The 288358-nt window shown below is 46.9% G+C and overlaps 1 protein-coding gene across 1 annotated transcript; it reads right to left on the minus strand.

Moving 5' to 3' along the window:
* Positions 1-28314: 28314 nt before the first annotated feature.
* Positions 28315-231889, minus strand: LOC146798161 (uncharacterized). The gene is made up of 12 exons (XM_085625412.1): positions 231194-231889; positions 181937-182114; positions 164873-165028; positions 130443-130579; positions 119534-119682; positions 119099-119287; positions 60493-60582; positions 59644-59733; positions 42537-42659; positions 32560-32691; positions 32066-32182; positions 28315-29587 (listed from the first exon to the last, which is right to left on the minus strand). The coding sequence occupies exons 1-12, from the start codon at positions 231201-231203 to the stop codon at positions 29459-29461; spliced, it is 1500 nt and encodes a 499-aa protein (XP_085481538.1). The 5' UTR covers positions 231204-231889; the 3' UTR covers positions 28315-29458.
* Between the last annotated feature and the right edge of the window lie 56469 nt (positions 231890-288358).

Below are 288358 nucleotides of genomic sequence, written 5' to 3' on the forward strand. Positions count from 1 at the left end.
GGTGCTCTTGATATATCTAGCAGGGACCATCCTGTGAAGTCCAGTGCCTTGAGACCCTCACGGGTATGTAGTGCGCTCTACAAATGTCTGATTGATTGAAGTCCTGTGGAGGCAAGAAAAGGCTTGCCCCTTTTTAGATGTAGCTTAGAAATAGCTCTAACTGTTTCCTAAGCCTTATATTTTAAAATAAATCATAATAAAAATATCCATGTACTTAGAGGAGTTTGGTAATTCCTTTTCATCCATTGGTCTGTTTAAAAGTGTTTACATTTTCTTTTGGCCACCACAGTTTACAGCATGGGGCAGTGGATTTTCCCTTTCAGCTATTGACTCGCTTCATCGTATGTGAACATCCGCCTATTTCTGCTTTCAGGCCAGCTTTTCTTTCATATTTTATTTTATTTTTGCGTTGCGTCATTTTGTACTTACTTCTTTGGCACACATGCCTACCACTTTAAACATTTTTAGCATTGTACTTTTTATTGCCTTTTCAATTTCACTTTTAATGTTTATTTAATATGTTTGCAATAAGTGCATATAAAAACCAAGTGGGCTTGCCAAGGCCAGCCCTGATGACTGTGCCAATGCTTGTAGATGTCTGTATTTGTTAATGTATACATTACTAGGGCAAGAGGATTATCAATTTGACACTGGTCACTGGTTGGGTACAGAGCTTCACTTAATGACACTGACAAATATTTGATGAAACTACACCTGGCCAGGTGGCATTGTATCCCGCCAATTGCAAAATAAATTAAATAGTGTACTTATTATGATTGCAAAGAAGAAAAGGCCATCACGCTGATGGTGAACAATGTAAACACCACCATGGAATGTCACAAAAGCGCAATACCATGCCAACCAAGTACTTCTTCTTGAAGGAAGCAATTAGTGAAAACATTCAACCATAATCCTGATCACTTCAAATCTATGTTGGTGATTGCAAACTGGAATGGAGCGGACTTGGGGCCAGATTTACTTACCTCTCAGACAACGCAGTGCAGCAGCCAAAGTTGCTGCGTTGCATCGCGTGACAAGGACACAGCAGGAAAGCTCCATATCTACAGAGATATGACATTCTCCTCCCCTCTCCCTAGCGCCAGTGCACAATCAGGCAGCCTGGCGCCACGCACACACCTTTGCACCTTGGTGCAAGTGTATTTGTGTGAGCCTAGCATAGGTTTTGTACTCGAAGGGTACCCTTCAGTACAAAATACTATGCCTAGACACGTTGTAAAACTTCTACTTCACTGTAAAGTGCAGCACACATGCAAAGTCGGAAAAGAAAGGAGAAATAAAAGTATTTCTCTTTGTAACATCTGCTTTCATGTGACATTATTTTTTGACTCAAAATCCTGTCTACTATTGTTGCTAGCTAGGGTTTTGTGTCAAAACCCATGGGTATTTGCATAGGAATGCCCATGTACCACCCATGGAACACCCCCTTGAAACAGAGTAATGCAAAGCAGTGCTTCGAGCTGGTTTGCGTTACAAACCAAGCCAAATATCAATTTGCATTTGCTTGTAAATCCCCAAAAGGATTTTGTGTCGGGTCTGCATTAAAAAACAAACGCAAACCTGATGCATATCCTTTGTGAATCTGGGCCTTGGTGTTGAGCAGAGAACGCAGTATAGAGCTGAAAAAGAAGGCCCTAGGTTCTGAAGACTAGTTTCAGGCTCTGCTTAGAAACTGACTTCATGACAGAGAAGAAATAAGCCTGAATTGTGATGGGTTTTGGGGAGTCAAATTTATTTGAAGCGAGAAACAAAAGTTTAATTCAGGACACGAATGTTTTTCTTTATCCCAAAAGTTTTGACAAGTTTCATCAAGGCTAAAACAGGACATGCCATTCAAAACAAACACTGGCAAAGCCAATGGTTCTTTTCTTTGGGAATCTGATAGATATGCAAATACCTTTTGGCGATGCTGTACAGAATTGATGCTGTGCAGCATCGGCCAAAACGAAAAAAAAATGCAATGACGCAGCCACTGTCATTTCATTGATGTGTCCGCATGCATGCATCATCATGCATGTATGTGCTTAAAAAAGGACGCATGCACTTTTATTTTTTATTTATCCATCCAAGAAATATCGGTAAATAAAACAAAAATACTTGGAGTAGCAGAAAAGCACTTTTTTGTAAGCCGTAGGAACCAATAGCCTTTTGCGACCACAATACTGTAGGGTTAAAGAGGTTTGGGCGGGTGGATAAAAAATATAAACTAAGGTGGGAGAGGAGGAAAAAGAAGCACACAAGGGACTAAGGGAGAGAGCTAAACAGGGACAGAGAAAAGCCCATGAGGGAGAGAGCAACACAGGGCACAAGGGAGTTTGGCAGGGGAAGATGTGCACAAGAGCACACAAGGGAGTGAGCTACACAGACACACAGGGTGTGGGTCTTTGGTGCGGAGAGAACAATTGAGGGAGAGAGCTGGAAAACAAATACACTCTCGTGGCGTGCTTAACCAAAAAAGAAAACAAGTGGTTCCCTAAAAGTGAGAAGTGGAAGGATGTAAATCTTGTGATAAAAAGTATGGTACAGAGGATATTCTCCAGGGAAGGAACAAACATAAGGAGATGAAGGAAGGCGATCGAATAAGAAGCAAGCAAATGAGAGTGACAATAAAAAGCCAACCAATGGTAAGCAGTGGGAGGTCTGTAAGCTCACTGTAACATTCTTGGGAAGCTCACAGGTCCAGACAACTTGCGGCAATTCTTAGATGAGACAAAAGAATTGGAATATTCGACAAAAAAGGACTAGGGTGTTGCCAACAGGTATCCTTAATAGTTTCGCCAAAGTAATTTAGATTAATTTACAGACGATTTTAAATGAATAAATGTGACTGTTTATATACCCATAGCACTGTGGTTTTGTGTACTATATTCATGCTCAGTACAGCTAATTCACTTAGTCGTAAACCATGACTAGTTACTTTCTTTGCACTTCATCCTTTTACATCATTTACATTCGCAATATGGGACATAAAGGCAGAATTATCATTGGGGCATCAGCATCACCTAAGAAGTAGTAGCTTATGAAATGAAAACTACAGTAGCAATCCTCTTGGTGAGGTATTCTAAAGCATCAGACTGCTGGTGTATTTTTCATCTGTAGGAGGTACTGAGACGGGGCAGCTAAATGTGTCTTTGCCTGCTGTCGAAATACAGTACATCTATTCCCTGAAGCGTGTACACAGCCGGTCTCAGACACGAGGAAGGCAGAAGAGCAAGGAAGAGAGCACAGAAAGATTTACAAACTCAAACTAAGAGATTCCGGACAGAGGACTAAAAAGTTGAAAATGGATATTTGACTCCATCTGCTGGTAGCAACGTGCAAGTATTTTACTGTAATGTGGGTTTTTATACCAGTGGAGCGCGACGCTAAGTTTTATTTCTTTAGATCTCGCCTACAGACAGCTTTAGCTTTTATTGTAAGACAGACCTGTTGTGGATCATACCTAAAACTTACACTGGGCTGAGAGCCTGCCTATTCATTACAATTAGTTAGCTCCTTATCACTTTTATTTGCTTACGTCTTAGTTTATATTCCTCTTCTTTTGTCTATCCCTCTCCTGGAGCAATGCTACTCTACCATCCTTTTGATTGGATGAATTGTATCTTTCCACTGCTCCCACTTAGGGAACTATTTTTTCATCTTTTAAGCACTGGATGACAGTAGATGTGTTTGGTGCTCTCCTGCTCCAAAGCCCATCCCTTCCACATGCACTCCTTGTACACTCCAAGTGCATCCATCCTTTCCCTCCCACAGGCAAACTTTGCCAATGGTTGTATGACATTACCACACAACCTTTACCACACATGCCTTTACCACACATGCCTTTACCATGCATGGAATGTATATTTAAGGTAAGTAAAACCCATATATAGAGATATGTATAGACAAAAAATAGAACGACAGCACCTCTGTTGTAGTTTGCATAAAGTTTATCTACAAATGTCTCGATGTGCTCTATGTCAACAATGTGCCGTCCCCAGTGTCACTCAGTGCAGTAAGGAAAACTTCCTCATTACATATCAAAATATAGCAATACGAAGACAGAGCACAACACCAATAGTAAAGCCTAAACAAAGCAAGTCAGTAGTGTTTTTTTTGTATTATCAAAGTGCAATATACACAAACACAAACTCATTAGCAAGAGCAACAGAATGCTTGGTAATATCTTGTATTGTTGTCATGTAGTTGTCGTAGGATAACATATATATATATATATATATATTCACTTAAAAAACACATAGGTTTCAGGCACGTTAGTTAGAAATTAGCATTTTAAAAAACTTTGAAATTCAATGAAAAAACCATAGGTTTCAGGCACGTTATAGTTAGAAATTAGCATTTAAAAAACCTTACAAATTCACTGAAAAAACCATAGGTTTCAGGGGCGTGATAGTTAGTTGGACATTTCACTCATACAAAACCAGTGAAATTCCCCTATTATAGTTAATTCAGCTAACTATAACTCGCGCCCCCGCAATGCACTGCTGATGATGTCACATATTACATCACTCATGACATGGTCAGTGACATCACTCATGATATCTCAAATTACATCACTGATGACATCATTCATGTGATAAATTGATGCATCTTCTCACACCCTAATATAACCTTTGATACACTCACTCTAAATTACAGACTGCCATTCTCAAAACCAGACACTCCAACACCAATAACTGCATAACCACCCACTGATTCTTAGGTTTACACACACATCCACTCACTCACTCGTACAGTCACTCATACTTATGGTCAGTCAGTACAGGACTATCATAGGCACTCATACACCTATATAGAAACTCACACACCACCACTCATCCATAGAGGTACTCACACACCTAGTTAGTCATGCAAATAATTATTCACACTGCCATTTACTCACCTATACAATTATACACACACCAGCTTACTTACTCACACAAATACTAGCACATACTTACGCTCTTATACAATCACTGATACAAGCATAGACTCATCTATACAGCCACTCTCACAATCACACACTCTCACTTATAGCCATTTATATACTCCAACACACATATATACTGCCTTTCACATATGTAGTTACTAACACATATACAACTGAGATATACATTCACTCACTAACACACCTATACACACACTCACCCACCCATACAGTCCATCACAGATGCACTCTTGAAACCATGCACACAGTGAATCACCCACTCACACATCTATGTACAGTCACATATACCCCACCCACACAAACACTTAGGAACCCATACAGATACTCAGACAACCAATCAATAACCCATATAGACACTCATGTAGCTATTCACAAACCCATGCAGCCGTTTACACACCAACAAACAGACGGATACAGACATTCACACAGTTTACTCACTAACCCATGCATTCAGTAAGATAAGTTTAATCACTCACTTATAGTCAGTCACACACCTACTAAATCATCCATTCAGACACTTATACACCCACTCATTCTTCAATACACCTTTCCCTATATATATTAAACATATTTAAACTTTACAGAAACACACAGTCAATGGATGATGTCATCAGTGATGTCATTTGAGATGTCATCAGTGATGTCATCAGTGAAGTCACTGACCATGTCATGAGTGATGTAATATGTGACGTCATCAGCAGTGCATTGCGGGTGCGCAAGTTGTAGTTAGCTGAAGTAACTAAAATGGGAGAATTTCACTGGTTTTGTACGAGTCAAATGTCCAACTAACTATAACGCCCCTAAAACCTATGGTTTTTTCAGTTAATTTGTAAGGTTTTTTTAAATGCTAATTTCTAACTATAACGTGCCCGAAACCTATGTTTTTTTCAGTGAATTTGTAAGGTTTTTTAAATGCTAATTTCTAACTATAACGTGCCCGAAACCTATGGTTTGTTCAGTTAATTTCAAAGGTTTTTTAAATGCTAATTTCTAACTATAACGTGCCTGAAACCTATGGTTTTTTCAGTGAATTTCAAAGGTTTTTTAAATGCTAATTTCTAACGATCACGTGCCTGAAACCTATGGTTTTTTAAGTGAATTTCAAAGGTTTTTTAAATGCTAGTTTCTAACTATGTCTATGGCATGTTTTAAGTTGGGGAATTAATTCCCCTTCCATCCTGAGGGCCCCTGGGGGCCAACTAGCCCACCAGGTACCTATATAAAGCGCCACCGAGCTGCAATGCAGAGAGGTGTAAAAAGGGGCATGGCCTGGACCACCTCTCTGCAACGCAGCGCAGGGGCGCTTACTGGAAGCACCTGGTGGGCTAGTTAACCCCCAGGGGCCCTCAGGATGGAAGGGAAATTGATTCTCCAACTTAAAACACGCCAACAGGCGTATTTGCACACATCACCTCAGGCCCCGCCCCCTCCATTCACCACTGTGTAAACACGCCCCATGGCACATTTTAAGTAGGGAGATTACGTCCCCTCGCATCCTGAGGATCCCTGGGGTCCAGCTAGCCCACCAGGTACCTCCAGTAAGCGCCACAGAGCTGCGTTGCAAAGAGGTGCAAAAAGGGGCTTTGCCTGGACCACGTCTCTGCAACGCAGGTCTGTGGTGCTTACTGGAGGTACCTGGTGGGCACGTTGGCCCCCAGGGGCCCTCAGGATTGAAGGGGAATTAATTCCCCAACTAAAAATGTGCCACAGGGAGTGTTTACACCAATGTCACCTCAGGCCCCGCCCCCTCCTTTCACCACTGTGCAAACGCGCCCCCGGCGTGTTTTAAGTTTGGAGATAAAGTCCCCTTGAATCCTGAGGGTCCCTGGGGTCCAACTAGCCCACCAGGTACCTCCAGTAAGCACCACAGAGATGCGTTGCAGAGAGGTGTACAAAGGAGCGTGGCCTATGAGCACCTCTCTGCAACGCAGGTCCCTGGCGCATACTGGACATTCCTAGTGGGCTAGTTGGCACCCAGGGACCCCCAGTATTCAAGGGGAATTAGTTCCCCATCTTTCAACGCGCCAGGAGGCGCGTTTGCAGAGTGCTGCAGGGAGGGGGCCTCTTCTATTTTTTTTTTTAGAAGGGGGCTGTGTGGCCCCCCTTCCTTTACTATTTTTGGGCCCTGGTGACCCCATCCCCCAGGGCCTGACCCCTATTTTGGTAATTTTCTTTTAGAAACGGAAGGGGGGGGCCGCGTGGCCCCCTCCTGAGGCCATTTTCGGCCCCGGGGACCCCATCGCCCGGGACATGGCCATTGTTTTTTTTATTTTTAAATAATTGGAGGGGGGCTGCGTGGCCTCCCTCCTGAGGCCATTTATGGCCCCGGGGACCCCATCCCCCAGGACCTCGCCTCTCGTTGGGGACCGTGGGGGGTCCCCAATCCCCCCACGGTCCCGCCAGCTCCCCGCGTCCTGCAGGAGCCGGCATTGCATTTCCACAAGGGGAGCTGCTGACATGCAGCTCCCCTTATGGAAAAGCAATTCTGCTTTGCTTCATTGAAGCGAGAGCAGATTTCCCTGCTCTCACTTCAATGAAGCAAAGCAGAGTTTGCAATGACAGGGCAGGACCCGCGAAGCTCCCGCCCTGTCATTACAAACAGCAGTGTCCCGAGGGTGGGCACCCCGGGACACTGCAGGAGCCGGCCCTGGGGGGTGGCAGTCCCCAGGGCCATGAAGCGCTCCAGGAGGCGGGCAGCGCGGACCCCCTCCCAACAACTGCACAGCCCCGGGAAGGTGGTGATCCCCAGGGCCGGGGGTCCATTACGGACCCCCTAATTTAAATACTAGTGCCCCTGGGAGGTGGCGATCCCCGGGGCGTGTGGGGGGGGCTCGAGCCTCCCCCACACAGGTCTTTTATTTATTTTTAAAAAGCCCCGGGGGTGGCGGTCCCCGGGGCAGCGGGAGAGACGTGTGACCCTGCTAAATAATTAATGAAAGCCCGGGGGTGGCAGTCTCCGGGGCTCGGGGGGCCTTTGAGGCCCCCATACATTACAATAAGAAGCTCCGGGGGTGGCAGTCCCTGGGGCTGCGGGGGGATGCTGTGTGCCCCCTGCAAATATTTATTGAAAGCCCCGGGGGGTGGCGGTCCCCGGGGTTGTGGGGGTCCCCCTGGGCCCCCACAATTATTTTTTGGCATGCCCCTGGGACTTGGCCCACCAGGGGGCTAATTAATAACGAAGCGCGGGAGCCCGTGCTTCGGTTTTTTTATTTTCACGGCCGGATCCGCGGATCCCCCACGCATCTCGGCGATTTTTTTGTTTTAAAGAAAAAATGCTTTTTTGGGCCCTGGGGGTCCTTGTGGGACCCCTGAGCAGGCCTAGGGGGTCAGGGTGTTTCTACCCTGCCCCCTTTTCCTGCTTTGCGCATTTGTTTTACTGTTTTCTTGTGCCTCGGTTTTACCGAGGCACAAGATGGCTGCCAACACTTCCTGGTTTGGAGTGTTGACAGCCAATTAGCATGAAGCTCGTGATCGGGAGGGTGCGCGGATCCACTGCGGCCATAGATATCACTATCTTTATTTCTCTTAAACTACTCAACGGATTTACACCATTTTTTCAAAGGTCGCTCTCTGAGCCAATAATTGGAGGGGGGCTGCGTGGCCCCCCTCCTCAGGCCATTTATGGCCCTGGGGACCCCATCCCCCGGGGCCCGCCTTTGCGTGTTTTTTTTATTTTAAATGTTATTTTTCTTATGGGGGGGGCGCGTGGCCCCCCCTCCCGGGCCACTCATGGCCCCGGGGACCCCATCCCACGGGGCCTGGACTCTCGTTGGGGACCATGGGGGGGTCCCCAATTCCCCCACAGTCCCGCCGGCTCACCGCATTCTGCTGGAGCCCGCATTGCTTTTCCACAAGAGGAGCTCCTGATATGCAGCTCCCCTTATGGAAAAGCAATTCTGCTTTGCTTCATTGAAGCGAGAGCAGGTTTCCCTGCTCTCGCTTCAATGAAGCAAAGCAGAGTTTGCAATGACAGGGCAGGAGCCGCGAGGCTCCCGCCCTGTCATTGCAAACAGCAGTGTTTCAGGGGTGGGCACCCCAGGACACTGCAGGAGCCGGCCCTGGAGGGTGGTGGTCCCCAGGGCCATGAAGGGCTCCAGGAAGGGGGCAGCGCGGCCCCCCTCCCAACAATTGGACAGCCCCGGGAAGGTGGTGATCCCCGGGGCCGGGGGTCCATTACGGACCCCCTAATTTAAATACTAGTGCCCCGGGGAGGTGGCGATCCCCGGGGCGTGTGGGGGGGCTCGAGCCTCCCCCACACAGGTCTCCTATTGTTTTTTTAAAACCCCCGGGGTGGCGGTCCCAGGGGCAGCGGGGGGGACGTGTGCCCCCCACTAAATAATTAATGAAAGTCCTGTGGCGGTCCCCGGGGCTTCGGGGGGGTGCTGTGTGCCCCACCTGCAAATACTTATTGAAAGCCCCGGGGGTGGTGGTCCCTGGGGCTGAGGGGGTCCCCCTGGGCCCCCACAATTATTTTTTGGCATGCCCCCTGGACTTGGCACACCCGGGGGCTAATTAATAACGTAGCGCGGCCGTATCTTCAGATCCTCCACGCATCTCGGCGTTTTTTTGTTTTTTTTTAATGCTATTTTGGGCCCTGGGGTCCTTGTGGGACCCCCCTAAGCAGGCCTAGGGGGGTCCCAGGCCTGCCTCCTTTTCCTGTTTTGTGCATTTGTTTTTCTGTTTTCTTGTGCCTCGGTTCTACCGAGGCACAAGATGGCTGCCAACACTTCCTGGTTTGGAGTGTTGACAGCCAATAGCAAGAAGCTCGTGATCGGGAGAGTGCGTGGATCCACCGCGGCCAAAGATATCACTATCTTTATTTCTTAATTTCTCATAAACTACTCAACGGATTTACACCATTTTTTTTTAAAGTCGCTTTGTGAGCAAAGCAGTACCTTTTTGCCAAATTTGTTGTAATTCCGTTCAGCAGTTCGGGCTGTAGCCGTGTCTAAAATTTCCTATGGGAAAAAACATGTGGAAAACGCGTTTTTGGACCCCCCTTTTTTCTCGGCCCCCATTTGACGAATCACCCCCACACTTTCAGGATAGGAGCTGACTGGAGCGCCCCACCAGTTTTGAAATTTTTGCGAAGATTCGTCATCCGGAGCCAAAGTTATTGGGAAAACACAAAACGCTTTTCCTATGGAAACTAGGTCCTAACTGTAACTACCTACTGGCGACCGCCAGTAGGTAATACATATATATATATATATATATATATATATATATATTTGTATTACCTACTGGCGGTATACCTGCTCTCTCTTCCAAATAGCAAAGCAGATTGCTTTTCCGCATGGGGAGCAGCATGTTAGCTGCTCCCCATGTGGAAAAGCAATGTCAGCTCCCGCAGGATGCGGGGAGCCGGTTGGGACCGTGGGGGGATCGGGGACTCCCCCACGGTCCCCGACAGAGAGGGCAACCCCGGGGGATGGGGTCCCCGGGGCTATTACTGGCCCAGGAGGGGGGCCACGCGGCCCCCCTCCCCAAAATGAAATATTTTTTGTTTTTTTTTTAAATTAAAAAGGGCCGGCCGCGGGGGATGGGGTCCCCGGGGCCATAAGTGGCCCCAGGAGGGGGGCAAGGCAGCCCCCCTCCAAATATATATATATTTTTCTTAAAAAGGCCCATGCCCCGGGGGATGGGGTCCCCAGGGCAGATTATGGCCTCAGGAGGGGGGCCACGCGGCCCACTTCCCAATGTATGTATTAAAAAAAAGAAATTGGGGGCAGGCCCTGGGGGATGGGGTCCCCAGGGCCAAACAATTAGAAAAAGAAGTGTAGCCCCCATTCTTTAAAAAAAAAAAAAAAACGGGAACGCGGACGGAGGCCACGCCCCCTCATTGCACCACTCTGCAAACGCGCCCCCTGGCAAATTTGCAGAGGGGGAACAAATTCCCCTTGAATACTGGGGGTCCCTGGGGGCCAACTAGCCCACCAGGTACCTCCAGTATGCGCCAAGGAACTGCATTGCAGAGAGGTGTTCTGAGGCCACACCCCTTTTTACACCTCTCTGCAACGCAGCTCTGTGGCGCTTACTGGAGGTAGCTGGTGGGATAGTTGCTCCCCAGAGACCCTCAGTATTCAAGGGGAGTTAATCCCCAACTTAAAACGCGCCACGGGCGCGTTTGCACAGTGGTGAAGGGAGGGGCCGGGCCCTGAGGTGATGTGTGCAAACACGCCCTGTGGCGCGTTTTAAGTTGGGGAATTAATTCTTCTTCAATCCAGAGGTCTCCTGGGGTCCAACTAGCCCACCAGGTACCTCCACTAAGCGCCACGGAGCTGCATTGCAAAGTGTTGTAAAAAGGGGCGTGGCCTCTGAACACCTCTCTGCAACGCAGCTCCCTGGCGCATTCTGGATGTACCTGGTGGACTAGTTGGCCCCCAGGGGACCTCAGGATTGAAGAGGAATTATTTCCCCAACTTAAAACACGCCACAGGGCGTGTTTGCACACATGTCACCTCAGGCCCCGCCCCCTTCCTTCACTATTTTGCAAATATTCCTCTAAAATCATCCGAACTACGAATTCCGATTTACTCACCTGTTATCAGGAGTGACCTCAGTGCTGCTTCTTTGAGCCCAGTACTGATCCTGAAAAGTAATTCTAACCGTACTTACCAGTAACTTGAATTTCCTTCCATAGGCTAACATTGACTGGTTTCACATGGAAATTCTTCTAAGTGTGGAGTTTTGCAACTTACAAATATTCCTCTAAAATCAGCCGAACTACGAATTCCGATTTACTCACCTGTTATCAGGAGAGACCTCAGTGCTGCTTCTTTGAGCCCAGTACTGATCCTGAAAAGTAATTCTAACCGTACTTACCAGTAACTTGTATTTCCTTCCATAGGAATCCATTGTGTGGGTTTCACCAGAAAATGTTCTAAGTGTCGATTTTCACAAACTACAAATATTCCTTAAAAATCGCCTGTATGACTTAAACGCATTCTTTCAACTGTTTACAGGAGATGCACCAGTGCTGGATCCAGGATCCACCACTGAGTAAGAAAAAGTAACGATAACACTACTTATCTGGTAAGTGAATTTCCTTCCATAGGATAACATTGGTGATTCTATGTGAAAAAGTTTCTGTCAACTTTTAAAATACAATAATATTCCTTAAAAATCACTACTGTAACCAAAACGCTTTTACTCTTCTGTTTACAGGAGATGTCCCAGGACTGAATCTAGGATCCAGTCCTGTGGTTAGAAGAGTAATTCATAAAGTAACTATTTGCATTTAACTAGAAATTCCCTTTGAGCTCAATGTTGCATTGTGTTTGAAATTGTGTTGCCCATTGCAACAACTGTAACTACTGTACTTAAAAGTCTATTGCCTATTTGCAAAGTATTTATACTAAAGTAATTCGTTCTGAGAACGTATATTTTGTAATTTAATGTATAATGTAATTATAATGTCATTTAAAAAACAAAATATCTAAAAATAAATAGTTTAAACAAATGTAGGAAATCAGTATAAAAAAAAATCAATATAACAATTAATACATTTAAAAATTGTCATTTACAAAACCTTTGAAATTCACTGAAAAACCATAGGTTTCAGGTGCGTTATAGTTAGTTGGACATTTCTCTCGTACAAAACCATTGAAATTCCCCCGTTATAGTTAGTTCAGCTAACTATAACTCACGCGCCCGCAATGCACTGCTGATGACGTCACATATCACATCACTCATGACATGGTCAGTGACATCACTGATGACATCTCAAATTACATCACTGGTGACATCACTGATGACATCATCCTTGTGATAGAGTGGCAGACCTCCTCTCACCATAATAGAACTGTTAGACCTGGTACCTTGGCGTGAGTCTCCCTTCCACTTTTTGTCGCTGTGCCTCATGTGTTTTGCTGGTGTTAGCTGCTCAGAGCACTGTGCCACTGCCAACCAGTGCCACAGTGCAAGTGCTCCCTATTTAAAATGTATATGTTGGTTGGATTCCATGATTGGCTTATTTGGTTTACTGTCAGACCCCAGTAAAGTGCACCAGGAGTGCCCAGGGCTTGTAAATACAAATGCTGCTGGTGGGCTTGCAGCACTGGTTGTGCCACCCACAGAAGCGGCCTAGTAAAATGTGTCCAAGGTCTGCCATTGCAGAACCTGCGTGCAGTCTGGTACTGTCATGCTGACTGGGCAAGTGCACCCACTTCCCAGTCCCTAAACCTTCCCTTAACTTCATATTAGTCATCCCTACGGTAGGCCCACGGGCAGGGTGCATTGTAAGCATAAGGTAGGACAAGCCCTGATGTGTGTGGCATGTCCTAATAGTGAATTACAGCCATTTTCGTTTTTCACTATTGTAAGGCTACCTGTTCCCATAGGCCAGAATGGGCTGTTAGAATTGTTACATCCTATGATCCTAACAGACCCAGGGAACATGGTAGAAAATCGAGTTTAGTATGCCTGACCTCAGAATAATAAAATACATCTTTTAGTAAAGTTTATTTTAATATTCTGTGTTTGTAAATACCACTTTTAGAAAGTTGGTATTTGCTTGCCTAACCATTTCAGCCCGCCTCTGCTATGATGTGTATCTGCCTGTCTGGTTTGTGTGAGTGACAGGGCTGGGGAAACCCAGAGGGGCAGGCTAGGTAGCCTGGTGGTGAATGGAGAGATTGACATCCAGATGGGTAGGAGGAGTGCACCTGGACTCTGAATAGGGCTGTGCTCTGCCACCACAATGCTGGCTCCACCTCCTGTGGAGCGGCTGATGTCTCTGCCCTGCACCCTGAATAGAAAGGCAGAGTCATGTCAACAAAGTGCTCAAGAACTGGTTTGGACTGGGCAAAGGCCCCTCTACCCCAGAGGAACAAAGGAATTAGGGGTATAAGTATTGGGACCCTGCTCCCAAGAAATTAGATCCTGCTTGACAAGAAGAACCTCTGCCTGAGGAGAAGAAACTGGGAAAGCTGTAAGGAGGAGTACTGTCCCTGACCTGGGGGATTGGCCTGCAGTGGTTGCCTTGCTGCTGAAAGGAGAGGAGAAAGACTACAAAGACTTTATTTCAACTTGTGCTTAAAAGATCTCCAAGGGCTTGTGCTGAGCTTGCCCCCTGAACGAAGTCCCAGGACCAGTGGACTTCACTCCCAGCTCCCCAAAGTCTTTTGGAAGTGCCTGCTGCTGTTGTTGGGCCTTCTGAGGGACTGCGTGTTGCAAGGAGCTGGAAGCGCGACTCGAGAAGAAGCGTGCCACCGTCGGAGCTGTTGCCGTCGCATCTTGCAAAGGGTGTCGCCGCTGCAGCATCGCATCGAGCGGAAGCGTCTCGCATCATTCCGGAAGTGTCTCGCAACGCCGAAGAAGCGTGTCGCCATCGCAGCCATCGTAGATGACGCATTGCACCGCATCAAGAGAAGAGTCTTGCATCGAGGAAGAAGCGTGTCGCCATCGCAGCCATCGTAGTTGTCGCATTGCACCGCATCAAGAAAAGCGCCTCGCATCCACGGAAAAGCGTGCCGCCGTCGGCGCATCGCGTAAAGGGGTGACGCCGCTGCAGAATCGCATTGAGCGGAAGCGTCTCGCAAACGTCGGAGAAGAGTGCCGCTGCCAAGGCCGCTGTCGTCGCATCGCATAAAGGGGTGACGCCGCTGTAGCTGACGCATCGAGTCGAATCTTCTCGCAACATCGGAGAAGCGTAACGCATCTGGAAGATCTTCACGTCTTTATTTCTTTGCACCAAGAACTTCATCACATCAGCATCGTTGCAACACTTTTCGTTGCCCTGCCTGTCGCATCTAAGGTACATTGACTTAAAGTGTCGCATTTAAGAACTTAAGAGAACTAAGCAAACTTCTACCATCTAAGTAACCGTATTGTGTATTTTTGTCATTTAAATGGTCTTGTGATAACTCTATATAAAGAATCCTTATTTTTAATATAAAAACCTGTGTGGTGTCCATTTGTAGTGTTGTCACTTGGTTACTGTATGTGTTCACAAATGCTTAACCTATAACGCTCTGAGATAAGCCTTGTCTGCTCGCGCCAAGCTACCTAGAGGGTGAGCAGGGGTTATTTTAGGAGTGTAACCCCTTACCCTGACTTGAGGAAAGGTTCCCTGCTTGTCACAAGTAACTACCTGTGCCAACCAGAAAATCCGGATTCTATCAAGAACCTTTGATACACACACTCAAAAACAGAAAACAACATTTTCAAATGATGTAATATGTGACGTCATCAGCAGTGCATTGCGGGGGCGCGAGTTATAGTTAGCTGAACTAACTATAACGGGGGAATTTCAATGGTTTTGTATGAGAGAAATGTCCAACTAACTATAACGCACCTGAAACTTATGGTTTTTTCAGTGAATTTCTAAGGTTTTTTAAATGCTAAATCCTAACAATAACGTGCCTGAAACCTATGTTTTTTTCAGTGAATATATATATATAAATATATATATATATATATATAAATAAATATATATATATATATATATATTTATATATATCTTCCCACTGAAAAAAACAAAGGTTGCATGGATGTTATAGTTAGGCTCAGATTTCACACCCACAATAATAATAATAATAGTGACATTTGTAGAGCGTGACAGCTACCTCAAGCAGAGTTGTCCTGGCGCTGGGCGTAAATCAGGATCAAGCCCAACAGGGGGCTATCCCTGGCAAAAGAGCCAGGTCTTCAAGATCTTCCTGGACTCAGGTTCTGATTCAACCAAGCGAATATGAGAGGGTAAGGAATTCCACAGCCTGGTGGTCCTCACTGTGAAGGACCTTTCTCCCATTCGAGACTTAGAATAACGAGGTACACTGAACAAGTGCTTGGAGTTGGATCTCGGTGTACGTGTATGTTGCTATGAGCAAAGCCTATGCCTGAGATACCTAGGTCCTTTATCATGCAAGGCACGAAAGGCCAGGGTCAGGGACTTTAACTCTATCCTTTTCGCTACCGGGAGCCAATGGAGTTGCCTGATATGCGGGGAGGTGTGGGGACGGAACGGCACCCATCAGATAAGTCTCGCAGCTGCGTTTTGTACCGTCTGAAGTCTGTGGATCAGATAACAAGGTAACCCTAGGTACAGACTATTCGCATAGTCCAGCTGAGAGGTCACAGTAAGATGGACTACGACCCTAAGGCTTTCTTCCGGTAAGAAGGACAGGAATTTCCTTAAGCTTCTAAAGTTCCCAAAGCAGGATGAAGAGATGTGTCAAACTTGGGTTACAAAGTATAGGTCGGAATCCCATTTGATGCCCAAATTCCTCGCTGTATTTGCTGGAATTGGTGAGCCCAGTTCAGCTGGCCACTATAACCCTGGGAACGGAGGGGAGGCCTGGTCAAAGAACAGGAACTCCATCTTGTCTGCATTTAGATTTAGTCTGTTATTGTTCATCCAGCAGGCGATGTCCTTTAGACACCCCTTAAATCTGGAAAACGAGTCCTCAGAGTGGTCTTCGAATGAGAACTCCAGCTGGGTGTCATCTGCATAGGAGATTGCCTTCACTTCCCAGGTATCAATGAGGGTGAAAAGTGGCACCAGGTAGGTTTTAAAAAGCAGAGGGCTTAGAGCAGAACCTTGTGGCACGCCACACAGCAGTAGCTTAGGGTCAGATTCATGAGGTTGGAGAAAAACTCTTTGAGAGCGGTCTGTGAAGTAGGACTGTATCCAAGAAAGAACTGCCCACCCCCCCCCGCAAGCCCATCTGTTTGAGTCTGTCCAGAAGAATAGGGTGTTCAACCATGCCTAACGCAGCCGACAAGTCTAAAAGGGCCAGCATCACTGATGCTCCAGCATCTACCGTCATTCTCACTCCTTCTGCCACCACCGCCAATGTGGTCTTGGTACTGTAACCTGACCGGAAACCGGACTGAGTATCATGCAAGATGTACTGTGCGTCAATCAAATTGGCACGTTGAGCCAATTTTTCTAACATTTTTGCAGGTGCTGGCAATAGTGAAATCGGGAGGTAATTGCCAAGCTCCGTAGGATCAGCAATCGGCTTTTCAGAAGGGGTATGTTTCCAAATATCCGGGAAGATGCAAGAGGATAGCAACGTGTTCCAAATGTGATTTAAAACTGGGTTAATCCAGTGAGCAAAAGATCTAAAACACTTGGGTGGGCAAGGGTCCAAGGGGGAGCCCGACTTGCATCTTAGGATTTCGGCCATAGATTCCTGCAGAGTTATTGGGTGAAACTCTGAGAAGGTGCCAATGGCATTAGTAAATTCCGATGCTTGTGTTACCACCGACGCCTCTCCAACTGTGAATGAGGCATAGACTTTCTTAATTTTCTCCTCAAAGAAGTTGGATAAGTTCATGCACAAAGAAGGAGAGGGCAGAATCTTTCCCTCGATAGCAGATGGGCTGGTGAAGGATCTGACAATCCTGAAAATCTCCTAACCAGAATTCTCCCCACTCTCAATGTGCTTAAAAAAGTATTGCGTGTAACAAGAGGGAGAGAGAGGACTAGAAAGCTAGTCCATGTCCCCGAGGGATTTATATGTGATTAAACAAAGAAGACTAGCTTAAGTTGACCAAAGTGATGCAGTACTCAAAGTAGTTCTGTCACAGACACCTTTTAGGTGTATTCATGAAGCCCTCACCCACCAAACTAGTTGGTGGCATGCTTCATCATCGGGCCCACCCAGTGACACCTAGTATGTCCCGGGTGTGCTACGACGCCTGATTACAGCGGAGCTGGTATATTGCTGAGAGTGCAGTGAGGTTGGGTGAGTTGTGATTTCAAACGGCTTGGTGGTGGTCCCAGTACCCAAGGGTAAATTACATTTTAATAACTGGGCCGACACCAGCGGTTAAAAGTAAGGCTACAGGACGTGTAAGGGTGGAGAGTTACTGCCCCCTGCGTCCTTCAGATGGTCGACATGTTTCAGCCAGTGCCTTAGAGTATTCTGGCTTTCCTCAGGACCGTTTTTAAAAGGGTGTGGTGAAAATAAAACAGACTTAGTGTTGTGGTACAGACTATGTGATACACTCACTAAGGCGTTTTTCTATGTGTGAGAGGGGGATTCCCTTCTCATGCATACCTGTACAAACAAACATTAAAAACAAGGACAAAACATTTGTAGAGAGAGTCAGTAGTCAATTTAGACATCCGGTCAACAATGCTTAGGTGGCCGGCACTATAGTGCATGGTGAGAGGACTATAGTCGGCTAGGTGTGATGGTACTGGTGGTGCCATCAGAGTGAAAGTACGCAACTAATTAAGAGCGTGGTGTGGCTAAAACATGGAAATCACACTGAAGGCGGGTGACTTAGTGTAGCAGGGCGCAAGGAAAATGTTCTTACGCTTTGGGTTATTAGCCAAGGCTTCCTGGAGGGAAGCGGTAAGGGGATGACCCTATGAGAGAAAAAGAGATAGGCTGTGGGAGTTAGGGACCTGTGAGGGAAAAAGCGCTTACCCAGTTTGTTGTTTGGAGGCTTGTCAGGATTGTCATACTCACAGTCTTTCTGGTCAGTGCCTGCCTTGTACCTGTTGTCCCGCCGTCGTCCTCCGGTAGAAAGAGCCTCTCGGCATGTGGGCTTTTTATACTGAGGTTAACGAGGTAGCACCGCCCCTAGATGTAGTTGCTGCTCATGCTCGTAGTTTGCACACTAGTCTCTCGTGCATGCTCAGTGTATCAGCGGGTTATTGCTCATGCTCATGAGCATGCACGAGAGACTAGTGTGCAAACTACGAGCATGAGCAGCAACTACATCTAGGGGCGGTGCTACCTCATTAACCTCAGTATAAAAAGCCCACACGCCGAGAGGCTCTTTCTACCGGAGGACGACGGCGGGACAACAGGTACAAGGCAGGCACTGACCAGAAAGACTGAGTATGACAATCCTGACAAGCCTCCAAACAACAAACTGGGTAAGCGCTTTTTCCCTCACAGGTCCCTAACTCCCACAGCCTATCTCTTTTTCTCTCATAGGGTCATCCACTTACCGCTTCCCTCCAGGAAGCCTTGGCTAATAACCCAAAGCGTAAGAACATTTTCCTTGCGCCCTGCTACACTAAGTCACCTGCCTTCAGTGTGATTTCCGTGTTTTAGCCACACCACGCTCTTAATTAGTTGCGTACTTTCACTCTGATGGCACCACCAGTACCATCACACCTAGCCGACTATAGTCCTCTCACCATGCACTATAGTGCCGGCCACCTAAGCATTGTTGACCGGATGTCTAAATTGACTACTGACTCTCTCTACAAATGTTTTGTCCTTGTTTTTAATGTTTGTTTGTACAGGTATGCATGAGAAGGGAATCCCCCTCTCACACATAGAAAAACGCCTTAGTGAGTGTATCACATAGTCTGTACCACAACACTAAGTCTGTTTTATTTTCACCACACCCTTTTAAAAACGGTCCTGAGGAAAGCCAGAATACTCTAAGGCACTGGCTGAAACATGTCGACCATCTGAAGGACGCAGGGGGCAGTAACTCTCCACCCTTACACGTCCTGTAGCCTTACTTTTAACCGCTGGTGTCGGCCCAGTTATTAAAATTTAATTTACCCTTGGGTACTGGGACCACCACCAAGCCGTTTTAAATCACAATTCACCCAACCTCACTGTACTCTCAGCAATATACCAGCTCCGCTGTAATCAGGCGTCGTAGCACACCCGGGACATACTAGGTGTCACTGGGTGGGCCCGATGATGAAGCATGCCACCAACTAGGTTGGTGGGTGAGGGCTTCATGAATACACCTACAAGGTGTCTGTGACTTAAAAAAGTATTCCCTTCTAGCTGCCCCCATCAATTTACGAAGCTTCTTCAAGGCTTGCTTATAGGCTTGTTTGTCCGCTGGCCTGTAATCTTTCCGCCATCGCCACTCTAGTCTTTTACACCCACTTTTTTCTGCACTGTGGTCTGCCCAGAACCACGGGCTGAGAGAGACTCTCTCGGGGACCTAACAGATCTCAGCAATGTTCCTGTATCGAGGGCAGTGGCGATCCTTAAGTTGAGCGCAACTGCGTCCTCATTAGGATTGCCAGTAATCAGTGACCCTCTGACTAGAAGCGCAGGGTCTAAGCTGTCAGCCGTAGCCTTTTTCCAATTCCTTCTTAACACCGAGCGTTTGCCTCCACCCAACTGTGTATTCCTCAGAGTGAAGGAAAAAGAAAGCAAGAAGTGGCCCGTCCATACCAAACATCGAGGGACCTCATTTCTTATGGTCAGGATGTTGGAGAAAATTAGGTCAAGAGTGTGGCCTGCTCTATGCGTGGAGGCATTTACGTGTTGTGTGAGGTTAGCTCCATTGAGAGACATTAATAGCTGAGAGGCCCAGGGGCAACTGGGATTGTCTACATGGAGATTGAAATCACCTAGAGCAGTAAAAGTGGCATATTGCAATGATTTCTTTGCAATAAGATTACATAGTTCGAGAGTAAACATATTTGAACAATCAGGTGATCTATAAATTAACCGCCCGCAAAGCAAAGAGTTGGGGAGATCTTTATACAGAAGTTTAAGCCGCCATGTTACAAAAATTATTCAATACCGTTGTGGAAATATCCCAAGTTTCCTTCAAGATGATAGCCACCCCACCTCCACGCCTGTCATCGCTCCTAATGGCACAAATAATTCGGAACCTTGCCGGGATAGCGAGGGTCTGACCGGCAGAGTCTCCCTTTGCCATGTTTCAGTTAGGAACATCACATCCCAGGTGTTATACATCAGAGATAGCCAAACATCAACCGCGTGTTTGGGAAGAGATCTACAGTTGATCATGCAGGCTCTTACCCCACAATCAGTACCCTCAGATCTCCGGGGCTCTTACCCCTGCTCCCAGTCGCCCTGCATGGTACCCCAGAGTGAAATTACCTTCCCTACAATGGTAAGGGAGGCCAGGGTAATTGAAGCTAGCACATTGGGTTCCTGAGCACCGGTTAATCCTGAAGGCCGTGAGGAAATCTGAAGACCAAGAGGTACACTAACCCCTACCGATTTTCGCAGCGTGGCTGGTGCTGGCCGCGATCCGGAGGTGGACGGGTGCAGACAGGCTTGCTTTTTGGCACGCAGCGGAGCGCACGCCTGGTGCATACGCTGTGCATCGGCATAGCAGTGTGCATTAAATAGGCACCCGGGAGCAGTCCAAAAAGCTGGACTGCTCAGCTTCCAAGATGGCACCTGTTAATGTCCTAACCGAGCGGAGCAAAGATGGCTCTCCGCTCTGTATACTAAAGTGCAACAGTGCAAATGTGAGCTGCAGCAGCAGTGAGATAAGCTTTAAATAGGTAAAAGCAAATTAAAACAAGTGTCGGATATAAAATTCACTTCCCTCTTAAAAAACGGCGAGTCAGCTCACCCTGCAACACGCAGCAGTAAGCCTCCCCGTAACACAGCCCCTGGAAACAATAGGTTAAATCAGCCAACAAATGCCCACTAACCGTCCAGATCAAAGCCTGACCCACAAAACCATAAATATTCAGCAGTTATAGTTGACTGAGCTCACTATAACTTATGACCCCACAATGCACTGCTTATGATCTCACATATTACATCACTCACTATATGGTCAGTGACATCACTGAAGACATCTCAAATGACAACACTAATGGCATCATGCATCAAGTTTTCTAAAAGTGAATGAGTGTTAACCATATATGCTAAGCTACTACAGAAGTTAAATTAGGATGTTTTTTATACTACTGAGTGATACTACTTCTAACATATATTGTGTGAGTGACTGTGTGAATATATGTTAGTGGGTGTCTGAGTAGCTGTATGGGTGTGTGAGTGGCTGTATGGGTGACTGAGTGGCTGTGTGAGCGGTTTTATGAGTAAGACACTGGGTGAGTAAGTGGCCGTAGGGATGAATAAGTGGCTGTTTGAGTAGGTGTTTGGTTAACTGAGTAGGTGTGCAAGTGGCTGCATTGGACAGTATCTGTGTGAGTGGCTGTATAGGTGAGTGAGCGGGAGTGGTTCTATGGATGTGTGAACAGGTATGTAAGTAGTTGTGCGAATGTGAATGGTTGCATGGGTGAGTGAGTGGCTGTGTTGAGAGACTGTGTGAGTGGGTGTGTGAGTGGCTGTATGGGTAAATACGTGGGTGCATGTGTAGCTGTATGGGTGAGTGTGTGGCTGTGTGAGTAACTGTATGAGTGAGTGAGTGGTTGTGTGAGTGGCTGTATGAGTGAGTGGCCATGTGAGCGGCTTTATGGATGAGTGTGTGTGTGAGTAGTTGTATGGGTCCATGAATGGGATTGTGAGTGGTTGTGTGCATGTGTGAGTTGGTGTATGACAGGCTGTGTAGGATGTAAATAGATGTGTGAGAGGTTCTGTGGATGATGTCATACATGATGTCATTTGAGATGTCATCAGTGATGTTATAGATAGCTCAGGTATCTATAACTGCTAAATGTCTATGGTTCTGTGCATGTGAAACCTGAATCTAGCTAACGTCCCTGTAACATTTGTTTTTTCAGTGAATATCTACTTTTTCTAATGTTATTTCCTAACTATAATGCCCCTGGAACCTTAGTTTTTTTTTGTGAATTTCGAAGGTTTTTTAAATTTTATTTCCTAACTGTATCCTGCAACCTTTGTAAGTCATCTTCCGGGCCAGGCCAGTTAATGGTGGTTGCCCTGCAGCCCACCCAAGGGACAGAGAGTGTACTGTTAGTGACTGCAGGGGGAGCCCCAATGCCCCCGCAGTACCTGCCGACTCCCCACCACCATCGGAAGCCAGCATTGCTCCTACATGCCTGGAGCAGCAAAATATGTTGCTCCCTGCATGTGGGAATACTTTTTCATCTGTTTACCTGCCTGCTTGACAGCGAGCAGGAAAACAGATGAAAAGTACACTTCCAGTGAGGGGGAGCAGTGTTCCTGCTCGCTGGGAGCAGATTTTCAGTTCGTTCTCTCTTGGCGGGTGTTGCCAAAGCTCCTGACAAGCAAGAGAAAACAGCTATGTCCCACTGCCCTGGGGACAGCCACCTCCCCAGTGCACAAACAGAATAATTAAGGGGGTCTGTTATGGACCCCCGCCCTCAGGGACCACCACCTTACCTGGACTAAATACTTTGAAGAGAGAGGCCACACAGCCCACCTAGTAGAGCCATACATAGCCCTGGGGACCGCCACCTGCCAGGGCCGGCTCCAGCAATGTCCCGGGGTGCCCACCCAGGGGACATTGCAGTTTGCTATGGCTTGGTGGGCGCACCGCTCCCACCAAGCCGTAGCAAAACTCTGCTCCGCTTCTAGTAAGCGAGAGCAGAAAAAATGCTCTGGCTTACCAGAAGCAGAGCAGAATTGCTTTCGGACAGAGAGAGGTGCATGCTCAGCATCTCCCTCTATCCAAAAGCAATGCGGGCTGCCTCAGGACGTGGGGAGCAGGCAGGGACTGTGGGGGACTTCAGTTTTCCCTGTGGTCCCCAACGAAAATAACTGGGTGCCCTGGGTGGGACCAGGGCACCGAGCATCAAGGCCAGGCCCCAAAACCGGTCCAAGATGAAGTCCCTTTGGCTCTTGAGAGTCCTTGGGGGACAACTACCCCTCCTGTTATCCCCAGGAAGTGCCATATGAGGTCTTTGGAAGCCACGCCCCCTTTCTCCACCACTCTACAGACGTGGCTCCTGGCGCACTACTGGTTGGGGGATGAAGTCTACTTTACTCCTGAGGGACCTTGGGAGCCAAGAAGCCCTCCTGGTAACTCCTGTAAGTCATACACAGCGGTATTCCTGAGAGCTGGTCGAGGCTCCGCCCCTTTCTCCACCATACAGTCAATCACACAGCCACTTACTCAGCCAGACACTCACTCTACTACTCACTCTATTACTCTCTACTACTCACTCTCTACTACTATCTACTACTCACTCTCTACTACTCTACTAATCCCTACTACTCTCTCTCTACTACTCACTCTCTACTACTCTCTCTCTACTACTCACTCTGCTACTCACTCTACTACTCACTCTCTGCTACTCACTCTCTGCTACTCTCCACTACTCACTCTACTACTCACTCTGCTACTCACTCTCTACTACTCACTCTACTACTCACTCTCTACTACTCACTCTCTATTACCCACTCTCTACTACTCACTCTCTACTACTCACTCGACTACTCTGTACTACTCACTCTACTACTCACCCTCTACTCTCTATTACTCATCCTCTACTCTCTACCTCTCTCTAGCTCTCTCTCTACCTCTCTCTATACGCGCACATATGCACATATATATGCATATGCATTTATATATATGTATATGTATGTATATATATACATACATATATAAACATATACAATCTGCATATCTATATAAATAAAAATATAAATGCATGCATACATATACGCATGCATTTGCATGTTATGTACATGAAAGTTTGAAAAACACCCATAAAAGCAAAGATTAAAAACCACCTAATTACAAACAGAATTGCTTTAACTTAAACGAGGGCGAGACCTATTGCCTTTTCAATGCTTGTTTACTTTGGTTCCATCAAGAAGGCATTCAGATGTGCCATAAATTCTGAATGGTAGCACTCTAGTTGCTCATTAGATCACTGTAGTAAAGCTACTGTTCACCAGGGAAGTCTGCTGCTGGTATTCAAAGTGCATGTTTCAGTCTGCATGTCAGAATTTTTTTATGAAATATTAGAGGATTTGAGAAGTCACTCAAAATATGCCCTAATTTTTCTTTCAGCAGCACTAATCACACTTTATATGGCAAAATGAACCCCCTCATTGTGTTCCTTTTTAAATTAAATGTTTTGAGTTACCACTTTATTCCAATCAAGATGGCTTCAGGTGTGCCATACGTTTGTCATAAGTAGGACTGTTAGTTCTCTAGTTGTTCTTCGGAACACTCTGGGAAGCTGCAGTAGGACACAAAGGAATCAACTGACAGTCTCTGCCCTTGTTGGATGTACATGTTTTACTGAGAATATCAGACTTCATTCTCACATGACTGAGAAAGATAATGTGAATTTGCTGAAAATATGCTCTCAGTTTAGCTTATAGATCACCTTCCAAACCTCTGTGGGAAAAGTATGAGAAAATAGTTTTCTCTCAAACATGATTCATAATATCCCATCAGAAGGCTTTTTCACATGGTAAAATCACCTTAGAACACACCACAATTCCTAAAATGAGTATGGTACCATCAACAAATGATTTATAATGTAACTAAAGTCTTAAAACCTTCTATTAACTTCAATGTTTTTTAATGAGGTGCTATCACGTATATTGGTCCCAAGATGGCTGCCAACACTTCTTGGATGAAATGCTGACAGCCAATCAGATCTCACGATGAGATGTGTGGTTAGGCTCTGCCCAGATATATATGTGATTTTACTTTTGATTTTCTAAGGAACTACTGAACGGATTTACACCATTTAAGCAAAAGACACAACTCTGAACCACGGTCTACCTTTCTGCCAAATTTGGTGTAATTCGGTTCAGCAGTTTGGGCTGTAGCTGCGACTGGGTCAGGCGAGACCTAAAAAACTGCCCCGGAAGATAGAATCCCTGAGGCCTAATAAGGCTCAGAGAGAGTGGCTGCACACCCCCTTCTCCTTGGATTTTGTCCCCGGGGATGGGATCCCCAGGACCGTAGAACGCTTGGGAAGGGGGTGCCACTTCCATAGTATGTGGCCTGGGGGATGAGGTCCCTGGGGTCAATTAAGGGTCTGGGAGGGGACTGCATGCCTCCTATCCCCTTAATATATATGTTGTGGCCCCAGGAGATGGCGTCCCCAGGACCCGAAGGCCAACCCTACACTGCGCATGCCAAAAGCTGTGTGTGGTGTGGGGTTGGCACCCCACTGGGTGTTTGGTCATCAGGCTTGGAGGCAGGCCAAACCATCTCTACAACCTTCCTGCTGCACACGGACAAAGGCTGGACGCAACGTGTGGTTGGCTGACTGCTGGGAGTTGGACGCAGGGCCTGGCTGCAAACCAAGCCCTGCTGCTAACGCATGCATGCATGACTAAAGGCTGTGTGTGATGTGGGGTTGGCTTTCTCCGGGTGGCTGCCTGCGTGAAGTTGCCACATGGCCTGGCTGCAAGCCAGGCCCCCCGGCCACCCTCACACTGCACATGACAAAAGACGTGCAAAGCATGGGGATGGCTACCTCCGGGTGGGTTGGCCACAGAGCCTGGCAACCCACTGTTTGCCGTGCACTGTATGGGGTTGGCTGCATGTGAGAAGGTGAGGTAATAAGCAGTGCATGGATGGAGTGCAAGTTCTGGTTAGCTTTGCTAACTAGAACTGGTAAATTTCTGTGTTTTTTTTAGTTCAAAATGTTAATGTTGTCACTGGCATATTCACCTAACTATAACATTACTTTAACCGTTATTTTCTCCGCAAAAAAGGGAAACAAATTAATTGTGCAGGGGAAAGCCCTACAAACTGCCCCTTTTTCAGTGAACTCCTAACCTTCCCTTACCACTACCCACTGCTAAAATTACCCCTTTCACACCTAAACCCTAAAATTACCCTTACCATACGTTACCGCTACTAATCTCTAAACTCTGTGGAGTTGTTGGAAATGTTGCGTGATGTGGCTGCGGTGGGGAATGTTGAGAACCAGTCTGGAAGCGGTGTTTTGGACGTTCTGTAGTTTCTTGAGCTGTTTCTGCGTGACACCGGAGTAGAGTTCATTGCTGTAGTCGAGCCTGCTAGTGATGAGTGCGTGGGTGACCGTCTTTTTGGACTCTCTGGGGATCCATCTGAATGTCTTTCTAAGCAGGCCGAGGAAACTGCGTTGATTTGGCAGTTCATAGTGAGTCCAGTATGATGCTGAGGTTGCATGCGTGGTCTGTCGGTGGGAGGGGATCCCAGGGCGGCTGGCCACCAAGAGTCGTCCAAGGCTGAAGGCGTGGGTCCCAGGAGGAGTACTTCAATCTTAACCAAGTTGAGCTTGAGGCAGATGCCATTCAACCAGGTAGCGACGGCATTCATTCCACTGTGGAAGTTAGTTCTGGTGGTTGCAGGTTCGTTGGTGAGGGAGAGGTTCGGCTTGGTGTCCTTGGCGTAGGAGACAATGTTCAGTCTGTGGCTTCTGATGATGGCTGCGAGGGGGTCCATGTAGATGTTGAAATGGGTGGGGCTCAGGGAGGAGCCACGGAGCACTCCGCAGCTGATCTCTGTGGGTTCTGAGAGGGACAGGGTAGTCTGACTCGCTGGTTTCGGCTAGTTAGGGAGGAGTGGATCCAGTCCACTGCCTTGTCGCATGATTAGGGTGCGTGAGACGGTGTTAAAGGCGGCTGAGAGGTCCAGTAGGATGAGGGCTGCGGACTTGACCCGGTCAAGGAGGGAGCGGATTTGGTCGGAGGCAGTGAAGAGTGCGGTCTCCATGCTGTGGTTGCTTCAAAAGCCAGATTGGGAGGTGTCCAGGACATTGTTTACTTCAAAGAACGTGGAGAGTTGGGTGTTGATGGCCTTCTCGATGCCCTTAGCTGGGAAGGATAGGTGGCAGATGGGTCTGAAGTTCTTGAGGTCAGTTGGGTCTGAGGACGGCTTCTTTAGCAGGGGGTTGATCTCGGCGTTTTTCCAGTCATCGGGGAAGGTGGCGGTTTCGATGGAGCAGTTGATGGTTCGGAGGAGCTAGAGGGTGAATGGCGGCAGCTGCTCTGTGGAAGATGTGGTACGGACAGGGATCCGTCAGGGCTCCTGAGTAGTTGCTCTTCATGGTCTTGAGTGTGTCCTCTGTTGTGAGCAGTGTCCAGCAGAGCACGGTCTGTTGGGGGCGGCGTGTTTGCGTGCTGTCATGGTGGGCATACCACACACCCATTCACACAAATTCCAAATTTTATTTTGCATTGTGACGCTCACATCAGGCACTACACCGCGAAGACTGCTTCCTTAGCAACACATAGTCGCCTTTAACTTCCCTGTCAGTGCCACTTAAAACTCCAGGAGATCTTGTGCAATGTTATGTGAAATGCTCAAAATTATACCATTACACCACATCATATAAATGAGCTTAGGTTCAGGTAAATAGATATCCTATCACAGGAACACAGCAGCAACTAGAACAAACAGATTGTGAGCGGCTGTTGTAGGCATCATATACCATACTGTCCATTTTTCAGGGCAAAAAGTGCCCTTACATCCCAAAATAAATGTGAGGATGCAAAAGCGCAAAATGTAGTAGTATCTGGGTCGCATAAATTTGTGCAATACCTGGCATTTTTTGAGGGGGTGAATTTCATGTAATTTCAGCAAAGGAAATTATGCACATTTTGCACAGGCCTAATAAAACTTCAAATATATGACATACAATTCTCCTCTGGCCAAAGCAAAACATCTTGCCAGAAGTGTTCACCTGCTTCTCTACCTCGAGCTATACTCCTGCCTCTGACCATATATAAGTAAATAATCATGGTCTGGAATGGAGATGCCATAAGCTCAGAAAATCTAAACACTTTTCAAGAAATCGGACCAGCCAGACAAAAAGTTATTTGGATTTATTCGGAGATGGTAGAGGCAGAGATGTGATTACATATGGAGAAGTCCTGTTTCCTCACACCACCCCCAGCTCAGTGTCCTCACCTGGAAGCTCCCATGATAGAGCTTTCACAGGATGGAACAGTTCAATAAGTGAACCAGCCTAGTGCCTTGCTTGGGTAGGAGGTCTGTCAGGAACATTTTGCGCTGATCCTTACAAGCCACTAGAAGCTAATAGGATAACCGTTCTCTAGGGTAGTGGCAAGAAAGACAATTAAGGCTGTCTGTGGATTGCCTCTGGCTATGACAAGATTTTAGAGGAAAGTTCAAGGGTTCAGAGGAAAGGCAAGACTAGGCACAATTATGCACCACCATGAAGGTGCTTCCCGAAGCGGAAATCTTCCTCCAAAACTACAAGTGCCCTCAGTTCCAAGCCGGACGGTGCAGTGATCCTTTAAATCTAGTTGGGTTGTAAGTGAGGAGAGATGTTATTGGGTCCTGGCAATGCTCTTGGTCACAGGGTGAGGGGAGCTGCTCTGCCAGCCCGGGAGGCCTCAGCGGTGAGTCAATATGTGACAGGAAATTATCATTTAATTCGGAGTTAATTTCTTGGTGAACAGTATGCGATTCATTCAGTGAGTTAGCGTGGTTTACTTAGCACTAAAGTTCTCAGTGAGGACCTTAGTCTTAATACAAAAGGAGCGGCTATGTGAGCTCAGTGGCAGAGTCCCCGATGAAACCTCGAGGTGCTAGTTGGTGGGGGAGGAGCTCTGATACTTTATCAATAGAGCCCCACAATTTGAGGCTGAGGGCTAAAGCAATGAAGACTACTGCACCTCTACCTGACAGGCGGCGCTCTCCACGATCACCCTGAGGACCACTGATACAGTGCACCAGGGGAGGGTTCACTGAGGGAAATCTATGCTTGAGTACCACAGCTCGCAGTGGGTTTTGTGGCCCCCTAAGAAACCCACTTAGGCAGAATAGACTTCACAGTATGCAGCAAGCAACAAAAAACATAAAAAGGCCTGAAACGTTGTCAATGTAAGCCAACATGGAGTCCAGAGAACAAAAGCAGTCCGTCATAACACGCTTTGGGTAATCGATTGTTGAACTCTCTGGAACCAGGGTATCATGATCTCGCCGGTCCTAGACTGCCATGATGTCCAAAGGCTTCTCCGCATAGAAGAGACCCCATCGCTGGTCTCCCAGGCTGCATCGGTACAACTTCTCTTTCCATCCCTCGATGATGTACAGATAATCATCTTCCGAGAACTCCTGTCAACAGAAAAGGAAGACACAAGCAGCAGGTTACAATAACCGGTATCACCTGCAGCAGGTGAAGAGCCTCTGCTCAACCCATCCCACCAGGCACACAAAGGCTGGGGGGCCTGAGTCTCTTTTGGGTGTGTCCAAGTTCTTGAGTAGTAGAAGCCTGCAGGTCAGGAGTGAGGTGCATTGGCAGATCCAAATGAGTTTCTGAGAGCTTCAATGAGAGGTTGGTCTGTAGGTTGGGTATGAAGGGCACGGAGAGATCTATGTATATGGGTAACCCATCAACCTCTGTTCTGACACTCAATTTGTTACAGTTTATGCCTAGTTTGTGACTATGTTCTACCACTACGTTACAATTACGTTTAGAGACACAAGTACAGCCATTGGGCATCTGTGGGAAAGAAATAATGAGGACAGTGATTGGTCACCGTGTGTTCAGCACCGGCGCCACTGTTATTATCCTTGTTGAAGGTTGTCATTTTAGCTTAAGTTCGACTTTCTTTTAAAATTGCTAATGGTTGGTGGTTTTTGTGGGCGAGTGTGTTGAAGGAATTACGAGGTTACATTAATCAGGGTTCCTGCAAGATTCAGACTCCTCTTCGTTCACTCATAAATACGCACCTATCCAAAGAGGCGTCAGACCCATATTTGGACCACTGCATTGAAGGAGAGACCTTCCCCACCAATAATAACAGGCAATGACTGAAAATAATGACCAACAATCCACCTCCTTGCTTTGGACCCAGAGCGAAAGATGCTTTAGACATCTGTCTGAACTATCTAATGCGACACTGCAAATCTTTGTTTCAATCGGTATCACTAAAGATTTTAGTGCTGCGAAGTTGCCGGATGGTGACATGGCGGAGCTATGCAAGCCCTTGAATCTATAGACAAACGATGAACTGTACTCCTGTCAGATTCAAGGTCACCTATAAGGCAGCCCCATGGACAGTTCTGAGGGTCTGAGTCTCTGGAGTCAGGCAACAGAGAGAAAAATCTCCCCCTCCTCTTTCAACCACAGGAACAAGCAGGTTGTCTCAAAAAATAAATCTTGAGGAAAAATCTCCCAAGGTGCTCCAGGAACAAGGAAGTCAGTTGCAACCAAAAATAAAAACAGAATTTGGAAGGACAATTATGTACTGACTTTTTTGCAAAGAAACTCTGATTTTGCAAACCATCCTATGTACGACCAGGTCAATTCTCAAAATCACAGATTGCAGAGGGTCGCATAACGACCTGCCTAAGAATATATTAATTAGGCGGGTCACAACTAAAGGCCTTCTTCAATTGGCTATCAAGGCAAGCAACATACAGCAGACCACCATCCGTGTGTTTACATTTCCAGAAGAAAGGCTTGTGTTTTTTTAAAGAAGCACAAGTTTGTGAAAGAAACTCGGGCATTAAAAAAATATTTTCCGTTTGGAAAAACATCAAGAAGAGGAGGCAGTGGTCTCCTGCCTTCCTTTGAGAAGTCAGCAACTGCTCAGGGCTGAGCAACCAGAACTGCAGTTGCAAACCACTGTAATGGCCCTTTCACACCCATTCCAAACTGAGATTTGGTGTAGGCCTGAAAAACGATTTTATAAATTAGAAAAACTTTACCTACTCGTACAATGGGTTTTGTGCATTACAAATTGGATTTTTGTGTTAGCAACCCATAGATTTTTTTTTTTATTGGAGGGTTTTTATTTGCAAAATCCCTTAGTACAACTGGCCCAAAGAGTGTTACAGGCAACACCCCTTGTGCAGCCATCTCACCAATAAGACTACTTCCAAATCGTGCCCCAGCCAGCTCCTTGTTTTCAAACTATAGCGGTTGACTAGTCAGTCCAAATAGTGTGTATGTTTTTTGTTCTTTTCTTAACTTTAAATTAGGAAAATAAACGGATTTTTAGACAACATTTTTTTGTAGGAATGTATTATAAAATGGTTTTTTTAATTGTACCTGAATTGTACTTCTTTTAATTATCTCTTCTAAATACAATCACTAGGCCCTTGACACTGGCCTGCTACCAAACAGCGAACAAATGTATCTTCTCTGAGATACCGTTCCCCCTTTGTGCCAGTCTCAGGGCGCATGCTTTTCTGGACTAACCCCAACTTTATTGGGGGATGGCCTACAACTTCATAATGTGTGCCTAAGTACCAAAACACCTGTGGTGGACGGTAGGTCGCAAAAGTGGTGCTTCGGCAGCGCAGTCTTCTTGGTACTAGAATATCAGAGGGGGACTCTTTAAGCCAGAACTGAGGTGAATGATAAGACACATGTGGTACTGATTAGAGGGAGTGCAGCAGATCAGGACTAAGGTGTGTCGGTGGGTCCTGGTGCTTGAATAGCAAATGGCTACATTGACAGAGGTACATTTTAAAGGGTATGGGGCGGCTTCACCAGTATTATGCCTTTGGAGGTGGAGGGCGAACGGGGATGCCGCACAGATCAGACTGGATCTTCATCGGCTGCTCCAGTCTCGCTGTAATTACCTGGGTAAAAGCCTCTTTCATCTCCTGTGTCCTGCAGAGCTCCATGTTCAGGACCTCCACGAACTGTGCTGTGCGGTCCACGGCGCGGACATTCACAAATCCCACCTTCTCCAGGAACTAGACCAATGCCATAAAAGAGAAAGCAGGGAGGGCAGAGTTAGAGTGGGAAGGGGCTCAATTTAAAGGAGGCGAGGTAATGAATGATATCATAGGAGGCCATGTAATGAATAATGTCATATGTTTTACTATCCAATCAGACGCCATCAAACAAGGGGTTATTCCAATAGCCTTGCAGCTTATGATTGTTTATGATGTAAGATTGAGTAATAAGACAAGCTTTATACTTTCACTGAATGGCTCCTCTAGAAAGAGACAATCAATGGATCCAAAGGCCAAGTTGTGTGCATCTGAATGTAACCCTGTTATGTTAAACATTTTATATTTTAAAAAATATAAAAAAGGCATTGGGGGTAATAGAGGACAAAGGGACTGACCTTGCCATATTCCTGGGGCGTGTACAGGATGTAACCTCTCCCCTTCACATACTCCTCAAAAACCTTAGACCAGGGCTTCTCGCCGCAGCAGTAATCAGTGATCAGAAGTCGGCCTCCAGGCTTCAACCAGGACTACAATGGAGAAAGGAAAAGCAAAGAGTGAAAACAAGGAGAAATCGATCAAAAAAAAGTGTAAAGGAAAGAGAAAGAAATAACAGATGTTAAGTGGGGACAAAAAAAAAGTAGTTAGCAAAACGAGAGGAGGGTAACATATAGATAATGGAAGGAAAGACAAAGAAGATGCAGGAGGTACAGGAGAAAGAAATGAGAGGGGATAAAAAGGCGAAAAAGGAGGAGAGTAGAGAATAAGACAAAAGAGCAAGAGAGACAAGGAAGAGGGTGATAAGAGGAAGCCAGGAGCGAGAACGAATAAACAGAGCAAGGGGAGGCAGGAGAGAAAGGTAAGCCAAAGAACAAGAAAAGAAAAAGTAGTGAGTGATCAGGAGAGGGTGGGAGAGAGAAAGAATGAGAGCATAGAAGACACAGGAGAAAAGAGAATGGACTGAGTGGGAGGAGAGTGGAAGAAGATGAACGAGGCAAGAGGAAGTGAGCAGAGGAAGGAATGTAAGGAGCAGTGTGTCAAAGGAGGAGAAGGACAACATGGAAGGGAGGAGAATGAGAACACAAATAAAAGGGAGGTTGAACAGAGAAGTGAAAAAAAATGGAACGGGCAGGGAAAGAGAAAGTAGTAGGCATATAGTGAAAGCGGGGAAAAAAGCACAAGTGAATAGCAGAGAGAGAAAAAAAATCGAATGAAAAAAGGAGAAGCCAAAAAAGTAGTAAGGAAGAGAAACACGAAGAGAGAAACAATTAGGAGGTGGAAGAGAAAACAATTAAGAGGTGGGAGCAAACAATGAAACAGAATGAAAGAGTGATACAAAGAAAGTGACAATGAAGGAAAGAACAAAAACAAGTATATAAATCTATAATTTTTGTTACTGAAAAAAGCCCCAAATTAGACAGTAATGGTGTGCTACAAAGTGCACATCACACCGTATGCCCTCACCATGTTATGCTCTTCGTAGAGAGCCTTTTTGACTTGCCATCTAAGGGGTTTACTGAACATGGTAGAGGGCATGGGTCCACAGTGTCCACTGTGCTTTGCATACTATAACTGGCATATTGTCAAATTTGAGATTTTTCATTTCTGTAATCACTTAATCTGAACTATCTTTTAACAGTGTTTTCTTCAGTGAATTACATTTTTGTTTTATGTGCAACATTCACCTTCCACATACCCATTCTGCATTAACCCCCACCTTTAGGCTAGGCGATGCACCCAACCCTATTCAGTTGTGCACACCGAGGTTTGGTTGCAGGGCCTGCCTGGCCTTGATTTGCTGAATGCTAAAATGTATGTAGAATCATCAACCAGCGGGAATGAATATGCTACTTACCAGTATGCATCTGTTCTTGGCATGTAGGGCTGCTGACATTCATATCTGTGCATAGATCGCCGCCTAGTGTTGGGTCCGGATGTTTGCACGTTGTTGTCCTGGAAGAGTCTTCGAAGTATCCTGGGATAGGTGACTCCTCCCCTGGACTACAGTGCGCATGGGCATCCTCTCCATCCTCAGATTGTTTTTCGCCATTGTGGCAGTGATGGAGTAGATACAGAAAGTGATGACCATGCTTACAGTAATTCTGAGAGCTGCAGCTGCTAGAGGCGCCGGGGAGGAGGGAGGGCGATATGAATGTCAGCAGCCCTACATGCCAAGAACAGATGCATACTGGTAAGTAGCATATTCAGTTCGAGGCATGAGGGCTGCTGAATTCATATCTGTGCATAGAATATACAGCAGTGCCCTCTTATTAGCGGCGGCTACCAGTGCCAGCTGCAGCGGTCTGAAAAAGAGTTTTGAGAACAGCCTGTCCTACAGCTGCCTGCTGTTTTGATTGCACATCTACACAATAGTGTTTGGTAAATGTATGTGTAGTGGACCAGGTGGCTGCTCTACATATATCATGCAAAGGAATGTTTCCTAGGAAAGCCATGGAGGCCCCTAACTTACGTGTTGAGTGGGCTCGTGGGGGAATCGTTAATGTGCGTTTAGCCTTTTGATAGCAAATTTGAATACATTTAACGATCCATCTGGCTATACCTGCTTTGGAGATAGCGTTACCTTTGTGGTGTGGGGCAAAGGCAACGAAAAGTTGTTTTGTTTTCCTAAAGGGTTTGGTCCTGTCGATATAATACATGAGGGCCCTTTTCACATCTAGTGTATGGAGTGCCCTTTCTGCGACAGTTTGTGGGTTTTGAAAGAAAACAGGCAGTTCAATAGTTTGATTCATGTGGAACTGCGATATTACCTTAGGCATGAATTTGGGGTTGGTACGTAGTACGACCCTGTTGGCGTGAACCTGTATAAATGGCTCTTGAACAGTTAGTGCCTGGAGTTCACTAACTCTTCGTAAAGAAGTTATCGCCACCAGGAAAGCTACTTTCCAGGTAAGGAATTGAATCTCGCATGAGTGTAGAGGTTCAAAGGGTGGACCCATCAGGCGTGTGAGGACCAAGTTGAGGTTCCACATTGGAGCTGGTGGGTGGCTAGGTGGAATGACTCTTTTGAGTCCTTCCAAGAATGCTTTGATGGCAGGCACTCTGAATAGAGAGAGGTGCTGCCTGGTTTGTAGATAGGCTGATATTGCGGTCAAATGGACACGTATAGAGGTGTACGCCAGATTGCATCGGTATAGGTGTAATAGGTAACAAATAATGTTTTGGATGGATGCGTCTAGCGGGTTAATGTCATTATTATTGCAGTAAATGACGAACCTTTTCCATTTGGCTGCATAGCAAGCTCTGGTAGTGGGTCTCCTGGCCTCCTTAATGATGTCCATACAGTCAGGTGGCAGGTTTAGGTAGCCAAACTCTAGGACTTCAGGAGCCAGATTGCCAGATTCAGCTGTTGCGGATCTGGGTGCTGAATCTCTCCATGGTTCTGCGTCAAATGCTCGGGTTTGACCCGCAGCCTTTGATGCGGCACCACGGAAAGTTCGAGAAAGGTGGTGTACCACGGCTGACGTGCCCACGTTGGAGCAACCAGGACGAGTGTCAGTGAGTGTTGTCTGAGTTTGCGTGCCACCAGCGGTATCAGTGGTGCTGGGGGAAAAGCGTACGCAAATCTGCCGGACCAGTTCATCCATATCGCATTGCCCTGCGACTGCGGATGTGGGAACCTGGCGGCAAAGCTTTGGCATTTTGCGTTTTCGCTTGTGGCGAATAGGTCTATCTCTGGATGACCCCACTGCTGGAAGTACGGTTGGAGTACTGATGGGTGTAACTCCCACTCGTGCATCTGGTGGCTGTGTCTGCTGAGCAGATCCGCCATCTGGTTGTCCTTGCCGGGGAGGTGTTCTGCCATGAGGAACATGTTCCTCTGACTGGCCCACTTCCACATGCTCTGAGCCAGATGAGACAACTGTGGAGAGTGTGTTCCTCCCTGCTTCTGTATGTAGTACATGGCAGTCATGTTGTCCGTCCGGATCAACACGACTTTGTTGCACAAGTGTACTTTGAATGCTTTCATAGCCAGGAAGATTGCCATCAGTTCTAGAAGGTTGATGTGCATCTTCTTTTGTTGTGTTGTCCATAGTCCCTGCACTGTGTAATGGAGTACATGAGCTCCCCATCCCTGGAGAGACGCGTCCGCCGTCAGTATTATCTGTGGGACAGGCTCTTGGAACGGTCGGCCCTTTCAAAGGTTTTGTGGATTCCACCAATGCAGAGAGTTGTATGCCCGACCGCTCACCAACACTAGGTCTTTCAACTGTCCTTGAGCCTGATTCCACTGACGTGCTAAGCACTCCTGAAGCGGGCGCATATGTAGTCTCGCGTGTGGGACTATGAAAATGCAGGAGGCCATCATGCCTATCAGCTGCATGAACACTCGCGCGGGAAGGGAGTGTTGTGGTTTGAACTTGGAAATCAGCATTTGCATGCTGTTGATTCTCACTAAATTTGGCTGAGCTGTGGCCGCCAGAGTGTCTATAGTCGCACCTAGGTACTGTTGTACGTGTGCGGGCTGTAGATGGGATTTTGGGTAATTTAGTGAGAAACCCAGACTGTGAAGGAGGTGAATGGTGCGGGACACGTGGCTGGCACATTGCTGGGCTGACTTCGCTTGAACGAGCCAGTCGTCCAGGTAAGGGTAGACGTGTATGTGCTGCCTCCGTAGATGTGCCGCTACAGTAGCTAGGCACTTTGTGAACACCCTGGGTGCTGTTGTTACGCCGAAGGGGAGGACTTTGAATTGATAGTGCTGCCCCTGAACAGTGAACCTGAGGTATTTCTTGTGTGAGGGGTGAATGGGTATGTGGAAATACGCATCTTTGAGGTCCAGTGTGGCCAGGAAGTCTCCCTGCTTGAGCAGCGGGAGGACTTGCTGTAAAGTGAGCATGTGAAAATGCTCGGAAAGAATGTACTGGTTTAGGGGTCTCAGGTCTAATATAGGTCTGAGTGACCCGTCCTTTTTCGGTATTAAAAAGTACAGGGAGTACACCCCCGTACCTTGCTCGTGGACGGGTACGACCTCTATTGCGCCTTTTAGTAGCATACTTTGCACCTCCTGCTGTAAGAGCGTTAAGTGCTCTGAGGACATAAGACGGTTTTTTGGAGGTATTGTGGGTGGAGTTGAGGTTAGTTCTAGGCAGTAACCGTTTTGACAATATCCTTGACCCACCTGTCCGTGGTGATGGAGTTCCACGTGGACAGGAACCTTTGTAGTCTTCCCCCGACAGGTGTTATGTGGTCGGGAGGAAGGGAGAGGGCGTCACTGCTTGTTCTTGGGGGAGGACCTGGTGTTGCCGTAGCCGCGTCCTCTGCCCTTTGTGCTGGAGCCACGATATCCACCCCGGGTGTTTTTATCGTAGGTGTTTTGTGTGTTGCCCTTGTTGTATGTTTGCTGTGACCCCTGTCCTCTACCTGCTCCTCTATTTCCGGGGCGACGAAAGGAGCCGCTCCGAAAGGACTGCGTCTGTAGGGCCCCCATGGACTTTGCAGTGTCTGTGTCCTTTTTTATTTTCTCTAGGGTGGTGTCAACCTCCGGCCCGAATAAGTAGTCGGGGTTGACAGGTTGGTTGAGGATGTTATTTTGTACCTCTGGTTTGAATCCGGAGATTCGCAACCAGGCGTGTCGTCGCAACATGACGCTAGTGTTTATGGCTCTGGCAGCTGTATCCGCGGCATCCAGTGCACACTTAATGGATGCATTTGTGAGGAATTGTCCCTCCCTGATGAGGATCTCTGCACCTTCTTTGAATTGGTCAGGGAGATGTTGGAGTAGTTGCTCTAATGTGTCGTAGTGCGCTCGATCGTAGCGAGCGAGGAGCGCTTGAGTATTGGCAATGCGCCATATGTTAGCTGCCTGGGCGGCAACCCGTTTGCCAGAGGTCTCTAGCACCTTGGACTCTTTGTCCGGGGGAGGAGCATCACCTGTTGTTTGCGAGTGTGCCCTCTTGCGAGCATTTGCAACGACAATGGAATCCAGAGGTAACTGGCCTCTAATGTAAGTAGGGTCCCCAGGCGCTGATCTGTATTTCTTGTCGATCCTGGGGTTTATCACTCTTGCCCTGGTGGGTTCCTTGAAGATGTCCTTTGCTGGTTTGAGGACCCCCTTTAACATGGGCAGAGTCTTTATGTTCCTTTCTGAGGATGCAAAAGTATCCATGAGAAAGTCGTCCTCGACGGTGTCAGAGTGAAGTTGCACCCCATGATTGGCCGCAGCCCGTTCAATTAGAGCGTTGAACGCGGCAGTGTCCTCTGTGGGAGATGTTTTTGCTCCATAGAGTTGCGGGTCCTGTGCATCCATAGGTGCACCTGGGTCTACAGGGTCATCCCAAGCTTGATCAGGGTCCTGTTGGCCTTCAGGGTCCATCTCTCCGGGGTAGGGTACTTGGTCACCCATGTAGTCCTCCAACGCATCCGTGTCGGAGTGTGTGGGAGAGAAGGACTGTGGATCCTGGTAGGGTGAATGGAAAGGTTCGTAAAGAACTGGTTCCGAAGCCGCTGGCAGCTTTCTCTTAAGCGGGATCCGGAAGGAGTCCAAAGCTGGCTCAGAAGTTATTCTCCGTTTGTGGATAATCATCCTGCCAGTGTCGGCGTCGATGAGATGTGATGGAGACGTCTCCGCAGAGCGTTCGGCAGGCGTGATCGTGGTGTGGGTGACCCGTGTCCTGATTTGGAACAGTTTCGGGGCCGTGGATGGTGGCAGGCCAAAAGTAATGTTGGCCGGTGCCGAAGAGGCTGTTGGAGCTTTTATCGGCTCGGAGCCCGACGTGTCCTGGAGGACCGTTTTGTTTTTGGTGCGTTGCGCAGCAACGGGTCGCACCTGGAGCGCCATCGATTCCCTTGCGCCGACCGGTTCCGTAGAGGCGGGCGTGGACTTCTTCGGCGCCGGTGAGTCATCGAGTCGAGGGGCGGTAATGGCCGTCGACGTCTTCGATGAGTGTGGCTTTGGTGGTGCCGTCGAAGCGGTGGGAGACGCAGCAGGCAGTTTGACCTTTGGGGTCGGAGCCGATTGCGTCGGTGCCGGGAGCCGAGTAGGTTTGGTGGCACCGAAGGTCTTTTTCCGTACGTCGACTCCGACGTCGGCCGCTTCAAGCTCGGCACCGAAGTCTCGTTTGTTGCGCTCGGTGCCGACGGGTTTTGCTGGCGTCGAAGGTGTGGTGGGCCTCGATCCGACCAGCGCCACTTTCGGTTTCGGTTTCAATTGAACCAATACAGCTTTCGGTTTCGGTTTCGAAGAAGGGAAACCAGCCGGCTTGGGCTTTAATGGCTGCCGCTGAATGTCCGAGGCCGGGCCAGAGGGCGGGGCCGAAGAACTGCGGGATAGGTCTTGGGTAAGGCCCGAAGGCGATCCCTCGACCGGAGCCATAGACTGTCGCACTGGGATATCCTCAGTCTGTATGGGTAGGCCTTGCTCGTCACCGGAGCTACTCTCTTCGGCCCCTAAGGCCTCATTGTAGTCTCCTACCTCGGTGTCGTCTTCATCTCTGCGAAAGAGTCTTTCCTCGACGTCTTCCGATCCGGAGTCAGGTTCGGAAGCGGGACTGGAGGGTAGGTTCTCCACTTCTTCGACATCTTCGGTCTCGGCGCTGAAGATGTCGGCCGGTGCCGCTTGCTGCGCCTCGAGTCTCGCTGCTCGTCGATTCCGGAGAGTCTTCTTGGATCGAAATCGGGCACAGGCTATACATGTAGATTTGTCGTGATCCGGTGAAAGGCATTTGTTGCACACCGGATGGACGTCGATGTGGGGATATTTCGCATTACATACAGGACACCGCTTGAATGGTGTCCTCGATTCCATCGTCGATGACGGGTCGATGGTTGGGTAAGATGCGAAAAAGTTGGTTCTGGAAGTTAGTAAACTAACAAGATACTATCGATACCGATCGGGAACAGTACCGACGCGAACTAAAGGCCTTTTGGCCTAGAAAAAGATTTTCCTAACTTGAGTCAAGATAAGCACATCCGAAGCCAATGGCGGAAAAAAACAATCTGAGGATGGAGAGGATGCCCATGCGCACTGTAGTCCAGGGGAGGAGTCACCTATCCCAGGATACTCTTCCAGGACAACAACGTGCAAACATCCGGACCCAACACTAGGCGGCGATCTATGCACAGATATGAATTCAGCAGCCCACATGCCTCGAACAGTTACTAATGAATTAAACTTTTAGAGCCACTCATTTATCTTTGCGCCGCCCTCGTCGCTCAAAATTTAATATAACCAACAGAGAACTATAAAAGCGAAATTTCATGCAGATGCCTCAATGTTACATTTATTAGTAATTGAGCACTTCCTTTGCCCCCCCCCCCCCCCCCAAAAAAAATATTCTGCCTCCTTTGGTGGTCCAACACGCAAGTGAGAAATCAAGAGTAGGCTAAAATGCCAAGTCTCTGCTACATTTCATGCGCATCTTTTCAATGGTGCAAAAGTTATCAGATCAATAATGTTTTGATCACCTACGCTTTTTAGGTCTCGCCGAGCCAGCGCTTATAGCGCTGCTCTGGCGAGAGTTTTAGTAAGCGGGTTTTGGAAATGCTAACCTAGTGGCTTTTTTCAGGTCTCCAGCTTGCGATCGCAATGTCATGCACGCGCACAGCTGCTATCCTGGTTTCTAGCATTCCTCGCATGGCCAGCTTTCCTCCCCCTCTCTCACCCGCTCCTCCCCCTCCCTTACTGCACGGAAGAGTTTCAGCTTTAAACGTACGGAAACAGTTGGAAATGTTTCTTTCACGCTATGTCAACCCTGTGTACTTGTAGAAATACAAATCTTTTATGCGGGAAAAGCTTCACATTTTTAAACAATGTCATCCAAAACAGAACTGTTTACGTGGTCACAGGGAGAGACTACTTTTATTCTGCTGTACTGGCGCTCGTGGTTTGTTTACTTGTAACACGTGCAAATGCTAAGCTATTAATGAAGCTGGATGGCTCTGTCTGGCTTCAAGCCCCGTGGCGCCTGTTGTCTGATCCCTCCTTAGTATTAGTAAATGCAGTATTTGAAGAGCAGATATTTTAGCTACTAGTAAATGTGTGTTTTTATTTAGTCTTTCTGCCCACTTGTTTTCGCTTAATCTTTGCACTCTCCTCTTTGCTCAGCTTTTCAGTCTTTTTCTCTTAAATCTTTCTCTCACTGTTTGCACCCTCACTTCTGCTCAAATCTCTTGACCTTAGCTCGTTCTACTCTTAGTTCGTTTCTTCTCACACTCTGCAATCTCACTCTTCGTTGCTATTACAAGGGCACTGCCCACCTTCTATGGTGTAGTGCCTGTCCCTCGCAGCTTGTTCACTCTCTTGTGCCCCATACAAGCCCCTCCTGCCTTCACTGGTGGCTGTGGCTCCCCCTTTCACCAGTGGCTAGTGAAGTATCAGTAGATGTTGTAGCACCCAGAATAATGTGCTGCATAGCTAAATACTTACAATGTCCCAATGGCGAGACCTATTGGCTTTGCAAATGCTTGTTTAACTGGTCACCTCATTGGCAGGACATGACACCTTAAGTATGTGCAGTTCTGCACAGGTTGTAGCTTTCTAACTGTCTGGCACATATGATGTAAATTCAGCAAACAGCGATAAATATTTCATGGCTTCCCCCTTTAGCTTTGCCCCCTCTTAATGAACTGGAACAAAACTTGACATACCAAAAGAAAACTAATCCTTCCAAGCTTCTGTCAAAATGTGTGCACGTTCATCACACGTCAGAGTTATTAGCACATGAACTCTTTTTTGGCCCCGCTTACCACCCCTCCCATTTAGCTGTACCCTGTTGATGGATAAGCAAATGTTTGACAATACCAAGAGTAATCTCAACATACAAAGTGTTTGCCATGTTTATGTACATTCATGAAATGGTGGAAGTTTACAAGCACGTCAACAAATGGCGTTTCAACTGACAAGGGACACAAACTTTTTAACGCTTTCACGCCCTATTTTTTAAAGGCTAATATTTAAAAACCTGCAAAAAATTATTACGCCAAACCACAAGAAGCACACCTTCCTAGTAAAGTTTTACTTTCATGCCAAGGTTGGCGTAAATCCAATCAGCAATTTTTGCTGTCCCTGCAAGCAAAAAATCCCTATGGGTGTTAATTTGGAAAAACACATCTTTTTTTTAGACTCACCCTATAGATGTGTGCCCCTGCATAGAACTGCACAACATTTTTTATGCCTGACCTTAGCTAACTACGTTAAGCAAGTGCCAAACTGAATGCAGATCTATGTGTGGCGGCTAAAGCTATAGGCAAATCAAACATTACTTTCAGTGGGAAATGAGGCTGCCACAACTACCAAAGGCCAACTGCCACTGTGTCCTCCGTTGCTTCCCTCCTCCACACTGTCCCCTACACCAAACGTCCGCGTGTCCTCCTCACTTCCCCAGGCACCCCTTTGAAATGAAGGAGACTGACTTACGTAGAATCTCCTGAAGAGGGCGCCCTTGTCTGCGATATGCAGAATGGTGTCCCGGCTGTAAACCACGTCAAAGGAGTTCGCAGGAAAGACGCGTTTGGTGGCGTCACCGATCTCAAACTGCACCTAAGAGACAAACCAAGAGATGAGTGGGCATCAACTGTCCCTTCTCTTGCTCTAAGCACAAGCTGTCTCGCAATGTAAGCACAAGCTGTCTCGCAATGTTTCAGGGTTCCCCAGATCCGTGTTAAGACCCCATGTAAATGATATTGAGAAAGCGAGACACACAGAGAGAGAGAGAGAGAGAGAGAGAGAGAGTAGGGTGGGGCCTGCATGTCCGCATGAGCCTGTGTGTGAGTGAGTACCAGTAGGTGCGTGGTTGAGGGAGTGTGTACGTGTGCTGTACGCACAGTTCACCCCAGTAAATGCTGTCATAGACCCAGTGGCGTAACGAAAATTGAAGGGGGCCCCCTGCAAGGTACACAGAGGAGCCCATCCCCCCTCCCCCCCCCCCCCCCGCTCCGGATTTAATCCGGAGCTGTCAGGCCTGAGTACAGTACTGAGGGGGCTCACTGCAGCTTGGGCATCTCCCCCCCCCCCCCCCCCCCCCGAACTGCGGGTGCCTGTGTTACGCCCCTGCACAGACCCAGAATATTGCCGGGACCTTAGCCACACAGGGCCTGCTATGGCTGGGCTAACCTATATTGAAGAGTCCCCGCCCCTGAGGTTTCCTCGCCCGCATGAAGGTTGGTAGTTGAAATTGGTGTTTTAAAGCAACTGCAATCAGAGCTCTTAACATGGCAACACCATACTGTCCTCCATATATGCAATATATGCCCAAATAAAGTTTGAGCCCTACTTATAACGTTTCCCAAATGAAAGTCTGGGTAGGTTACTTACTCATGTCTAATTTGCAAAAATTAGCAAACGTAAATGAAATTATGTGTGCCCAATTTGTATAGTCACTGAAAGCATTTCAGAAGCATGCAAAAATGTGGTCATTTAGGTATCATTTGTTTCCTCGATGATTTACATACATTTCCACATTCTGGTTGTCATATATATCCTCCCTCAGGAGAACGCGTGGGTATCTACATTATAGAGTTTCTCGAATACTCCTCCAGTATACTTTACTCCTTTGGACTGTGTACAGGGAGCACGGGCACAAGTGTTTACACAAGTATACATTGCACATGTAATGTGCAAATCTGAAGGCATCCCTTCCCAGAAAACCCCACACATTTAGGGGGCGTTGTAGTTATTATATACCATATTTGTGTACTTACTCCACCTTCGTTTAGGAGAACATTTATGTGTGTACATAGGGGGCAAAAAATTAGAAATGAGAGTTAATTTTGTGGGTGTTCTTCGCATTCTCAATGCCTATTCATGTGTCCCTTAGTTTAACACTACAACTGGAGAATATATCCGAATTGCAGAATCTTGGGTCAAAAAACGATAATAAAAAAAAACGTTAATAAAAACAATTTCCTACGTAAGCATTTTTTTTTACAAGTGCATTAAATCTACATACATTGGGTTTGGAAAACAGGCAGAAGTAATTTTCTCCAGGACCAGTCCTTTACACCTGATCATTCATTCCTACATGTGGAAGTTATGAATGCAGGTGTTGGGCAGAAAATGGGCATGCCGTATCCTCAAAAGAAGGCGTAACTTATACATGGTGTAGGTTACACCCGTTTATACTCATGGATAAATTTGACTCGTGTCCCAACAAACACCACACGGACTAATGGTGTTGGTCTCCCGGATCCAAAGTAACCTACCACCATTTCCTTACTAAAGATTCCCCTCTCCCCCCTCCAATCATATTTACAGCCCCTGCTCTGTGCTTCCTTATTTCAGGAATTAAAAGATTTGTCCACAAAGAAGGAAAGTTGTAATAATATATTGAGTTGTTTCAGAACACAAGGAGCAAGGTCTCGATTTCTACTCTTTGTGCAGTGAGGGGAGATGAAATGACGAATTAATCACACAATGTGTGCCTTTTGTTATTAAGTGAACATGTGGTCCCTTTACTACACTAGAAACACTTTTAGGATGTGATGATCATTTCCCAAAGAGGTCAGCTCCCCTGTTGAAAAGCAGTAGTCCATCCCGACAGCGTAGCCGCCCCCTTCAGATGTAATGGTACCGTCCACGAGAGGTACAGCATACCCTGTAGAAATTGTCGTACTGGAGCTGCCAAACTCTTCACATCCGAGGTGACCTGCTGTCACAAGGTCAAGTCATGACCATGCCACCTCAAGACACCCACACTTCTGAGGTCATGGTATCGATTAATAGTAACATTCGTCATTTGCTGCACTTAAAAACAACAAACGCGGAGCAGTGGTATTACTACGGTGCAAGGTATGGTTGCTCTGCTGGGAAAAGTTAAGGTCCCCTACTGCACACACTGATCCTGTGCCACTTCCATTGGAGGCATGGCAGCCCTGAGAGAAGCGCTGATGCTGGTGACCGAAGAAATAACTCTTCTATGAATGTTGCTGTTGGCCAACAAACACTATACATCCTGCAAGGGGTTTTCAGACCTGACTTCGTGGCATGGATCCGCCCGCCCTGAGCGTCCTCCCCCTTCCCTCAGCTGGAGCCCAGCACGAGCTCAAGATCAGCCCGGGGATCCAGCATGCTGCCCCCGCCCACCGTCACCCGGCTTTCTACCCCTACGACCATCACCACCTCTGGGATCCCTCCAGGCACAAGACCACCGCCCGTGAGTGCAACAGCACCTGAAGGCCTGGCTGAACGAAGGCTCTGTAAATATGTAATATGTAATTGTCCAACCCTAATCGCTTCTTAAAATGTAATCTTGAGTAAATTTGCATCTTGTATATATGTAACTCTAATCACTAGTATCTGTGGTAAACTTATGTGCTTACTACCATTCTTATGTGATTTTAGAGTTTATCTGTTTGTATCTTTTACGTAACTCATGTACTCTGAAGTCCTTATGTAATGTAACTGGTCCTTTTGTAAAGTGCTCTGACACTTTCGGGTAAAGTTTGAGCTATATAAAATCGCAATAAATAAAATAAATAAATAAATCAAACACAGGCCTACCAGATAACCAGCATCGCTGTAGGAGTCCTGGGACTGGGCAGCTTTGGATGCCCCAGAATGCTGATGGCGGCAGTGGATAGGCGAGTAGGCCACACCAGGGTTTTTGTCTATGAACAGAGAGGGCAACCATCTCTACCAACAAAGGGCCCAGAGATGAAGTTTTCCATGCTCTGGTAGCACCAGCAATGTGCTCCGGTCCCACTCAGTTAGTGGGCTGGAAGGAAGGGGTACTTTTGTTTTACAAACTTAACGATGAGGCTCAAAGGGAGGCGCAGAGGCTACAACCATGCTCACGTCAAATTAAAATCTGTTCAGCCATCATTCTCTGCTACTCCATACTACCCCATGTGCAATGAGGAGAGAGAAGGCGGAAACGGGAAGTGGAGATTGTGGAGACGCAAGACATTGACAATGAGAAAGACGTGAGCAAGAAGCAGGACAAGGGCTAGAATGAAAGCTGGCAAGGCAGTGGGATTCTCAAGGAAGGAAGGGTGTCTGCATGGTACTGGTGCTTTAAATATTGGGGTTAACAAAGTGGCCAATAAAGATTTAAAATCACGGGATAGGTGGGAAAACATTTGGACATTTCTTCTTTGCATGGAGGGAAAACGTGGAGTTGACACTGACATGACAATATGAGCCTTTTATTTTGTAGGGAAAATATGAGGTCAATGTATTTTTATGTGACGTAATTCTACTGTAAGGCATCCACTGGTATAATGAATAGCATACGGATAATGCATAAAGCACAAATGCCTTGGCACCATGAGCAACAGTTCTGGCATCCGAAGCACTGAGCTGTCCCTGCACATCCTCCTGCCCCATTACAAAGTGAGCAATTTCCTAGTACATATTTAGCATTAGTGATCACCCTGACAGGCTGTCACACTGAGCACACCTCTAACATATTGTTATGTTATATTGATTTGCATAGTGCACTAATCACCCGAGAGGATATTCAGGCAATTGGGCAGGTGTGTAGGTTAGTGGTCCCAGAGTTGCTTATATGGAGAACCAGATCTTTAACTTCTTGCGGAACCCAAGAAGAGAGGAGAAGGCTTTGATGAGTTGAGGGAAGTCGTACCATGTCTTGGGTGCGATGTAGGAAAATGAGAGACCTCCAGTATTGCTTTTGCAGATGTGGGGAATGTGTGTGAGTGAGGCAGAGCGTAGGTGTCTATTGGGTTGGTGAATGTGTATGCTGCTATTCAGGTATTACGGTTCTGTGTTCTGTAAGGATTTGTATGTGTGCATCAGAAGTTTGAACTGGCTGCACTTGTGAATGGGGAGCCAGGCCAGGTCCTCCCCGGACTGGAAACAAGCATCCTGGACTGGTTGAGGGGTATCAACCCTCACCAGCCAGGCTAGCTTGAATCAAGTGTCACAGCGAACAAGGGATCCATGTCTTGGTATACCCTGGGCCACTTAGGGCTAACTTAGCATAAAACAACAAGATGATGCATGGAGTAGTGTAAAGACAGATTTGCACATAGCTGGGACCAAACTGGAAGAGCATGGTGAGCAAAAACACGATGGATTTGGGTCAGATCTCTGTACTGGGTGTGAATGTTTGACATTGTTCAGCATTCTGCCAATCAATTATTCTTATTGCACTTCTTTTAGAGCAGACTTCCTCCCTCTCTCCATTCTATGACATCGTACTTGTCTTGCGGAAAACAAATGAAAGTGTTTGAGTGTATCTTGCATTAGCGCCAGGACACCCAGTTCGGGTAGCAGCACACTACAGAAAGTTCCCAGTCAAACAATCAGAGAATTGGGAAAAACTGTCCATTGATAAAGAGTTTCATTAGTTCCCCTTAAAAAATCGTCAGCCAAAACCTAAGTATTTTTAGACATTATAGGCCTAATTCCCAAGATTTGGCTATGGGTGGGAGTAACTTTCTACAGACGTTTTCTTGGATTTCTCTTGAATTCGAAAAGTAAGACTGGGGGAATGAGATGATATTCCCTAAGGTGTTCAGATAGGAGCTGGGATGTGTAAAAATATTTGTGCACCAAATCACATGTAAGGAAGGGGCAATTTTGCGAGTTCGCAAATTTATGAACATACCACACACTTTCACAAAAACAGAGTAAGAAAAACATTAAAAACTTTTCAGAGGCAGTAAACAATTCAACCTGCAGAAGTGACTTAGTAGTTGGCCTCCAAAAGTGGTTGTGAGGAAGTCTTGTGGTACAGTTCACCTCTTGGTTGACTTGCGGTGGCTTTTGGGGAATGTGACTTTGGATGAAAACCATCCCAAAAATTGTTACTCTCTTATGGAAGCAGAACTCTCAACTACATTACACTTGTCTGTTTAGCAGCAGATCGGACTTTATTTGGCTCGTGGAGATTTGTCGCTCCCATTATCTATTCGGGAACATTTAATGTTGCAGAATATCAGACAAGAGTGTTTCACTATATTAATGTACAGCCTGTTTTGCAAGATCACAAGTGTAGAATTCTTCCCAGATGACATTCTGGTGTTTGTCATTGATATGACGACACATAAATGTAAGCTGAACAGATAGAATTTTTCAGAACAAAATAGCATGATCCTGTGGGAAGAAAGGTGCTGTATACGATGCTCAATTGCAGAATATTTCATACGGGTGGCATATAGAGATAAAGTGTTGCCCACAAACAACGTCTTCAAGGTCACAGCAGTAGAACCCAGGTCTAACCACTGGAGAATACGACATGTCATTTCTAGAAGTGGCAGAATTCGAATTGATGTTTATTAAAAGACTGCAAGATCTACTGTGATGGGGGGCAGTGGTTAGGAAAGGGGTTTGTTGTTAAATGGGGAGAAGAAAATGTGGAAGAATTTGTAGAGATTGAGAAAGGACTCAAGATCCTCTGATGGTATGTTACATTTTTCCAAAGATCTACATTCATTATAAAAACAGATTTGAGGGTAGGGTCTTTTTTGGCAAATTTAAGGGAAAGATAATGGCTGTGGCAAGTTTTTTTGTAAAGGATGCTTAAGGGTGCAGAAACGCATTAAACTGTCACCAGGAAAAAGATTCTGTGCAGCAGCAGCAAGAAAATTCAAAACATAGGCGAGGCTACATTTTCAGCTTTAACCACAAAATCGTTAAGGAGGTATTTGATAGCTATAAAAAACAAACATTTTATACAAGCATGTTCCACGTTCTAATAATGATGCCTTCAATTGCATCTCTGGTTACCTGGTGAGAGGGAGGATATTTGGAGGTTCGGGAGAAAAAGCAAATGTATACAGGCTTCGGTGCTTTGTCAGGAGGATGGAAGAGCACAGCTCAAGCGCCCTAAGAGGACTGAGAAATAGCATGTGATCTCTTGAAGAGGTAGAAAGATGATATTAACATACGGCCTGGTGATGCTCCTTTGGTTGGCTCCATTATTGGGACCTCGCACGCGGATCCGCTGAAGATCAATTCTCCATTTTAGTATTACGTGTGCGGCGCCTGTGTCCTCGCATCTGATGAAATTGAATCAGACACAGCGGATTTTTTTCTGGACGGTCTGCCCGGCCATCAGTACTCCGTCTTTCTTTTGTCCTGAAGATGCCAACATTTACAGGCCGAAACGAGTCCACACTTACGCTGTAGGAGTCTTTATTAATTGGACATAACCTGGTTAAGGACAACTGGAGCACACATTTGAGAACAAGGAGGAGAAAACGTTTCCTCATATGTGCACTACTTACATACAATCTCCATTGGGGAATGTGTGAAAAGTGAACAGCACAGCCAAATCTGATAAACTAATAGGAAGCCTGAGAGTAGCGAAATAATTGTTCAACCAGCTCATTAGGGGTTAAAAACTTTGTGGTACACGTTTCATGTATATCTAAAGAATTTGTGTTAAATTGTTTGCTTGGAGTGATTTGTATATGTAACCTGGTGAATTGTCATGTATACAGTTGCTGTGTTTGACATCAATTAGAACCTATACAGTCTTTATGTGGGTGGGAACGTATATAACCACAATAGTCGCAGATAAAAACTGAGTACATTACACTTTTCTACAAAACATGTAGCTAAAACTTTATAAAACTGATGTGCTAACACAGATGGGTAGAATCAAACTGAGGGGAACTTGAACAAGCCTACTAACTATGCTAACATGGCACTTTAAATTCTGATAGCCTGTTGCATAAAACTAATTACAGAATGAGAAAATTGTTTTGTGGAAAAGGTCTGCAAAAAAAGCAGTGCAGGTCCGCACTGATTTAATTTAAAAGTTCGTAGTAAAGGAACTAAAAACGTAGATCTGGAAATTACCTAGAAAGAACAAAACAAAAACATTAAATGAAGTGTTGACTGCGCTGAGGCAAGGCTGCACATAAATATTTGCAAATAAATTAAATATAGAGAAATGGGGTATTTCCTAATAAATAATTCACAAACCCTTAGCCTTAAATTTCACCAAACCAAAGGGGTAGTTGACCAATAAGGTAGTATCTAGCTGACTTCTGCAGTAGAGCATAAGTAAAAGAGGCATTTGAAGAACCTGAGTGTACAAGATGACCCTGCATTCCAACACCGACTTAGTAACTTATGGGGTATTAAGGGGAAGGCTATCTAATTCGTCCTCATGCCCAAGGCTGTGGAGGGGGAAGAAATGATCATGATATGGGCACTAAGCCTGTATTGAGCCAAAGGGAAGCTTGCATTCCCGCTACATGTTTGGTACTTTTTAGGACTCGCCTAGCAGCGCGCATGCGCTGCATAGGCAAAAGACCTTAAGCTATCGCTTCGGCTTTTCAGCCAAAAACGTGCACGTGTTCCATTGCCTTCAATGGCAACGCGTGCACGTTTGCGATTCCCTTGCGGGGCCGAGCTTGGCACCATATGTTTGTAATTAACTTACAAACACATGGTGCCCCTGGCTCGCTCCCGCAAGGGAAACGCTTTGTGTGCCTCCCACTTTGTAAACCCGCGGCAGTTCCGAGGAGCGCGCACTTGTTTTTTTTTTTAAATGGTCGCACGCACGCTTCCTGTGCGTCTAGATAAAGGCTGGACCGCTGAGAATCCACTTACAAGATGGCGCTCATCAACGTGCTACGTCAGCACGATGCAGGGCCTGTGAGCCCGCTGCAGGCTGGGAGGAGAAATTTGATGCGGTTGCGGCTTCCCTCATTAAATTTAGTGTCTTACATTCGCGGTATGAAGCGCAACTCACTTCTCCATCACTACGCTAATTCTCTCCTGTCGTGTTCAGATCACCGCACAGCAGACGTCCTTCTCGCATTAGGTTCCTTCGATGAAAACCCGGCAACACCAGAGTTAGTTTAAGTATTTTTTTCTTTCAGCCACAGCTACTTTAAAGATGCTTCTAACTCCGAGGATGCTTCCTTCTCTCTTACTGCTACGTGCTTGCTTTTAAGGTCCGGTTTCAGCTTGCTCCTTCTTCTTTTTGCATTTTCTATGTACACACGTGGGCTTCTTGGTGTGCTGTTCTGTTCAGCTCGTCGCCATAATTGTTAAGTAGACTCCGAAGCAATAGTAGACTTGAGTATAACCTTCATCACGACAGGAACGCTCTGCACAGGTTGCCGGCCAGAACAGAATTGCCTGTCAACTGTAAAAACGGGCAATCAGCTGGCATTCTAGAATGCCAGCTGATGACAAACAATGCAAGTGCGAGGGCAGTGATGCGCGTGGAGGGGTACGCGAACCTACAGGGGACAAGAGGGGTTGGGAGGAAAAGCGAAACACAACAGTTTGTTGTTCAGACTCCTCGCTTCTGGCTTTGCTTCATGACATCCTCAGATGGCCAGTTTGAACAAAAAGCTCTATTAAAAAAAAATCTCCAACTGCTTTAAGAATGATTTCATTTGTAAAATTCAGCGAGCAGTTCTTGTAACTTTTGTAGAAATGAAAATAAAGCCGTAAAGATTTTCCGTTTCCAAAATGTCACAGTGCACTACTAAAACATCCCCGATTTGGAGTTCTTGATCTTTTTCGCTTCAGAAGCATTTGTTATTCTTGCACTGTGCCTGCACGTTTTTTTAACATTCCATGAAATGATAACTAAGTAAATTGTAGAGCTCTTTTACTGCACCCTTTTCCTTCCCTTTCCAGGTGACAATCATTATCCCACGTATTTGAAAGAGCGAGTTTTGTTTGTTCGAATTTATAGAGATGCATCACAATCTGTTATGTAGCAATATCTTAATACAACACAAAATAAAGCCAATAAAGCCATGGCGCTTGCTTGGACGAGTCTTTAATACGCAAGATATTCTTTTATATTACCCTAGTGGCTCGCACAAACCTCAAAGTGCCAATATTGTGTATTTGAAGTACGTACTGTATATTCTGGAAGGAGGGATAACTGTTAGCTACACAAATCTTGCTGTATGGCTCTCTCGCACACACATTTTCATAAGCCAAACTTCCAACTCAGTGCCCATTGTCTTGACTGCCTAATGCCCATCTTGTTAATATTGCGGAACACCTTAATTTTGATTGATTTATTTTTATTTTTTTATTTTTTTACATTTTACTCGTTAGGAATACACCTTCCTGGCTTTAGACTGGTGCGCAAAGGAATATGCTACTTACCAGTATGCATCTGTTCTTGGCATGTAGATCTGCAGAGTTGTACACTTAGCATAGATCGCCATCTGGTGTTGGGCCCGGATGTTTGCAGTTTGTTTTTGTTCTTTGGACAGTCTTTGGAAGTCACGAGTTCGGTGACTCCTCCTTCGGTCCGTACTGCACATGGGCTTCGGCTCCATCCTCAGATTGTTTTTCGCCAACAGGGAAATGATGGAGCGTAGTAATAATAGTGAGAAACCCATGTGTGTTGTATCTAAATAAGATGGACTGGAACGGATACAGGTAGCCGGGGAGGCGGGTGGGCGTGTACAACTCTGCAGCTCTACATGCCAAGAACAGATGCATACTGGTAAGTAGCATATTCCGTTCGAGGCATATGAGCTGCAGATTGTACACTTAGCATAGATTATATAGCAGTACCCAACCTTAGCGGCGACCACCGGTATCCGTTGCAGCGGTTTGAAAAAGTGTCTTTAGTACAGCCTGGCCCACACTAGCTTGTTGCTTGGAATGCACGTCTACACAATAATGTTTTGTGAAGGTGTGCGGTGTCGACCATGTGGCTGCTTTGCAGATGTCATCTAAGGGTATATTCCCTAGAAAAGCCATAGAAGCCCCTAACTTTCTAGTGGAGTGGGCTTTAGGTGGAACAGATAATGTTCTTTTTGCCTTTTGATAGTAAATTTGTATGCACTTTACAATCCACCTAGCTATCCCTGACTTAGAGATGGGGTTGCCTTTATGTGGTGGAGAGAAGGAAACAAACAATTGTTTAGTTTTCCTGAAAGGTTGCGTTCTTTGTATGTAGTACAGTAAAGCCCTCTTAACATCAAGGGTGTGTAAGGCCCTTTCTGCAACAGATTGAGGTTGCGAGAAAAAGACAGGTAATTCCACCGATTGATTGAGATGGAAGGGGGAAATGACCTTGGGCAGAAACTTCGGATTTGTACGAAGTATGACCTTGCTGTGATGTATTTGTAAGTAGGGTTCCTGTATAGTGAACGCTTGTATTTCACCAACCCTTCTAAGGGAAGTGATAGCTACGAGGAAAGCTGTTTTCCAGGTGAGGAACTGTAGCTCGCATTTATGCATTGGTTCAAAGGGTGGACCCATTAGCCGTGTAAGAACTACATTTAGATTCCATACAGGGGAAGGTGGTGCCCTGGGAGGAATTACTCGTTTAAGGCCTTCCATAAAGGCTTTAATAGCGGGCACTCTGAACAGTGATAAATGCTGTCTGTTTTGTAGATAGGCAGCGATCGCTGCTAGGTGTAGGCGTATGGATGAATATGCCAGGTTACACCTGTGAAGATGGAGCAGATAGCATATGATGTGCTGTATGGATGCATCTAAAGGGTTTATTGTATTATTACGGCAGTAAATTACAAATCTTTTCCACTTTGCGGCATAGCATGCTCTAGTGGTAGGACGTCTGGCTTCCATGATGATGTTCATGCAATCAGGGGGAAGGTTAAGGTATCCAAATTCTAAGATTTCAGGAGCCAGATCGCAAGGTTGAGCTGAGCTGGGTCCGGGTGCCTGATTTCTCCATGGTTCTGGGTTAGGAGGCATGGGGATAGGTGCAGTTTTTGATGTGGTACCACTGATAGTTGTAGTAGTGTGGTGTACCACGGCTGCCTGGCCCACGTTGTAGCTACTAGAATGAGTGTGAGGGAGTGTTGTTGTAGCTTCCTTACCACTAATGGAATTAGTGGGAGAGGTGGAAAGGCGTATGCAAATCTGCCTGACCAGTTCATCCATATCGCATTGCCCTTGGACAATGGGTGTGGGTATCTGGCGGCGAAGCTTGGGCATTTTTTGTTTTCGTGGGTGGCGAAGAGGTCTATGTGAGGATGCCCCCACTGTTGGAAGAATGGGTGAAGAACTTGTGGATGCAGTTCCCATTCGTGTAGCTGCTGCGTTTGTCTGCTGAGCAGATCTGCCATGGTGTTTTGTACGCCTGGAACGTGCTGCGCCAGGAGAAAGATGTTTTGGGGAATTGCCCATCTCCATATGCTCTGGGCTAAGCGGGAGAGCTGGGGAGAGTGTGCCCCCCCCTGTTTTTGGATATAATACATTGCAGTCATGTTGTCTGTGCGAATGAGGACTGCTTTGCCTGAAATCTGTTTTTGGAAAGATTTTAGGGCTAGAAAGATCGCCAAGAGCTCCAGATGGTTGATGTGGAGCGATTTTTGCTGTGGCGTCCATAGACCTTGCATTGTGAGGTGTAGGAGGTGCGCTCCCCAGCCGGAGAGCGATGCGTCCGCTGTTAGAATCACCTGAGGAACCGGGTCCAGGAACGGCCGCCCCTTGGAAAGGTTTGTGGTGTTCCACCACTGCAGAGAGTGATGTGTGCGGCCGTCCACCAACACCAGATCCATCAGCTGACCCTGGGCCTGGTTCCACTGTTGTGCTAGGCACTCTTGAAGTGGACGCATGTGGAGTCTTGCATGGGGCACTATGAAAATGCAAGACGCCATCATTCCTATGAGCTTCATAAACACTCTTGCTGGAAGAGAGTGTTGAGGAAGGAATGTTTTGCGTAAGGCTTGAATGCTTGTGATTCTGGCTGAGTTTGGATAGGCAATACCCTTGGAGGTGTCTATAGTGGCCCCGAGATATTGCTTTGTGTGAGATGGTATGAGGTGGGACTTTTGGTAGTTCACCGTGAAGCCTAGCTGGTGGAGCAGTTGAATGGTGCTGTTTGTATGTTGCACACATTGGTGGTAGGACGCGGCTTTTATGAGCCAGTCGTCTAAGTAAGGGAAGACGTGAATATGTTGACGTCTGAGGTGTGCTGCTACTACCGCTAGGCATTTGGTAAACACCCGTGGTGCGGTGGTGACCCCGAAGGGGAGAACCGTGAATTGGTAATGCTGCCCGTCCACCACGAACTTGAGGTACTTCCTGTGAGAGGGGTGTATTGGAATGTGAAAGTATGCGTCTTTCAGATCCAAGGTAGTGAGAAAGTCTCCCTGACAGGGGAGCGGGAGGACTTGTTGTAGGGTGACCATGTGGAAATGGTCTGAATGTATGTAGGCATTTAGAGGCCGGAGGTCCAGAATGGGCCTGAGGGTCCCGTCTTTCTTTGGTATTAAGAAATATAGGGAGTAGACCCCTAGATTTTGTTGATTGACGGGGACCTGCTCTATAGCGTGTTTTTGGAGGAGGGAGAGTACCTCCTGTTTGAGCAGTGTGGAATGTTCTTGAGACATTGGACGGTGCCTTGGTGGGATATTGGGTGGGGTAGATGTTAGCTCGAGACAGTACCCTGACCGAATGATTTGGGTCACCCATTTGTCCGATGTTATGGACTCCCATGTGTGGATAAAGTTTTGTAGCCTGCCCCCGACCGGAGTGGGATGGTCTGGGGGGAGCGGAGGGAAGTCATTGTGCGGGTGGGGTGGCAGAACGGGTGTTGTTAGTTTTGCCCCTGCCCTTATTGTTGTTGCCTCTGTAACCACCCCTTTGATTGCCCTTTGAAAAGGTATTTTGAGGAGGGGACTTGTAGGAGGTAGAGGCGCTATCGGTGGAGAAGCCTCTGCCTGTGCCACGAAAGGATGAGCGTCGAAAGGAACGTTTAGAGGCTTGCGTTTGGAGTGCCCCCATAGACTTTGCTGTGTCTGTGTCCTTTTTCATCTTTTCCAACGCTTCGTCCACCTTTGGCCCAAAGAGAGTTTGTTGGTCAAAGGGGTGATTGAGTATGGACGCCTGGACTTCAGGCTTGAACCCTGAGATCCTGAGCCAGGCATGGCGACGAAGCAGGACACTGGTATTTATGGCTCTAGAAGCAGTGTCTGCTGCATCGAGGGCACACTTAATGGAGGTGTTTGTAATTAGTTTACCCTCCTGTATCAGGTCATGAGCCTTGCGCTTGTGTTTTTCTGGAAGGTGCTGCATAAGAGCCTCAAGTTCGTCGTAGTGTGCTCTGTCATAGCGCGCAAGTAGTGCTTGTGTATTTGCAATGCGCCACATGTTTGCAGCTTGGGAGGCGGTGCGTTTGCCAGACGCGTCTAAAAGTTTCGATTCCTTGTCTGGCGGTGGGGCTTCTCCTGAGGACTGGGAGTTAGCCCGCTTTCTAGCTGTGGAGACAACTAGGGAATCTAAGGGAGCAGGGCCCTTAATGTATGCAGGGTCTGTGGGTGCCGCCTTGTACTTTTTCTCTATTCTAGGGTTCAGTACCCTGGCCCTGACAGGGTCTTTGAACACCTCTGCAGCATGCTTGGTGACACCCTTAAGCATGAGCAAAATAGACGTGGATTTGTCCTGAATGTCAAATGTGTCCAGTAGGAAGTCGTCTTCCACTGGTTCGCTGTGCATGTCCACCCCATGGTAGTGTGCTGCTCTCTGCACTAAGTGATGGAACCCTAAGGAGTCCTCTGGGGGAGACGGCCTAGATGGGTATAGGTCGTCCTGAGGCATATCAGGTATGTCAGGGTTGTGGTAGTCTTCCCATGGGTCTGGGGTCCCCGGTGGAGTGGGGTCCATTGGGGCGTCCGCCGGGTCATAATCTGGTCCCCGTCATCCGGATCTGGGGACGGGGTCGGGGAGTAATGAGGTAAAGGTGGCGGAGACCTGGGAGGGGGAGGGGGTGGAGGAGGTGGAGGAGGCAGAGGAGGAGGTAGTGGGGAGGGCACTCTGAGGGGAGAAGTAGCAGAGTCCTTCCGTTTGGGTGGTGGAGGAGGAGCCGGAGTGTCAAGGCGTCTTTTCTTGACAAGTAAAGTCAATAGCCCAGTCTTTGGATCTTTAGATAGAGTCTTTTGCAAAGGGTCTGGTGTAAACAGGGCCAGTGGCGTTGAATCGTCCGCTGGCGCCGATGATTTCGGAGCCGAGGGCTTCGATGGTTTCTGTGCCTTTTTTGGGGCCTCCGGTGTTTTCGGCGTCGAAGGAGTTTTCGGCGCCGGAGCGTCGGTGCCGACAGATTTTTGTTTGTGTTTGGTCGGCACCGAGAGTCCAGGCTTCGGCACCGGTGGCTTCGGAGTCGAGCTGGGTATTACTTTCTTCGGTGCCGGATGCTGTTTTTCGTCGGCTGGCTCGAGCCCGAGCTGCCGTGAGACTTTTGGGGCTTCGACACCGGGCCCGAAGGTGGGGTGATAGAAGCTTTGTGTTTGGTTTTACCCAGGCCTGCAGGCGAGGGTGTAACCTGAGTCTCTTTGGTTTTGGGCGCGGGGGTGGGAGGGGGTACAGTACTCACGACCCGCTGCGCCGGTGTGATGTCCTCCACGTCGGAGTCGTCGGCCTCGGAAGCGCTGACGACGTCGTCCTCCTGCTCGTTGTGTAGGTGCCCCGAAGCTTCGGCGCCGTCTCCGAAGATGTCCGGTGGAGCTGCGGACGATGAGTGCGCCATGGTGCGTCGAGCTCTTCGATCCCGGATGGTCTTCTTTGATTGAAAAGACTTACAGGCGGGGCAGTCTCTAGCCTCGTGTTCTGGAGAGAGGCAAAGGTTACACATCTGATGGAGGTCGGTGTGGGGAAATTTAGACCCACATTTTGGGCACTTTTTGAACGGAGTCCTTTCCATCGGCCGGGACCGGAGTCGAGGAGGGCCCGAAGGCCGGTGCCGATGTACGGGATGGAGAAAAGTGCCGCTTCGAGAGATGAAGATGATGAAGAAACTCGAAGAAACGAGGATTTTCCGTCAAGGCTGGAACCGTAGAAGTTCGAAGCCGGAGCACGAAGTATCACATCCGAGCCCGATGGCGGAAAAAAACAATCTGAGGATGGAGCCGAAGCCCATGCGCAGTACGGACCGAAGGAGGAGTCACCGAACTCGTGACTTCCAAAGACTGTCCAAAGAACAAAAACAAACTGCAAACATCCGGGCCCAACACCAGATGGCGATCTATGCTAAGTGTACAATCTGCAGCTCATATGCCTCGAACAAAATGTTTCCCCCATCATAAACTCTCCAGCACCAGCCGCTAGTGCCACATGGATCTGTCGTCGGGAAAACCTGTGTCTCATTTACTCTTTGTTATGCGCTAACAACTGGACCGGGAATAGTGTAGTCCTTATTGGACTTTGGATGGTATCCGCTGCTTTTGTCTCTCTATTAGTCAAGTCTTACAAATGGATATTGAATAGAAGGCAATTCTGCTTACCGATAGACAATGACTAAAATTTAAAGATTTACCTAAGAATATCAGTTTGAGCAGTGCATAGGAGGGGCAATCAATCAATTAGTTCACTATGCATACAAATTATAAGGAGTAAAGCAAAGAGCTAAGTAAAGTTCCAGTGGAAATCCAGCATAAATTTGCTTTTTAATAATGGGGAAGGATTTTTCTCCAATATGAATGAATGAAATGACTTCTAATAGCGCACAGCTACTCACAAAGAGTGTTCCGGCGCTTTGGGTAAAAGTCAGGATGGAACCAGAGAACCAACACAATGCTGACACGACTACAATCTGAAAAGCAATGTTTTCAGCACCTTTTTAGGTCTCGCCTAGGCAGCGTCCATGCGCTGCTCTAGAAAAAAAGACCTCTTGGAATCGCTCTGGACTGACTTCCGGCCTATGGCTTGCTGTTACGCGCACGCGCTCACCACTAGTGGGACGCTGCAGCTGCATTCGCGGCTGTGCTTGTAATTGATTTGTTGTTCAGACTCCTCAGTAACCTTTTAAGTGCTAAAAATACAAGGAGAGCATACGGAATTAAAAAATGAACATGGCTTTAAAATATAGCAGTGAGGAAATTCTAGAAATTGTTTAGTTTTTAGTACTCTAGTTCAGTTGCTGGGGCATCAAATCTCCGTTTTCTTCTGGCATCCTACAGTGCGGTTTGTTTTCTGTTTTTACTAGTTTGCTGATGCACCGCGGGAACTTAATCGCAATTTCAGCTCCATGGAAATGTAAAGGCTGTTTTCCCCTCAGGTACTGGGTGCATTTGATCTGCTGGGTAATACGATGGTAGAGACTTGCAGAAGAGTCGTTGAATGCTACAAGGAAACCAATTAACAGGGACCTGAACGGAAATGTCTGCCACACAGAGAGTTATTAATGTTCTCTCTTTCTCTCTCTTTGTCTACGAGCCTCTACATGTTTTTCAAACAGGTTGTGTTCTTTTTTGTCTCAATAAAATGAAATGGTTTTTGGATAGTCTGAGCTTCCGTACAGGAGGTCTGTTAGAAAATAAAATTGGGAGGAATAGGTTTCTTTTTTAAATAACACAGTTTGCAGAGGGCAAAAGAAACAAGCATTGGCATAGCAAATAGGTCTCGCCTTTGGGACCTTATAAATGTTTAGCCATGCAACAGTTGATGTTGTTGCACCAAGGATATTGGGCTGCATAACTAAACACTTATAAGGTTCCAAAGGCGAGACCGATTGGCTATGCCAATGCTTGTTCTGGTTGTGCGTGGGAAGCTTGTACTGCTCTAATGCCTGCTGTGTGTGAGGGAAGCTGGCAATGCTGACTGTGTAACCGGGTCTGGATTCGCCATCTCTTCATGGTCAAGGTTTTTTCAGACCTACCAGAGGTGTGTTCTCCTCCACGGCTCGCTCCATCGCAATCTCCACCATGTTGGAGGACAGGTCCATCCCCAGCACCTCAACCCTGTGCTCCTGGAGAGGGAATAGTGCACAAAACACAGTTAAACTCTAAGAATCAAAGAGCTGCGGAAGCCATCGCTTTCTGAAGCCACAGACTCCCAGCAACCGCGTTCATCCATGGCTGCATAGCAAGGCAGCGGCGGAGCAAAGGAACCATGTGTTCTAAAGCAAGCAAGGAAGTTGAGCCCCACCCCCTGCTTTCACTGCACTTATTGGAGCACAGTGGGCCTCTCAGAACCCCAGGACCGGTGCAACTGCACCTGCTGTACAACTGATAGCTACTTTGCTGTAATAATGTTGGGTGCAACCTTTCTGCTGAGTCCATATGGCCATGGCTCCAAGAAACACTGCACAGTGAAAGACACGGCCTTCAGAAGTTGCTAAGCATGGTGAGGCACTGTCTCTCAAAGCTACTAAGGTACCTAGCACCAGGATACCAGTCTGGTCACAGTGCGCTCTACAAAATACACCAGACAAAGACAAATACTGGGGAAGTCACTTTCCCAATGAGCACCACGGTGCGCAGTTGCTCCGGAATAGCCACGATGGATCTCCAGAGCCACTAAGCACTGTCGGCCATGTTTTTCCAGTGCCGCAGAGGGCCAGAGGTCATAACCTTTCTGCAGAGCAGTAAGGCCTACTGGCTCCAGAAACACATGAGCCCTGCGGCAAAGGGCTTCCTGAGCCCTGTGCCCAAGGAGCAATCGCCTTCTCACAGGGCACACAAGGCGTAGGTATTACTGGACCATCAGCCTACTTAGCGGCACCTACCTTGGCCATGTAAAAGTCGCCACCACCAATGCCACAGCCCACATCGATCACCTTCTGCCCAGGCTGAAGGTCGAGCATAGCAACAAACTCCTACGCCAAGAAAAGAGAAACAGAGCGTCAGGGATGGAGAAAGAAAGATGATGAAAGAGAGGCAGAAAGAGTCAAACACAGACACAAAGAGAGAGAAAGCGGACTGCAGTGGGAGGGGTCACATGAGATGAGGATGACTCGATCAAGCAAGGTGAAGAAAGAGTTTTATTATGTGAAACGAACAACGAAGCACATCCGCTCTCCAATCCCTCCTGACCAGTGCACAATTTAAACAAAAATAAGTGCCAGGCCCAAGGTGCCACGTGAGACGCCGCTGCAGCTTGCACCCCCACTGCCCCTTCCAGAGCGCCAAAATGGCACTACTAAAGGCCTGAACGCACTGCTATTATAATTATACTGGGGCTTATTTACAAGCCCCTTGAGCCGCCGGTGCGTCACTTTTAATATGAGGGAAAAAGTGATGCACCGGCGGCGCAAGAGGTTTGTAAATAAGCCCCTTGTGTGTATAGAGATCTGCTAAACTGACGTGCTCTGCTGAAAATAGGCAGACGGCGCCGCCATGTGGTGGACTGTCATAAAAAAAGTGCCGATGTTAGGAGTTAACTGCTGGTGGCAAGCATTAAGAAAACATAAGCACAAATTAAGCACTGCGTCCTGAGAGACACCACCACATTCCACTCCGCCTCAGCACACCAAGCGCCAATGTTCCCGACCCCCACCCTGAGAGTACTCAAGCATTCGAAGGGAGAAAGCCAGGGATATATCCGAGTGCGCCCTACGCCGAGAAGAAAAGAGCATGAAAGCGTGAAACACAAGTACATCAAAGAATATAACACAAGGTTTTAAGAATTAGGAAATTAGACAGACAAACCTATTCAAACGAATATTTGTCTTACAAAACAGCAGTTCACATTCCTGGCTCCAGAGACTCACAGCTACCGCTGTTATATTCTGAGAGCAGCATTTCCCACTACTTGGTAATCGCTGTCCCCGAAAAACGCCCGCAATGACCTTGTGACTGTGCTAGAGCTGTATAAAAATAATAAATAAATAAAACTAAAATAATGTTGAATGTACTAATAAAGAGAAAGAGAGAGGACGGCGAGGTCTGCAGGTGGCGTGGGGGAGTAGGGAAGTGAAGGTGGTCATTTGCTATATCTCAAGTTTAGTTCCACTTTACTGTCTGGTCACTCCAGGTTGGACTTTCTCTCACTATCAGTCTCTGATCTCTCTAGCACATTCGTCATCTGCATAACTGTCTCATCCAAAGCCAGTTCAGTTAGGAGAGTTTGCACTTAAACATTGAAGCAGCTCTGGGCTAATAATTAAGCCTGGGCAAAGCACTACGCTACGCTCGCGTAGTTTGCGCTTCTTCGTACTACGCAAATTGCACGTAGCACAGTGCAAACACGCGTAGTGTAGCGTAGTGCAGCGGTCATTTTTTGCTTACTTGCGGTCCTCAACGTCAAGTTGGCGACCGCAAGCAAGCAAAATGACATCCCGGAGAGACTTTTTCCTCGTTCGCGATCAGCAACTTCAAGTTGCCGATCGTGAGCGTGGAAAAGAAACATCCCGGCGAGATTCTCAACGCGGGGAGGTCAGGTTTCTCATTGCGAGTGGTCGTGTATGCTCGCGACCGCTCGCGATGAGAAACCACCAGTCCGCGTTGAGAAAGCTGCACCTCGAGTAAAAATCTACTCGAGCGGCAGAAACCTACAGCTCGCACTGTCCAAGATGCCGTTTTCAATGATTGCAAAGTGCCGGATGCTTGTCCACACTGTGCAATCATTGAAAACGGCATCTTGCACAGTGCGAACAGGGTACTACGCAGTTCGCGAAGTGCTACGCGTAGCTCGCGTAGTGCAAAGTGCACTTTGCGTAGCTACGCGAAGCGCTACTTCGCGAACTACGCCCAGGGTTACTAATAATGGGCTGCTCCAACCTTAGCCTTCTAATCCAACATTACAAGTGTCCTGCTCCAACATTACAATGTTTGTCTTTCTGTTTCTCCCTTTTTGTTTTACAATATTCTACCCTCATGGATGGAATGTTCTAATAGCCTTACATCCAGTGGTCGAAGTGCATTTTAAAAAAGTATGGGGCTGTGACGCTGCATGCAATGGGGGTGGGGTGAGTAAGCGTGGTGGGAGGGGTCAAAGGTGTGACTACAAAAACAAAATATTCTGTAACTTTGTTCTGTCTTTTGTCTTCAATTAACTACGTATAAAATAATGCACATGGAATGAAAAATAAATGCAAGTTAGGTTAATCAGTGGGAAATGCAATTTCACACATGAGGAAAACTCTATTAGATAATGCACTGCAGATGTATGTGTCTGTAACCAGACAGCCACAGAACTGAAACCTGGTTGGTGCAGTGGGAGACTATTGACTTGTATATGTTTAGAGCTCCACGGACCAATCTGTGAAAGAAAGCACTGCACATTTGTAAGTCATTATTTTAAACTTGCATTACACACAGAATAAGATAGGCTGCTACAAAATGCACAAATGTTTATGATTAAAAAAAGTGTTTCCAAAATATAGATTTTAGTAATAACCAGACTGTACATAGTGCAAATTATTGTTATAAGTGTCTTTTAAAAGCACACACTTCACAGCTCAGCTGGGAACCTGGGTTCTCCCTTGCAATAGCACTCAAAAATAATACATCTGAGTCATCAGGAAGCTTCAAGTGATTCCATCAATTAAAGCAAATACTGGCTTCTAAGCACCCTTTACATTTGCACATAGACCAGTTGTGCACATTTACATTTCTTTCAGGCAAGCAGGCACCCTGGCAAGATGGCTTGTTTAGCTGTCTGTGCATCCCTTGGTTTCGCAGCACAGGAGGCTCTCTGCCTGACACTTCAACTGAAGCTTTTTAACTCTCAGAATTAACTGTCCTGGGACGGTTTATTTTCATAAATACCAGGGGGACTGTTTGTCTAAAATATAAAAGTAAGGGTATGTCGTTCCCTCAGGTCCTGCCCACTTCAACCACTGCTTACAGCACTTCTGCCTCAGATTATACTGGTTGTTAAAAAGGCCCTCTACATCACTACAGGCCCTCATCTCCGGCAGTTAAATCAGGTTAAGGGCCTTTAAAAACAGATTTCAACACAATAGAGAGGCAACCTTGAACAAGAACATAAGTAATATCAATGTGCCAGGTAAACAACAAGGACAGACGAGTAGGGAGGTCTTCTCAATTATTTTTATGATTCTTTATTCAGAGCCTTCTGATTGGAAAAAAAAAACAGTTTCGCGCAGTCAACGCATTTCGCCCAGTTATGGGCTTCTTCAGGGCCAAGAAATCACGGATTCATTCCTGATACATGAAATGAAGCTATTGATGCCCTTCATGTTAATTCCTGCAGAACTTTAGTGCACGATCTCTCCGAATATATTCCACGTGTGTTCTGTCCTACAATGTCTTGATGCCAGAACAATTATTATTATTAGTTTGCTGTATAGTTAGTTAAAACCATAACAATTTACATAAAACAACATCCTTCACTCGAAAATTTAAAACAAGTTAACATTTTATATAATAAAAATCATCATAAAGTGTGTAAAAAAACAGCAAGTATAAAATCAGTGTGGAACGCGTGTCATTTTTTGCTCTCACTTCCTTGTTTAACTAGCTGACCATGCAAGAGTACCAATAAAGTGCATGTGATAAGAGTAAACATTATCGCCATCAGTCTATTATTTACTTCCTATCTGGCCATAAGTTACATCTATAAGTCTCTTTGTCCCGTATCTAACAAATTGTACTGCCAATACTACTGATGGGGGGGCATACTTTGTTAGTTCGAGTAATCGGAGATGACCGTCTGTATCGTCTCCTACTCTGTACATTGGCGAGTGGGAATAGCATTCATCCTCTGTTAAGATTACCTCGTTAAAGTGCTTCTGCTTTTAGTGCTTGGTCATGAGAATGTAAAAACTTTCAGTTTACAGTTCATTTGGGAGTCAGTTGGATCCAGTCCTCTAATGATGGCAGTTCCACACAAGCTTATTCCTCTATCTAAGAAAGCTCTCCTTAAAAAAGTGAGTTGCGCTTGTTGCAGTTTCGTACAATGACATATGAGATGAATAAAATCTTCCTTTTGACTTCCACAAAGACGGCATTCTTTTGACTCAGTGTGCTTCCAGTGTGGTGCTTCAGCCAATGTAGGGAACTTCCCGAACCGCAGGGCCAACAGTTGTCTTTTTAAGTGGCTGGAGAATGTAGAATCTAGGTAGGCCGCCGGTTAAAGGACTTTGTAATTATTAATCACTGTCCATGAGTGAGATCATTGGGAGAAAATGCCTTTATCCAATACCAGCGAATTCAATATTGCTGCTTTATTTAGTGCCATCTTGAACGCTGGAAAAGGCATGTTTTTATTCCAGAGATCAATAGTACAAGTTGCCTTAAGCGCGCTGTCCAAAAATTGGTTGGCCTGCGATTTGTTTATCCTTTTCCAATTCCAACCATAATGATTTGTTGAGGCTGTTTCCCTCCACGTTTAGTTTTATCCGGTACCAAACCTTTACATATGTATAAAGTCTATCCAATGATTCATTCATTAGCCCAAATTCTAGGCGCATTTGCACTGGCGAGGCGGTCATGGGGAGTTGAAGAATCTTTTTACAATTTGCACTGGTGAGGCGGTCATGGGGAGTTGAAGAACCTTTTTACAATTTGCACTGGTGAGGCGGTCATGGGGAGTTGAAGAACCTTTTTACAAATGCTTGCTATTCGGAGAGATTGTGCACTAAAGATATGCAGGAAATAGCATGAAGGGCGTCAATAGCTTCATTTCATGTATCAGGAATGAATCTGTGATTTCTTGGCACTGAGGAAGCCCATAACTGGGCGAAATGCGTTGGCTGCGTGGAACTGTTTTTTTTTTCAATCAGAAGGCTCTGAATAAAGAATCATAAAAATCCTTGAGAAGACCTCCCTACTCATCTGTCCTTGTTGTTTACCTAGCACATTGATCTTACTTATGTTCTTGTCCAATGTTGCCTATCTACTGTGTTGAAATATTGAAATCTGATTGATTAATTAATGGCTTAGTTGGTGGCTGTTGGAAACAATAGTTTTGAATACGTGGTGGTGCTGCAAACTGGTCCTCTGGCGGACAATACTTGTTTAGCCTTTAAAAACATATTGCCTCAAAGCAGTTTTAAGAACGAATAATACAAAAACAGAATCGGATGGTGATTATGTTTGCTGACCACTTAGTGGCGCTGCTGCTGCACGAAGGTTAGTAATAGACCTTCTATATTTCATTGTAATCAAACAGGAGTGTAAAGCAAGTTCTAATTTTACACTTCTGACCAAAGAGTACTCATCTGAAGCACTTTGCTAGAAGAATGAATATCAGTGGTGGACAAGACAGCAAACTCGTAGGGCAAGGTAAGCCCTATAACGAAAGGCCAATCATCTAACTTACACAACAGATTACATGTAAGAATATAACAGGATTGTCTAAAAATAAAAAACACACTAAAGGCAGACATCGAGACACAAGGTGCTACCGGTAGTGCCCAAAAAACAAACACAATTATGCACCTTAAAATGTACTCCTAATAAAGCGTGGCATTGATCTACAGCCATCTCTCAATTGTATCAAAACTTTGACATGAAACACTACCTCCTCGTCTGTCTTCCTGATGCAGTGCTTATGCTTGAGACGCCTCTCCTTTCGACAGAAAGAAAAGAAACAGTCTCAGGACTGCATCGAGGAAGACCAGTACTCGGAGTAATGTAGATTATTGGTTAGTAACCAGGGAAATACATCTTATAACAACACAAACAGTGGATTTTTAGCTAATGAAGGGGATATTTTATACGGTGTGAATAAAACTCAGCCGCTAAAGGGGGCATTTTTAACAAGCATTTGCAATGCAATAGGTCTCGCATTTATACGAGTTTGAGCTATTGGCATTGTAAATGACAGTGCCTTTTATTTATGTTTTAAAAAAACCAAACTTAAATAAAAAGCATTGTCATTTACAATGCCAATAGCTCAAACTCGTATAAATGCGAGACCTATTGCATTGCAAATGCTTGTTTGTTTATCGCAAAGAGTAAATATCTGGGCTCTAGAACTTCTAACGCGACATCAGATGCAGCTCATGCCTGCAAAAAGTTTGCTAAGCAAAGGGATAGAGGGGTCATAAACCCCCCGCCCCCACTACACTTCAAAAGCAAAGACAAGGAATTCTTCGAGCAAAGGGACCCCATAAAACTTGTGCTTATCTCAAGGAAGCACATTCTTCAAGACAAGCAGAACAGAGCAGGGAGTCCTCAGCAACAACACAGATCGTTCGTTTACTATTACCAGGGCTCTCAGAGTGAGTCCAGCCTCTTTTCCCAGGAGAAGAGCACGTGCAGCCCTTTCACCCAGGTCAGGTGACTAGAACCGACAAATAATTGAGAGTGACTAGTAGAAATAAATGCATCATTAACTGCACGGTAGATGGTAAAATACAATACTAGTAAATGGAAAACCAAAGCTTCTGCCGTTTTGAGCCAAATATGTTAAACTCTAACCCTGTCACCAGCCTTACCCCCTTAGTATTGCTGTTTCGTGGCAAATAATGTCCAAAACACGAAAACGACAATTTCCAGTCTTATTGCACCATAAACCAAAGGCTGTGACTAAAAGCCTGCCGGCTGGTCTACAAATTTATGTTTAGTACCAACTTTATGAGGGGGAAGACAGGAGATGCACAAAGAAAGAGCCGAGCAGCAGAGTGAGAGCATAAAATGTTTTCGTTTCCATATCTTTCTAAGTTGACAATTTCCACAGCCTGAGTTGAAGGGACAGTGTATTGAGAAATAGCACGGATGCTTGAGAGTACCCGCCTGGCGCGATTGTAATCATTTTTGTCACTATTTACAAAGAAAAAAGCTGCATCCATGAATGTTTTGGTCATTTAAAATATAATCTACAGAAGTATGGTGGCTATGTTTAAGTGCCAATTGCATATGCTAAATGTTAGTAAAGTCTGCCCTACATATAGATTCTTGCACCAGAGTGAACGGAAAAAGCAATGGTTTACGAATACCTTGCTTTCAAAGTCACGAAGCAAAGTAATTCCACGTATGTTGTATTATTAAGAAACAGAGAAAGTCGATGTAGCCTCAAACATGCTAAAATGTTTTCATTATAAGAGTTACCAAAACGAATTCACATTTGCCCGGTGAAAATTTTATGTAAACTAGTCCCAACTCAAGTTCGGTTTTGCACAAATGAAGAGCTCCTAAAATATGTCTGTGTCCAGTAGATGGCGCTCTTGCACAGTAGCCCTGACAACAGAGTAAGATGTCAGAATTATGGAAATGTTTTTGTGTGACCATAAGAAGACAAAGCGTGAAGTATATGTCGAGATATTAGCACTAGCGTGAAGAATTAGAATAGGAAGGATACTAACTAGAATAGGTTTGTTTTATAAAGTGGAAGACGCACAACAAACAAACGACGTATGCTTTTAACCCCTTCAGCGCGGCGCGGATTTCCGCGCCACGCTGAAGATTCCGTGCGCGGGCGGGGCCATGACGGAACGGTTCCGTCATAAGCACAGCCCAACCGACGTGCATGACGGAACCGTTCCGTCAAGCGCGTCGAAGGGGTTAAAGGAGATTTGTAAACCTTTTCAGAAGTCAAAACACAGCAGTGCCCCTTTAAAGGCAAAAACCGCCAGCTTTGACAATGTGCGAACACGGGGTGCGCATTTTAATCATTATGTTGTTGGCTCCACCATACAGACGGTAAGTGTGAAAACAAGAACAAGCGGCCGCGAAACTGAAAGTGATCGCAATCGCGATCAAACATCAAAGCGGCCGCGAAACTGAAAGAAAACAAATGCTTTCAGGCTGCCAAATGGTGCGCGCGCCCGGAGCACATGCACTGTAGTTGGCGACCTGAAATGCACTCGTTTCCACTTCCAAAAGTCGCTTACTATAAGCCTCGCCAGAGCAGCGCTAAAGCGCTGTCTCAGGCGAGACCTAAAAAGGGCATTTTAAAAACTGTATGACGGAAAAATTATATGTGACTAAAACTGTGTGATTTAAATTTGGTGTTTTAACTCAGCGCACGAATGCACTTTCAATGGCCGTGTTAAGCATCAGGTGATCTTGACTAGATGCTACTAAAGATGCAATGCAGCGCGCGCTACGAAATTCGTTTTATTTATTTATTTGTTTACTTACCTCCAATTATCCATATTCCGGTTTTTAGTACCCCCCACCCTGCCCCTTCCCCGTCCCGCCTCTCTGCCCCACGGAACTCCTTCCACGGGCCACGGCTGCCTAGACTTAAGAAAGCGAGACGTGGGGGACGTTCTTTTGCTTATCTGGCAGCTAAACATTGGAACTTCCTTCCTGTATCTTTAAGATTGATCAATGAAGAAACCAAATTCAGGAAGCTTCTCAAAACCCACCTCTTTTGAATGAATTACCTACTGCGCTATCTACAAAAAAGGACATGACTTCAGCGCTGGGAAGCTTGTTGGATAGCCATGCGCTTTTATACATGCCTAGCATAACATTTTATTTACTCCTGTCTGTGAACAGTGCAGCCATTTGTTAGGTCTCGCCTGACCCAGCGCATGCACTGGTCTGGCGAGACTTATTGAGAGGGCTCCAAAAAGTGGTACCAGGCCAGCCTAGTGCTACAGTGCATGTGCGCGGGGCGCGCGCGCGGCGCTTTACCACAATTACTTTCACTTTCGCGGCCGCGCGGTCGCTTTGATGTGTGATCGCAAACGCGATCACTTTCCCTTTTGTGGCCGCACGGCCGCTTTACATAGCCAATAGGTCTCGCTTTTGGGACCTTATAAGTATTTAGTTATGCAACTGTTGCATGGCTAAACACTTATAAGGTCCCAAAGGCGAGACCTATTGGCTATGCCAATGCTTGTTTTTAGAAAGCTTTCACTTCGGTTTAATTCCAAGCTTTACCCCTTAACGTAATCGGTTCCTGACACCTAAATGTTCCTCCCACATCTCTATGTGTGAGAATGGATGCTGTTTTGTTGCTTTAATAAGGAGGGAAAACAATGGGACTCTGCTTCTCAGCACCCACACACACCGAAGACGGGGATATATCTCATTCGCTCAGTGTGGTGAATTCTTCATATTCATGCTTCATCAATGCAAGGCAGGTATACAGCTGTACAATATATTGGGCTGTGTACATGATTCGTTTAAGTGGCATGCATAACCATTTGAATAAAGGCTCGCGCGCAGGCTGAAACATTCACTTACCTGTGTACAGTCAAGGCCAGAAAGTACACGACGCGAACACGCCTTTACCTTCTAGGACATTGGGGTGTGTGTGGCTCAGCACTGTCTTAAGGTCATGCATTAACAGAGGTGATTTCAGAGTTACATGCTGGATTCTCTTCAGAAGTAGTAAGTGCTATATAAATGCAATTTAAACACATCTCACAAGCAAAAAAACAGGCGCGTAGCTCTTCATGGTACTGCTCAGATGTCTTCAATAGCGTGAACAATATGAAAAAACATAAGAACTGCCGGGAACTCCCTGTCTTTGGACAAGCAGTGCCCTCTTGTGGCCATTCCGTAAAACAAACTACAGTAAAAGCTCAAACATTGTTGCAGTGGTTTCCAAACTATATACCGAGCCCCTTTGAGGAAACAAGCATTTACAATGCAATGGTCTCGGCATTGGTAAAGTTACAGCTATTGGCATTGCTCATGACATTATTTTTGTTTATGTTTTTGTTTTTAAAACATTTAAAGAAACGGCATTGTTATTTACAATGTCAATAGCTTAATCACTCTCAAATGCGAGACCTATTGCATTTGCACCCACACCCAGAGCCACACACCCAGAGCCACTCACATAGAGCCACTCACATAGAGCCACCTACACACACACACAGAGTTACCCACACACAGACAGACCCACCACGCATAGAGCCACCTATAAAAAAAGTCACACACACACACAGAGCCACACAGAGCCACCCACACACAGACCCTCCCCCACACACATACAGACCCTCCCCCACACACACCGAGCTACCCACACACACACATTGCCACCCCCCACACACAGAGCCACCCCCACACACACAGAGCCACACCCACACAGATCCACCCCCACACAGAGCCACCCCCACACACACAGCCACACAGTAACCTCAAAATTTAACACATATTTACTTTTTTCTGGATCAACTGACAAACCCCTCAACAGGCTCTATGAAGATTAAGATTTCATGAGTAATTATTTTTTTTACAACAGGAAGTGAAGTATAATTTGAAGGGAGGCAGATCCTAAATCTGAGAGCAAAATATATCCTGTTTTTTATTAGAATAACTTGCCAGACGCTGCTCCTAACATGGTTTGGTAAATAGAGGAGACATCCTTGTTCGGTTTCCATGGCAGCTTCTTATGCAGAGGCAAGGCTCACACGTGATGGAGGGCGGGGGTGCAAAGCCGTGTCCATATGAGCCACTTCCAGGCTGCTCCCTCCCATGCTGTCAGTGGAATGTAGAGCAGACCAGCTGTCGGGGTTACGTGGGAATGTACACAAGTTAAAGGGCCATCCTTTCAAAGTATGCGCAGGCTGCAGGGTTCTCACGAGGGTTCAAAAGGTACCAGCAGACATGCAGTTAAAAGCGGTGCCTCTTTAAATGTCTGTCTCACCCGCTTACCCTCTTCTCCCTCCTGTGTCTGGTAGGAGCCGAAGTTGGCTTTTCAACGTGCTGTGGAAGTCCTTTATTCACTTTCTCTCGAGGGTCTGGTCTGCCTAGATTTTTTTAAAATGTAAAACTTGTCCATATTCTAGTCTAACCCATCGCGTTTATTTACACAGCGGCAGATTTTGCACTTTGGGGGGGGAAGGGGGGCCGATGAGCCATTGTTTAATGATTGCAATGTGTTTACTCTCTCCCGGCTTTAAAAGCTCGAGCTGTTTTCTTTAAATATAGCGCCTAATATCAGGCATGCTCATTTTTCCATGAGCGCTAGGTTTTGACATTTCAGTGGGTTGGAGCTGTTGTGCTATGCAAAAGACAAAGCCAACATTTTTTGTAAATTATAATAAAACGCTAATTTCCACAGCAGACAACGCAAACACCCTGGGGAGAATATCAAACCTGACCTTTCCCATCGAGATGGCGCGTGGAGCTAAAAAAGTGGCTGGCCGGGCTTCCCTGCCGTGGGAAAGAAACACATGAGGGGGTGCACGCACGCACATGCAGTGTTAAAAAAAAACAGACCCGATTCCATACCGTGAAATCCTAGTACATCGCGTGGTGAAAAATAGCGGCAAGAAACCACTTTACTTTCACTTTTGCTACAGTGTCGGATGATATAATGACAAGCAACAAAAAAAAGCTATTATCGGTGCGCATAAAACGAAGCCATGAGACGTTTTTAACCGCAGATTGCTGTTTTACAGGGTCTGTGCCTCTGTAGCTACGTTTACGCACCCTGGGCCCAAAGCCCCTCCCTCCTCGTACTAGAACGTGTCCAAAGTGCTATAAAGCGCCGCCAGCACCCAACACCCACCGCTCCCCTCATGTGGTTTTTGGAAGCACACATTGATTGCCACTTGGTTGGTCTGAGTTTGGAACAACTGGAAAACGTTTTCTTCCCCCTGGTGATCTAAGGTGTACAGTTGGGAAATGTTCTGTGTACCAAAGGACGATTTGTTTTAACTGTCTTGCGTATCAGCGTCAAAGGACTGCATTTTATAATCTTCTTTGCCTGCGTCTCCCATGATTCGGTTACAATCATATGGTCCTGATGTGTGCGCAAGGTTAGCCGGTCTGAGCTAAACCAAAGGAAAATACTGATTATTAACCTCTGGCCGATACACCCCAGCAAGATCCGTGCCTTAACGTAAACCAAGCGGACACACAATGTGCCGTCTACTTCAAATCTGTAGCAAACCTATATAGCTACTCGTCAGTGCAATGCCCAGTAGAGGCTATACTCCAGAGGCTGTCTTATGCCTCTTTGTAATGTGAGCTACAGCTAATTGTTGGACCGACTGGCTCTTAAACGTGGACTCATCAGAAGCTACCATGTGGTTCACATTGTGAATGAGACTGGATTTGAGCGAATAAAAGAACTAAACAAACTCTCGACACATGACTGTTCTGCATGGGAAAGCTATAGGTTTGCTGACAAGCAAAAATCGCTTTCACAATGCACGTTATCACACGGCCTCTTGGGGCTGTGCAGGCCCCCTACCCACTGCCAAAACAAACGCACTAACGGGGGGATAATTTGAAAAAAATGTTGAAGAGACGAAGACACCTAATGCAGTTTTTATATTCAACTCGGCTAACGGTGATCACGGAGAGGCGTTTCCAGTGCACGTGTTCGAAAGCTGTAATCACATCTTGGAATGCATTACGTCCTGTTAAAGCTTGGACATCTGTGCCAACTAGAGCACATTTTTGTAAATGTTTGTATCTGGTTAACAATCTCACATACAAACTTACACAGTTTAGCACAACCGCCTTCCCAATGCCTCCATTCTAAGATGGCCACCCTTTTCCCCGCTTCTCGCTGTTTCTTAGCTTCTTAAATGTTACACGCAGAGGGTGTGCCTTACTTTCTCTTCAACAAGACTGTACTCTTTGCGTGTCCATTGCGAGCGAAGAGCCTCGTGCATCACAACACACCAAACCGAATCCCTCCAGGCACATCCACGCCGAGCAGTCCGATGCCGCTTTTTAGATAGCGCAGAAAATGCAAATTGACACGCCAATCTATTTTCATGTGTGGAGCCAACAGCAGGGGGAGAGGACGCCAGGAACACCACCGCCTTTCTCCGAGGCACAGCAGAAAATGCCTCGGAGAAAGGGAGCGTCCTTTTCGGATTTGGGGGCGTGTTTTGCTGTTGTCTCCTCCCTGAGACTTCTCGCAAAAAACACGCCCCCCGATCCGAAAAGGACGGGGCATAATCGGAGTGACTGGACCTCTTCTCCAGTGGCTGGCCAGCATTTAAGAGGCCAGCCAATGGAGAACAGGAGAGAAGAGGGGCGGGTGCAAGCCCCTCTTCTTAAAGTCATTAAATCTCGCGAGCGAGACTGCGCAAGCGCAGCCATCGCTAGCCGAGACCTAAAAATAAGGGCAGCCATCTATCTAATCCCAGCAAATCTCAAATGTAAGTTCTTCGAACATTTCGTTCACCCTCAGTCAGTCGTAAGATACCCTCACCAACCCCTTAGCCTTTCACACCCGTTCTTCATGCCTCTACACCGAGATTGTCAGCCCCTTCCCTCCTCAGCTTCCCGAAACACCGTTAAATTGCCCTCGACCATAATTAACTGTACGATGCAATCCATTGACCGTGCAAGAGACTTAACTATGAGCAGTCCTGAACTCTCCTTCCCACATTTTCTCAGACTGTCCTCACATGCCCTCCGCCGACTCTTACAGACCATCAGCTGGCCCTCGTGCTCTGCTATTTATTTATTTATTTTAATTAATGCATTTTTATAGAGCGCGTACTTTACCCGAAGGTGTCAGAGCTCTGTACAATAGAACCAGTTAGGTTACATGAGAGAAATGTTACAAAATATAACGTTACAAAAATAAACAGTAGACTAGGGGCCTCATGTAGGTAGCTAAATACCGGTCGGTAACGGCCGAAATTCGGTAAATATCCCGTTACCGACCGGTATTTAGGCATTTGAGATGTAGGAGGCATGATTTAAGGATTCGGTAATTTACCGAATCGGTAAGGGATCGGTAAAATACCGAATCGGTAAAATACAGATTCGGTAAATTACCGAATCCTTAAATCATATGTAGGGAGCACTCAAGTGAGTGAATTTCAGTAGTAAGGATTCGGTATTTAACACTAACTACAGGTTGATGTTAAATAACGAATACCTTTCAAAAAGCTAAATTTGGCTGCTTTAAAAGTGTCTTGTGGCAGACATACATGCCCTTGATTATGCCACCCATGATTATGCTTCCCCTATTACCGATTCGGTATTTACCGAATCGGTAATAGTAAATGTTATGTTGTTATGTTATGTTATGTTATGTTATGATGAATTTGTATAGCGCACGTACACCGGATTGGTTTCTTGGCGCTTCTTGGATGGGTGACAGAGAATTTATCAGTCAGTGGGTCAGTCGAATGCTTGTTTGAAAAGCCACGTTTTTTGCAGTTTACGGAAGACCATGATATTTGTACAGCTTTTGATCTCTAGGGGCAAGGAATTCCAGTACCTTGGACCCAAGAAGGCAAACCTAGATCCGCCAAATCGTTTCTGTTTAAAGGAAGGTATTGTTAGAAGGTGCAGGTGAGTGGATCTCAGATTACGATTTGGGATATATCTGGTAATTAAGCTGTCAATGAACTTAGGGTTTTTACCATTCAAGGATTTGAATATGATGCAGCCCATCTTGAAGGCGCACCTTTGTGATACGGGGAGCCAATGTAGTTTCCTAAGAAGAGGAGATATGTGTTGGCGTTTGTTTTCCCGCAAGATCAGTCTAGCAGCTTGGTTCTGTATTAGTTGTAGGCGATAGTTAAGATAGGCTGGGATACCAAAATATAAGGAGTTAGCATAGTCAATATGCGAGATCACCAGGGCAAGAATAGCTTGTAGTTTTGCCTCCTGTGTTAAGAACCGGCTAATTTTCTTTATTTTTCTTAGTTGGAAAAAGCATGTGGATGATACTGATCCTATTTGGGTTTTCATGGAGAGATCATTACAGATAGTAACTCCTAGAGTTTTGGCATGCTTGGAGGGGCTCGGTGGTTGTCCCAGTTCGTTTGACCAGAAGTTGGGGGTCCAATGGTTTAGTGAGCCGCCCGTGAGGATCAGTTCAGTTTTGTCTGGATTTAGTTTCAATTGATTGCTGTTCATCCAGTCACAGATGAACAGCATGGTTGTTTGAAATTCAAGAATGGAGCCCGGAGAGTCATTGATAGGAAAAATCAGTTGAAAATCGTCTGCGTAGTTAAAAGTCTGAATTTGTTTTCCTTTTAATGCATGGATCAGGGGGAGAAGATACAAATTAAAAAGATGAGGGGATAGAGAGGATCCCTGGGGGACTCCGCAGGTATTTTTAATCATGGGGGTTGAAAAACCGCCAAGATATACAGCCTGTGAGCGATCTGTTAAGAAGGATCTAATCCACTCAAGAGCGTTTCCTTTAATACCTGCGTCTCTGACACGGTCGAACAAGATGTTATAGTCGACCGTGTCAAAGGCCGCAGAGAGATCCAGCAGTACCAATGCTTGAGGGAGACCCTTATCAGCCTTTTCTCTCTGGGTGTCCAGCACAGATAATACTACTGACTCTGTGGAGTGGGCTGGGCGGAAACCTGCTTGATGGGCGTCCAAATATTCAGACTGCTCCAGAAATGCAGACAGATTTTTGGCTACATGTGCTTCCAACACTTTGGCCAGGTAGGGAAGCAGCGAGATCGGACAATAATTAGTCAATGTATTAGGATCTGCTCCTGCCTTTTTTAGGAGAGGGATGACAACCGCTTCCTTAAAGGTCTCTGGAACCTGGCCCTGAGTTATTGACTTGTTTAGAAGAGCCATGGCTGGTCCAGGGCAGATGGTAAATGCTTCCTTTAAGATCCAAGGGGGACAGTGGTCCCTTGGGAACCCAGATTTGACTTTAGCCAATAGGTCATTGAAGCTTTCCTGGTTTATAGTAGGAAATTGTTCCAACTTGTGTGGGTTCGTAGGTTTTTTGGGATAAACAGGGCTTGGACAGTGGGGGATATTAGATTTAATGGTTTTGATTTTTTCAATAAAGAAGTTATTTAAAGAATCACATAGGGACTGGGAGGGCGTGGGTTTAATTGTTATTCTGTCTGGATTGGATAGTTCATTAATGATTGAGAAAATTTCTTTGGATCGATTAGTAGAGTTAATGATTTTGGAGGAGAAGTATTCAGATTTGGAGGCCAGTATAGCTCTTTTATACGATCCCCGTGCGTTAAGGTACGTGCTTTTGTCGTCAGGTAGGTATTTGTTTCTCCATTTCCTTTCTGCTTGCCGCAGGGCAAGCTTTAAGTTCTTTAATTCAGCGGAAAACCATTTCTGGGCCTCATGGCGACGGGTGTGTAAGGTTTTATTAAGGGGAGCATATTTATTACTGGCTGTCAGCAGCCAGTTTGTAAGGGCATTCTCACTAAGCTCAATGGAGGGTTGGTCCATGGGGGCGGTGTTGGCCAGTGATTCCAAAAAGGGATCTTTGTCAATGGCCCTCCAACTCCTGCGTGCTTCGTGATTGAGTGGCGTCATTTTGGTCGCAATGGCTTCCCATTCATTCCTATGGGCCTCCAGGCCCATAGGAATGAATGGGAAGGGATGCATTATTACCGATTCGGTAAATACCTATTCATAGATACCGATATTTACCGAATCGGTAATAATTACCGATTGTTTACCTACATACTATTTACCGATTCATAAATACCGAATCGGTAAAATTCGGTATTTATGAATCGGTAAATATAATTTATCTACATATGGCCCTAGAAGAGGTAGGATAATAGAAGGCAAGAACAAAATATCAAACACATCAAGCAAGGGTAGGGAATGATGAACGAACTTCCTAGAGGGGTCCGAGAATGAAGGTATTAGTTCTGAAAGTGTCTTTGGAAGAGAAGAGAAGAGATTTGAGGTCAGCTTTGAAGATCCGGATAGAGGTGGTGGCACGGAGCAATGGAGGAAGCGAGTCCCAGATTCTCACCGCATTACCTGAGAACGATTGAGCCATCGATCTTTCCCTTTTGAAGGAGTGGGGCTCAAGCAGAAACTTTTCTGCATGTCTCGACCCTCCAGACATTTTTAGTTTATTCGCCAGGTAACGAGGGGAGGAAGTGTGCAAGGCTTTGTGGGCGATGCAAGCAGTTTTGTTAATAGATCTTGCTTCGATAGGAAGGCATCGAAGAGAAGACAGGATAGGAGTGATGTGGTCACTTTGTTTGGACCCTGAAATAAAGCGAGCTGCTGAAAGGAGGATGGATTTGAGGGGGGAGAGGTGAGGTTTGGGTAGGCCAGTCAGAAGAGAATTGCAGTAATCCAGTCTAGATAGAACTAGCGATTGGACCAAGGTTTTTAGTTCTTTCTCCTGGAACAACCGACGAATCCCCCACAGAAGGCGCAGCTGGTAATGTGCGTTCTTAGCAATGGAGTTGATGTGGGAGATTAGGTTGAGTCTTTTGTCAAGTATGACACCTAGGGATTTAGCGCTGTCGACAATGATGGGTTTATTGTTGAATAAATTCAGCTGGTCCATCCAGGATTGAACAGGAGGAGTGGAGAGAGAGGTAGATAGGAGGAGGAATTCCCATTTGGAGGGATTGAGAATGAGTTGGTGAACTAACATCCAGTTGTGAATAGAGTTGAGAGTAGAGTTGAGTAGTGAGAGATCGTGTGCGGAAGACACCTTGAGGTACATTTGAGGGTCATCGGCATAGAGATGGTAGTGGATCCCAGCTTTTCTTAGGAGATTCCCTAATGGTTCCAAATAGATATTAAACAATTGGGTACAAGGATAGAACCTTGGGGGATGCCTTGGCCTAGCGCCAATGGAGACGAAAGACTGTTTGCTATCTTGATCATTTGGGATCTGTCCGAGAGGAATGATGCAAACCATTTAAGCACTGTGCCTTCCACGCCCATTCTCTGTTGAAGGGTGTTAAGGAGGGTGTTTTGATTAACAGTGTCAAAGGCTGCAGAGAGGTCAAGAAGAATCAAAAGGCACGATTCCCCAGAATCGAGTATGTGCAGCGCATCATCAATAACTTGCAGCAGGGCTGTTTCAGTGCTACAATTTTGAATGAAGTCAGACTGGAACATGTCAAGGAGATTATTGTCCATAACATGTAGGGAAAGTTGTTTCGCCACACATTTTTCTGTGATTTTCGAAAGAAAAGGGAGGTTGGTGATGGGATGGATGTTGTTGAGGTCGTTCGAATCTGCTGAGGTTTTTTTTAGAAGAGGGGTAACCTGTCCTGTTTTGAGGGCAGCAGGGAGGGAGCCTTGGCTGAGGAAGAGATTGACTAGCCTGGTCCAGTAAGACAGTATTGGTATAGAAATCAATGGCAATAACACTGGGGATGGGATCAGAAGAATGGATGGTTTTGAGGATGCATTTGAGGAGGTCATCTTCCGAGATGGCGGCAAAGTTCTGCCAAGTGATTAAGGAGTTTCGCTTCTCAATGGGGGCGGGGTGAGAGACCTGATCCACCAGTGCTTTGACCTTTTCATCAAAGAATATAGTGAATTCTGTTGCTTTCTTTGAAGAATCCTCAGGCTTGATGGTTTGGGGAGAGCAGTTTGGGTTTTTGATGAGGTAAAAAAATGTTTGGGTCTGTTTTTGGCTGAGTCGAGGAGGGATCTGAAATGTGATGCTTTTTCATGGAAGATGTGCTTGTTGTATTTGGATCTTGCTGAGCGTAAATGAGCAAGATTGGAGGTGGATGGAGATTGTCTCCAGTGTTTCTCCAAAATTCTAAGGTTCTTCCTTTCATCAGAGAGCTTTATTGAACCAAGGTGCTGAGGGGGTGGGTCTTTTCCTTTTTCTTTGGAGTGGAGCGACATTATCGATTTCGACTGCTAGGACTGAGAGGCAATGGGAGGTGAGATCATTGACATCCATGTTAGGGACTAGTATAGGAAGTGAACGCATAGCAGAATCACATAGACTGTCAAGATCAATGTTTTTAGTATTGCGGAACCAGGCAGTAGCCCTTTTAGGTTGGCCGAGAGTTATAACGTGCGATAGGTGAAAACGGAAGGGAATGAGGAAGTCAGCATGGATAGGGGGAGCAACAGCAGATTTGCTTTAGATATAACAAGGTCCAGGATTGAGCCCTTAGAGTGTGTAACTTCCGAGCAGTGTTGGAAAAGATCATTGGCTGAGAGAAAGGAGGCCAGCTTGTTGGCAGATGAGTCTCCCAAAGAGCCCCAGTGGAGATTGAAGTCACCCAGGAAGATCTGTCTGTCACTTTGAGAATATTGGTCACTGATGAAGTCGGTGAGTTCCTCCAAAAAGGAAGAGCAGTTACAGGACGGGTGGTAGATGGCATAGAACCTGAAGGGTGAGCTGTAATGTACTTGAAGTTCTAGGGATAGACATTCAAATGTACAGAAGATGGTAGGAAAGGCTTTAATTTGAAGGGAGTTTCTGAAGATGATAGCTATACCTCCCCCAATTTTGTCTGTTCTGTCGTTTCTGAGGATAGAGTAGTCGGTAGGTATCAGAAGATCAAACAAAGTATGAGAGGAGTCGGTTCGGTTCAAAATCTTTATTCGATTCATACAATGAATCATAAAAGCACAAAGTTAAAAAACATAATACACAGTAAGGTGATCCATCCGTAAAACAAAGATTACAATTCAAAAAATCCATCATACAGCATAAATACAAATCCAATGGCAAAGCACAGTTCTACAGCTAAATTATCCATAGCGTTTCCTAATCTGAAGTGCAACTCGTATAAAATTTAACATGGCACAGCAAGTATCAACAGAAGATAATGACAGCAAATAATCATAGCCTTCTTTATAGGTACATGGTTGCCGCCCCTTCAGGATAGGCTTAATAAATCTAATCCTTGGATTTTGATATAAGGAGCAAAACAGGACAACATGTATAGTACTTTGGCTAACTCTGTCATTACAGGGACAAGGGGGTAGCTGCTCACACCAACCCCCTTGTTTAGGAAAGGCAAAAAGAAAATGAAGGATATTTAGCCTAAACCTCGTGAGGTAAAACCGCCATTGGACATTAGTTGTAAAAGTTAGATAAAATTGATGCTGTAACTTAGGTACATAGCCAATAGGGCCTCCCAGACAAGGTGAGCCTAAAAATTTCCAGTAATTTGACTTAATTTGGGTTTTTATGTTTCCCTGGATATTTACAGGATTTTCATAAACATGACCCAAACCTATCTTATTCAACATGTCACTGACGTATGACAACCAGGGGATTTTGTTTGCATTATCCAGGCTCAAGCAGTCTGAGAGAATTTCTCTCGAGAGCTGCAAATCGTCAGATAACCATATTTTGCCCCATAATAATAGGGGCGACAGACGAATAATGTCAGTCACTTTGGTCATTCCCATTTCATTATGACAGAAGCTATTCGATGAACCAGATGGGATCAATAATACCCGTTTTAGGAATTTATTTTCCATCACTTGTACCACTGAGGGGTTTTCGATCCCCCATACTCCTGCCCCGTAGGTAGCCACAGATAAACATTTAGATATGTAAAGAGTTTTAAGGTGCGCAACAGGTTTTTGACCCAACTTACCACAGAAGCGAAAAAGACCTTCTATGGAGCGGGTAGCACTCTGGACTCGAGCCTTCATTAAAGGGGCCCAACTTAATTTGCTATTGAAAAGATTTCCAAGGTAATTAAAATTTTCCACCTTTTCAATAGTAGAGTGATTCACCACAAATTTTCTTGGTTTTGTTCCTTTTGGACCACAGACCATTGCAAAAGATTTTCCAAAATTTACCTTCAGGTCAAGATCCAGCATGAAGGTGTTAAAGGCATCTAGGCACGACTGCAAGCTGTTTCCAGTGAGGGTCATTAAAACAGTATCGTCTGCATATGAGAGTATAGGAATACTCCTACCGTTTACCTTTGGAAAATCACAACAGTGGTCCAACAAGTACTTCTCTAGTCCATTTGTATATACTAGGAACAAGAAAGGCGCCAAAATGCAGCCTTGACGCACCCCCTCAGTTGAGGGAATAGGTTTAGTTGTTTCACCCCCAGGTCCGAATCTTATAGCCACGGACGTTGCTGCGTGTAGTCTGCGGAGAAGAGTCACCAGGGGTTCTTCGAAGCCCATATCGTCCATCATCTGCCACAGCCTGCTTCTACAAACAGTGTCAAAGGCGCTTGACAAGTCCATGAAGGCAAGGTAAATTGCAGAACTCCTTGCCTTCATGTACTTGCCAATAATTAGCGCCAAATTCAGGCACTGCTCAACTGTCCCCTTCCCACTTCTGAATCCATACTGGGAGTTCACAATTAGACCAACAGAGTCAGCCCATGTTTCTAATCTGGCCAAAATAACCCTCCCCAATAATTTACATGATGCATCGATCAAGGATATGGGGCGATAGCATCGGGGGTCACACCTATCGCCCTTCTTAAAAATCGGCACCACCACTGCCACCTTCCACGATACAGGGATACGACCAAGAACAACAGCCCTAAAAACATTCAATAATAAAGGTGCCCAAGCTTCAATATTATGTTTAAAAAAGTCCAAAGGGACAGCATCAGGGCCCGGTGCTTTTAATGATATGCCTTTCCTCAAAGCTTCTTCAACCTCTTCCAGTGTAAGTGAAGAGCTAAGAAGCGAAGCTGAAGATGGTACCACCAAATCCCCTACATCATCCAACAAATCCGAAAGTAATAATGCTTTGGGATTAAAGATTTTACCAAAGTGAACTTCCCAAGATTCACCAGTAATCTGCGTCAGTATACTTTCTTTGGTGTCACTTTTAAACAAGGGACGATTTACTACTTCCCAGAAGAGCCTACTATCTTTTAACTCCGAGGCCTTCTCTAGATCGTCCCAGGCACGATTTTTCAACTCCTGCTTCCTCTTTGTGATGGCCTCTTTATAGGCCCTTCTAGTCGATCTTATCAGTTCCTTATTTCTTGGTTTTTGTATAAGGGCCGCTTTTAAGGATTTGTGTGAGGCAGAGCATGCGGAGTCAAACCATTTAAAACACCTTAAATTCTTTTTCCCCACTGGTTTTTTAAGGTGCTCAGCCACGTGCCCACATAATTTTTCAAAACTCCCAATGACCTTGTCTGGATCAGACGTCGGAGACAGGCATGATTCGATCTCAGTTTTACAAACATTCAGAATCTCTACCTCAAGGCCTTCAGCATTTATTTTCCCCCACTTCATAGTGACTCCCTGATTTTTATTATATGTTATGGGTTGCTCCCAAACCAAATGTTTTCTACTAGCAGGGGCACTCAAAGATAGCATTAAAGGGTTATGATCGCTTACGGCACTTGCTATTACCTCAAGCCTATTAACATAATGAAGAAAGTTACTGGACACAAATACAAAATCAATAGTGCTCATTGCACCTCTTGTTCCCTGAAAGGTTGGTATTGGCGATATGTTTGGGGCAGCCCAGGGCTCTACCATACATAAATCATTTAAAATAATGATATTATTTAAAGCGTCCCCCTGGGGCGTGTGTTTAAAATGCATCAGGGGCTGTTCATTTAGATCATTGATACCACAGACATTGGAACCACCAAAATTGCACAGTGTACAATTAAAATCACCAACCCAAATAACTACTAATGAAGCTCGATCACTACGAGCCTTACATATTGCTTCCTCCAAACTCTGAATTGTAGATACATCATTTCTATCAAAAACATTATGGTACCAATTAATTAACAACACAGGCTCTGGGAACAGATTTTCCAACAAGAGCAACTGGTACCAAAGAGTATCCACTATTTTTGAGGTTATCAGGTTCTTTAGTTTGATGGAGAGAGCTGTCATTATCCCACCCCTTGCCCTCCCAGCTGGTGATGGGACCGCCAAAACATTAAAAGATTGAAAACCATCAATTTCCCCACCCGCTCTACTCCATGTCTCCTGAAAGCACAGGATATCCTGACCACCCACATGCTCCAGCCAAGCTTCATCCTCCATTCTACCCGCAAGACCTGCAATATTCCATGAGATTAGACACAGCCCAGGTTCCCCTAGGCTATTGTCCGCAGACTTTATTGGAGTTGCCAGGTCAGGCCCAATAATTGGTGGGTTTAGCTCACAGGCTAAGTTACTAACAGTCTGAGTATCCGAAAGCATATTAGGTTGAGCATTGTGGTCGAAAGCGTCCACCACCTGGTTATCCTTCTGCCTTGTCCCCCCGTTTTTCCCCATGACCAAATCTGTGGTAAATAGAATGCTTTCCTTTTTCTTGTCTAATGGTCAATCTAAACCCTCCAATGCCACCAGTGGGTCAAATCGGTTTCTTAATGGAATATTGTTATTTGGCATCCACCCTAGGTATTCCTCCCCCTGAAATCTCCTTCTTGATTGGTCATAGGGGGTTTGCCCAAAATTTTTGAAACTTGTTGGCCCCATGAGAGATCCATCACCCTGGTACCACAAACCAGGATAATTTTGAGGGGGTCGAGATATAGTATTAATCTGAGTCCATCCAGAGTAATTATTACCCTGCACTCTCGACCCAGGAAAGCGAGGGTTAAGGGGAACATGATGCAAATTGGGATAAAAATATTCAAGACCTATACATTGGATATCCCCCATTCTAGCAAACCTTGCTTTGTTACAGATTAAGTCCTTGACCCACCTGTCCCTAAAATTAATTAGGATACAATCCCCCTCTAAATCCTTCTTGCTTGGACCAACCCAAGGGACCCTTCGTACGTTTAATATTTTTGTACCAGAGGCTGGGGGGAGTGGTCTATTGTTGTTGAGCCAGAATGTGACTTTATTTGATAGGTCCTGATTTGATTCATGTTTATTTGGTGCGACCACCGGGACACCTGTCAGGATGGCCATAAAAGGTGCAGATTCGGGGGGTATATTCACACATATTGATTTACTTGGAGGTGCCATTTCATCCAAAACTAATGGGCCACTCAGTGGAGTTTGTTTGACTTGAGATGAGGCTACTGGCTTAGATGTAATTGAGCTCGGTGCTGCTGCTATAGCCATGATCGATATTGACTGAGAGTCCCCATCGGCCACCAGTACAGGTCTAGTTGGGACTGATCGTACAGGGGTTCGCTGGGAATCAGCAGATGCAATAGGCTGGGGCGGATTACTTGGTTTTGGAATAAAGGTTTTGTGAGCCCCCTTCTTTATTTCAATACAATTCCCCTGGGCCTGTGGGAGTTTGCTATTCTTAGCCAAAATTTCCAGCGAATGTGTGTTAACTGATATTAAGTGCTCTAATTGGTCCAATTTTAGGTTAACAATTTGTGTTCTCTCAATAAGGGGCGACAAGAGACTTTTTACCAGCTTCTCAATATGTGTTAACAAAGCTTTATTGTTGTTGTTTTGGCAGCAATGAGTCAGATGACCGGGGTCTCCCATACGTGTTACCCTTCCCTTCAAGTGACCTCCCCCTCCTTTACGTTTATTAATTTTTGTGACTTCTGGAACAGAGGCCGAAACTTTGGGTTGTAAGGAAATGGGGCCCGACAGGGTCAAATTAGGGTGTTGGATCCCGTCCCCAATATTGCTCAATACAGAACAATCTTCTATTGGACCGTTCACTACATCGCCCATAGATATTTCTTGATCATCTGGAGTAACTGCTAAATTTGGGCTGGCTTCCAAGTCGTTTATTATGCTCTTTTCAGGAGTGACCACAGATGCAAACCGACCCAGAGATGAACGCTTCCCCGTAACTAAGTCCAGAGACAAACGCTTTTCAGTAAGAGCAATTTCTTTATCTAATATCCCCGTGGCACGGGTGATAAAATCATCTAAGGTTCCAGTGGCTTTAACACTACTTGACTTTACTGTAACCCGCCTACCCTTTCTTAGTGATGAGGACATCATAAGACTAAAAATAAGGAATAATGTGTACAATCTAAAATATAAATTAGATAAAAGTTTAAAACTTCAATTACACACTATAACTACATTCAATATCTCATCACATTGGTAACTAAAACATACTATGAGTCCTCGAATCCCGAATATAAGAGAAAGGGCCCGGCCCGTCCCTGTACGTCCTTGGACGGCCTTAGACGGCCCGCCCTTTGCCCGGGCTTAGCCCCGGGCGCTCCCGCGCGCTCCCGCGCAGCGGGAACAGTATCCCGCAATAAACTGTAGTGTGGGCGGGGCAGACAGGGAGAGCGACCCAGGTGTTGCGGGTCTGGACCTCACGCAGGGACTCCTGGTACACTGAGTCCCTGCGGGTCAGCTCGCAGCCCTGTGGTCCCGTTTACCGCTGTTTGGTGGTGAGAGGCACAGGAGGCAGGCAAGCCCAGCAGCAGTCAGAAGAGCCCAGCAGGAGTCCGGAAGGCAAAGGCAGCGAAGCGGGACCCGCGAAGCGGGACCCGCGAAGCGGGTCCGGCGAGGAGTAACGGTAAAGAAGTGAGTCCAGGAGCTCTCCGCTCGTAATGTTTAAAACAGATAGTGATCCCAACGAGTTCCTCCGGGATGTCTGCACTTAACAACTGTAGCGTGGGCGGGGCAGGCAGGGAGAGCGACCCAGGTGTTGCGGGTCTGGACCTCACGCAGGGACTCCTGGTACACTGAGTCCCTGCGGGTCAGCTCGCAGCCCTGTGGTCCCGTTTACCGCTGTTTGGTGGTGAGAGGCACAGGAGGCAGGCAAGCCCAGCAGCAGTCAGAAGAGCCCAGCAGGAGTCCGGAAGGCAAAGGCAGCGAAGCGGGACCCGCGAAGCGGGTCCGGCGAGGAGTAACGGTAAAGAAGTGAGTCCAGGAGCTCTCCGCTCGTAATGTTTAAAACAGATAGTGATGAGAGGAGTCATTAAACCAGGTCTCAGTGAGGAAGAGCATGTCAAGATTGTAGTGGGTGAAAGTGTCAGAAACTTCCAGTTTGTGTTTGATTGCAGATCTGCAGTTGTGGAGCAAACAATGCAGCTCTGAAGCAACTGTTTGGTGATGGGGGTGTTTGGGCTGTTAAGGGAGACAGGGATAAGATTCTTGTATGAGGGTGCCAGGGAAGAAGAACGCTGGTTAGTTCTGACAGAAGAGATGGTCTGAATAGTGAATTGAGTAGAATTATTAGGAGAGGTAAGTGGAGGGGGATTGACGTTGTTAGTCTTGTAGCTAGCCAGTAAGTTGGCGATGTCTGCGGAGGACAGACTGTGTTTGGCTTTATTGGGGCGTGGGAGCAAGGAACTCCTCGGGAGGTTATTAGGGAAGGGGATATCTTAGCACTTAAAAGTGAGATGGACGCTTCAAGCTGGGAAATGGAAGAGATGAGAGAATCAAGTTTATTTTCCAAGGGAGAGGTGGGCTGAGCACGGAATGTTGAGTGGCTCGATGGTTAAGGGAGGGAGTGCAGTAGGCGAGGGTGGGCAGGGAGAGGCGGGGGGAAAGGGGGAAGTATTGAGGTGCAAGGGTAGAAGCTGGGAAAAGATGGTGGTAGAGAGGAGTGGATGGTATTATAGTGATATGTTTACTAGTTTTGAGCAGAGGGGAAGAGTACAGATCATAAGTAGGAGGAGACAGTTGAGGAGTAGAGAGGGAGGGCAGGAGGTGGAGGGGGGAAGTAGGGGGGTCAACGGAAGGCCGGAGATACGGGAAGATGAGGGGAGAAGGGGCTGTACAGGGAGGGGAAAGAGAGGGGTCATAGGAAGGCCAGAGGTATGGGGAGATGAGAGGGGAAGGGGCTGTACAGGGAGGGGAGGGGGGGGGGGGGTCAAAGGAAGGCCAGAGGAAAGGGGAGAAGAGAGGAGACGGTTCTGGACAGGTACCATAGGCTATGAAGGGTGAATGTAGGGGGAGGGCAGCAGGCAGAGTGGGGGGAAATGGGCTAGATGGTAGTTGGGGGAGCAGAATGGGACTGTAAGGTCAGAGGGAGGGAAGAGGAAGGAGTTACCGAGAGGGGAGACAGGGTTGTGACGCATAGGAGGAGGAAGGGGAGGTTGAAGAGAGATGGGAGGTGTAAGAGAAGAATTTAGGGTACGAGGGAAGGGGAAGAGCGGAAAGGGCTGAGGAGAAGGAGGGGGGAAAGGGGGAAGGTAAGGAAAGTTGATCGGTAGACCAGGTTGTAAGAAAGATGGATTAAGCAGGGGTGAGATGGATAGGATTAGGGGGATTAGGGGGCGGGAGATGGCATTGGAATATTGGAAAGATGCAGGGTGGGGAGGGGGAGTGGAAGCCGGAGGTAAAGCAGACGCGATAGGGGGAAGATCAAATTGGGAAGAATGGGAGAGGAGGGAGCAAGAGAAGGGGGGTACAAAGGCTAGACCTGTCTCTCCCGAGAGAGCGACCTGGAGGAATATAGGGGGGTCGGGGGGGGGGGGGGGGGGGAGAAAGGAGAGGAGCTAGCAGACTAAGAATCGAGGGAGATCGTAGTCGCATGAGTCGGACGAAGGGAGTGGAAGAGGTGGTCAAAGAGAGAGAGGCAGGAGTCTGTAGCTTGGATCATGACAGTGCCATTGTTATAAAGTGTAATGTTGAAAAAACCGTTAAAGCAAGCGGAGGGGGACATTTTTTACCGCTGCCCAGGCGGGATAGAAGAAGAGGAGGAGACTTTGAAGGAATTGAAGAAGCTGGAGAACCAGAAAGGGATGTCATGGGTGAAAAAAATTAAGTCATTCTTGAGCTTCCCTAGACGCCCATTATGGAATTGGTCAACAAGGAGGGAGCCAGGGAATTGTTCAATGGTGTAATGCTTGAACCTTTTCGCTGCTGCTTTGGACAGATTAGGGGGATACATTACTTGCTAGCCACAGGAGCATGGTACATAATATAAAGAGTATTTGTAAAGCGTATGTTCATCCCACAGGACACACTGACATAACAGATGTTTATTGTTATCAAATTCAATGGTACTTTTTTTATCCACCTCGAAAGGATGAACGGCTGAGTGGACATGCCAGGATTTGAACTTGTGACCATGGCGGCAAACACGGATCCCTGAAGTGGGTTAATTAGCCCACTGAACCACCAGACCCAGCTACTGGCTTCTGCAGCCTACCACTCAGCATTTAAGAGGATCTTATGAGGCTTGCTGGCTCTCTCGTCTGAGCCTATCAGCAAAACACCTCTGCTAGCAAACAGACCCTCACTTTGAGTCCTAAGAGTCGCGCCATCTTGGCTGTGCCACCCAGAGCCCTTAAAAGCCCCTGGCTAATGTCACTCCATACCAATCTGCCCTGAATTCCGATCAGCCCCCTTACACCTGCTTTAAAAGTGCAGACAAACACTTCAGTCAGTAATCTGTCTCTCCTTGCAAAATCTGGACTTTGGAAGCCAATCCCAAGAGATAGTGACACATTCTCCTTCATACTTTGATAAAACGATTGCCACTGAGTTGCTTACTGCTATCTAATGCAAACATCTGTTAGCAGGATTTGTGTGCAAATAAAACGAATCATGTTTTTGAGTAGTACTTCATTCCAAACATTTGCAGTTTCTAAGTGGTATATAATAAATGTTACTATTTTAAAACCTTAAGAGAAGTTTAAAGGTACTCAATTTACTGATATAGGAGGCAAGGGAGGCAGAGTCAGCCTTAGTAAGATTTAAACGCTTGATTTTCAGATCAGCTCATGTTTCAGCAATGACCCTTTAATTACCTGCGCCCATATGAAGTACTTCATTTAAACACACCTTTACGTCAGAGTTCGAAACAACAGGCATGCAAGATTTGCAGGGACACTCCCGGCTTATATCCATGTGTCTCAACAAAGTTCAGTAAATTTAGAATGTCCCTTTTTTGCAAAGAAGGCTGACTGAACACAGAGGCAGGCACATTTCAGCCAAATAAGCTGCTCCTTCTGGTGCCTGACAGAGTGTCCCATGAGGCTGTTTTTCACTTTCTGGAGTGGGGCAGTGGACCAGGTTTTCAAATTTCGTAACCTGTGCCCTGCAGGGTGGCAGGAACAGCATGTAAGTTGGCACAGAATTAATATTATTGTTGTCATCCACCGCGTCCACAGCAGCACATATGGCATGGTGGCCCAACCCATGCTTTGGAGACCACTGCGTTACTACAGCTTTCAGAAACTGAAAGCCTCGTGTGAAAAGTGTGGCTAGGGATGCCCAGCTCCATATGCCTCTGGATAGTATTTTTAAAGTACCGGGCAATCATTCGACTACCTAACCTGTTCTGTATGATCTCATTTTGGGGTGCTTCTATTATACCAACACCCGCTGGCAGTGATTTGAAGAAAGAAAGATTTTGATTTAACTCACATTGTGCTGACATGGAGTGAGGCAGTGTCCAACAGGCAGGAAACCTTTTTAAAAATGCTATGCCTTAAGATGAAGGCAGGGAAGATGTGGTAACGTTCCTTTGACTGGATAAGACGAGCATTGGCAAAGCCAACAGGCCTCGCTAATGCATGAGCTCTGCCAAAATGTTTTAGCAATGCTGTACACTAGAGTGACTGTTGTACAGCATGGCTAAAAGTTAGTGGGGTAAAGGTGAGTGGCGTGGAGTGGAGAGTCATAAAGTGGAGTAGAGTGGAGTGTTAATGAGTGGCGTATAGTAGAGTTAAGTGGTGTGGAGAGGCAGGGGCACTACTAGACCCGAACTTCGGGTGGAGCCAACACTCCCAGCCTGGGCTGGCCCTAGCACTGGTCGCGTACGGTGCAAAGGTATTTTTTGGCACCCCCTCCCCCATTATCTACTTCTTCCTGAATTCCCTCACTACCACTCACCAACAATGCACCTCATCTCTTTATAGCCCCTTTCTGACAAACATTTCATTTTTTGATAGCGCTACTCATAGTTTACTCACTCTCAGTTCTGTGATCTGCATGGTACACATTCTTTGTAGCAGGCACATTAACCCTCTGTGCTGTGTGGGTGGCAGGAGTGCCCATGTGAGTGCACAGTGAGCGATGCAACAGTGTGAGAGTAGGTTAAGAGGAGTGACTGCAGGGTGAGTGAGGTGACCATATGAATTTGGGTGCGGATGTAAGTGCAGAGTGGGACGAATTATTGCATGGTTAGTGATGGGCTTGTTTGAGTGATACTGCAGATTGAGCAATGAGGGGGATAGGTGAGTGAAGTATAACATGAGTGCAGGGTGAGTTGTGTGCTTTTGTGACTGCAGGGTGAGGTACAGGGTGAACAGCGCAAGTACATTGTGAGTGCAGAATGATCACTGTGAGTGCAGGGTGAGTGGGTGAATGGTGTGAGTGCAGGGTGATCAGTGTGAGTGCATGGTGATCAGTGTGAGTGCAGGGTGAGCGCGAACGTGAAGGGCAAGAATGAGGATTGAGTTGTCTGAATGCAGGTTGCATTCTCAGACACTTGAAGTAACTCAGCTTGCTAAGAACCCAGGCCGGGGAGGCGAAGCCGGACCAAGTAGAGGCCCGGGCAAAACGCCGTCCGGGGGCGGCGCCCCTCCCCCGGCCACCCCCTCTCAGGCATTTACATAGGGGCTAGGCCGACGGGGGCCAGGATTGGCCCCCGATGGCCCAGGCAACCCCTCCCAATCAGGGAGCAAGCTCAGGGGCCAAGGGGGGGGATAAAAGGGGGGACACCCGGGCCAGTAGCCACAAATCCCCTCCCCGGGCCAAGGGAGAAAGAAGAAGAATCGTGGGCTTACCTGGACGACCGGTGGCGGAAAATCGGATTTTGGCGCCTAAATCGTGGCGCGTCGAGGACTCGGAGGCTCCAGCATCGGCTCAGCCCACGCTTCGCAAAGGAACAACGGGAAAGGATCGGGGGTGCTGGACGCTTCGAAGGAGCCTCGCTGTCGACTGAGCAACGGTCCGGCCGCCAGAAGCCACGAACGGATTGCCCAGCAGCAGGACGGAAGCAGAGCAGGGGCCGCCCCCATCACAGGCAGCGGGAGGAGGTATACACGGCGTCTGCGCACCGAGGGAGCCCGGGAAGCAGCGGAGGTAACGGCGAAGTCAGCCGCAACCTGCTCGGCGGCACACAGGATCCCAGGCAGCTTACCTCACTAGCGTCCCCGCCTTCACTTCCGCCCAGGGGTTTTTGAACGCGCTCGAGAAAGGCGCGCCCCCTTAAAGGGGCAGTACACGGTAGTGGATCAGTGGAAGTGAGCTGCCCAGCGCGTAAAGAGAGGATACACGGTGCGGAGGATGGCAAACAGGAAAGGGGCTACAGGGAGGAAGAAGCAGCCCCCGGCTCGCTTCAGGGAGCTGCAGGAGCAGCCAGCCGCAAAGAAGGCAGACGCAAGGAAGCACAAGGAGGACGATCTGGACGAGGATCTACGGGACATGCTAGAGCAGGCGAGGGCGCTGGTGGCGCTGAAGGGCAGGAGCTGGATGGAGCAGCAAATCAGGGAAGCCCCCCCCGGGAAAGGGAAACGACAGGGCCAGGCTTCACCGCCGCCACCACCACCAAAGAAAACGAAAAAGGGGGGGTCTGCAGCCAACACGGCGCCCCCCCGCAGGAGCAGATCACAGGCAAATACCGAGGGGACCCCTCCGCAGGCGTCCAGGAGAAAGGCCCATGCAGCGGCAGTGCAGGTGGACAGCTCGGATTCAGAAGAGGGCAGCGAAGGCGAGGGGTCTGTGGCCAGCACGGCGGCCCCTCAGGAAGGACCCAAGAAAAGCACCGTGGGTAAGCATGGACAACCACGCAGCGCACAGGGGCGAACAAGGGGGCTGGGGCCACAGGACAGACAGGGGCCACAGGCTAACACAGGTATGGAACACAACACGACAGCCCAGGGGCCGTGGCACACGCCACCCCCCTGGCAAACAGGCGCGGGCTCAGGGGGAAGGAGCTTCCAGGGGGAGGCCTGGCCGGAGGGGGTGATGCAACCACCGCCATGGTTACCCTGGTGGCAATGGCCAGGGAGTGGGGTCCCATTCCCGGGAAATGCACCTTGGGCCACAGGGGGCCCAACTAGGAGCCTTGCGGGAGACAAAGCAGCCAACCCAGGGGCACAAGGGGAGCCTCCAAGGGGCAGCCAGGGAGAAGGGACAGGTGCGGAGCTAGCTCAACAGGAGCGCACAGGGGCCACAACGGGGGAGGGCGCAGGTACAGCCGGGGCAGTCGAGGGTAAGCCAGCCTGCGAATATATGCGCCCATCCCCAAGCGAACCGCCCACGACAACAAGGTTGTTGGGTCTGGCAAACCTCATCCCACTACCAGTTAAGGAGAGAATCTGGAGGAAGGAGTTTATTGACATATTTTCCCTGCTCGAAGTAAGGCAGGCAGGCTTAGATCTCACCACGCAAGACAGGAAGGACGAGGACAGGAGGGGCCCCAGGAAACCCAGGGTGGACAGAAATATAGAAAACTGGTTGAAAGCCTTTAGGACATTAGCTTGCGTGTTTATTGAGAAATTCCCGCAGAGTGCAGCATCACTGATCCTATATGAGCAGAAGGTGCACGAGGCGCAGCAGCAGTTCCAGGGGAATGCATGGCTACAGTACGACGAAGGATTCAGGGAAAAAATGCAGGTATGGCCAACGATAGGCTGGGACTGCCAGGACATGGAGGGCTATTCCAAACACATGGTGGCAGCCAGAGAAGGGGTGGGGTTAAAGGAGCTTAATTTTCGTCTCTACGGGAGTAAGGGCAGATTTGAAGGGCACGGGAAAGATCCCAAGGCACGGGGCCAACCAGCCACAAAATCCAACAAGGCGTGCTGGAAGTTTGACAAAGACGAGTGTAAATGGGGGACCGCGTGCAAGTTCAAGCATGAATGCGGGTCCTGTGGGGGGAACCACCCTGCGATACGATGCCGGCGAACTACAGGGCAAGCGGCAGAGAAACCAAAGCCAGAACCAAAGAAATGAGAAGCAGGCCCCAGCAGGAGGGGCCAGGGGGAAAGGGGGCGGAGGACAGGCGCTCCCAACACCCACAAGAGCAGGCAGACTATTGCAACTGTTGCACAGGTACCATAAATCAACAGACAAGGAATTATTGGCGGAGGGGTTTACGCAGGGTTTCCCCATACCATATAACGGCCCCATTGGGACACGGGAAAGCAATAATTTGAAGTCAGTCAAAGACAACCCCGAGGCAGCTAGGCTAAAGGTGGAAAAGGAAGTTGGGTTGGGCCGGGTGGCGGGTCCTTTCCCCTCCCCACCGCTAGAGGACATGGTGATATCCCCGTTGGGCTTAGTCCCCAAGAAAGAGCCTGGTAAATTCCGTTTGATTCACCACCTGTCATACCCGGAGGGGGAGTCAGTCAACGACTGGTTGGAGCAGGGAGCATGCTCGGTGGCCTACGCCTCGGTTGACGATGCGGTGGACCTGGTTAGACAGGAGGGGGCGGGGGCCCTCATGGCCAAGTGTGATATAGAATCAGCATTCAGACTGCTGCCAGTGCACCCGGACAGCTATCATTTATTGGGCTTTAAACTGGAGGGGGGTTACTACTACGATAGGTGCCTCCCCATGGGCTGCTCAATCTTGTGCGCACATTTCGAAGCCTTTAGCAGTTTCTTAGAGTGGGAGCTGGGCCAACGGACACCGAGAGGGGGGCGGGTCCACTACCTGGACGACTTCTTGTTCGTGGGAAGGGCAGGCACAGAGGACTGCGCCAACCTCCTCAATAGCTTCGGGGCTTTGACGCAGGAGCTAGGCATCCCTCTGGCTCACGAGAAAACCGAGGGCCCCACAACGAAACTGACGTTCCTGGGGATAGAGCTGGATTCATTAGCAGGGACATGCAGGCTGCCAACCGATAAAATAGCGGACATGCTTAGCGACATACGTAGGTTGAGGCAGCAGAAGAAGGCGACTCTGGGAGAGTTACAACAGCTACTGGGGAAATTGAATTTTGCCATGAGGGTAATTCCCGCAGGGCGCGCATTCGCCCGGCGGATAGCCTGGAGTACGAGGGGCTTGACACAGAGGCATCACAGGGTCCGCATTACACAGGGAGTGAGGGACGACCTGGTCCAATGGGAGAGTTTTCTGGCAGAGTTCAACAGCACCCTGATCTGGCGGGCCCCCTGGGTCCTGGCCAGCGAGTTAGAACTCTACACTGACGCAGCAGGGGGGTACGGCTTCGGGGCTCTCTTGGGGTCGGCGTGGTCGGCAGGGGCATGGCCGGAGGCGTGGCACGCAGCCGGGCTAACCGCGAATATATCACTGCTAGAACTTTTCCCCATAGTTGTAGCTTTCCACATCTGGGCCCCCCAACTAGCAAATAGGCAGATCACACTGTGGTCGGATAACCACGCAGTGGTACAGGCAATCAACACAGGAGCGGCGCGTTGCCCAGCTGTAGCGACCTTGCTGAGGTTATTAGTGGGCTGCCAATTGAAAGGTAACATTGCACTGAGGGCAAGGCACATTCCGGGGGCGGAAAACTTAGTGGCGGATGCTATTTCTCGTTTCCAGTGGGAAAGATTCAGGAAGCTGGCCCCGGGAGCAGACAGGAAGATGACCCCGATGCCGGAGGAAGCGTGGGCATGGGTGGAAGCGGTTTGAGATGGCTGCTGGATAATGCACTGGCCCCAAAAACCAACAGCCGGTACCGGAAGTGCTGGAAGACTTTCAGGGCCAAAGTTGGCCTACACATGGGGCAATGGGCCAGGAAAAGGGACATCCTAGAATTCATCGACTGGGCCTTCAAGGAAGGGAAGTCAAAATCCTGGGCACAAGCACATTTAAGTGCAATAGCATATTACACAAAGATGGCAGGGCGCGACGACCAAACAGGGGCGTTTGAATGTCGGATGGCCATGAAAGGGTGGGGTAGGTTACAGCGGGCACCAGATGACGTGAGGCGCCCCATCCACTTCAGATTACTCTAGGCGATGCTGGGGGCCCTGGCCGGGATATGCTCCTCGAGGCATGAAACCTCATTGTTCCGGGCGGCATTTGCAGTAGCATTCTTCGAGGCATACAGGGTCAGCGAGTTGGTAGCACCCTCAGTGGTGGACGCGGGAACAGCGTGCATACGGAGAGAAGGGGTGGTCATGCAGGATAGCCACATGGACATACTGCTAAGAAGGTCCAAGACGGACCAGACGGGCAAGGGTGTATGGACCAGACTGCATTGCACGAACAATGCAGAGCATTGCCCAGTATGTCTACTAAGATTGCATCTAGAGGGCAATCAGGGGAAGAAAGGGCCGCTATTTCAGCATAGGGATGGGTCTTTCCTCAGCCGTATTCAGTTTATAGCGGTAATGAGGAAGGTGTTAGAATCCCTGGATCTCCCCGCACGGGAATATGGGTCGCACACATTTCGGATTGGGGCGGCTACCACGGCGGCGGGGCTGGGCATGGGCGGGGGCGCAATTAAGGGGATAGGGCGGTGGGCATCCGGCGCTTACAAGCGTTACATACGCCCATCAATATGCTAAGCCCCCCCCCCCCCTCTCTTTCAGATCCGGACGCTGCACACAGGAAGGTGTGGATCGTGGGGCACTCGTACGTTACGCGGGCACAACGGTGGGCAGCGGCCAGACGGGACTTTGGCGGGATCTGGCTACGAAACACCGACATAGAATGGTGGGGGCGCCCCGGGATGAGATGGGGAGAGCTGCTGTCCACGGTGCGGGATGCATTACAGCGGGGCAGCAAGCCAGACGCAGTGGTGGTCCACTTGGGCGGGAATGACTTGGCAGCAATGGGGCGGAAGGCACTCCTGGAAGACATGCAGAAGGGCCTCACGGCAGTAGCACGCATGGTACGCCCCGCAGACGTAATCTTTTCCGAAATCATAGTGAGGAACGCCTGGAGGGGGGCGATCAACATAGGGGCGGTAGAAAAGTCTAGGAGGAAACTCAACATTACTATGGCAAAAGTATGCAAGGCGAATGGCTGGGGTTTCGTACGTCATGGGTTCATAAACTTAAGATCCCCGGGGTATCACAGGGAGGACGGAGTTCACCTCACAGGGGTAGGGATGGATATGTTTCTGCTGAATATTGTAGGGGTTCTGGAGCAGAGGGGTTTCCTATGACAGTCAGGCTGAGGAGGGGTCGGCAGGGGGGGAGCTCCCTCTGATCGAGAAACCATAGGGAGCGTGGCGGAGCTAGACAGACTAAATTAACAAACTAGAGGGGAGAACCCATTAGAAGATAGATGAGAGCCTCTCGCAGTGCCTTGGGGATGCCGCACGGCAGGGGCGCTGAGGGAGCCAAAAGGGCGGCACGCCGCCAGCAAAGACTAGAGACAATACTCTCCCCATGACCCTTGGGATGCCTCACGGCAGGGGCTCAGAAGGAGAAAAAAGGCAAAGGACCCAGTCACAAGAAATTAAGTAGATACGCAAGAAAGGCCCTTGGGATGCCAGCCGGCAGGGGCCTCTGGGAGAAGGAAGGGCCCACGCAGGGCGAGTGGGACGGCACTTGCGGCCCAGACAGGTCCAAACGGAGACCCGCCTAATCGGTAGCAAGCTGAAGCCTAAACCCGATAGCAGGAAACACAGAGAGGGCTCCCTCCTCTCCCAGGTGATTGATAAAGCTGGGGCAAGAATAACAATGCAACATGTACATAACCATGAGCAATGTGTGACCAATGTAGAAAGTTGATTGATGCGAATAAACTGCGACCTTTTCAGGCACCCAACAAAGTTGTCAGTGGTGATTTAAGGTAGCAGAGCATAGCGGGATGGTACGACGGGGTGAAGCAGGGAGGGGAGGTCCGCCGCCTGGATGGGGTTAGAACCCGGGCCGGGGAGGCGAAGCCGGACCAAGTAGAGGCCCGGGCAAAACGCCGTCCGGGGGCGGCGCCCCTCCCCCGGCCACCCCCTCTCAGGCATTTACATAGGGGCTAGGCCGACGGGGGCCAGGATTGGCCCCCGATGGCCCAGGCAACCCCTCCCAATCAGGGAGCAAGCTCAGGGGCCAAGGGGGGGGATAAAAGGGGGGACACCCGGGCCAGTAGCCACAAATCCCCTCCCCGGGCCAAGGGAGAAAGAAGAAGAAGCCCACCCACCCACACCTAGGAATCAGGCGTCGCAGCTGCAAGGTGGAGGGTAGCAGAGCTAGACAGACTAAATTAACAAACTAGAGGGGAGAACCCATTAGAAGATAGATGAGAGCCTCTCGCAGTGCCTTGGGGATGCCGCACGGCAGGGGCGCTGAGGGAGCCAAAAGGGCGGCACGCCGCCAGCAAAGACTAGAGACAATACTCTCCCCATGACCCTTGGGATGCCTCACGGCAGGGGCTCAGAAGGAGAAAAAAGGCAAAGGACCCAGTCACAAGAAATTAAGTAGATACGCAAGAAAGGCCCTTGGGATGCCAGCCGGCAGGGGCCTCTGGGAGAAGGAAGGGCCCACGCAGGGCGAGTGGGACGGCACTTGCGGCCCAGACAGGTCCAAACGGAGACCCGCCTAATCGGTAGCAAGCTGAAGCCTAAACCCGATAGCAGGAAACACAGAGAGGGCTCCCTCCTCTCCCAGGTGATTGATAAAGCTGGGTCAAGAATAACAATGCAACATGTACATAACCATGAGCAATGTGTGACCAATGTAGAAAGTTGTATGATGCGAATAAACTGCGACCTTTTCAGGCACCCAACAAAGTTGTCAGTGGTGATTTAAGGTAGCAGAGCATAGCGGGATGGTACGACGGGGTGAAGCAGGGAGGGGAGGTCCGCCGCCTGGATGGGGTTTTGACGGCGGCGTTGGGTTTCAGATATAAGTTAAACTATTGCTATTATGGCATTAATCAGGGATCGAGGGTGGAGGAAATAAATAAATAATAATAATAATGATCCTGCAACAAATTTCTAGTCTTATGATTAAGGTTGCCAACTCATTATTTTTATGTAACAGACAGAACAAAAATAAGCAGTCACCTAAAGCCATATTTTCAGCACTTATCTGGGCATACTTCGAATAGCAAATATAAATAGAAAGCAGATGTCATCATTCAACTCAATTTTGTGGCTCTTCAGTCTGTATACCCATTTTTGGTCTCTTGCCAGGAGCAATCTTTTTTTGTTGCCCATGTTAGAGTTAAATCTAGGTTTGTCCGGCACAGTCCATGCTAGACCGTTTGCTGTGGGTTGTTTTTCCAAATAATGTGTCGTAAGATTATTATTAGATTTATGACATCTAATGGTGCTTCTATGCTCCATGATACGTGTTTTTACTTTCCTCGTGGTCATGCCTAGATTTAACTCTAAGACAGGATGAATGAGGATGTGTACACTTCCAAACAACATGTGCGGAGTGGCACATTAGACTATTTAGTTCTGCACGACTAACCCTGGGCATACCAGAGATCATATGCGCTGAATGGCAAGTACAAAGATTTAACAATCCCCACAATACCCAGAGTTTGTTGAACGGACGTCGGAGATGGTTTAGCCAATCTGTGTTTGATCCAGGAGATCGCAGTACCTAATAAAGTCTTCCTCCCCTGAAATGGAAAAAGAGGCGCTGCTGAATGGCAAGCCTCCAAGTTTCATCGTTTTAAAATGTAGTTACCACCACAATACCTACTGACGGTGGACTTTGACATTCCAGTTTTGCCCAGGATCCAGAAGAACACATTTGGCAACACTTAATAAAGCTCTCCTCCCTTGAATTGTAAGTAGACGCGCTGGGCTCCTAGCAACAGAGGTACCACGCGAACACGTCATCATCACCAGACACGACCAAGTGACACGGAGCGTGTCACATGACCGTAAATCCTCTTGCTATGAGAGAAACACTGAATTCTGCAACTCGTCACCTTCACGGCGAGTATTGGATAATTTCCTGGGCGGAGCACCTACCTTGACGAAGTAAGGAGTTGGGTGGGGGGGCAGCTCTACAGGACGGAGTCACAAAGAGATGATAACTTGCCTAAAGAGCGGATTTGACATTGCAATGAGAGATCGCAGCCGCACTGGGGAGGGTACTTTCTCAACCTACCACTGCTAGCATTTTCAAGTCAGGGCAAGTTGTTAAAAGAGCAGCATGCATAAACCACGGTCCAAACTTGGTTGGTGCTCTATGGAGAGGCTGTTTCACAATACAGAGAGCCTCACATAGACATTGTTTTTAAATGGTTTCATCCCACGTCTGAATCGCTACCCTCCACCGGGTCCTGCTGATCATTACGACATTACATGCAATTATTTGATTCTATCTAGGTCTCCATTTTTTCCCCCAGAGTTTGACTACAGGGGGTCTCTCCCAATCACTCGCCATTCTAAGCATTGCTTTTGATGAAACTAGGTGAGTTGGGCTTGTCGCTGCACCGCATGAGTGTGCGCAATAATAGTACATTTGACTTCAGTCCAGTCAAGTATGATCTTCTGCGTGAGTCTACAGATAAATTATCCCATTACTATATGTTCTACTTTGGACATATTGATATTAACTATAAACCGACTGGGTTATGGAATATACCTAGGTGTAACATTAAAAAATGTGCATGTTAAGTAATATGAGAGGGAACTACGAGTGTCTGAACGCAAACACCCATGAGCCACCCCAGCATGAATAATTCTATACCTATTCTCTTTTTGTGCTTTTCCCTACAGATAAACGAATGTGAGTTACTTAGGGGTGATGAGATGCTACCCCCCCGGTCCCTAATATGTATCTACCCATCCGGATGACGGTCCACGATCCGGCTTCCAAACGCTGAATGGGACCCAGATACATAACAACGACATCGTCCAAGGCTGGGAGATAACCCCGCCCTGTATCATGTCTCCTCATAAGGGGAGAGGCAGTGGTGAAACTCTGTGGATGGAGACAGAGCTGACCCCGGAAATACCTTGGAACAGAGAGAGAACAAGCATTTACAATGCAATGGTCTCGGCATTGGTAAAATTAGAGCTATTGGCATTGCTCATGACATTATTTTTGTTTATGTTTTTGATTTTAAAACATTTAAAGAAACGGCATTGTCATGAGCAATGCCAATAGCTCTAACTTTAACAATGCCGAGACCGTTGCATTGTAAATGCTTGTTACAGGACGGTTTCCAATTATGCTGGTGTTCGGTTCAGCCTACTACCTAAAAGTCGCACACTTTCAGTACAATTGTGTTTGTATTGCTTTTTGTAAAATAAAAATTAAAAGTTATTCGGAGAAATTCCCAGACTTTGTAAAACTGGGCTCAGAAAAGCTGACTATGTGAATTTAGCTTGCCAATTCTCTTGCAGAAGGGGGTGGTGGAGCTGATTTTACTGAGACCTGATACCATTACCAACCAACACGTTTCTATAGTTGAGCACTTGCAAAGGAATGCGAAGGCAGCACTTTCATGTAAAGGAACCCCCACTGCGGTCTTGAAAAGTTAGTAACTGCACAATTCAGAATTCGCTTACTTCAATATTCATGTTCTGTTGAGAGAATCCAGTTCTCAGTTAAAGTCTTCCATTATAAACAATTTGCGAAAATTACAAACACGATCTGAAAAGCATTCCACCCTGCGAATTTCATCCGCTTGCAGATTAATTTGTTACCAAAAAATATATATAAAAATTAAATAAGTAAAATAAATGGCGTATCCCAGACCCTCCTATTGTATGATCTGGACTCAGCACTGTGTAACACAGAACTGAATTAACTAATGCATATTTTGCTGGACAATTACACGCTCGCCTCTTTACAGACACACTAATTCAGTAAATTCATTTACATGATAAGCAAATAAGTAGGATTCCAAAATGGTTCCAAATTGACTGTACACAAATGGATTTTGTCTGGACATCGTTGAAAAACGAACCCTCAAATATCCTTTTCTTCACATAAAATCAATATGAGATTGCAGCGGTCATCACAGGGAGGCTACTGGATGCAGGGCCACCAATGCACAAAATCAATTCAATATAGGAAGCGGGGAGCTTCACTTACAGTGCATCTCGGCTGACCGCCTCATAAGCTTAACAGCTACGCTGGGTGCATTTAAAGCAACAAATAACAAAACATAGCACGTTCGTGCCTTGATGCTGTGGTGAAAACTGCAGATGAAGGGGCCTGATGTGAAGAAACACGAGGACATATTTGTATTCTGCTGCCCATCCACCAGAATGGTTTTTCGCTCATTTATTGCTCTAACCCTGCAGTAAACATTGTGCGATATTAACCGCAGCGGCTTGCAACGTCCCGAACAGGACACAACATGTTTTCCTGTCAAATGGTGGCTTTTTGTGGCTGATTAAGGCTAGGGTTACATAGACACTGCCTTAGGTGAGAAACTGCTTAACATTTTTCTCATGGTTATTGGAGCACATGTTTTGCTTACGCCTCGTATATTATCGGGAATGTTTCGTCTCCATTTGTTAAACATGCACGTCACTCTTTCGTGGTAAACGGTGCCTGTTCCTTACAGAACATAACAGAGCCCAAAACTGAAACACTTGGAGTGAGATGTACAAAGAACGAGGTATAAAAGACTTTATTGTATCATTAGATAAAACCTTTGCAAAATGAACAAGCAACGGACGAAGGGGGAGCGGACGAGCACACGACCAAGGCAGCGTCCTTTTCGGATTCGGGGGCGTGTTTTGCTGTTGTCTCCTCCCTGAGACTTTTCGCAAAAAACACGCCCCCCGATCCGAAAAGGACGGGGCAGGATTGGAGTGACGGGACCTCTTCTCCAATGGCTGGCCAGCATTTACGAGGCCAGCCAATAGAGAACAGGGCAGAAGAGGGGCGGGTTCAAGCCCCTCTTCTCCCAAGTCATTAAATCTCCGGACTTCCGGTCTGCCGACCGGATGGTCCCGAGACCTAAAAAGGACTGTACGGAAGGAGACGAATAAGCAAGCTGGAGGGACGGAGACAGAGTGAGTGGAGCAGACCGAGTGGAAGACCCCGAAGGATGATCAAGGAAAAAACCGACGCCAAGGGAGAAGACGAGCAGTGGAGCGAGGAGTGGTTGTGTCCTCCAGAGGATGCAGGAGAGCGGCCGCAACTCAGGAAACTTGTGGCAGAGCAGGTGAGTGCTGACGGGAAGGGTGGGTAGCGGGAAGAGAACGAGAGCGTCGGAAGGGGGGGGAGAGCACGAATACAGTCACAAAGTAATGAATGCTTGTAACCCTCACTACGCACTTTCTATGAAACCCTGTACCTCTCTTCTTTGAGACAGGGCATATCAACAAGAACACAAGATACTAAGTGCCCGCTGTCAATCCTTCTAAAGTGGTCAGTGGTCCTGCTGAATTAGGAAGTAGGATTCACGACTACCGTACCAGACAAACCTAAGAAGAAGTATTCCAGGATTTGTCTTTTTCTTTTATTTTGTTCTCTTCTGTGGAAAACTCCACTTTCTTTTCTTTACCTGCGACACCGGACGGGTGAGGTGAAGGGTGCATGATTTTCTAACCCTCATAAATCTCAGTAACCGACTGCTCCTTTCTCTCCCCATTTTCGAGCCTCTGGGGAAGACATCGGAAAACAAAGAGAAGGCGAGGCGGAGGACGCAAGACCATCAGGAAAGAGGAGGAAGACCTAAAGGACGCAAAATATCCCGCCTGTAACTGAGAACTTAAAGAGCCAAATAAAACCATCAACATTAAGAAATACATACTGGTCTAGAGAGCTATGTTTATGCCTCTGTGATGATCTTTCCTCACAACTATCCATGCGATTATATTCAGCAAATTTTATTCTAAGGAAAGATCCAGGTGGATTCTACCTCTCCTGAGAAAGGGGAGCTGGAGGCAATGTCGACCTGCTTTTTTATATTTACAATTGTTGGATAGTGATTATTGTATAGGAGTTATGGCTGGTTTTTTAAAGAGTATACTAAGAGCTAGGAAAAGTATTAACGTTCATTTTCCTTAAAAAACAACAGTATGTATTAAATTAAATCATGTAGGATTGCTCTAATTATAATTGTTTACGCCCAACGTAATCTTTTTATACCTACTTTTTTCCATATGGATGCACTTTTGTACTATGTACATTTGTTTTATACATAATCAATTAAATGTTTTTTAAATGCTTTTAAACTTTGACTGCTTTTGTAATTTTATATGTCTAAAATCTAATAAAGCTCTTTTTGTTTTGATTTGATTTGAAATACATACAGCCTGCGCGTCTGTTTATCCGGCCTGTGCTCCCACAATACCCTACTCTGGTACAGAGGGTAAGTATAAAACTTGGGTTTCGATTGATCCTGAAAAAAGCCGGGGCACTTATAACACGGCTGAAACACTTTGGCAGTAAGGAGGGGTGAAGGAACTCTTAAATCACTCCTATCACCACCATCCTTCACGTTTTTAGACCTAGACAGCGGGTTCAGGAATACATTGTTGTACAGATACATTACCGAGCTAGTTTTAAACCTTCACTGCACTTTTCTTTCGGTAATCCCAATGCATATTGATATATATTTTCTTTGATGTTTGTATTGTCTTCCCCTCCCTTTTGCTTCTCCCCAGGCGTTGGTCTGCGCAGGAGTGTGTTGCAAGCAAGCCAAATGATGAAGCATGTCACAATTTTGTGAGTGAGGGCAGTGTTTCTTCACATTGCATGTGCCACCTTCTGATCACTTTTTGCTACTCCTCTATGTGTGTTACAGTTGATATGAATGGGGAGGCCAGAGTAGAGACATTTTGGCTCTCCCCCTTCATAGTGTGTAGAAGCCAGAAATACTTACCCGATACCTGATTATTCAGTCCCCTACACGAGGGGAGGTTGCAGATGCTCACAAAAGCCCCTTGTGTGCACGTGTTCCTTTTCTTCTCATACAGTGCAGATGCATAACTTGGATGCAATCAAATTCGCAGTGTAAGTCATGAGGAATTATTAGAGACTCTGTTAGGGTGACCACCTCCTTCTTGGTCACAACGGGCATCATTTCTAGCCATGAACATTTGTATGATAGCCTAATACATTCTGGGTGTTGTAGTCTTGCTTTGCTTCCACTGAACTTATTAACACACCTCAGATCATTGATTTGTAGGTAACAAGTTCAGGACCAGGGACTGTGTCCTTAATGAACTGGCGTGAGATGGTCACCCCAAACTCGGACCTTAGATAGCACAGCAATCTCTTAGGTCAGTCAGGCTATAAATGGCTGAACTAGGGTTCATGTAACTTAGACCCTGATGGTGCTAGCTGCATGCACAAAAGTGAATCAGTTACCAAATGTGTGTTAGAGAAACCTCTGGCAGTACAGCCGCCCCTTGAGTATAGGCAGATCTCATAAGCCAATACTTAAGACAGCTACTAAAGTAACACAACCGCTAGGGATTTAACCACACAGCTATCTCTGGAGTTTACACAGATGTATATACTCTAACTATACTTCTTTTTAGGTCTTGCCTAAGACAGTGCTTCCACTGTCCCTTGGCAGACCTTTTGTCACCTTGCAAGGGGCTTAAATTCTTCCCACTGCTTACCATTGCTAGGTTTCAATGTCAATCTCATTTGCTTGATTCTCATTGGTCAGCAGGCCTCCTTTCTCCCTGCGTGTTTGTCCCACCCCTAGAGCATGAACGCACCATATGGGGACTAGTCGGTCTTATTTTTTATGTTTTCTATTCCATATTCTCTAGTCTGTCTTTTTTTGCGTTCTCTGTAAGAATGTCTGTGGGTTTGACTATGTATCCTGATGCACTGTGAGGTCATCACTTACTATAGCCTTCTAGCCTGCCATAGTGGGCTATACCAGCTATTAAAGGCCTGCTCCAGCGTTAAAGGCCCGAGCCAAAGGCGAGGGTCTTTAACAAGGGAGTGGGACTTTAATAGCCGGGATAGCCCAGCTACGAAGGCAGAATGTTCCACCAAATAAAACAAAGGCCTCCCGGAGTTCGAGGGGTTTGAATTCCCTCGGGCTCCGAGAGGCCTTTGAAAACAACATTGGAATGTTGCTTTGCAGGCCTTTACCGGCCCGTAAAAGCATGGAGCACTCCATTGTCTGCAATGGAGCTCCCAACATTCCAATGTTCCAATATTCTTTATAAGTTAATATATTTGAATATATATTGAAAACATGTTCTAGAATGCATCAGTTTTGCCATTTTTTCTCAAATTTTCTTGGGTGGGGAACCCACCTAAACCAACAGTAGTGGTCAGGCTCGTTTGCTGCTCTCGCTAAGTACCGTATGGGGGCAGTTCTGACAAAATTTGCCAGTGCTTTGGGTTCCCAGTCCGGCCCTGAATATGAAAATAGGACATAATTCATGTAGGCCGTGTGAAATATCAGCTGTTGCTACCAAGATTTGACTGGCGACATGGGTGAAGACTATCATTTCGCGAAGGCGAACATTCCTCCAAAATTACAGAGACTCCGAGCTTACTGATTAAGGTCTACCTTTAAATTGGAAAATACGAATAGATGCATGCAGATGACATTTGGTTGCTACTGGAAGGTCATGAGTGGGATGCTCTGTTTTTAACAGAGACCTGGCTCAATGAGGACAATGTGACAGCCATCGCGCTGGTGATACCCCCAGGTTATAAAATGTGTTTTTCTAACCGGGCAAGTGCTAGAAGAGGGGGGGGGTGTGGCTGTTATATTTAAGGAACAGTTTACACTAACATCCTCCGCTCCAACCCTGATTCCGGGATTGGAGGGACTACACTTCTGCCTTCAAGTGGAACCTCAGCTATCCCTAGCGGGACCAGTTATATACCGACCTCCTGGTGGGGATGACCCCAACCTGACAGCTCTGATGAATGTGATCGTTCAGAGCTCCCTCCTTTATCCTCATTTCCTCACAGTAGGGGATTTTAACATCCATGTGGATAAGGAGGGCTGTGTCCCTGCAGAGACACTGAGGGCCACATTGAATGCAGCCAATTTAATACTAATCAACGATGGCCCCACACATAGAGCGGGTCATACGCTTGATTTAATTTTCTCCAACATTAAAAATGTGGCGGAGGAGACGGCACTGCCGTTAGTTTGGTCAGACCATTCGCTTATTCCATTTAAAATAAAGTTAGCGGCCGATAGACCTGCGACAAGCAAGTGCTCCTTTATAAGGAGACAATGGAAGAAGCTAGTTCCTGCCAATATGAGCCCAGTTCTGGCTCAAAATAAACCAACTCTAACCTCGAATGCCAATACAGATGCACAGCGGTTTAATGACTGGATTGGGAACATGGTGTCATCCATTGCACCGGCAAAACGCGCATTGTCCATGAGGGGATCCCCTTCCGCTCCCTGGTTTTCACAGGACCTTAGAATAGAGAAGGCAGCGTGTAAGAGGCTAGAGAGGCTCTGGAGGGTAAATTACGGGACCCTGGAAAAAGCCCGATATAAGGAAGCCTCCAAAAAACTACAGAAGGCGGTTAGAAAGGCCAAAAAACAGTTCTTTGCGGCGTCGGTTCAGCAGGCAGAACACTCGAGCAAGGAAATCTTTAAGGTGGTACAGTCCTTTTTTAAACCCGGGTGTATCGAGAGGGAGGTACCCCCGTCGGCCACATTGTGCGAAAGCATTTCAGAATTCTTTGACTGCAAAATTAAGCGAGTCTATAAGTCCTTCGGCCCGGAGAGGAGGACTGCGAAGACGGATCTGGTTGTCAAAGAGGTGGCTGGTGAAACTCTGGCTCAATTTCAGCCTATAGCTCTGACTGCGGTCATGCAGGAACTAAGAAGCTGCAAGTCAGGGTCACCTGACGACCCCTGTCCACCTAAGCTCATGAACACAATAGCTGACTGTGTGGCTCCCACTACACAGATCATCTGGAATATGTCCATCTCCTCCGGGGTGTTCCCGGAGATATGGAAACACGCCACCCTCCTCCCATTAAAGAAAAAGCCAAATGGGGATCCCACGGACCTTAGTAATCTCTGTCCGATTTCTCTGCTGGCAGCGCCAGGCAAAATGCTTGAGAAAGTAATCCAGCGGCAGTTAAGTAAATTTACGGAGGAAAATAGGATACTGCACGAGACGCAGTCAGGTTTTAGACCCGGTTTTAGTACCGAGACAGCACTGATTGGGGTGGCAGAGTCGGTAAGGTGGTCGATGGATTTGGGAGACTCAGCCATGCTGGTGCTCCTGGATCTATCGGCTGCTTTTGATACGGTTGACCACGCGAGGCTGTTAAGGCGACTGGCAGAGGTAGGTCTCCAGGACCAAGCTCTAGGATGGATACAGTCGTATCTGACTCAGAGAACCCAGAAGGTGGCTCTGGGGACCGTCTCTTCAACGCCCAAGGTTCTCAGCTGTGGCGTCCCTCAGGGATCGGCACTTAGCCCATTATTATTTAATATCTACCTGGCTCCGCTCTTTACGCTGATTGCCAATTGGGGGGTCAAGGCAATCTCATATGCCGATGACACCCAACTGGTGTTTCCGTATTCGGAGGTGTCGGAGGCAGCCTTTTCGAGCTTCAAGGGCTGTCTCCAAGACGTTGCGTGTTGGATGAACACCAACAAATTAAAACTTAATGCAGACAAGACGGAAGTGATTTTCTTTGGAAAAGGCTCCCCTCCACCCTCGGAGCTTTGGTGGCCGGCTGCGATGGGACCAGCCCCCTCGCCTAGTCAAACGGCAAAAAATCTGGGGGTGCGATGGTATGACAGTCTGTCCTTTGCCTCGCATATCCAGCAGGTAGTTGGGTGCTGTCTGTGCAAGTTGAGGAATCTTCGGAAGATTCTGCGACTCTTACCAGAGGGCTGTCGAAAAACAGTAATCCATGCCACAGTGACATCAAGGCTGGATTACGCCAACGGCCTCTATCTGGGCTTGCCAAAGTACCTAACTCAGCGGTTGCAAATGGTCCAGAATGCGGCTGCGAGACTGTTAATGCGTATTCCACTCAAACATTCAGTCACTCCGTATCTTCTTTCACTTCACTGGTTGCCTGTAGCCAGCAGGATCAAATTTAAGGCACTCACGCTGGCCTTTAGATCTCTGTATGGAACCTGCCCAAACTACCTGAGAGCTCGGCTGCCGAGATACACCCAGGCCCGCTCCCTTCGCTCTAACTGCCGCGTTCAGCTAGCAGTTCCACGAACTAAAAGAGCTCGGCTGGGAGGAAGAACCTTTTCGGCCAATGCGGCGGCGCTTTGGAACTCTCTGCCCCCAGCGCTTCAGCAGGCCCCCTCCGCTTTAGGCAGATGTTGAAGACTTGGCTCTTCACCCAACCACGCTAAGTGCTCAAATTGGTCCCTGTGGCTATGTCTGCTTTCCTAGCGCCGGGACACCTCCTTGTGAGGTAGCTGTTCGCGCTTTAGAAAATGCCGTATTATTATTATTATTATTATTATTATTATGTTATGAGGGAAATAACGTTATAAGGACCAAGCCCTGAAGAAGTTCCTGGAAAGGGACGAAATGCGTTGGCTACTTTTGCTGAACATTAAGTACAACATGAATAAAGAACTATGAAGAAATATCATGCCTACACGAATTTGATTGGTGTTTGTGCAATCCTTAACTGAAGCGCTTTTAATAAATAATTTGTTTCATCTTTTCTGTTCTCACTTTAAACAAGCAATGGGTGCTGATTTTTTCATTAAATAATTGGTGGATTATATCTGCTTATGGGGATTTAGGAGGCTAATCCCCCAGAACTGGTCACCACTTTCTCAAAATATTTCCTACATTGTGATAGGTGCAGTTATTTAAATCTCAGCCTCTTTTTTGTGAATCCTCAGCCCTGAATATGAGAAGGAAACATTATGTATCCCAGAAGAGTAATCCATATCACAAAAAAGTGAACACTATATGGACAATATTAGAAAAACATATGAATGTTAGCAGAGTTTTCATAATTTACAAAGTGCTACAAGACAAATAATGATATGCAGTAACGTAATTAGAATAAAACTCAGTCAGAAAAAAATGATTTCTTTGCGTTAAGGAATTTAGGTCTCCCTAACGCGTACAATCAGGCTGTGCATTCCTTGAACACATAAGATAAGCCACCCTTTATAGAAAATAGTTTAACTCTCAAGTAGGTTGACTCACGTTGGAGGTTGGCACTGCCTTTCATTCTTCTGAGGAGGAGATATTCCACCAGCAGTAGTAAGTGATAAAACGAGGGGCAAGAAAAAAGGTCAAGGGACGATGCGAGGGCAAAAACCTTGGGCATGTTAACAAACACTCACATTGGGCACACTGTATGGCAAATGCTCTCCTTGAGGAGAGAGGATCTTCTGTCTGTGCTGAGCTGAGGTAATGAGTGCTATGGGATTTGTTGGCGTGGGCATTGCAATAGGTGCCCCCACCCACTGATGAGTTGCATTTCAATGGGTATGGCAAAGCTTGTTGAGAACATCAGTGCCATTCTAGGACAGCCCCAATTGTACCACCTGTCCTACGACCATGCCATGAAGGTGGTACTGCCAACCACTTCTGCTTTCACTCTCTCACCACCGGTTTCTCCACCAAACTCCCTTAAAGGACACTGGTCAGCATGTGTCTACACTTGCTCAACAAAAATTCCTATGGAGGACTTCTACACCAGAGATGTCATCTCACTATTGTCCTATTCTCAGGGCGGAACCGCCTAGATCACATGGGAGGGGGAATGGTGGGAGACTTGGGACAGGCAGCAGATAAGAGTGGCCTCACTGCCCAAAAGACGAACAATGCTTTGACTATGTTTTTACGTAGTATTACATCCAAGTGTGCATTCATATAGTTTTCTATATTGGAAGATAAGTGCTGGGTTGGAAATTCAGTTATCGAACTGCTGTGTGATTGCTGAGCCCTGAGCTGAGCACCCACAAACTACCTCCCTGAGAAGCCTGTGGCTGCTCGCCAATGCTACCAATGAGAGTCAAGTGCTGAAGGGGTTGTACTTGGCCCAGTTTACAGAACCATAGTATTATGGACGCTGGTTCATCAGTGGCAAGTGACCACAACCCTCACAACTATGGCCCAGTAGCCCTTGCTTGCCCTGTTGCCCCAATGTACAGTGTCTGACATAGGGCTTGGGTGGAGAATGTTTTTTGGAAGGGGGCTATACCATTGTCTTTAAAGTCAATCGTTAGAAGATGGAAATTTTTGTGCTACTCTCTTTGATCCTTTTGCAAAAAACCGTGAACTGGGGTGTTATGCGGTGGCAGACTCGGGCTTCACGAACACTTCAATTGGATTGCAAGGTTCAAAGGCCTCCACATTAAATATTTTTATAATGCTTAGTACATCAGCACTAGAACAATGTTTGAGGTCGTATTTTTTGCTAGGAAGGCGCTAGAGATTTCGATTTTTCTTGTTCATTGTTTTATGTGCAACATCTTTTTACATCGATTGTACTACTTTTTTTATAAGGTAATACACCTATAGGATAAAGAGTTACTGCACTGTATTTAAAGGACCTACTGTATTCTGAATGTCTAAACATGCAGCACTACCCTGAATAAAGCTTGGATTACTCAGTTTCAGTACACAGAGAATCAAGTGCTACACACGAGCACTTGGCTATCTAATTTGGAGATCACTAGAACAATGCCTGCAAGACTCCAACTCTTACAGTTGGATCCCAAAAACTCAAATGGACACAAGGAACCAAGCTTTCACACGTGGCCACCATTTGTGTTCATGTTATCCATTATAACCTGCTTACACCTGACCACGGGTTTTTGTAACACTGAAGCGTTAGCAGGAATCAATGTCTGGTTTACCAATATGGGCAGGGCCACCAGAATTCTGCTAGATTAGGAATTAGCCATATTTGCCACATATTCCATCATCCACTGCATAATATACAGACTTTACAAAAAATGTTGTTTGTAACTCAAACGCATCAAAAGTTACAAAAAATGTGGCAGCACGTGTTGCTGCACAGTGGAAGGCCGTTTGCAAAAGTTGACTGGTCACCTTTCAGTTGTCTATAGGACCCGGAGACCTCCAGTCTGGCCCAAACCCCCAACCACCCAAATGAGGTACCAACAAATCTACAGAGACGCTTTGTTGTTGTGGATCAGTTTATTCAATATTAGTATATCACCCTTGTGAAAGTAAAAAAGGTAATAGCAAAAATTCAATATGGAAAATGCTCTTGGAACACATAACAGTCTCCAAAACCGAAGAAAGAAATTGCCAATAGGGCATGTGCAAAACATAATTGGAGGGCGAACATTCATCAACATCATGAAGTACACCCACCGCACCAAGGGCCACCTCGCAATCCTGAACGCCATTGGACCACACAGGTGCAACCACCTGCCTCCGTGACGCGCGGTCCCGCACCACTGTACCCTTGTCCTCGCTACAGGCACCGCCCAACAAACACCAAGCTCCCTAGGAGCTGCGACGAGGTGGGCAGGAGCAGCGCACCCGTGACCACTCCCAATGATCTAACTGTGCGCCCTAGCACACAAGCTGGTGTACATCCTCTGGTTGGTTCAGGACTGCAGAACCTTACCCCTTAATGCTGTACTGGTGGACGGGGACTACTTCTGGAGGACCCTCCCCTGGTAACTAGGGGTGCCTCTAGGATTCTAGACCCCGCCACAAGGGCGACCAGGACCCCAAGGCCCTTCACCCTCCCCACCACAAAACATTTGCCCAAATGTCCCTAATGAACAAATCAGTCCCTGAATCCGAAAGGTGAACACCATCGTTATGGAACATGTCGTTGCCTTTGAGAAGTTTGTGGGGGATATTCCACAGGTAGCCCGGGCCCAACCTAGATATTTCGGAGTTCAAATGGCGTACCGACACATTAATCACTCTGGACTTTATATTCTTCCCCCAGTTCCCGTGTGGCACCATCTGAGACCATGCAATAGCCACCTCAGGAAAAGCCTTATCCAATTTCGCAAATTCAGTCAAAATCGCCTCCCTGAGGCCCTTACGGCCCATCCTCACCAAGTCATTACCACCAAGGTGTATTACAATGAGATCCGGGGACTGGAGTCCCTCACAACCAGAATCAAACGATGTAGCTGTGAGATATGTAAGTCACCAATCCCGCGCCACCGGAAGGCCAAGTCACGCAGGGCGAAAGGCTTTGGTCCACGGAGCAGTTGTAACCTGTAGGCTGTCCGACGGATAAAGGAGTGACCAACCACCCACACAACCTTGTGAGGCATCCTACTAAAAGAACAAAGAAAACACGTATGAATATGCATAGAAAAAGAAAAACAGACCATGTACCAGTTTCATTGTAAATCAAGGCGAATGTAACGCTTGTATGACTGTGATGCCCAACGACCCATCCTTTTAACATCTTCGGCTGACATACCTGCCGCGCCGCCTCTGTCGCTGAACCTATTCTAAAGGAGTGTGACTAGTATCTCTCAGGATTGATACCCGCCTCTCTAAGGGCCGCCGACAGAACAGCAGCAAACTGGTACTGGGAGAGGCATTCCCCATTTATGTGAAGGAATAAAGCTGGAGATGCCGTAGCCGGAAGAATTGCCAAATATGACCTTATGAGGCAGATGTGGGAGCCCGGGGCCGCCTTGAGTTCAATCACGACCCCCTTACCCGCCTGATCTGTTTTGGACTGTATCATCAAGTAGTCTTTGCCCAACTGCACGTCCGCACACTGAAAGCCCCCAGCCGAATCAATCGTGCAGATCCTACAATTTCGCTAACCCTAAATGCGCCATAAAAAGCCAAAGTATATGCTGTGGTGAAGAGTGTTTGTTTTGTAAGGGGACTTGCACATCCTAGGCAGAATAACTAGCAAGCGGCCCCGAATATGTGCGTTGAGCAGGCGCCTCGTGTCTTTTTCTGAACCCTCTAGATGAGCCCACCCAGCCAGTGCTTTCTGAAAGAGGAAAGAATTGTTCAGGTCAGCCACACCTTGCACTTTGGGGAAGAATCTTATGGCTGAGATGTGGGCTCGGGCGAAAGACACCGTCTTGCCCAGTTTTTTCAAGTTACCTAGGAACAGACAGATAGCGCTTGGACTAAACATGCTAGATATATTCTGCCTGTGCAAGAAGGACCTCTAAGTCGCAAAACATTTTTCCTAAGACACTTTGGTGCGCTTTGCAAGTGAGGCTGCCACTAGATCCGGTAAGGTGGGACTCCAATCTTCCACAGATATGAAGGGAACCCCTTCATCTCGTCTGCTGCCTGCGGGTAGAAGTCCCGAAATTCCGGCAACTTGGAGCGAGATAAGGCATTAGCAGAATTATTACGAATACCAGGTACATGCTTAGCTCAAAATGAAATATTTGCCTTCAAACACAGAAGGATCAGATGTTTAAGTGACTGCAGGACACATTTGCACAAAGCCCCTTGCCTATTGATAGATTCAACTACTGCCATTTTGTCTGAACAAAAGATAACACTCCTATCCCTGAGTGCCTCTATCCAAATTGTCACTGCCACCACGATGGGGAACACCTCAAGAAAGGCAACATTACTAGTGGTACCACTCTCACGCCATGCGATAGCCCATCCCACTTTACACCATTCAGAGCCCAATATCGCACTGAAGCCAACGCTGCCCGAGGCATCAGTAAAGAGGCCAAGGCCACAACTAGAAATTGGGTGTTAGGGCCACAAAATCAATCCATTAAACTGCTGCAAAAAGACAAGCCATATTCTCAAGTACTCCTTAACTTCGCTAGATAACCTAGTGTGGTGATGCTTCCCTTTGATACCCTCAGAAAAAAGGTGTCCGAGCCGTCATATTCAAATGCTGCTAAACCAATTTACCAGACTAAAGGCCATCAATTCATTTGATACAGGCTTGAAGCACAACACAGGGACTTTCGCATTTAATTAAGTTTCCCCCAGTTGAAATGTTTTTTAAATGGTCTCACTATTGGGTCTAATGTTTTTATTCCCCGTGGGTAGCAGCTTCTTAAATTGGTTACAGAATGTGGATGGTAAAGGATGTCCTTGTAACTGCTCCCTTTGTGAACTAAGACTGGTGATATAATGTTTAGCTAATTGTTGTTATGTATCACTCTTCATGTATTGTTTGTTACATCACATTACCTCCTCACAAAATCTGTATGTTTTTGTTTTATTTGTTGCCCTTTCTATGTATAACTTGTTCTTGACTAAAACGTATCCGCACTTACCTGACCTATGATTATATGTGGAGTAAAGTGCATAGAGTGAAGTAGCAAATAAATGCTTCAAGTCTATATCAATTAAATTTTGGCATTTAGCCTGTTAAATTGATTTAGCAGTATTTGAATATGACGGCTAGGACACCTTTTCTCTTAGTTTATTACGGCCTCGTCCAGCCACCTAGGGCCAACCTCTTGTTGCTATTACGCTCTCTTTGATACCAGCCATTGACCTAGCAATAGACCGAGAGAAGGCACGCCCCATGGTGATAATCTGCAATGCAAAGTTCAGTTGACCCACCAACACCTGCAGCTGATGGAGTGTCACTTTCTTGGACGCCAGTGCTGTGTCAATGGACTGCCTAAAAGCCAGGACCTTCTCTAAAGGTAGGGGGCACTCTCCAGACACAGTCTCAATTTCAATCCCCAAGAATATAATACATGTTAAAGGACCCACCGTCTTGTCCTGCGCAATGGGCACCCCGACATCCCTGAATAAGGAAATCAAAGCATCTACTCTGCGCAAATGCACGAGTCTGGTGGCCCCAAAATCAGGAAGTCATCCAAGTAGTGGATCACATCCTTGTGGCCCGTGCGTGAAGAGAATATTCATTGTAACAGGGAGCTTAACTGTTCAAAATATGCGCAAGACACGCTACAACCTATTGGTGTACACATATCATGGTAGAATGCACCCCCAAACTAAAACCCTTGAAGGTGGTAGTCATAGGGGTGGACCGGGAGGAGACGGAAGGCAGACTCTATGTTCGTCTTTGCCATCATCGCCCCCGGGCCAAGTCTGCATAATTGCCAGGGCCTGGTGAAGTGACGCATAGCGCACCGAACACAACTGAGGGTCAATGTCCTCATTCACGGAGGAAACTTTCGGGGCTGACAGGTTGTGACTCAATCTGAATTGACCTTGTTCCTTCTTAAGCACCACCCCTAATGAGGAACAAACAAAGTCCCCAAAAGGAGGGGCGGAGAATGGACTTGCTATCCTGCCCAACGCGCTCTCTTTCTTTAGGTTTTTTTGTACACCACTTCACGATGTGTGTGTGCTGACAATAAATTGTTGCAGTGTGAGATGGGCAATACCGATGATGCCGGGATCCTGAAACCTGAAGAGAGCCCCAAGTACAGTAACTTGGCAGTGTCTCTGCTTGGGTATGCATTCAACCATGCAACCAGCTTGAGAATCTTAACAGGTGTGGGCAGCCCGCAACTAATTGGAAGAATTAGTTCCCTCCTTCACTTTTTCTTTGGACTTTTCATTGCACTTGAACTCTGGATGGGTGGCTGCAAATGGAACAATTATGCCTAAATTTGCAGGTTCCAGCTGGACGCGTGCAAACTTTCATATTAAAGGCCAGCAGGATCCCTTTTTCTCGCCTGAGTGTTCCTGATGAAAAGGCAGCTTAGAGGGAGTCTTTTTATTTACACTCTCCAACCATACATTAACTTTTGTCTGATCCCACCCAATGTCTGGATCCTCGACTCTTGCCCACCTGATGACCCGGTCATAATCCAACCAAGTAGAACCCCCCGTAAACGTGGTGTGCCTTCAATATCTTGTCGAAATAAAATATCATGGAAGCCGCAACTTCAGGTTTCTTTTCCAGCATAACTGATATATAAACATTGAACCCAAATAGCCAATTAGTTATAGTCTCCTCAACTTTACGCTACTTGTCTTTAGATAAATTATCTTTACCCTCCTTATCTTTCTGGTCGCATTCCCTCCTCTTGCCTTTATTAAAGAGAATGTATCTAGGAATTCCCCTCTCCATATTTTTTCCTTATCATCTGGTGGAGCATGCGAAGACAACTTCCCCGGTCTCGATAACAAGGTTTCCTGCCTTCCCACAGTGTTAGATGCCAAGACATCAGCTTTCTTACCTGTGTCCACACTGGGAGGTTCTCTCACCAGCGAAGTTTGAGCGCCAGCTGCTACAGCAGTGTTAGAATTGCCAGCTGCGCCAACACATGCCGCCCCCATAGCCTCCACCTGTTTTCTTAAATCAGTGATCGCTACCATAATGTTATTAGAAGGGGACCAGGGGATGGTTGACAAAGAAGGAGGATCTACCTTCTTCACTGGTGTTGCCAACCTTACAAGTAATTGGGCCAGCCATAGTACAGACTGCTCTCTAGGTTTCGCTGTCTGCTCTTGCAGGGGAAGGGTCTGAGAAGCGGGTAGCTGTGTGGTGGCTGACGATGCTGCAGTGGATTGGACACCATCACCTCCTGGTGGCCCCGGAGTTAAGGCTAGTAATCCATGCCTAATGCTCTCTTACACTGCATGAGCTCCTTGGGACTCTACTGGTGTGGTAAGTTAGTATTAGGGTTATGTAACACCCCGGGGTGGCTGAAGAACCAGGCTGAGTTAGGGTGAAAGCATTCGATAGTGCTGCCGGGGGGTCTGCAGGGCGTGGCATAGTATGGGTTAAAGGGACCTCCGGAACACCTGATGAAGTGGTCTGCACCACTCCTCCCCTTTTGTGAGCAGGGGTATGCGCTGACTTTTTGCCCCTTCTCTGCACTGGGGTGAAGCTGCTCACGGGGGGACATGAGAGCACCGTGGAGGTTCTGTCCCCTAGGGCCATCCTCCAACTCAGAGTCTGACGCTGAAGCCTCAGACCCCCATCTTTGCCTAAGTTAACTAATACCAACTTCAGCAGCTGCGCTAATTTCGGGTCTTTGTCTTTCCTCTTTCCCACCCGGCCTCCCTTAGGCTGTGCAGCCATGCCAAACAATACTTAAATGTCCACCAGAGACGAAAGCTAAGCTACCTGTGATATGACTTGCACCCCGACCACAGGAGACCCAGCTACCTAGCTACTGCACTTGCCAATAAACCACAATTAAATGCAGCCTGAGGGAGCTCCTAAAATTCAAAGCATATCCCTGCTCAACAAATTCAAATTAACAGCGATTATACGAAGACTCCTGAATTCTCCCCCACCTGCCCACGTGACCTCAGTACTCACCGCCTGATCAGTGTTCCTGGCCCACAGGCCACTAGGCCCAATACAAGGCACACAAAGAGGCACTGGAAGTCTAGCCACGCCGGGCCAGGGAAACTGGGCAAAACGGGACGAACCACAGCTCCCTACCACGCAGATGCGGTGTCTAGATGCGGAGTGTACTTTAAAGGGAGAGCGGTTAGGGAACATTTTTGTCTTAAGTCTTAGCCAGTAATTAGGGATCCAGTAATTAGGGCAAGCAGAGAGAGGGCCGAAACAAAGACAAATTGCAGGAGTGTCAAATGTGCCCAGCGTTGTTGGAAGCTGCTAGCAGGAACACGCGTCGATCTGTGCGTCGCTGCCAGTCAACTGGACAGGAGTGAAGCCACAACGATCAGGGGAAATAAGGGCCACCTTCCCAGGAAGACCAGACTACGTGAGGCAGGCCGGCGGTCAGCCTTGACGAATGTTTGACTACAGGAGTCCACCACTTCCGGGAACTTTTACAGCTACTCTATTTACGTAGCAGGTGTTTCAATCAGTTGGTGGGTCCGTAAGTATGGTTACACCACTCACTGCATGCACAGCACACCTTAGCGGGTGTTCTGAAAAAAACCCACATGGCCCTTATTTTTGCCACATAACAGTTCACATCATATGGTCCTGAAGAAAGCCTCATTATTGTTTGCGAGGCTGAAACATGTCGACCATTACTTAAGGGATATTGAAGACCAATTTTTCATCTTCACGATATACCCACTCCGTTTTTAATTGTGTACTAGGACCCTGGGAATAAAAAAAATGTCAGCAGGGGATCCTAGAGGCATTTTTAATATCACCAGTCTCAGCACATATCACACTTGAGAGGAAAAAAAACGCTCTGCTGTAATTCAGGCGTCGAAGCACAGCTGGGTTGCATTCGGCAGCCCAGCTGGGAATCCAATGATGGACCATGCCACCAACTAGGTTGGTGGGGGAGGGTTCTTCTTACAAACCTATTGGGTTCCTTGCATTCCAGTGCACGTGCACAGGACTGAGTCGTCCTGGTATGAGGTTTCATTTATTGGTTCATCCACATTGTTCTAAACTATTACTAAACAAGGGAAAAGGACGTCCCCCTTTTTCCTTCCTCGCTCTCTCTTTGATATTTCCATTTATATTACATATACACAAATATGTTTACAATGTACAAGTTCAAGAATAAACTAAATTTGATGTCTGTTTAGTCAGTATTAAAGTTAAAGTGTATGTGTCAATACATTAATTTATAAACATCCAATCACACCCGCCATGCAAAAAGAAAACCGCAAATTAAGAAAGGAAAGTTTGCATAATTATGCGGTTATCCTTCATGCTGGGGACACACAAACGTAATATCCATAACGTATATCATTAAATGCTCTTATTTCCAATAGATTATGCAAATCCTAATTTGTTAGGAGAAAATGTCTTGTAATTTTCCCTAGGTCAAGTGTTTAACCTGTATTTTGTTAAGAGGTAATGTTTTGTAATTTTCAAGGAGTCAGACAAATATTATAATCTAATCCCTTTTTTTAAGAGGCAATGGTTCATCGAACAATAAGAGACGGCGTTCCTTTGCCACCATATGTGCCTCACGAGAATCTTTTAGCAATTCTATTTGTTCAATTAAGAACTTTTCTGGTACTTGCAGAAAAGATAAATTCTTAATCAGCCTCCAAACCATTCTTCCTTGATTACAATACATGGGTTACGTCATCCTCCTCCCTCAGCCTCTGGCATGTCAAGACAGGATATAAAAATGTATAGGGTGGCCACTAAGTTGTTCATTTTGGACTGAGTCTTGAGCCGCTGAATATGAATTATTGCTGGGGTTTGGGCCACATGGAGCAATACTACTTGCCACCTATGTTAGAGGATCCTAGTTGCAGAGGCGGCCAGAGCATGACTTTGAATCATATCCTTATGCAGCCTGGGACCTAGAATCAAACGGAAGTGAATTTGGATCAACAAATATCCTCTACACAGCTTCATCCTGATGCTCTCTCAATAGAGCCGAATGTGCCTTTTCAGATGCTAGTTACCGCAAGCAGTGAAACACCACATTCTGGTCCATCCCTTGACTCCCATAAGCTTGAATCTTACCTTCGTGGTTACCAGCCCGCCTGTGCTTACAAAGCCAGGACCGAAGATCTTTTCGTAGCGCAGGATCCCGCGTCGAGAATACTGGTTGTTATCTAGGAACTGCTGAAAGGTTTCGTAGCCCTGATTGGCCGAGCGGTCCCGAGGCACACGCTGCATCAGCCAACACACCTGGTTCTGATTGCCCTTTAACTGTGGAAAGGGAAAAGAGATATTCTACTACTGCACTGCAGCGCCTCCACCTGCCTCACTAACAATCCTAGTACTAACTTCCACACAGCTCTGCTAGTACACACCAAACCTGACTGCAGCAGCCTTGCTTTTCCAGAACTGACATCCCAACAGCTCTGCCATACACATCAATCCTGACATTCTGCAAACCTGACATTTGCACTACTGGTGATCAGCGTCAATCTCACAAAAATCATCTTCCATTACCTTGATGTATATCTGCACAGACTTAGACATCACAATCTCGAATCCGTAGCTGTTTTTGTCATTCCCATCATGCACCACAGAGGTGAGGAGGTGGTTATACTGAGCAGGTTTGCGGTAGAGTGTGGGGTTAAAGCTTCTCTTGCTGTCTCCTATTAGAATGACAAAATTCTATTAACATTTTGGACAGGACCGCAGATCGCTTTGGCTACAGGAGCGACAGAGGACAGAACCTGCCGGACTCATTGTTGAAAGTAATTGAATGGACAGTGTGAGCGCCAGCCCACACGACTGACTGGCGCCAGTGCATTGGTGAGGACTTCTGGTGAAATGGTTTGCGGACCCTCATGGCATGGGAGGAGGCTGCTGCGAGCAGTTACAGAAGACTAAACACCAATACCCACCCAACCAGTATTGACAGAAGTCACAGCCTGCTCGGCCTCAGATCATGTGACTGGAGACTTAACCTCCACAACCAGCAGCTGATAGCTGCTGCTAGTCCACGCTTGGACACAGGGAGCAGGGTTGGGGTGATCTATGCATACCACAGACTTTTTTCAACAGTCTATATGTCTGGGTGTATGCTGGGGAATTATGCAGGGAATATTTAATATTAATTAGCATTACAGATGTATTGTTCTCCGTAATCTTCAGATACTGGACTAGGTACACTCCAGGCGGTCAGACGAATAAAGAATCAAATTCTCAATTTTTGAAAAATTCCACATCAAACCACATCATGAAGCCATATGATGCCAGCTTCTCCCAACCAGGCCCAAGAATGTATCAAGTCCTGACTCCCTATATGTAATCAGGTACCCCAACTTCAAAAACACCACTTGTCAATCTTCCCCACTTGGCATTCTTCTACATTTTAAAATGAAAGTCAAAGATGCCCTTGACCGGTTGGCTCCTCAAAAGAATTGCAAACTCAAAACAGATCATGAAAAGCCTCAGAACTGGTACAATGATGAGCTCAATAAAGCCTGCATAGAGGTTGTATTCTGTGTATGAAACTCTGCTGTGACAATGAGGAAGCCTAGGTAAAAGCTAGGTCGCCCTAGTTCCAATAAATGGCAACTCAAGCAAAATGTTCAACTAGACAACTATTCCTGCCAAAAGTTAGTGACTCTGCATCCTTCACCACTCCTACCACCCGTGCAAAATGCAATCTGAAAACCTCAAGTCCCTCTTTAAGAATAGAACAGATACACTAACAGCCTGTATAGTAAGATTTGTCCTTTCCAAATCCTATCATTAGAGACCTTAAATAAATCCCACCATCACTCCACTACAAATGTGTAGTTGCTCTGGAGTCTGGCATCAGCTACTTCATCTGCAATGCACAAGTTATCAACCTAGACCTCTCTGCCCTTAACCCTAATCATCAAAAATCCACTAAATGTTTAACTTGCCACTGGAGGAGTCCCTCACAAACTAAAACCTGCAATTATCCTCTTCTCAAAAATAATTCAAGATATAGAATAACAGACCTCTGTTGGGGCTACCATACATCGCCAAAGCACAGTAATCACTGAACAACTGACCTTTCGACTATAAAATAACTCCATAGTGAACAATGGCCAAGGCACAAAGATTCAGATATTCTAATCAACAGGAAATAACTCTGCATGGCCAGTAAAAAAAGGTTATGCCCCTACTCTAACACTACTGGACCTGTCACTCACATATAATAGCATTCATCACATCATTCCACTTAACTGTTCAATAAGTTATGCAGTTGTCGGTGGCACCATGGTAACCTGGTTTAGATCCTTCCAAGAAAATTGCGCTCAACTCAAATTAGACAACCACAAGCACAATCACTAAATGTAGATTCACCTGTGGTTCTGCTTTCTTCCTGAACTTATTCATAGGCTATGATTTCCCTTTCCCGCCCGTTCTGATCCCTGAGCAGACTGATGTGTCCACTGGAGCAATCTGCGTTTTACCTCATGGTTTCAGATCCCGGCATGTCCCCTCAGCCTTTCAACGCCTGGAGGTCAAAAAAATTAGCACTATTTAGGAGTATAATAATAAACATCTGTCATTTAGGACCAAGTTACACCTCAGGGTTAATGAGTGCTTTCCAAATAGACAGGGCAACAATTAATGCAATAGGTGGGATCCGATTTTTGTGAATGACACACACAACCACTAAAAACTGAAAGATAACTCATTAGGTCATGATGCCAGTTGCATGACACAGGAGCACTCACGTTGACTGGACAGCCAAAATCCCACAAAAGTAAGATCATCCTTGTGTGGACTGTAAATCCATCACATATCACCATCACCTAGATATACTCAATGGGATATCCTACATCTTTAACTAATTTGTTGAGATTTGACAGCACTGTTCAACAAAGAAATTTCCTTCACTTAACAAGAGAGTGATGTACCCAAGAATGCCTTCCACTAAATAGCCTACCAAAAGGCACATGGGCCCTCTTACTATACCCTCACTAAAATAAAATTTGTATTTTTTCTTGCGTCTTCTAGGCTGGACTACTGCAATGACCTAAGACCGCTACTTCCTAAGAAGACCCTTCACAATATACAAGGAGTCAGAAACGTTGTTTCTTGGCTTCTATTCGGACTAAAAACCTAATACCACATAGTTTTCGATTTTAGAGCTCGACTGTCGCTCCCTATTAAGGAGAGGACACTATGTAAGAACGACTGCTTCATCTATAAACCACTTAATGATCTTACACCAGGCTACGTTACCAATTATTCGCCTCTGCTCTGGCCCCCAGGCACACAAGATCATCCTCCTTGGGCCTGCTTGCAGTTTACCTACACAGACTTAAAAACATATTTGAACGTTGCAAGCCTCAACCTACTGGCACCGATTACACCTCTACTTGAGATTTATAGAGAATTTTGTAAGGTTTCTTGAACACATTAACCCTTATTTTCCAAATCTGGTTCATTGCTACCAGCCCCGAACTTAAGCCTTTCCCATTTTTTCGTTACATTTATCACCCTGACCACTTGTCATCTTGGCATACTCACTGACATCAGGGGCTAAATTTAGATCTGTTGAGAATCTCTGATAGTGTCTTATGTGATTTACCTACGCCCTATACCGCAAGTGCTCTGAGACAGCGTTTGCTGTAAGGGTCTGCTGTCACAGAAAACCCTTAAATAAATATACAATTACATTAGAAAGGCAATATTCAGGCTTAACTTCCACTTCAGAAAGACTGTCTGAAAATATTATTCTTTTTAAGAACTTGTGTTCACTAACATTTCAATAGCTTCTTAGAATGCTACTTTAAACATGTTCCCAGCACACACTTACGCATCAGCCTTTGTTACCTTTCTATGTGTTCCTAAATTCGGAGCCATCACTGACCTAGTGCTAAAATAGGCTATGCAGCTGTAGAGTTGTTTTAAAGGGCCTTCACAATGAAATTCTGTGAAAGTTACTATAAGAGTCACATAATTGACTCGCCAAGACAGGCAGCCATTGTAGGCCACCCACGTAGAGGAAGCTGCGTCTTCTGCTTGTATATCACCCTGACTGTTCATTTCTGCATATATTGGTGCCTTTTTCACAAACTGCATTTTGTAGTATGCCAGTAGTACCACAATACTACTAATGTACTACAAAATGCTATCCACAAATCTATGTATAGAGGTTCTGTCTCCACCTCTAATTTTTCTGAGCAGAGATCTCTGCCCGACCACAGAGTCTCTGCAAACATAAATATACCTTTTAGTAGTAAATGTGGATGGGATAGGGACGAGTTGTTGGAAAGTGGGTAGTATTTACTACTAAACGGGGGAAGTTAAGAGTGGAATAAGGAGAAGTCAAAGGAGGGCTAGGGTTCACAAACTGCAGTTCTAATATTACGACTGACAAAAACGCACGCAAAGCAGTCATAAAAGTACTCCTACTCAGAGCTGGAGTAAAACCAGTACCCCAACCACAATCAGTTTAAATTAATTAAAAAATACCATCTAACGTAAAAACAAATATTTGTTATGTATTAATAATTATTCAAAGTAATGTACAGAATTAAATTGTATTCATTATATTTCAATAAAAGTTAATGTTTCATTCCTAAATTCACAAAAGGTTATTGAATATGTTAAAATAAAATAAAAATGTTATATTTTTATATCCTTTTTTAAATTAAATTTTAATTATATATCGTTTTAACTATTTTAAATAATTTAACATTATTTTGTATGTGTTTTTATTTATTAATCCTATTATTTTCTATGGGAGGGTGTTGCAGTATCAGTGGGTAGCCATGTGTGATGGTGGACTTTGTACTGCTCTTATTTAGCAAACGTAACTTTTCACTTGTGAATTTCTTTCCACCCCCTGCTTCAGGGGCGTGGACACAAGTAAATCTAAACTTTTGAGTAACTTTACACTTGTTAATAGTAGACATTCTAAAGTTACTCTGAAGTGTAAAACTACACTTACATGTGTAGATTTACTCACATGTGTAAGTTTACCTTTGTGACTGTGTCCCATTGTAATCAGGCAACAGGATAGGCAAGATTGCCCACATACATTTGTAATAATTAATCCTTCTACAAACTGTTACACCAAAAAGAGCAGCACACAAATCAAATGTGTACTCAGTACAGGCACACTATTTGCAAGCTTAAGTTGAACCTTCCTTGGCCTATTGACTTATTGAATCTCCTTTTCAATGATAGAGCCATACATCTAGTGTAAGGAAATACCTCCTTCTGCATGATCAACCCAACAGTTTTGGACAGATGCAGCTAGTTTCTCAACTCTGAAGGTGAACTGAGTCTTGCCAAATAGGCCTTTGTACCATTGACCCTGACCCTTAAAGCATTTATGTTTGACCGGTTCACCCACAATTTGAATAAGTTAACTTACTTATAAGTCCCTAGTATATGGTACCAGGGGTACAAAGGACCTGTAAATTAAAGTGTTCCTCGGGTACTGCAGCATTTACTGTGTCACCATGAGAGTGACAAAGCAAAGCCTGACCCAAGGCTGCCATTGCTGGCTGGCAGAGAAGTTTTCAAATTGCTAAATCAACTTTGCCTTTTAACCTAATGGAAAAAGCCCAGACCTTACTTTTAAATATATAGGTCACCCCTAGGGTAGGCTATTGAGTCCTAAGGCAGTTTGCTGTATATGAAAAAATAAAACGAGTTTTTACATGTTCTAAGAGGGAAAACCACAAACTGTCACTTTTACTGTAGAAAGGCTAGAAGCACCATTGGCAAGTGCCGAATTAAACACGGACCACTCAGATGTGCTAACTTCTGATGGGGACTACTAAAGTTAGTACTACAAGGTATCAAATGAACCGTTGCATTAAACCAGACTTGATGCCAAAGTCGAATTTAATGGCAGCTTTAGAAAGTTGCCACTCTGTTGCCCAAAATTTTCCATTTACGCGTGCTCGCCAAAAGACACACTTCTGCCCTCCTTGGGAGGGAGAAGTGTGAACGGCTCTCCTGACGTTGGAAGAGGTATTACCTCTCCCTGTAGGGAACGCCAAACAGGGTGTGAGCCTAAAAGGTTCACTTCAAAAGGAAAGCTGCCTTTGAAGAGCAATTGGTGGACACACAAAAGAGGGACTGCACTTGTGTTTTGGTAGACAGGTTGTCATCAGTGAAACAGAGGGGGGAAACAATTGCCAAAATAGTTTTTCCGTGGGCGTGTAGTCCTAGGGGGTGAAACCTCTAAGGTGGGTTACCAAGATCCACACACCTTCAGATGGGTTCTGCTATCTTGACAGTGGGCAGAATATGGTATTCTGGGATAGCTAGATGGCACACTGCAATAAGTCCTCATCAGGTGGGAGGGCAATGGAGGCCCTTGGGTAGTAGTCACTGCATCCCTGAAAGGCAGTTTCTGGGCATTAAAGTAGCACCCACAGAACCCAGACCGCAAATCATGGAGAGAGGACCGAAGAAAGACTGCCCTGTTGTTTCCTGTATATAACAAAGTCTGGCTGCATCAACGACTGGACTGCATGCTGAACTTTGGGCTAGCAAAGAGAGGACTGGGGTGCCCTGCTCGAGGAAAAGTCATCCCCAGACCCAGACAGAAGAAGTGACTACAATAGTCAGTTGGCTGACTTCCTGTTACAGCTACAGGGCCACAAAAGGCAGAAGAAGCCTACTTGGTGAGTTGGTAGCCAAGATTGCCTAACTGCTGCTGGCCGCCAAAGTTCAGCTTGGGAGATACAGGGCTGATACTCAAAAGTTGCACCCAAGTCTGCTGGACCAGAGAGAGTCATCAGAGTGCAGTTTGGTCACTCAAGATGGACACTAACATCAGGTAAAGGGAGCCCCTGGTTTTGCTGTACTCTGGAGACAAGTAGACCAGTGGCAACGGGTTTTTGGCTCAACTTCAACCAGATTTCAAATTACATCAAATCTGTGACAGTGGGCCAAGGAGTAGCCCCAGGAAGGCCTCCGTCACTGAATCAGCATCCTTCAGCATCCTATATCAGGAAACAGAGTTTAATACGCATGCTTTACATCACATGCCATTACAACGTGGTCGTTAAAGCGACCACGTTGTTACATCGCAAACTATTACATCGCAAGTCGTTATAATGACTTGCGATAGGGGGCAGAAGGTGTTGAATTTAAAATCAACATCTTCCCTGCTGTTGCACTAACTGGAGTAGGAATAGTAAGTTATACTATTCCTAAATCCAGCTCACCCGCTACAGTAAGTCACTGTAACAACTTGCGATGTAATGGTTTGCAATGTAACAACGCAGTCATTGTAACAACCGTGTTGTAATGGCATGCGATGTAAAGCATGCGTAGTAACAACATATATTCTCCTGTATCCCTTGCATAAGAACCACTCCATTGAAGTCTATGGCAGTTCAACCATAGGACCTGGAACTGGACTGAAGAGTGCTTTGACTGCACCGTAACATTTCATAACAACCCTTATTGGCCCCTGTGACTCGCTCCCTGTCGGAGTTGGTCAAACAGGCCGAGCCGTTGTAGCCGTACTTAACTTTATAAAAACGTTTTTAAGTTTCTAAAGCAACCTATAACCGCAAAAGTTGCCAGTGTTCATTTACAATTTGAATGAAAAGCAGTGATTTATTATTTGCTTAATGATTTAGATCTGTTGAACCCTCTGGTGGATTTTGTTCCTAAAAATGGATATATTTTGTGGACTAAACATTCATAGAAATAATAGCAATTTTTTTAAGTTTTATTCAGATTTCCTTTGTGTTGCGTTTCTTTCTTATTCATCTGTTTTGGTACTCCAAAATGCTTTCCATTTGTTCCTTTGGTAAAACCCGACTGCTCGAAGCCACAGCTACCCAGGGTTGAGCTAAGGTTTTGCAAACAAACCTGACTGTTCCCAAGACGGGTCTGTGAGTTTATTACACAATGAAGTTGCATAACTACACCAGATATACTTTTTTTTTACAAAGGAGGCGTTGAAATGGTTTATAACCCAACAATTGCAGCCATGGAACGACCATTCAACCAAGGCCCTAGTACCCAGCAGCAGCGCTTGTGTTTTGTATCTGTTAAGAACCTGACTGCTGTATTGTTTCAATCTTTGGATTTCCCCCAAACAGTGGATATTTCACTACTATCCCCACTTCCTACCACTATTGCTACGTGTCATCTGCATGCATAGGATATAACACCTTGTGTTTCCTAATTGCTTAGCCAGCAGTAACAAGTCGATGTTGAAAAGGAAGGCAATCCCTGTCAGACCTTTCTCTTTTACTGAATTGTTAACATCAGCTAGGGTGGTTCAGTCCCATCCCCAAGATTGAATCCTGACTGAGAACTGACTAACTTAAGAGTGCTCATTCAGCAGCTTACAAATCAGGGACACCAATGTTTTTATTATCAAGGGCAGACCAGAGGCGGGCAGGTAACTGGCAGAGTCAGTCACAAGAAGCATGTATTTATTTATTTATTTAAACCAAAGGAGTCACCGGAGCTTGCTTCAGAATCGAGGGGACCACACCCAAGTCTAGAACCAAGTTAGTGATCTTGGATAGCGAAGGCGTCCCTATTTTTGCCAGTGATTTCAGAACTGGAGCTCTGCAGCACAGTCTTTCAAGAAAAGTCAATTTTTTTGCTCCACCAGCTTCCTGCTGAAGTCAACCCCCTCCATCTCGTCAGGGACATTGGGCCTTCTGGGGCACCTATGTCACTTTAATGGAAGAGCTGACATAGGTTAATGTCTGCCTTAAGAACTTGGCAATCTTTTACCCAATCATGCTGAAAGAAGGTAGAGGCGCTGCATGGTTGGGGTAGTCACATGGTGATTCATAACCAATGTTGAGTATCCTGTGTCGCATAATATAGAGATAAGTTAACTTGTGACCACCCTTCCTGCAACCAATGTGGGCATTCAATTAACAGGACTTCTAAACAGCCTACTGTTTAGTGTGGCAGAACGGGAATTCAGCTTTCTCCACAAAGCTGCTACATTAGGAACCATCACCCGATGCTACCTGGTGAGCACATCACATGACAACATTTAATGCTAACACATCTCAGCAGGCTTTCACTGGTTACTGTTGGCTTTTAGGTCTCGCCTGTGTGAGCAAGTGTTAGGGCATGCGCTCCCACTTGCAAGACTCGTGTTCTATAATGGGCTTGGAACCAGGCCATTACTTACCATTCATGTGCAGTGTTGTCATACTTCTTTGCTGACTTCAGTAGCACACAGAATAAGCACAAATTAAATACATTTAATTAGTGTACCTCTGCTTGCCATCCACTGTGCGCTGGGATTCATGGACTATGTTTTTTTTAAAAAAGCGATAGGACGCGGTTAAACACTGGCTGCGTCACACTTTTTTTTTTACCATCCCCTACACGCCTCATCCTGATTCTCCTCCTCTTACATATATCATAACAGTACGAAATCCCTGGGTCTAAACAAGAAGCTAATGCAAAAATGTGTACAAAACTACATGGCAAGATGAAAAACTACAGAATCACAGATACCACCAAAATAAGTTGGGCATTTTCCTTTTTAGGACAAAATCCCTCACTCACCAAAAGGTGACATGCTTCATCATAGGGACTCTCCTCTCAAAGGAAAAACCTAGTTCCTTTGAGGGCTACAACCCTCTCATAGGGAGAGAGGAGCTCAGGGATGTTTTATATCAAAAAGGATAATCTAAATCCTCTTATGAAGAGCACTAAAGTTGTTAAAGAGTGAGGGCGCAGCACAAAAGAAGTGAAAAAAGTGCATATAAAACTAGCTAGGAGGTGTCAACTACTCAATTTATTCCAAGACACCAAACTGCCAGGATTAAAAACAGAGCACCATCGGTATAAATTTATAACCGCTATGGTGGGACAAAAAAATTGTTACCTCCTCTTACCACTTGCCCTTCCATTCCTGATTCTCCTCCCCCCAACGCTCTCACTCCCTCTCTTGTTTCTTTTGCCCCTACCAGAAGTAAAGGAAACCGCTATGAGGCGGCCAGTGCTGGCCGCTTGATAGCGTTTTCTTTTTAGCTGTCAATTACGCACTGCAACACCCTGCTACTCACTCCACCTTTCACTGTTACCCACCACCAACCACCCCCAAATCACCCACCCCAACCTGACTGCCAAAGCCAATAGCTCACCCACAGACAGGATCTATTGGCTTTGTCAATGCGGGTCATGCTGCTGTTGCAACTTCCTCTCTCCACCCTCTACTGGGTGGATGTACAGGTTGGAATTTCCTGAAACTTATTTTGCATTCTTTGGGCACTGATGTTATCTGAATTCTCAAAATGGCTACCTGCTGTGTAAAATAAATCTGCCCACTGCGTATTTTCAATAAAGGGGTAAGAACGTCTGTTAAAAATCCAGGGAGGAACATTACTCCAGAGAGCCGGGGTAGCGAGAAGTTACAAATTTTAAATGAAATGGAATGCGACCTACCAAGAATTTGTTAACATTTCCATCTAGTTTTATATTAAGAGGCGCAGAATAAACCAGATTTACGAAATCCCGCAGCCCAGGGATGTATGTACTTTATACCTTTGTGTGTCATTAGTGGGGTATGTACCGGGGATTTCACAGCCTACTTTTATATTAGTCGAAACACACCTGGGTTACTGGGCAGTGAGTTAACCGTAATTATCAAATGTAAACATATACCATACCATGTGCCATTTCAGAATCCTACTTAGGTATGGAGAGACACAAGGAAACCCTACGTGTCAGACGGGACCAAGGGTAGATATATTTTTTTTAAAGAAACAAAGGTCCCATTCAACAGGGATGGTTATAGTATCACAATTCTTACAATCAAAAATTTGAATTTTCAATGTCCATGATTAGAGAGATAATTGTAATTTAATAACAATATGGCAAAAAACAAGTAATATGCGGTGGGATAAGTGAGTAAACCATGAGTAGGTTAAAAGGAAATCAGCCGATTTCCTTACCACAGGCAAGTGATTTTGATTTTGATTGTAAGAATTGTGATACTATACCCATCCCTGTTGAATGGGACCTTTTTTTCTTTAAAAATATGTTTCAGAATCCTACATCAGTGTAATTATTAAATGCCTGACTGCCACAAAAATGGAATTCCCTTTATAACAAATGTTCTTTCCCCGAAGAGCATTTAGATTCAAATCCATATATTGAAAGGCAAATCACGTTAATGCCATTATTTTCGTATAACACAATAAAAATATATGTAAAGATGGAAAGTAAGATAAGTAAAGAAAAACATTAGAAAAGGGAAGTAAAAAGGGAAGAAAGTATGACGAGAAAAGAGGTTTGGAGAATACAAGCAGAAAAAAATAAAGAGAAGCCACAGAAAATAACAAAAGAAAGAATAAAAATCAAGAGTAACGGAGAGAAGGACCGAGTCAAATTGAGTGCTCTTGATTGGCTCTTAAGTGGAAACCAGTCGCTACCCCTACCGATGGATGAGAACGCTCACCTGATTGAAAGAAGCACGACTCACGGAAGAACAGGTATCCCCCAGGCCGTAGCCATCCCAGCATCCTCTGGGTGAGCTGCACCAGCTCCGAGTCCGTCAGGTACATGAAGAGCCAGTTGGAGAAGATGAAGTCAAAACTGTAAAGTGAGTAGAGCATGACATGATAGTAGGAACTACATGATCAAATTAAATTATGGCAGGGTCGAACATATGAACCACAGCGGTTTATATGGGTGATATTCACCCTACTGCCTCAAGCAATCTACAAAGATTAAGCCACGTGCACCCCCTCAAAAACTACACAAGGACCAGTCGGACACCCCAAACTCTTAATAATCAAACACATCAGATACCCTTGCCCCTGGACCGCCCACCCGCTTTCAAAATAAATATACTTGGCTAATGCAACCCTGCAAAATACTTTTAGGATGGATAGCTGACCATTTCATAGCTCTCTTGCTAGGTCCACACTCTTTAGCTAGGTCTGGGTGCAACAAATATTGTACATACCTTATAACTTGTCTCCTTTTTAAGAGCTTGTCATGGATTTTAGGCTATTTGTTACATTTTGATTGACGTTTTATGCAAAAGCACTGCAAAATGTGGCGTAAAATAGAGTCAAGAAACAAATTTCTTTAATATATATCATCTACTTGAAATATTTTCCTTTGAATAACAAGAATCGTTCTTCCGTGCAGCCACCTGCGGTATATCGATAGCGCTTTTCGATCTAGTTGTTACGCGTCTTTATGATTCTGGTTGGAGAACTCGACATTAAATACCATTTGGTGAGTCATGTCACATTGTGTTTCAGATTGTGCCTTGGAGGCCATGTTTGCCTCCGTTTTTCAAGACCCGATCATTGTAATTTTATTTGGTACAGGCAAGCGTACAAATTAGACGCTTTCCCTTGCAACAGATACGGCCAGGCACAAATATGGCACTTTTTTCGTTGTAGACTTGATGTTAATAGCACAACTAAATTTTTTGTAGAACACAGAGCCTCCAAAGCTCGTGCCATATACTTGCACCATTTGCCTGATGTGTGTACATTTGCGTGGTAGTTAGGAGTTGCATCAACAGCAAAATGAGCGAAAACAAGTAGTCCAGCAACCTGTTGTATCTTTACTTTAACTTTAAGTTTGTAAATATGTGGCTCAGAGGCCAATTTTGTAAGATATGCTGTCTTACAGTTACATAGGGACTTTGCATACTGTCGTAGGGATCTCAAAGTCACAAATATGTACATGACTTTTTAGGATGCATCTTCTACAATTAATGACTTGATCAGACATGATGTGATGTATATATAGCCAAAGACACAACAATATAGGCAACTTACACATTTCCTGATGCATCCTTCTAGGAATGTTCATGCACAACTTTGTAACCGTGCCGAGAAGACCCCAATTCATGAGGCCGAAACGCGTCGACCTTCTTTAAGAGGAGTTCATATTATGAATTACTACAAAAGTGATGAATGATTCATGCCAAGGAAGAAATATTGCTTGGAATAAATAAGGAAGAAATATAGGCTGCAACAGTGTGAAGTCACCTTGTGCATGTGTCAATTTGAACTACCTCGGGGATGTTTAATGGATACAATTACATGATGTTACTGTCCAAAAATCTGTACAGGGCCTGTGTACATATACTATAAAGAATATGAAAAGAGCATCTACTTATGTAAGTAACGAACAGATGATTTACCTTTAAAGTGATTTGCTCCCAAAAAAAATTAATTATTGATCTTGTAGGATTTGTACTCTTGTCCTTCAGCGATATTCCACAGAAGAGTTGTGCTACTGCAGGATTATTGAACCGTTTAAAAAAAAAAGTTTTTTCTGAAAACTTTTTTCTTTGCAATTTTTAATGTTGACCTATCCATTATTGTAGATATATGTTACAGTTGGGTCTAATTTTTCCTTTACAGAATCCTGTTTGTTTGATATTCATGCGTAAATTACAGCCCAGGTTCTGTAGTGTTACCCGGGCTCCCCCTGATAACCAGTACAGGAAATTGGTTGTAGGCACATGGGTGGCTTTTGGGAACTCTTCTAGTATTGAGAAGTAACTGAGGGAGCAGAGTATGAGCAGGCTGGAACTCCTAAAATCGACCAGAAAGTGCCAGGAAAATCCAAGGCTGCTCAAGGAAGAGTCGGGAGTGATGGAAGATTCTATGTTCTTTCAAAATGTACGTATTTTTTGATTTTTTATTAACATGTGGATGGAGTAAATGATAAAAGCCTCATAGCCAAGCACGGAGGTGGGATTAAAGCCTTTACTGGGAACCCCTCTGGAGGGGTTTCTTTGCACTCTTAAAGTCTGCGCTTGCCTTTTGTCCTCGAAGCAGAATCTGTATAATGCCAGAGAATCTCATTGTTAAGAAGAGAATCCAACTCTGAAAGAAGTAAGAAACTTGTTTATTCGAGTACAGTTTCCCAGCTCTCACAAGGTCAGTCACCAACGTTCTAATGCCCACTCCAGCCCCGGTTAAACCAATTAGGAAAGAGAGGAGAGGGGGGAAAAGGATGGTACCAAGAGGGAGAGAAGGAGGGGAAAAGATAGGGGGAAAACCATCAAGATTATAACACATCTCCTTTACCACAGAAAACAAAGAAAGGATACAGAGGAAGTACACTTATTTCATCACATAGTCTTTTTGCCAATACGGAGACTTCACTGCTCTGTTAGAACGATTAATGTCCAAATTATTAGATCTTTCCTTTGACCCACTTCTTGGCTTGTTGCTAGTGGCTTGCACAGAAAATGGAACTATTCTGTCCATGCTCCACTTCCGGCCATCTGCCATGGTGACTACGTTTCTTCCAACATCATTTATCTTCTCAGGACAATAAAATTTGTTTTACCTACTAGCACTGGTGAAAGGTTTCTTGACCAGGACTTCTTGGCCGACGTTCCACTTGCGGGGTTTGGTTCCCCATCTGAGGTCATATTCATGTTTGTATTTATTCTGATGGTGCAGGATCCTTTCTTGAGTGATATGATTATCACATACAAAGGTATTATCATCAAATAACCAATTAGGCGTACATTTCGACCTCTTAAAAGACAAAACGGGGAATAGCCTGTTACACTGTTTGGGGTTATAGCATGCGACAAAATCATATCTTTGATGGATTGAATTATGGGTTTATGGGCAGCTATTGCTAGCTGTAAAGAGTCTTTTATCATTCTGTTACAGCGTTCTACCAACCCATTGGCACGGGGACAATACAACGGGGTAGAAATATGTTTTATGGCCAAGCTGACCAGGAACTCTTTCATCTCTTCTGAGACAAACTGAACCCCATGATCAGTAATGAGAGTATGTGGTATACCCTCATTGGCAAATGTGTCAGATAGGAAAATTTTAATAGCCTTGGTGTCCACCTTGTTGATAAACTTGAGGGTAATCCATTTAGAGAAGTAATCAACTAACACCAAGATGAATCTTTCCTGCAACCCCATTACCTGTAAAGGCCCAATGATATCTAAACCCAATTTTTCCCAGGCTTTAACGGGAACATGCACCGGTTCAAGGTGTGTTCTTCTTATGCATTTCATCTTGTCATTGATTCCACATGCATGACACCCCTTGACTAGCTCTTCAATTTGGGTGTCCATGCCTGGAAACCAGTAACCTGAGCGTAGTTTACTTTTAGTACGGCTCCTCCCCAAATGGCCTTCATGAGCTAGTTCACATATGCGTTTTCTAAGGTTGACAGGAGGTATTATTTTGTCAGATTTAAAGATATTGGAACCTACTATGGACAATTCCTCTCTTACGTTCCAATAAGGTTGCAACTCACTAGGAAGATTCCCACACTTACTGGGCCAACCCTCCTTGTTTTTTTCACACACAGCTTTAAGCGTGGTATCTTCCTTATATGATATCCTCCATTCATCTCCAAGAATGGCAGGAATAGTAACTTGAAGCACCTCAAATTCCTCTGTGTTGTCATCATTAGATATGTCTATAGGAAGACGAAAAAGAAAATCTGCAACCTGATTTTTATTGCCTGGCACATGCTCTATAGTGTAATTGAAATTTTGTAAAGAAACCAACTATTTACCAACCCTTGGTGTGGGGTTTTTCCAATGTCTTTTGATGAAAACAGGGAAACTAACGGTTTGTGGTCTGTTTTTAATTTGAACGGTAGGCCCCACAGAAAGTATTTGAAGTGGTTAGTAGCCCAGAAGCATGACAGGGCTTCTTTCTCTATAGTTGAATAGTTAATTTCAGTGTCTTTTAGAGTCCTGGAGGCAAAAGCTATTATCTTTTCCTAACCATCTTGAATCAGAGAGAGAGTGTCCCCAATGCACCTGTTACTAGCATCCGTAGTTAGGATAGTGTCTTTGGTGCTATCAAAATTACCTATGCAGGGTGCCGTGGCTATTGCTTTTTTGAGATTAGAAAATGCTTGGTCATGAACCGGTAACCAGACATACTTGTTGTCCTTTTTCAACAGATCTCTGATAGGTTGTACCACATCAGAGAAGTGTTTGATAAATTTAGACATATATTCTGCCAAGCCAAGGAAAGATTTAATTTCCTCTTTATTCTATGGGAGCTTTTACCACTGATTCTATCAAGTCCACCTTAGGTTTAATCCCTTCACTGGAGAGTGTGTGCCCCAAGAAATCTACTGAAGCTACTCCAATCTTGCACTTACCTTTTTTTTTATGGTAAGACCTGCCTCTTTGAGTTTATTATACACCTTTCTCAAATTAGCATCATGTTCCATCTCACTAGACCCATAGATCAGAATGTCGTCTTGGAAACATAAGGATTTATGCACCTCCGCCAGAACGTGTTGCATTATTCTTTGAAAAACAGATGCGGCAGAAGCCAATCCAAATGGCAATTTCAGAAATTTATGTGTGTCAAACGGTGTGGTGAACGAGGTTAGTGATTGTGATTCAGTGTGTAATGGAACCTGATAGTATGCTGATGTGAGATCTAACACAGAAAAGAACTTAGCTCCATTTATAACTGACAACATTTCATTAATCTTGGCGAGCGAGTACCCGTCAACCCATAAACTGGCATTCAAACTCCTAAGGTCCACACACATGCGAATGTCTTCGATGTTCTTTTTAGATGTGATCACAATGGGGGCCACCCATTCAGAGTTTTCTACAGCTTGTATGATTCCTTGTTTCACCAATTTTTCAAGTTCTTTTTTTAAAGGTTCTCGCAAGAGCAAAGGCACAGATCTGGTTTTGTGAGCAACAGGTATAGCATCTTTTTTAAGTTTAATTTTCTGCTCATAATTTTTAATACTCCTACCTGGACCGAGAAAACTTTCGGAAATTCCTCACATATTTCCCCACCAGTTAAAGATCTGTCTACCAGTAAAACTTGTTCTCTGTTTTTGGGATCTAAAGTGATACCTAAATCCTTTTGGTGTTTCCACCCCAGTAGGTTGCTCCCCTTCTCAGTGATATACACCTTGCCATAAGTGTGTCTATCCTTGAATGTGATGCGCATTTTCACCATACCAATAAGAGGAATTGGTTCTTTATTATATCCCCCAGGGTGTATATCTGGTTTCTCCAGCTAACACTCATATTCATGGAACAACATGTTGAAGGTTTCCCATTCTACTAAAGTGTAGGGAGAACAGGAGTATGCATAAGCATTGATTTTCTTCCCATCTAGATATATCTCACACACTGGGTAATTGATTATTTTTTCTAACTCTTGGTCACTCACTTTAAAAATAAACGTATTGTCTTTAAACACAGAAACATCTTCATCATGAACTAAATGTACCTCACTCTTTGCCTCTTTTGAATTTTACATTTTGGAAAAATGACCAATTTTGTTGCACCTCCTACAACATACTCCCCTTGCTGGACACCTGGGAAAATTGGCAAAATGATTTCTATTTCCACAGCGATAACATTTGAAAACTTCTTTCTTAGCTTTGGGTTTGTTTGAGGTGTGAGCATCGGTGACCTTTAAAACATCTTTATCTTCTTTGATCTCATTTACCTGTTTTTCATCATGAGAAAAATCAGTACTAGTTTTCATCTCTTTAACACAGTATGCAGTATGTTCTATACTTTTAGCAATACTTACAGCTTCATCCAAATCAGGATTTTGGGTTACAAGCCTTTCTTGCACCTTGTGGTCATTGGTGCAGCGAACTAATTGGTCCCTAATAAGAGAATCAGTAAGTGCACCAAAATCACAAGTTGCTGAAAGACCCCTCAAAGCCGCGATGTATGAGGTTACTTTCTCATTTTTGCCTTGAATCCTTTTTAAAAACGTGTGTCTTTCTAAGACTACATTGACCTTGTCTTTGAAGTGGGACCCTAATTTCCTTAAAGTTGTGGTAAAAACATCATCATCACCTTCACCACCTACTTCCCCTTCATCTGCCAGGTCCTCATAAACTTTTCTCGCTTGAGTACCCAAATTATGTAGAAGGATATGTTGCTTTCTTACTGAAGAAAACTTTTCCCACCCAATAGCGATCAAATAAGAATGCAACATTTTGACCCATCTGTCCCAAGGGATGTCAGGTTCCCCATCCTCATTTAAAAATGGAGGGGGTTGACTCATATTAGCAACAGACATATTGGTAAAATCACTATAGATGGGTGAAAGAAGAGAAAAAAAAAAAAAGGAGAAGAATGATTAGCAGATGATCAGTGAAGTCCAAACGCTGAGTGCAGAGGTGAGGAATGCTGTGCCCATCAGCGTATGTACGACTGTTGTGAATGATGCAGAACTTATAACTTAAAGTAGCTTTTAATACAATCAAAACAAGTTGATTGAAGCAAACACCAGGTAGGTAATGAAAACCGCAGGCAAGCTGTGCCTGTCAGCGAGAAAATGAAGGTGCACTCCAAAAGAAGTTAAACAAGGAAGGAGGAATTGGAGAAAATCTCAAAGCAGGCAGAGGAACCGCAGAACCGTGCAACCGTGTATACTACACAGTACCGGAAAACTTGAAACAAAATGCAGATTATCCCACAAGGCTGCTGCTGTATAAAGAACTGGGAAGCGTAGAAATTAACACATTAGTGCGATTTACTAGGCTGGTAAAGAATTACTGTATGAGCAGAACTGCACAACATCTATGATGAACACTGTAGCAGTCTGAAGGACGATGAGACAGAGCAAAATGAAGAAGGAAATGGATGTGCTCGATCCTCAAACTCCTCCCAATTACAAGTGAATTTGATGCACTGAAATAACGCCGCTTCCAATTTTCACAAGCAGGAAAATGAGGAAACAAAAGCACCAAGGGAGCAGGCGCCTCAGCAGGACACTGTTCCCCTCCTGGTGGCAGATCAGCTGACAAGGGTTGAAATCCGCATGCGCCGGAGCAGAGGACACTGTTCCCCTCGCTGGCGGAAGGTCAGCTGACAGGGTGAAGTCAGTAAACGCCGGAGCAGGCGCCTCAGCAGGACACTGTTCCCCTCACTGGAGGCAGGTCAGCTGACAAGGGTTGAAGTCAGCATGCGTCGGAGCGAGGACCTTGTTACTGAAATATTGATAACACGCTGAGGAGACTCCTGCGCAGGCGCTTCGAGAAACACTACCGCGAACTGAAAGGGACGGCAGCATGCGGAAGGAAACTTCGAATGGATGAAAAGATGATGATCGGATGACCAGTTGATCCAGAGCAGACGAAAACAGAGGGAGAGCGGATGTCAAAGACACAGGAGGGAAACTGGAGCTGTCCCCTACACAGCAGGTATCGTCGCCAAATTGTTAAGAAGAGAATCCAACGCTGAAATGAGTAGGAACCTCGTTTATTCGAGTACAGTTTCCCAACTCTCACAAGGTCAGTCACCAACGTTCTAATGCCCACTCCAGCCCCGGTTAAACCAATTAGGAAAGAGAGGAGAGGGGGGAAAAGGACGGTACCAAGAGGGAGAGAAGGAAGGGAAAAGAAAGGGGGAAAACCATCAAGATTATAACACACATCTATCATGGAAAGCATCATGGTGGCAACCCAATAGCGAGGTGAGTCGGTTTCCAGAGTACAGTTCACCAAAAAAGCAAAGTCAGTGGAATCTGAGGAAAGCATGGCAAGTACAAGTGGTCTACTTATTTTTAAGCACCCAATTTTGTCTTCCCCCAAAATCCCCAAAGGAACTCGCTTTTTCATGTGGTTCAGAGACCTAACTACTTAGGTTTAATTTCCCCCATCTCGGATCTCGATTTTACAATATATTTGCCACTCTAGAAGCCAATAACTGAACTCTCTTTACAAGTCTCTTAGAGCTGCCTCTCAACATGAGCAAGAACCTAACAGGAAAGTTGCTTCTCAGGATGAAAAGCTGATCCAACGACAGGACCTTTCTGCTTCAAGACTTGGTAGGACTGAAACATTTCCAATTTTAAGACATTGCATATCCTGAACTGAATCTCTTCACTATGTCAGCATGAATCAGCACTCTAGAATCCGGAACAAATGCAGTTGTGAGAGGGACGTTTCTGAGGATGTCCTGTTGGGACCACACTGCCCCAATTCAAGATTGTCACGATCAATGGTTCTGAGCTTTATGGGTGTGTGGCAGAGCCAAGGCGTAGGGAAGCCCATTAAAAGGGTTAACCCCTCCATACACTGACTATATTCTCAGAAGAAGGGTTCTGACACCTTTTACACAACCTCTGAGGTGCAAAAAAAATGCCAAAACAAACTTCTATGCACAGGAAAACAGTTATATTTCATATCGGTACCCTAATATAGGTCAGGGAACATCGTACACTTTCTCTACATCAGCTCCTGTTATTTCATATGAACGAGCCTTATAAGGACATAACTCCAAATAAGGACAGAATGCCTTATAGGGACATCACGCCTTAAGGACTATAGCCTTTTATGGACTAAACCTTTCACCTAGTTCCATGCCGACGGTGGGTTTTTCCCAATCGATATTGCTAAGACATCATCCTTAGCACATATGAATAATTGATGAGTACACTCTCCAGGAGGCATACTTCACCTCTCCCATCGACGCACAAGGTTTAATCTCCAACGTCATCCTCATACTGAACAATGGGTAACACACGTACATAGACTGTATGAATACAGCACCTCTTGCTATCAGAAGGCAGGAGGGAACAGAGACTTCAAGACCGACACACTGACAAGAGACGCTGCAACTCCAGCATGCCATCGGCTCCAGCTGACAGTGGTCTGATGATCCCTTGCGGGGTGTCCAGCTCAAGTCCAGGACGAAGTACCTCACTCTCACTATTCAGGTATGAGGGTTCTACTCAATCCTAGCGGGATTCTTGGCTCTTAGACATTAGGCTCTTAGGCTTAGTAGCTCTTTCACACCTACTTACATGCTAGGTACACTCAGGTACTCTAGTCAGGCATCTTAGGAGTACGCACTTTATTTTATAAATGCATTTCATATTCATGTATATGTTTGTGACTATTGCACAATGGTAGAACAATACTATTCCTTTTTATTAACTGTACTGCTGGTTCTATATCTCTGCTACTGTGTTAGAGTTGTAACAGCGCACTTGTTCTACATGAGAAGAACTACGGTACAATACATTCTTATTGTAAAAACGCTCGACTGTTTCTTCTCTGTATCTCTCTGAGAGCAAAAAAACCAAGAACGAGTGACTGGGTGAAAAGTAGTATATTGTTTCCACGAGTCTGAGGTTATAGTGTTCTGAGGTTGCCAAAAACTAATCTCTCGGACAGCAGGAGATTCTAGTGGCACTGCGAGCTAGCTAATGCAAACCATAGGCTATCATATGCGGCGGGGGTGCACGGAGTCAGTCTGCCACCAGACCCACAGTATATATTATCCGTAAACAGCAGAGGTCCTGCATGACAGGGTACTATTGGGATTACACTACATGGCGCCCAACGTGGTATATTGATGGCGCACTTACTCAACAGCAGAATCTGAGTAGCCCAGTCGTGCTTATTCTCAGAGACCCTACTTACAATACCCAGAGACGTCTGGAGTAAGTGGGCAAAAACTCCGCCACAGCTGAGTAGGCGAGATAGCCTATGTATTGGCTGTTGGTTAATCAAGCTTGAAAGGACAATATTCCCAAAATGTTGCATAAAACCTTTACATAAAACCTTTTTATCCTTTCCTTAGACAATAATTCCATGTCTTAAAAACGATGGCGGACGAGGAAGGAGTTTTTAACCAAGGACCTAATCAGACTGGTGAGGTCGATGCAGAAGCAATAGAAATTGCACCCAAAGACAGACAAACTTTAACAGTAACACTACTCAAACATGGGTTACAACCCAGAGGAGGTGTAGTAATATTTGTGATAGAGGCGCACAAAGATTTCAAAACAGAGGTGTTCTACTCATGGGTTATATTCCCAGCGGCCGATGCTGTAAAAAAAACGTTTCATTATTACATACATGATGACATTCCAGCGGTCTACACTCCTTTTGAGGAGACCGAGATTCCGCTTACTTTCCAGGAACATATTTTCTGGTTTAATGGCACCCTACCTCACATAAAAACAAGAGCAAGTCTTGGTCTTTTATGGATTCCAGGAGCAACATGGCCGATATTAGCGACCTATGCACCAATTCAGACATTGACACAATGCCATAGGATGAACTCCTTGTTCAACACAAAGAGATGATAAAACTCTACGGAAACATGACACACTTTGTCTTGAGGACTCTAGCGGTCCAACCTACAGTAATTTCACCTACTGCAGCTCCTACACAGAGCTCCGGTACTAAAATCACTCCACAAACATTACACGCGGTAATGGGCAAAGTGCCCACAAAACGTGAACAAATTCCTTTCTGGGTAGCTCAGAAAATAACCCAGTTAGAAGCAATATTCCCAAATACCACACCATTTGAAAAACACAGAATGTTAACAATCTCTTTGCCCATGGGGATTACACCACAGTTAGAGGATTGCACCTCTTGGGGTACAGTCTTTGCTGCCATATATACCAGAACTCATGGTATTCCTTCATTAGCAGTAGTACCAGATGTATTAAGACAAATACAAAATGACTATGGAGCAGAACCTGCCCTAAACTTAGGAATGAAGTTTTTAAACAACTATGACCAGGTATCAGCCATAATACTAGCTAACATTAAAGGAGAAACAGCATCAGTGGCAATCCGCCAACACCTAAGGGTGTTCTCTCCATTAGAGCAGGAGAATGAACTATCCATAATAATGGACACTGCCATATGCAGAACTAGGCATGGATAGTTTGGGGGGGAAAGTTTAAAACCTCAACTACAGGGCAGTCCTGAGAAGGACACTTTTAAACAGGCACCTACTTCTTCTAAAAAGAAGTGGGATAATAAAAAAAGAAGATTCTAAAGACAAGAGATCTTAGTCCCGAGGTCGGTCTCCTCAACAGGAGCACTCTGAAAAGAGGTACAACCTCAGGAATAGGGATAATATTAGGAAACCTGACAGATATCAGGATACTGATACACGATCCTCTCGTTCCTTTCAGGGCTCGAAGAAAGGCTCAGAAAGAGAAATACAGTCAGAACACAGAGAGGAGCGCACACAGTCCAGAGACAATCAGAGCGCTCAAGAATTTATTTTTCTAAAAAAGAAGATAAGCAAACTCCAAAACCTCAAAAGAAAGTTGCTGGTCTTAAAATCAGACATGCCCAGAATTCTGAGGACACAACTTCTGAACGGGGAATGGGCTCTGACGATGCTAGACAGTGCGGCAGAAATAACAATAGCTCGCCTGAACATGAAGGAATTTCTGGTGACAGCGGAGTTGAATGATTACATCACAGTGGAAACACCAGACACCAGGGTGAGCATCCCACATAAGTTATTTAAAATAACACTCCGGATGGAGGGGGACAAGCCCAGGAAAGTAAAAGGTTGTTTTTAGAAGAACTTATCATCTGGTTATGACATCCTGTTAGCAGAACAAGATTGGCCGCCTGCATTCGTAATAGAGTGCCCTAGGGGAGAAAGTGTAATTTTTCCTGCATTTTCCAACCACGTTCCCATTCACCTTAAACATACATATGCACAGGAGTGGACAGTAGCCCAAGCCCCGGCATTGTACAAAAATCACGCAGGGTGTGATGAGAACTCAACCTACCACGTGATCCCGTTAAAAGTTTCACCTAAATGCTCAGAGGCAATAGCCAATAAAGCAAGAAGCTAAAAAACAGGTCAGGGAGATCTTAGATCAACTTGAATACCAAGGGGTCATTGAAAAATGTACATCTCCAATGAACAATCCTTTGTTTCTCGTTTCTAAACCAGACAATACATATCGTCTAGTATTAGATTATGGACATTTAAACTCATGCACAAAGACTTTTGCTGTCCAAAATGCACACAGAGCCGCATTACTGAATAACATTGTGTGCAAAAAATACAAAACCACACTTGATATCTCAAATGGATTTTTCTGCCAAAATACAGCGCCTGAAAGCAGGTATCAAACAGCCTTCAGTGCTTTAGGGTCTCAACGACAATTTTGTCGACTCGCCCAAGGGTACAAAATAGCAACGGGGTATTTTCTGCAAGAGTAATAGAGTTACTTAAAAATTTGATGAAGAAGCGTTGTCCTATGTGGATGATATTTATCTGACAGACGACGACTTAAGAGGCACTTGCCCTCTGTGGGATTTGCCACAGAGGGCGACAAATTCAACTTTAAAAAATCAAAAATAGCCTACCTCAATGTCCTATTTTTGGGATATGAGCTGTCAAGTGAAAGCAAAAGTCTGGCAGCTAACTTTTTAGAAAAGTGTGCGCTGCACCAGCCTCCAAAATCATTGAAAAACTTACAATCAATGCTAGGATTCCTAAATTTCGGCAGAACATACATTTTAGATTATGCACAAAGGGTAAAACCTTTCTATGAATTAATCAAACCTGACTTTTCAGCCAGAGATTGGACACAAAAACATACTAATATTCTTCGTTTACTCCAGGAAGACATAATTGCTTCTAAACACTTCCAAACACGGGTAAACGTACGACACGAATAATTGCGGGTCAAAGCGTACTGTACCAATCGCATACAAATCACACCTGTACACAAATGCAGAAATGTGTTTCACTTCAACAGAAAAAATGCTGACAGCCGTTCAGACTGCTGTAGCAAAAGAAAGAGCACTGGCTCAGGGGAAATGCATTATTGTCGTAACTTCGGTACCGGCTTTAGAAGCTGTTACAAAAGCCAGCATCCCGAATGAGAAAGCGTTACATCCAAGATGGATACAATGGGCTAATTCTCTTACTGCAACAGATGTTGAATACAGATTTGATCCAAGTTTAAAAACACAAGCATTCCTGCAATATAAAAAAGAAAATTATCTACCAAATGAAATCTTGCCTGTAGATCAGTATGAATATATAATTTACACTGACGGATCTGCTCAACCGGCGATAGGAAGTAAGCAGCAATATTTTTCAGCATGTGCTATTGTTAAAGGTCGCATGCGTGATGGCAAGTTCCATCCTAGCTGCACAAAGACACAATTTCTAGGAGACTGCACGCCTCAGTTGGCAGAATAAAAGCACTGATACTGGCACTTGTAAATACAGATCACAAATTCCCCACACTAATCGTGTGTGATTCTTTTTACTGTGTATATTCGTACAATGAGTACTTACAGCATTGGGAACAAAACGGGTTTAAGGATGCAAAAGGTGGCACAATTAAGCACAAAATGCTATGGAAACAGGTAGCAGAGTTGAAAACCGAGCTACCGAGGACTCGCGTGATCTATACACTGAGTCATCAACGTGACGGCGTTCACATTGAAGGGAATTCATTGGCTGATGAAGCCGCAATGGGGGCTGTTCGCATGGCGTCCGTAGCTGCGCCGACTCGTTCTAAAGCGAGAATAGACGGATATATAATGGTCGATATCATCGCTTCATGCAAAGGCAGCACAGCAGTACCTAATAAATTTCCACTCAAATACTCTTACAAGTTAGATGCACAAAACATTCCATATGCTCAGATTCCTGGAGAGGGGGATAGAGTAATACCAAATATGGATCGTAGGCAAGGTTTAGTATTAGCTGCACACAAGGGTTTGGGCTCTGCGCACACAGGCATTACAGCAACTATTTCTTTACTGAAACAGCGCTACTGGTAGCCAGGGTTATCCAAGCAAACTAAAGACTATGTCTTGAAATGTGACATCTGCCAGCAAAAGAAAGGCTCCACCGTTACACGTCCGGCACAGAAGCCATTACTAAAGTGAAACAAACCTCTGTGGAGAAGTGTGGCTCAATGATGGGAGCGGCAGACCCTGATGCAGAGGTCTAGCCCGAGACCAGGGTTCAATTCCCCGCCTCTGCGGGTCTTGGGCTCAAAAAATTCCATGGACCTGATAATTCTCGCCTCGGGGCCTATTCCAATCATGGAGTCCCACTCTGCAACTCTGGGCAATAGCTTGCTTAATCTCCACAACGGCCCCCACAACGCTAAGGATGCCTGGCCTCCACCTTGGGGGTGCCCAGGAGTGGACGCCTCACAGGGAAAGCCAGGATGGGTTCCACAGCGGTATTCGTACAAGCGCCTTGAGACCCTTGCGGGCGAGTAGTGCGCTATACAAGTATCAAATTTACATTTACAAATTTATGTGTGTACTTGGACCACTGCGGCCCCTTACAAACAGACGGGGCTTACAGGTATATCATGGTTGCAGTGGATTCATGCTCGAGATTCCTATGGGTTTGGCCTCAGCGTTCTGCTGACCCTCGAACTGTTATAAAAGATTTGCGAGTCTTTATCGGTACATACGCAGCCCAGCGTTTAGCTCTCGGGTTTACAAAGAGGCCATGGAAGGAATGGGCGTAGCATTGCGGTTCTCATCTCCGTATCATCCTGAGGGAAATTCTGTTGTGGAGAGAAAAAACCGAGACTTAAAGCCGTCTTTAACAGCTAGGGTATTAGGCAAGGGCAGTAGTTGGGTCGCACACCTGTATGTGGTACAGCGGGCATTAAATAACCAGCCAAGAAGCTCTATAAGGGGTGTCACTCCATATGAGGTCCTCTTTGGGACACGAATGTGGGTACCTGATCTTGATTGTGAAGGCGCAGTGGCGGATGAAAAACCATTTGACATCCATGATCGTTTGGCTGTTTTACAGGATCTAAAAGAATCCAGGACAAAACAAAGCAATGTCCATCTTAAGTAGACCGCCACTGAGGAAGTCAAGGTAGTCACGGCAAGACCTGTCTGGAGCCCAAAAGTCGGGACAAAAAGGAAATTGGACCCTCTTACAGAAAACCTGTACCAATTCTTGCACTACTCAGAACAAGCTGCTCCCGCCTCTTGCCCTAAAAAAGGAGAAAAGATTTGTCTCAAATGACTTAATCAAACCACACTATGTGGTCGATACTAAACAGTAGGCCTAGCGGGCTCCAATGTAGCAGACGTCCTCCTCTAGCTACAATCCAAGAAGTTCAAACAGAAAGACTCATCACGTTTGAAGAGCCACCTGTAAGGAATGAAGGACTAAGCAACAATGCTATGAAACTGGATCCACTTGAACCAGACATTCAAATTCTAAATGAAAATCAGAATAATTCACAAGTTGCAATTAGACTTAATACAGACGTCTACATTAACATGCCTCGTCGAGAGGAAAATAACATTTCAACTAATCCTGATGCAATTCCAACAATTGATCGAACTGCTTCTGGCTATTTCATTAAATTTGATACGTTTTCTCTGGATGAAACGACGCCAGCCAAAACACTATTCAAGCGAGAATTAAAGAACTTTCTTCTCTTTGTTCAAAAGACATATCTGGTATCACCATGGATTGAACTCTGGGTAATTTCTGGGATAATGTTTTTTCTTTTATGGCTAGGTTTAGTATTGGCTTTTAGTATGCTTATTAATGGGCATTATCTTCAACAAGATTCCACAGCCCGAAAGGTCAACATCCTCCTGAAGCCACACACATCGTCACATCATGAACGAAGAGCCTTGTCATCAGTGAACATTACAGCAGTTCCAATACCCGATGGTATAGTATGGGACAAGGTTGATTTCAACATTTTCGGCCCAACCAAACTTTCAAAAATTAATCATGTATATAAAATCTCATTGAGTGATATCATTACCTCCAGTACATTTTCTGATGATTGGGACACTGAAACAGTTAATAACATGTTGTCTGATTTAGAGAAAACTGCGGCATTTTCTAATAATGAAATGTTTTAGGGTTCTTCAGACTATGACAAATTGTACTGTTATCAACATTTTGGTCATCATTTCCTGCACAAATCCATTTCATCCAGGAATGTATTTGAGTACCATCAGTGGGAACATTGCCCAACACCACCAAAAACTAGTTCACAAGTGTTTGCACAGAAATTTGCATACTTTTCAGGATTTAACACAACAGATCCAGACTAATTTTATTATAAGGTTGCACCAACATCAGCACAGAAAATTATGTTGACAAACACGAAACAGATTTACTCTGCTTCCATTTTGGCCCAATTGTCTGAACAGGGTTTCCACCTATGGAAGGACGAACTTGACTTAAAATCAATTTGGGGTTCAAGGAACTGACAAGTCCAGGGTACAGAGGCACTATTTAGAGCATGCCTCATTCCACAGCAGATTATCTTTTTAAATGATACTGTGCAACAGACATCCTGTCTTGTAATAGCCAAGATAAAGGACCAGAACACTCCAAGGTTACCTACACCAACACAGGGGTGGCAGAATTATTCTACAAAGGAAGGGCAGATCAAGTCAAGAGGCGCACACCAGGAATACTGCCAAACGTCCATGCATTAAGGATCTACCTCGCGGTGAGACTGTCAAAATGCCCTGAGCCAGCATATATACTCTTTGCCAGACTGTATGACTCTAACGTGACAAATGTTGTAAACCGCTCCGATACCTTCGGGTCTGGCCAGAGCTATATAAAACTCCTAAAATAAAAATAAATAAAATAAGGGGCAACAGTTGATGACATACTACAGTACAATAGTTTAGACCCATATTGGAAAGGGTGGGTGGTTTGGCCCTTAGACACAAACACATGACATAAACGGTTCCTGAACATCACCAAGGGACTCATTATGCATAGGCCAGATCCACAATATGTACAGAGAGAACATCCAGGGGTAGTGACATCCTATAGTGTTGGGAAGTTGTGTCTAGATTGGCTAGAAACCTCAACACTTACAGAAGTGCAACACTTATCTTTACTCTCACAAGACATGGATCTTAGGGACTTTTTACTGGGACCTAGGAAACAACGTCAAAAACGTTTCATATATGCAGGCATTTAGGCTGCCTAAAATGAAATCTGGAAGATTTCCCAACAAGAAGCCACAGAGAGAATATGGGAAATAGACCGTATAAACTTAGAAAAAGGTTTAGCTGTGGTGGATAATGGGTTAACTACTTTGACATCCAGATTATATTCATTGGGCAACATTGTATCTTTTGCTATTGACATACTGGAACAGGATTTGGCCATATTACAACATGGCCAATCACAGTTACGTTCTATTTTGTAATTGAGCTGGACGCTACAATCTTTGCGTGCAGGCCTTGTGCCTTCGCGTTTTAAAAACAGTACGTCTCTGTTTTCAGAATACAATCTAACTGATACATCGATTGAAATGGCACAAAGGGGAGCTAAATATACAATGCTGCAAATTGAAAAACTGGACAGACTACCATTTACAGTAGCTGAATTACCATCAACTGAGTGGCTAATCCATGGCCAAATCACTCTCCCGGTCACTACATTTCAGTTTCACTATTGCCTTGAGCAAAGGCAGGCAAGCAGATATGAAAAATTGGGGAAAGAATACATTAAGAAATTCTGGGATTTACCATATAGATTTCTATGCCAGAATGGGGATCGAGAAGTGTTTCTTAGTGGTACAAACTGCAAGAACGCTTTCAGCGGTTCTCTCGTTTTGCACGGTGCCTGTAATGGTTCAGTTTCAAATCTGTCTTGCCACAAGAAAGGAACACCAGCTGCCGTAATATCGCCTGTGTTCGAGTTGCTTTCGAATGGGAGTTACTTGATGCTAAACGATCAAGGTTGTTGTGGCATGCTTCTAGGCGTTGCATATCTGGTCACCGTGAACACCAGGGTTACTTGCTGTATGCAAGTATTGTTTCCTCCGACAAATACAGTCAAGGAGGCGCTAGTATGACCTTCACTGAATGTTTCGTTGATACAGTTTGATGCTTGGGGCAGAATGAAAGCCATGCTTTTACAAAAAACCGTGCCACTGACCTCCGCTCGCGAAACCTTTGAACTTCAAGTTTCAAGGACCTCGAACGAGATACAGGCGCTAATTCAAACAAACTGCCACCAACATTTCGTAAAAATGGTGGGACGCATCTTTAACATGTCTGATACGAGTGGCATTATACACCTATTTAAGACCATAGGGTCCGGATTCCTTAGCACTTTCCAGACTATCTTCTGAGTTATTCCTAACTTCATACACTCCGTGTTTGGAAGTCTTTTCTGAGGTCTACCTCTGATACTGCTTGCTGTAGCTGGAATTCTAATTATCATCTACCTGTTGCGCAATGGACGGACCATCCGCCAGCGAGATTGCGAAGGCTCTCCTGGAAAGACATTACCGTGAGCGCATGGTACAGCATCTCGGTGCACCTCGCCTACGAGAACTGCTTTGGGCATAGCATTGCGCTCATAGTGCACTCGGAGGGTTCATCTCTGGGTCCATGAGCTGTTTTTTAAAACATCAATATTCTTATCTTCTGTTTTTAAAATATAGTGGAATGCAAAATGTGCATTGTAGAATGTAGAATTCATTGTTTAGCCTCACCTTTAACAATTGTTGCGATGCTGACTGCAGTGCCCGCCTGTAAGAGCGGACCCGCCTAGTGGTCAGCGCTCTAGTTCTTTGCTCGGTCCTATAGCACCTCCTATTTAAACCCAGATGCTGCGACCGCTCATTTGGTTTGTGCTTTGGGCATAGCGCTCATAGTGCGCTGGGAGGATTCATCTCAGGGTACTTGGAGCTGTTTTGGAAAATATCAATATTCTTATCTTCTGTTTTTAAAATATAGTGGAATGCAAAATGTGAATTGTAGAATGTAGAATTCATTGTTTAGCCTCACCGTTAATAATTGTTGCGACGCTGACTGCAGTGCCCGCCTGAAAGAGCGGACCCGCCTAGTGGTCAGCACTCTAATTCTTTGCTCGGTCCTCCAGCACTTCCTATTTAATTCCGGCGGGCGCGCCTAAGGAAAGCCCGTCTGCGCCCGGAACGCGTTCAGCGCTAGAACCCCTGCCCGTTTCCCAAGGTATGCTTTCTCACGCAGCGAACTTATGAGCTACAATCTTAGTGAATGCTCGCTTCATAAAATACAGTTGGATAAATTAACTCCCTGCCATAGGCATCTGTGGATGGATGGCCCTGAATCCATCCACAATCTATATGATCAAGGACATGGGTGGAAACAAGTCGGTCAATAACAGGGTTAACAACTCTTCGCGAGACAGCAAGGGCTCCCAACCAGCCGTTCAAAATTTTGATCTTCTTAATATGAACCCTCGAGCCATTAGCTGTATTTTACTCAACACAAGGTCAATGAGCAAGCACAAGTTTCATTTAGAGTGCCTGATCCAAGTAGAAAATCCACACCTCGTTTTTCTCACAGAAACTTGGGCTAATGAAACAAATGAGCCACACTGGAACGCTGCAATTCCGGCTGGCTACTTTGTTGCTAACTCTGACAGAATTGGGGCAAAGGGTGGTGGAATTGCCATAATTTATTGATCCCATTACACAGTGAGAATTACACCAGAACCCACATTGGATGCTGAGGCAATGTAATTTAGTGTAAAACATAATAAATTGAGAACTCTTCACTGGTTTACTTGTCTATAGACCTCCAGGCCCTAGATCCTCCTTCATCACCTTCCTCCAGACCTATCTGGAATCATGCCTAGATACCGATTCCTTAAGGGTACTAGGCGATTTTAACTTTCACCTGGAAGCCAATAGCAATCCTGATACGTCCAGCCTAACAGATAAGCTAGCTAGTTTTGGGCTGAATCAGATTGTTAGTTAGCCAACACACCAAGCAGGCCATACACTAGATGGCATTTTTAGAAACAACGATTTTATAGAAGTAAAGACTGTGTGTCCATTACCCTGGTCTGACCACTCAGCGGTATACTTCACCACTAACCTTGCAACAACCAATAGTTGTCACAAGAACAGACCTTCTGTGGTCAAGTTTCGTGCTTAGAAATTAGTTCGTAAAAATGACGTGTCCATAGCTCTAAGTGAAAGGCCTTCAATTCCAACTGACCCCAACCAGGCCGCAATCAATTTTGACAGCTGGCTCAACAGGGCAGCAAATAAGCTGGCACTGGAAGAGACGAGGCACTCTCAAAGAAAGCTGGCCTCGTCCCCCTGGTATTCGGCGGAACTTAAGATAAAATTAAATGCAGGCAAAATGAACCCATTTGGAGATCCGGATACAACGTGGCTCACAGAAAAGACTCCTGTGCAGCCTTAGAAGTATATAAGAATGCTATAAACCGAGGAGCGCTAGGTGGCGCCTGCCCGTCATGGCCTCCTTTCACTAAGGCTCCCGGCGCCGGACCCCACAAATCCTCCTGGCTCTGTCCCTGACTGCCCTGGCCGGCTCGATCTGGGAGCGGAGGCTTGCGGAGCTGCCCTGCGGTCCCGGGCCCGATCCTGAGCTGCCGCGGTCATCGCGGGACCCGCCTAGTCGCCGCGGAACCTGACCGGCGCTGGACGGCGGCGGCTGTGGAGCTGCGACACGGGCGAGCTGCAAATCGTGCCCGCGGCGCTCACGAGGGGTCTAGGCCTGACCCTGCTGGTGGAGGAGGGGCGGCGGCCGCGCGGCTGCCGCGGGCCCTGACAGCACCAGAGACGCGAGGCCCTGCTTTGCTGACGACTCACGGTGGCCCAGGAGTGGTGAGGCGGACCCCCCCCCGAGCAAACGGGGGCAGTGGAGCAGGCAGTGAGTGCGGCTACGAGGGATTGGATTGCTGGGGCTGCTGTGGGGGCCGGGTGCGGAGGGGAGAGACCCCCCCCATCGGGCTGGGCATCGGCGGCCAGGGGCCCGGCCCCCCCCTCTCCTTCTCTTGTCTGCTGTGTGGCGCTGGCCCCGTCGGTCCGAGGCTGCCTGAGGGGCTCCAGGTGCAGGGGGCCCTCTTCTGGTTCGGGCCGCGCTCCGGCGGTCGGGGGGGTGTGTGCGCCATCCCCCCCCTCCCATTGCTCCAGGACTGGCCTTGCTGGGGATGTGGTGCTCCGGGCCCCAGGAAAAGAGGGCCAACGGGTGGTGACGTCCCCCCCTTGGAGTTGGGGGGTGATCGCGCTGGTGAGGCGCCCCCTCGGAGGGGTCGGCTGCGCACACGCATCGAGGCCTTGGCGGTCTATCACCTGCGACGCAGACGGGTGACACTACATGGGCCCGGGGCCCTGAACTGAGGTGCTGGACCTCGCCTTGTCCGTGGGACGCTGCGGACACGGCTGTGGCCGGGGGTGTGACTGGTTGTCCTGCTGGGAAGCCCGTCGGGGCTTGAGCGCTGGGTCTGGAGGTGCCGGGCCATTTCTCCACGCGGGATTCCCCGGCCGTGCCTCCTTCTGCCCCCACTTCGCCTCGAGCATCCACCGACGTCCTGAAGGGGTACCCCCAACCCGTTGCCCGGCCTCGCTGAACGCTGCGCCCGGGGCGCCCCCACCATGGGTAAGGACAAGGCCGCCAAGCCGGCGCCCGGGGCCACCCAAACCAGGATGGACAAATTCACGACCTCGGAGAAGGGGTCCGGCTCTACGGGCGAGCCAGCCCCGGCCCCCGCTGCGGACCTTGCCGCCATCCTACAGGCCATCAACTCGTCTCGCGCCTCCCTGGAGGGCATGGTGGGAGAGGTCAAGGTGGACGTTGCTCTTCTCCGGCAGGACTTGCGGAACGCCACCACCCGCATCTCGGACGCCGAATCCAGGATATCCACCGCTGAGGAGGACATCCGCCACCTGCAGGACCAAGTCCGGGAACTAACCACTCACTCTAAAGAACTACACCGCCGGGTCGAGGATGCAGAAAACCGCGCTCAGCGCAGCAACCTGCGCCTGGTGGGATTCCCGGAGGGGGTCGAAACGGGCCGGGCGGACGACTTTATGGAGCGCTGGTTCCGATCCTGGATGCCGGTGGACGGCCTCTCTGCCTCGTTCGTGGTGGAGAGGGCCCATCGATCCCTGGCCCCCAGGCCCCCCGGTGCGCCCCCCCGGATTTTCATCCTCAAGATCTTAAACTTCCGAGACAGGGACGCCATTCTCCGCGAAGCTCGGCGCATGGACACCCTCCACTACCAAAATCACAAAATCATGATCTTCCCAGATTACACTCGTGAAGTCCAGGAACTGCGCCGCTCTTATACTGAAGTGAAGCAGAAGATGCGCTCCCTGGGCCTCCAGTACCAGCTTCAGTTCCCGGCCCGCCTTCGGGTCATCTTCCAACACAAGACATTGTTCTTTGATACGCCCCGAGCGGCCTGGTCCTGGTTGACGGAGGAGCACCCCCTGCGCCGCTCTGGACGCGGGTCGCCTGCGGGCGGGCGAGGGGGGCAGGGGGGGGGCCCCGGACATCGAGGACCCGCCGGCGGCATCGCACGTTACCCCGGGAGCGCACGGCGGAGGAGGCGATCATCAAGCGCTCCGGGGGGCGGCCGCGCCGGGGGTCGAGGGCCTCTTCTGCCTCATCGGCTGCACCCGCCAGTCCCGCGGCGGGCGGGCGGCGGGCCGTGTCGCCCCGGCTGGCGGATCCTGCAGCCCGGTCGGCCGCGTCTGTGGACACCTCGGACCTTTCTCGCAGCCCTAACATTTGACATTCTGTGTTTCATCGGGGGGGGGGGGGGGGGGTGAGTTTGACGGTGCTCGGGCCTGGGCTGGAGTGCTCCGATGTCTGTATTGCTCTCGGCCAGGGCAGGTGCATCAGGCTTGAATTCTATTGTATCAGGGGTCCACTAGTGCTCAAGCCCGAGCGTTTTAGCTTGGTGGTTGTTCCATTTTGTTCGGGCGACACATGCTTCTGTTTTCAAAGTATAGGGTGGGGGGTGGGGGATTGGGGTTGGTTTGGGGTTGTTTCTTCCTTCTTGGGAAGGTTTTGTTGGTGGGGGGGGGACTCCCTCTATGTTGTTGTTCCACGGCATCTTGTAACCTTTGACCTGCTCTCCTGCTCGATGTCCCGCTGTCCTTCCTCTCTAAGGGCTTGCGCAGCCGCGCCTCCATTGGCCCCCTCTTCTGTCCTGGATCATGGCTGACCCGCCTGTTCCTAAGGCCGCCATGCGTGTATTGTCCTGGAATGTCAATGGTCTTTTAGGTCGCTTTAAACGCATGGCGGTCCTTAAATATGCGCAGCGTGCAGAGATTGACGTGCTCCTTCTCCAGGAGACCCACCTCCTGGGCAATAAATGTCCCTTTCTTACCCGATATGGTTACGATAGGGTGTGGCACTCAGGTTTTGCGAGGGGATTCCGGGGGGTAGCTATCCTGCTCCGCAAGTCCTTTCCCTTCGTCCTGGCCCAGGTACACCTAGACCCCCAGGGCATGGTAGTGGCGGTTTGTGGTACTCTTGAGGGGTGACCCCTCACCTTGCTGTCCCTTTACGCGGCTCCGTCCCTCCTGTCGGCGGCCCTCTCTCACACCGCGGGCCTCCTCTCGACGCTTCCGGCGGCCTCACTCATTCTAGGCGGAGATTTTAACGCTGTCTACACACCCCATCTGGATTCGACGGGACCGATATCCTTGGCCCGAGTCGCTCGCGCAAAGCAGCTCTCGACCTGGGCTGAATCTCAGGGCCTGTGCGATGTTTGGAGGGTCTGGCACCCGCAGGCTCGCCAGTACACCCACACGTCGGCAGCTCACCACTCCCATGCCCGGATCGACCTCATCCTCGTCCAGTCTACCGAATGCGCTGGGGTGCAGGACGCCCGCATTCTCCCGAGAGGCCTCTCGGACCATTCGCCAATGCTCCTTGCTCTTGGCCCGCCGCCCCTTTCTGCCCGTCCGATGTGGCGTCTGAACGCTTGGTTCCTCCATGACAAGGCTTTTCGGAAGGTGGTCGGTGGCGAGATAGCGGACTATTATTCTCACAATGCAGGATCCGTCCCCTCCTCTGCCGTCCTTTGGGAGGCCGGCAAGGCGACTATTCGGGGGGCCGCTAAGGGGCATGTGCAACGGCAGAGACGTGCTCAATCCCAGAAACTCGCGGCTTGCGAAGCTCAGGCCTTGGAGCTGGAGCGCAACCAGGGGATGTTGGGAGACGGCACACGGTCGCGCCGCCTGGCCTTCCTGCGGGAAGAGATTCGCCTACACTCTCTGGAGGCGGCAAAGACTCTGTGGCGCTCCTTGGTGGCCCGGGTATACGGATGGGGAGACAAAAACGGTACACTTCTCCACCGGCTGGCCACTTACCCCCGGGCGGGCAGGATTATTCCTGCCATCAAGGATTCTGCGGGCGGAACCCGAACGGTCTCGGTGGCAATGGCCCAAACTTTCGCTGACTATTATTCCCGGTTGTATCGAACCCAGGCGTCTGGGCTCTCCCTTGAAGAGTTGCTGGGGACGACTGGGGCGGTGCTTGGGCGGCTGGGACGGGAGGTTTCTGAGACCCTCGATTCGCCTATCGCGCTGCAGGAGATTGAGGAGGCGATTAGCCACCTGGCGCCCGGGAAGACTCCGGGACCTGATGGGTTCCCTCAGGAATACTATGCTCACTATCGTGAGACCCTGGCCCCGCGGCTTCGGGACCTGTTTGCAGAAGTGGTGGAGACGGGTTTGTTCCGGCCAGAAACGGACACAGCTACCATAGTTGTCCTTCCCAAGACGCAGCCCCCCTCGCAGTCCTGCTCAGACTACCGGCCGATATCCCTTATTAATACCGAGCTCAAGATCTATGCCACGGTCCTCGCGCAGCGGTTGCGCCCGTCTCTTGCCTCCTTGGTCCACCCGGACCAATGTGGATTTATGCCGGATCGGGGGACCAGACACTGCCTGCGGCGCCTGCATCTCGCCCTGGCACACCGAGGGCGCCTTTCCCCCTATCTGGCCCTTCTGCTGGTCGACTTTGAAAAGGCCTTTGACTCAGTGGGGTGGGCGTACTTGGGTGATGTCCTAGAGCGCATGGGCTTCGGTCCCCGGTTCCGTGCCATGGTCGCGGTCCTGTATGCGAGCCCGCGGGCCCGTGTATTAGTCAATGGGGCTCTGTCCAGCCCATTTCCTATAGGTCGAGGGACGCGCCAGGGATGTCTGCTCTCGCCCCTCCTATTCGCTCTGGCCATGGAACCACTGGCTGTACTGATTCGGGCGGATCCCACTCTCCGCGGGTGGGACTGGCCAGGCGTGGCCCCTGACAAGATTGCCCTATACGCGGACGACGTCCTCCTATATCTCTCTGATCCAGCGACTTCGGGACCCCAGGTCCGCCAGATTCGCCACCACTTTGGCCAAGCGTCGGGTCTTCATCTGAACCCCAAAAAATCCGTACTGGTCCCATTACACCCGTCAAGGGAATGTTTTGACTGGCAATCTGACATTCCCCTCCGGGGACTCTCATTTAAATACCTGGGGATCTGGGTCACCCTCCTTCCGGAACTCTGTTGGGCCCTCAACGTGGCTCCCGTAGTCAACAAGACCAGATCAGATATGCTCAGGTGGCAGTCACTCCCACTGAACCCGCTGGGGAGGGTCACCCTCTATAAGATGATGATCCTACCCAAGTTTCTGTACATGTTACAAAATACTCCGTGCACCTTTCCGCGCCCTTGGTTTCGGGAACTGGATCAGATGGCGACCAAATTTCTATGGGGCGGCGGCAGGCCCCGGTTGGCCTTAGATCGCTGCAGGGTCCCCTCCTACGACGGAGGCCTGAGCATGACCAATCTATATCTATATTATTTGGCCACCCAGCTGCTGGTGATTCATGACTGGTTCTCGAGTGGGTGGGATGATCCGGCCTATCGACTCGAGGTGCAATGTCTCGGGTTCTCCTCTATCCAGAACATGCTCTATGGGGCAACGGTCCCCCTGTCGCTCCCCGATGTCGTGCGGGCCCCTTTTCTGGCGTGGCACGCAGCTTTGCGGCACACCCGCTGGTCGGGGAAGATAACACAGCTCACACCTCTTTGGCACGGAACGTGGCTGCGGGAAGTGGTGGGACTTGAAGGATTTCGGCAGTGGGATCTTCTAGGAATTTCCAGCCTGGGCGATATATGGCGGGGGAGCCACATGTGTTCCTTCCAGGAGCTTCGGACCCACTTCTCGTTACAGCCTTCCCAATTTTATAGATATCTTCAGCTGCGTCATGCGGTCCAAGCCCATGTCCCTCTGGACTCCAGATTGCCTGCGCATAGCCCGCCCGAGGCTCAGGTGATGTTAGGGTGTCTGGGGAAGGGGGAAATATCCTGCATATACAAATCCCTGATTAACAATACCCCGGTAAATTGGAGCGGCCTAAAACAGCGATGGGAGGCTTGGGTGGGGCCCCTAGATGAAGCGGACTGGAGGGACGCCCTTATGGCGCCTCGATCGCTTACCACTTCCGCCAGGTTGCGGCTCATCCAACTCTACTACCTCCACGCCGCTTATCTGACTCCGGACCGCCTACATCGGGCAGGCCTCCGCGTGGACGCCTCATGTGCTCGCTGTGGGGTGGCTCCGGCGGATTTCTTCCATATGGTGTGGTCTTGTTCCCGCCTGGAGAGTTACTGGACAATTATTGAAGCCGAACTCACTGAAGTCCTGGGATGGGAGGTCCCCCATGATCCTAGAATGGCTCTGCTGGGCATCACGGACGGGTTGGATGGGTCCCGTAATGAAAAGTACTTTCTCACTACTGCCCTAATGGTAGCCAAGAGGGATATAGCGGCCTTAGGGTCACAGCCGGACCCGCCCAGAGGGGCTACCTGGAGTAGAGGGGTGGATTGGTGTGCCGCTCAAGAGCGGTCATTGTACGCTGCCTGGGGCTGCCCCAAAAAATTCTGCAAAGTATGGGGGAAATGGCTGGGGGGCCTGTTTTGAAGGGTGGGGGCGCAGAGGGTGGGGGCGGGGGGTTGAGGAGTAGGGGTGGGTTTTTGCATTTGCTTGTCAATGCTTTCCTGTTTGCATTTACTGATGCCAAGTTCAGCGAACTATTGTATGTCCTCCTTGATTTTGCCTTCTATGCAGAAATAAAAAAATTTGTTTATCAAAAAAAAAAAGAATGCTATAAACCAAGCCAAAACAGATTATTTTACTGCCAAAATTCAGGAGGCCACAAAAGCCCTAAAAAAATTATTTCAAACTGTTTCTGCTCTGACGAGGTGTCCGCGTGACACCACGTTCACTCCAGATCAAGTTTGTGGACAAATTGGCCGGCTTTTTTCAAAATAAGGTCGAGACCGTGCATAATGAACTATTGAAAACAGCCAAGATGGCGGGGAGTAACTATTTGGAGATGCAGGAGGACAAGGTCTCTCACTGAAGCCTAATGCAATTCTCAGTTTTGGGAGAAGAAAAAGTGGCTGATCTCCTGCTGCAAACTAAATCAGGGTCCACCTTAGATCCCCGCCCTCCGCATATTCTGCAGCTGGTCCCGGAGGAGTTTAGTGCTTCTCTGTCTCCAATACTAAACCAAATTGTAATCTCAGGGATCTTTCCGCTGACCTCGAAAAAAGCCTGTAGAAAAAAGCCTGTATTCGTCCTCTCTTAAAAAAACCTAAGCTTGATCCCCTAGAGGAGAAAAACTAACGTCCGATCTCTTGCCTACCTTTACCCGCTAAAATTCTGGAGAAGGCTATGAACTCTGACTTGACAACATATCTGGAGCTAAATCACATCCTTGACTCTACCCAACACGGTTTTCGATCGCTGCATTCTACTGAGTCTGCTTTGATTATAGCAACAGAGGAAATTCGGAAGGTGGTGGATGGTGGAGGAAAGGCTGCTCTAATATTGCATGATTTGACAGCAGCCTTCGACACCGTTAACCATGCGGTATTAGTCCGAAGGCTACAGGATGTTGGCATCAGTGATAAAGCATCAGCCCTTCTTACCTCTCTTCTATCATCCAGGGAACAACTGATCCTCTGGGATGACTTTCAGACTGAAGAGTTAACTCTCCCTGGTGGAGTTCCCCAGGGTTCTGCCCTAGGCTCTACATTGTTTAACATATACGTTGCCCCTTTGGCTAGACTCATAAAAAGCTATGGTTTCACGCTGGTGTCATACGCAGATGACACTCAGCTAGTGATGTCCGTAGCACAAACCATGGACGTAACAGCTGCCGGGTTTTGCAAATGTCTCTCCGCATTGATGTCCTGGATGAATTCCAACTTCTGAAAACTGAACGCGGAAAAAACAGAGGTGGTGGAGTTTGGAATCAAATCACCGGTCTGGAGCCAATTATGGTGGCCATCGGTAGCCTGTACCTGCCCGGTACTGGTTAATAAGGCAAGGAACCTAGGCTTTCTAATCGATAAAGACCTTACCCTGGCATTACAGATTAATCAAGTCTCGTCAGCTTGCTTTTTTACTTTGAAAGGCTTAAGGAAGATCCTCCCGTTTATCCCTTTCTCTCTGAGGAAAACGGTGGTAGGAGCCATGGTCTTATCGAGAATAGATTACTGCAATGCTCTTTATTTGGGAGCAGGTGCAGCCCAATTCTCTAAACTTCAATCAATTCAAAATGCGGCAGCGCGAGTATTGCTCAAGCTACCCCAACACCATCCCACCTCCGCTAGCATAAAGCAACTGCACTAGCTCCCAGTGAGACGCCGGGTTGACTTCAAGGCACTCTGCCTAGTACATAAAGCCCTATTTGGAGGTGGGGCCAAGGATGTGCAATCCTTGTTTCCTCGATATGTACCATCGCGTCTCCTAAGATCTTCTACTTCTGGATTGGTACACTTTTCAAAGATCAAAAAAGCAAGGTGGGAAGGAAAAAGCTTCTCCTTCGTAGCGGCTAAATTATGGAACTCCCTTCCTCTACAATTGAGACTTCAGCCTAGCAAGTCGTTGTTTAGGAAAGAATTAAAAACCTGGCTTTTCACCCATCCCTGAACATGTCTGTTGCTGTCCCTGCACACCATTCAGCGCCAAGACGCCTCAGCAATAGTGTGCTCTACAAATAACTCAGTCAGTCAGTCAGTCAGAACTAAGTGCTTCTTGGTTCTTATCCTCCACACCAGTCTTTGAGGACTGCATCGTACCTGTCTTCCAATGCCTGTTCTGCGGAGGCGAATGCGAGTTGGACATCTGTCTGACACCTCTGACGGAGACGTCAGCGGACTTAGACTCCAGGCTGGAACCTTTGTGGTCCCATGCACGACTCTGTCCCCAGTGTATTTCCATCTTGACGCATCGCTTCCTTGAGAAACCGCAGGTGCCTTTAACGACTGGATTAAATTTCAGCTCCAGCATTGACACCGAGGTTTCGAATCCGGTAACGGAAGCCAACACACAAGCTGTTGGCAGCGAGGAGTTTCATCTATGCACACTTGACGTGCTATGCGAGGTATAGGAATGTTTGTACCCTGCTGAAGCAGGCAGTGATAATGTTATGTCTCCCAGCCAGGACATTTAATCTGAATCTGGCTCACCATGCGCTGGGAATGAATATGGAACTTTTTCCTTCCCTTTATATTTCTAAAATAACTTTTTCAAATGGACACTTTCTATCACGAAGCATGGCCTTCTAAGTACACTTGCAGTAATTCAACTTGTGTGATCGAACTCGTTTAGAACTGTGATTTGCGGAACTTTACGACAATGTCAAACCTTACCAAAGAATATTTTTCCTCGTTTTTCTAACAGTTTTTAAATGATTTTTAGAAACATTTCAAATAACTGCTTAATAATGTTATACACTGACACTTATAAAAATGTGTATCTCAGAATGTGCATTATTATTGTTAAGTATAAGGTGGAGTGGATGTTATATTTCATATTGGTACCCAGATATAGGTCCAGGGAACATCGTACACTTTCCCTCCATCAGCTACCGTTATTTCATATGAACGAGCCTTATAAGGACATAACTCTAAATAAGGACAGAATGCCTTATAGGTACCAAGAGGGAGTGAAGGAGGGGAAAAGAAAGGGGGAAAACCATCAAGATTATAACACACATCTATCATGGAAAGCATCATGGTGGCAACCCAATAGCGAGGTGAGTCGGTTTCCAGAGTACAGTTCACCAAAAAAGCAAAGTCAGTGGAATCTGAGGAAAGCATGGCAAGTACAAGTGGTCTACTTATTTTAAGCACCCAAATTTGTCTTCCCCCAAAATCCCCAAAGGAACTCGCTTTTTCATGTGGTTCAGAGACCCAACTACTTAGGTTTAATTTCCCCCATCTCAGATCTCGATTTTATAATATATTTGCCACTCTAGAAGCCAATAACTGAACTCTCTTTACAAGTCTCTTAGAGCTGCCTCTCAACATGAGCAAGAACCTAACAGGAAAGTTGCTTCTCAGGATGAAAAGCTGATCCTACGACAGGACCTTTCTGCTTCAAGACTTGGTGGGACTGAAACATTTCCAATTTTAAGACATTGCATATCCTGAACTAAATCTCTTCACTATGTCAGCATGAATCAGCACTCTAGAATCCGGAACAAATGCAGTTGTGAGAGGGACGTTTCTGAGGATGTCCTGTTGGGACCACACTGCCCCAATTCAAGATTGTCACGATCACTGGTTCTGAGCTTTATGGGTGTGTGGCAGAGCCAAGGCGTAGGGAAGCCCATTAAAAGGGTTAACCCCTCCATACACTGACTATATTCTCAGAAGAAGGGTTCTGACACCTTTTACACAACCTCTGAGGTGCAAAAAAAATGCCAAAACAAACTTCTATGCACAGGAAAACAGTTATATTTCATATCGGTACCGTAATATAGGTCAGGGAACATCGTACACTTTCTCTACATCAGCTCCTGTTATTTCATATGAACGAGCCTTATTAGGACATAACTCCAAATAAGGACCGCATGCCTTATAGGGACATCACGCCTTAAGGGCTATAGCCTTTTATGGACTAAACCTTTCACCTAGTTCAATGCCGAGGATGGGTTTTTCTCAATCGATATTGCTAAGACGTCATCTGTAGCACATATGAATAATTGATGAGTACACTCTCCAGGAGGCATACTTCACCTCTCCCATCAACGCACAAGGGTTAATCCCCAACATTATCCTCATACTGAACAATGGGTAACACACGTACATAGACTGTATAAATACAACACCTCTTGCTATCAGAAGGCAGGGGGAGCCGAGACTTCAAGACCGACACACTGACCAGAGACGCTGCAGCTCCGGCATGCCATCGCTCTAGCTGACAGTGGTCTGACGATCCCTTGCTGGGTGTCCAGCTCAAGTCCAGGAAGAAGTCCCACACTGTCACTATTCAGATATGGGGGTTCGACTCAATCCTAGAGGGATTCTTGGCACTTAGACATTAGGCTCTTAGGCTTAGTAGCTCTTTCGCACCTTCTTACATGCTAGGTACACTTGAGTACATCTAGTCAGGCATCTTAGGAGTATGCACTTTATTTTATAAATGCATTTCATATTCATGTATATGTTCGTGACTATTGCACAATGGTAGAACAATACTATTCCTTTTCATTCACTGTACTGCTGGTTCTATATATCTGCTACTGTGTTACAGTTGTAACAGCGCACTTATTCTACATGAGAAGAACTACGGTACAATAAATTCTTATTGTTAAAACGCTCAACTGTTTCTTCTCTGTATCTCTCTGAGAGCAAAACAAGCAAGCATGAGTGACTGGGTGAAAAGTAGTATATTGTTTCCACAAGTCTGAAGTTATTGTGTTCTGAGGTTGCCAAAAACTAATCTCTCTGATAGCAGGAGATTCTAGTGGCACTGCGAGCTAGCTAAAGCAAACCATAGGCTAAAATATGCGGCGGGGTGCACGGAATCAGTCTGCCACCAGACCCGCAGTATATGTTATCCGTAAACAGCATAGGTCCTGCATGACAGGGTACTATTAGGACTACACTACAAAACCTCATTGCAGCCCCAGCAAATTTAGTGTAAAATTGTGATCTCCAGACAGCTGTACAAGAGAAACTTTGTTATTCTAATTACAGATGACAAGATAAGGTGGTGCTAACATGCCCCACCAGAAGATGGCCAGTTCACACTTCAGCCTCTACCTTCAACTTCCGGAAGCTTACAGGGTATTCCGAACTCTGATTCACAGCACAATCAACACCTTGAAAGCTCATTGCATCATCATTTATGCACACTGGCACATCAGGATAACATTCAATACAATAAAAACAAAACAGTAAAAGCACAACGTCAAAAGCAAGATACAGCGTACACCTAATAAGCACTTAGCACGCCCTGTCGGATCTAGATGACTAAACTCTATGGGATCTCTGCTAATGCATATTAAGCGTCCATTCCTCTCTCCACTTTTTCTCAGCTGGAGAGCAGGTATATCCATGTGTGTCCCAATCCAATCCACTTCTTATGGCCATCAGTTTCTTTTCTGCACAGGACTCTCTGGAAATTTCAGAAACTCCATTCAGTTACTTAACACTGAATCCCCGGGAATACACGTGCTTAACCTGTAGGCATCTGACCTATCATTCCTTAAATAAAGCCAAAGAAAAAAGTGTGGTGTGTGTTCTACTTTGGTTATCAGTACAGCAATGTACACATGGCAACATCAGAAGGAAAAATGCTTAAGTGTTTAATACAGGTCTAAATTTTGTGTTCCGGCTGCAGCTGAACTCATTAACATATGAGAGAAACCTAAAGTAGTTATGTAGAAACCCTAGCAGTAGCAAAGGATTACAATTTCTCATGCCAAGATGAGTTTAAGTATCAACCAGACCACTAGCTGTGACTAACAATGATAGGGTAACCCAAGCAGATGATACCCGAGTGCTCTCACAAACCAAGGAATCTAGAGAACGGTTACCTGAAACCATAGGAATAACTACATTAGTCATGTGATACCGGATGTAAAACCATGAAATGGCACAGAGTGCATTTAACCAGGGCTAATGCAACTACTCTGAGTAAAATACTTAGAAAAAAGAAAACCAGCAACAGAAACTGAGCTAAGCAAATGGACCCGGGTGATAAGCAGTATCAATTGAGGACAAACATGATCAAGGAAAAAAAACAACAAGCATTTAAATCAAGAAAAAAATACAAGAGATACAACATTGTGCTCATTTAATTAACCTGGCTCCACTATGACAAATACAACCATAGGATGCACGCTTCTTAAGGGATCCATCACTGCAGTAGATGTCCTAAGTGAGAAGGGTATGTCCTGACATGGGCCTCGTACTCAATGTACAACAGGACTCAGCTATACCTTTCTAACAAGACCTAAAAAGGTCAAAACAGGTCTACGGCTGCTTATGTTACCACCTGGAGGGGAAATGGCGCCAGCAGTTGAGACTGGACTTTTCTTATAGGACCGGGACAAAGGCTGACTTGCATATTACTGGTCTCTACCTAGAGTGGCACAGTGGGTGAAAAACAATGGACTGAGATGCAGACCGAGCAATTGTCAGTGACAGAGATTAATTCAAGTATTCTGTCCATCACTTTGTTTGTGTTGCAGATCTGAGAAGAAACACATCCAAGAATTATCCTAACCCGATTACGAGCAGGAATTTCACAAGAAGATCAAGAAAATAAACGTAGTCTACAGGTGGGATTTAAGAAGGTTTCAGAATGTCTTGTTGCTCTTCTCCTCATTCATGGTCTCTGGCAGTTCCATCAAATGGGCCATAATATATAAATGATATGTGGCAAAAGCTATTTTGTGCGTTCTACTTGAGTCCCTGATGTGACTTTAGAAATTGATATAATTCCTTGAGGTTTGTGATTTTTATGCTTTTACAGGTACAATGAGAGAGGTTGGCCTCAGGCAGGACAGTACAGGATGCATAGTAATGTGGGTACATTTTAGAAGCCCCTAAAACCTCCAGTGAGTGCTGGAATAAATGATCAAATCTTTGCAGTAATCAATCACACTAGTTAGGATTTCCCCCCTTATACACCCAAACTTAAACCACATGCACTCTCCCTAAACTCCTTATCTAAGGTTCTCCCACAAATTCCAGCCAAAGAACTCTGCAAACACAAGTGACAGTCACCCACCAACACCAACACCAAAGACCCTTTCAAATTCTCTACCCTAAAACACCCTAACTGCCTTCCACACTTAATAGCAGTTCGACTTGCAAGCTCCTACACTTGAAACATCTGCATCCCCAATCGAGCCAAGGAAACCTCCAAATATCACCTGATAAACACAGCCCCCACAACCGTTTTTAGTCCAGGGACTTCCCATAACAGACCATAGCTATACGGCCACTGCACTCCCTCTGACATCGCAGTCAGCCCTCTTAGTGTGCCCATGGTTCATTCCCTCCCTTTTAGTCTTATAGCTCACCTGCCTTCCGGTAACTCGAGCTGGGCCACATCTGCCTGCAGGAAGATAATGTTGCCACGCTGACCATTATCTTCTTGGTTCTTGTCCAGAAAGTTCTGCATAAAATCCACTGCTGTCACGTGGTTGGCTAGTTTGGCAAGATGTCCAGTGAAGCGTCTGTAGGTGTGCAATAAAAGACAAAAACACAATGATCTTTGATGGCAATAGGTGTTGGCCAGATTGCAGTGGCGTAACACAAAATTGTGCCACACCCCAACTCCTACCCCTGCAGAATGTGATTAGTGACCCCTATGTTTTGCATATCTTACACCTGTTCATTCGCCTTGGTTTGAATGGTGGGGCCACTGAAGTGTTGGGGCCCACTGCACCCCCCCTGCATGTGTAATAATGATGCACACAAAACTAAAATTCTGTTTAAAAGAAGAGTATCCTGCATGACTGTGGGGAGCATGCAATCCAATCCTTTATTCTGTCTTAGTAAACTCAAGGTATATCTTTGCAGGTTTTTGATTGTTGCATGACTGAACACAACACTCCCAAAAGGTTACTGAGGATATGCCATGTACTGAGACACCAGAACATGACTCTGAGGTCAGGCGGAGCACCCAAAATGTTGCTTTCATAGAAGAGTGTTCACGCTCCATTTACTGGGAGGAGAGAAAGAAACTGGCAGTCGTTGCAGTATTAATTTCTAGTGGAAGGGACAGCTTTTGTTTGTCTCGTTCAGAAGAGACATGCCTCCTGGCCTCTCCTGTTAAAAGATCTGCTAGTCTTCCTCACTTAGCTCGATTGATCCAATAGTAGGGGACATGGATGAAGAATGAGTGTCACTTTCTATGAGCGTATATTGTGAGCATGGAGTATGTGTGTGCTTAATGACTAAACGCAGGAATAAATCTTGCAATTTATGTGTGACGATGACTACATAAAATAGAGGGCTTAAGTGAGTTTCCCACCTGTGTTTAGCCTTAAGATAGGCTTGGAACTTTCCTGTCCCCATCCAGAGGTTTGTACTGTAGCTCAGTGGTCCCCAAACTGTGCGCCGAGGCTCCTGGGGAGCCGTCAAACCCAGCCAGGGGAGCCGTGCACAAGGCACTTTAATGCATTTAATGTTGAAGGGTCTGTTGGCTTCAGTTAAAACTAATTAGACTTAAATGCATGATGTTGATGATTTGTAAGATATGTGCCTAAAGCTGTAAACGTAGTGCTTAATTGATGACATGTCGAGAGAGATGACCTCCATATTTCACTGGATCACCACGTACCAACGCTCCCAAAGTAAGCGGTAGATGCCTGATTTATTTTATTAGACTCATTAATAGTTTCATTTTTTTCCAAATGCATTTTACACCAATGCAAGTTATCAGGAAAGTATAGTTGTCCTGTCTATTGAACACAATAAGTATTATTAAATATTGACATTTGTACTTGAACCATAGGTACTTCCAGTACACATTTCTTTCAGTATACACACATTTCCAGACAGGCCTGATCTCTCCTTGAGCTTAGGGAAGTAAAATACCACTTATGGCATAATGCCAACATTTGGAAGCAGGAAAGAGGGACGTTTAAAAAAAAAAAACAATCGGAGGAATTCATTTTACTTGCTTTGATTTGAAGGCAATTTTAGGGAGGAGAGAGCAAAAATAAAGCTGTATGTGGTTTAAAAAGTCGTGAGTCGCCCTGCTGAGACAGGTGCGTTGGCACGTATGACATGCGCAGAAATGGAAGTGCATGCAAATATTCTTCAAGCGCAGAAACACTTTAGCAATGGGGCCTACATGTATAGGGATGCTATCTGAAAGTGGGATAAAAATGTTTGAGAGGGTACTCTAAAAAAGGCATGGGCAAAGAAGTATAACTAGGAATATTTTATTAGAGGCGCTGCCTTAGTAATCTGAAACACCCTGCATATATGATTATAAAACCTTCATCAGCTTTATCCCAATTAATTTCAGGGAACAAATGCAAGCACTCCTGAGGCCAGGCTTACATCCTCCCCACCCTCCATAAAACAAAACAGTGGGAGCCACGGGTCGAAAAAGTTTGGGAACCACTGCTGTAGCAGGTTTCTGCTGGCTGGTGGAAGGCGTGGTGTATCCTTTCCTTTGTCTCCCTAGGGAGCAAGATCCCAGAATCTTCTTGTCCCTTTCCCCAATAAAGTCATTGAAGTCTTGTTTCAGAAGTTGGTTGACATGGATGCCTTTTCTTTTCCTAAGTAGTTTAGCATCAATCTCCCTGGCCTGAAACTCACAGCTCCACAAAGGATGTGACTGTAGAAGTCAGCTGAATAAACAAAAAGTGAGATGCTGCCTAAAACCAGATGCAGAGATGAAATCCACGTCTGAAAGACCATCAGCTGAGCCCCCAAAGATTTCAAAATTCCAAAGAAGTAGCTGGGGAATAAATAATGGGCAGGTGTCTTGCTGAGGGTACCAGGGATTCTTGTGGCCAATGGTGGAGTTACATTGCATTGTACCTGAGAAGATAAGTGTGTAAAAGATTGTTTGTGGGCTTGCTTTTCTGGTTGGGGACCAGAAACCTGCAAGGAGAATTATAGACTGCCTTCTGAAGCAAAGAGTAGGTTGAAACTCTTCTACTACAGGACAACCTGCCTTGTGGTCATGGCTTTATGGGTAAAATTGGCAGTGGTGTTGGCTGTACTGGTTGTAATGGTAATGGTGGTGATTGTGGTAATAATATTGTTGGTGGAACCTGCGATTATAAAGGTGGTTGTGGTGAAAAACACAGTGCTAGTTGTACTGGTTGCAATGTTTTTGGTGCAGATGGTAACAGTATGCGATAATGATGGTTATGGTGTGGTAGTGGTGGTAACAGTAGCACTGGTTAATGGTGGTCATGGTAATTGTGTCAGTAGTCGAAGTTGTAATGGTGGCGGTGAGGTAATTATAGAAGTGGTTGTAATAATGGTGGTAGTGGTAACAGCAATAGAAATGATAGGTTGTACTGGTGGTGGTGGTAACAGTAGTTGTGGGTGTGAGTGAAATGGTGGCAGTTGTTGTGGTGGTGGCTATGACCTAAAATGAAACATACCTGTGTAAAAACAAAAAAGCAATTAGGTGGCCAATATAAGACCAGGTTGGCATTTAAGTACTGACAAAAACAATTAAAAAAGAATATAGCTGTGAAAAAGACAAAATATTGATTGCTTTATGTATTTCATGAATGAGATACATAATATAAAGTGTGGTGATTGTGCACTGCAATGTAAGCACTCCATAGAAGGTAGAATAATACAGAAAACAACCAAAAGCATGTGGATAGAGGACAATACCCCTCAGGATGGAGTCAAACCCTCTCTATGTTTGCTTGAAAGAACTTGTAACAATACCAGCTGAGCTGTGAAGCAGGCCAAAAAAGACAATGATGTTCATTCAAACACTGATTATCTAAATCTCGGTCCAAGCTGACAAATCTGCATACAAGAGAAGAGGAAGAAGTGACCAGAAAAAGCCAGTTGAAGAGAGACAAAAATCCAACTGTGCAGAACACTTCACTGACACTACAAACCATACCTGGGAGATTTTCAGTATCTACAACAAACTGACAAAACCAGAACCGGTATAAAGTACAAAACACATCAATTGGTGGTCTTCCTTATACAATCATGACCCTTGAACACAAAGTTTAATGATGAAATAGCAAAAACAAGACAAGGACACTGATTGATTTGAAATTCGAAATACAGTGATTGATTACATCGCTCTATCAATACTTTAAAAGTATGTACAGTTGACAGCATAGAGGCTTGTAATTGGAGGTGTTAAACAGCAGGGCACTATTCCTTTTCTACGCCTTCCTGAACCCGGTTGGATCTCTCCATCCATACTCTCAGGGTCCACCAAGCCAACCCATGTGGAACCCTTCTCCTCACCTGTGGACACCACCTGTGCAGCACCTAGCCTTAACTTGCTCACAGGTGTGTCCCAACAGACAGACAGCAAGCCGCAGTGACCAGTGACAGTGGTCAGGGATGAGACCCAGGCCTTATGCCTCTCAGGGCCCTCAAACCCCTATGGCGTCAGAGGGTGGGGGGCAGTAGCCACAGGTGCTTGGCACCCTTTGTCCACTCCCTTTCCTGTCAGGTCGGGTCTGACAACCTGGCACTGACCCACCAGCCCCGGGCCTGTATCTGGCGGCTGGACAGGAGGCTGGGATGGGCGGTTCCATACCCGTTCCTCCTCTTCCTTGGGGCTCTGTACCCTCCCACCTGGAGCGGTACCCCCTTCTAGAATAGTCAGGGCACCTGTGGCAGGTGTCCTGCACCATTCGCCCACCAGTTCAGGGGTTCTATCCTGCAACTGGGATCCCAGGTCAGGGGGGACACCCCGGACCTGGCCCTCCAACCTAGGGTCTACACCCTCCAGGTGAACCGGGGTCAGAGGCGAGGACTCCCTCCCTCTGCACCCCCTTCCAGAATTCTGCACCCTCCTACTCGGAGCGGTACACCTCAAAGACAAACTGGTAGAGACACTGCTTACAGATGTCCCTCCCTCCAGTTCAGGACCTCTCTCCAGCAACTGGTCTCCCAACCTAGGGTCTAAACCCTCAGGTTGCACCGGGGTCAGAGGCGAGGACTCTCTCCCTCTGCACCCCCTTCCAGAGAGCTGCACCCTCCCCACTGGAGGGGTACCCCTGGAAGCCAAACCGGTCAGGACACAGCTTACAGATGTCCTTCCCCCCCAGGTCAGGCAGATCCTGAACCTGGCCTCCCAACCCACGGACTAAACCCTGCGGTTGCACACCTGCCTGGCATGCCAGGACTTCTGGTTACTCACACAGTATCTCCCCGAGGGTGACACATGACTCATGTGTCTTGTGACAGTCTGCCTGGCGCAGATCTCCCGGCCCCTGTCCACCTGACAGTGCGCGAAGATCCCCCAGGACAGAAGTGGTGTCACCATGGTCACTCCTAGGGGACTCAGCCCTTCTGGCTGGTCCCTGACCCACTGGTTCTCCCACTGGGGAACACATCCCCCTCTCACCCCTCAGTCTGGACTTCTGCACCCTCCCAACTGGAGCGGTACCGCCAGACACCAGAACCACTGGAGCTCTGTTTACAGAGGCTCCAGGTTCTCCTGACACTAGGAGATCCTCCTCAAATGGCCTACTAGCACTGTCTAGGCCCCCAACCTGGTGTTCCCTTAAGGAACCCACCAGGCCCTGAGACTGGGTTTCGGGCACCTTGGGACCCACAGTCCCACACTCACCCCTTCTCCACTGAGACAGGACGTGAGCCCCTACACCCCTCCCACTACACTGGGACCTAACCGGGCTACACTGAAACTCTTCCACCTCACAGGTCTGGAAGATATCTGGGCCACTCCTTTTGGGATCACTCCCCAATGCCTCTCCAGACCTTTTGGCATCCAACCAAAGGTCTGCTTCCAACGCAAGCTCTCTGGAACCAGAGAACTCACACTCCACCGGGTGTTGGTATAGCTCTGGAAAACAGGGACTTAAAATATGCTCTCCAACAAATGAATCACACAGCCCCCCACAGTTGTTAACCAAGCTACTGTTTGCCTCACCCTCCAGTGCCTCACACAAGTACCCCACACCACTCTCCTGAGATTGGCAAGACAGTACCTGACTGTCTCTGTCACACAACTCACACTCTTCTGGGCGGTCTTCACACTCACATACCAAGGTTTCTACCATGGGGAACCCCTCTCCCTGTACCTCTCATCTAGGGTCAGTAGAGTGTCCCTCCCACCACTAGGAATATGGTCCCCTGTGCCAGTTCCCCAATCCACTTCAGGGACACTGCACTCCACTGGAACTACATCATAAACCTGAACCCCCTGGTGTATGTCAACCCCCTCCCTCAAGTTAGGCGCCACATCTCTGGGTGTTTGTACCTCTCCCTCAGCACTGGATATTACAATCTTGCTGCCACCATCTGAGCTGGACTCCACCTCCAACTCAGCAAAGCTCACTTCTTGAGCTAACCATTCTTCTTCAGCTGAGACACTCATGGCCTCAAGCCTCTCGAGCTCCAAATCAAGCTCCCTCATTCTTAATTCATGTGCCAAGGTCAATTTCAATTCTTCCAAGGCATACATCTTCTTGCTCTCCTCCTTTGCCATTTCCATTTTCATTTTTTCCATTTCATGGTCTCTCACCCTTTGATTCTCCTCCAACTCCTCTGGAGTGAGCCCCCTACTGGAATGGGAGCTGCCAGCCCTTGAGACTGGTCTGCCCACGGGCAGATCTTGGGAAACAAAACCATTCTCTTCATTTGCATCATTTTCCTCTTGGGCCTCCCAACAGGCCTTCAAGAATCTTTGTAGCACATCCTTTCTAGATCCGCTTTTCACAGGACAACCAAGGTCTTTGCAGAATTGCTTGAGCTCCTCAACTTCGTACGAATACAGATCCTCAATGGAAAACTCCAATTCTGCCCTCTCACTTGTTGCCACCTGAGACATGATGCTCTTGAAGAGTTACTCAAAAATAGAATAAAAAATATAGTATGTGGTTGTCTATTGGTCTGCACTTAAACTAGTGATGTACACCAATTACTGTGGGTGAAGTACAAATACAAGTTCAATCCTCACCGCTGACCACCAATATTAGATCTGGGGGTCTCTAGTTGGCAGGGCAGGTACCACTGTCCAAGTAGGGACCCTTGCTTCTAGTCAGGGAAAGGGGGATACACTGTTAAGATAACCCCTGCTCACCCTCTAGGTAGCTTGGCCTGAGCAGTCTAGGCTATCAAAGGCAATGTGTAAAGTATTTGTACCAACACTCACAGTAACACAGTGAAAACACCACAGATTTACTCCACACCAGTTTTAGAAAAATAAGGTATCTTTACTAAAAACTTCACAAGACCAAATACTACAGACAAACCAACATATAATTCAAAAAGGTTACTTTAAAGATAGTTCAAGAGTTTGCAGAAAGTACTCCAGGATGTAAAAGTCAGTGTCTTGCACAATGCGACTCTCAATGCACAAAATGCGACACTTTCGTGCCCAACAGTACCTGTAGTTGCGATAAGATTCCCAAAAGCTATAACAAGGAAGCTTGCAAAGGCGATGCGATACTCCTGAGATCCTGGGGAAGCTTTGCAGCAGCCCTGCTTCACGCAGCAGAGGTGGATGCGCTGGCTCCGATCTGTAAGGGGAGGATGCGATGACTTTGGCCTTCGTTGCGTAGGTTTCTTAGGGGGAAGCTTCACGCACAGGTTCGATGCGACACTCTTCGATGTGGTGCGATGCGTGGCGCAGCGTTGCCTTCCGGCGCCGCAACTCTCGATGCGCCACGGAACGGGACTCTGCGTCGACGCACGCAGCGACTGGAGACTTTCACGCACCGGCAGTGGTGCGGTTCGCAAACAGGTTCTGCGACGACCCTCGCAATGCCAGGAATCTTCACGCTTCGGGACGATGCTCGACGCACTCGGCGATGCGGGGACCCTGCGTGTTGCGATGGTGCCGCGATGAAATTTTCCACGCACTCTCGTTCTTGCGACACGCAATCGGATGATGCGTTGGGTACCAGTTGGTTCTTTTCACGCTTCTGCTTCCCAGCTCCCAAACACAGCAAAACGACCTCCTGAGGCCCCAAGACTGGGCAAGCACTCCAAGGCAGGTCAGAACTCTCTCAGCAGAGTTCCAGGGGAGCTGGTGGTGAAGTCCTTTTGTTCCTGGGACTTCTTAACAGGGAGCCAGCTCTTCTCAGGCCCTTGGAGATCAGAATCAAAAGAAGGGGACACAGCAAAGTCCTTCCCCTCTCCTTGGCAGCAAAGCAAAACAGCAAGCAGGTAGTCTTCTCCTCTTCAGTCCTTTTCAGCTTTCTCCTTGGCAGAGGTTTCTTCTTAGTTCCAAAGTGATCTAAAGTTTTAGGTGTCTGGGGTCCTCTTCTTATACCCCTCCAAGTCTTTGTCTCTCTTTGTTCCAGTGGGGGGATTCCCCTGCTCAAACCGGTTCCTGGGTGTGCTCTGCTCTGGAGCACCTGGTTCCTTTCAGAGTGAGGGGCAGGGTCGTTAGACGCTCAGCAGGAGGTGGAGCCTTCTTTGTGCCAGCAGAGGCAGAGTCCTCAGCCTGGCCAGCAGGGGGTGGAGCCAGAATTGTGTTTGTCAGGGGCAGCCCTATTCAAACCCAGGGACTACTCCTCCCACCCATCTAAAGCAGATCTCCCTATTCACCCTGCTGCTGACTCATTCAGGCTCCTGGAGCCACCTAGCCCATCACATGACACCAGTCAGCCAACCAGCACACAGGAAGGTTAAACAGGAGAATAGCTACTTTCTAAAAAGTGCTATTCTCACACAGTGAATTTAAAAACCATCTTGCTAAAAAGATGTATAATTAAATTCTGAACACAGAGATACCAAACTTGGATTTTCTATCTTGCCCTTATGGGAAGATAGGCATGTAAACAGCCTTCCCCATTCTATCCTATGGGCAAGATAGCCTCTCAGCAGTGAAAAACAAAAATGGCTGTAATTCACTACCAGGGCATGTTACACACCTCAGTACATGCCCTACCTTTCAGATACACTGCACCCAGCCCAGGGGGGTACCTAGGGCCACCATAGGGATGCCTGACATGTACAGAAAGGGAAGGATAAGGCCTGGTCAGTGGGTGCACTGGCCAGGTCGACATGGCAGTCCTGGACTGCACATAGGCACTGCAAGCAGGCCTAAGACATCATTTTAGCGCTACTCCTGTGGGTGGCACAATCAGTGCTGCAGCCCACTAGTAGCATTTGAATCACCAGCCCTGGCACACGCAGTGCACTTTACTAGGGGCTAACAGGTGAAACAAATATACCAATCATGGATAACCAATCAATCTAACAATTTATACAGAGAGCATATGCACTTTAGCACTGATCAGCAGTGGTAAAGTGCCCAGAGTCCTATTGCCAACAACCACAGGTCAGAAAAAATAAAGGAGGAAGAAGCAAAAAGTTTGGGGATAACCCTGCAAAAAGGGCCGTTTCCAACAGTCAGCCTATCTGTCTCCTCTCTTGTCCAGACATAATATTTGTGTTCGTACAATGGACGGCCAAAGGCTTGTGATTGGATGTAATCCTTGTCCAATAATGCCCACTTGAACATTAAGGTTTAATGATGAAATAGTGAAAACAAGACAAAGACACAGATTGGTTGATTTGAAATTCTGGATACACTGATTGGTTGCATTATTCTACAAATACTTTAGTTACCGAACCATGGTGTTATGAGAAGAATTCCCGTGGATCGGATGCTGTGTCTTTCTGCTTAAACTGGTGGATTCATAGGCCTGGAATTAGTGGCTTCTATTAAGGTTAATAAGAATGTTACTAGTTGTAATAAGGATTTTACTAGGAGATAATGGTGTTATCTTTAACAAAAGGATTGTTTGTGTAGTGATCATGAAGTTAGGGGTAACAGCTCTGTTTGCTTTAGGAAAAATGTTAGTGAAAGATTGAAATACATATTGCTCATTGACAATGTGACTATGGGGCACTTTAATAGTTTCTTGGTCTAAAATTCACCAAACTTGATTTGACTTGGTCAGACTGTGTTGGTACGAGGTATTGGCTACGTGAGCTCTGGGAAACCAATGTGTCCTAGTCATCATTCAAGCAAGCTATAAATAAATCAGCAAAATTTCACTTTACTAGTCGATAAAAACATCCTCAGTAAGAGAAAACATGTGTGGATGGTAATCATCAATTATAAGACACTTACCCCAGCGCCGTACCTAAATATTACATACTCGGCCTATCAAAAGTTACAACTAATGGCCCAGCGTCTAGGCAAACTGCCGTCCATCGCGGATCAGCTGACATAGGTCCATAAAGGACCGAAATAATTCAGACTATGTGGGAGCAGCAAAGAGGGTTTCGTTCATCTAGTCTGCATTTGTCCTAAACTATCACCATCACAAGCCACTTTTTTCAAACACGCCATGAACACCAGAGGTATAAGGACATGCAGATCCGCAATTATAACAGGCTTGGACCCAACAGACATCTCACTGAATTGTCAACTAATAAAGTTCCTTTCTGTAAAAGAGCATGTATTAAAAAAATGTATCTTGAGTATTGTACCCTAACATTAAATAAGACTGATTGGTCTTCAGACTGAATTTTGTATTTTGAAAATAATGGAGAGCAGGACAAGAAGTCTGAAGAAACATTTTCTCTCGTACAGCTGATTATGTGTTAATCAATGCTTTGGTCTAATAAATCAGCAATTATGTACTTTTGAAAACTTCAGTATATTATTAAGAGATTAATTAATTGATTTATGATATTTTATATAGAGTTGAGAGCTAATAACTGTCAAACAAAAGATTTTTATGACTTTTTTAGGATATATATAAAACACATTTTTTATTGCAGTTCTCCGATTTATTAGAAAGTTTATTGTTGTGGTTTTAATTAATTTAAACAATAACAATTTTGACTTTGACTTGGGTAATACTTGAGAGTTTGCATTCTTCATTTGTCAAATGTGAATTGACCCCAGTTACAGGACAAGGTATGCCTAAAACAGTATTTTAGAATTAGTTGTAAGATAGTTGTATATATATTTTTTAGGAGTCTTGGGTGATACCCCTATTCATACCCCTCTTCTGTGCAGTTTACACTTGTCCACATGGAAACATTAAGAAATCTTGACTGCAAGTGGAACTTAATACGAACTACTCTGAGGGTTTAGACTCTATATTTAAATCATAAATGGAGGATTGTCTTTTCTTTATACCACTCTTAGTAGACAATACACAATATGAATCATTTACTTTAGTGACACTATAGATATAAATCTAAGAAAGTGATACATTGTTATATTTTTGTGTGGTATATGTGTTTTCAACTTTCTTCTCTTGATGTAATAATTTCTACATGTTTATACAAAAATGTGATGTATTAAGTGTGGGTGTAGGAAGCTATTGTATGATTTAGAATGTATCAAATGGTAAACAACGTTTCTAATGAAAAATTTTGTACGCAGGGAATAACAACGCGGTAGTTACAACGACCACGTTGTGATTCCGCATACCATTACACCGCAAGTCGGAACAACGACTTGCGAAGGGAGGGTAAGGTGTTGGATTTTAAATCCAACACCTTCCCTACTGTCCGCACAGACTGGAGTTGGAATAGTAAATTATACTTTTCCAACATCCAGCGCACCCCCTCCGCAAGTCGTTGTTCCGACTTGCGGAGTAATGGTATGCAGAATCACAACGCGGTCGTTGTAACGACCGCGTAGTGATTCCCTGCGGACAAAAAGACTGCGGGATAAGGAGGCATATTCGTATCGAATACATCTTGAATATGCACATGCTGGTTTGGTCTATGAATATGTATTTTATATATGTACACAACTGTATGTATTGTTCGTTTACAGCCCTGATGAAGTCCCTTGTCAGGACAAAACTCGTTGGCTGGGCTGCAGTTTCATGTTGTGAAGAATAAAGGAAATCTTTTTTTAATATTATATTATGCGTTATATTGGCTCTATAAGAATTTATATGTTTGAATAATCTGGATTAGTATCTGATTAAGTGAAAACATTGGACTTGCTAAGCACTCCCTTTTTAGGTCTCACCTGGCGTGGGCTGCGCACATGCGCAGTCTCGCTGGCGAAATTTAATGACTTTCGGTATTTTCTGTAAAGGGCATTAAGCCCCTCTCCTCTTTTCCATTGGCCAGCGTCACCATTTATGCTAAACGTTGGACAGCCACTGGAAAAGAGGTGTTTGTGACGTTTTTGTTCGGCTTTTTGAGCCGTCCCATTTGGACGGGCTTGTCTGCCTTCCGTGCGCCGTGAAAGCTTTATCTTTATGGGGCCATATGTTTCAAACACATGACCCCATAAAGACAAGAGATCCCAATGCTTGCAGCGTGGTCCTCCTTTCACTTTCGGGACCGCGCTTGACAGGTCGGAGATGAGGCTCCTTGCCCATTCTTTCTTTGGCCTCTCAGACTGACAACGGAGTTGAGTGCCCAAGTTGTGACAATCGTGATGCTGGTTGTTGTGTGAAGCGGGTGTGTTTAGCAGCAGTGTGTGTGTTGCACCCTCGGGTACGTGGTATGCGGGGATGGAGGAAGTGGGGAGCGCCTCTTTGTCCACGATGACCAGTGCAGGAGAGGGAAGTTTTGCAGAGGCAGTTTGGCGGACAGGGGCTCTGACAGACTGCGCGGGGCCCTGCAGATGGTCAGAGGTCTGCCACAGCGACTTATCCTGCCTCAGCTCCGCCAGCCTGACGTGCGGTATTCCAGAGACCCCAGCTTCGTACCATTATTATTGAAGCAGGTGCAGTGACACCGGGCGCAGCCATGCCTCTTTAGCCGTAATCTATCTATGGTTTTCCCTGCCTCCTCCGGCTGATGGGGAAGATCTTGGTTCTCTGGGGTGCCACAGCTCTTCCCGGAAGTCTCGTGCCGTGCACCCGTGGTGTTACGCCAGAGCGCAGGAGTTGTAGCGTGGGAGGAGGTCACCTAATGGGAGGGACCGGAAGGGTCAGGTTGAAGCCTGGAGACCTGCTCCTCCCACTGGTGGGAATCTCACCTCCGGAGAGGCCGGAGATGAGGCTCCTTGCCCATTCTTTCTTTGGCCTCTCAGACTGACAACGGAGTTGAGTGCCCATGTTGTGACAATCGTGATGCTGGTTTGTTGTGTGAAGCAGGTGTGTTTAACAGCAGTGTCTGTGTTACACCCTCGTGTACGTGGAATGTGGGGATGGAGGAAGCGGGGAGTGCCTCTTTGTCCACGATGACCAGTGCGGGAGAGGGAAGTTTTGCAGAGGCAGTTTGGCGGACAGGGAATCTGACAGGCTGCAGAGGTCTGACACAGCGACTTATCCTGCCCCAGCTCCGTCAGCCTGACGTGCGGTATTCCAGAGACCCCAGCTTCGTACCATTATTATTGAAGCAGGTGCAGTGGCACCGGGCACAGGCATGCCTCTTTAGACGTAATCTATCTATGGTTTTCCCTGTCTCCCCCGGCTGATGGGGGTAGATCTTGGTTCTCTGGGGTGCCACAGCTCTTCCCGGAAGTCTTGTGCCGTGCACCCGTGGTGTTCCGCAAGAGCGCAGGAGTTGTAGCGTGGGAGGAGGTCGCGTAATGGGAGGGTCTGGTCTGTGCACGGTCCGGGGCCTGCAGTGCATGAGTGATCCCTGACTCAGGCAGCGAGGCCCAGGTTGTGCAAGACTGCCTCAGGTATGCTGCAGGTCTTGGAGCCGGGCCAGGGACCCGCAGGGTGAAAATGGTCAGATGTGGCAAACATCACAGCTCCGTCACCAGGGCACACGGTACGGGGCAGCGCCTAGAGTCCTATGATTGTCAACATCACAGCGTGCTGCCGGTAAATGACACCGGATGATGGCAAAGGGAAAGTTGGGGGGTGCATTGAAGAACCAAGCGCCCGAGAGTGCGGGTGTGTGGTTATGATTGGCACTCTGCAGATCACAACTGCCTCATGATGCATTTCACTATTAGCTTACTTAAGGTCTGGTTGGGCTGGGGCTGTGTCAGTAGCACTCAGTCCTTCCATGCATTCAAATGCACCGTACGGCAGGGGCGAAGGGCAGTTCACCTCTGGCTGGGCTTGAAAGGGGTCGTTTCACGGCTAGAACCGGATATGGCTTATGTTTTGGTTAGCTGATAGAAAATGACAGACATTACTATTTGATCGTCTGCCTTGTGTTATCAGATGCAGCGGGTGATGGTTTGGGTGGATACACTATAAAAGAGCCATCACTCTCCTGACCACCCACCGCAATATTCTGGAACTATACAGAGGTCACACCCAGAACCATAATGGTCATGTGTCTCCTGTACACCTGATCCAGTGCATTTAGGCACTGTAAACTAAAATAACTTAAAATGTATAATTGTAAAGGGCACATTCACACCGAGAGCAAATGGCAGACGTTTATTATTACCAAAGTCAATGGTAATCATTATGTCGACCCTAGAAAGCTCAAGGGCTGAGCAGACTCACCAGGATTGAAACCTGGGACCAAGAGCTCAAACACAGATTCCAGCAGGACATGCATCAGCCCAGGGAGACACAGGACCCGGCTTCCCAAGCATAACTGCGTGGGTTACATCTCACATATGCAGCCGCTGCAGAGAAGCCAGGCAGTGTGTACAGTGTCGGCTGCACAGCTAAATGGAAACGTCTCTACGTTTACCCACTGTAACTCATTCAAGCCCTTCAGAAACTTCATTGCATGGTTGTAAGACGTTGTGTTTTTTCACTGCACTGTTTTAGAAACAAGGTGACATGAAGAATAACTCCAATACACTCTCTTTAGTCATTTTCTCCGGGTCGCCAATGTAATACCAACAAGCATTGAAAATGCAATAGGTCTCGCCTTTGATTAAGTTAAAGCCATTTGCTTTGCTAATGGTATTGTATTGCAAAGCAAATGCCTTTAACTTAATAAAAGGCGAGACCTATTGCATTTTTAATGCTTGCTTATATTGTTTTTCACAAAACACACCGTGTTCACTACCATGACAATGCAAAGATGTAGTTAAAAAAAAGTAACAAATATCCGGGCCTCTGTCATAAACAACCAACAAACCTTTCTTTAACCAACCATCCATCCTGTTTCTCTACTATCATCCTTCTCGTTCTTCAAGTTGAATAACACATCAGAACTTCAGCAGTGTATCAGATTTACTGTAGCCACCAAGGCAAATGCTTGTATCTGGATGCATATCCAGCGATATGCCTGAAACAATTATTTCTTATCCGATCTTTCAGTATTATCTCTCCGATAAACTTCTCACTCTCCCCTTGGGTTGTAAAGAGCAAACTGCAACCAGCTACATCATGACTTCCAAACAAATGTACACCCAATGAGAGGTGTAGGAGCAGCTCTGACCGACACCTTCGAGGACTTCCTTGCCACACAAGAAAGATCATCAACATGCCCAGATTCTTCTGTAACTTTCTGCTGCTAATGACACCACTGACCACGACATTTTGTGGCAGTCAGGGTTTGGTTCAGAACCTTCGATACCCATAAAAAATGAATCAGTTAATTCCTTCATATGGAGCAATTTCACATGAAAATCCTTCTTGCGGTTCTCTATGTGGGTCACCAGGGGTCTGAATCTCTCACCACTCTTCTTTAAACACTACAGTTGAGCCCCATTCCAGTTACTAGACCACTAGAAGATCCATTTCCAGGAGCACACAGACAACACCCAACTTAACATCAGTCTGAAAAATACCTCAAGACGGGCACAATAACATCCTGACTGCCTAGACATATACAAACTTCAATAGGATAGTGCGTCCTACACACAAATGGACCAACAGTGGAAATCCTATTCTTGGGTGGTTAAGAAATGTTACCTCTCTGACCTTTAATGGCTCTCCAGTCCAGTACCTGTACCCACTGCTTAGAGCAACGAAAAAAACAAAGTTTCATCTTAGGCACACAACTCCTATTCAATTTGCAAATCAATACTATCACATGAGGTGTCAACATGCAACAATCCTGACTCCACAAAACACCCCTTCACTTCCAAACTTCACATTAAATTGAACTAGCAATTTTCTAGGTATTGAGATGGCTAGAGATTGCACCTTTACCATTAACATGACTTTAGTTCCATGCCTTGCTGAAGAGCCTGATTTGACAGAATACAGAGGTTTCAAAACAAGCCAGTAAGATGTACTTGAACTTAGGAAAATTTGGCCCCAGGACAAACCAGTCCAGAAAAAGCTGTAATGCCTCCCAGTGGATGTGAAGATTAAATGTTGTCACTCTGCTTTGCACGCCTGGCCTATTGGACTAAAGGCCATTGTATTAAAAACATTTTTTTAAAGACGGCAGTGCAGTACATCCCCACTAGAAACCTTTTTTTTGAGCGCTGGCCTCAAAACTCTGGAAGTGGTAGACCGCATTTCACTGCTAACTACAATTTCCAAAAACTGCCGAAAAACGTTACTTTTTACTGAAACCTTTACCTAGGCATGTTCCAACGGCTACAATTAAGAATGTCGTAATTTGGTGATCATCTAATTCTAACTATTTTCCAATATAATGCATGTCTACAGTATCTTACTGTTTTATGCTTTGAGTTCCAATTTCGGTATTTACTCGCACCCAAATATCATATGATGACAACTGGTGCCTTGTAAAACACGTAAATATATAAATAACACTTGTCTAGCTTCTCTGTATCTCCATGAGCCACTCCCTCTTTTTTCTCATGCTTGCTCTCTTAACCTCTTTGTCCTTCTGTCTCCCCCTTTCCTTACTTAGCAGAGGTGGAGGTCACATTCGGGGTAGAGAAGTGGCCCTTTGAAGAGTATGGGTAGAAGAGCATGGGGGAGTGGGTGATCAACTAGTTCACCAAATGAAGCTGTGAGGAGAATTTTAATTCACACTTTTGCACAGAGTCCTAGTGAATGTATTGTTGCAGGAAAGAGAAAAGCTGGCCGGCCAATGGCTGGCTTCCCCATTTATCAAAGGTAGTAAGCATGGCAGAAAGGTTGGTTGGAGCCATGTTGTATTGTAATCACTGCTCCTCTGTAGGGCGCTGGAGAGCTTAAACAACTGGGTAGCCTGCTACACGATTTGGTTTGTGTGGTTTAAGGAAGCTGTCTTGGCTAAACGCTTATGTGAGAAGAATTTCCAAGTTGTGTGTGATGACCACCGAGTGAAGTTATCATGTTATGAGATGCCTGGTGGTGTGACGGACGAGAAGTGTAAGAGACAGACATGCATTTTATAGTTTGGGTTACACTGTATTTGCTGCACAGCAGGCATGCGAGAGAGCCATTCTGATTATTATTGTAATTCTGAGAGGTGATGGCATGTCTTGAAGAACATGTTGGCTGGACCCTCGAGTACCTCTGAATTACAAGTAGGTCTGATGCATTAGAGCAGCAGTCTGGCTGCACCCTGGTTTTCCTGCAGGACTTATGCCCTGTAGTGAGTTTAGTCTGTACCCAATGCTCTCTGTATGGTGTTTGTCAGTGTTCCTGTGACAATGCCGTAAGACATTCTATCTACAGTACACAAATACAAATCATAGTCAATGGAACCAACAAGTCTGATCTTACCCTATCCCAGCTCCCAGCTCCAGCACAGTGCGACCGTCAATGCTGGGCAGCATACTGATGATTTCGGGCTTCTCCTTCTCCGATAAGACACGGGCACTAGAGTCCAGCATCATCTCCTCCACTGTCGCAGCCTTTGAGTGCTCTTCCCAAAACTGTGTCATGCTCTTACGTGCACTGCCTACATGGAGAAACAAAGGACAGGGAAGTGAACAGGAAGCTGCTGTTAGAGATAGGAAGTTATGAAACACAATTGGTAACTTAAGTGGTGAGGGTGGCCATTGTGTTGTACCTCCTCAGCTGGGGATAAACAAGCAACCCAGGTTTTAGACACCAAAAAGTCAACTCCTTGGACAAAGGAGCTCCTACCAAACGGGTTTGCCGCATATTCTAGCACTTGACTAAGTGGGGAAGGTAAACGTCTGTATCATTTGGTCATTAACCATTAACTCTACAACCTTAAAAATCAGGTTAATCAAATAGTCATCTACTGCCTACCGGATGAAGCCTTTATGGCTCTTCAATACCACCTCTACCTTCAGATAACCAACACATATTACCACATATCGGGTAAAACGGCTAACCAAGTAACTCCGATATCACCTAGCCACCCACGCTAAATTTGATAAGCAAACAAAGATATTAAAACACCATTGTTATAAACGATAGCAGCACCATAATTAAACGTATGATGTTACAGCGCAAAAACCTAAACAAACTCTGGTCTGTGACGGACTCCTTGACATCAGGAGAGGAAAGTCTAGGAGTACATTAGCTCTACGAGGACATACAGATGACAACATGTGAGGTATATAAATACGTCCAGCACAATATTTCCAAACTGTGGATCATCAAACCCTTTAACAAAGCTCCCCATCAGTTGTGGAAGGGTGCTCTAGACAGAAAATACAGAACTTCTAACTAATGCAATCTACCACTCAGGTGAAGGAACAAATGACGTCTCTTCAAACTACCATGTTACTAACTCAGGAGCTGACTTCCTTCCTAAACAAGAAGAATACGTAACACATTTACAATGAAGTCTAGATTGAGCACCTCCAAATGGTAGCACTTGTTATTAAATGTCTTTACCAAACTTCAGATAAGAAAATACAATACGACTTGGTTTTGCACATGTAAAAAACTGTTCCCAATGGCTTTCATCCATTCTGTGGGATTTGCGTCAGAGCTTATCGTCCAAAATGGAGGACGGAGTTATTTATCTGCACGTGTTTTTTCTTCTCTACGCAGTGGCGTAGGCAGCGTCTCTTCAGACTTCGTGCAGGGAACGAATTGGACCCCTGGGTCTCCTCTGAAGCGGGAAATGCAGCAATAATCTAGGTTCAGTGGGCTCCTCAGGCCTCTGTGTTCCGGTGTCGCTGCACCTGCTGCACCAATGGAAGCTACCACTTGGCTCTGCGATAAACAACTGTCGGTATTTCAAATTCAAGGTTCATAATTCACTATAAAACATCAACATTCAGTTTAATTTAGCACAAGATAAGCTGTTACAGCAAAAAAGGGCGCTGTCTGGGTCAGATATGCACAGAGGCTAACAAATGATTGCGAAATGAGGCTAGTTCCAGGGCAGGCCTTCGAGTGGGGAAGGCCTGTTGAGAAGTCTCCTGTTCTCTTGAGGGGGCTTGTGCGGAAAATGGAAACATCAACAAATGGTCAGCATTGAAACCAAAGGGAGGCGACCTAGTGCACGCATCCACAACAAACTAGCCTTTCAGATGTCTCAGCGAGTTAAACACTCTTCTGTTTTCTCTACAGGTCAGCACGACTAAAGTCCTGGTTTAAATAAATCCTAATTGTTGTCATTTTGTTAAAAAACAAGTGCTGACAAAGCCAATAGGTTGCCTATAACTACCAGCCTATTGGCTTTGTCAGTGCCTACAGCAGAATATTATCACTCACTTCAATGTGCGCTAACAGCTGAAGAAGGCCTACCAATCGCTCTCCCTCACTCTCATAACACCAAACATAATTCGTTACAGAAGAACCGAAAACCTGTACTGTTTTTTCGAAAGATTTTGTTGGCAGTCGCCAAAATTTGACGTACTCCCAGGATTAATTCGACCTTGTGGCCTCTGGGCGAGAAGGTTACGCCACTGCACTGAGAAAACGTGCTGGAAAATTTCAGACAAGCTTCAGTATCAAAAACAGAACACGGTGTTCCAGGCTGAGTACATATTGGCGTGGAAATTTTCCATGCCTTGGAAGACTGCCATGGGTGTGTACGGGCTATGGCGACGTAAACTGTTCTCTTAGGAAAATCTCAAATAGCCAATGTTGTAAATTAAGATAGATTCTTTGAGGTTAAAGGCGTTCAGTAGTACAACGTTTTGCCTTTACCGTCAAGCTCTGCGTTTTCGACACTTCACACAGACCACTCAGGTGTCAGCATTCACACTGCATCGTTAAAGAGCGTCCCTAGAGCACCCTTTTAACAGGGCACGAGTCAGGGGTACACGCAGGTACACGGCGTCCAACCACTATTTTCACAGGGTGGACGCTGTCCCCTCTGCCAGTAAGTTGGGCCCCACAGACATATGTTCAACTTGTCCCAGTGTAAGACACCGGGACAGGTTCAGGAGCGCCTGCACGTTGTCTTCTTTCCTTTTCCAGCATCGACTGCAGGCAGCGAGGAAACTTTTTTTTCACCTCCAGCTGGGCCGAAGTTAAGGGGCCATCAGGCCTCCTTTTGTTTGAATATCCTGACTGGAGGCGGCCTGGAATCTCACACTTAAATGCAAATGCACCAGAGGGGTAGCAAAGGCACACAGCTTGCTATCTCTTCACAGGTACTTAAGAAAGGCATGCTTTTACCTTTGTTCTATCCCTCTATATAAGTGCAGACACTGTAAGACTGTCAAATGGTGTGGTCTGTCCCAGTATTCACCCAAATAATTTAAATTGCATTCTTTTATTTGTTTTATAGCGCTACAGCGTGACGTCATGGCATGCATCATGATGTCAGTTGCATAGTGTCTGACTTGGTCAGTCCCCCACTTCTTTTTATAGGACTTGTGCCCTGCCCCTTTATCATCCCAGTGAGGTAACCTCTATAGCATGGGTGCTCTCACATTTTCCCAGGGGCCCTAAAGTATGGTCTGTACTGTGCCCGAGGGTCCTGTGTGTGTGTGTGTGTGGGGGGGGGGGGGGGGGTAGCAAATCATGTTGTGGTCAGTGAGTCATTGAGTTATTTGGAGTGTTGCATTCCATACTGGCCTCTAAATGAACTCCTAGCATCTAATAAGTCATAGATTTGACAATCCTGTGTTATGCTGTCTCTGAATCGCTACATCTTTATTGTACCATGGGGTAATCCTTGAGATAGTCAAGTGTAAAAAAGTAATAACTTGATTATTGCATTGGAATAAAAATAGAATTGCACAACGTGAAACCAAAAACCTAGTATCAATCCCAGCTTCCCCACTCAACTACATTGTGTGATCCTAGCCAATTTTCTAATTTCATTTTGCCTCCTTTTCTTCATTCTGAGATATAAGAGCATCATGAAATACATGAGTTTGAGGTATGTGGCTTGCAGCTCATCATGAAGGTCGCTTTCTAGGCGAGCTCCGTAAACCCAACAGTCCTTACCCCAATTTCCGACCAAAATCCATGAGGCTCCCTGCACAGCATTGTGCAAATTGATGGCGCACAGCCTGACCCCAATTTAAGGCAGTTACCGTCACTGTCGCCCACAACGCACAGCACCGGCTGGAATCTCACGCTCCGATTGCGGCAACTCCCTAGAGGGAGCCGTGTGAGTTCTTGTTCCTCGTCTGGGGTCCCGGGACTGGCTTTGCCGCTGGCACCCGGTGCGAGGTGCTGCCTGGATCGACATCCGACAGCAGGGCGGCACTGACGAAAGAGGAGGCAGTGGACAGCTGAGACACTGATGGGCGAGGCCACCGTTGCGTTGTGGCGATTCCCCATTGAAAGAAACAGCCCATGTATCACAACTGCGGACTGTGAGTGGAGGCAGTGAGAGCGGGTTCCACATGTCCGTGCCAGACCAGGGGAGAGACACTGCAGAAACGAAAGGTCGGACGATGGATGGACAATTGAGGTTAGACAAGAGCCTCTACTAGTGTTTGAGGGAGGGGCGAGGTTCCTCCAGAGCTGCCCGCTATGAATGCAACCGCGAGGCGACTGGTTGCGCCCAATGGCTGGGAGCTAGAGAGACTTTTAGTGATCTGGGAACCCCAGCATCAGGAGGCCGTGACCTAGTGAGGGTGACATAGCTTATGCAGCGGGTACTCTGCTGCTCATCCCACGCTCACAACAACTCCTGGTTCAGTCTTACGATTGGGGCCCGTGGCGAACCAAAGTAAAGGAGAGGTGAGAGCAGAGACTCTCCAGCCCCCGCACAATACTACGGTGAACACTGGGTGCAAAGCCGACAGGCCGCAGAGGGAAGAGGGGGACCTAGAAACCCTCATTAACTGACTCCGTCTCCCTCTGGCTGGCAGCAGTGATTCACACCCTGAAGAAGGCAAGACCACAGGGATCTACAGCGGCCCTTGAGATGGTGGAGGGCAGAGGGGGCAAACACCACTAGCAAACCAAAATGGATAATATGCAGCACCCGCTGCGACGGTGAGGATCTCAGAACTGGTGCCTGAGGAGATGGTCCCAGAGGCAACCGACGCCAATTCACAACCATCGCTCATGGAGATAATGGTGGCAATAGAGGGGGCCAGGAACACTCAAACTAAAAATAAACTCATTTGTGGTGGAGATGGTATTACTGCAAACTGACATCAATAAACTGAGAGACAGGGGTAAAGCACCCAAAGTCGCTATATCGAATTTGACCACCACCTCCGATTCCCTACAAAAACAGGTCAAGAGCCTACAAAATGATAACCGGCATATAAAGACAAGACTTGAAGATATGGAGGAGCGCTCCCATAGAAACAACCTACACTTGGTTGGCGTCTATGAAAAAGCAGAAGGCCCCAGCGCAGACCTGTTCGTAGAGCATTTTGTTCTAGAGGCGCTGAAACCCAACGGCCTTTAAACATTTTTCTCCATTGAGCGGGCTCACAGGACGCCGGGCTTTCTTCCATGGCCGGGAGCCCCCCGCGGATGATCATTGCCCACATTTTTAACAATAGAGACCAGGATGTTATCCTTCAGCCAGCCAGGCGTGAGCCAGATCTGAAATATGAGAACACTACTACTCATCTCTACCCAGATTTCATGCTCCAATTACAGCAACAGAGATGCAACTTTGTAGAAATTAAGACGGAGCTTCACTCCAAAGACTTAAAATACATGATGCTTTACCAAACCAAATTGCGAGTCATTGTGGAGGGTAGGACCTGACACTTCGACACACCCAGTAAGGCATGGAATTGGCTGGAGGGTTGGTACCCACCAGGCCAGAAGAACGGGCGCACACATCAAGAGGGCCCCAGTCGATAAAAGGACCAAAATCCTCGACACTATGAGCGGGGAATCGCAGCAGGATTCGGAGGAGGAGACCACCCTGAGGACTACATTTGGAGGAGACATCCATAGGTACACAAGACCTTACCACATATGTTACAGGATGCTAGTGACAGCCCAGAGACTGGGGTGAAGTGTTTCTGATCTTCATTGATTCAGCCAGCAGTTACTTGCTATGTTGATCCGGGGCCTTTTACTTATCAATTTTCCTGGGACTGCATTGACCTACCCCAGTTCATAGAAGTATACAGTATTAGATTTAAGGGGACGACAGGTGCTCTGCTAGTTGGGGGATGGTGGGCAGTTCAAAGCCTACTATGGTGGGTGGCAACGTTGCTGTTAAAATTTGCTGTTATATTCAAATGATAGCCACCCACCATTACCACACGGCATGGGTGGGACAGACCACAATTGTGGTAGTCCACAAGGAAAACAAACCCTCAGAGTGCTGTGTATCATATAGGCCCATATCCCTACTAAATGTTGAAGCTAAAGTTCAGGTCAAAATATGGTCACTTTGACTTAGGCAGTTCATAACTATTCTGATCCACTCAGACCAATCAGGATTCATGCCCAAATGGGGGACCAGACTCAATTTAAGAAGACTATTTAAAGTGATGGCCTGTGCTAAGGATCGGCTTATCACCACAATGGTCCTGTCCATGGACGCCTCAAATGCTTTCGACACCCTTGACTGGAGATATAAGCAGACAGTCATAGAGCACTTTGGATTTGGCCCCATCTTTCTAAGTTGGGTTCAACTACTATACCAGAACTCAGCGGCATGGGTAAGAGTGAACGGGGTGACTTCACAAGCCTTTGAATTACTCTGGAGAACACGTCAGGGCCTTTCACTCTTGCCACGCATTTTTGCCTTGGCTTTGGAAACTCTGGCGATGTGAATCTGAGAATTAACTGGGGAGAAACGTGGGAAGAACGCATAGCTCTATATGCGGATGACATTCTATTCTATGTCCTGGACCCAACATTTACTGTCCACAGGCTTATGCAAATACTCTGCATTTTTGGTACCTACTCAAGATACACGATTAACTGGCAGAAATCGCTCATGCACCTAGGTATGGGGCCACCGTTGACTCTGACAGGTGAGATTTTTTTTTTTTTTTTTTAAAAACCTTTATTTCGTCAAGAGTCTGGACACAGCTATTCAGCCGACAACCCGGAGGTTCGGCAGCTTCGATAGAGAAGGACAAAGAAGCGTCCACATTGCATTAAAGGAGCAGTGAAAAGATTCCATTTTTAAGTAAACACAAACACACAACAAACCCCAGCAAGGCAAGAACACTGAATGCCCATGGTGATAGCCCCCCAGGGGAGGCCGGACCCCAATCATCTAACAGTCACAGTACTGTGATAAGAGGAAGAAGGGGGACAGCAGAGGCCCAAGAAGTCAATTAATCATCACATCTTATATACTGAGCTGGAAAGAATGTCAAGAAGAAAGCTGTTCCTCGGGGGGATCCAAATCAGGGGCAAGACATATTCCCCCCCTGTATTGATTCCACCGCCCCCAGATGGCGTGCCACTTCCGAGGGCGGCCTCTAGCGCAATATACTGTCTTCTCCCTGAGCATACTCCAATCCATATTTTCTTTCCACGCGGTCAATGTGGGGGGCCCCACGGAGCCCCACAATCGCGCGATATCTCTCTTAGCGACCATGTTACCCAGAGTCACCCATTGGGTCTGTGCCGCATCGTGATCAGTGGGCCCCCAGACATTCAGGAGACAACACCGCGCTTCCGGCTGCATAGCAATGCCCGTCACCTCCCCCATCACTGCATGGACTCTCCTCCAGAATTCCGCGATGACACCACATTCCCAGATGATATGCAGGAAAGTACCCACCATATCACATCCCCTCCTACATAGGCCTTCCTCAGAAAATCCCATATGAACCAGCCTTGGCCCCGTCACATACACTCGATGCAGTATTTTGAGCTGCACCAGCCTCAGACGCGACGGGATCGCAACCTCCTTGGGAGAGGAAACAGCAGCCTGCCAATCCTCGTCATCCAACTCGAGTCCATCCCTAGTCCACTGGTCCCGCAGCCCCAGAAGCGTATCCGCCCGGACGTTTATCAATTTCTTGTAGATGAGCGAGATCGTGCTCTCAGGCATATGGCCATCAAGGATCCGGTCCTCCAAAGGAGAAGACTCAGGCACCTTCTCACCCTCCACGAGGACTGACCGGAGGGCATGACGCACCTGAACATAGCGGAAAAACTCGGAGGTCCCCAGCTCATACTCCTTCTGCAACTCTTCAAAGGACTTCACCCTCCCCTTAATCAGCACATCTCCGACCCTGGAGATGCCGATCAGGTCCCATTTATCAAAACCTTTTGTATGCCAAAGCCTACCCAATCTTTCAGATTCAAACAGCGGGGTAGCGAGGGTGAGCCGATCCTTCCAGCCCAGCGAGTCAGTTGCCATCTTCCACACACGCACCGCCACCCCAGTGGGCCCCGTGAGGGACGAGTCCAGGGACCGCGAGTACAAAGCCCTGTGATAGTTACCACCATGCAGCAACCACCTATCCATGGCATAACCAGGGCTGAGGGCAGGGCCATAGAGACCATGATTAATCGCGCTCAGCTGGGTGGCCCAATAGTAGCGTCGGATGTCTAGAAGCGCAATGCCCCCATCATACCATGGAAGCGTCAACTTAGCAATTGCTATTCGCGGCCGCCCGTCCCACAACAACGTTCGTTGGAGGCTTTCGATCTCCCGAAAGTATTTGGCCGGTACCCAATCTAGAGTATTCTGCAATGCGTAGAGGAACCGGGGAAGAGACATCATTTTGAACAAGGCAGCGCGCCCAACGAGGGAGAGCGGCAGCCTCCGCCAGCCCTCTACATCCCGCCGCAGGCGCGCTAGGGGGGGGAGCAGGTTCCTCTCATACCGCAAAGCGGAGTCCGTGGAGATAAAGATCCCCAGATACACGAAGCCCTGCTGAGCGATCTGGATCGAACAAGTTCGCGGGATCGGTGGAACCTCGCCACTCAGAACATATAAATACGATTTACTCCAGTTGATGACGAGACCCGAATTCCTACCGAAAGATGTAAGAACGTCACAGACCACTATCAGTGATTTCTTGGGCGAGGCAAGATACAACAGGATGTCATCAGCATATAGCAAAATGCGGTCCTCGTGTTCGGGCGACCATCTAAGTCCCCGTATATCCGGGTTCCAGCGTATCCACGCCGCCAGTGGCTCAAGGGCGAGGGCGAACAACAATGGCGACAGGGGGCAACCCTGCCGAGTGCCCCTCCCAAGCTGAAACGGAGTCGATGCCCGGCCATTTACCACCACACTCGCAAGGGGTCCCTCATACAGCAACCTCACCCAGCTCACAAAGCCATGGCCAAAGCCGAACTTGGCCAGCACAGCCCACAAATATGCCCATTCCACCGTATCAAAGGCCATCGTGGCATCGAGAGACGCCACAACAGCTGGTTCACGCAGCGTGCCCGCCCTGGCGATTACACCATGAAGGCGCCGAAGTTTTAACGCAGTGTTACGATGCGGAATAAAACCGGATTGATCCGGGTGGATCAGGTCTCCAAGTACCCTGATCAATCGGGCCGCAAGGACTTTAGCCAGAATCTTCGGCTCGGCGTTAAGAAGTGAGATAGGCCTATATGAGGCACACTTATCTCGGGGTTTACCATCTTTGTGTATAACAACAATTGTCGCCAGTCGCTGATCCAACGGGAGGGTCCCACCCCCCCGCGCCTCCACGAACATGGCGCGCAGGTGAGGGGCAACCCTATCCGGAAACAGCTTATACAGGTCAATTGGCAAGCCATTCGGGCTCGAGGCCTTGCCCGAGTTTAGCGCGCGGATAGCTCCCGCCACCTCATCGACCGTTATGTCTCCATCCAAATCGTCCCTATCTACGTCGGAAAGACAGGGCAAAGCGATATCACGCAAGAGGTCACGCGAGTCCTCGGGCGGCCTATCCGACACTGAGGCATAAACCATACGGAAATAGTCCGTGAAGCACTGTACAATCCTCTCAGGTTCCACAATCACCTCTCCCCCCTCTCCCGTCAACTCCGGCACTACTCTATTAACCCGTTCTTTTTTGCCCAGCCAAGCTAGGAGTTTCCCGGCCTTGTCACCAACATCATACAAGCGGCCCTGCTGTTCCCTACTGAGGGTCTTAGCAGCATTCGTCACCAGGTCCTTATACTCGGCTTGCTTCAAGCTCAGCTCATGCAGTGAGGCCTCTGTAACCTCCTCCTCTAGCGCTCCCTCCAAAGCCACGATCTCCTCCTCAACCTGCATAACCTCGCCATCTCTCCGCCGCTTGGCCGCCACTACAAGGGAGAGGGCCTCCCCTCGCAGCACGGTCTTAAATGCTTCCCACAGCGACACTGCCGAGTCCACGGATCCCTGATTATCCTTGAAAAAATTATCAACTGTCTTCACCAGTGCGCTGCGCATCTTGGGGTCTCGGAAGTACCAAGGGTTAATAGGAGCCACCCTTCCCCCTCCCTCACGGCCAACATCCAGCCTGACCCACACTGGCGAATGGTCCGATATACCACGCGCCATGTGCCTGGCCTCGGACACCATTGAGGAGTGAGCAGGTAATCAATCCTAGAGAGGCTACCATGCGCTCCGGAGTGGAAGGTGTATTGGCTCTGTGTGGGGTGCCGGAGCCTCCAGCAGTCTATCAGGCCAAGTGTGTCAAGAAAGTCTGGAGGCCACTTCTGAGCCCCCCCTGTGTCTCTGGGCGGGTATCTATCCAGCAGCCCAGAGCCGACAGCATTGAAGTCACCCCCCACCACAAGCATACCCCCCGGGAGATCCAGCAAGGCCCTACCCAGATCTGTAAACGTGGAGGCCTGCAGGGCCGGCGGGACATAAACCGAAACTAAAACCAAAGTTCTTCCTTCCCACCGCCCCGCCACCGCCACAAACCTCCCCCTATCGTCAACAATGGTGGAGTCCACCTCAAATGGTAGCGAGGCTCTGACTAGGATGCCCACACCCCTGGACCCAGAGGAAAATCCCGAATGAGCTATCAATTTATAACCCTTCCTATTAAGAGCATAGCACGTGTTACCTATAAGGTGCGTCTCCTGCAGTAGGGCGACATCCGGCAATGACCGTTTCAAGAATTGCAAAACAATCCCGCGCTTAATGCGATCCCCCAAACCATTAACATTCCAGCTAATAACACTTAAACCCCTACCCCCCATCCCCAAACGTAAGGAGGCCCACCCCACACCCGAAGAGCCACCATGGAACAGTCCTGAAAATAATCAATACGCCTTGCAGAAACAAACCCCCCAACAACAAACCCAAAATCCCAACTATCCCCCCCACCCTGCACCCCTGCTGCAGCTTACAAAGCCCCCCCAACTTGCAGTGTGCCTGTCGCCCTACCAAACCCAAAATCTACAAAAAGTACCCTAAGGGAGGAAAGAGCTCCCCTCGTCCTCCCACAACCCTCCGTATTTACTGCATTCTGTTCAAGTCATTAGCTAAAGTCAAATCGAGTCAGTCCGGTTCCGAAGACATCAAGATTGTTCATCCCGGCCACTGTCCCCGTCTGCGGCAGTGTCCTCTCCCGTCCGTCGTCGGGGCAGAGCGTCCAGCCATTCATCGGCCATGACAGGCGACTCAAAAAAGAATGTTCGGTCTTCGTACACCACACGTAGTCTGGCAGGGAAAAGCATGGCATATTTCAGGTCCCTCTCCCGAAGCCGCCTCTTCACCCCCAGGAAGCCCTGCCTCTGCCTCTGCACCTGCTGGGTGAAGTCAGGATAGAAATTCACTGAAGCGTTCTGGAAGGGGACCGGGCCCGTCACCCTCGATGCTTGCAGGATAGCATCCCGATCTCGAAAATGAAAGAGCCGGGCGACAATCGGCCTCGGTGGGGCTCCCACCTTGGGCCTACCACCCGGCACTCTATGGGCCCTCTCAACTGCGAAAAACTTTCCAAGACCCTTAGGCTGCAGATGGTTAAGCACCAAGTCCTCCACTAGCGGGTCCACAGAAGTCTCGTCCGAGGACTCCGGGACCCCGATAACGCGCACGTTGTTGCGCCTGGCCCGGCTCTCAAAGTCCTCCAGCCGACGGGCGGCGAGATCACTCTCGGTCCGCAACTTACGGACCTCGGTCTGTAGTTCCGAGACATCAGCGAGGCCCGTGGTCTTGAGGTCCAGGGTTTTAACTCGTTCGTTCGTTTTGCCCAAATCCGCGCGGATCAGATTAACGTCCACCAAGATGGCATCCACTTTGTGCGCCAGGGCATCAAACTGTCTCCCAATCGAAGTCTGCAGCCCTTCGAGCGCGCCCATGACATCCTGGAGCGAGAGCTCCGGGGCCAAGGGTGAGGCAGTCTTCTGTGCATCCGGCGACTGGCTCGGTCCACCCGGTGACCCCTTCTGCTGGGCGTAGCGGTCCATATTATTGGCCTGAGTATAGGCTCCCCGCCTGGTGGCCTTAGGCTTCAGCCGATCCACCTCTGCTTTGCCCGACATGGTTGGCTCAAGCAGGTCGGTTCAAACAGGACGACCCTCTCTCAGCGAAAGGAGGCAGGAGTGCGCAGTCCTGCGATGGGCCGCCAGAGTAGCGTGCAGAACGTCCAAATGATAATAAAGCAGCCGAGAGCACTCCCTGGGCAGGGCCAACAAAGGGCGAGAAAGTGAAAGTGAAAGGATGGGGACCTCCGTCCGGTAGTTCACACCTCGCCTGGCCGCTGTTGTTCAATTAGAGGTCGGGCATCCTGCCAACTCCAGCCCCTGGCATCCCTCGGATATAGGCCTCAATCTTCCGCCCTGCATAACTCCGGTTCCCGGTGGGCGATCCGACCGCGGGTAGCATCAATCGCCTCCCTGACAAGTCATCTGCACGATGCCATGCATGCAAACAGGATTAGAGACAGGATAGTCGACGGAGGGCACGAGGGTCTCGGGAGCTCAAAGCTCACGCGGCCATCTTGGTCAAGCGCTAGGCTCCTCCCCGACAGGTGAGATTTTAATGCCTTCGGTGGCGGAGGGATTCAAGTTAAGGCAGGACTGATGGGAAGTTGAAGAGGGAAATATCCAGGCCCCATGGGGTCCCTGTAGACGTTTACAAAACAGCTATAGATCTATAGGGACCGGTACTTACAAGAGTTTTTAATTCAGTCGTGACAGAGGGTACACTACTTACATGGGGCCAATCAGTAATTATTCCAATTTTCAAAAAAGGGAACAAATCGGAAGCTGAAAATTACCATCCCATCTCGCTCCTGGACTCATCAGTAAAAGTGATGAGCAAAGTACTATTGGTAAGATTGGAAGAGTGGGTTACCGAGAATGAGATTTTATCACCAGCCCAATATGGTTTTAGAAAAGGCTTAGGAACTATAGTGCAATGTATTAACTTAGAGCTTTTAATAGGTAAATATACGTCTGCAAAAAGGGGGAACCTGTTTTTATGCTTTGCAGACCTCAGTATTGCTTTTGATCTTGTTGATCATGCAATCTTTTGGCCAACCTTGCTCAACCTTGGAGCTCCTGAACCTATCATCTTTTTTCTCGCAAGGTTATATGAGAGATTGACATTCAAAGTTCGGTATGGTCAACGTGGAGAGTGCACTCCAAGTTTTGAGGTTAAACGAGGTATCCGCCAAGGCTGCGTATTAGCACCACTACTTTTTACATTATTTATAAATGAGGTCGATAAAGACCTTCAGTCAGTGCTGGAAATCGCAGGTAACCCAATACCAGTTCTGCTTTATGCAGATGATGCTGTGCTTCTGTTTAGAACTCCGATTGGCCTACAGCGACTAATCGACAAGTTTAGAACTTTTATAATTAGCAGGACGTTGTTAATTAACAAAACAAAAACTTATATTATGGTATGTGGCCCTAAACCTAAGAAACAAACTTTTTTTATTGATGGCTCTAGGGTTAAAACCGTTAATAACTTCTGTTACCTGGGAATAACTCTTTCAGGAAAGGGTAACTGGTCACACAAATTAACTAATGTTCGCTGGAAGATGCTTAAGAGTGCAAATGGGGTCTTCCGATTTGCAAAAAAATTGGGAGACCGTCGCATAAAGGACATGATGGATATATACAAGGCGAGATGTGCTTCCATTGCCCTGTACGGTGCTGGGGTGTGGGAATTTAGTTGTAGTCAGATATTACAACAAGAAGAAAATTCCTTCCTAAAACATATTTTATGCTTGCCTCCCTCCGCATCCACAGAGATAATGCACAAAGAAGTGGAAATTAGCTATCTATCAGATCTGATTGCTATGCGACCATTAATGCTCTGGAGATCTATCTGGGCCAAGGATGAGACAAAATGTACCCCAACAATCATTAAGGACTGTCTACAATTGGACAATAGTTTGTGTATCCCCTGGCTAAAATATATCACTGATTTACACAATTAATTATTTAAGATTAAGATCCATGAAAGTCCAGAATATGTGACAGCCATATCGAAACGGGGATACTTTCTTGGCCCATACAAATGAGATCCGCATGAGAATCATGGCGAAATAAACTACATACACACTTTATACAGCAATTGTAGTCAGAAGCGGTTTTCAAGACTATTTGTCAATAGTCACTAAGCCCTCACACCGTTTTGTATTAACAAGACTGAGATTAGGAATAGCACACCATTTGGTTTCTTTCCCTGAAATGAAAACGTGGCCTAAATCCCTGTGCCCTTGTGATAAGCATTCCAAACAGGGCACTATGCACTTTTTGCTCTTCTGTGATTTTTACTTGTATCTTAGGTGTTTTTATTTAAAGCCATTGTTAAAGAAATATAATGTGTGAACAACACATGCTGCTATGAATTTAATTGTTACATTAAATGACCCAGGGATATGTTTTTATGTCGCATCATATATCCTAAAATCAATTTATGTGAGAAAAAGTATTGATATTAATAACTGATTTTACATATAACCAAATTGGATTTTTATGTATGATCAAATTAGTTTAAAAAAAAAATCTGTATGTATTTTTTATATGTTACTGCTTTTCTGGTTGTTTTGACATACCGGATAAAGCTTGCAGAACCGAAGCGAACCGAAGTACTCAGGCATTTATCTTACAAAAAACCCACTGGCCTCCTACAAACATAACCTCAAACCCATTCTGGAGCGTCCTGAAAGGGACCTGCAACACCAGAAGACCTTGCCGCTCTCCTTACTATGAAGAGCGGCAATGTTTAAAATGGTGACCCTCCCACGCGTGATTTATGCCTTACAAAACACCCCATACTTAGTGCCTAAATATTTTTTCCTCGGGAGGCAGGCAAATCTCCGGCTCTTACTTTAGGAGTTGGCCCTCCCTGGATTGCTCTCCAAAATCTTATCAGGGGTTATACAACGGGGGAATTGGACCGACGGACATCCGTAAATACTATTGGGAATCGGGAAGCACAAATAATGGTAGTTAATGACAGCGTCTTTTCTCCCTGGGACGAACCAGTGGCACATTTCGGCAGATTCTAGGAGGGTAATGAGGGGGTACTATACAGGGCTAAATCAGCAGGTACAATGCCAATACACACGAGGACAGTAGCTCAAATCTGGAAAGATGACACCACATATTTGGGACGGAAGGGACGACTGACTGAGAGGACCTCTCTTTGGTCCAGCGATCTCTCGTCTGAGGTAGGCAACTACAGCAGCTTGCCAAATAAAAAACTGTTAGGAATTGCTAAACTAGGTGACGTATGGCAGGCTAGTACTAGCTAGTCTGTAGTACTGACCATAACACTACATCCTGGGTAGAAGGAGTTAAGGGAAGGAGGCAGAAGCCACAGTAAGCATGGCTCATTATCAGCTCGAGGTTCCAAAAGGACCTTGAGCTAAGCCAGGATTCAGGCCTAAACCTGGCTCGAGCTTTCAGTGGCTCACCCCCCTCTAAGACAGGGCGAGCCACTTAAGGCTCGAGCCAGGAGTCTAGTTCTGGCCCGGCTCGAGTTTCCCTGTGACCCTCAAGTGAAAAACGAACAAGCTTTAATGAGGCTTTTGCCTGCCACACATGCTTCAAAATCATGCACCAAGAATGAAAAAACTAAGCATAAACCTTTGGAGTTAAAAAAAGAGAGAAGGAGGTAGCCATCTAATGGGTGAAATGCAAGATTGTGCCGCTCGTAGGCTTTCTTGGTGATTGAAACCGGCTGGGTTACCATTGTGCTGCAAATCTATTGCTGGTGAGGACGCTGCGCTGGGAGAACGGGGACGCTGTTTGTTTTTTACTTGGACTGCAACACCTCCATCGGGACTGCGAGGACCAGGGTTCCTCTTCCCGACTCCTCCCCCCACCTGAACTACTTCAAGCCTCGCGGCCCCCGCTTCGCGGGCGCCGCTCGTAGGCTTTCTTGGCGATTGAAACCGGCTGGGTTACCATTGTGCTGCAAATCTATTGCTGGTGAGGACGCTGCGCTGGGAGAACGGGGACGCTGTTTGTTTTTTACTTGGACTGCAACACCTCCATCGGGACTGCGAGGACCAGGGTTCCTCTTCCCGACTCCTCCCCCCACCTGAACTACTTCAAGCCTCGCGGCCCCCGCTTCGCGGGCGCCGCTCGTAGGCTTTCTTGGTGATTGAAACCGGCTGGGTTACCATTGTGCTGCAAATCTATTGCTGGTGAGGACGCTGCGCTGGGAGAACGGGGACGCTGTTTGTTTTTTACTTGAACTGCAACACCTCCATCGGGACTGCGAGGACCAGGGTTCCTCTTCCCGACTCCTCCCCCCACCTGAACTACTTCAAGCCTCGCGGCCCCCGCTTCGCGGGCGCCGCTCGTAGGCTTTCTTGGTGATTGAAACCGGCTGGGTTACCATTGTGCTGCAAATCTATTGCTGGTGAGGACGCTGCGCTGGGAGAACGGGGACGCTGTTTGTTTTTTACTTGGACTGCAACACCTCTATCGGGACTGCGAGGACCAGGGTTCCTCTTCCCGACTCCTCCCCCCTTGGCTCGCTTTTTTTCTTGAAAGGCCCTGCCCACACGCGCTAGCGGGACGCGCGCGGGACGCAGCCCGGGGCGAAGACCAGGCAAAGAGCGGGCCGTTTGAGGCCGTTCGAGACTGTTCGCCGCTGGGCTGGGCCTTCCTTACTGCCAGATTCGCTGTCAAAGGTAATAGACAATGGCTACCGGTTTGCTGCGGATGGCCCCTAAGGGATGCAATGTTATGGGGACTTTGGACAATTTTATAACTCGAGCGAGCAATGTTTTGTCTTATGAGATCGCTGCCACAGAACGTAGATTATCCCTAGATCCATCTCTAGGGAAACGATCCTCACTTGGAGCTATTATGTCTGTTCCTTCCCCTGACAATTCCGCACCCATCCCACCAAGTGGTCATATAGATGAGGCATTGATAAGTGAGTTACCCTCCCCTGCTGGTTCTATTCCAGCTAATTCCTCTCTCCTTGGGTCTATTCAGGTTGACCACTCCTCTCCAGCCCCTATTTTTAATTGTGCCAAAACAAGGTCCATGACGGACCAATCTACTAGAAGAAAAAGCACTGGGACAAATCCCCCAGTCGCAAAGGGGAAGAAACGTGAAGGGGCTACAATGAGATGCCCCTCCAAAAAAACCAAAAAAAAACACCAGCCCCTAATCTAGCACACAATACCTCTAGGTTAGAAATTGACTCACAGAATACTCCGACCCAGGACTCTGATGTACCCATTGCTTCTATAACTATAAGTGGGGATGTCCCGGGGGTAATGCCTCCCAGTGCCTTTTGGGATAGATTGGTCGAAGTAATCGATGGAAGGCTGTCTCCCCTAGTTAGGCGCCTTTCTGCTTTAGAAGGGAAAATAGCATCATTAGTAGAAAACATTCAATCTAATACAGTGACTTTAGCATATTCAGCTCCGAAAACATCTAGCCACCACTTAGCTACATTGCCCTCTACTATGTTAAGCAAACAGATTGCTTCACATTCTCCCCCTCGTAACTTAGTTCAAATTGAAGGTGAATTAGTTTCCAGTGAGAATGGTAGGCCTCCCCCTTCCGTCGTACCACAACAGGCTACTGCTACAAGCGAAATGGGTAGTCGACTAGATCCCCCTTTTCAACCCCCCCCTTCCCTTGATTAACTTTAGACCTAACACTCTTCCTAACACTAAGATTTTCCCTAGACTCGACTTACCGCCAGATTGTAGCCCATATGTTGTGGTCTTAACAGGCGTACCCGAACGCCCCAAAGATAGAGTTGAACCTTATCTATCATTGAAGTATAAGGTAATACATTGGATGAATGTTAATAGACCATTGCCACCCAACCTGAATGGGGAAATTCTAATTGTTCGAAGAGTATCTTGGGTAGGCCGGGGTCCGAAGAATACAAGGGGAGACTGTATAGTCGTAACTTTTAGAGACCCAAGGGTGGTAAAACATGTGAGTGAGGGGGGATGGGCTAACATGATTGATGGAATTCACACCTCTCCTCTTTCACATTTCTATCCGTTAGGACCACCTAATCATAGAAGGGACATAGTTAATGTACAACCAGGTAGAGAGAGATTGGGCTTCAGCCATAATGGAATCCAAGAGGCTGATATACATTCTACTTACTTTAATATACCCTGTCATAACAGGTTTAGTCCCTTGGACTGTATAGATTGACTGAAGCCCAACTCCGATCCAGGGCTCACCGCCTCACCACAGATGGAGCAAATGGTGAGCCGAGTCACACTCTCACATCTCTTGGCACCTCTGGGCTATGACAATAGGGAAGTCCGGGATGCCGGGCACGTACTAAGCACAGGGGGAACACCCGCAAGTTCTTCTCCAGTAACTCCCGATTGCCGAAGATTAGGGGAAGCTAGGACAACTCCGGAAATTGATGCTGGCCAGTGAACCCCCTTTATTTCGATCTTGACTTCACCCCTGGATGGACGCTGTGCAAAAGGGCCAATCCACCAAACCTTGTCGAGGCCAATGGATACAATACCCCCTAAGTCAGTGGTGCTCTGTCCCGCCCCCTATCTCACTAACACGCCCCACTCTCTCACAGTCAGGATCAAGAGTCTCCACTAGTGACAATTTAGACACCCCCCTGGGTACTTCAACTACCCTTTGTATGTTCCACTCTGGTAACCGTTCCACCAACCAGGTTGCGGGGTTAAAAATCTTATCCTGGAACGTGGCAGGTCTATCGCGCCTGTTAGAACTCCCCGATTGGGGGGAACATATTGATGGCCATGACATCTGCCAACTACAGGATACCTGGGCATTGAAGCCCTATCACCGAGTAGGGTTTGCCACCTTTTGGGAACCCGCAGTAAGGTCAAAAAAGGTTAGGTCCTCGGGAGGGTTGACCATCTGGGTCCGAACCCACTTGGGATGAGTCTTTAAAAAAATCTGCACCGACTCCCCGGACATCATGTGCTTAGCCATGTCCTCCCAGGATAGTCAGGTGTTGAACTTGATAAATATTTACTCCCGACCACTGAATTATGGTCAATTGTCCCCCACTCTGACTACCCTAGAGGCCTTTCTGGGTTCAATTAACAACACTGACCATCTTATAATTGGTGGCGATTTCAACTGCCACTACGAACCCTTGAATGGGCTAACTTCTCCTGTATCCCAGGAGGAGGATCAAGTGTGGGATATAATACCACCTAATACTTATCCCACGAAGGCCTGGACACCATTGGTCTTACAACTTACCCAAATCACACTTACCTTTTCGGTAAGAGCATGTAACGGCAGGTTCCCTTCTGATAATCCAGGTAAATCAACCTTTGAAAGAAACGGCCAATCTTCTATTACTGATTATATTTTGATTAGCATGGGACTGTGGCCAAGGATTCTGGATTTTCAAGTTAACAAACGTAGTGAAAGCGACCACAACCCCATAGTCGTAACTATGGAGGGTTTTATTACTCCTCATACCCCCGTCAATGACTCACCCATCGCTGCACCTTTAACCACAACTGGTGGTGCTCGAAGAGTTAGATGGGTGAAGATTGCCCAATCTGAAAGGAACCTTAGTGCAATGTATTTTGAGATCTATCCCCTCTTAGAGAAAACAATGGGAGAATCTACTATCTTAGAGGGCCACTTAGATTTTGAGCTATTTGGAACTACCCATATAGAACTTTGTGCCATCCTAGGGACCCATTTTGGTCGGGCTATTAGGAGTAATTCAGCCCCCAAGAGGGGGAACCCTACTTGGTTTAACAAACCTTGTAGGGAAGCTAAGACATTGCTTCTGACATCCCTTAAGAATGGCAATAAGCTAGAAATTAAGGAAGCAAGGGCCTCTTATAAGAAAATCTCCCACGAAGCAAAAGAAAAATTGGGAAATTAGCAGATGGGAGGAGATCTCCCTTGCACTCAAGAATAGGGATTTAAGGTCGTTTGGGAACTTAGTCAAAACTGGATCGTCACGCCCCAACCAAGCCTTACAACCTAATCTTGGGGAAGAAATATGGCGTAGTTACTTTAAAGATCTGTACGCCTTTAAGACACCAGCAGTGAATAATTCCCTTCCTTATTTTAACGCCCGCTTATCCCCTACTTTGGAGTCGAGTCAGATGTGCACCCTTAATGAGGTCAGAATGGCTCTCAGTAAAGTCCTGCCTAATAAAGCCCCTGGCCTAGATAGGATCCCAGGAGATCTTTTTAAAAGCGAGCCCGACATCTGGGTCCCCTATCTCTATGGCCTTTTCAATGCAATCCTAGGCGGAATGCCGCTACCACCTACATGGGCTGGAGCCGAGATAATACCAATTCACAAAAAGGGTTCTCCACTCGATCCGGCTAATTATAGGCCTATTAGCCTAATTGATGTTGCCCAGAAGATTTTTGCGCGCATCCTCCTAGGGAGACTCCAAACCTGGATGGAGGACTCTAACATCTTGACCCCTCTGCAGGTGGGCTTCAGAGCCAAGATGTCAACTGTGGACCAACTGTTTAGGCTGCAAATGATCCACTGGAAAACTATCTTCTTAGAAGGGGGCAGCCTTTATCTCACATTTGTTGATTTAAAGTCTGCCTTCGACATGGTGGATCGTAGCCAGCTCTGGGAGCTGCTAAAGGGGATGGGAGTACCCCTCTATCTTTGCGATCTACTAGAGCGACTCCACAAAGACACCTTTGCTAGAGTTAGGTATGGACTAAAAGGAGAACTCACGCACCCATTCGGCGTTGAAAAGGGGGTCAGGCAGGGGTGCGTCCTAGCCCCAACCCTTTTTGCTCTTTTCTTAATTGGGCTGGTCGAAGATATTCTGGCCCTAAGAGATATAGATGCCCCTAAGTTGGCAGGCAGGAAAATCCCTGCACTAATGTTTGCAGATGATACTCTGCTCTTGTCCAGGACCCCCATGGGGATGGGAAGATTTCTGGACGGCTTTGCATCTTTCTGCAGAAAAAGGAATTTAATCATTAATGTGAGTATGGTGTTCCACGCAGATACTACTAATCACCCTACCCCTAAATTGGATGGTCAGCCCCTAGAACGGGTGAACACATTTGACTATCTGGGTCTGACTCTTAATAACAAAATGACTTGGGGCCCTCAGATCTCAAAAGTAAACTTAAAACTGGTCCAGATAACTGGGGGTATCTCTAAGATGCTTAAAAATAGTCATTTAAAATTGATCAGCCCACTTGTGGAGATTTACAAAACCCAGGCTAGGGGCGTCGCAGCTTATGGCGCTGAACTATGGGGCCATACCCCTTCCCAGTTCTTAGTTAAGTCAGAAAACAAATTTTTTAGACATTTATTTGCACTTCCACTAAGTACTCCTATGCAGCCGCTTAGGATGGATCTAGGTATCCAACCGATTACGGATATTGTAGCCTCCAGACCAATAATGTATTGGCGCCGACTATGGAGTACCCCTGAATTGATAAACTTTCAGGAGGAATTGAAGCACATTTTGTCGATCCCAATGGCAGGTGCCATCCCTTGGCTAGCCTATGTAAAAAAATCATTAAGAGAGATAGGGAGAGAAGACCTCTGGCTTTCACCTGAGGATGCATGCCTTTCTCTACCAAAAAGATCATTGGCAAAAATTCTGGAGGAACGAAACTTCACTCAGCGTATTCAATCTACTAATATAGCTAATTTGACCTCTACTTTTCTCAAGGTAAAAATTAGCTATAAATTTGAGTCCGTAATAGATCTGATTCATCCAGTCTTGGCCAAAAAACTCTTTCTACAATTTAGGCACGGTTCCCTCCCGCTCCTCTCGAGAACGAATAAGTGGGCTGGCTCAGTTTGGCAACCCTGCCCCGGCTGTGGGGCCTCTAAAGAAACTGAGGTCCATGTTATATTCTTTTGCCCGGCATATAAAATCCCTCGCCGAATATGGATAATCCAACTAGCTAAGAATATAGGGGCTAGAAACTATAGAGACCTCTATAGGCTGCTGAAGTATGACACTTCTTCTATATATCCTACGGTGATAGCCAAATTCCTTTTCTCAATGTGGCTAATTAGAAGAAAACTGTTATCCCAATAAGACAATTATTGTGTTATCATATATACACTATATTAACTGTTTTTACTCTATGCACTGATGAATGTGTTTTTTCCCCTAGATCAATGTTTTATCCTTTCTAATAATTGTTGATATTATATTATGTTTTTATTATGAAATTTTAGGGCTTAAAGCCGAAATAAAGTTTTTTCTGACTCTGACTCTGATTTTGAAACCAAAAAACCTGTGACTAAACCTTGCGTCAACAACTGACCTTATTGTGTGATCCTAGGCTACTATTTTATTTTAAATAGATATTTTTTCTTCATTATAACATATGAGAGCATCTTCCAGGACCTGGATGTGCGCTATACAAAAATAACGATGTATTATGGTGAAACGCTTCAGCATATTAAAGAAATTTTAATTAGACTAGGGAAGACCATAACACCAACAAGACTATTTATTTTTCAGGGTTATGCTCATGCACGTGCTCTTTGCGTCCAGCCAGACAAGTGGCCCGCTCTCTTTGTTAATTTGCTACCTCGCCCACCTCCACTTTACCCTACACTCAGCTGCGGCTCCTCGACTAAGGCGGAGGAGCGTTGCCCCACTGCATTCTGAGCAGTGGATTAAAGAAAAATAAGATTATAATAACACTAGGTTATTACCATTTTATTTTTACAGTTTATGGGGAGGGCTTGACTGTGTCACAGCCAGCAAGGGGAGAAGTAGTGGGCACTTAAATAGGCATGACTGCTTAGCTGGCACCTTGGCCCGGCCAAACAGTCATGAGCACTTTGTATGTTCCCCACAAGGCTGTAATGCACAGCCTGGCGAGGAACATGCACAGGCTCCTACAGCCTGTCTGAGCGCCGAACCACGGAGCTCAGACCAATCACAATGCTGCATTGCAGCGTTATGACTGGACGGGGGAGCTTGTTTGTGCTTCCTGCTTTTATCAGGGAGAGAAGAAGATTACGCAAGAGGAGGTGGAAGCAAGGTAAGTCATTTTTAAAATGTATTTCCTATCCCACCCTCTGCCCCACCCGTGATACTTGGTGGTAGCCGTTAATGCCAACACTGTACGTGAAGAAAAGTCACTGCTTGGGATTCTTTTATCTGAGGAAGAAAATGCAAAAAGATGCTTTTGCCTTTCAACTCCTCTTCCGTGTGTCCATCTGCTGTGGCTCCCATGAGGCTCAGGGAGCCTTTCCCTGCCTACCTGTTCTTCCTAGTGTCTACATTATGTTTCAAGCACGAGTTGTTGATGAGCTGTATGGCTTTTGGAGGTGACCACATAAAATGGACTTGCACAACCATTTCCATCAAAGCACAGTTTTGTAGGTGCAGATATCCAGGGAAAGCCCACAAATCTGACACTGCCCAGGAACAGCTTTTATTTAAGTCTAGATTTCGACAGTGCCATTTCCAAGTGTGAGGTGTTAACCACACCCAGAAAATACTGCGGAGTAAATATCTCCTATTGTGAGTTTTCCTCTGAAATACTAGGAACGACATGCAAATATGGAGAGTCCCACACCATCTTCTGCATGTACTGGGATTTACTGCAAGTTTCACCCCGGGTCAATTTCTTGGGTTTGAGAGGAATTTGCACAACTGGTGTGTTCGCGGTTGATAGCAGAATTCTGATCCCTGTGCAAACAAGAGTTTGTACATGGATCGCAATTTATCACCTCACAACCCAAGTCACACCCCCAACTGTTATCAGAGTGTGATTCCTGCCTAGTCCTCTAAAACCATATAGATGTAGGACACTGGGGTTTCTTCACATCTGATTGCGGTGAACCTCTGCTTGACTGATGGGACTTGTCCTGGTACTTCTTAGAACGTGAAATAGAACAGCTGTGGCTCATGATATTTCCCAGAGAGGGGACAATCTGTCAGACTACTTGCTGCCTTCTTTTTTGCTGGAGGAACACCCTTTGACAAGAAGCCGTTCTTCATCCAAAGACAGAGAAGGAGTCAAACACGACCTGCCCACTCTACTGCAGGGACTGTTGTAGCGTTTTTAAGAGTAAGTGCAAGCTACAGAGAACATTGGTCAATAATTTTCTTCCTTGTGCTAAAGCAAGATGGTTATCTCTTATACTGGGGGCCACTACACCCTCATCCACAGCCATCTGCCATGGGTCTCTTCCTATTTGACTGCTGCCTAGTAACATTTCTTGATCTGGTTGGCTGGGCTTGTATCTGGAGACACTTAGGGGCTCCCTTGATTCGAAAACCCTGACACTTCTTAAACCATTTTGGTGGCTGTAAGTTCATTTGTCCCTGAAGCGTTGTCATCAGGCCCGGTTCTAGAAGGTAGGCTGGGTGGTCCAGGCCCACCCAAACATCACCCTTGGCCCTCTCAGTCAGGGCACAACCCAAATTGCAAACAGTACATGTTAAATTTGTCTTTCGCTGCATCAGCGGGCTGAACCTTGCAGCTCGGCTGGGCAGTGTCTGGGTCCTATCTCTGCCACACCCAATCAAAGATCTTTAAAATACAATTTACATGCCTTTGTGACTGCTTAAAAAGGTTTTGTTCCTCCCCCGACTGGTTCCAGTACTCTCTGAGGCCCCACTCTACCTATTCCTTACATTTGCTTCTGCCAAAGAGGGAGAAAGCATTCTGTGAAATGGCATATCACAAGTAGGTTTGCCACCTTTCCAAGAGACAAATATCTGCCAATTGTTGTTTAAAACGTCTGCAAAGGCCTGGCGGTGATACTAAATATGGCTGTAAATAAAATTGTATGTATTCATTTGTACCATGATTTTTCTGTCTTTATTCCTTTAATTATTTGTCATGGATCATTAAGGCAGCCCTAGAACACATTTAAAAGTACTTTTTGTACTGTCCTGGACACAAAATACCGGTGGTGCTGGTAGAAATCAGGTCAGCTAGCAACCCTAATCAAGAAATTTTGTTTGTGGCAGGATCTGCAAATTATGTCTATCCTCCACCCTCCATCCCAGCAATAGTTTAGTTTATATTAAGTTATATCTGAAACCCTACTCGCCAACCACCAATAACATGCTGAGCAATGGCCCCTCCATTAGGGCGGATGAGCGCACCCCCTGCCACCAGCCGCAAATAAAACAATAATAAAACGTGTTTCTAAACCAGTTTTATTATCGGTTTACTTTAATCCCTCTGGACTCTCCCCGAGAACTCTGACAAGTCTTATGGGCCAGTCTAGGCGATGACACTGTGGTAGGGGAGTGCTAGTGCACTCCCTTGTCCCTTCATTGCGCATGAGGTGTTTAGCCGACCGTTTCAATACAGTACACCTTTCTTAAGACCGCAATGGGATGGGCAGACTGGTGCGGTAGGATTGCCAGGAACCTGATGTAGCCAGATCATTCCCAATGGCATAACCTAAAATAATGGGGCCCCCTTGCAGATTGTGATGAGGGGCCCCTGAGCTGCCCATATCTCACAGATAATCATTGGCCTTGGGGGCCTCTGAAGGGTTGAGAGTTGGGGACCCCCCTGCGACAAAAAGGCTGCAGAGGCCTTGTTACACCCCTGAGCATTTTATTCTAAGCTATAACTAGAGTAAAAATATGTAGAATTTAGGTGCTCTAGGACACAGATCTCAAATTTAAATTACAAAAGTAAAATTGGAGTTTATCAATGAAAATGTTTTACATACTGTCATAAGTAGAACAGACAAGTTTCAGTCAGTTTTTTTGGTCTTTGATTGGTCCAAATGCATAGATCATTTAGGGCCATATGTAGGTAATTTCTATTTACCGATTCCTAAATACCGAATTTAACGATTCGGTATTTAAGAATCAGTAAATAGAATGCAGGTAAAAAAAAAAAAATCTGTAAATTTTACAGATTCGGTAATATTCATTATAAGGCATACCTTCCCATTCATTCCTATGGGCCTGGAGGCCCATAGGAATTAATGGGAAGCCATTCACTATTACCGATTCGGTAAATACCGAATCGGTAAATACCGAATCGGTAATAGGGGGAGCAAAAATCAGTAAATTTTACCGATTCGGTAATATTCGTTATTACCGATTCGGCATTTACCGAATCGGTAATAAGGCATACCTTCCCATTCATTCCTATGGGCCTGGAGGCCCATAGGAATGAATGGGAAGCCATTCACTATTACCGATTCGGTAAATACCGAATCGGTAATAGGGGGAGCATATTCAAGGGTGGCAGGGTGTCACATTGACACCCTGTTGCACCCCTGAATCGTGCATGTGTGCACATGTAGCGCACATACATGCCCTAAGGGCATGTATGTCTGCCACATGGCACTTTTAAAAAAGCACAAAATTGCTTTTGAAAAGGTATTCGGTATTTACCATCAACTTGTAGTTGGTGGTAAATAATGAATCCTTAAACCAAAAATGCACTCACTTGAGTGCTCCCTACATTGGATTTAAGGATTCGGTAATTTACCGAATCGGTATTTTACCGATTTCTTAAAATACCGATTCGGTAAATTACCGAATCCTTAAAACCTGCCTCCTACATTAGAAAGGGCTAAATACCGGTCGGTAACGGGAAAATTACCGATTTTCGGCCATTACCGACCGGTATTTAGCTATCTACATATGGCCCTTAATGCATTATCATTGGTCAACATTTGTACGTAAATTTATATTGAGGGTGGTTGCTCAAATCTGGAAGAAGGAGCCTAGCTCTTGCTTAGAGGCACAGGGTTTGATCTCCTGCTTTAATTGGCAACAAACTCTTGAGAAAGAGGCAAACACCTTAAAGTTGATATAGGCTGACCTGTGAGACAGTTGCAGGGCTGGTGCTTGTGTTGATGAATTGCTGTTGGCTCTTCTCCACAGCCACTGCAAAGTGTATCGTGTAGTTGCATTAATAGACCAAATGAGAGATTAACCCAGAGAGGCTACCATGAATCAGTTGGCTGTGTACTACGCAGCCCGCAACTAGCTTTAATTCTATCTGGAATGAAAGATAACATCTTGCTGAAGGGCCTCATGTCGAAATTATGATCATATGGCATCCTGAATCTCATGGGATAGGATTTCTTTGGGGTGTAGACCGCTGTCACTCTGAGTTCACTCGTTTCTTTTGGTCCCTCAATGTTTGATCTTGAGGATTTTCTTCTGCACATCTTCACTTTTTGAGTCCCTGGTTCGCCACCAGTTCTTGTCGATTTCTATTATTTTAACCTACTCTTGCTTCTAATCCTTTTTTTAAAAAAAATTATTTTAAGTGCAGTACAATTCTCATGAGTGAATCTCCTGGACAGATCAGAATACCAGGTCATCTGCCTCACTAAGTGGGCATCAACACAGTTCCTGTAAAACAAAGTATCAATCAACCACTACATTAGGAGTACAGTATACCGATAATCTTCCCAGGGACATCGCTATACATCGCAATCTAGAGGGCATCCCCCCCCCCGAGACATACAATACAATCTTTGCTTCCTTATTCCTCCTCAGCCACAGAGTTAATCCAAATCACATAGGGTTTCCATATGTCTCTGACGGGATCTTGTCGGCAGCAGTTCCCAATAGTTTGTCAACTGTGCCCTCCAGTACGTCACATTCGTAACCCATTCCTTCGTCGTTGGAGGTCTAGCTGCCCCCCAGTGTAAGGCCACCTGTCTTTTTGCCATTAAAAGTAGTATTTCTGGCAGTTTACGTAATTTAGGGGGCACTGTCTCCAGGACCCCAAGTAGGGATGTCAATGGTGTGCAGGGTAGGTCCAGCCCAGTGATGGCTTTTATGTGGCGCAGTATGGTGAGCCAAAAATTTGCTATTGGTCTGCACTGCCACGCCAGATGCAAAAAAGTTGCACGGGGGCACCACAGCGCCAGCAGCAGTCATCTTTGCGGAGCTCCATTTTATATAGTTGTATGGGAGTGCAAGAGAGGCAGTGGAGGTACTTAAAGTGTATAAGCTGGAGACGGTAGTTGGGCGACAGGCGCTCCAGTTGCTTACAACCAAGACTCCATTGTTCATCTGTGTTATTTTCCCCCAGCTCCTCCTCCCAGGCCCTACGAGAAGTTGGGACAATAATCGGAAATGCCTTTTGTGTAATTCTGTATATGCGTGAGATACGTTTTCACCCTGATTCCACCGCCAACAGGTTTTCCAGCGCCGGCAACGGGTCTGGAAATGTTGGAATTTGCTCTTGCAGGATGCACGGAGCTGATAATACAATAACATATCTAGTGCTGCGGGCTCTGCGGGATCACACATGTGCTTAAGCATGAGAAAGGTATCGTCCGGGTAGAGATCGCCACCCACCTTAATGTTATGATTACTTGCGCGCGTCTGTGCCTTTCGTTCCATGAACGGGGGGTACAACGGATTGTTAGGGAGTGGCATGGACAGGGCGTATAGTACATCTAAGCATGCCTGCTTGCGAAGACCTTCCCATACCCATCTCATGACTTGTACCATGTCTATTTTGTCGCATGGGCGCTTGTAAGGGTGGAATAGTGCTGTGGACAGTGGGAGAGGTGCAGCCCTGTCTACTTCTATTGACAAGCGTGGCTGAAAGGGTGTAGGGTGCACCCAGAAATGTAAAAATTGTGCCTGTGCACTGTTTGCGTAAAGGACAATGTCCAGCGCCGCCTTTCCCCCTGCTCTTGTGGTAGTGTTAGGATCTCCCAAGCTATCCTTGGCTGTCCCCCAGCCCACACTAGGTCAATCATGAGCGATCCTAAGCGTTTAAAGAAGTGCATCGGAAGTGGTAGAGGGATGTTAACAAAAAGATAAAGTAGTTTCGGCAATATAATCATCTTGGCCACCGCTATGCAGCCCGTCAGGGAAAGGGTAAGGGTCTTCCACCTTCTCACCCTGTCCGCAATCCAGGCCACCACCCTGCCATAGTTGGCAGTCCAGAGTTCCTACAGGTTGCTGCTGAACCATAGGCCCAGAGATCGAATTGGGCCCGACGCCCAGACTAACGGATAGTCAGTCGCAAAAGCCTGAGTTCCAGGCGTAAGCGGGAGAATCACGGATTTGCTCCAGTTTATGTTGACTCTGGAGAGTCCACCGTAGTGTACAACTTCTCGTGTCATGTGGGACAAATTGTCTTTGGGGTGCACCATATATAGTGTAATGTCATACGCATACATGACACGGTAAGCGCTCTGGTTGTGAAGCCAATCCCTCTATTGGTATGGTGCTGCCGCAGACGCACCGCCAGTGGTTCTGTCACAATTGCGAACAGTAACGGCGATAGAGGAAAGCCCTGTCTGGTGCCTCGTGAGATAGCTAAAGGCTCCGATATTAGCCCATTCACCTTAAGACGCGCCGGTAGTGCAGCAGCCCAAATAGTGTTGTAAGATTATGTGACGTTGATCTACCCGGCACGAAACCTGATTGGTCTGGCCGGACTATCACTGGAGGCAGCGGTTGGAGCCTGGTGGCTAGCAGTTTGGCAAAGATCTTGGCGTCCAGATTAATCAATGAGAGCGGGCGGTATGAATCACATTGGTGGGGATCTTTATCAGGTTTAAGAAGGGTAATTATGATAGCCTCACGCAGCGATCCGGGGAAGATACCCTCCTGTAAAGCCCCCTGATACACCGCCAGGAGGTGAGGGGTGAGTATCTCAGAGTATTCTATATAAAATTGCGCAGTGTGGCCGTCTGCTCCTGGCGCCCTGTCCGCCCACATGCTGCCAATTACCCGACGTACATCCTCGACGGTGAACGGTATGTCAAGGCACTCGCGGTGCGCTCTGCTGAACCATATAAGCTCTATAGAGTCAAAGTAGTCTTCCAGAACAGAGTCCGGTGGGGTTGTTTGAGACGTGTATAGCTGTGCATAGAAATCTCGCATGGTATCAAGAATATCAGGGGGTGAGTGTACCAAACCGTTGGTAGGGGTATTGAGCGCTGTGATGAAGGTGGAGTCCCTAGGCGGTCGCAGGAGATTTGCAAGTGTCTTTCCTGGCCGATCACCCTCGCCATATCTTCACGCGATCTCATGTTTGTGCAGGATCTTTCCCTCTCTATCTGCCTCTTCCTGATACTCAGTCAATTTACTATGAATGCGCCCCAGTATCTCGGCTGATAGTTTCGTGAAATACTGTTTTTTCCAGAGCATGTAGCTCCGAGTCAAGCCGGTCCAGGCAGCCGCAAATATCCCGAAGTACCCTGGTTTGTCCCGCAATGCAATGTCCAATGACGACCACCTTGAAGGCCTCCCACAGTGTCCCAACGATTCCACAGACCCTGTGTTATGTTCAAAGTATTCTGTGATCTGTGTGTGGAGCTCCTCCCTGAAAGCTGAGTCAAGTAGTGCGTTGGGTGGTAAGCGCCACGTGAAAGGTTGTCTGTAGGGTTTGGGTATGTGAAGGGTCAGAGTGACCGGTGAATGGTCCGATGTGCGAGCGTGATGGGATGCCTCCAAAACCCAGGCGTGTAGGTCTGAAGATGTAAACCAGAAGTCCAATCGTGACCATGCATTATGTTGCTGCGTGATACAAGTGCCCTTCCGAGTGTGAGGATGAAGGACCCGCCAAGCATCAATTAAACTATAGTCGGCAATAATCCCTTTAAAACTGCGGCTGCCTGTGGGTGGTGTGTACATGAGGTGCCAACCCTGTCCTCCCCAAGCGACAATACTGTATTGATGTCACCACCCTAGATTAACGCAGCATCTCCCATGGATTGTATGTGGTGCCACACCTGCTGGAAAAAGGCAGGGTCATCCACATTGGGCCCACAAACGTCGGCGATTAGGACCCGTTGATGAAATAATACCCCGAGTACTAGCAAGTAATGCCCTTCTGGGTCACTGACTACCTTCATGGTCTGCCAGGGAATGCCCCTTTTGATTAACGTTGCCACCCCTCCATAGTTGGAATAGCAAGAGGTATATACCTCACTCCATCTGTTGGACTTCGATCTATCACAGGTTCTACCCCTCAAATGGGTCTCCTGTAGGAGGCACACCGCGGCTGAATATCACGTGAGATATGATTGCACCAGCCGTGCCTTCCGATGGTCATTAAGATCATGTACATTCCAAGTAATGCATGTTAAATTAGACACGCAGTTTGGAAATGAAAGTGATCTCTGTGGCGGCTAAAGTCCCTGCTTTTGAGTGTGTTAGCGGTGATTCCCTGAATGTCTCTCCCACTGTGTAATGGCAAATTCCGGGTAGTGACAGGTATGCCCATATTGTATAGTGTCCAGTGAGGAATATAAAGTGCATTGCAATAAACAACCAACAAACAAACAATAACAGTCCCAGCCCACCCACCACCCACTCCAAACCCCCAATCAGGTTGAGTATCAAAACTGACCACCCAATAATTAACAGAAGCCCAGCAGTAGTATGACTATAGGGAATCATCCCGGAGGGGGCGTGGGGTTGCCGGCATACTGCCCTATCGCATCGCAACAGGGTGGCCGAGCATCAGTGGAACTACCCGAAGATATTAGTATAATCAAAACCAAGAGCATGGAGGATAATAATATTAACTCCCATTGTAACACTGAATCAATCGTAAGACAGGATCCCTCCTTGTGGGACTCGATTGAAAGGCATATATACTAGTCATTGTCACTTAGCTGGCTCTGTGACGAGCTGTCCTAATCACGGCCTTTGTTGCGCTGTTGTCGTGCGTGTTTGGCGAATTTCATTGCGGCACTCGTCTCCGTGAAGAATAGGGGTTTGCCGTTGGTGTGTACAGGGAGTTTGGCGGGATACAACATAGCGTATTTAGTTTCAGTTTTCTGTAGCAGTTTCTTTGCCGGGAGGAACTCACGTCTTGCCGCCTGGACCGCCTGCGTGAAGCCGGGGTACAGAGAGATAGCATTGTTCTGGTATTGTAGCTCCCCCCACTCTCGGGCCAGGCGAAGAATAGTGTCCAAGTCCCTGTAGTTGAGCAGCCAAGCCAGTATCGGCCTTGGCAGAGCACCCAATGGCGGGCAAGACCCAAGGGTACGGTGGGCTCGCTCCACCAGAAACATGGCAGACAGGTCAGTTCCAAACAGGTCCTGAAGGAGGCCCTCAACGTATTTCTCCATGTTGGGTATATTTGTGGACTCTGGAACTCCGGTAATGTGCACATTGTTCCTCCTCGAGCTGCAGCGCAGAGTCTCCAGGTCGAGATTTTCGAAGGAGGTGATCAACTCTACCCTATCTTCATGTGGCTCAACCCCTTCCACGACATGTTGGTTAAAGGGGGAGTTGTCAATGTCTGCCAGGATGTTTTGTACTTTGTCTAAAAAGAAGGACAGGAACTTATTGCACTGTTCCTGGATGGTCGGCGCTTCATGCGTCTGCTTTTGACTCAGCTCCTTCAGTAGTTTGAATGTTTCTTTTTGCTTATTGGCTGCCTCCAAGATCCTATGTTCATAGAATTCGGCCTTTCTACTGAGAACCGCTTTTTTATAGATGGAGAGTTTGGCCCTGTATTCTATGAGTGCCAGCGGCTCATAGGTTTTGCGCCACTGTCTTTCGTGGTGACAGGGGGTACGTTTCAGTTCCCTTAGCTCTTCCGTGAACCAGGGGGTGCCCTTCCCCTTGTTTTCCACGCTAATTTTCCTAGCTGGCGCCAGCTAATTGATGGCTGTTAGTAGCTGGTTGGAGATGGATTCACTCCACTCTTCAAGATCATCTGTTCCCAACCTCCTTGGTGTGTTTAACCGTAGCGTATCGCCTAAGCTTTTTCCCTCAATTTTGTTCCAGTTTCGCACCATTTTCCAATTGGTTGGTGGGCGTGTGTAGCGACTAGCTCGGGGGACTAGGAGGATGATTAAGTAGTGGTCTGACCACTCGCAAGGAGTCGTGTCCACTAGATACACTAATGGCTGAGTTGACCATACAAGGTCTAAGGTGTGCCCTTTCTCGTGGGTAGGGGTCACCACTAGCTGCTGCATCCCTAAAGTGGCCAACGTTTCCTCGAGCTGTTGAGCCTGTGCCTCTCTGGGTTGTATCACCTCTGATCCCTTAAAGGGGTCAAGATCAACAATCCACATGTCAAAAACCATCATGTTAGAAGTAAATGCAATCAACCATCATAACCATGTGTAAAGGTAGTTATTATTGTTAATAAACAAACAACTTTTGATCAGTAGTCACTGTCAACATTACTCTTTCAATAAAGCATTTGAAAATGTTAATATATGACATATCTTTTGATCAGTAATTATTGTCAATATTATTCTTTCAATAAAGCATTTAAAAATGATCACATGTGCCTGCATGGTTTTTTATATACTTTCAGCATTGAAAACACAATTATAAATAATAGCCCCTAGGCGGCATTACATTTTGATCACAAACTACATGTTACTATAAACTTTGCCCCTAGAGGATGATGTAAAAATCTTTCCAGACACCTTTAGGACACAGTAGCCATAAATTTCATCCCTAGAGGGCGCTGCACTCTTAGCTGAAGAGTATATGCTCCAACCTTGGGAGTGCTTGAGAATTCAGGAAAATCTTGGGCTGGTCATCCTTTTTACGTCCCACAAAACTTAGGGTTGGAACCTTTTCAGGTCGAGCCTAGCGTTGCAGCACATGCACTGCTCGCTCTGCAAGGCATGCTGTAGTAGAGTTAGATGTCGAAGTGCTGTGGATGCCTCGCCCACTCTCTGCCCATATTTTTCATTAGTTGGTGGCATAGTCTTTGGTAAACACTGGCTTCCGATTCAATATGAGGCTTCTTAGCCCCTCCTTGTTACCGCCCTGTCTCCTGTTTTGACCACCCATACGGATTGGATCTTTTACTTGCGGTGTTACACGGTTGGCGTTAATGTAGTCTGTGAGCACTATTTTCATTCATGACTAATGTATGTACGTGCTTACGGAGGTTTGATACTTTAAATGTATATAGGTGTTTCAAATTAGAATGTGTTAGCTAATATAAGAAAGCAAAAACAGGTTGAAATGAGCTCGTTTTCTTTTCAATTTATTTATTTATTGTTCTACTAAAAACAGACAGAGCTCATGCAGGTGACCGGCAAACTGTGTTCAGGCGAGAAAGGGAGGCAAGTCTTACTCGTCAACAGTTTGGACGTGCAAGGTGCTGCGGTTTTGCACCAGTGATTTCAAAAGTAAAAGTGAGAGGCCGTCTGTCGGGTGTGATACGGGTTCCTCTTTCATAACAAACTGAGGGCACCCTTCCACTGCGCTGGCTTCAGCACTTGTGCCGCTTGGAAGCATCGCAAAACATTTGGGGTGGTGGACTGTACACAATTGTGCATCTTGTCGTCATTGTGAAGGACGCAGATCCAATGCTGTCAAGCTTTGGCATCCGTACTTTTGAGGGCGGGAAGTAGCGCTTGCAGTTGTCTCGCAAGGACTTACCCACTGCTGATACCAGGCAATCTGCAATAAGACGTCAAGGGGTAGGAAGATGCTGCAAACCAGCTTTTTGCTATATTATCCAAGAAGCTTGAAACTGAATAGTTTTTACTTCCATAAAATAAAGTCGAAGTAGCCTGAAGAATGTTGCCATCACAGCCCTTCCACGTCTTTCCGTCACGTTGTATTAAACGCAGGCAGCAGCACACACAACTACAGCACAACCGGTGGTAAATCACAACATTTAGCCTCTTAAAACTCCCTCTTCTGATCACGAGGCCTAACCCACCAGGAGTTTACTCTTACATGCCAACAGTAATGTTCTGTACCACTATTAAGCCATGTTTGATTCAGACGAATAAGGACAATGATAACGTGTGCCCCACATTAAACGCTTACATTCAATAACGAATTAAACTTGGCAGAGCAAAACCCAAGAAAAAGGGTACTGGAAATTCCTGCAGACTAGGAGCAGCAGTCGCTGAAATAACAACTACTTAAACTGCATGCTTCTTCTGTCCTTTGACTCCGGTATTCAACAGAAGGAGAAGAAAAACAATCTGTCCACATAGGGTTCCATTCAGTAGTGCATTATGTGGCCGTTTCTAGCTGTTTACTATTATATGCGACAGATAAGCGACGTGTAACAAGCATCTAAAGCACCACCGCACTGAATAGAGTTCATAATTGCTCAAGTGTGTCTCACATACAATACACTGCCTTAAAGAAGCACCCACCACTACCAGCACCAGTACCACCACCACCAGTATCACCAACACCACCCGTACCACCACCAGTACCAGTACCACCAGTAGCACCACCAGTAGCATCACCACCACCAGTACCATCTCCACCAGTACCACCATCACCAGTACCACCACCAGTACCACCCCCAACACTAGTACCAAGACCACCACCAGTACCAGTACCACCACCACCAGTACCACCACCACCACCACCACTACCACCAGTACCAGCATAATCAGGACCACCAGTACCACCACCAATACCACCAGTACCACCAAAACTACCAGTACCACCAGCACTATCACCAGTACCACCACCAATACCACCACTATCACCACCACCAATATTATCATCACCAGTACCACTACCACCAGTACCAATATCACCAGTAACTCGAGCACTAGTACTACCACCACAAGTACCAGCATCACTACTACTACCACCAGTACCACCACCAGTACCACCACAACCAGTACCACCACCAGTACCACCACAACCAGTACCACTACCAGTATAACCACCTCGACCAGTACCACCACCAGTATCACCACCAGTACCACCGCCACCAGTACTACCACCAGTACTACCACCAGTACCACCAACACCACAAGTGACTGTACCACCAGTATCACCAGTACCACCACCAATAGCACCACCAGTACCACAACCAAGACCAGTACCACCACCATCAGTACCACCACCAGTACCACCATCACCAGTACCACCACCACCAGTACCACCACCAGTACCACCACCACCAGTACCACCATCACCAGGACCACTGCCACCTGTACCAGTACCACCACCACAAGTACCACCACCACCAGTAACACCAGTACCACTACCACCAGTACCACCACCACTACCAGCACCACCACCTCAATCAGTACCTGCACCACCACCAGTACCACCACCACCAATTGTACCACCAGTACCACCACCACCAGTACCACCACCAGTACAAACACCACCAGTACCACCAGTATCACCACCACGAGTACCACCGGTAACACCACCAGTACCACGACCAATAGCACCACCAGTACCAAAACCACCACCAGTGCCACCAGTACCACCATAACCAGTACCACCAGTACTACCACCACCAGTACCACCACCACTACAAGCACCACCACCTCGACCAGTACCTGCACCACCACCAGTATCACCACCAGTACCACCACCAACAGTACCACCACCACCGGTACAACTAGTATCACCACCACCAGTACCACCGGTAACACCACCAGTACCACCACCACCAGTACCAAAACCACCACCAGTGCCACCACCATTACCAGTACCACCACAACTACCACCACTATCAGTACCACCACCAATACCACCAGTACCACCACCAATCCCACCACCAATACCACCACCAATACCACCACCACCAATACCACCACCAGTACCACCACCACCAGTACCACCACCAGTACCACCACCACCACTACCACCACCATCAGTACCACCACCAGTACCAGTACGATCACCACCAGTACCACCAGAACCACCATTACCACCACCAGTGCCACCACCATTACCAGTACCACCACAACTACCACCACTATCAGTACCACCACCAATACCACCAATACCACCACCAATACCACCACCAATACCACCACCACCAATACCACCACCACCAATACCACCACCAGTACCACCACCACCAGTACCACCACCACCAGTACCAGTACGATCACCACCAGTACCACCAGAACCACCATTACCACCACCAGTACCACCATCAGTACCACCACCTCCTCCACTAGTCCCACCACCAGTACCACCACCACCAGTACTACCACCAGTATCACCACCACCACCAGTACTGATGGAGTAAGGTTTCACATCTAAAGAAACTTGCTTGTATGCAATCCTCTTGAATAACCTGTAATACCATAACCAATCTGTCCGTGAGTACTAATTTTGCACCACATTTCATATAACCAAATCCAGGGGAAGCTTGTCTATGTGCTGTCTTAATAAGTAACCCAAGTGTCCTAAAAATGGCCGCTAAAACGCGGGAAATCTTCCGCGCATGCGTCTACCACATCATGTGGAGTGACGTTCTTCTGTCGCTTGGGAGAAAATCTTTGCAGCTGCGCAGTAACTTCTAATATGGCCGCTTCAAAAGCAACACACTAATGCGCATGATGAGCCGAAACTAACCTATGCACGTACTACTAAGCTATTAATGCAAAAGATTTATTAAGTAAATGGGGTTAGAGTAGAAGTAAGTGGTATACAGTGAATTCATTTAATTTTGCATTCTAACATGTTTCTCTCTGACTTTATTAATAGTTTGCATTTGGGCCTTGGAGGGTGACTGATGTCCTCATCCTTTGTGGCAACCACGCATGCGCCCTACATCTCTGCTCTCAAGTCAATGAAGTAATTTGACTGACTGCCAAAACCCAAACCCAGCAAGGACATGAGAAAGTAAACTCCTTAAAATTATCGATCATAATACAAAATGCTTGTGGGAATAAAGCTTGTGGGTATTAAAATTAACGGGCGGAGAATTAAACAATAGACTTAAGAAAAATATTGCACTTGGTATGGTGTGATGTCCTCTCCCCACTGCTTGGCCTTATCAAATTACGGGTGAACATGGAATTGAAACATTTGGGGGTGGATCATACACTTGAATTTGGTATAACAAGAGGTAGGTATAGATAGTTAGACACACTTGACATTTGATGCGGAGATGCTGATGCTGTGCTGAGATGCTGCCCAATTTGCTGCAATCTGGCTGAAGACTCCTACACTAGGGAAATTCGCGAAACAACTAAGGAGGCACATCCAGGGAAGGGTCCGGACGCATCTGATCTAGACAGAGTAGCACCAGAGAGGAGTGTAACGCTGGCGTTACACTAGAAGAGGTCACTTTTCCTGTCCCGAACCTCTGACACTCTGATGTCGGGGTCATCACACCATTCTAGGTAATTATAGCTGTAGGGTAAATGCTGGTACTTTCTCTCTGTCTTTTCTCTCCTCAGGTGCTGTCATTGCAAGAATTTATTAATGCAAATTGATTTTTAGCTAATTGTACTATTTTCCTGATGGAGATTTCTGGTCTAGTCATCTGTATTTTGATTTGACTCACAAAATTATTAATTCAGATAAACTTTTAAAACTCCCCCTGAGTATGTGGTTCTTTAGAATAAAAATAAATGCATTATTGTCTTTCCTCCCTATTCTAGTCTACTACTAGATCTTCTCGAAAATCCATTTACTCAGGAGGCAGGAATGGTAAGAATACTGGAATAAAGGTTTCCTAGGGTAAAATAAGATTGATGACCAGTGGATATTTGCCAGCTCATTGTGTGTATGAATCTATATGGGCCCACATGAGTGTTGTGTATGAATGTGTAGAGCTGGTAAACTCCACTGCATCAGTACCACCACTACCACCACCAGTACCACCACCACCACCAGGACCACCACTACCAGTACCACCACAACCAGTAACACCACCACCACCACCAGTACCACCACCACCAGTAACACCATCAGTACCACCACCACCAGTACCATCACCATTACCACCAGTAACAGTACAACTACAAATACCACCAGTACCAATACCTCCACCACCAACTCCACTAGTCCCACCACCAGTACCACACCACCTGTACCACCACTACCACCACTACCACCAGTACCACCACCACTAGTACCAGTACCAACACCACCACCACCAGTACCACCACCACCTCCAGTACCACCACAACCAGTATCACCACCAGTACCACCACCAATACCACCACCAGTACCACCACCACTACTGACGCCATAAGTATCACGACCAGTATCACCACCAGTACCACCACCAGTACCACCACCACCAGTACCAGAACCACCACCACCAGTACTACTACTAGTACCACCACCAGTACCACCACCACTAGTACCACCGCCACCAGTACAAGTACCACCACCAGTACCACCACCACCAGTACCAGTACCACCACCAATACCACCAGTACCACCAATACCACCAGTGCCAGTACCACCAATACCACCAGAACCAGTACCACCAGTACCAGTACCGCCACCACCACAACCAGTACCACCACCACCTCCAGTACCACCACCACCAACAGTACTGCCATCAGTACCACCACCAGTACCAATACCACCACCAATGCCACCAGTACCACCACCACCAGTACCGCCATCAGTACCAACACCAGTACCAATACCACCACCAATGCCATCAGTACCACCACCAATACCACCACCTCCACTAATCCCACCACCAGCACTTCCACCAGTACCTCCACCACCAGTACTACCACCACCACCCAGTACCACCACTACCACCACCAGTACCAGTACCACCACCACTAGTACCAGTACAAACACCAACACCAATACCAACACCACCTCCAGTACCAGTACCACCACCACCAGTACCACCACCACCACCACTAGTACCACCACCACCAGTACCACCAGTACCACCACCATCAGTACCACCACCAGTAACACCACCACCAGTAACAGTACCACCAGTAACAGTACCACCACCACTCCCACTACCAGTACCAACACCAGTACAAATACCACCAGTACCGCCACCACCACCATTACCAGCATCACCAGTACCACCACAAATACCACCAGTACCACCAATGCCACCAGAAGCAGTACCATCACCAATACTACCAGCACCACCACCAATACCACCAGTATCAACACAAATACCACCAGTACCACCACCAATACCACCAGTAAAACCATCGCTACCACCAATACCACCACCACCACTACCAGTACCACCAGTGCCACTACCACCAGTACCACCACCACCAGTACCACCATCACTATCACCACCACCACTACCAGCACCACCAGTACTACCAGTACCAGTACCACCACCAGTACCACCAGTACCACCACCACCAGTACAGTACCACACCACCACCACCACCACCAGTTCCACTACCAGTACCACCAGTATCACCACCAGTACCACCACCACCAGTACTACCACCAGTACCACCACCAGTACCACCAATAGCACCACCAGTACCACAACCATCACCAGTACCACCACCACCAGTACCATCACCACAAGTAGCACCACCACCAGTACCACCACTACCACCATCAGTACCACCACTAATACCACCACCAATACCACCACCCCCAATACCATCAACACTACCACCAGTACCAATACCACCAGTACCACTACCACCAGTACCACCACAAGTACTACCACCACTGCCACCCCCACTGCCATCAGTACCACCACCACCAGTACCACTACCACCAGTACCACCACCAGTACCACTACAACCACTACCACCACAACCAGTACCACCAGTACCACCACCACCAGTAACAGTACCACCACCAGTACCACCACCAGTACCACCACCACTACCAGTACCACAACCAGTACAAATACCACCAGTACCGCCGCCACCAGTACCACCAATACCACCAGTACCATTACCAGCATCACCAATACCACCACCAATACCACCAGAAACAGTACCATCACCAATACTACCAGCACCACCACCAATACCACCAGTATCAGTACCAACACCGATACCACCAATACCACCAATACCACCAGTAATACCATTGCTACCACCAATATCACCACCACCAATACCACCACCACCAGTACCACCAGTACCACTATCACCCCCACCACTACCACCACCAGTACCACTACCAGCACCACCACCACCAGTACTACCAGTACCAGTACCACCACCACCACCAGTATAGTACCACCAGTACCACCACCAGTACCACCACCAGTACCACCACCATCACCCCCACCACTATCACCACCAGTACCACTACCAGCATCACCACCACCAGTACAGTACCACCAGTATCACCACCAGTACCAGCACCACCAGTACCCCCACCACCACCAGTACTACCACCACCACCAGTACCACCGGTACCACCACCAGTACCACCACCAGTACCACCACCAATAGCACCACCAGTACCACACCATCACAAGTACCACCACCACCGGTACCACCACCAGTACCATCACCACAAGTAGCACCACCACCAGTACCACCACAAGTACCACCACTACCACCACCATCAGTACCACCACTAATACCACCAGTACCACCACCAATACCACCACCATCAATACCAACACTACAACCAGTACAGTACAACTACCACCAGTACCACCACCAGTACTACCACCACTGCCACCAGTACCACTACCACCAGTACAGTTACCAACACTAGTACCACCACCAGTACCACCACCAATACCACCAGTAGCAATACCACCAATGCCACCAGTACCACCACCAATACCACCACCACCAGTACAACCACCTGCACTAGTCCCACTAACAGTACCACCACCGCCAGTACACCACCAGTACTACCACCAGTACTACCACAACCAGTACTACCACCAATACCACCACCACCAGTACCACCACCACTGCTACCACCACCAGTACCACCACCACTAGTACCAGTACCAACACCACCACCAGTACCACTATCACCACCAGGACCACCACCACCAATACCACGACCAGTACCACCACCACCAGTACCACCACCACTACCACCATCAGTACCACCAATACCACCACCACCAGTACACCACCACTACCACCATCAGTACCACCACCAATACCACCACCACCACCAGTACCACCACCACCAGTACAACTACCACCACCAGTACACCACCAGTACTACTACCAGTACTACCACAACCAGTACTACCACCAGTACCACCACCACCAGTACCACCACCAGTACCACCACCACTAGTACCAGTACCACCACCAGTACCACTATCACCACCAGGACCACCACCACCAATACCACGACCAGTACCACCACCACCAGTACCACCACCACTATCACCATCAGCACCACCACCAATACCACCACCACCAGTACCACCACCAGTACCACCACCACCAGTACAACTACCACCACCAGTACCACCACCAGTACCCGCATCACCAGTACCACCAGTAATACCACCAGTACCACCACCAATACCACCAGCACCACCATCAATATCAGTAACAACACCACCAGTACCACCAATACCACGAGTAATACCATCACTACCACCAATACCACCACCACCAGTACCACCAACACCAGTACAACTACCACCACCAGTACCACCACCACCAGTACCACCAATACCACCAGTACCACCACCAATACCACCAGCACCACCACCAATATCAGTACCAACACCACCAGTACCACCACCAATACCACCAGTAATACCATCACTATCACCAATACCACCACCAAAAGTACCACCACCATCACCACTACCACCACCATCAGCACCACCACCAGTACCACCACCAGTACCACCACCAGTACCACCACCAGTACCAGTACCACCACCAGTACCACCACAACCAGTACCACCACAACCAGTACCACCACCAGTACACCACCTTGTTCAGTACAACCACCACCACGAATACCACCACCAATAGCACCACCAGTACCACAACCACCACCACTACCACCACCACTACCACAACCACCACCAGTACCACCACCACTACCACCAGTACCCCCACCAAAACCACCACCACTAATACTATCAATACCACCACCACCAATAGTACCACTACCACCAGTACCACTACCATCAGTACCAGTATCACCACCACCAGTACTACCACCACTGCCACCCCCACTGCCATCAGTACCACCACCACCAGTACTACCACCACTAACTCCACCACCAGTACCACCACCATCAGTACCACCACCAGTACCACCACCACCATTAGCACCAATACCACCACCGCCAATACCACCAGTACCACCAACAGTACCACCACCACCACTCCACCAGTCCCACCACCATCACCAGTACCACCACCACCAGTACTACCACCAGTACCACCACCACTACCACCAGAACCACCACCAGCAGTACCAGCACCACCAACAGTACCAACACCACCAGTACCAGTACCACCACCAGTACCAATACCACCACCACTACCAATACCACCACCAGTACCACCACCACCACCATCAGTACCACCACCAATACCACCAGTACCACCACCAAGACCCCCACCACCAATACCACCATCACCACCAGTACCACCACCTCTACCAGTACCACCACCAGTACCACCACCACCACCACTAGTACCAGTACCACCACCAGTACCACCACCACCACCAGTACCACCAGTATCACCACCACAACTACCACCACCAGTACCACCATTAACACTACCAGTACTACCACCACCACCAGCACCACCACTACCACTTGTACCACCGCCAGTACTACCAGTACCACAACCAGTACCATCAGCTCCAGTACCACCACCACCACCAGTACCACCACCGCCAGTACCACCACCGCCAGTACTGCCACCACCAATACAACCACCAATACCACCACCTCAGCGCCTCTCACTCACTAGTAGTAGCAGGGGCACTGTGCGAGGCCAGAGCTGCAGCCAAGACCATAACTCCGTCCCTCCCTCCCTCGATGTGTGCCATAAAGCACAGCCCGCCCTGCACCAGGAGGTGAAGCCAGGGCCCTACTACAGCTGGAATGTTTATTAGGCCAAAGATAGCAATGACATTACGCAATGCCACACTGCACGCTCAAATCACGGAGAGGGCAGGAAATAGCCCCTCTCCCCTCTCACTCTTCCTCCTGAGCCGCAACAGTGTTATCACAGTGCGAAAGGTGCTGGAGCGCATTGTTAGTGTTTATAACTCGGATCATATGTAACTCTCACTTCACACTTTGTGTCTGTGTAATTTACAACACTTACAACATCTTCTTCACTGCACTATTTATCACTATTTTGAAGACTTCGCAGGCTGGTCTCTTTCTCTGATATTTACAATCAAACAAGCGGTCGAGAAGGCCCTTTATTGCAATGCAATAGGTCTCGCGTTTGCGAGAGATTAAGCCATTATTGTAAATGACAATGCCTTTTGTTTATGTTTTAAAACCCAAAACATAAATAAAAGGCATTGTGGGGAGAGGAGTTGGCCTAACAGCTAGGGCGGTCGACCTCGAATCTGGAGAACTGGGTTCGACTCTCGGCAATGACGCTGAACATCCTGCGATTCTGGGCAAATCACTTAATCTCCTCGTGCCTAACAAAAAAATTAATGTGTCCTCATGTAATGTAACTGGTGCTATGTAAAGCGCTCTGATACCCGATTCGGGTCAAGTTCGAGCTATATAAAACTATAAAATTAAATTTAAAAAAAATTACCATTTACAATGGCAATAGCTCAAACTTGCGTCAATGCGAGACCTGTTTTATTGCAAATGCTTGTTTAAAAATCTCCTTGGGCCCATGAAGGGAGCTGCGACGCCTCTGCAGCTCCCCTTCACTCTATTTTGTTTCCTTGTGGTGGCCCACTGTCCTGGCACCACCACGATGGAAGAAAATGTGCTCAATGGTAAAGCCCTGCAAGACATTATGGGGCTCTCCCTCGGGAGCAGTGAATAGACAATGCACTGCTCTCCCACTGCACCTGGGAGAGCCACTGCCTTTCTTTTTCTTGATATTCAGCTGAGCAGCATAGCTCCGCACAATCTTTCCCTTTTCTCTGGGGTGCCCGGTCCCACCTGGGCACCCAAGCACTGCCATGTTTGGGGGGGCAGTCCAGAGAGCCCACTCCTGACTAACCCCGCCGGCTTCCCGTGCTCGCAGCATTCCTTTGGGCTGAAGCAGGAACTGGAAGGTTTTTTCAACCCTATGTACTCCTGCTCGCAAGTTGTTAATGCATGTGGCGGCCTCCCGCTCCCCCTGGACACGGCATGGGGAGTGATGTTGGCCGACCACTGCCGCACTCCCCCAGAACGCTCCTTCATCTCGTGGCCCAAGGATGAAGTCCTGTGCCCCTCCTTCTCTCCTCCTTCCGCTTCCCCGCTATTGCTGGCCTTCGGCACCCAGAGTTGGAGTCCCGGGCCCCTTAACTAAGAAACTGCCTGGAGGTTTGGGTGACCAGCACCACAGAACGCGAACGGGAAGGGGACCCCACGCATGCCCCTTTCCAGCATACAAAAACTGTAGGATTTCTACTTCGGTGACCCCCGGGTCCTGTCCCACCCCGGGACCTGAAAAAGCCACGCAGCGGATCTCTATGTGCTCAGGGAACGCGCAGGGGGTCAAAGTTCAAAATACTTTGCATGCTGATATCTTGGGCCTCATTAGGTTGTTTTACATGCTTTTGGGCTTGTTTTATTTCTGGTGGCGAGCCGCAGCCACCTGGAGCACTTTCTTTAGGCGTTCTGGCCTCAAAGGCAACAAACTTTGCAGGGAGGTGGTTTGGTTGACTCCCTGCACTAGCCTTTCTCCTTGGTTTCCTCTGGGCCTCTCTCTTCCTTCAAGCAGAAGCCCAGTCTGTCCCCCAACTGGTCCTCAGGGGAAGTAAGGGGACTAGCTAGCCTGGACCTGGGGAGAGCCCCACTGGTTCTGGGGTCAACTGAAGTCAGAGTCCTTAGTTCAGATGGCCATCATGGGGTTCTTTCTTCCGATTGGCCATGGCTGCCGCATCAAGTCCCTGTGTCCAGCATACAGTCACAACCAAGAGAGAGCTTGCCCACTTGCACAAGTCCTCTTAAGTGGGGACAAGAAGTTCCAGCAGTGAAGCACCTCTGGCCCAACCTTTCCGCCCCTGTACCAACCTTCCTGCAAAGCCTGGTGAGACATTTCAAAATGGCGTCATGCAGGAGCCATTTGTCACATCTGCTCTGGGGGCCTCAGCTCTGCCCCTCATTGACATCACTGCCGGAGCCCTTCTTACCAAATCTTCAAAGTGAGTCCTCTCCTGTGTTGGCTTCAGAGAGATCTGGGCTCTTTGCTTTGTTCAGTGGGCTTGGGCTGGCCCATCCCTGGCGCAGTGTGACAGCTAATTGATTGATGCAGATCCTCCATCCCCACTCCTTTCCTCCTCAGGAGCCGAGCCAAGTACTATTAATTGCTCCCTTTGTATGGGGAGGCCTTTGTTCCTGTTGCTGGAGGGAAATGTAATTAACTTATTACAGCAGGACTCTGATCCTGAGCTGAGCTAGTGAAATATGACATTCCTGGATGACCCATAAGCTGCACAGATATCTTTTTGGGACTTGCAGAACTGATTTCCACACAGATTACGCCGTAATTCAGTATGTCTCTGTAAGCCAAAGGAAAGCAAAGCTGCACTCTAAGGCAGTCTTCCCCATTAGTGTATAAAAGAGTGTCATTGCAGACAAGACAGTAAACCACATTGACTTACCTGTGAATGTACACTAACATAAGGAGGCCTACCACAAGTCAATACCCAATCCTGCAGAGTCCCCTCTGCGCAAGGATACTGTTATGACTGCCAAGATTTTTCCGCAGGAGCGTCAGGAACCTGGAGAGAATACCTTAGCCTTCCCCTACGGCCTTCCGACTCTATCAGACTCTAGAGTATCAGATGGCACACTAGGGGAAAACAGGGAAACAAAACAAGGAAAGGCGGGGGAACAACTCTGGTAGGGTTGATGGCTCCACGTCAGAGATAGTTGAGGCAGTATCCAGCTGTAGAAAAAGACTGTTATCTCTTGCTTTCACATTCTCATTACAACCCAGTTATCTAAGTGAAACCCCCTGTCACACATACCATGATTATGTTACTTCTAGGCGTATAGTGGGTAAACGTAATAGGTTCAATGTCTGATGTCCAGTACAACAGAAAAACACAAGATTAAAGAGGAGTCCCCACTAGGCTCTAAACCATACGTTATAAACGTGTACGACTTACCCCACGATTCTACTGGGGAACTGTGAGAACAAAGGATATAAATCCACCTTAGGTAACTGTGTTTGTTCTGTAACTGTGAATGGAATAATCGTGATTCTGAAGTAATGAGCCTTAACTGCACAGTGGTCCACGCAAGTATCCCCAGAGAAATACCAGGACAATATCTTCTCAGGGAAGACCGGGGAAAACTCTCGTAAGTATGCAGGGCACCCAGGCTATGCCCGATGTGGAGTACACAGGCTGGGCCCCGCCAACAGCGAGGACAGAGCTGGATGCGGGACGGAGCACAAGGTGAGGGAAAATTTGGGAAAAGATAAAGGAACGGAGTAGATAGGGAGGGAGCAAGAGGCTATAATACTGCCACACGCCTCTTCTTGATGGATACAGAGCGTACAGCCAGAGCCCTGCCCGGCAGAGAGGATAAAGCCCGAAGCGAGGCGGAACACCCGGCTGATGGAACCCCGGGGAGGAACACCGAGACCAGCCTCAGAAATATTCTCCCGATGGAGCAGGGAGATCAAAGGTTGTATCCGGCTCAGCAATGAGGGCAGAGCAGACTGCGGGGCAAAACACCAGGGTCGGGAAAGACTGGAATCAATGGCGAGCCAAAAACTTCCTACTACGCGGAGGACGCTAGTAGGAACAGGAAGTTCGCAAACGGAAGTCAGGCACAAGCGGAAAAGACGGAAATGGGGCCAGGAGCAAGAACGCTAAGCGCGTTCGTGTGCATCTAAGCTCCTTAAATACTCGAAGCATCATGGGGGCAGGACCACGGGGCATGACAGATACCTGTGCTAAGTTACTGGGTATGACAGAAGTCTCCCACGTGCAGCCTTCACACTTATGCATACACGTGTTCCTTACAGTCCAGCAATGCCATGTCAGAGCCCTGGTGAATTTACAATTAATTGACTTGATATCAAGTTTATCATTCAAAGAAACCCCTCTCTCATAGAGTGCAGAAAAGAACTAAATCTCAACACTTGCAATTAGAGAGACACAAGTGATTACTGGCTTACTTGTACTATAACACATAAGTATGTATATTTCACGACTTTTGGCTCAAATATTATACTTGGATATGTGTCTGTATACCTATGATTTTCATACAAGTAGTACGTGTAATAAATACCAGAAATCTTCTCTTTTGTTTAATTGTTCTATGTACAGCAGTTGGTTCTGTTTAAAAATGTTTCTGTTCAAAATGTTATGGTTACCAATTAAAAGAAAACTAAAATGCTCACAGTCCATCACCATTTAAACAGATTCCCTCCGTGTCATCAAAAAATATCAAAATCAAATAGACCAACAAACACTAAAACAAAGCTTCAAACATTGGTGCTACATAGAGGCAGACCGTTTTTAAAGGAGAATTGGTCACCTCTGAGGTGCTACTTATGGGGGTGTGCATAACTCGTGGAATTTGCTGTATCATAATTATGTAAACTTACTGCAAAATTATGCATAATTATGTGAAATGTATCTCTCACTTAATAAATTACCCGAACGGTCCATTTGGGTATCAGTTCAACTCAGCAATTTAATTGTGAGTTGATTTTCAGTCGCTCAAATTCAGAAAATTGCCACTGATGTTTGAATTTGTAGTGTTGCCCTCAAAAACCCAAACGGTCTGCCAGGGAAAAAATCTACATGAAAAGTTTGTTGGCTGCCCATGTTAAAGGAACTACCACTCGCATTCAAAACACAGCCATTCATGTTCGGATTTGTAGTTTTGCGCTCACAAACTACCCGAACGGTCCACTCGAGTAAAAAATCTATCTGAAATGTAGCTCGGATTCAAAATTTACATGAAAGGTACATCCTAAATTAACCTTTTTCCTGAAACTAAAATATGTGGCGCAATTTCGTAATCTCTGTAATTTTGCATAAATTTGTTACATGAAATTAAATTTTTTTAATCAATTACGCTGACGTGATTAAACTCACCCAGGCGTAGTTAGATGATTACTGTTTTTAAGAGGCAAACTGGTCCTAACAAAGTGAAACCTCCAGTTTTAATGTGCATCAAAATGACAAAATAGAACAATAATACTGCCCCAAATTGCCTTTTCTTGTCGCCTAATTTATTAAACCCTTCTGCATAATTTGATCCTCCAATGTCGCATAATTTCAGTAGTCGCATAATCGCAATGTCGCATACTCTCAGAGTCGGAACCGATTTAAATCCAGCTTCTGTGGGTCATCTGTGCCTTTCTTTAAGAGTCACTGCGTGTAAGAAGGTACAAGACCTTATGTCCTCTCAACAACATATCAAAAACACAAACATCTTTTAATTATAGTTATTATTCTATTCTGAATGTCACATTTTGCCTTTTATTAAGCACTTCCAAAATATTTTTCTTTTCAATATACTATAAACAGTTAAAGTTCATTTGAAACGTTTCACTAAGAATTTCTAGCATCGTAAAACGCAACAAAATCTTTATGGTTGAATAATCCCTCATGTGAAAATATTATACACGTTAGTTCCATATTAAAGGTTTCAATGACTCACCCTCTGCCATGATTATAGTCCTGCGGTGACTTCACAGAAGACAGCTCAGGAGCCCAGAGACACTGGTCTGGCTCTACCACAAAAAAATACTGCTTCTGCCACTGACCTAGCTTCCAAATATGAATTCTTTTTCAATAAAAAAAATAATAAGTTAACTAGTAAAAATAAAACACTGGCGTTGAATACCTTAAAATACAGTGGCCGTCAGACCTGCTTGTACGGTAAAAAGGTGCGAAGTATTGTGTGGTATTCAAAGTTCAATAAGGTGCAGTGGGATTGTGCCCCGTTAGGCGCCGTACAGTGCAGCAGAGTAGTGCAAAAGTATACAGTCCACTTCTGAACAATAAAGTGCAGTTATGCCAGTCTTGTAGAGACAATCGAATGTTGAGTGTCGTGTGTTGTAATGTAAGGTAAACGGAGAAATGTGCTGTGCAGCAGAGCACTACTGTCAGGCTGTATTAAGTGAAGTGGCGTGAAATGAGCAGTGCAGTATAGGTGCGTTGAGCGGTGCTAGCCTATCACTCCATGAATCGCCACCCGGGTCCTGCTGAAGCTGCGGCTGTACCTATTGTGCGATCTACCCCGCGGTCTCATTCACATAGTCACTAATAACCCGAATAAACACCCCAATATATAGAGCTGCTGCTGCTGGGCACTTTAAGAAACATGCGTCTCTGATGTCACCGTCGCTCTTTTAATCAGGCCCGCCTTATTGACCTTCGGCCACGCCTTTCAGCTCTATGATTGGTGTCCCGTTGATCTCGTGCTCGGTTTATCATTCCCTCTCTGTTTGATAGATACAATCAGAATCAGCGAGGGGCGGAGTTATTGGGGAGAACTTCTGACTGGCTGGTTTTCAGAAAAGTGCGGTGGGTGGTAATAACGCGTGATATTATTTTCGGGGTGATGTGGCCTCGACAGAGGTAGCTTGGACCGCGTCACCTTTGCACTCTATGCTAGACGTAGAGAAAAAAACACCGTAGACTACTTCGCTGTTGACGTGTAAATTACACCACCACATTCCGTAACACGTAAGGAGGCATTAACTCCCAAGCGAAGATGGCCGACACTATCAATCGTAACCATCTTGGATTGGGATTACATGTCGTCATTCGGTTTTTTGGTAGTCGAGCAGTGCTTCAAATGGAAATAGTTTAATCGGTGGAATTTCCTAGTTGGAAGGCACCTATAGCTGAAAAGTCATGAGAGGAGGTGTCACTTACATCCAGCCCTTGATATGCCAGGCCAGAGATGCATTGTTTTTAAGTTTCACCTGCTAAACAGTCATGGCTGCTGCCTAAATTTCAGATTGCTTATGTGTGACATTCAACGACGATGATTGACACTTTCTCGTGAGGCAAATCAAGCAATGAAGATGAGGGAAACATAAATATCAGAAATTGCACCCATTTGAGCAACGAGAAACTTTAAGAAGATTGTAAAACTGCTGCAAAGCACCATAAAAGGAAGGGCACCTCTGCCTGCTTTGCTGGGTCATGGCAGGGCACAGTGTGAAAGCGTTTTGCCAGAAATTACTATCAGCAAGATGTCATCATCATGATCCACGCTAGGGCACTGTCTCGAGACGGGCCACGGGGTCCAGATAAATGTTTATATTTATCACACGCTTCACTGAGAGAAACAAAGAGGGCATGATTGCTCACTCTGCGTTCATTGAGCAACTTAAAAATTCACAGTACAATATATTATACATGCCAACACTCCCGATTCAGGCGGGAGACTACCGATTTGAAGGCTAGTCTCCCGCCTCCCGATTCCTGCAAGCAAAAACCCGATTCCTCGGGGTTTCAGCAGACAGGGCTTGGTATTGTGTAACATGCTAATTCTTCCAGCAATAGTCAGAATGGCGATGCAGGGGCTCTAGAAGGGGTGAAAAACCAACAAAGCCCCATTAACAACCGAATGGTCTTTTAAACACATGTGAAGTACTGGGGAGGGGGGGGGCGGCTGTGTGTATGCCCGGAAGATGTTTCAGCCCGGGCTGAGGGGGTGTATGCACTGACCGCAACCTGCCAGGCCAGTGCACAACTCTTGCATCCCCCTCTTTCTCTGCATGCCATTGCGCTCCATGCTTCTGAAAGGTGATAAAAAAAACACGTAAATTTGCTTTCAAATGTCCGATCCTGCAGCAGCACACTTCCAAAGTCCATACATGACAGAAACCCGCTTGAAGGCCCCATTCTCCCGATTTGTTTTTTTTTTTTTAAATCTCCCACTTTGCTCTTCTGAAATGTTGGCATGTATGATATATTCCCAAATGTTAGCAGGCCATTAGCAGCGAGTCCGGTTGCACTGCATTGCAGCAGCTGCTAAAATTATTTAACTTTATAATGGAGGGCCTCCGCACATACAGCAGGCACACAGAGAGGAGCATAGCTGAGCAGCACAGTGACACTGTCTGTGACTGTACTGTACACACTTGGGGTGGCTGTACAGTCAAGTCTGTCAGTGCGGGGTTGGGTGGGTGAGGGAGTCACAGTTCCGGGGGAACTACTAAGGCTTTAGGCGCCCTCCTGCACTACGAGATGATCATGATCAGACTGCTGGTGAGAGACTGGAGCATAGGTGCCAAGTTTTCAGATTGCTTATGTGTTACATTTCCATAGTTTCAGTGCACTTATGAGTACTAACTAATGTGTGACACATTGAGTGACACTTTCTCGCCAGTAAAACTAAGCAATGAAGTATGTCACATCACCCATTACAAAACCAAAGAAACCACACATATACACCCTTCTATCCCAGCTACCACACATTTGCACCATCACTCACAAACAATACGCAACTCTATCATACCGCTAGCCAATCCACTCATCACTAACACAACCCAATTTCACACTATACCTAACTATATCCCATCCACACACACATTCCCTACTCTAATCACTGCTAACAGCCCCCTTTTTGTCACTAACAAACCTATATTCAGCTTGCCATCTTTTCATCCTCCAACACCCTTCTCTTTGTTTTACCACAATAACACAACCGCACAACACTTACACTCCACTGCCTCACACATATTACCTTTTCAGCAATCAAATCTAAGTCTAACACAAACACTTCTAACTCTTGTTCATCACCTCTCACACAATACATACATACTTTTCCAAAAACACATCACCACCCCCTCTACTGTGAAACTTCCACCCACCAACAATACCTTACATACAAATCCTTCTCAGAAAATAAATACATCAGCACCTCCTTTCACTTCTCCTCAGAAACAAAACATAAGACACACATTGACACAATAAAATCTCTCACACACTACACCTCATAATGCTTTCCATCACAAACATACACCCACACCCACCTACCAGACTTCACACATGATACACACCATGAACAAACTCCAATGCCAAGCTTTCTCTTCCCCCCCACACCTAACACACATACAGCAACTCCCTTTTAACCGCCTCTTATCCATTGGATAATGTAGAACCTTACTAACTGACCCACATGCTTCACCACCACCCCTAACTCATACACCTTCCCCCCTAAACAGATGCAAACAAAATAAGCAACAAGCCACCCCTCACAACTACGCTTCTCCATGTCTACTGCACAACAATGTTACACTTAAAAAAAACACAGCTCACCAACTTACACTTGCTCTCAACAACTTACACTCGCTCTCAACCTCCATCTCTACCACCTACACATGCAGACCTATCAAAATGCCTGCCTAGCCTGCTGGACGAGGAACACAGTACAGAACAGCTACACGATTGCTATCCTCATACAGCTAACACCAACACTAAGGACACACCTACTACAGGCCCACAAAATACTGCTCACTCTTCCACAAAACAAAGTTACATTATCACCAAAACGCATTCTCTAAGCTGTCTGCTAATAAATGCTTGATCGCTGTCTAAAAACAAGCATCACAGCTACGACCTTCTCTCTGACACCAAACCTGACATACTCTTCATAACTGAGCCATGGTTGGGAGATGATATGGCTCCATTCCTGCATGAGGCTGTTCCTCTAGGCTATCAAACTAACACGCAAAATCATGTGGGCAAAAGAGGAAGTGGCCTAGCGGTTGTGTTCAAATGCAAAAACAACAGTTGATGGACAGAATGCAGAACAATTTCATACATTCACCCCAGTACAGAGATCTGGGCCTAAATCCATCGTTTTTTTGCTCACCATGCCATTCCAGTTTGAACCCAGCCATATGCAAATCAGTCTTGACCCTGTGCCTCATGGGAACAGTTCAGCCCGAACTGCCAAGCCAGGTCTTTTACTTTCTCGCCCTAAGTGCGCCAGGTATGCCCAGACATGGGTCCTGGGCTCACTGTGCCACTGGAATCAAGCTATCCTGGCTGAAGAGGGGTGAAACCCCGAAACCGGTCCTAGGATGCTTGTTTCCGGTCCAGGAAGGACCTGGATTGGCAGTTCGGGCTGGACTGTTCCCATGAGGCACAGAATCAAGACTGATTTGCATATGGCCAGGTCTAAACTGGGGTGGCATAGTGAGCAAAAGAATGATGGATTTAACCCAGATCTCTTGACTGGGGGTGAATGTTTTGATTTGTTCTGCATTCCGTCCATAAATTGTGTGTCTTTTGCTTTCTCGCCCTAAGTGCGCCAGGTATGCCCAGACGTGGGTTCTGGGCTCACTGTGCCACTGGAATCAAGCTATACTGGCTGAAGAGGGGTGAAACCCCGAAACCCGTCCTAGGATGCTTGTTTCCGGTCCAGGGAGGACCTGGCTTGGCAGTTCTGGCTGGACTGTTCCCATGAGGCTCAGGGTCAAGACTGATTTGTATATGGCCAGGTCTAAACTGGGGTGGAATGGTGAGCAAAAGAATGATGGATTTAACCCATATTTCTTGACTGCGGGTGAATGTTTTGATTTGTTCTGCATTCCGTCCATCAATTGTGTGTCTTTAGCGGTTGTGTTCAAGCAAACATTACATATCACTGAAGCCGACGATGTCTCCACACAAGGTTGTGAGGCCCTTTTCACCAGGATACAATCCTACACCATCTTCCTGTATATATCTTTATGCTCCTTTACAGACCTCCATCTAGCAATGCAACATTCCCAGACACACTTCTAGACTTTGGGCCATAGTCTCAAGGAGCTATCGCCGAGGTAACGGCACTTTAGTGCAGCCAAAGTTGCGATAAATTTATCTCTCCATTCACAAGCTGGTGTTAACAGCCGATATCTCCAGTTTTCCCGTGAAAGCATCCGCAAAAATCATCGCCACAGATGACCACGGCAACTATCGCTAATGAGATGCAGAGCAGGCGTTCCCGAGCAAAAAGCAGCGACAACAACACTCCGCAACATTCTCAACGACCAGCCAGATCTGCGATAAGAACACAAAACATGCGATAAGGCGCGTTAGCACCAGGCACTTAACACCTGCTCTGACCTGGTGCAAAGTCGGACCACAACCCGCACCAGACAAGGGAGCACAGCCCATAGCCACACATGAAGAACAACAGATGCCCCCAAGCAACTGCCCATGCAGCACGGAAACCCAGGAGGGCCACAACACCCACTGACACCACACCCAGGCCCGCAAACCCCCCCTCAGGCCTCCACCCCGGCCCCCCCCAACCCCGGACAAAGAAACTGCACACCAACACTATGAATCCCAAAACAAAATAATTCGCCTGATGTCGCACAAGCAGGAAAATCAACATACGTGCGTGGCCAGAAAATGGAGAATCAGTCATACAGCAATGCAATCACCAACACAAAACAACATTCAAACAAAATCCAAAACAACCATTCGGATGAGTCCGAGCAAGTCCTCACTGGACAATCTGTAGGACACAGCCTGTTAGACAAAATCCAAGAGAAGAAGGTGTGCCATGCGACTAACAAAGGAAAGAGAGGGAGAGAGGGAGGGAGAGAGTGAGGATGAGAGATGGAGTGAGATTGCACAAGCAGCGCAGGGCCTCTAGGGCACCTGGCTCCACATGCCAACTTGTGTGTGTGTATCGCCATCGATACACCATGAGCCCAAGGCCTTGTCTCAATGTCAGCGCCAAATACACATCACATGCCGAAAACGCAAGTAGTAGTCAGACAAACATTAGGGATGAAAGCTTCTTTGTTCCAATGCAGAAGGCGGGAGGACACCTGCACCTCTGACCTTGGTCCTGAACGCGGCTGGATAACCCGGAGAGAGATGCCATGGCAGATGGGGACGACTCCCACACCACGCATTGAGCAAATGAACTATCCAACTTATCCCCACCCCACACACAGAAGCCCCTGCCTGAGGTACCCCCGCATGGGATGCCCTTGACACTCACGGAAACAGCAACCTATTCTCCCCAATGTTGCACACACATTCGAATCATTGCTCAGAGCTGTGGCATATCGTCCACACAACTGCCACAGTTCAGAAGAGTGCCAGTTCCACGAGACGCACCAACGCAATGGCAGGCCATCCCGGGCACATGCACAACCCCCATCACATGTAACAGTACCGAGCACGTATGCTGCATTTACTGGGTGCACTGCCACTGGCAGTGTTGCGGATTAGTTACTGGCTGAGCGTCCGCCTTGCCTACATCACCTGCGTCCAGCCCTGGTTCCACTGCCGAAAATGCACATTCAAGTGTCCCATGGATGTCTGCCTATCCAACACAACCGTAGATGAATTGGACTATGACTTGCGTGTGCGCCACCTGTTGGATCACGTACAGGAGTGTAACTGAGACAGCCGTGCATGGGATGCCTTGCCATACTGCGTATGTGTTGGCAGTTGTGCATGGGAGATTGCACAATTCCTCGTGTGCAGTGACCACATTGAGGCGCTCCCCTATTAGGCTGTGTTGCAGATTGGTGAAACGGCATGGGCTGAGCACACCTGCCTGGACCAGTTAATGAATTGGCTCACCCTTGTGTTCCTTGAACACGATAACGACGTACTATTGGAACACATTGCACATGAAGCGCGCGGGCATTCATGGATGAGTAACTACATTCCTGCAGCCACATCCGATTGTCACCCACAGCACAGGTCCCAACAGCTTGTTGCATCATGGGGAATGCTCACATATTCCACCAGAACAGAGGACATGTCTGACTTTGTCAGGACTCTAGATGCATGTGCGTGGAACTACGCGTGTGTACACATACCTGTGCAAGGTGATGCAGGTCCATGGTCGGAGCAACACAGCGTCGTTTGGCAACGTTACCTATTCGGACACACTGCTGGGGGGAGATTACACACATGGCAATGTAGCATGACATGTGAACCTGTCGGATTCTTTCACCTGATCACTGTCAGGAGAGCAGACACTCGGCGCACTCCGGTGGCAGAGCACTATGCAGACCCCATGGGCAGTGACTCGTGCCCCCTCACACGGGGCAAAGGGCAGACGCCAAACAACACATGACTCGTCCAGCACGGCAAGGTGGGCTCAGACCGTTGCCATCCGTGATGATTGTTGGCCATTTTTGCCTCACCATTTGCTGCACCTCGACATGTTCCGATGCTGCGTGTAAGTGTCTTAAACATGTCCCTGCCTGTTGTGGCCGTTGCCTCGTCCGTACTGACACGCACATGCCAATAAAGTCTATGCAACCCCACTATTGTCTAACTGTGATGAGTGTTGATTAGATTGTCCACTCGTGTGCCACAATGAGCATCGTCCCTACACAGGGAGGAACTGACTGATGCATGTACAATGGGGGTGGCTCCCTTTTCCAAGCTCCACCTCTGTGAGCCAGACATTGTTTTGAAATAGTTGCTGGCCGACCTGTGCACTTACGTGACTTCAGCAATGTGAGTATGGTGTCCAAACTCAAACCATGTGGAGCAATGTTATGAATCATAACAGAACGTGTCCACATAGATGCGTGTGGGTAGGTATGTGACATGAAGTTCGGTTGTCACATGTGATGTAGGACACCACTTCTGGCCTGCTACCGATTTGGTCATTCCTACACACAGCCCCATTCAATACATGGACGTGTGCCTATGTTGGGGAGTTGTCAGATTGTTGTTGATGTGCAATGGGGACACAGCTAGTACTCACCTTCACAGTCATCCAATTGGCCATGTGTCTCAGGGATAAACATGCGTATAGATGTCAGTTACCAGGGTGTACCTTCACGTGCAATCATTGTCCCTACATCCAGCCATACTTCCATACGTGAGTGAACATAATCATGACACATCTGTGTGATTTAGAATGTATTATTCACATTCTTGTGAATGACGGAGCTGGAGCTGTACATGGCCATCCAAGCTCCTGAGGCGGAAGCCGGGAGCTGAACTGCTTTTAAAAATTGTTATTTCCTGTGTCACGAATAACTTGTTTGCTAGATTTTAACTTTGCACTCACCCTTCCGGCACCACCAGATCCTGTCCTCGAACCGCCCTCAACAGCGGAGCTATCGCTGTAGCGGAACGCCCCTAACAAACAATTCCAGTCGCCATTGACGGCGAGGGACGAGGTCACGCCTACCCTTAGGCCACGCCCACACGCCCTTTCTCACCCTTTAAATAATGTGTAACCACCGGACGCGCAGCGGGCGCGCCGTTTGCGCGCCGAAGGCGCGCCTAAGGCAAGCCCGTCTGTGCCCGTCCGGGCCCAGGCGGCCTTAGGCCCAGACACTATGCCCGATTCTCAAAGGAGCATTACTTACACCCAAGACATGCTTCGAGCATTGAACTCGAATAAACATCCCAAGTGTAAGTACATTCTCAAGGAAGCCAACCCTTTCACGGGCTGTGCCCGCTGCAATCCGACGGAGGAGAAGGAACGTGCTCAAGCTCTACGACTTGGCCTTCTCAATTGCAGATCTCTTGTTAGACATGCTCATGAGATAAATATCCTCGTCCAAAATTCTATGCTGGACATATTGTTTCTCACAGAAACATGGATGATGCCGAACAGCGACTTTGACATGGTCAATGCCGTCCCCCCAGGCTATCAAATATGCCTTTTAAACAGACCGGTCGGTAGAGGCGGTGGGCTAGCCATCCTTTATAAAGACCATATCACCTGCAGGATCGACAATGGCAATGTCAAAGACTGCGAAAGTTGCAACTTTATTTTTCAGATCTCGCCTGCAATCTCTCTGTCCGGACTATTAGTCTACCGACCGCCAGGCCCACTTGGGGAATTCTCCAGTACCTTAATGGATCACGCCACACTAAAAGCAACTACTGCTTCTAATTTTCTTCTCCTAGGGGATCTTAATCTCCATTTCCTTGACCCTACGGATAACTCCGCAGCTAATCTATTAACAGACCTTGCGTCAGTCGACCTGCATCTCATGAACTCAAAAGCTACCCATGAAAAAGGCCAGCTTCTGGATCCGATTTTTACGAATATTAGGAATTTTACAACCCAGGAACCCACTCCTTTCCCATGGACAGACCACTTACTGGTCCCCATGTACTGGCATCTTAAAATCGCTCCGACTCAACCACACAAAACCAGGACACTTGGTAGACGGTGGCACAAGCTGGTACCGGAGGAATGGGAAGCTAAGTTAGGAGAATCCATCCCGCCTCCCTCATCGGATCCCAAAATGGCAGATAGAGAATTGAATGATTGGCTCACCCACTCCCTAGACAGTCTTATCCCACTCACTTGTACTCTTAAACATACTAAGAGGATCAATCCAGCTCCATGGTACACCCCCGCACTGAACGCTTTAAGGAAGGAATGCAAAAGGTCAGAACGCATTTGGAGGAAAGACAAGTGTGTGAAGGAAAAAGACGTATTTCAGTCATCCATGAGAGCATACAAACTAGCACTCCGCAACGCCAAAAGTGCCTTTTATGAGGAAAAAATAAAGAATTCCTCCTGCTCAGCCAAGGAAACCTTTCTTATCCTTAAAGAGCTCCTCCATGTCCCCGACCCCCCACAAAAACCTATGGACCCCAAAGCAGCGGAAGGAAAATGTGTCAAACTAGCCACCTTCTTTGATGAAAAAATTAAAAAGATCCTCGCTTCTCTTCCCGCTGCTAAAACCGACTCCATTGAAGGATATGAGGACCATCATCCCCTGCAGAGGAATTCCCCCTTGAAGCCCGCCGCCCCTCACTTGGTTTCCTTCGGCCCGGTTACCATGGAGGAGGTAGCAGCATCATTTGATTCAATAAAGAGTGGCGCTCCCAGTGACCCAGTGCCCATACGATTCCTCAAAAAAATCACCCATACCATAGTGCCCCCGCTGACCGCTCTGATCAACACCTCATTAACCCAAGGTGAAGTCCCCCCTAGCTGGAAGGAAGCGGTCGTTAAAGGACTTCTTAAGAAACCTTCATTAGACCCTGAGGATCTATCAAACTATAGACCCATCTCTCTCCTTCCTTGGATTGGTAAGGTCACTGAGAAACTTGTAAATAAAAAACTGTCACAGTTCCTGGAAACCAACCATCTCCTCAAGAACTCCCAGACAGGTTTCCGACCAGGTCAAGGCACTGACACCGCTCTCCTTGCAGCAGTGGAGAAGGCCAGAGACATTCTCGATACAGGAGGATCAGTGGCAGTGGTCCTCCTGGACCTGAGTGCGGCCTTCGATACTGTCAGCCACCAGGTCTTAACCCAACGCCTGGAAAACATCGGAGTGAAAGACAAGGCTCTGAAATGGCTTTCATCCTTTCTCTGCCAGCGCTCCTTCCAAGTCTGGGAAGGTGACAGCCGCTCCCCTGCCATCCCCCTCCGGTGTGGTGTGCCACAGGGCTCGTCACTGAGCCCCACGTTATTTAACGTGTACATGGCCCCACTGGAGGAGAGGGTCTCCCCATTCGGAGTCACTATCATCAGTTATGCTGACGATACACAGCTGGTGGTAACTCTATCTCACCCCAAGGAAGAGCCCTCCAACCTTCATGACTGTCTCTCCAATATACAGCAATGGATGAACGACTCAGCCCTGAAATTAAATGGGGCAAAAACAGAAATTCTGCTTCTAGGTCAAAAAACGCTAGATCTACCCCCGAACATCTGGCCCGCCTGTCTTGGTGAACCTCCTGCCCCCAAGACGGAGGTCAAGAGTTTGGGAATATGGTTAGAGAAAGATCTTACCTTTAGAACGCAGGCAAGGAAGACGGCGGCGTTTGTTTCGGCCTGTTAAGATCATGTAGGAAGGTGCTTCCCCTACTCCCTTTCAATTCCCGGAAACAGTTGATCCAAGGCCTGATTGTGTCCAGGCTGGACTACAGTAATGCCATTTATTTGGGAGCCCCTGAAACCACCCTCCAGACACTACAGAAAATCCAGAATGCCGCTGCCCAGATGCTCACGAACACCCCGGCCAGAACATCTGCAAAACCCGCATTGAAAAAACTGCACTGGCTACCGATCAGGGAAAGAGTGGTATTCAAGGCCCTCTGCCTGGCTCACAAAGTGCTCCACAACGAAGGCCCACCAATTTTCAAAAACTGTATCACCCCCTATAGACCTACTAGAGCGCTCCGATCGGACCATGGAAACCTCATTGTGGTACCCAGGGTGAAAAAAGCCCGTTCAGGAGGTCGCCGTTTTTCGGTTCACACAGCGAAGCAATGGAACGCGCTCCCTCTGAAACTAAGAACAGAACCGAATCTCCTCCGTTTTAGGAAATCTCTCAAAACCCTCCTCTTTCCATAAACCATTCTTATTTTCCGCACCCCCTCCCATCAGGATTACGAGGTATAGCGCTGGGATACTCATGGGTGACTACGCGCTCTATAAAAACCTTATATTATATATATATATAAGCCCAGTGGTGGGCCAACCAGAGTCCTTTGGGGATTGAAAAGTGATTTGGAAGAGGGGGGAGTGCAGTCCGCAGCAGGATTGCTGTGTAATTGTCCAGCAGTGAAGATATGGCAGTCCGTGTGGGGGTTCGGGTGAATGTCGCTGTGTGTTCCGGGGGTCAGTGGAAGGTATTGTCCCAGGGCATGATGCATAGGTCAGAACAAGGCAGGGACAGGCCATATGGTGGTGATGGATTCTACTGCCTCCTTCCTCACATAGTAATTACCATCCCCATCTAACTCCCCTGATACAGGTTCTGTGTCCGGTGTGTGTGGCGTGGTAATGGCTGCATCACTGTGTGCCACTGACACATCAGACTGCGAAGGTGATGGGGCTGCATCACTGTGTGCCACTGACACATCAGGGGTCGGAGCTGTGTGTGTCGATGTTCCCGCTGCAGTCATCTGGGACAGGCTCAGTGGCAGCAATGGCAAGATGATAAACTGCAGGGCATTGAAGTTCCCAGCTACTATTCGCTGGTGTCCAGCCGTGGCAGCCATACTTCCAGCCTGCATCTGCTCCATGGTCTCCAATGACCTCCGCATCAGTGCCAACTCTGAGCTGTCATCGCTGGTGCCTGTCTGACCAGACAGTTCTTGTAGACGATTAATGGCCCCAGCGAGGTCAGCCAGGGTCTGTGGTGGAGCATGGTGCGGATGGGGGTTGTCTGATAGGGACTGTACGTGGTCCCTGATGGGACTCAGACACCCACGTATGGCATCGAGTTTGGCTGCCACGAGCTCGAAACCCACCCTCAGCTGATCAGCCAACTCCACCTAGCAACCCAACACATACCGTTGGAATTCCATGTATTGGTCGGGGGGTCCTGGGAGACAGCCGTGGTGGTGTGTGTTTCCTGCTGTGTGGTCTGTGCAGGTGGTGAGGTCACCTCGAGGTAGCTGGCCTGCCCTGCTCCTGGGGATGGGGTGCGGAGGCTGTCCATTATCTGTTGGAGGGTGTCTTGACATATGTGCAGGTTGTCCTCTTCATCATCAATGATGAGAAGTGTGGTGTGCTCTGCAGGAGGTGTTGTTTGTCCCTCTGCAATGTAAAGGGGAGATGCGGGTTAACAGAGTTTCACATGTATGTTAAAGATTTGCAGACGTTTACATTCAGACTGCATGCCAATGTACATTGTGACAGTTTTGGTGGAGCTGGCTATTTGATGGCAGTCAGTGTGTTTTTCAACTACATGACGGATGTGTGGTAGTACCCGTACATTATCATCACACAGTATCAGGCAATGTCAGATGTGAGTGGAAAGTTACTACGCACGAGCGGAACCTGTTGTGAGCTCTGTCCTGTGGTGTTGGTGTTGTACTTTGTACCACAGTGTCGTCATTGCTGATGTTCTGTGATTGCTATGTGTGTGTGCTGCATTGTGGGGGAGTTGCCCCTGCAGCTATGATTTCATGTACCCTTCTCCCTTTGAGGCGGGGTGCCTTTGAATTGTGTGCTTTTCGGGGGCTGAACTGTTTGCGACTTGGGTCATATGTGCTCTTGGACAGATTTTGTTTGTGCATTGTTCGTCTGCTGCGTGTATTGTACGGCATGGGTTGTGGGTCCACATGGATATGTCAGAATATGACCTGCTCCTTTACGGATGTGATCCGCACTGGGCCACCGCCATGTCGATTCGTGAACCATGACATGTTTTTTGGCTGCTGCCATGCTATCGGGCATGCAGTGTCACTTTCATAGTCAGTGTGGCTCACAGAGCCGCTGCTTTGCTGGATTCAGCACATGTGCATGGGTAGGTTGTGCTATTGGTGATAGGGAGGGGGCCCCTTTGTGCACATTGTGGACGGGGGCCTACTTGGTGTTTCTATGTGTGCTGCAGTGTGCCAAGGCTATCAGGGACATGTTCCACAATCATTGTGGGTGTGCCGTGTGCTACACATAATTGTGCATGTGTGCCATTGTACCCATCTCCCCCGTCCCCCCAGTCCCTGGTCGTTACTCACCCTGTTGCTTTTGGGTCAGGTCGTATCGAGCTGTGTCCAGGTCCCCAAATCCTGCCACCATCTCCACACTGCTGACTGTGGCCACCATTTCCTCCAGCTCATCCAGCTCCTCCTATGTCGCAGGACTCCCACCTCCAGTCGCTGTTGCTGCCTTCCTGTTGGCGGCGAGTTTCTGTTTGGTCTGCCTTTTCACATCATGCCAGCGCCTCTTGACCTTCTCCATTGACCTCCTCGACACTCTGACTGCATTGGCGACGACGGCCTGGCATATTTCCGTTTGGGTTGCCAGTGCTGCAGTGGAGGTGCCGAACAGTTGTTGATGGTGTTCTATCACCTCCGTGACGATGATCAGGTCTTCCTGCGGACTGAACCCCGTCTTCCTCTTCCTCTTCTCCTTGCCCTTCCCCGAACACGGGGTTCCATTCTGGTCCTCTGTGGGGCTTGTGGAGTTCAGCTTGTCCTCTGCACTCGGTCCGGGTGCATCCATGGTGCTACGCAGTTTGAATTGGTTTTGGTGTTTTTTTTTCTTTCTTTTATAGGGCATTTTCCCACATGATGTCTGGGAATTGCAGGCCTGTCGCTGGTTTTTGCTGGTTTTGGTATCGCGCTATGTGTCATCGAACTTTTCGGGCGTTCGTGTTTCGCATTTTTTGTTTGTGGGGTTGGTTTTTACGCAGTTATTTGGCGCGTTATCATGCTGCTATCGCATGGTGCCACCGGGTTGGGAATTGGATGTTAAGACGGTGTTATTTTCTCGCGATGGACTGCGATATGCAAAGTTTCGTTGAGCTAAATTTGCAATGATTATCACGCGTTCTTGATAAAATTCCCCTTAGTTTCTAACCTGATAACACTACACTCCAAACTATTTATTCTGGGTGTCCTTAACATTTAGTTCGACAAACCCAATATGCCCCATCCAAAAACTATCCTCACTGTCCTAGATACACTGAACTTTCATCTGATCGTCCACAAACTGACGCTTATTGCTAGACACATCCTAGATATAATTATTGCACATACAGAACTAGTTACCTTTCAAATAATAACTCCACTCACATAGTCAGACCACCATTTGCTTGCTTTCCAACATAAAACCACACAAAGCAACGGACCTAAAATAACCTTACGTGCATCCACCATCAACCGTGGAACGAACTCAATTTGGAACACTTAGTAACACAGCTAACATCCAGTACAGATCTAGGCACAATAAATTCTGTTAAATAAACTCTATGAGTGGCTACAGTAAGCTTTTGAAATCCTAATACTACTTTAAACAACACAACAGAACAAAAGAAAATAGGCACCTTGGTGAAATACAGAGATAAAACAGATAAAACAACAAACCAGAAAGCTGCAATGTGCCTGGCTCAAAACAAACACCAATAAAGACAAACTTCACCTAAAGAAACTTAACAGATTATACAAGTCAACGATCAAAAAAGCTAAGAAAATGTACTATGCGGATAGAAATCAAAATGCAAAATGTGCAAATCAATATAACATTTTCACTAAATTTGAAAACCAAATTGCCTAGAATGAGCTCATCCTGTTACTTAAGATTTCACAGACAAACTAGCAAATCATTACATGGCCAAAGCAGACACATTTTACTCATATTAAAAACAGAGAAAAAGCACCAACACCCACCCTTTTTCAAAAAAACAATGCAAGAATACTCCAACCCAGACTCTCCATTCCATCCAACAGATTTCACACAATGAATTTATGGACCTGGTCAAATCAAGCATGCCTGCTGGCAGCCCTGTTGATCCCTGTCCACCACAAACCTTCAAGACAATCCTTCTAACAACCTCTGCTGCCACACCAGTAAGAAGAATTATCAACAATTTCTTAACTATGGGAATATTTCCATAAGAACTAAAAAAGACATGCATACACCCATTACTGACGAAAACAAACCTCGAGCCGCTGAACCCCGACAACTACAGACCGATTTACAAATGGACCTTTCCTGGGCAAACTGATAGAAAGAGCAGTTGTCGCCCAGATGTCACAATTCATTGAGGATAATGCCATACTTCCAGACTTCCAAACGGGATTCTGTCCATGAAGAGGCACAGACTCTGCCCCGTTGCCATCTGGGATGACCTGAAGAGAAGAGCACAGCTGACCACAACTGGGTTGCTGTGCTACTTCTCTTGGACCTCTCGGCTGCCTTTGACACAGTTGAAGCCGGCATTGAGGGAACTGCTCTAGACTTGATCACATCCTACCTTTGCAACAGAACTAATGTCATCCATACCCCGCTTTCTCTTCCAAACCATACTTCACAAAAGCAGGGGCCCCTCAAGGCTCTATAATCTCACCCATGCTTTTCAACATCTACATGAAGTCATTACCTGCATGATCAATCAATTTCACCGCACATACTATAACTATGTAGATGACATGCACATACTCCTTCAACTGGAATGCACCAAAGATATTGAAAAATCTCTAATTTTCAGTTGTCTCAGAGCCGTGGATCAATGGATGACATGGAGCCATTTCAAACTGACTGCTTCCAAAACAGAAAATACTCACGTGTGGTGATTGAAAACATTATGACCCGCTCACCCCATGGCCCGATGACCTGGGAGCAACACGTAGAATATCAAAAGAAGTAAGAAACCTCGGAATGACCCTGGACTCCAAGCTATCAATGAATGCCCAAGTGGCCAAATTTGAAATTTTAAGCTTTGTTACTATAAAATCTCTGCAACACATCTTCCCCTAACTGGGATTCCCACACAAGGTCCAGTCTACCATCTCTCTTGTTCTGTCCAAACTTGATTACGCAAATAGACACTCCCACAGATTACCTTTAACAACTATGAAAAGACTACAACAGATTCAAAACGCAACTACCAGACTACTCTTACATATAAAGCCGCAAGCCTGCATCTCCCCTGCCCTACATTTGTTACTGGTTGCCATAAGATCCGCTTTCAAGCTTCTTTGTATCACCCACAAAGCCATACATGGAACAGGACTGCTCTTTACAGGAATAAAATCACAAAATACATTCAACAAAGGAACCTCCGCTCCAGACTGGCACCTCGCCTCAAAATCCCACCTTACAAGAAAAAAACAATAATGGTGCATCTATCTCTGTTCAAGCAGCCGAACTATGGAACTCTTTACCCCCGAATATAAGATCCACGGATAACCACCTTATCTTCAGAAGACTAATCAAGAATTGGCTTTTTCCCAACATAACCTTCATACTCAAACATAAATATACAGCATATCCCTCAGTGCATAAGCATTTATTTGGACTAAAGATGTGTACCTACATATGTTTATTGCTTTGTATAAACATGTATAATAATTGTTTTCAAAGATATAGATATTCATTGGTTCTGCTTAAAAATGTACATATTACTTATAGTATGCGTGGTACTTTTACAGGGTGAACAGTTGTGAGACATATTGTTAGCTTATAATGGGCACAAGGCCCACCCATTGTTTACCATTGGTTGGTTTCATTGTCCAAAGGGAATCCTGTCTCCTTAGTGTGCTTCTCGTCTGTTAGGGTTGCCCCCCTGTGAGGCCCCTGCATACAACCACCCTCCCTGCACCCCCCATGGGCTAAAAGTGACACTGCTTCTGGAAGGGCACACAAGGCAGGGCGCCGTAGGTGAGAATGCCCCAAAGCTAAAGCAACGCCTGACCCCCAGCCTCAATTTACAGCATGGCAGGGGAGTGACCAATATACTGGTGCCTCATTAAAGGGGCCTGGTGGGGACTGAGAAAGAAAGCCAGTCTCTTGGGCAGGTTTACAGAGGCCCCAAGAAACCGGCCCACAGGTGCCCCTGGGGTACTGGCCCATCAACCAATGTCGGATTGCCTGCATTCCCAATACTGGCCTGGTGGACTGATGCCGAAGCACCTCAGCGCCTCACCTAGCATATCAGAACTTCTAGGAGGCTCCATGGGCTGGACCGTGAGTGTGGGATTGGGCCAAAGGTCAGCACATAATTGACGACACAGTATGACAAGGACCACGGGCTGAACTATGCCACTACTCTGAGCCAACACACAAGTTCGCTGGGCCTGAAGAGAAGAGGTGTGAACCTGATGATAACTCAGGATTGAGCATTAACCCCACAAAACAAGCCTCCGCCTTATTGCCTACTAAAAGCAAAGCTCCTGGTAGGATAGTGACAGCCAGAGGGAAAAAAGACCATAATATAAAGTATCTCCCCCCTCTCTGTAGCCATAAATGCATCACGCAGGAGATGCTTTCTTGTGTACCTGCCACCACAACACACCTTGTTGCCTAATCTCAAGGTATTTCTTCAAAGTACATAAAGGCAACAGCTTGAATCCTTTCTTAATGACCTGTGTAATCCATATATCTCTTGTTCTCTGGTATGTTTTATAGACTGGTGTCATATTTTGGACACTGAGATCATGAAATCTGCAATCCTTTTCATATCAGAGTTGGTAATATTACACTATAGTGCCTGCATCTCTCCCATTACTTCCTATGGGCAACTCTCTTACACTAGTCCCTCATTAAAAGTGAACAAAACGTGTATCTGAATAAGAGTCCTTTATGTGAGATGTAACACAAAAACCCCAGCTTCACAATTAGTTCATCTAGTAGATCCTTAAAAATGACATACCACTTATCTTAATCTATGCTACAAAGCCAGCCCATTGGCCAAATTTGTTTCACCTTTTTTCCATGAGGTACTTCGCCTATGTCTCTGCGGGCGATCACAGCCACTCTGATCTCAGTCAGTGCTCCTAGCTTTCCCAAGCGCAGTTCACAAACTCCTCAGTTGCACTACAGGATAGCCATGGACCACCCTTACCTGTTGTACACTGCTGGTGCGAATAACTGACGTCCGCTACACCGATCTCATCATCCAATATATCTAGTACCAACCATTTCAGGGTTAACTTGCTTATGGTGGGATCCAACGATCAAGAGCTTCCAGGAAAAAGTAGCTCTCTCTTTGTCTGATTCAGGGGCAGCCTTCCAAACTTCTTTTACTTAAACAATAAAAGGTATCAGCGATCTTATTTTTGCAGCCCTGTATACATTTTTCAGTAAAAGTCACATAGCACTTTGTATTTTTTTTTTCACTGTACAAAGCAGAAACAAAGAAGAAACAGAACATAAACTTCAGCGTACTCAGGAGTCAGGCAGCACAAGGACATATACGGTACATGAGCAAGGTACAGCCGATAGGCCTCAGCGCAGTGACCGGGGTACGGATGAAATGTAATTAGAACATGCTATGAGGAAGCTTCAGAGTGGGAGAGGGGAGAAAAACCTAGGGGTTGCTCAGCCCCAGGGAAGGGGTAGTTAGAGGATGGAGAAGGGGAAAAATAGGGAGAAGAGATGGAGAGGGAAAGATGATGGCGGAGAAAGAGAGAAAAACGGGAGAGGAGAGAGGAAAGGGTAAGGGACCCATATCAAGCCCAGAGGGGCCTATAAGGGATTGGGGAGGTAAAGGACCAAACAGGGGCTATCCCCGTGACATGAGGGTACCCGCCCTAAGTACGGTGCGTGTGGCCTGGAGAGACCCTGGAAGGCCAAAGGGCTCCACCAGATGTCCCAGCAGCAATCAGTGGTCATAGTATCGCCATTGGCACCCCTCAGTCCCCCCTCCAACAAAATACATTACCCAATAATAACACACACACAAACTGTTTGATTGGGTACAAAATGCTGCAGGTTTATTACATACACCGTTATATAATAGGTGGGTTATCTTACGGGCGATCCAAGGGCAGGCAACCAACTGGGCCGCCTGCCCGCCTGATGTACTGGGCAGCACTGGGGCGAACCCCGCCTTTACCGCCGTCCAAGTGATTCTCTTACAGGATCACGTGACCGTTGGTAACTTCTACTCACGCCCCTTCCCGGGGCGGAGCGTCGCATAGCAAACCCCCGGTTGTTCAGGCCCACACCCGCCCGAAGGACTAGCGGGGCGCCGACACGGCTTCCAGGACCCTCCCATGAGGCTCCTCGGATTTGGCTCTGGCACCCCCTATGGTGCCGCGTAGAGGTACCCTTGGTACCGGCCTGCTTCTAGATCGCCCTGTAACTCCGCCACAGCTCTGAAGGCAGCCACCATTGCCACCAGAGCCCCCCACCAAAACCGCTATAGGCTTACCTGCAACCTCTCCTGTGTAGAGCATCCTGCAATCTAGATGAAAGGGAACCAACCCTCTGGTTATAGATGGCCCCATCTATATTCCAAAGCCCTTGACGCTAGCCTGGGTCAGGTAGTGTCTGATGAAACAAAGACCCGTTGGGCCTGGGAAGTTGTGCCGAGAACTATTTACCCCCATGAGGGATAGTTCCACTGCTTCAGTTGCCTCAGCCCCGAGCCAAGTCTGGGCGGGGGCGATGCCGGCCCCCAGGCTCACAAAGCCCCATCTATTTGCTGATCTCACCTAGCTGCCGTCGTACTAGCGCCGAGTGTGTCTGAACACCCGCGTACCCATCTATGGAACAGCAGCCCACTTGCTAGGTGACTACTCCCCGACCCACCTGCCTACTAAGGCTATTCTGGCAAGGAGGAATACCTTCCTTTGAACAGTCACTGTGCTTGCCAAATGAAGGCGCACAGGAATGTCCATAACTGAGCGTGCTGTGACAGTGAGCCAAGCTGCCCCCTGCACTTGCCCTGCAACCCTTATCCCTGCAGGGATATCGCACGCTCAGCTCCCTCTGGGGAGCCCCCAAGGCATACCCGCATGGAGAATCTGTCTGATTCAATACAGGGTGCACTGTCTGTACTATGGTGCCTATCATTTGATGCAGGCGATGCCACGCACCACCTAGATCATGGGAACCTAGGGGAGCCCCGCTTTTCACCCCGGCGTGCCTCTAAATAGGCCTGGCTCCCCCCAGCTGAGGTGCTCCTACTGGGCTGTGTAAATGCGGCCCAGGGTGACCTAAGCAATCAGCTTGGTGTGCTACCACAAACCGTATTGGTCATGAGAACCTTGAGAAGCACACCGTTTTTCACCTGTGCGTACCCTGCGATGGGACCGCCTCCACCCAGCTGCAAGGCCTTAGAGACATATCTATACCACCTATCTACTTGGTTTTTTAGCCCCCTGGTACCCGACTGGTGCCGCTCTGTGGTTTTGTGGAGCGCGCGTGCCCCCGGGGCCCGCTGACACTGACCAGCCGGTGTCTGTTACCCGCCGTGCTGTTACTTATCTATCGCCAGCTGCCCTTACTTGGATTGGAGGAACACGAGGGGCTTCCTAAGGACAGTGGATTAAAAGCTCCAACCTTGTTTGACCCCCAAAACTTAGGGAAAACCAAAGTAGTAATCATGCCCTTCATGGTGCATCTACCCCAGCGTTGACTATCCACGTGTTAGTGATACCGGTCGCAGAAGGAGCCCCTTCCAATCCTCAGCCCATAGCAAGAGAACCCAGGGAGCAGGCAAGTCTGTCGGAGACAGACGGGGAACCTTCTGTGCAACTACTTGCCCTTTTCCGGAATAAAGGTAATGCCAGGTCATTAATACCCTGTTGCCAATGGGCTCTAACGCAGTGTTTACTAACTTTTACACACCGCAGCACCCTTGTTAGATGGCACGACCACCACCCGCCTGCTGTCCTGGCTAAAGCGCGGGTAGATATGTCTTACTGGGGCGACCCAAAACCTACCCATGGTTGCAGAGGGATGCCCACCTGAGTACATGGTGTTCGTCTATTTGGTGCCAGCCAATGTTTGAATAAGGCCCTCGAGCCGAATGCAGCTCAGTATTTCGCAGCGCCTCTCTTTGGGTTGTAACTACCAGAGTGAGAGTGAAATTATACTTCCCACCAAAGGGCTGTTACCCAGTGGCAAGGAAGGCAGACCCTGGGCATAAGAACAGATTTCGAGTACGTCCCTCACCTCGCCACTATGTCCCATAACAACTTTTGCTACAGTATCCCAATGTGCCAAGAAGTTAGTCAATGTACTTGTGTAAGAGGCAGAGAGTAGCATGCTCAACACTTGCCCCTTCTGAAATAGAGAAGCCAACTGTACAGGTAGTTGTGGGCAGTTGTGCCATAACCCCATCTTCCCAGCCTGGCGAATGACAGCACCCATTCATAAAGCTCCTGTGCTGGTGGGAACCAAAAATTTCACATTTCCACTTCTGACTAATTGAATACCTTCGCCCGGTGGTATCTGGCGCTGACTAACATAAGGTGCTTTCATTACCTGCCTACGCATAATCTGCGGTCATGTGACCTGGCTGGTGGAGAGCTATTCCTGAACCTAACAGAAATTGAAAAACCTTGGAGCTGCCACCATGAAAGCTTATTAACTGAAGACCAGTGGATCGGGGCAGCTCCAGGGGTTTGTACTCGCAAAGCTGAAATCCTGAGAACAATCGACGCCTTTAGGGTATCAGGGCATGTTCAAATTGGTCCCCTAATATCCTTCTTGAATGCTTTAAACCTATGATGCATGAGTCTGCTTAGACCAACCTTTGGATTACCCCCATCGTGGATGGCCCCCTAATTGTATGTAGCTGCCCACTGGTTAGCCAACCCCTCGCGCCTGCAAAGGACACAGTCCTTTATCACGCTGGTGCCAACCCAGAACTGGTTTCTGCTCAATCCTCTCAACCTGTGGGAGCAAAACTAACATCAATGGTCTCAATACCGACCCACAGCGCTTCACTTAACGACCCCGGTATGGCTACCTGCACAGCTTCCCCATGCGCTGCTTGGGCCATGTGTCCCACACTTACCATCGCTAGCAGGTTTCACTGGTAAACAGAAACTCCTATGAGCTAAGTGGGAGCGTCACCTATTATTTCTGTACTAATAGTGAGCTGCTGCTGTGTAACCATGTTGCAAACACACCACCACCCTGAATATTGTATGCAAACTCATTTTAGAAATGGGAAGGGTGTGCCCGTGCACTGTCAGTACCTTCCCTAAGCGGGCATCAAAGGGGGTGCTGGACTTTATCAAAACCAACGCTGCTCCTAACAGGGGCCCTCAATTAAATGTTTACCAAGGGCAGCTGCTAGTACTACCGCATGTGCTGTAGTACACAAGTAGGCATTCCTGACCTCAAACCTTAAAATGCCATGTTAAACGCCCCAGAGCCAAAGTAGCTGCCTTTAGTCTCACTTAGCACTTTGGCGACTGGCCAGTGCAAAATTGCAGCATACCTTAAGGTCCCTGACTGGAACCATAACAAACCCCTGCATTTAATCGGTAGCATGTATCCACTGGATGATAGCTCTGCCTTTCCTGTGGGCAGCTGGGTCACTGGATCTTAGCATGCCCTCAGGGCTGGACTACGACTCTTTGTTTCTTTCAATTCTTTATAGAGTTTCATATGGCGGGAACTGCGACCCGAGTCGTTGGGTACCCGAGCAGCACTTTATATGAGCACCAGTTCCGTAACCTAAGGACCTTACACATTGTAAGGCATGGGGAGGTTAAGTGATTTGCCCAGGATTCCAGGCTGTTGAGCATTGTTGCAGAGTCTACAAATTGTGTGCTAGCTTTTCACCCCAAACAATGTGAGTATTCTATCCTGTCATCCTAGGAGCATCGCCTTGGCCTTTGATGACAGAGACCCTCCCGGGAACTTCCCTAGCCCCTTGTCAGCCCGCTGCAGCCAGATGTGCATCTGTATGCCTGCACCCACCTCAGGCGGCCACCTCCGGTTGGCCCACCCTAGCTCCTGCCGTGCTGCCCAGCAAGGTAGCATCCCTGCTATAAAAACTTTGAGCGTGTGCAAGGGGGGCATCCCGGCTGTGCCAGGCCCATGTCACTGTGAGCGTGGCTTGTGCAGCAGGCAATCGGAACTCAATGCATAACACTTTGGTCGATGCCAGTTGGGGTGGACATCTCTAAAACGGATAGTGCCCTTGGGGGAGGCGGTCAGGGTGACGGTGGGGGTAAGCCGAGGCGGTGCCGCGCACCCGGACCCCCCGTCCATTTGTAACCAGGGAAACTTGCTGCTGGGTATAACACGGGGGGGGCGTGCAATGGATCCTTGTTTTGGCCACACACGCCTGTGATCCCCAGTGTTGGCAGTCACTGCAATGCACGTCCTAGGCGCAGGGCCTGAAACAGCCCTAAAAGCTGGCATTAACTGCACACTTATCTAACACAATGATTGCAGGTACTGAACCTGCACACTTATCCTGCCCACCGCATTACTTAGCACCATGGCACGGGAGATAATTGATTTGCCTAGCCACCGATGTTATTGGCGCACTGCGTGCGTGAGCACATTACAATGCACAATTGGGCACCGGGTCAGTATGGACAACGTCACAGTGCGGTCTATGAGCGCTAGCAGAGCCCCGGTTCCATTGCACAAAGGGGGGGCCGGGAGATAAGTGGTGTATTATCTTGGACCTAGAGGGGCCTGCTTCATCCTTGTGCTCCTGCTCTACGGGCGGGACGTTGCTGGCGATTCCAGAGTCCTCGGGGTTATTGGTTTTCAGAAGTTCGGTGGCCCAAGCCAGTCCCTTGGTCTTGGCTAGTTCGAGAAAAGCTGCGATCCGTGCATCTTCAGAGATGCCAGTCTAGGTCTCCTCGACTTGGGACCTCATTGTAAAAAGCGGTGGGGACCCCTGACTATCCATCGAATTTCGTGCGTGTGCCTCCCAATCTGGAAGGATAAGGAAAAGAGTTTAGCCCACATGCTTACCACCCAGAGCACTCTCGGCACAGGCCCTTGTCCAGGGAACCAGCTCTGGCCCGCCGTGGCTAAATCGTACTTACATAAGAAAATGGGGGACACGGGCGACCGTCGTGCTGTTCAGACAGGCGTTCCAGCGGCACTGCCATGTGCAAGTGTCCCTTTGAACTCTGCGTCCAAATCACTACTCTTCCCTCACCGACCTGCTGCAAAGACAACACAACTGTGAGGCAAGGAAGGGCAGTGCCACACCCAGCCTCCTAGCGTAACCAGTGTCCACCTCTCCCACTAGCTTAAGCGGTGTACAATCCCTAGAAACACGGCCGGTGTAAGCCAGCCATGCCCTCCATGGCACCCTGGCGCCCCTAAGGGCCGGCAGGTTCAGGCCACACCACTTACACCCTGGTGCTGCTCGTCTAAACCTGTAGTACCATAGCATCCACAAGCCAAAAGAGGAGAACAACACACCGCTGCATGGTCACCCACCGACCGTCCATTGCGCCCCCGTGTGCTCGTGGGGGGATTTACACCGGGGCGGCACTGCGCACTGGCCAAGCGGGAGTCTTCTACCCACCAGGTCCGCCCCCTCCTGCTCTGCGGATCGCGCTGCTGCTGCGCGCCCCCCGCACCTCTTAGCCCTCTTGTCTACAACCAAGATTTTATTTTTTTTGCATATTTATATAGCGCGAACTTGAACCGAAGGTAGTAGAGCGCTTAACATGAGCACCGAGTTTGCATTCACATTCAAAAGGGGGAGAATAGATAAACACGGAGGGATGAAATGACCCGCGCGACTCGAAGCAGCAAGATTTTCTCATTGTTGCATATTTATATAGCGCGAACTTGACCCGAAGGTATTGGAGCGCAAACATGAGCACCGTGTTTGCTTTCGATTTCGGAAAGGGGGAGGATTAGGTAAACACGAAGGGATGAAATGACCCTCGCGACTCGCAACAGCAAGGTTCTATCATTGTTGCATATTTATATAGCGCGAACTTGAACAGAAGGTTTCGGAGCGGAATTAAACCAGACCGTACATGCCCTGCATATTTATGTATCGCGGTCTCGACACGAAAGTATTGGAGCGCTTAACATGCAGCACCGTGTTTGCATTCACATTCGAAAAGGGGGAGAATTAGGTAAGCACGGCGGGATGAAATGACCCTCGCGACTCGAAACAGCAAGATTCTTTCATTGTTGCATATCTATATAGCGCGCACTTGAACCGAAGTCTTTGGAGCGGAAGTAAACCGTACCGTAAATGCCCTGCATGTTTCTGTAGCACGGTCTCGACCCGAAGGTATTGGAGCGCTTAACATGCAGCCCCGTGTTTCCATTCACAAATAACCTGCATATTTCTGTGGCGCGGTCTCGACCCGAAGGTATTGGAGCACTTAACATTCAGCACCGTGTTTACATTCACATTCGGGTAAACACGGAGAGGGTTAATGCTTTGCCCAGAATCACAGGACGTGGACGCAACCTCGCTGCTCGCACCCTGGTTCCCTGCACCAAAGTAGGCAGTTTCAGCCGACGGACCGCAACCTCTCCCTCTTTCAAGAGCACCGTAACTTAGACGGGGGGGGGTGCGGTCGCGACACGCTGCTACGCTGGCCTGGAGCCGCCGCCGCACTCGGGCCTGCTCCGAGTTAGGGGGAGGGGTGGGGGGGCTCTCTGACCGGACATCAGCCTTCGTCCCACCGGGCCCACGGCGCGCAGACGACATCCCCTTACAGGCAAATCCCGTACTGCCCTCACAGCGCCCACACCGCCCCCAGCTTCGCACTGAGCGCTCCACGCCACGCACCTAGCCAGCCGACCCCGACACCACACCAAGCCCGTGCTGCCAGGTCCCGGGCAGCCCCGTCAGGCCCGCAATGAATTCTATGATCCCCAACTTCGCTGGCGCCCACATTTGAAGCGAGCGCTCAGGGTGCCCGACCGAGCTCCTCCACGGCGTTCCCCGACCTCATGGTGGGCCACAAAGCAACGCCACCTAGTGCCATGTGCAACGCTCGCGCCTCCCCCACCCGTGGCAATCCATGCCACGGGGCCCCGTACGACCTGGTACTGCCCAGGGACGGGGCCGGGGCGAGGGGGGGGACAGCAAGCGGCACTCACCGTTCTTTGGGAGCTGCTAGATGACGACAACAAACGACGAGCGACCCTCCGTATGCGGCGTGCGAGGCGAACAAGAGGTCGCCAGCATGGTGGAGGATGGCTATATAGCCTCCCCCTTCGCACAAGGAGCCCCGGAAGTGACGCCCCTCGCGTCACTTCCGGGCAGGAAAGAGGAGGGGGACACCGGCCGGAGTCCCTGCCCCCCAGGAAGGGGGGCGGGGAGGGGTGACCGGTGCCCAGGCGACACTAGGGCGCCGACAGCTCAGTGGCCCCCTGTGGGGGCCACGGTCAGCGGCATTGGTCCGCAGGAAGGAGGCCCATAAGTGAAGGTCTCGACCTTATCTTGCAGCTTACAAATGATCTGTTCGTTTGAGACCATCTCAAACATTTCCATGACCCATGCCTCCCGTGTGGGTAAGAGGGGTAGTGCAGTGCCTGAGAACACATGTCTTTGTCGTCTCGAGTGCTGTATGGAGCAGCAGACATTCATGGTGGGAGAGGTCAGGGAAGTCGGTAGAGTCATGATGCAGTATCAGAGGGCTCATGAACAGCACTGAGATTGCTAGGGTCTTGCTCAACGTGGAGCCGATGGCCCCCAGAACGAATGAACTGCTGGGCAGTCACTTAGCATATCCACGAGGTCGCAGCACACGTCAGTGCAACGCCAAAAGTTGGAGTGGGCTAGGAGCCGAGCCTCTCTCAGCTGTGCTGAGATCTAGTGCCAATCATGCAATATCTTATGGAGGCAGAATTTCAAGCGGGCCGCACAGGCGCTGTGGCAGTGAACGTTCACCAGATCCGCCAAGTCTTCTGCCTAATATTCCAGCTATAGCCGGGCCTGCCATTTGAAAACACAAGGAGATGATGGACGGATCGCTGAAATGTTTCAGAAACTTACACCAGTCACAGATCTGGATTGAATCCATCATCATTCTTTAGCTCACTTCGCCACCCCAGTTCAGACCTAGCCATATGCAAATCAGTCTTGACCCTGTTCCACATGGGAACAGTCCAGCCCTAACTGCCAAGCCAGGTCTTCCCTGGACTGGAAACAAGGACCCTGGGACCGGTTTGTGGGTAACACCCCTCATCAGACAGGCTATCTTGAATCCAGAGTGAGCAAGTCTGGGCATACCCTACCAACTTAGGGCCTGCAGACTTTCCAGCAGTGGCAGGGAGTACAGATGTCGGGTCAAGAGGCTATAAAAGCCTGTCATCACCCCATGGAAGCAACCTCACACATTGAGATAGGCGACCACTGGGGAGAGCCCAGAGCTGTGAACCTAAGCGACATACGAGGCAGTGGCTCAGCTGCATGTATTTCCACTGCTGGCATGGCAATAGGTTGAATTCCACGTGAAGCACATAGAAAGACTTGAGGGTCCCCTGGTGAGCATATGGTGGAGGGAGAGGATTTCCTGCACTCCGGTTCAGCACCCTGCTGCCAATGCCGAGGCCGATGTTGCCACACAGAGGCGACTGATCATGTAAGTTGGCATCCATCTACAAGAGCTTATGGACTGTAACCAGGTCTTATCCACAGCCTGGAGCATAGGGTTCGCCCTGACAGGCGTGTTGAATCTGTATAGCATCCGCAATCCCCTTGGTCCACATAGCGCTATGAACACTTTAACATCAAGACACTGTTTGTGCCCAAGTGTCCCAAACTCTATGCCGCCCGCATAATTGGTGTAGAGTTCCAGTGTTCTCCTGCTCACTCTAGCCCTTTCCACACCGACACCCTACTGTTCTATTTCAGGAATACATCCCAAATTCTCAAGCCATCTTTCGCATCGTCATCAAGCCAAGTAAATATAAGGTATTGTCCTGGTGCAGAGCCCCTATTCTAACGGTCTGTCAACCTCAACGTGAAGTATTGGAAAAGCTGGGGGCCTTGGGGCAAGCAGTTTTGCATTGGAATCTTGGCTCTCCTAACCAAATTGGTTGATCTTGGATAAATCATGTTGTCACACACCTTTATATCCCTAACTATCAATATGTGAGAACCTTATAAGCCAGCTCAATGGATTATAATGGGCACCAAGGATGTGCTCTATCATCATTAATTGATAATATTTGTTTGATTTTAAGACCCTAATCTATATTGTAATACTAGAAAATGATTGATATTTTGTGATATCTTGTTTTTTTTTGTTTTGTTTGCTTTTTCAGACAATGAACAGCTTTTTAAATGTATAGATTTTCTTCTAAGTATTGTACATTATTTTATATTGTTACTGTTTTTTGTGTGCCTCTTTTACCAAAATAAAGAGTATTGAACTGAACAACAAAAAGAAACAGCATTGTCTAGTTTCAGAAGGCCATTCTGTCTGGCTATTAATTTGTCTAAGCAAAGCACGGTCAATGGATCACTCCCAGACAGGAACTGGTGACATAAGCGAATACTTTCCGCTATTCTCTGCAGGGTTGAAAGACAGTAACAAAACAATGCAAGCTGTTAAACTGCGCAACCCAGCAAAACTCCAACAGCGGAGCAGGCCCCGTGGAGGGCCGGGCTATTTCACCCTTGCACACAGTTCTGCAAAGCGTGCCCATGTGCAGGACACAGGGAAGGCTGGCTGCTGTCCAGGTCAGCTGCAGAGCAAGCCACCAAACTGTGAAGTGTGCAGAGCTCAGAGAGGGGGCCAGTCAGCGCTTAATTTGAGCAGGTCGTTTCCGGTGCTCGGCACCGGCACTGAATTGTCAGCACCGGAGCTTGCCAGACATACTGCCACAAGGTGGCACTGTCTGGCTAATTTAGAGAAAACCACAAAAGGTAATTAGTCAATTATTAATTCAATATCAATCAAAAATGACTATTACCTGCCGCCCAAGCCGTTCTTTTAGCTTTGTAGACTTGAAATAGTCCGATTTGTCACACTTGTATCAGTGTGCTAGTCATTAGTTGTGTTGTTACTATCACTGGGAGCATTGCAGGGGCAATGTGTGGTGAAAACTGCAGTGGCCTCTTGACGAGAACTTATTTTTTTACAAATTAAGCACTGGGGCCAGTGCAGCCGACACAGTTCTAGGTGCTATAAGAGGGCCAGCGAGGACTGCACAGTGCTTTCTTTAATGACTAGGGACAACCTGAGGATTTTGGAGGCCCGAGCCGAACGTATTTTGAGGGCCCCTGGTCGGAACAGCTTTGAATATACTATCCAGTTTCAACTCCTTCATGCTGTCTTTGGCCAAATCAGTCAGTGCACAGGCACACTCATCCACATTCTAAACATGTGGCCTCTAATATTCAGGGATAGAGAGGTGGGTTTTCAATATTGTAACAGAGGAGCAGCTCACTAGTATTGCAGCAAATACTCTCTGTGACACCCTCCCATTTCTTAGAAGTGAGGTCTTGTTTTGATCTAAAAGAAACTTTTTTGTGGATGTTGCATGAAATATTAACACAACATTTCTCAGCAAAATATATAGAATAGACTCTCAGACATCACTCATATTAAAAATAAATTAAAGGGAAACAATATTTAAAATAATCTTTGTAAGAATTATTCAAAGTCATCAGGGCAAGACTCTTGGCAGAAAAAAGCTGGCTCTGCAGCCCCGCTGAAAGGCCGGAGCCCATTTTGCCCATGCCTTAAAAGGTCTCTGTTAATGACAGGGCCAGTGAAGCCTGCACAGTACTGTCTAATGTGCAAAGAGCAACAAGGTCTATAGAGTACTGTCAGTGGAGTAACACAAAACAGTGAGGTCCCACTGCAGAATGTGATGCAGGGCCCTTCAGTCTCTCATATCTCACAGATAATTATTAGTCTTGGACTTAAAGAGGGCCCACAGAAGAGTTTGAGGGCTCCCAGAAAGGTTGAGGTTCACGTGCACCGCATGGGCTGCAGGGGCCTGTATTACGCCCCTAGGTATGTGCACATGGGTCAGGGAGCAGTGAAGCATGGAATGTACTGGCAGCCATGCAATATGCATAAGGTCCAGTAAAGCCTGCAGTATACTACCGCAGTGATCATGGTCTGTGCCCTGTGAAACTTGCTGCGCAGAGACTGCACCCTATGCAGTAATGTCTGTCATACCTGATGGCGTCCATACAGCTAAGGTCTGTACTATCCTGTCAGTGACTACATGCACATGTGCAGGGTGCAGCGAAGCCGCCTGTTCCCTACCTGCATCAAGCCTGCTCAAGCCTGTGGCCACTGTGCGACTTCTCGCAGTATTGCTGTCATGCACCTTCTCACGTGCAGTGAGGCATGAGCCATGGGTTGTTCTCTGCTGATGCCTGTTGTCATGCACCTTCACACGTGCAGTGGCACCTGCGCCATGGGCAGTACTCTCTGCTGAAGCCTGTTGTCATGAACCTTCACACGTGCAGTGAGGCCTGAGCCATGGGTTGTTCTCTGCTGAAGCCTGTTGTCATGCACCTTCACGCGTGCAGTTGCGCCTGCGCCTTGGGAAGTACTCTCTGCTGAAGCCTGTTGTCATGCACCTTCACACGTACAGTGAAGCCTGTGCCATGGGCAGTACTCTCCGCTGAAGCCTGTTGTCATGCACTTTCACACGTGCAGTGAGGCCTGCGCTATTGGTAGTCCTCTCTGCTGAAGCCTGTTGTCATGCACCTTCACACGGTGCAGTGAGGCCTCCTCGTGCCATGGGAAGTACTCTCTGCTGAAGCCTGTTGTCATGCACCTTCACACGTGCAGTGGCGCCTGCGCCATGGGAAGAACTCTCTGCTGAAGCCTGTTGTCATGCACCTTCACACGTGCAGTGAGGCCTGCGCCATGGGCAGTACTCTCTGCTGAAGCCTGTGGCCACTGTGAGACTTCTCACAGTATTGGCTGCCATGCACCTTCACACGTGCAGTGACATCTGTACCATGGGCAGTACTCTCTGCTGAAGCCTGTTGTCATGCACCATCATACGTGCAGTGAAGCCTGAGCCATGGGCAGTACTCTCTGCTGAAGCCTGTTGTCATGAACCTTCACACTTGCAGTGAAGCCTGCGCCATGGGCAGTACTCTCTGTTGAAGCCTTTTGTCATGCACCTTCACACATGCACTGAGGCCTGAGCCATGGGTTGTTCTCTGCTGAAGCCTGTTGTCATGCGCCTTCACACGTGCAGTGAAGCCTGAGCCATGGGCAGTACTCTCTGCTGAAGCCTGTTGTCATGCAGCTTCACACGTGCAGTGAAGCCTGCACCATGGGCAGTACTCTCTGCTGAAGCCTGTTGTCATGGACCTTCACATGTGCAGTGAAGCCTGTGCCATGGGCAGTACTCTCTGCTGAAGCCTGTTGTCATGCACCTTCACACGTGCAGTGAGGCCTGCGCTATTGGTAGTCCTCTCTGCTGAAGCCTGTTGTCATGCACCTTCACACGGTGCAGTGAGGCCGAGTGCCATGGGAAGTACTCTCTGCTGAAGCCTGTTGTCATGCACCTTCACACGTGCAGTGAGGCCTGCGCCATGGGCAGTACTCTCTGCTGAAGCCTGTTGTCATGCACCTTCACACGAGGGCTTAAACACGTGAAACGAGCAGAAATGCTTTATTTCTCCTCGTTTTTCCTGTTTGTACATGTGCTGCGTTGTGCAAGCCACATAGAAACAGCAAAACGCCATTGATTGTTTATGTGCAGGAATGTGTGCCTTCCTGCACATAAACAATCAAGAAAAAATATGACATTTTGCAACTTCTATTTTTGCTGCATCAAGCAGCACATATAAAAGTTACAAAACGCCATTTCAGATTGTTTATGTGCGGGACAGGAAGGGGCACCTTTCTGCACATAAACAACTTCCCCTCAATGGAGATACCCTTGCACTATGCTGCAAGGATGCCTGCGTTGGCGCTGGGCTGCTAAATTTAGCGCCAGCGCAGGGGAAAACACAGAGCTGTACCATATTGTTGTAAATATGATGCAGCCCTGCATTTCTGAAGTGATGGAGTGCAGCGCTAAGCCAAGGAGGCTAACGCCCCGCTCTGCCACTTCGTTGTAAATATGCCCCTTAGTGGTAAGTCACATAAGCTTGTAGCAAGTGGATGCAAATACCATAAAATTATTAGACAGTAATTGTCAAAATACATCTATTTCTTTTGGTTAAAAACGATAAACATAGTTTACCACGAATACTTTTCCCCGCACGGAATTACAACGCCTTCGTTACAATGACCATGTTGTAACAACGCATACCATTACTCCGCAAGTGGGAACAACGACTTGCGGCGGGGGCAGAAGGTGTTGGATTTAAAATCCAACACCTTCCCTACTATTGCACATACTGGAGTTGGAATAGTAAATTATACTATTCCAACATCCAGCGTCCCCCCCTCTGCAAGTCGTTCTTACGACTTGTGGGGTAATGGTATGCGTTGTTTCAATGCGGCCATTGTAATGACCACGTTGGAATTCCCTGCGGATAAAAAGAAAGCGGAAAAAAGAGGTATATTCGTTAAAAACAGCATACAGATACTGAATATAAACGCTTACGAACATAGAAGAAAAACGCCAATTGGAGCAAGTAAAGACCTAATTCTTTCTTTTTTTTTCTTTCTCTCCTTTCTTCCTTTTCATGTAACTTTGTGTCATTTCTTGCACCTCCCTCCCAGTCCTCTTTCCTAGCATTCAAATTCCTTTGTCAATCAACCCGCACTTCCCCGTTTAGCTGATGCGCATTGCACAAGAAATTGTTGCACCTCATTCAAAGTCAAGTACTGCATACAATATGTTAATTGTGGACAGGTAATGTACCAACCTGTCCCACTTTTTTCCAGTTGTGGCCGGAATTAATCGCGGGCGGGGGTGGTAGTGTGGGGAGGTTCGCGCGGTTAAGAGGGGTGGTTTAATTTAATGATTGGAAAACTGTCCGCAGGCCGGGTCCCGCGTTTTCTCGGTGCCTGCTCCTGCTCTCTGGATCCCCTCCCCTAAGCCAATCACATGGCTGCAATGGCAGCGTTGTGATTGGTGGGGACGCCGCCCAGCCAGGGGCTTACGGGGAGTCTATTTTCTCCATGTAAGCTGCATTGCAGCCCGCATGGAGAAAGGGCAGAGTGTGCATGACGAAACCAGTCATGAGCACTCAGGAGTGGGCACATCACTGCTCCCCTGCTCGCAGAGCAGTACCCACCCACCCGCAACCAAACTCTTCTGCTTTCTTGCAGTGCGAGAAGCAGAAACATAAAATGGTAGTTATTACCATTTCATGTTTCTGCTTCTTGCACTGCGAGAAAGCAGTGGTGCGATGCTCCTACGCCCTGGTGGAGGAGCCTCCCCTGCTTTTTAGGTCTCGCCTAGCGCCACAGCGCTGCTCGCCTTGGCGAGATCTATTGTTGTCTGTTTGTTGGCGGAAGGGGGACAGGACATGTGCACGTGTGTGGAAGACAGGAAATGTGCACGTGTACGTCTAACGGCTTAGCAGAAGACACAGCAGATGTGCGCATAAGGGTGACAGGAGATGTGCATGCGTACGGCTCTACTCGGTTGCTCTTGCTCCTTCTCTCCTTCAGTGTCTGCGCGCATGCAGGACAAAACATATGCACGCGCTCTGCCTCTGCTTGCGTTGTTAAACTCCTGGTCGCTTGTTTCCTTTCTGTCTTTAGCGTACGGCTCTGCTCGGTTGCTCCCTCTCTCCTTCCGTGTTTGTGCACATGCAGGAAAAAACATATGAATGCACACTACCTCTGCTTGAGTTGTTAAACTCCTGGTCGCTCACTCCCTTTCTCTTCCCTCGTGTTCGATTCTATGCCCCATGCTATTTACTTTCACTTTTCTTCACTTTTGCCTCCTCAACACACAATAGTGCCATACTCTGTTCTGCCACCTATCCTGTGCCTTTCCTTCTGCCACGCACTCTATCCTGTTCGATTCTATGCCGCATGTTATTCCTCATGTTTTTGCCTCGCCGTGCCTGTCCCTCTGCCCACACTCTTTCCTGCCACCTATCCTCATGTTCTTGCCTCGCAGTGCCTGTCTCTCTGCCCGCACTCTTTCCTGCCACCTAACCTCATGTTCTTGCCTCGCCGTGCCTGTCCCTCTGCCCCGCACTCTGTCCTGCCACCTATCCTCATGTTCTTGTATCGCCGTGCCTGTCCCTCTGCCCCGCACTCTGTCCTGCCACCTATCCTCATGTTCTTGCATCGCCATGCCTGTCCCTCTGCCCCGCACTGTGTCCTGCCACCTATCCTCATGTTCTTGCCTCGCCGTGCCTTTCCCTCTGCCCCGAACTCTGTCCTGCTACCTATCCTCATGTTCTTGCCTCGCCGTTCCTGTCCCTCTGCCCCGCACTTTGTCCTGCCACCTATCCTCATGTTCGTGCTTCGCCGTGCCTGTCCCTCTGCCCCGCCACTTATCCTCATGTTCTTGATTCGCCGTGCCTGTCCCTTTGCCCAGCACTCTTTCCTGCCACCTATCCTCATGTTCTTGCCTCGCCATGCCTGTCCCTCTGCCCCGCACTCTGTCCTGCCACCTATCCTCATGTTCTTGCATCGCTGTGCCTGTTCCTCTGCCCAGCACTCTATCCTGCCACCTATTCTCATGTTCTTGCCTTGCCGTGCCTTTCCCTCTGTCCCGCACTCTGTCCTGCCACCTATCCTCATGTTCTTGCCTCGCCGTGCCTTTCCCTCTGCCCCGCACTCTGTCCTGCCACCTATCCTCATGTTCTTGCCTCGCCGTGCCTTTCCCTCTGCCCCGCACTCTGTCCTGCCACCTATCCTCATGTTCTTGCCTCACCGTGCCTGTCCCTCTGCCCCGCACTCTGTCCTGCAACCTATCCTCATGTTCTTGCCTCGCCGTGCCGGTCCCTTTGCCCTGCACTCTGTCCTGCCACCTAGCCTCATGTTCACACTGATCTCTCTCCTTCCGTGTCTGCGCGCACGCAGGACAAAACATATGAATGTACTCTGCCTCTGCTTGTGTTGGTAAACTCCTGGTCGCTCACTCCCTTTCTGTCTTTATTAACTCCCTCATGTTCTAATCTATGTCACATGGTATTTACTTTGCTTTTCTTCACTTTTGCCGCCTCAACACACAATAGTGCCGTACTCTGTTTTGCCACCTTTCCTCATGTTCTTTCCTCACTGTGCCTGTCCCTCTGCCCCACACTCTGTCCTGCCACCTATCCTTATGTTCTTGCCTGCCCGTGCCTGTCCCTTTCACTCGCACTCTGTCCTGCCACCTATCCTCATGTTCACACTAATCTCTCTCCTTCCGTATCTGCGCGCACGCAGGACAAAACATTTGCACGTGCTCTGCCTCTGCTTGTGTTGTTAAACTCATAGTCGCTCGCTCCCTCCCTGTCTTTTTTAAGTCCCTCGTATTCTATTCTCTGCCGCATGGTATTTACTTTCACTTTTCTTCACTCGCTTCTTACTTTTTTTCTCCCTCTACCAGGCCCCTTCTGCTTTTGTGATACCCCACCCTGCCGCAACAATACATGCCCCCACACATGCTTTTTTTAACTAGCGCATGCAGCCCAGAACATATGCACGCATTCACCTGGCGGCATTTGCCCAACTAGTAGTCGCTTGCTCCCTCCCTGTCATTATCAAGCTCCTCTTGCTTCCTATTCTATTAACTGCCGCTCGTATTTACTTGCAATGTAATAGGTCTCGCATTTACAGGAGTTTGAGCTATTGACATTGCAAATAACAATGGCTTTTATTTTTGTTTTCGTTTTAAAAACATAAATAAAAGGCATTGTCATTTACAATGGCAATAACTATAACTTGTGTAACTGCGAGAACTATTGCATTGCAAATGCTTGTTTCCCTTGCCACTATGCTGACATCACTCATGTCTTTGTCTTCCCGATGTCATGCCTACATAGGTCAACTCAGCACATCATCCTGCTGATGGGGAAGAAAGGACACAACAGAGGAGGCAGAGAAAGCGGGAATGAGCTCCTTAATGGCAAAGATTTCTACAAGATGCTGAGCATTCATATTAGGGATGCTACACTATCTTATCCTCTGGAGTGTAGTTGTCCAGGAGATCCAATGATTGGATAAGGTGACAGTTTCCTTAAGTCTGGTGCACACTGATTATTAAACATTGGTGTATCGCAGTGGTCTTCAAACTTTGTAATGCTGCAAACCTGCTTGGGAGCCCCCGCTGAATGAAAATATTTTTTCACAATAATTCTTTAAAATAGCTATTGTTTAAATATCACTAATCGAATTTAAACATTGCAGTTCAGTTCACTTACCCCTCTTAAAAATGCAATCAAATTCATGATCGCCAACATAATATTGCGGTCATCGAGATGTTATTAAAGTGTAAATATATCCACAATGTGATTCTTTATCAGAAATTGGGGATTATTTGGAGTCTTTTCCCCTTTGACGCCTCCCCTCAGCAAGGATCTGATTGACAAAAGATGTTAGTGATGGCCCGTTACAGAGTCACTTAAAACAAAGCACTGTTGTCAGCATGATGCTTGTCTTGGTCAATGCCTGGTGCCCCTCCTCCCCCAAGATCAACTAAGCCCTCCACAGGGAGGCCTGCCCCCCAGTTTGAAGGCCTCTGGTGCATTGCCTCCATATTGCCTGATGGCTTCATGGTCACCAATAGCTAAAAACTAGTTTCAGGCATGTGATTTCTTGTGACTCAATATAACAAACAGAAGTAACCTTGGTCAATCAATCAGAGCCTACTACTGTACAGACGTGTTGTAAGAGAGAAAGCACATGTGAGTGATATCTTCAGTGTTGAATCCCATCAGCCACTGTGAATAGCGGTTATCATCATATGGAATTCGTCCACACACAATGTTCTCAGATTGGAGATGAGTGTAGTGTGTGAAACCAGGGACAAACAAACAGGTTCAAAAAGTTATTTAGCCCTGGTGTACTGTGATGAACTACATCACTCGGTCAGTCATGAATAAAATTGTGGGACTGACTCAGTAGTTGTTTTTAAGTTTTTAACGTTGGCACATTTTTTGTTTTTGCACTGCTTCTAAACCTATAACCACTGTTAAATTTTGAGTAGCGACATCACAGTACACCAGGGCTAAATAACTTTTTGAACCTGTTTGTTTGTCCCTGGCTTCACACACTACACTCATCTCCAATCTGAGAACATTGTGTGTGGACGAATTCCATATGATGATAACCGCTATTCACAGTGGCTGATGGGATTCAACACTGAAGATATCACTCACATGTGCTTTCTCTCTTACAACACGTCTGTACAGTAGTAGGCTCTGATTGATTGACCAAGGTTACTTCTGTTTGTTATATTATGTAAGATTTGGGGATTAGTAACCTGAGGGTCATTAAACATAATTCCCTTCAGCCCTCCCTTCACATTTAATTATTTCTTGTGACTCTCCAGATGCCTTGACTAATCTCCTGTATTTTCACTGCTTTGGCTAGTTTGTCTACTGTGTGGTGCCCACCAATGGAAGTGACAACAGTGTGAAAGAATATTAATTTGAGACAGCCATATCCACTGCCAAACATACTGAGTCTACATATAAGATGCTAATGGGTCGTGTTGCTGAAGGGTCTGGGAGACAGGAAGATGAGTAATTCGATGTGAATTTGTCAAGCAAAAGCAAGTAGTTGCAAGAAGCAAGGAGAATGAATGCAGTTACTATAGAGTTGGAAATAAGAGCTGCATTCCATCTTCATACAATTAACTCGCAAAGAACGCACAATGTCACAAGGTTAATCTTTCAGGGAATTTTGGAAAATAGATATAAAATGTAAACTCAGGCAATAGTACACAAGAAACTCAATCTAGGGATGCATCTGTCTACAAACTATGAAATGTTCAAAGATGGTCTAAAGACATAAGATGCACATTGTTAAAAGATTTTGACTTAAGGCATGAAGTTTCAGGCTCAGGTCCATATTCTACTCTGTGAACTCCGACAGATATGAAAAGATTTCTGAGATTTTGTGGAATAACCCTGATAAAGCCTGTTGGGAATCCTGGTATATATTCCGGTGAGGATACTCACAGCGGGGTATTTTGTATGAAATAGGGAGTTTTGGAGACAAATGGAGAGTCAAAGAGAATATATGTTGGAGAAAGGAACGATTTTGTTGGTAGGAAGTAAGGAAATCTAGTTTGTGCATACAATTACACAACACATGAGTCTTGTCAACCAGGAGTTGGTTAAGGAGGAAGTGGGTATGATAATGTAGTTCAAACTAAATTTTTGATGTATTTAGTTAAAAACGTGCCTAAACGGTTTTCCGAAGATGATCATACTAAAAAAACAGACACAACCGAAAGTCTGAGCAGTGAAGATTGTAACAACAGTATTAAAAGAAGTCTTGAAAGATGAGTTGAACAGGTCGTGTGTTCAATCAATTGTGAGATAAATGGAAAGACTTTCATGTGCGGGAACTCTTTGTGTAGTAGGCAGACATCAACTATCGATCGTAAAGAAAATGCTGACAGTAGTAGTAGTAATAATATCTTTATTTGATTTTTAAAAAATCATAAAAACACAATCAAAAATTGGAAAAGCAAGAGCAATAATTTTTATGATGTGTCACAGGAATGCACCTATGTGATACTATAGGGGAGGAAAGTGAGAGTGTTAAATGCAAAAGATTTACCCAAATCATATTATCAAATCACATTACTTTAAGATTTCCAACATGTAATGCCACTCTTAACACCCAAAAGTCCTACTCTTTCAAGAGAATGCCATTTAGGTTGGAATCTGCTGTGTTCCACCTGGTAATGTGCAGGCTAATTCCTGAAGTTGGAAAGGCCACATAACTCCAGGATGACATCCTAGTTTAAGTGGACATCTTGGAAGAACATTTGAGCGTTACAAAAAGTGTTGCAGTTTTTGAAGGATTCTGGATAATTCAGGGAGAAGTGCAAGCATGCTTTAAGAGTGGTGAGCACCTGGCACAAACAATTTTTTCTGAATGTGTAAAGCTAAATCTAAAATTGTTGGAAACAACCAAGTGCGTTCCTAACCCCAGGGAGATAGATCATCTGAGGTACCCTTTGAGACTACTGGAGTTATTCTCTAAGTTTGTTCATCATTTTTCATAAAAAAACAAAAGTGATGTCAGATGTTGAGAAAAAATGTTACTTTTTGGGGGAAAAGTGCGAGGAAATGCATGGAAAGATTAAAAAAAAGAACACAGCAACATCTCTAAGTCAATACTGATCTAGACATTTCTTGTCATCATTATTGATTCTAACACTAACTAGTTAAGAGGATTAGAAATTAGATAATTAATAGTTTGTTTTACAAGATCATTGAAGAACGTGGACAGCAACTACTCTCTAATGGAAAATGAGACCCTAGGTATGGAATGCAATATTTCTGCTCTTATGCGTGGAATATTGGGTTCAAAGTCCGTGATGCCTAAAAACCTGTGTGGGACATTTTCACTACTAAGCGTGATGAGAAGGCTACTTTATGATCGTTGATGTGGTTCTAAAGTTGTCAGGCTTTTAGATTTATTCTCAAGGATTTGAGAAATGTTTGACAAGCTGCAATGAGTGCCTGGGCAATAAGAGTAATTGTAAAGGATGAAGCATGAGGTAATTGCAATGTATTGCCATTCTCTTGCAACCGTGGTGTATTACAAAGGCAAAAAAAATATGTTAGTGATCCCTGAGAAGTTACGATACAGATTAGTGAAGCTACGACACCAGGGTCATTTTGGATTCCCAACCATGAAGTGGAATGAACGATCCTGGTGAGTGATCGTTTGTCCTGTGTCGCTAATGGTAAGTCACGGGGGATAAAGGCTGACACTTTGATCGTTTCTTGAAAATGTAGGACAAAAGATAGCTCATGGCATTTAAGGTTAATACTCCACCCTATAAGGAGCAACAATGTATGGGTTTGTTAAGGTGAACAGTTTTTCATGCTGCTGCAGTGCTGTGGCCCCACCGCCAAGACTCAGCCATAGGAGGAATATTAAAAGTATCTGCTTTAGGATCATTTTATTTTTCATTTGCCTCTACAGGCGGTGGTGCGACGCTCCTCCGCCATAGTGGTGGAGCTGCCCCTGGCTTCAAGATAGGTAGCAATGAGGTTCGCGGCAGGCTGCCCCAACAGCACAATGAAACTTCATACTTCACAGTCTAGGAGCAAATTACAGCTTGAACTGCTTGCGAAGAGTCGACCTCACTGTGGTGTGCGCGGTATTTCATTTGAGGGAGATCCACAGATTATTTGGTTGTCTCATTTTAAGACAAATTTGAGAAAAACTTAAAGAAATCCAAAAAAGACACATTGAATTGTTTGGAATGGGATGCACACATTTTAAGGTTATAGACAAACGAAATTGTAAAATGTTGCTTCTAAAATCAGGCCAGAGTGTAAACCTGAGCAGGATGGGCACTATCAGATATCTGCAAACCACCATCACAGGCACTACCGTCACCCTGCCACCAGCACCATCAATACCACCACCCTCCAAGGCGTCACCAGAGCCACCGGTAAAACATTCACAGTGAAGGAGTGTATGTGGGTTAGAAGGGTGGCGGCTGGGCTTCGGGGATTAAGAAGTAGCCGAAGTTATGGAGACAACAGTTTTTTTTCAATTCAGGGACATACAATGATCAGCCCTTCAGAAGTTCATTTTAACCCACAAGACACATATTTGCCTGGTTTGTGGAAGATCCTTGTCTCTTCTGGACATGGATGTAATCCCCATATAAACAAGTGGATTTTCTTCAAGACTTAAATCGAGCCTGGTGCTCGTGGCTCATTGAGCAGGTAACATCCGGTCAGGCTACCTCATCTGGGATTAGGCCTCGTCTAACACTTGCCAGGAACCCTGGAGGCAATGGAAGTTTGGTTCACTGGCCGTTTAAAACCCTTTTAAACCCATGTGCTTAGATGACTCATTCTTTACTAAGGGTTTCCGAGCAGGAGGCAGGTGTAAAGGTGATCTGGGACTGCAAACAATGCATTGAAAAAGCTAGTTGACAGGATCAGAGGATCTTACAGTCGGAAAGAAAACACAAAAACAAAACTACAGAGAACAGGTAGACATGAGTAAACACGGCACAGCCGGGGACGTGGTGACGCAGAGTAACATCACCAATAAACAAGCATGACATCAGCGATAGTTCTAGCTTTTGTGCCGTAAAATCGTGTTTCTTTTCTCACTGCCACAGGCACATGCACGCGCAGAAGTAGAGAAGTTCAGTTGCAGGTTGATGCCCCGGTGGGAAAAATGCATCTACAGGGGCCATGGTTAGCAGAACTGGCCTTTCACCTTCAAAGTCGGACCTATAAGTTGCTGTGAACAGTGGCGGATGGGGCCAGTTTTAAGCGTTGTGGCAGAAATACCTGTCTCGATTTGCACAGAGCAAGTCGGATTGAGTTTCACCAGATGTGTTTAGGAGTGGTTCTCCACCAGGGCATTTTAGTGACTGCTGTTTCTGTTTTTACGTAAAGTGGAGAAAAGCATTATCGTGTTGGCTCCCTCCCTCCCCAACACTAGAAAGTCTTGGGGAAATGGCGGTAAAAGTATTCATTCTCTTCACAGCTGCATCAAAAAATACGAAAAGCCAAAGGAATTAAAGGTTGTTTAAAAAGTTAATGAGACAAATCATTTTTAAAATGTATGTAGCATCTTTTTCCATATTTAAATGTTCACCCTGCCCTTTCCAAGCACATATTAAGGAATTTTGTTGTTGGTTTTTTAAATTTGTTATTTTATTTTGTATAATACATAGACAAAAGATGAAAAAAGTAAAAGCAGCATAAGTCTGTATATACATAAATATATAAATATATTTCGTAACGCCCACATTTCCATAAATTCATACATACAAAAATAAGGGCTGGCAAACAAAACAAAAAAAAATGGAATAATGAAGACACGATAGCAGATCAGTCCTCATATATATCCTAGACAGCAGCAGCCGGTGACATTATTAAACACAGTGTACAAATTAGTCATCCTGTGCTAGTACGTTAGCCCAAGCAGTTAATGGACCCCAGACCTTCTTCCCTTTGATTCTCCCTTTTTTGCCTCTCCGGTCATAAAGTGCTTTTTCTAGATTAAATATATGCAGCAAGCGACCTTTCCACTGCTGAAAAGTTGGGGGGGAGGGTTCTAACCAGGCTGAGGCAACACATAATCTAAGAACTGACATTGCTATAAATATAAGCTCTCCACCAGGTCTCCCGTCTTGTTCGATTACCCCTAATAGCATAAGCTGAGATAAGAGCAAAACATCTTACTTCAATACATGCCGCAGAAAGCCAGATATTTCTCGGCCCATTAGTTCTAAACTAGGACATGTAAAGAAGATATGAATAAAATCTGCCCCATATACCTTACACCTAAAGAACTGAGTCCCTTCCACCCCACCCCCTTAGCAATTTTAGCGGGCGTAATATACAAATCAAACAGAGTTTTGAAATGTTGTGCCCGCAAATTGGCAGAACATAATAGAGAGTTACCCATCTCCATTGATTTCACAAAACAAGAATCAGGGACATCTAGCCTGTCCTCCCATTTCAGCCTATGCTTTTCTAGATCATCAGTGACTCCTTCCAACAAAGAGCTGTATAGTTGTGAAATCGAAGGGCCAGATGCACTAATTAATACCTCAATCAAAGGCACCGGTGTGCAGCCCGCAATGCCCCCAGCTTTTCCAAGAAGGAAGTCCCTTATTAGTAAAAAATTTTAAAAGTCCCATGAGCAATGTTAAACCGAGCCCTAATTATCTCAGAGGAGGCAATATGATCCCCATCAAAAGATCCCCTATCCTGTGAAGCCCACCTTTCTCCCACCTTGCCAGGCACTCATCTTGCAGAGCCTTAGGGAGCTGGTCATTACCAATCAAAGGAGTATATCGACTGAAACTGCCAAGCCCAAGCTTTTTCCATATCCCCACCCAATTACGAAATGCTGCTATTAGAGTCTTAAACCGAGTCTTTTTAAAGTAATTTGGTTGATAGATTTTTAACAAACAGCCATTGGCACATAAGCCAATCAAATTCTCAAAAATTGACGGGACAAAACTACAATCACTTGCTTCCCTTGTCCTAATATCAAAAAGAGGCCAATAATATTATAAGGCAGCTGCTAAATAGTATAATTTAAAGTTAGGTGGCCCTAGACCGCCCCTGTCCCTTGGAAGAGACAAAAATGCATTGGATCTTCGAGTCCGCTTATAGGACCAGATGAATCTAGCAACCTCCCTCTCAATTTGCCTAAACCAGTTATGTATTTCGAGGGGGATCATATGGAATATATATAGTAATTTGGGCAGAACCGTCATATTGATCAGAGTACATCTACCGATTATAGATAGCTTTAAATTTTCCCATCGCCGCATAGCATTCTTAATTTTACCCATTATAGGAGTAAGATTTATATCAACAATATCTTCCACCTTTGCCCTGATGTGTATACCCAAATATGAAGCTTCTTCCACAATCCTGCTATTAGAAGCAAAGTTATATCTATTTACTAAGATCTGAGTTTTTGCTCTATTCAGCGAATAGCACGATTGTATACCAAAGTTTTCAGCCACAACTTCTACTTCGACCATCGCTCTGTCAAGATCAGAGGTGATGATCGCAATGTCGTCGGCATAAGCCAATAACTTCATATCACACCCCTTTAGCCTAATTGGGGGAATATCTGGGGAAGCCTCCAGGCGTCTGAGAAAAGGGTCTATATCTAATGCAAATAACAGGGGAGAGGGAGAACATCCCTGCCTGGTTCCCCTGCCCATTAAAATTGCCCTGACTCTCCTCCCATAATTTGCAGACGGGCTATAGGTTTAATATATAAAACCTGCATAGCTCTAATAAACCCAGCTCCTAGGCCATAATCTTCCAAACACCTCCACAAATAACTCCATGACACCCTGTCGAAAGCCTTCTCAGCATCTAAAAAGGCAGCCCCCATAGGTTTCATAAGGGCATTCAAAGCATCAAATAGTGAAATTACTCGTCTAAGGTGATCATCCATCCCCCTCCCCTGGATAAAACCATGTCGCCAGACTGTTACTAACTGCTGCATTACCTTATTAAGTTGAGAGGCAAAAATCTTTGAATAAAGCTTGGTATCACTATTTAATAACGTATTGGTCTATAGGAACTTTGACTTTCTTTAAAAAGATAATAATATTAGCAGTGCCCCATGAATCCGGTGGTGCGGCCCCATTTCTAACCGCCTTAAACAGTCCCATAACACTACTTCTCAGTGCATATTCCGTCTCTGCCTTATATGTCCTGCCGCCACCTGTTGGGTCGCCCTAACTGCTAATAATCGGGCGACATTCTCGCTGTATTCATAGCATTGTTGACTCTTGGCAAGATACTTGCCGGCCATTTTTTCGGCATTGAAGTCGTTCAAAGCTGCTTTAGTAACCATTATTAGATCCATGATTAAAGAATGGTCCCACCATTATTTACAGCACTAATTAATTCTGTCTCGAGAATGGCTAATTTTTGATAATGTCTTTTAATTTGTCCTGCGTCTTTTTTTTGTTTGATCAAACTAAATCGCAGGGTCTCACCGACGCCTTAAAAGCCTCCCAGATCATTCCTGGGGAGGCACTATCCTTATCATACCTAAAAAATACGCTAATCCACCCCTTTATATGATTAACATACTCCTGATCTGAGAGAAGTGTTCTTTGAAAAGTCCATCTATTATGTTCCCTCCTTAATCCATACAGAGCAAATTCAATATCTAGGGGGTTGTGATCCGACATTATGCTAGGAAATAGCTTCAACCGCGCTTCCTTCAGGAGAGATGGTGATATTAAAAAGTAATCAAGCCTTGCAAATTTGCGATGAGGGGCAGTATATCCTGGCTCCTTACCCATCAGGCTAGGCCACACATCCAGCAAACCAAGATCCCTTACCAGATTTTTCATTGCCCTTGATGATTGATGTTTACGCCCCTTACTTGATACCTCACCTCTCTCCGAACCGCCTCTGGATCCATTAATATTTAAATCCCCACATATTAGATATGGTTCAGGCCAGGAGGGTAGCTCCGTTGCTAAAAAATTCAATACCACTGGGTCATCTAAAACCGGGGAGTATACAGAACATAGAGTAAATGTGCCTGTTCCTCCTCTAAGTTCCTTAATTATCCATCTACCATATTTGTCCACTGCCTTTCTCTCACATATAATAGCTCTGACTTTCATTAAGATGGCCACCCCCTTAGTCCTTACATCTTGAGTAGTGTGAGCAACTAACTTAAAGCCTAAAGTATGAAGTAAATTATGATCATTACAGGCTATATGAGTCTCCTGAAGACAAAGCAATCTGCATGTAAAACTTTTAGATCCTCTTGGATCCTTCTTCTTTAAGCCCCGTTGTTGAGACCACAAATATTTATAGTGGCAATACGCAACTTAGCCATGATACATTGAATTATCTTTCCCAGCCGCATTTCCTCTCTTCATAATAACATAAATCCTATAGGGCCATATGTAGGAAGCCAAATACCGGTCGGTAACGGCCGAAATTCGGTAAATATCCCGTTACCGAACGGTATTGAGGCACTTGGGATGTAGGTGGCTGATTTCTGGATTCGGTATTTACCGAATCAGAATTTTAAGAAATCGGTAAAATACCGATTCGGTAAATACCCAATCCAGAAATGCTATGTAGGGGGCACTCAAGTGAGTGCATAATTGGTGTCTGGATTCGTTATTTACCACCAACTACAAGTTGATGGTAAATGACGAATACCTTTAAAAAAGCATTTTTGTGCAATTTGTGAAGTGCCATGTGGCAGACATACATGCCCTTAGGGCATGTATGTGCACCACATGTGCACACATGCACGAATCAGGGGTGCAACAGGGTGTCAATGTGACACCCTGCCACCCATGATAATGCCTCCCCTATTACAGATTCGGTAATTACCGAATCGGTAATAGTAACTGGTTTCCCATTCATTCCTATGGGCCTCCAGGCCCATAGGAATCAATGGGAAGGGATGCATTATTACCGATTCGGTAAATACCGATTCATAAATACCGATATTTACCGAATCGGTAATGATTACCGATTAATTACCTACATACCATTTACCGATTCATAAATACCGAATCGGTAAAATTCGGTATTTATGAATCGGTAAATGTTATGCTACCTACATATGGCCCATAGTATCTAAAAAACAATCTGTCCAAATCTTACACAAACATAGTTTTTCAGCTTTTAATGCTAGCTGCCTAACCAATGATAGAAACAAAACATTCTTTAGCTGCCTTTTGCTTTCAAATTTATCACCACAAAACCCCACAACCCAGAACCCCCACAAACCCCCCATCCCCCTCCCTCTTCCCTAGAAAGCAGGCAGACCCACCAGGTCTGTGTGATAGAATGAGTGTGCAGTACAGTGTCGCCTCCACCTCTCGCTCCCCCCCAGCACACCCAATTAAACCACGTTCAATCCAGATTGTCCAAACTAAAAGCCAATGGGCAGTAAAGAGGGGGTGGGGCCCAAAAAAGGAAAGAAAAAAAACCCACTAATTTGTTAGATTCTCAGACAATCTAACTTCATTCTCCCCCCCAGCTTGCATGTACACACCACTTGTAAGTGACTATCTCACCACCCTCCCGTTACCTCAATCACGCACATTCACATACCTGCAACAACTATTCCACACCGCCGATCCCACGTCCGTTTTTGTGCGAAGGTGGTGTGTGCATGCAAACTTGGGGGTGAGAATGAAGTTAGATTGTGTGAATGTTGAGATGCAGAGTCAGTAGAAGAGGGGAGGGAATTTATAAGCAATTTGGAGAGGCTTGAGTGCGCGAGTAGGGAGACTGTGGAGCGGGTGTTGAAAATGCTGGGTGAGGGTCGAGCTGGGTGGTTAGAGATGATTGGGGATTAAAGAACGAGTATGATCAGGTTTGCATTAACGAGGGTAGATGAATGGTGGAGAGTAACGTGTAGCAAGTTTATTTGGAAGAGGAGTTTAATACGTGAGGTGTGAGTTGAAAGTGCAGAGTGTAAGTGATAAGATGGGATGAATAAGAGAAGCACGAGTAATAGTAGAGATTATTAAGGAACAAAGATTTTCACGTTAATTGGGGTGGTGAGGGTTTAAATGCACATAAAGCGGACAGTATGAAATGCGTAACAAACTAAGTACAGTGCAGTAATGGTGATTTTTGAATTGTTGTTTGCAGTTACCCCCGAAGAAGGGCTTGTTCAAGCCCGGAATGCATTGGGTTACAATAAAGAACACTGCGTGGGATGATACATACGTTTCTATCGTGTTCATTATAGAGGCCTGGATAGGCACATTCTGAGCATTAGAAGCTGTTGAAACAGTATGATACCCTGCATGTGGCGATAAGATGCTGAAACAGATTTTCAAACAAACGTGAACAAAACATTGAGTAAATGGAAAAAAGACAATGATAAAAAATGGAGCTACGTTGCTAATTCGCTTTTTAGGTCTTGGCTGCGAAGGCTGCGCTTGCGCAGTCTCGCTCCGAGATTTAATGACTTGGGAGAAGAGGGGCTTGAACCCGCCCCTCTTCTGCCCTGTTCTCCATTGGCTGGCCTCGTAAATGCTGGCCAGCCATTGGAGAAGAGGTCCCGTCACTCCAATCATGCCCCGTCCTTTTCGGATCGGGGGCGTGTTTTTTACGAAAAGTCTCAGGGAGGAGACAACAGCAAAACACGCCCCCGAATCCGAAAAGGAGGCTGCCTTTCTCCGAGGCATTTCTGCTCTGCCTCGGAGAAAGGCAGTGGTGTGTTTGTTAGCAGGATGTCTCCTTTCTCTGTGGTGTCAAATTCATTTTGAGGTAATTGCACGCCGATTTAGAAATGCCGTTTCTACAGATGCAAACGTGTATGTTTCGACTTTTTAATTCAAAAGCAGCCTTTGTAATTAGTTGACTAATACTTGGCGAGCATGGACCACGGATTGATAGTGTTGAATAACTAAGACTGGGGCGTCAACCCCCCCTCCTCCGATGCTTTGGTAATTTTAAAACATTTGTTCCATGTCAGAAAGGGCTTTCGTTTTAAAAGGGTCCCGCCGTTTAACATCCAGAGACGAGGTTTCTAAGCGCAAAGCAGCCTTTGTAATTAGTTGACTAATACTTGGCGAGCATGGACCTCTGTAATTTTTCTCCCTTTCTCCTCTCCGCTCAACATTCACTTTTTCTCCCAGGCTTTTGTTCTTTTCTTGTGATCTTTCGAGTCCTTCCCGGGCTGTGACTCATGCCTGCATGCGGGGCGCAGGGCTATTGTTGATGTCTTCCTGTACTGACACCCTGGGTGTTTCCAGTTCTGCCAGAGGAGACGAAGGAGGGGCATTGGGGTGCTCGCGGGGACATTCTTGGCACCGTGAACGCCGATGGCGTGATAATAAACTCTAAACCTATCGGATTAAGGACATACATGTAGGCGCGTGAATTTCCTTACACAGCGTTCCCTGCAGACTGGCTCGTCTCTAGGCGCCCAGAAAAGCACGGGCTAAAATATAGTCCCGATAAATGGTGTTTTTGAGAACGCTTGGGCCTTTAAGGGGCGAGAAGGCGGAGAGCGAGTGATAGAGAACCACAGAGGGAGAATATGAGAATCAGATTCTCCCTCTATATGAGAATCAGAGAGCGCGAATGATAGAGAGAAAGAACATTTTTTGAGTGATGGAGGGACAGGCTGATTCCTGTTGAATAGAATCTTTACAGAAAATGGTCCTATATGATAACGGTGAAATAACTCCTAGTAGGGTAAATTTTAACAACATCCAACATGATAACGGTAAAGGCCATAAGCCAATTACATCTGTCTCCAACAGAACAGTAGACCAAGCCCAGTCTATGTAATGCTCTAAAAATCGGCACATTCCTCTCTCGCTCCTCGCCCTCATGCTTGCCCAGTATTTTCACCCTCTCCACTCCATGCACCCCTCGGCCCCCCTCACGCCTCTTCCTGGTGACTGCTCTCTACTGTCCCCACCGCCATGTATCTCTCTAACGTCCTTTCCCCTTCCCCTCTCTGCTCTCCACGTCGTAGTCTTCTCAGGAGACCTGCGGGAAGGACACGGATAAGAAGGCATTACCGGCAGCTGTGGGCTGTCCAGTTCCATGCGTGAGTAGCTCATCCATTTCGAGTTTTTTAGTTGCATGCTTTTCTTTTATCTGTAGTCCTGTATAACCCATTACACAGCCAGGACTTAAAATCCCAGAATTCTATGAAAATTCCTGGACTTCCCAAACTAGTAGCTTGAGAGCTCTACAGACAGTTCCTGCGTATTTACAGGTTGACTCGGGAAATCAGAGGCTTAGCTACTAACCGAGTATCAGTTGCAGTCAGTGGACCTCCATTATATTTGTTTTTAACTACCAAACTGTAGGTAGAGAGGTCATTATAACATGCTCGCCTGGGGTCCTATGGTGCACTTGCTACGTCATTGCACAGATTAAAAACATGACTGGCAGCAGAGGTGCAACTAGAGCCAAATTTCGGGGGGGGCTAAGCAAAAATTTCGGGGGGGGGCTGAATCTTTAAACAGTAGGCAGAGCGGCGCTGATTTCGGGGGTGGGGGGACTGAATCTAGGCAGAGTGGAGCTGCAGGGGCTCTTAGAAGGGGTGAAACAACAGCGAAGCCTAATTAACATGCAAACGGTCTGTTAAAGGCCTGTGAAGTGCTCGGGCCCGGCTTTGTGTCTGCCCGGAAGCGGTCTCATCCCGGGCTGCCACACACGAGGGGGGGGGGGGGCTGAAGCCCTGTGGGTCCAATGGGTGTTGCGCGCCTGACTGGCAGACATATCTTTTCCATTGGCCGTCACAGCGTTTTATTTTGTGTTTATTTCTTTTGTATATAGTTATGTATGTTTTGTTTAAATTGCATTTATGTAGCTGTTACCCCTGACAAAGCGTGTATATGATCCTGTAGCACGTTTAGACTATGGGCTTGTTCTCGCAAATTTTATATGTATATATTTTTAAACCTTTGCATGCTTAGAAAATTCGAATAAATAAATGCATGTAATATAATCTCGCCAGGATGGCATTGTTAAAAGGAAAAGGTATGTAAAATGACCACAAAGTAAGCTTTCCATATGGAAAATCTCGCAGCAAAATAAAAGTTCTCGCCCCCCCTAAAAAAAGTATGCATGAACATAATCCGCAAAAAAAAATTTTCCTGCTATACTTTACCAGTGGGGTAATTTCTGCAAAGTGCACAAACTCTACAAAAGTAAATTTCTGCACATACTTAAGTTATTTTGACGCTTGCCTCAGCAGTGATAATGACACAAGTGATATTTGAATTAGAGCATAATAGCGGAGGGCAGCGTAATTTAAGTAATTGTAGCATGCTTCCGTCGTCAGCGTCGAGTGAATGGCAAAGATGTGTATATGTAGTCGGAGGAGGGGTGGGCAGACTCCAGCTCTGTCTTTGAAGGGTGATACACGCTTCCTGGCTCCGTGCTCTCGCTTCATAGGGCCTGCTCCGGAGTGAGGACTCGGAGAGGCCAGTCTAGCGGAAGACCAATGGCTTCTGACATTAAATGCCGCACACTTCACGAGGCTTTTCTCTGCATTATTGGGAGACAGGAGTCAACTGTGTGCGCGCAAGGCCCTTATCTCTGTGTCTTCGCCTGGTTCCTCTGTAGTTTTTTAGGTCTCGGCTGCGAAGGCTGCGCTTGCGCAGTCTCGCTCCGAGATTTGATGACTTTGAGAAGAGGGGCTTGCACCCATCCCCTCTTCTCTCCTGTTCTCCATTGGCTGGCCTCTTAAATGCTGGCCAGCCACTGGAGAAGAGGTCCAGTCACTCCGTTGAAGCCCCGTCCTTTTCGGATCGGGGGGCGTGTTTTTTGCGAGAAGTCTCAGGGAGGAGACAACAGCAAAACACGCCCCCAAATCCGAAAAGGACGTGGCGTTTCTCCGAGGCATTTTCTGCTGTGCCTCGGAGAAAGGCGGTGGTGTCCCGGCGTTGCTCCCTTAAAGGAGGCATCACTTTCCTGTCACAGACGCGCGTATGCAGCTGTAGTTTGCTCACATTCAGATACCGCCGCCTTAAACTGTCTTATCTTTTAGAAGACGACAAATCGCATTTTCCCGTTGCATATTTGGCTTCACTTGAAAGTTGTACAACTAAACCCGACATACGGTCCTGTCGCTCCCCAAATCGCAGGTTAAATTCACAATTCTGTGCGCTGCATGTACCCTCGGGCACACATCTACAACCCGCCTCGCTTTGGAATTCGATCGGGGTCCAGCCTGGACGGTCTGTTTCAAAGTTATTTTTTTGTTCTTGTTTTGTTGCTCAGTCTGATTCAAAGCGTCCACATCTCACACGCATCCCCGCGACTGCAGACTGCCCCCAAACATAAACGCACCGTCTCTAGAATGCACGAATTAAAAACAATCTCTTTCCCTTGATGCCCTAGTTTTACAGACGACACTCTCCCTTCATACTGAGTGAGCTGCGGTCATGTTTATTCAGACACTAAAGTAGCGCCGCGGTGCACGTCTGAAATTCAAAGCACTCGACTGAGGTCAGATTCAGTGGCACCAGAATAGAGGCTTGTGGCGCTTTTAATCGATTCATTTTTGTAACAGTGTAACTTCCTTGCCACACGGGCGCTCAGAAGTGATGCGGGGCCTCTGGGCAGACTAGCCGTCTCCCAACCCCGAGGCAAGGGCGTCGACTGGCGAAAGTAGAGCTGGTGCATCCAGCGATACACGCCTCCCGTGTATTGTAAGCGCTACAAGAAATGTTCTTGTTCCACTGCATCCACTCGCCGCAGTTTTAGACGTTGAATGTGGTTATGGGCCACAGGGGCAGGATCTGGGCGAAGGCAGAACTCCGCAGGCTTGGGGTGAAAGGACTTATCTATTTGGGACAAATTCCAATTGCCACATATTTGAATCGGGTGTTTATTACAACTAAAGTAGTGTATTTAACAAAGTAAATTGAGAACATACAGCTCTGCCCGTTCCCCCTTGCGTTCTTGGTGAGAGGACACCCCCTCTCCGACCGTAGATGATCGATTTTAATTTACAGGTTTTCAGAGCAGTTTGACGCGTGTTTCTCTCCACTTCCCCGCAATGGAATTTCCCTTCCCTGCCCTTCTTGGCGGGCATTCGCGGCCACACAGAGAGGTAGGTGGTCTGCTCCATCAATATGTCATGTGGGGCCAGAAGAGGCAGGCTTCTCCACACTGAGTGATCGTGGGCAGCGCGATTAATTTCCCGTGGCCTCTGTTACACAAACATGCAGCGCTCAGAAATGGCGTGCTTCCGATGTGAGGCGCTGTACTTTCACAAGTACAGGAGGCGGAAACTTTGTCTTATTTCATTTTGCTCATTATGGGTAGTTGTTTTGCACTTCAGCCCGGATGTCAGTTGAAAGTGTCGTGCAGCAGAGGTTAGCCAGAGGCATGGCACTAGTGCGTACAAATTATGCAGGGACTTGAGGGACAGCGCCCAAGCCGCCGGAACCGCAGGCATAGCGCCCAAGAACAAACTCCGGCCGCTGCTAGGAGTCTACAAACCAGACGCCACTGTTGCGGACACCTGGAAATGCCTTAGAGGCGGCAAGAACAGTGCCCAGCGACACATTTTTGGTGTGCTGCAGTGCAGAAGGCGTACTTAAGAGCAAAACAAGTTAACTCCGGCCCTAAACAAGCTTCCCACGGCTGCAGGTATACCTCAACAACACGCGTTATGTTCTACGGGAAAAGCAGCACAAACAAGCTTCATGCACTGTAGGGTTAGCGCCCAAAACAAGTACCTAAGTCTGCAGGCACAGCGCCGAACAACAAGTCTAAAGGGAGGGCCTTGGACGTAGCGCCGAAAGCACTCCGCTTGGGCTGTGGGTATAACGCCCAAAAGCAAGCCTCGTGGGCTGCTTGCATACAAATATATCTCTATTAACAACGCAACCAAAACTAACCTTCATGGCGCGCAGGTACAGCGCCTAAGGGTAAGGCTAAGGCGTTGTAGTCATTAGTGAACCTCGGGGAAAACATGCATAGTACTTGGGAACAAGCTTGGGGTGTGCAAGCATAGCGCCTAACAGCATGCCTACTAGGCTGCCTGAATTGCGCTAGGATAAGCAGGCATAAATTAGCCTCTTGCTCTAGAGGCATAGCGCTTAAAAGCAAGCAGCCTGGTAGGATGCTGGGATAGCGCCGAGACCACATCTCGTGGTTACCTGTAGCAGGCCGCAGCGTGTTCACTTTATCTGCCAACCCAGGCCCCATATGGCGAACACCACACGGGCATGTGTTGGTGTGGTGTGGTTTTTTAGGTCTCGGCTGCGAAGGCTGCGCTTGCGCAGTCTCGCTCCGAGATTTAATGACTTTGAGAAGAGGGGCTTGCACCCGCCCCTCTTCTCTCCTGTTCTCCATTGGCTGGCCTCTTAAATGCTGGCCAGCCACTGGAGAAGAGGTCCAGTCACTCCGTTGAAGCCCCGTCCTTTTCGAATCGGGGGGCGTGTTTTTTGCGAGAAGTCTCAGGGAGGAGACAACAGCAAAACACGCCCCCAAATCCGAAAAGGACGTGGCGTTTTTCCGAAGCATTTTCTGCTGTGCCTCGGAGAAAGGCGGTGGTGTCCCGGCGTTGCTCCCTCACCTGATCTCCTTGTTTTTCTTTGTTAAAGGAGGCATCACTTTCCTGTCACAGACGCCGCACCTCTGGCCCTCTCCCCCATCAAGTTACAGGCATACTTAATACGCGCAGTGTCGGATATTGTGGGATGGCCCAAGACCTCATGAGTCATATTTTAACTCGGCACGAGATATTAAGGAAAAGCTTTGAAACCACGGAAATGTCACACAAAAGCACACATGCTTGTCTGAACTTTGCAGCTATGGGCCCCCGGCCATGGCCTTCTTAATTGACTCCGCCACATCATTGAAACATTTTATCCGTAATTCTACATTTCATGAAGTCAATTAAACAAAGGAACGTAAAATGTATCAACGCCTCTAAGCCTTTACTCGTATCTCCTCGCCCTCCTTTCATCGGAGAGCTTTCCCATTCCAAGATGGCCGCGGTCTCCGTCAGGTCGGATGCTTTATTTGAGTCCTTCTTATACGTCACCCGTTTTGTGTAATTTGGCTCCTAAGGCTCGCCGTCCCTTGGTTACACCTGCAAAGAGTCCTTAGCGACCGCCCGGGATGGTGCTTCGAGCCTCTGGGTTCACTCTATCCCAGAGGGCGGCCCGGGCAGAATCTAGGGGTGACATGGGGCTGCTCTGCCGGGTGACCACCACGGACCTGTGCGCAACCTAGGTCCTCGATGCCGGCCTCAGTAAGTGGAATCTCATGCTTCTCTGCAGTGACCTGCACATGTTCTGTATTGTTTAATCCATTTTATTTAAAAGGAAAATGTGAGTAACCCCGTCTTATTTCCGTCGGTAAACAGGTATGTAACCCCTACCAAACATGCGGCATCATAAACAAGCTCTGGATTTTTATCGCACTGTCCTTTGCTGACTGGGCTGTTTAAGCCCAAACCTACTATGATACAAGCATTTACAATGCAACGGTCTCGGCATTGTTAAAGTTAGAGCTATTGGCATTGCTCATGACAATGCCGTTTCGTTAAAGGTTTTAAAAACAAAAACATAAACAAAAATAATGTCATGAGCAATGCCAATAGCTCTAACTTTACCAATGCCGAGACCATTGCATTGTAAATGCTTGTCTTTTATTATTGCCTGCAGACTGGGAGGGTGTTTATTGTGGAAGGTGAAATGGTGATTTAGTGTGATGTGACTAATGGGTTCTCGTTCGGAATTATGTTAATCACGTATGGAGGGATGGATACACCCCCAGGATAAATCACAGAGCAAGTGGTAGGTGAAAATGTAAATAATTGAGAGAATGCATCTGCGAGGAGCACACTAGCACTGATGTATGCATGAGTGGTTTATTACGAGAGGCATGTCTGTGCCAAGACCGGAACACAGAAGAGGCGCTGCACACGGGGCAACAGGAAGGGTTGTGATTCCAATACAGCACCACCGTAGTAACAGGATGGGTTAGTCATGCGTAGGATCCCACAATCCTGTCAAGTGAGGACAGCCAGGATAACAACACAGGTCTGCTTAATCATACAGGTGACATATCCACTAAACCCCATCATAGATTTAACAACCATCTGAAAGGGGAAAACTGTACACACTCAAGAACACTGCCTGAACACAAAATGAAGGCTGCTTGTATTTTCCTCTGCGGAACATGTTTTATTTAGTTTTTAGGTCTCGGCTAGCGAACAAGCATTTACAATGCAACGGTCTCGGCATTGTTAAAGTTAGAGCTATTGGCATTGCTCGTGACATTTTTTTTGTTTATGTTTTTGTTTTTAAAACATGTAAAGAAACGGCATTGTTATTTACAATGTCAATAGCTTAATCAGTGTGTGTGTAGGTGGCTCTGTGTGTGGGTGCAAATGCAATAGGTCTCGCATTTGAGAGTGATTAAGCTATTGACATTGTAAATAACAATGCTGTTTCTTTAAATGTTTTAAAAACAAAAACATAAACAAAAATAATGTCATGAGCAATGCCAATAGCTCTAACTTTACCAATGCAGAGACCATTGCCTTTGTAAATGCTTGTTTGCTGTGCAACTGGGATGGGAGTGATATGTCGCTCCTCACAGTACGAGTAAATAGACTGCCATGAGCATAAGCTGGATGCTGCTGAGGGCAGGATATCGGATCTGGAGGACTGGGGGTCACAAACCACCAAACAATTGAGCGGCTAGAAAATGTTATGAAAACAATGGCTCTAAAAAATGAAGTGAGTGGCAGAAGGAACAAAATACGTATTATTGGCTTTGCAGAGACCAAGAACACTCTCCGGCTGGACCAGTTTGTGGAGAGTCTGTGGTGGACCTCTTTGGCAAAGACCCCTTCACACATACCTTTGTAGTGGAGAAAGCCCATCACTTCCTAGGGCGCAGCCCAACCCTGGCTGCTCGCTGAGACCGCTTATTGCCCACCTATGGACCTTAGGAGACCGGGACACAGTCCTCGCCTGGCATGAGATAAGAGACCTCTAAACTGGCAGGGCTCCGCACTGACTATCTTTTCTGACTTCATAGCAATGGTTCAGGAGGCCAGATGAAAATATACGGGGGTCAATGCTACACTTCGGAACCTAGGCCTACATGAAGGAATGACTTACCTGGCAAGGCTCCAGGTTTATGTGAATGGCAACCCACGCATCTTCGAAAGTCCCACTAGGGTGTAGGAATTTTGCCAGTGATACTCTGTGGAACACTCCCCACGGGATCAGAAACTAGCCGGAAGCTCTCTACCGGACACTCAAGCCAATGCCAACCTGAACCTTGGATTGGCATCATGAAAACAAGGCATACCGATGAGAGTAGGCATCCAAGACAATACCCAGAGACTCAGAGAACAGCATAAAATATGTGGCAACACTGTACAACGTAAACATGAACTCAGAATGTGGTGAATTATGTTAACTCTCCTTAGACTACAAATCCTGCACACATTGGGAAGCCTGGCGAAGCATTGCCGCACCCCCCCAGGTGTGATTACGCACATAGATTAATTACCTTGTTGGGTTATGTTCCTAAAATGTTTCTATTGATATCTTTTTGGGGGGTGCCCTCGGAAAAAGAAATCTGGGGATGGGAGGGGGAGAATGGAATGGGAGGTTGTCCTCCACTGGGACTATTTAGAATCCTACTACAGTTACTGGAGCAATGTCCTAGGCCACAACTGTATCCATTATTACTTTCATTACAACATGACGAGAGAAGTTGACACG

This window comes from Triturus cristatus, chromosome 9, assembly GCF_964204655.1.
Source record: "Triturus cristatus chromosome 9, aTriCri1.1, whole genome shotgun sequence".
NCBI lineage: Eukaryota > Metazoa > Chordata > Amphibia > Caudata > Salamandridae > Triturus > Triturus cristatus.

Bases quoted from the DNA above. Each gene is read 5' to 3' on its own strand.
- LOC146798161 (XM_085625412.1), bottom strand. The intron at 119,288-119,533 runs GTAATGGAAGAT...CCCTTTCCACAG, and splicing joins CTGTGCAGATATACATCAAG to TTAAAGGGCAATCAGAACCA. The intron at 60,583-119,098 runs GTAAGATTCAAG...TTCTTGGCGTAG, and splicing joins GCGGGCTGGTAACCACGAAG to GAGTTTGTTGCTATGCTCGA.